The sequence below is a fragment of the Nycticebus coucang genome, chromosome 2 (genome assembly GCF_027406575.1).
Source record: "Nycticebus coucang isolate mNycCou1 chromosome 2, mNycCou1.pri, whole genome shotgun sequence".
Taxonomy (NCBI): Eukaryota; Metazoa; Chordata; class Mammalia; order Primates; family Lorisidae; genus Nycticebus; species Nycticebus coucang.
The window spans coordinates 180942833-181186625 of NC_069781.1; the positions used below are offsets into that span (position 1 = coordinate 180942833).

General features: G+C 50.9%; 5 protein-coding genes across 14 annotated transcripts; 2 read left to right on the forward strand and 3 right to left on the reverse strand.

The window, feature by feature from the left end:
• The first annotated feature begins 10108 nt into the window (after positions 1 to 10108).
• On the forward strand, positions 10109 to 74844 carry CRISPLD2 (cysteine rich secretory protein LCCL domain containing 2). Of its 2 annotated transcripts, none has more exons than XM_053553644.1 (15): positions 10109 to 10217; positions 26491 to 26800; positions 31254 to 31372; positions 35054 to 35186; positions 35720 to 35835; positions 38811 to 38911; positions 42439 to 42582; positions 43724 to 43784; positions 47959 to 48025; positions 48505 to 48635; positions 50476 to 50519; positions 52188 to 52260; positions 55047 to 55122; positions 60849 to 60982; positions 72305 to 74844. In XM_053553644.1, the coding sequence occupies exons 2-15, from the start codon at positions 26564 to 26566 to the stop codon at positions 72357 to 72359; spliced, it is 1491 nt and encodes a 496-aa protein (XP_053409619.1). In that variant the 5' UTR covers positions 10109 to 10217; positions 26491 to 26563; the 3' UTR covers positions 72360 to 74844. The 2 variants fall into 2 exon arrangements, with proteins under 2 accessions (XP_053409619.1, XP_053409627.1); XM_053553652.1 differs by having other exon boundaries at positions 42442 to 42582.
• A 52545-nt stretch (positions 74845 to 127389) lies between these two features.
• On the reverse strand, positions 127390 to 153617 carry ZDHHC7 (zinc finger DHHC-type palmitoyltransferase 7). 3 transcript variants are annotated; one of them, XM_053553742.1, is made up of 8 exons: positions 153372 to 153617; positions 142720 to 142805; positions 140133 to 140467; positions 133857 to 133981; positions 132104 to 132200; positions 131215 to 131296; positions 130309 to 130439; positions 127390 to 129416 (listed from the first exon to the last, which is right to left on the reverse strand). In XM_053553742.1, the coding sequence occupies exons 3-8, from the start codon at positions 140448 to 140450 to the stop codon at positions 129240 to 129242; spliced, it is 930 nt and encodes a 309-aa protein (XP_053409717.1). In that variant the 5' UTR covers positions 140451 to 140467; positions 142720 to 142805; positions 153372 to 153617; the 3' UTR covers positions 127390 to 129239. The 3 variants fall into 3 exon arrangements, with proteins under 3 accessions (XP_053409717.1, XP_053409724.1, XP_053409728.1); XM_053553749.1 differs by lacking the exon at positions 153372 to 153617 and adding an exon at positions 147236 to 147861; XM_053553753.1 differs by lacking the exon at positions 153372 to 153617 and adding an exon at positions 145763 to 145930.
• A 57-nt stretch (positions 153618 to 153674) lies between these two features.
• On the forward strand, positions 153675 to 222124 carry KIAA0513 (KIAA0513 ortholog). Of its 7 annotated transcripts, XM_053553718.1 has the most exons (14): positions 165706 to 165828; positions 184199 to 184313; positions 197797 to 198229; positions 201854 to 201953; positions 202616 to 202689; positions 205164 to 205234; positions 206933 to 207140; positions 207786 to 207826; positions 208248 to 208326; positions 210473 to 210550; positions 211701 to 211730; positions 215125 to 215205; positions 215529 to 215623; positions 216678 to 222124. In XM_053553718.1, the coding sequence occupies exons 3-14, from the start codon at positions 197901 to 197903 to the stop codon at positions 216725 to 216727; spliced, it is 1236 nt and encodes a 411-aa protein (XP_053409693.1). In that variant the 5' UTR covers positions 165706 to 165828; positions 184199 to 184313; positions 197797 to 197900; the 3' UTR covers positions 216728 to 222124. The 7 variants fall into 7 exon arrangements, with proteins under 7 accessions (XP_053409662.1, XP_053409685.1, XP_053409706.1 ...); XM_053553687.1 differs by lacking the exons at positions 165706 to 165828; positions 184199 to 184313 and adding an exon at positions 153675 to 154264; XM_053553710.1 differs by lacking the exons at positions 165706 to 165828; positions 184199 to 184313 and adding an exon at positions 153675 to 153896.
• On the reverse strand, positions 157175 to 157895 carry LOC128560196 (39S ribosomal protein L42, mitochondrial-like). Its single transcript, XM_053553766.1, has one exon. It carries the CDS (start codon positions 157707 to 157709, stop codon positions 157275 to 157277), a length of 435 nt encoding a protein of 144 aa, XP_053409741.1. The 5' UTR covers positions 157710 to 157895; the 3' UTR covers positions 157175 to 157274.
• A 1172-nt stretch (positions 222125 to 223296) lies between the features above and the next one.
• CIBAR2 (CBY1 interacting BAR domain containing 2) lies at positions 223297 to 237201 on the reverse strand. The gene is made up of 9 exons (XM_053553847.1): positions 237182 to 237201; positions 235408 to 235642; positions 233506 to 233574; positions 233322 to 233423; positions 232879 to 232880; positions 230945 to 231053; positions 226184 to 226297; positions 224509 to 224610; positions 223297 to 223499 (listed from the first exon to the last, which is right to left on the reverse strand). Exons 1-9 carry the CDS (start codon positions 237199 to 237201, stop codon positions 223389 to 223391), a joined length of 864 nt encoding a protein of 287 aa, XP_053409822.1. The 3' UTR covers positions 223297 to 223388.
• Positions 237202 to 243793: the final 6592 nt, after the last annotated feature.

The window sequence follows — 243793 nt, forward strand, 5'->3', positions numbered from 1 at the left end:
AGACAGCCTTCAGGCGTGGGGAGGGCCTGGTGTGCCCTCTAGGTGTGTCAAGTAGACAGGACATGGGATCTGTTCTGGGGGCAGGAGGAAGAGGGGGGAGATGGGGCAGGTGGGAGGCAGATGGGAGGGGAGGACTCAGGGGGTGAGGTATGAGGGTGATGGGAATATTCTCTATCACAATCCTGGTGGTAGGATACAGGTGTAGACATCTGTCAAAACTTACTGAGCTGCACACTTAAAATGTGCATGCTGTGTTATGCAGAATTCTACCTCCCACGAGGCTGATGATAAAACAAACAAACAAACAAACAAAAAAAAACGCCTCTGAGGCCTCCTGCTGGTGAAACGGGGTGGCCATGTCAGGGATCGTGTTTTTCAGACCTGGGGGGATGTGTTTTCCTCTTTTGTATTTCAGGGCAGTTGACCTTTTACCTTCTCAGTGAGTCCCCACCTGCCCGAGGGACCAGGGGTGCTCTGCCGGAGCTTGTGAGAAGGAGCCTGAGTTTCCCTTCTGGAGTCCTCAGTGAGACAACAGCCCTCAAAGCTGTTGCGGGTTCCCTTGGCTCCCGCCCCTGCATCATGTTGTCAGCCAAGGGTAGGTAAATCCGGTGCTTCATGTGAGGGAATGTAAGGAGGAGGAAAACCCTCCCCCTGCTCTAGAGGGGGTGGGGGTGGGGCGAAAACAAACGCTGGGGGTTGAGAGGGGAGAGGCAGGAAGCAGACTGAGAACAGAAGGGTTCAGAGGCACCCCTGAAATGCAGCATGCCCGGGCTGCTGGAGTAACCTGGGGAGGAGACAGTGGCTGGAGGTGGAGTCCAGGCTTGCTGGGGTGGGTGGGTTACATGGTGACCCCTAAAAAGACACATCTGTGACCTCACCTCCGGAATGTGTGAATGAGCCCTTATTTGGAAAAAGAGTCCTTGCAAATGTGACCTCAGCCTGGCCCGCCCAGGTAGCCCTAAATGCAATGATGAGGATCCTCATAAGAAGAGGAGGCCATGTGAGGACAGAGACTGGAGTGATGCAGCCACAGCAGAGAATGCCTGGGGCCATCAGCAGCAGCAGGAGCTGATGAGCCTCCCTTCACAGCCTCTGGAAGGAGCAAGGAGCTGGCCCAGAGATGCTTTGATGTCAGACCTCTGGCCTCTGGAACTGGGAACAGGCTTTCCCTCCTGCAACCCCTCCCTGGGAAACCATGAGGACTCTAAACTTCCTCCACCCTCGTCCAGGCCTCATCTTGGGAAGGGGAGAGGAGAACAAAGGACATGCCCCTGAGTGGCCTCCAATGGTCAGCAGTGGACTAGCTACCTGAGAGAGATTGTGCCAAAAGGACAGAGATGATTTAAACACAGAGACCAGGAGGTGCTGGTTGTTACAAGAACCACTCCCTACCCCCGACTGCCTGTTACAGAGAGAGACCAAGTCGTGTCTCCACACCCAACCCATGAAGGCACAAAAAAGAACTTCAGGCTGACACTAAGGACACCTTGGGCTTCCCTTCCCTTCCCTTCCCTTCCATTCCCTTTAGTTTTTTTTTTTTTTTAGACAGAGTCTCTGTCTCCCTGGATAGAGTGCAGTGGCCTCAGGCTAGCTTACGGCAACCTCAAACTCCTGGGCTCAAGCAATCCTCTTGCCTCAGCCTCTCATATTCGAGAGGGGAGGGACATGTGGGACTACAAGTGCCTGTCATGAGGCCTGGCTAGTTTTCTATTTTTAGTAAAGATGGGTGTCTTACTCTTGCTCAGGCTGGTCTCAAACTCCTGAGCTCAAGTAATCCACCCACTTCGGCCGCCCAAAGTGCTGGAATTACAGGCGCGAGCCACTGCGCCCGGTTGAGTTTCTGCAGGCATCTCCAGGCTCCCCTGACAGTGGCACTGATACCACAGCCACTCAGGGACAATGCAGGCATAGTGACAGCCACTCAGCCTGCAGAACCTGCCAGCATCTCTTTTGTGGGTCCTCCCAAACCATGTAAAGTCCAAGACTGGCTACTCTCCAATTTTTGCATCTGGAACATGTTAATTGATCACTAGAAAAATAATCAGGGTGAATACAGGGCATTTCTGGGAAAGAGGCTCTCGGGAGACACCTTTCAAGCCAGATGACTCAGGTCTCTTGAGAGCAGTGTGTGCTCGGGGACCTGCGGCTGCCCTGGCCCCATGGGCTGTTCTGCCTGGAAACGGTCACCCCATGAGTGGATTCACTGCAGCCCCCCTAGAGCCCAGGTCTGCAGCTGCCCTGCTGCCCCTCACAGCACAGTGGATCACATGTCAAGCATCTGTATGCGTTTCCTGTGGCTTAAAACCCCATCAGTATGAAGGTTAGCAGTCCGAGATCAGGCCAGCTGGGCTGAAACAAAGGTGTCAGCAGAGCTGGTCTCTTCTGGAGGCTCCGGAGCATGATCTGTTTTCTTGCCCTTTCCAGCTCCTAGTGGCCGCCTCATTCCCGACTCTCCGCTCCTTCCTGTGTCTTCAGAGTCTTCTGTCCCTCTACGGCCTTGGTCCAACCCCTGCTTCCACTGCACATCTCCTTTGACTCTCACCCTCCAGCCTCCCTCTTACAAAGACCCTGTGATGCCACTGGGCTCAGCTGCATGAACCAGGACACCCTCTGTATCATCCGGTATCCTTAACACAACTCACCCCAATGTGTACTGGGGTGAATGGTATCTCCCACTAATTCATGTCCACCTGAACCCTCAGAATGTGACTTACTTGGATCTTTCTAGATTTAAGATGAGGTCATACTCAGTTAGGATGGGCCTTCATCCAAAGAATGATGGGTATCTTTATAATAAGAGGGAAATCTGGGCACAGACATACAGGGGAGATGGAGTCAGAGATGGCAGTGCTCAGAGGCACAGAGCGTGGAGATTGCCGGGCAGCACCAGAAGCTGAGGAAGGCCTGGATGCAGCCTCCCCAGGGGCCATCAGGGAGAGTACAGCCCTGCAGACACCTTGATTGTGGACACCCAGCCTGCAGGACGGTAAGAGAATGCATTTCTGTTGTTTTAAGCTATGTTGTTTACAGTGATTTGTTATCACAGCCCTGGGAATGTAAGGCAATATTCACAGGTGTCAGGAGTTGGGATGTGTGCATATTTGGGGCACCATGATTCAGCCAACACAGAGACCCAGCAGTGAGGAGGAACAGGCCACCCTCCCTGCTGGAGCATGGCCCGTGCCATGCGAGGGACGCAGCTCTGCTGTCAGGCGGCCGTGGCTCTGCAGACAGTGCTTGTCACGTGGCAGGCGCCCAGGCCTGTGGCTCAGTGGATGCATGAACGCAGAGGCGTCTGTGGAGACGTCACATGGCTCCAGACATGTCACGAGCCCTTCCTTCTGGATCTCAGCCACCAACCACCTCTTGGCTGAGTGTGCTTGAGGAGGTTGGGCAGTCCCTCAGGGCTGGGTCCCTCACTAGGGAAAGGCGAAGGGAAGGGTGGATGAAAGAGACACGAGCCTGGGATGTCGTAAGTTCTCATTCAGCAAATGTTGAGCAGGAACCTGTGAGTGACAGGTGGGGTGCTTGGGGCTGGAATCCCAGAAAGTGCTCTTATGTCTAGGGGACAGCCTTTCCGCTTTGGACTTCACCATTACCTTTATGTCTTAGCGCAGATAGCGGGATGGCCCCTCTTTGTGAGAAGAGGTAGGAAACCTAAAGACAGAGCTGGAGATAGCAACCACCCAGCAGGAGGTGTTCCTTTGGGATGCCTGGGGTTGGGCTCATCAGCTGGGCGCTCCCTTCCTGGGTGAGAAAGGAGGTCACTCCTTCTCCCGAGGCTGACAAAAAGCGACCAAGTTCAGGGCAACCCAGACGTTTGGTTCCCAGGTGCAGAGAAAGGGAGCCAGGATGCAGTTTCCGGGGTGATGAGACCTGGCCAGAGCTGCTGGAGGCTGTGCTGTTTGCTTGGGCTTGAGATAAACCAGGGAAATCTATTCCCTCAAGGTTCTGGAGACCAGAAGTCTGCCATCCAGACAGCGCAGGCAGGGTTTCTCCTGGGGCCTCTGCGGCCTGCAGATGGCCATCTTCTGGCTGTGTCCACACGTGGTCCTCCCTCTGAATAGAGTCTGTGTCCTAATCTCCTCTTCTTACAAGGAAGCCAGTCAGACTGGGTCAGGGCACCCTTGAATTGCCTTTTTTTGAGACAGAGTCTCATTTTGTCACCCTCAATAGAGCGCTGTGGTGTCATAGCTCACAGCAATCTCACACTCTTGGGCTCAGGTGATGCTCTTGCCTCAGCCTCTCAAGTAGCTGGGACTATAGGCGCCTGCCACAATGCCCGGCTATTTTTAGAGACGAGGTCTCACTCTTGCTCAGGCTGGTCTTGAACTCCTAAGTTCAAGCAAACTACCCACCTCAGCCTCCCAGAGTGCTGGGATTAAAGGTGTGAGCCACTGTGCCCGGCCCTGAATTGCCTCATTTTATCTCAATTAGCTCGTTAAAGGCTCCACCTCCAAACGCAGTCATGTCCTGAGCTGGAGGGGGTTAGGGCCTCCACCGATGAATTGTTGGAGTACATGGTTCAGCCCATGGCAGAAGTGCTGAATATTCCCCAGAATTCTTCAGTGGGAATTTGGCTGTATTGGAGGTGAAATATGTGGCTTCCAGAATGTTCTCTCCTTAGTAAGGTTCGTCAGATGTTTGTCAGCTTTTTGCTGCATGACAAATCACCCCAAAGTGTAGAGGCCTCAAACAATGGCAATGTATTATCCCCCTGTTCTGGGGGATTTGGCAACTGGTTTCCTTTCTGTGAGTCTCACTGGGATGCCTTCGCACAGGTGAAGAGGAGGAGCTAAAGCAGGGCTGGCAGGTCCCAGGCCGTCAGCTCAGGCACCGCCATGTTGGCTGTGCTGGGCTTCATAAGTCCCAGGCTTGTGACAGACGCGCCATCACGTCCACCATGTTCTGTGGGCCAAAGTAGTCAGATGGCCAACCGAGGTCCAAGGGAAAGACTAGTGGACCAGGGGCAAAGTCACATTGCAAAGGGCGAAGCAGGTTTAGAATCTTCCAGAAACACCACATCTCATGTGTGAAGCCCATGGCTCAGCTTCTTCTGGAGAGGTGGGGAGAAAGCCAGCATTTGCCAAAGGAGCTGGACAGCGGGCTGTTCTGAGGCATTCCCGCTCCTGGTCATCGTCCCAGCTCTCTGACTCCTATGCTTGGATGTCAGAGAAACAAGACAGGGCAGGAACTCAGGCATGGCAGGAACCCAGGTATGTTTCAGACGTGGGTTTGGTTCGCGATTACAAAGCATCATGAGCAAGGAGTCTCTTATACAATTGTGAAATGGAGCCTCCCCCGCTTTTGCAGAGATGTCCTCATACTTCCGCTTTGTGGTCCCCCCTTCCCCCCCTCGAGAATGAAGAGGTGCCAGATGGAGAATTCAAAGGAAAGAAAACTAAGAAAACTAATAACAAAAGCATTCCTTTGTTCTAACATTGGATCTATTTTTATTTTGAAATTAAGGGTGTATCCGGATTAGCCACTGAGAGCAATAAAAACTGTGCCCCTCCTCTACACCTAAATGAGGATAGAAATTGATTTTTCCTTTATGTAAAGGAAGTCTAACATAGGTAGGGGGACCAATGGAGAGACCTATAGTGTGAGGAACTCAAGATCCCTTGTCTATGGCTTCTGTTCCCAAGGTCCCTCATGGTCCGATATGGCTGCTATGCTCCAGCCATCACATCCATGTTCCAGGCAGGAGGGAAGAAGAAGACCAAGAAAGACACACCTCGTGCCTTTAAGAAGACATCCTTGAAGTCATGTATGACTATTACACTCATTTCTCTTCAGCAAAAACTTAGTTCTGTGGACAGGAGAAGCTGCAAGTCAGGCTGTGGAATATCATCTTTTAGCCAAGTGACAATGTAGAAATCAAGAATCTTCCAACCAAGAAAGAAAACAGATAAGATACGCAAGCTCTCTGTGCCCCTGCTGAGGACTATTGTGGTGAAAGGGATCTGGCGCTGAGTTGGAGAGTGGGAAACTGGCATCATGGCATTTGTGTTGACACGAACTGTATCACCCTGAGTGTTGATGACTTGGCAGCCTTATCACTTTTTATGAACTTTTCCTTGGCTAGGAAGGAAGGATTCACAAGTGCTATGGGATAATAATCCAGAATAATGATTTTTTTCTATTTCAAACCTATAAAACCATTTCTAGCCCAAGACCTGTGACTAAAGCTTCCCTGAATGTTCCAGTATTTTCTAACCGAAGATTTCAACAGCACAGCCCCCCTTCTAACCTCCTCGTTGCTTCGGCAGATAGCTCTCCTTAGTAGAAAGCTAATAGGTGGGGTAGAGGAGGGGAGAGGGGAGAGTGGGGAGTGAGACAGCTGCCTTTAACCTATAAGCAATTACTTAACACATTACAGAACTGTTTCAAGGTCAGGTTTCCTGGCTGGCTGGGTTCACCCTCTCTGTATCTCTTGCCAGGCCACTGGTTTGATGCATCTGAACTTTAGTTTTCTTCTCAGTTAAATAGGGGATCCTACAGATCCCAAACCTCATAGCCTGGCATGAGAACAGGATGCAGGATTCCTGTGAGGCTTCACTAGGTGATGAACTGGACTTTCCTAGTTCCCATCTGGGCGTTAATCAGCAGCAGGTGGCGTGCTGAGCACATGGGCTGCCCCAGGACCCTCGAGATGGCACCACCGGGTGTGTGTCTCTGCCACTCCCTGAGCTGCCCCCCAAATGTCCTTTCTTGTCCCAGATGTCCTCACTGGCAGTACCCTCACTGTCCCTGAGAGTGTCCTGCCGGTGTACGCTGCAGAGCCTACCCACACATGCTTCTCTCCAACAAGGCAGACAGGGCAGTCCCACCCACAGCCTCCCAGGATCATGTGGGTACCAGTCAGTATAGAACTGTGGCCGTCTTTCCTGTTGTTTTGGTTCACACATAACATCACAAGTGACGCACCCCGTGCCTCCTTGACTCAAATTGTTACTGGTCTTTGATGCCGAGTTGAGGCCTGGTGACCTTTTGCCTGGGAACATACTTACTGATGTTCAGCTGCTGAAAGGGTGCGCCAGTAAAAATGTGAAACTGGAACTCCCCCCCCCCACCAGCCCCGGCTCTAATCATCCAGTTCAAGAGCCTCCAATAAAAATAACTGGAGAAAAAGAGACTGGTGTGGGGACAAGAGCCATCAGCCCTACAGCAACCACACGGAGGCAGGAGAGAAAGACCTTGATCTTTGCCTTGAATGATCAGACATTCCTGGGCCGCTGGTCCCATCTCACCAATCTGAACAGCCAAGTGACCTTGGACAAGGGCCTTCACCTGCCCAAGCCTCAGTTTCCCCACCTAGGAAACAGGGCCAATAATCGTCCAGATGGTGCCTGTGACACCCTGTGCAGGGTGCCTGGCACATGGAGGTGATCCTGGCTGTCAGCTGCCGTGGTGGATGTGTGGTCAGGCACTGGAGGTGAAAAGCAGGGGAGCAGGTGAGGAGGGGACCACAGTGGGAGAGGAGGAGGGGAGGGTCTGGAGAGCTTTGGAGCTGGGGCAGCAGCTTAGCTGGCTGCTCGGGGAGTTGGGGGGGGGGGGCGCTGCCAGGCTTGCAGAATCTCCACCTACAGTGTCCCTGGAATGTCTGGGCTGGGAAGGGTGTCCCCAGATCCATCCGGGGCCAGCAAGGAGCCTACAGGGTTGCCACAAAAGGCATCTGTAGGGAGCTGGAGGATGGATTAGTTGTGATCTCATTATTAACCACCACCAACTCTTCATCTAAATGCTGGGCTCCAGAAAAGTCTGAGTCTGTGCAGCTTCCCTTCCTCTTCGCTGAAGTGGGTTATTCTGTTCTCTGGCACCCAAGGTCTAAAGGTCACTGGGTCTGGCAGCTGAGTGGGCAAGAGTGTGAGCTCAAATACCAGTTCCTTCATTTGGGAACTGTGTGGCCTTGAGACAGTGACTGACACTCTCTGTTCCCCATTCCCTTCTTGTAAAAATGGGGCTGATAATGGTACCAGCCTCAGAGGGTTGTTGGGGGTGGGGAGGATGTTTGTGGGGCCAGGTACCTAGGAGCATTTGTTAAGACAAATCTCTTCTCCTTCTGGGTTTGTCCTTTGTCAGACCAAGGACTGTTCTGGAACAGTCTTATTCACTGATGAATCCTTTGGTGCTTGAAACAGAGCCCAGCACATAGTAGGTGCTTAGAAGTATTGGATAAATGAAAGTTGCTGTGAAAATGATGCTTTAAAAACTGAGAAGACTCAGTGTCCGTAGCTCAGTGGTTAAGGGCGCCGACCGCATACACCAAGGTGCTGGCAGGTTTGAATCCGTCCCGGCCTGCTAAACAACAATGACAACTGCAACAAAAAATAGCCGGGCATTGTGTGGGCGCCTGTAGTCCAAGCTACTTGGGAGGCTGAGGCAAGAGATTCGCTTAAGCCCAAGAGCTTGAGGTTGCTGTGAGCTGTGACCCCACAGCCCTCTACTGAGGGCAACATAGTAAGACTCTGTCTCAAAAAAAAAAAAAATCTGAGAAGACAATACTTCTATGAAATCAGTATATGATCACCTACACATTCATAAAAATGGTAAAATGTAACTGTAGTCCAGAAAGTAGAAGGGAAGAGGAGAGAGAGGGGAGGGGAGGGAGGAGATGGGAGGAGGGAGGGTACATGATGCAATGGTACATTTCAAAACTATTAAGAAAGGAGTGATAAATGTGTTAATCAGTGCAATGTAAGCATTTCACGTTGTAGATCAAAGCAGTACACTGAACCCCATAAATGCAAAAAAAAAGTTTGTATCAAAAAAATGTAAAATGGCACAACTACTCTAGAAAAGCAAAGGGAATTGTTTAATAAAATTAAATATGTGCTTACATTTGAAAAAAAAAACTGAAAAGGAAAGGAAACGGGTGGGGAGCAGGGAGATAAAGGGAACATCTGTGTTATTCTTTATCTGCATTTAAGCTGCACCAGGACCCTGGGCATGGGTTTCAGTTGAATCCACATTGCACACACGATCGTCTGTCATCCCTGTCCGGCCTCTTCCTATCCTTGTTCCTCCCACATGCTCTGACTGGACTGGGACCCCCACAGTCTGAGCCCCCAGGGGGTCTGCCCCAGCACAGAACCTTGGCTGTTTGGGGGAGTGCAGGAGGAATGAGCTAGTTCCTGCCTCGGAGCAGGGCTGAGCAACCTAGAGAGGCTGCCCCCTGCCCAGCCCAGCCCCGAGCCCGCAGTGGGGGGTGGGGGGGTCTGCACGATGTGACCGATGTGACCGCGGAGCACGCAGCAGTCCCATCTCTGGTCTAGCCTGTTTCTTCACCTGCCAACAAGGGACTGGGATTTACACATTTCAAAGGTGATTTTTTTCTGGCTGTAAGTTGATTTATGTATAAACCTGCACCAGTTAAAGATACTCAGTGCCTGGGTTCAAAATGTGATCAGAGCGAGGTGAACCTGATTAGTGAAATGGAACAATTTCCACCTGCAGGGATTCTGTGGACACGTGCTGGGACGGTGAAGGCAGGAAGCTTGAACCTCTGTATTAGCTCCCGGAGCTACCTACACCCCCAGTGTTCGTGCCTTTGTCTGCAAATTGGGGTGTGTGTGTGATGAATACGCTTTCTATCCTTTTTTTTTAATTCACGTGCAGAGGGTGGGAATAAACTCAGAGAAAGTTCCCTGGGCGCCACAGTTTACAGACCCCAGCCCTCGCCGATTTCACTGGCCTCTATCCTGCCGGGTCACCTCCCAACTCCCCCTTTCCAGGTGAACCACAGACAGCCGGGATTTAGTAAATACGCAAACTAATGGTGGAAAGTGCGTGACACTGTACCGGGCGCATAGTAAAGCGAGCGCTCCACGAAACTATTCCTGCGCGGTCACAGCAAAGAAACCGACGCATCTGGGTCTCAAGCCGGCCCCAGGTGCCAGCTGGCGGACCCCATGCCCTCCGCAGCTCTCGTGCCTCCCGCAGCTCGCGGAGCCCGCGGGGCGGGGCCGGGGGCAGGGCCGGGGCGGGGCCTGGATGCGCGGCCCTATCAGCGCCCCCGGACGCCAAGAGGGCGTGGCCATCGGGCTTCAGGCAGCCTACAAAAGGCTGTGCTCTGCGTCCCAGGACTGACTCGCATCCCTGGGCATCTGCGGTGTCCCCGGTCCTGCGATCAACCTGCCCGCGCTGCCGCTGCCGCTGCCGCTGCTCGACGCGGGAGTCGCCGGCAAGGAGGTTGTGTTTGGAGCCCTGCGGAGGTAAGCGTGACTTAGAGTCCTCTCTCTTTTGCAGACAGAGCTCCGCTGCTCTCCCTCATCGCTAGGAGCTGGTCTCAGGGCTTACTGCGTGCAGGCGCTGCGTGCTCCACTTGCCTCTCGGAACCTCTGTGCGGCATGCCCTTTTACAGGTGAAGACAGTGAGGCTCAGCGAGGACAACTCTTTTGCCCAGCTGCTGACTCCTAGGAAGCCAAGGAGCCGGGATTCACAGCCCGTCTGAGAGCAGAACTGCGCTCCCTGGAGGGTGTGCATTTGTTGCGTTCCCGTGTTCATAGTAGGCGTCGTTAAGGCGCAAGCTGATGGCACGGATGTGGCAGGCATTAGAACGCGTTTTGCCCGTTGGAGCGCTGTGCGTTCTGTTCTGCAGTTTACAGGGCCACGTCCCCCTGTGATTTCATTTGCAACAAACCTGCAAGGAAGCTGCCTTCTTCCTGCATTTGGATGAAGATGCTGAGGGTCAGAGAGGTAAAGTGAGTTGGTTGAGTAGAGCCAGGGCTCTGTCTGCCTCCAAAGCTTCAGATGGATGTGTCCAGGTTTGGGGCCATGCCAAAGTTCTTGAAGTTTCCGGAAACACATTTCCCAGGCATCTGCCTAACTCCTTGGGCTGGAGCCGAGTCCTGGGGATATTAGCTGCCTCAGATGGAGAGAGCCAGGGTCAGCCTCTTGTGTAGTGCAAACCCACATCCCCCTCCACTTCCCAAGGGCTGGTTTAGTGGACAAGCCAGGAGGAGTTTAGCTGATGCCTGGCCACTGCAGTCTGACCTGAATTTGGCATCTTTCTGCCAAAAGGCACGATGTTGCTGTGGCCAAGAGCAGTTTCTGGGAGCTTGTGCAAGTGCCAGCTTACCTTGCAGCCATGAATGGAGTTGTGAGTTTCCCCTTTGAGCCTTTGGACTCCTTGCCCTGGCAGAATGGGGTGAACTGCCTGTCCCATCTAGAGTCTGGGGTAGAGAGACCAGCGTCCTGCAGAATAGACGGAGCAGGCCTCTCTCCCACAGGTTGGGGCTACTTTGTTGTCACTGTTGGCCATCCCAGGGCTTTTTGTGTTGTGTGCTCCCGATTTTCTGCTTCTGCAGAAAATGGCTGTTTCCACACAGGGGAAGGAGCAGGTGTGGAAACCCTTTATTGCCTATAGGGCAGCACGAGGCCCATGCCGTGGACTTTATCTGCGTGATCGTCCCTACAGCACACCAGGGCAGCCTGCCACTTACATTTCATAGCTGAGGAAACTGAGGTTCAACAAGGCAAGATCTCCCAGCTGGGTGGGATGGTCTCACCCTCAGCTGGGTCTGACTCCAGACCCTGCACTTGGAGGGTCCTGCTTCCTTTCAGACACTTCTGCCCACTGCTAGTTCCATCTCCCAACCTGACCTTCACACAGATAGCGTTTTGTCTGAGAAGGGGTCCAGGTAAAACAGCTGGATGAGGTCCCCAGGGAGGAGAAACAAAGAGGGCAATTTTGATTTTTGCAGAATCCCTTAAAAGCTGTAAAAGTACGAGGAAGAGGAATGACATTTATAGTAATACCAGCAGTTGACGTTTATCCAGTGCTTAGTACAGACCCAATGTACCAGGGTTTTCCTGGATGAACTCTCACTGGCTGCTCCGAGCTGGGTCTGTTTTGTGGAAGTACACTGAGGCTCAGGATGATTAAGGCATGTGCCCAGCATGACACAGCCAGGGTGGGGTGGAGCTGCCATCCTGGCTGGGCCCTGCCTCAGATTCTGGGAGAAGGTGCTTGGCCAGTGATGAGCCACATGACTATTGTGATGCAGCTTACCACTAGTTAATGCATCTTGTGCTGTGTGGGTAGGGGGTGAGGTGAGAAGGGAAGGTGCTGACTCTGGACTCTGGCTCAACTCTGCCGACAGATACTGCTCTGTAGCCACTGAGAGCCTTGCCCTAGCACCCAGACCCGTGCTGGCTCCCAGGGTCCCACTGCTGGACAGGAGAAGAGTTGTCCTGATGGGGGAGGCCTAGAGCCAGGGAAAGAGTGTGGGGCCCCTACAGCCCCTGAACTTCATTTCTCAAAGGCCGCAGATGGCATATACAGCCCTTTTTAGGTTGCATTTGAGGCAGGCCCTCCAACACTGACCTCTGTGGTCTTGGGGGACCTGGAACATTTCTTTTCTCTGTCACCAGTGTAATTTGCTACGTATGGGGGAGGTGCCTGTGTGTCTGCCTCTGCCTGGCTCAGGAGGGTTTTCTGTGTGTGTGTGTGTGTGCAAACTCACTGGTTTTTGATCAGTCCCAGATGTGCAAACCCAGCATCACTCAAAGGGGCTGGTGGCTTGTTGGGAAAGAAAAATAAACCCAGGCATAATTTTATTTCACTTTATCTTCAGCTAGTGGAGATGGGATAGTTGCTCAGCCCTTCATGGAAGGGGGACTCTGCACCTTGTACAATGGAGCACGCTCTGCTCTGGGACAGGGAGGGTCAGGCCTCGCATATCTTGGTGGTGGTTGATAGGATAAGCCATGTTCTTTTTTTCTTCCCCCCACCCCATGAAAAAAATTTTATTGTGGTAAAATACACATAAACATAAACCCCTTTAACTGTTTTAAAGTGTGCAATTTACTGAAGTGGCATTTCATGCACTCGCAGTGTTGTGCAACTACCACCACTATCTAGTTCCAGAACATTTTCAGCATCCCATAAGGAAATCCCATCCCATCAGCAATCACTCCCCAGCCTCATCCCCGGCAGCCACTAATCTACTTGCTGTGTCTGGAGTTGCTCATTCTTGACATTTCGTGTAAGTGGCATCATGTAACCTGTGAGTCTTGGAGTCTGGCTTCCTCCACTGAATGTATGGCTTGCTCCAGGTTCATCCCCACACCCTCGCCTGGGTCGGCTTCCCTTTTTTATGGCTGAATACTATTCCTTGGTGTGAGTAGACCATGTTTGCTTATCCATCTTCCATGGGCTTTTCCACTTTTGGCTTTTCTCACTAGTTCTGCTATGAACATCTGTATGTGAGGTCTTGTGTGGGTGTATGTTTTTATTCCTCTTGGGTGTATTCCTAGGAGTAGAATTGCTGGCTCGTGTGGTCATTTTGTGTTTAATCTACTGAGGATACTGTGTTTTGTTTTTTGACTTTCTTCCTGAAGCAGCAGCAACTCAGGTCCTCTCATTCCAGAACGTGTTGAGGTTCTTGGCCATGAAGGCAGGGAAACCCTGGCATCTGGGTGTTTTGTGGGCAAGGTTGACGGTCCACATGGGTCACAGCAGTAGGTGGCAGAAAATCCCATCTGAGATGTTCCCCTGGGGGATCCCTGCTTTGTACCCCAAGCTGTGCAATTGTAGGTACTTTGGGACAAACACTGCTCTTTCGAGGCTGTAAGTACATTGTGGTCCAGCCCAAGGGAGATTTATCTTCTTTGATTGTCTCCACTGCTGCGTCAGCTTCGGCGAAACCACAGAGTCAGAGAGAAGAAAAGTCCTGATGGGAGTTATGCAACTTCCAGACCATCATTTTAAAAAATTAGAGATTATGAAATACCACATTTTCAATCCCAATTTCTGGAATGTGTTTTATTTTGAGTGCAGAAAGGCAATATCCCAAGGAAAAAAAAGAATCACGCTTCTATTTTGCTTGTATTCAAGTGATCTTGCAACTGGCCCTGCCCCCAAATTATTTTGGATATGCAAATAATAACTCAGATCTGCTAGGATGGGAGCTGGCATCTAGCTGGTGTATTCTGAGGCTGACTTGATAAAAGCCTGAAAACTCCTAGAGGAAATGGGCCATGTTTTGCAAGAAGGGATAGATGTGGGTGGAGGTGGGGAGCTGGTGAGGCTATACCAGGCAGGGGCACCCTGTGTGTGCAAAGCTGGAGGTGGGGAAGGGCCTGCAACCCTTGGAGAACGGCGGGAGGTTTGGTGCACCTGGAACCTAAGGGTCAGGCTCCAGGTGCACCAAAGGTCTGCCCTGTAGGTGTGGTGGACCTTTGCCACCAAGAGGAGAGTGACAGTGGTTTTGCACTTGAGAACAGCTCTCTCTGGAATGAGTTGTCTCCCTCAAAGTGTGTGGAGCCCATTTGGCAGTCCCCAAGGAGACTGAACATGTGCACAGACCTGGCAGCGTGTACCCTGCACCCAAGAGCTGCTCTTTCAATTCGCTGCTGGTCTTTCTGCTTGGGGTGAAGTGGTGGTGCCATCCGTCCCTAACACCACACCCTGATCTCCCTTTAAAACCAAGAGTAAACATTCTCTGCAACAAAGTGTCAGCACCCAGGGGAAGAAATAACTTTGTTCTGTTTTCATTGCAATAACAGTGATAGAAAGTTACCTTTTAAGTAAATTTCTTAGAACCCCCAAGGGGAGCCAACTTCTATAAAAATGCAAAGCGTGTGCTTGCTCAGGGGCTCAGGGCGAGGGTAGCAAGGTGCCCTAAACTTGGGAGGGGTGATGGAAAGGGTTGAGGTGGGGAAGGGGCAGATCTGAGAGGCTATTACCACCTAGAGCATTTGGATTGCTCAGAGAAATGCACATTTTCAGGCCCCACTCCAAACCTGAATCAGAAGCTGTGGGGGCTGGGGCCCGATCTATTTTAACGAGATATCTAGCACTTTCTGATGCAGGCCCACTGTGCTGGAGAGTTGGTGAAGACTCAGCCTAGAGCACTGGCCTGAGGATGAGCTGTGAAGGAGCAGGCTAGCTAGTATGGGTGGATGTGAGGGCCAGGTGTGACCAGAGAGAAGTCACATCCCAAGAATGGAGTGAGTGGCCCGTGCTAAAAGACCACCTCCCTCCAGAGCAACGAGGTCCTACCTGTACATTCATTGCATTTATAAGCCTTGTTTTCTGGAAGACAGTGCTCAGCTTGCTGGTATTCTGTGCTAAGGGTACAGAGCATTCCTGATACTCTGGGGCCCGAGCAAGTGTCCCAAGGATTCCCGCAAATTCCCCCAGGGCATCCCTGTGTGCTCAGGACCAGCCTGCTATAAACATCTATTTATAACCTCTAAAAGTCACCCCTGAAAGAATGAGCTGTTTCCTCAAGGGCATTTATTTTTTTTATTTTTTGGCCGGGGCTGGGTTTGAACCCGCCACCTCCGGCATATGGGATCGGCACCCTACTCCTTGAGCCACAGGCGCCGCCCTCCTCAAGGGCATTTAAAACACATCTACTGCCCGTATGTCCATCGTCTCTGCTGTCCCCTCATCCTCAGCCCAAAGCAGCTCCCTACACAGCCAGCCTGGCCTCACCCCGAGGAGGTACCTGTTCCTGAAGATGCTGTTTATCCCAGGCCCTGCAGGGCTCGGGCTGCCCCGGGACTTGAGAGATCTTTTCAGCTGGACTTTGGTGTCACTGGACAAAGTGCTCTCTCAGGCTTGGGCTGTACTGGGCACTGTCTGGGAGAGTTGGCGCACTGGTCCAAGTGGGAGGTCCTGCCAGCCAGCTGGGCTTTCTCTCGGTTCCAACACAGTTTGGTTCTCTTTGAAGCCTCTGAGCCCAGGGCCCAGGCCTGTCTGGGCACTGAACTGCTAAGGGAAAGCTCTAGGATTTTCCCGGCATCCTGGTGTATTCTCCTTCAGCCACTCCTGCTGTCTTAATGCATTCTGCAAACAGAGGTCAGAGTGATGGCAAATTCTTTTTTCTTTTTAACTTTTTATTGATATTTACATGCCAGAGGGGAGGGTAGGAGACCATGTTTTGGGGATGCAATCCCACGAAGGCCTCAACCCCCAGATGCCCCTCAGCCCTCCCACTGCCCCGCACCCCCTTAGAGAAATCCCTTCTAGACTTCCATGGCAGAGACTGGGTTTGCCTGGTTTTGAACTTCATAAGTGGAACCATGAGTGTTTAATCGTTGGAGTCTGGCTGCTTTTGTTTAACATAAAGTCCGTGAGGTTTGGCTGCTGGAGAGTGCTGAAGCACTTTCAAACATAAATCCCCACCTGGCTTAATCGTCCCACCTGACCTTCTTTGTATTTCTAGTAAAATCAAGACTGGGGCCAGGCGTGGTGGCTCACACCTATAATCCCAGCACTCTGGGAAGGCGAGGTGGGCAGATTGCCTGAGCTCCTGAGTTCAGGACCAGCCTGAGCTAGAGGGACACTCCGCCTCTAAAAATAGCCAGGCATCGTGGTGCCAGCTTGTAATCCCAGCTACTTGGGAAGCTGAGGCAAGAGAATTGCTTGAGCCCAGGAGTCTGAGGTTGCTGTGAGCTATGATGTCACAGCACTCTACCAGGGGCAACAAAGTGAGACTGTTTCAAAAGACTGGAACCTTCAAGGTCCCTCCCCACCTGGCACTGGCTACCTCTGAGAGCCCCCTACTCCCTGGCTCCACCGTCTTTGCGCTTGTCCTCAATCACGGCCAGATTGTAATCACCTCCAAGTCTGTCCTGGAGGTTCCTGCTGTTTGGAGTCCCTTTTCCTCAAGATCTCACAGGGACCCAGATGTCTATCCCAACCAGAATGGCCCAGCCTCCTCCCTCTGCCCAGTATTCTCCACCTGTTTCCCAGGGCTGGTGTCTAAGACCTTTCCCATCTACCTGTCTGTGCCATGCTTACTGTCTGTCCTCCCAAGCCCCAGGCAGACTGTCTTGTTCCCTGACTGATCCCGAGGGCTCCAGAAGGGTTTGCCCTGGGATTTCCAGCTGCAGAGCTGTGTGGAGGTCTTGACTCATCCTTGCTGCGGCCGCTTAATGCCAGGGAGTCCTGTGAGTCAGGCAGGGAGGCTAGTCTGTGCTGCCAGGCCTGGTGCCCGGAGCAGAGACGTGGGGGATCCTGAATTCCCCCAGGAGGAGAAGGGCAGAAAACAGTCCCCAGACACCATTGTGCAGGTCTGTCCCTGGGCCTTTTATGACACTAGTCTGGGTGCCTGTCACCCTCCCTCCCGAGCGTGGCTCAGCCTGTGCTGTGGGGGTGGGATTTGAACCCAGAGCAGAGCCACCACACTGCCTTCTGGGAGCCAATAATTTCTTTCCTCTTGGAGATGGAGGTCTCCTGCCATTTATCTTTTCCTGGGAACACTGTTTCCAGGGAAACATCCACACATCTGCAAAATGAAGGAAAGAGCCCCAGGAGTTACGCTCCTGGGCATGTTAGGAACGTATTCCTTATTATCCAGTCACTTTAAAGTGGCTTTTCTTACATATGATCTTGGCTTGCCTTGAACACACTTGAGTTTTCAGCTCTTTTTTTTACAGGTTTTTTGAAGATTAGATGAGTGTGTGTGGAATGATCATTCTTCTCTCTTTGTCCAGCATTTGCACATTTTCAGCATAGTATTAAAAACTCGAATGGGTTTTGTGTATTGCAGTTGTTTGGTTAAGCATCCAGGCACATTGTCCCAGAAATCCTGTAAGACTGTATGTTTTGCTAAGAAAGAGAGAAGATGCCAGTGGGTTAGTGTCACCAGTGAGCCAAGCGGGCTGTGGGAGACCTGGGCAGTGCAGGAGGGAGCCGCTGTGCCTCCCTCGGGTCTGGCCCTGATCCTGTCCAGAGCGCTTAGAGAAAACCGCAGGATGTGATTGTGGGGGGAGAGGGCCCCAGTCCCTGTCCTGACGGGATGTCCTGCTCAGTCCTGGGATCTGCCAGAGATGCACTTTGGCGGGGGGCACACGGGTTCCTCCTCCCAGCCACCACCTCATTCCTGGAATTTCTTGGTGGTTTGTGGGTATGACTCTGATCTGTCCTTGGCCTCTTCCCCAAGTTTTGAGTCTTTCTTTGTTACTTCTGAGGAAGAGCAGAGCCCAGGGGACCATTCCCCTTGCCCCTGGCCTTCTAGGGGGACTGTGCCCACGCTGTTGTGGGCAGGGTGACAGCTGAATGACACGAGACAGGAGGTCAGGGCTACCCGACATTTTGGAGAAGCCCTGTGTGGATGAGACAGGATTGGTAAGTGATCAGAGCATGATGAATAAGCTGACCTGTCCTGAAGGGTTCTGCAGGACCCTGGGCAAGCTGCTGGCCTTGTTTTTTTTGTAGAGATAGTCTCACTTTACCGCCCTCGGTAGCATGCCATGGCGTCACACAGCTCACAGCAACCTCCAGCTCTTGGGCTTAGGTGATTCTCTTGCCTCAGCCTCCCGAGTAGCTGGGACTACAAGTGCCCGCCACAACGTCCGGCTATTTTTGTGTTGTGGTTTGGCCGGGGCCAGGTTTGAACCCGCCACCCTTGGTATATGGGGCCGGCGCCCTACTCACTGAGCCACAGGCGCCACCCTACTTGCCTTTTTTGAGCCTCAGTTTCCTCATCTATAGAATAGAGCTAATCGTCGCAGTGACACCATAGTTTGTAGAGGATAGAAAACATGCAAGGCTGGGAGTAGAGGGTCTGCCACGCCCGCCCCCATGATCATTAGACACTTACCAGTGCACCACTGGTTCCAGCCCCTCAGAAGCCCACAGTCCAGGCAGAGAGGCAAAAGGTGGAGTGGCTCAGTCCGGGGTGGTGAGTCCTAAGGCTGAGGAACACGTGTGGACTGTCAACTCAGCTGACGTGGAGCCGTGGGAGGGGATAGAGCTTCATGACAGAAATGGCATCGGGCTGGGCAGTTGTCACTGGCATGAATTATCAAGTACGTTTGTGTGATGATGGCTTCTGCTCAGGTGGTTGACATCACCCCTCCAGCCCTGGTTCATGATATCACAGAACCTACTTCCTTAGAAAGCTGGAGTCCGGGCTGACACTCAGGCATGTACTGAGCTAAAGTGGGTTACGAATTCAGTGGAGGGGCATCCCCTCCCCCCCGGCGTTGGATATGGAAAAGGAGTTCTAAAAATTAGATTTTATTAAGGCAACAGTGGGGCTTTGGTATAAGAGAGAATCATCTCTTCACTGAATTTCACATTATTAATCACGGCCCTCTAAAATTCTTCCCAGCAACCATTTGCGGGTGGGTAGTTTGTCATTGTTGTTATGATACTCACGCTTCCTGAGGGCTGATGTTCATGACCTTGTGCTTCCGTAGGTGGGGCCTGTGACTCCCTCTACCTTATAAACATGAACCCAAAGAAGAAAAATGCTGCATCCACTGCCCTGCGGCTGGTGCGCGGTGGTGGCAGGAATTGAACCCAGGTCTTCTCCCGAGAGCCTTACTATACTCACCAAAGAAGCCAACATCATACTCAGCCCTCAAGTGGCTCTTCTGGCCCAGTGTGTAGGGGGGGACATACATTCATTCCCTAAATATTTATTGAGCCCCGACTTGTCAGGTGCTGGCAACACAGTGGTGAGCCAGACCAGCAGGTCTGAGGGTGTGATTAAGCACGACGCTTCTACGAAGCAGTGACCTTTGAGCTGAGTCTTAGTGAGGAACAGGAATTAATCTGCCCAGCCTGGGCAGGGAAGGGGGGCTCGGCGGGGTCATGGGATGAGCTGTAGGAACAGCATGTGCAGAGCAGAGAGCTTGGCACCGTCTGGGAAGCGTCGGCTGACAGGCTCAGCCTGAGATTCATCTTTCTGGCAGACTTTCCTAAACAAGGCAGAGGCAACCGGGCAAGATGCCGCAGCTGACTGGAGCCGAGTCCCTTTCTCTCACCCACTTCTGAGCATCCCATATGATAGCAGAGATAATTCACAAGGACACCCCCTTGTTAGATTCGGAACACAAGGATTTACTGATCCCTGAAATGCGCATGGAGCCTGGGCTGGGCCGGCGGGGGCGGTGGGAATATGAATATTATTGCAGCAGAGGTGTTGAAAGTTCTTTGAGCTCTGGAAAGCCTGATCACAAGTCTCAGTTCCACTTTAATCCAGCCCTGCAACTTCACAAATACCAGTTAATGGCTCCTGGGCTCAGTTTCACATTCTGTAAAATGGGTCTGAAAGCAGCTACCTCACTGGCTGAGTCAACATGCGCCTCAAAGCTCTGGGCTTTGAAACTGGACTCCTGTACTTTGAGACAGAGTCTCACTATGTCACCCTCGGTGGAGTGCTGTGGAGTCACAGCTCACAGCAACCTCAAACTCTTGGACTTAAGTGAGTCTTTTGTCTCCGCCTCCCAAGTAACTGGGACTACAGGCACCTGCCACAATGCCTGGCGCTATTTTTCTGTTGTAGTTATCGTTGTTTGGCAGGCCCGGGCTGGGTTCGAACCCACGAGCTCTGTGGTGTATGTGGCTGGTGCCCCAACTGCTGAGCTGCAGGCACCAAGCCCAAGGACTCCCACACTTTGATTGACCAGGAGTAGCTCTTGCCATTGAGCCAGGGACTAGAAGTTTTGTTGGTTCCCCTCCCGGCCCCTATGGTGTCCTGACATCTGATGTGCTCTCACCAGACCTTGGCGCTATTATCTTTCTTGTGGTTCTGTGGGCTCAGTTTTGCAACTCTGGCAAAGGAGAATAGAACCTTCCAGAGAGCATTTCTGCTGTGTTGTACCGCAGTCCACAGCGGATATTTCGTTATTGGCAAGCGGCTGAGGAGGAGGGGGGCTTTTCTAGGGGTGACGCTTGCATTGGGCAATCTGGGGGATTGGGGACCAGAACAGCAAAGCCTCACTCCCCAGGTACTGGAGTGAGCTCTGGGGGACCCAGAGAAGCGTGAGCTCCTCTAGCATGTTAGGAAAACAGCTGGGGCCAGCTGGGAGGTGCTGTATAGAGCACCCATGAGCGCCACGGGTCTGAGCCCAGCTCATCCCACTTGAGTCAAAGGCGTGTGGGTAGACGGAGGGTGGAGGGTGCTGCTGCTTTGGTGACATATCACCGTGATATAAAGATAATGTTTCATCTTCTGTGGGGGTGACACATTGGTGTCTTCTCATTGTTAGAGCCACAGTGTGACCCAGGAGGCCACCAAGTCCAGCAGCCTTCCCAGGAAACAGAGAGGGGTATTAGAGGACGTTAGTATGGGATTTGGCTTTTCTGTTCAAGGGAGTCTCTTCCCCTGCATGGGTGGAGAGGAGGTTGGGGGCTTTCACTCCCAGAGCCCACTCCTGGGAAGACAGGATGGCCTTAGGAAAAAGGCGTGTGTGGACAGAGCTGAGCTGCAGCCCTGGGTCTCCTGCTTGCTGTGGGCAGGGTCTGTGAACTCCAGAGGCCTCGGTCTCCAGGTCTGTAAAATGGGGGGATAGAACCCAAACCTCTGGATAAGCAGGAAGGTGAATGAGAGAGGGGATGCGGTGCTCCCATAGCAATGGGCACACACGGGTCTCCCCCAGAGTGAGTCCCTATGCCTTGAGGTTCCCCGGCAAGAGCACCATCTCAGCAGTGGTGAGTCCTGGGTGCTCTTAGACAGCATGTATATCTCATTTGGAAAAAGTCTGTGTTTTTTAGTTCTTAGTGGAAAAGGGCAGAAGTGTGTTGGCCCCATTTTGTTGATCTATTCAACACTGGAGGCTGAATGGCCAGTGTCACTGAGGGTGCTGGGCACTGTCCCTCTGAGCTGGGCCTTGGCCCCTGGGCTGTCTCTTTGATCTGCAGGGCTGGCTGGCTTCTGGCCAGGACGTGGCCTCACCTCCCAACTGGCTTGCCTTTGCCTCCTTCCATATGGCAGCCAGTGAGGTCTTTGGAAGGAGCGCTGTTCATCCGAGTATTATCTGTTGGGTATGCTCGGCCGTCAGGCCTGCTAGCGCCACAGACTGGCTTAGACACAGGAAGAAGCCTGAGATGAAGGTGCTGGCAGGGCTGGTTTTTCCCGAGGCCTCTCTGTGGCTTGCTGACGACTGTCTTTTCCTACATCCTCAATGGCCGCCCCCACCAGATGTCTCTGTCCCAGTCCCTTCTGTAGGGATGCTGGTCACATTGGGTCAGGACCCACCCACAGCACTTCATTTCACCCTAATCACCTCTTTCAAGGCCTTCTCCAAATACAGTCACATTCTGAGGTCTTGGGGGCTAGTTGGGGCTTCAGCGTGTGGATTTAGGGGAACATGACTCAGTCCATAACCATGTGCCTGTTCTCTCCATGCCAAGCACCCCCCCACCCCCACCCCCCCGGGCTCTGCGAATGCAGACTTGAAGGAGGCTGGCCCTTTTCTGGTCATTTTTCTACTTAAAATCTCCAGTTTCTCCTACAGCAGGAAGCGTCCAGAGCCTTATCCCTCTCCAGCAGGGGTCCCCAGGGTCCTCTGGGCCTGGCCAGTCCAGAGCACTTTCAGACCCACCAGGACAAGCGTGCCCTCCAGCATGATGGGTGAATGGTGTGACCAAGGTCAGGTCTGCACTTCCCAGGCCAGAAACCCTCGTGAAGTGCAGGGAGGCCCTGGGAGAAACCACTGCTCTCCTCTCCTTTCTCTTCCAGGGTGGAGCTTTGCCCACACTCTGTGGTCCCCTAATTCCAAAGCTTCCCCTGAGACTTTGCAGATTTGTGAGCCTTGAAGGAAGGGTCAGCCTAGGAGCCATGTAAGTCCCATCAACATTAAGAATGAAGGCCGCTTGTCGAATCTCTGGAAATGAGGTGGGCGTGGTTTAGGAGAACATGCCACAGGGATGCGCTGGGAGCCAGAGTTTGTTTCATTGTGTTTTTGTGCTTTGGTGTTTTGTTTTATTTTGGTAAGCACAGGGCATCCCTAACCCAAAAACCCAAAACGTGAAGCACACAAAAATCTGAAAGGTGTTTTTTTTTTGCAGTTTTTGGCCAGGGCTGGGTTTGAACCCACCACCTCTGGTATATGGGGCCAGCGCCCTACTCCTTTGAGCCACAGGTGCCACCTAAAATCTGAAACTTTTTGAGCCCTGAAACGAAGCCACATGTTAAAAATTCCACACCTGACCTCATGTGATAGGATGCAGCCAAAACTTTGTTCCATGCACAGACTTTTGAAAAATATTGTATAAAATTGCCTTTGGGCTACATGTATAAAGTATATGTGAAACATAAACAAATTTCACAGTTAGACTTGGGTCCCCTCCCTGAGATAATCTTATTATGTATACCTTACATATACATTGTATATGCAAATATTCCAAAATCTGAAAAAAATCCAAAACACCTCTGGTTCCAAAAATTGGGGACAAGGGTTATTCAACCTGTAATACTTTAAAACAATAAAAGATAAGTCAGGTGTGGTAGCTCACACCTGTAATCCCAGCACTCTGGGAGGCCAAAGTGGGTAGATTGCTTGAGCTCAGGAGTTCAAGACCAGTCTGAGCAAGAGCGAGACTCCGTCTCTACCAAAAATAGAAAAACTAGCTGGACATTGCACTGGGCACCTGTGTTCCCAGCTACTTGGGAGGTTGAGGTAAGAGGATCACTGGAGCCCAGGAGTTTGAGGTTGCTGTGAGCTATGATGCCATGGCACTTTACCCAGGGTGGAAAGGCCCTGTCTCAAAAAAAACAAAAACAAAAAAACACAATAGGAAAGTACAAGGGATAGATGGGTCCACCATGGAGGCTCTGCCCTGATGACACCTCACGGTGGTCACCACCTCTCGGTTCCTGACCACTCAGCCTGTTCTCTACAGATGTCCACTGTTTTGCCATATTTGCTTGAGATTTTAAAAACAGAAATAGGATATTAAAGATAGAAATGAATCCTATCACATGGTCTTCCCCAGTTCTATTCCCTACCCTGGAGTCAACCCCGCCATGAACTTGAATCAGTCCTGGCTTTAGTACACGCGTGTACCCCTCATATGTATATATTCACACACATACAAACGTGTACACATGTATGTGTGCATATACACATGTACGCATAAATTTTACAAGATACGGTTTATATGATTTTGCATTTACATAAGTAGTATCATTAGCATAATATGCTGCAACTTGCTTTCTTAACTCATCACCACATTTGAGATTTATCTGCGCCTGAGCCCATCCCTTGTTACCCGCTGTATAATATTCTACCGTGTGCCACCCCACCGCCCTGCACAGTTTATTCACCAGTCTCCCACTGACAGCTAGCTATCTGAACTGTGCTGACTGGCTATTTGAATCAGAACTGGGTTTTAATCTACGTTGGTCCCAGGAAAGTCACATAAGCAGTTTATGCACCATGCCTCTGAGGGACCCTTGTGTTCAAGTGTGGAGTGAGAAACATCAAGCGTCATCATGATGCCAGGGGACACCAGTGAGTCAATTCCTGAGCTCTCAAATGTTAGCCAAACGTCAGAATCTTCTGGCCTCCCCTTTGAGCCCAGCTGCTGCAGCTGGAAATGTTCATATATGGTGGTATGACTGACCTGAGAGAGAGAGACCAGGGACTCTGAGGAATTCTGTATTCTTGGTTTGATTCCCAGTTGGGAGTGCACAGAGGTCCTCCCCACGCGTCCCTGGGGCTCTGCCTTCTGGGGAGGGCAGCCGTGTCTCATCCACTACAAAGCGGGCCAAGCCGCTGCTCTTTGCGGTGGGGTTATTTTTATCTAAGGCGCAGGCTCGGCCAGGACCCTGGAGAGATGCCAGTGGGTCAGAGAGGGGAGCCGCAGCATTCCCATAGCTCTTTGGCGGGCGCCTGCCTTCTGGTACCAGCCTCTCTGCTTCCTGGGAAGCCTGTCTCGACCTTGATTTGCGTCCACCCTGAGAACGGCTCCTTTGGCCACCATTGTACAAATCGCAGCTGTTGCGACAGGGACAATTCTGGTTGTTGCTATGTGTGTGAAGACCAGGGAAGACTTCTGTTCAAAGAGCTGAGCCCCTCGAGCTGTGGACAGGTCAGGCACGGCCACCACCCTTCCCATCAAGGCAAGGCCCCTTCCTCTGGCCCCGAGACCTCTGCACCATCTCAGTCAGCGCTGTCGTCCTGTTATGTGGGGTCTGCAGGCTCCCTTCTCTAGCTCTGTGACCCAACTGTGAGCTCCTGAAGGCTGGGGATGGTGTCCTCGTCCTCTTCATGTCCTTAGTTTCTGTCTCAGCACCCAGCACAGAATAGCTGCTCAACCCAGGTGACTGGGTGGCTGCCGACCCTCCCTTGGGAGTGGGCATTCAAATCCTTCCTCATCTTCCTTGACCAAACAGCCAGGAAGAGGAGATCTGTGGCTGTGAGACAGTTGATACAGGAGCCAAAGCACCTTGCTGGACAATTCTGGATCCTCAGAATCATCAGTTTGAGTCTCAGCATCTCTGTCCACTAGCAGGGTGGCCTAGGCTCACCTTGTCGCCTGCGAAGCCTTAGCTTTCTTATCCAGAGACGGGGATGATGGACCAACCCCCTGGTTGTCACAGTGCTTAGAAATAACATAAGTGACCAGCTATGTAGGTGCATATGCAGGGTTTTCTGAAGAAACAAAAAACATAGCAGAAATTCAACTGATAACATTCTGACGTTGGCATTTGAAAGTTTGTAAGTTTGTAAGATGAGGATAATAAAAAGTAGAGACTTTTCTTTGTTGCAGACATGCTCAGTGGCACCCAGTGTGACCTGGGGGCCATGTCTCACAGCCCCAACATGCGTCAGGGATAGGGTTCCAGGAACATCTCAGGAAGTACAGCTTCAAGAAGAGACCGTGTCCCCTCAGCCCTGTCCCCTCAGCCCTGTATAGGTTTTATCAATCAAAGGAGATCTGGCCAAATTCTAGGAGATTAACTAATACCAATCTGGAGGTGCTCAATGACAAGTGGCCATCCCGACATGGTCCTTGTGTACCGATAACTTGTATGGGCCACTGACACATCATGGGACGGCTATGACAATAAGATCTTGTACAGTGATGGGTCTGATGGGCCCTTCTGCCACTTTTGATAAACTGAGTCTCACTTCACAGGGATGAGAAGTTCCCTAATAATGCTGGTGTGTGGCAAATCCTTTGTTGATGTGAAATGATGTGATCAATCCTTTTTGGTAGCAGGAGACAGAAGTCAATCGGTGCCACAGATCTACCTGAGTCCTGACCAAGTAAGAAATGCCAGGTCAAAGTTAGAAAATAGGGTGATGGGCTCAGCAACTGTAGTTCAATGGTTAGGGCACTGGCCACATACACCGAGGCTGACAGTTCAAACCCGGCCTGGGGCTGCTAAACAACAATGACATGACAACTGCAACAAAAAAGAAAAAAATAGTCAGGCATTGTGGCAGGTGCCTGTAGTCCCAACTACTTGGGAGGCGGAGGCAAGAGAATTGCTTAAGTCCAAGAGTTTGAGGTTGCTGTAAGCTGTGATGCCACAGCACTCTACTGAGGGTAACATAGTGAGACTTTGTCTCCAAAAAAAAAAAAATACGGTGACTCCCCCCAAGGAAAGCCGGAGCGCAGAGGGAACCATCCCAGGGTATCCTCTTTGGAACCCAGACAGCTCACCTTGCTGCAAACACTTGGTGTAACCCCCAGCTCTGCATTCCTGTCTGTGGGCCTCAGTTTCCACGTCTCACGACGGAGCACCTCTCCCTGCTGCTCCCTCACTAACTGTCCTCTCCCCGCAGAGCCCCGAGCACTTGGCCTCGCCTCAGGAGCCCCAGCTGCCCTGCCACCTGCTGTCACTGCACGTGTGGAGCCATGAGCCCTGTCCTGGGCGGTGCTGTCCCCCTGGGGCTGGTGTTGTTGGTCTGCGGAGCTCAGGGTTACTTGCTGCCCAATGTCACCGGCCTGGAGGAGCTGCTCAGCAGATACCGCGCCGAGCCCCACTCCCGGGTGCGGAGGGCCATCCCCCAGGAGGACAGGGAAGAGATTCTAATGCTGCACAACAAGCTGCGGGGCCAGGTGCACCCCCCAGCCTCCAACATGGAGTACATGGTGAGCCGGGCTCCCCTCCTGTCCCTCGCTCAGTGGGTGGTGGCTGGTATGGGGTCTCTTCTTGCAAGAGAGGGTCCACGTGATGCTCCCGTGCAAGCCTTACCTCCTTTCCAATTCCTGTGTGTCACCCTTCATGGCTCAGCCCGGGGGGCCAGCCCTGCCTCTCTGGAGGCAGAGGGGTAGGGGCCAAGGGCAGGGTTTTGCTGACACCTGTCCCTGCTCAGCCACATGCTAGTGAAGTGACCTGGATGGCTTCATAGCCCATTTGAACCTCAGTTTCCACTTGGCCCTTCCTCAGATGATTCCCCTGAGTGTGAGAGGAGTGGCCACCACAAGGCCGGCAGGAACGCTGTCCTCCCCAGGCTGCAGCACTGGCCATGCCTCCTCCGAGCAGCTGAGTTGAAGGAAAATGGGCTGTCTGTAAGAGCAGACTGCATAGGAAGGGCAGGGGCAGCGGAGCTGGAATGAGCACCCCAAGTCTCCGGCTCCAGCCCCCTCTCCCCACACGTATCTCCAGGGTCCAGCGGAAGTTTCTACTGGGATGTCTGCTGGTCTAAGGCCACATGACCCCGGAGGGTGTCTTAGTGGCTGGGAGTCCTGGCTTATGTGGTAACCATTATTCCTGGGTGGCTTCTGAGCCCCTGAAATGTGGCTATTATGACTGTGGAACTCAGCATTAAACTTGATTTCATTTTAATTAAGGTTAAGTGGCTGCATGTGGCTAGTGGCTGCCAAATTGGACAGTGCAGGTCTAACGGTCCAGAGAGAAAATTTTAACCACATCTTACCCCCAAAGTAATCTCTGACAAGACCAGTCCCTGTTCTCCCAGCCCCGTGACCAGAGCATTGCTATTTTCCTATTTATTTATTTAGAGACAGAGTCTTAGTCAACCTGATGTCGAGTCCCATGGCATCATAACTCAAACTCCTGGGCTCAAGTGATCCTCTTACCTCAGCCTCTTGAGTAGCTGGGACTACAGGCACCTGCCACAACGTCCAGCTAGTTTTAGAGACAGGGTGGCCTCCACCTCCTGAGCCTCCCAGAGTGTTGGGATTATAGGCATGCGCCACCATGCCCAGCCTTTATTTTCCCGTTTTATAGATTAGGACACTGAGGTCACAGCTGGTTAAGTGGCAGGTCCAGGATCTGAACCCAGTCCTGGCTCAGTCTGCGGCCCATGTTCCAGCTGCCACTCCATGTTCAATTTAACTCCCTCCAGGTGCCAGGAACTCTTCCTCCAGCATTTCCTACTCTGTGTCTTCATCCTGCCTCTGCCATACCCCTGGCCCGGGGCAGGGAGGGGGCTCATCGCCTCCCCTGCTGTTTCTGAATCCTGCCATTTGTTTCCCTCCCTAAATCTTCACTTCCTTTCCGCCTTTCCCCTGGGGCTTTGTGTGCAGGATGGAGCCCACTTGCTGCTGGCCTGGCACTTAGGGCTCCTTTTAGAAGAAAGTCTCTGGTCTCTCAGCCTGCTTTGTCAGCCACGTCCCCTGAAGATGTTCTGAGGGTGCAGCTTCTGTGTCCTTTCTTGGGCTGGTCCCTCCCCAGGGCCTTGCCCTCAAGGCCACCCTTCCCTCTGGACACAGCTGTCGGTTCTCATTTTGCTTTGACAGCTGAGGTCCTTGCGGCAGGGACCACCCCTTGTGCTTGTGAGCCCCTTATTGCCGCTCAGCTGGGATGCACGAGACCTCGGACCAGGGGGCTTCCCATCCTGGCAGAGCCCGCTGAGGACAGCTGTCCTTTGGGAATATGTTATGAAACTGCCTCTTTTTTCCCCTCAAGAAAATTGTACAGGCATTTATTCCAAAGGGCTTGTACTAATTTTAGGAGGAAATGCGCACTCTTTCAAAATACTAATGCCTCGAGTAGCTTATGCAGACTTTTTAAGGTTAAAAGTATAGAGAATTGAGGTAGATTTCTGTGGGGCTTTGGGTGCAGACTCTGGCCCCATCCTCTCTCGGATGGTTGTTGGAGGCAGGGCAGGAGTCAGCTCTATTTGCTAGCTGTGTGGCTTTGGGCGGACGACATAGCCTCTCTGTTTATATCTCCTCATCTCAAAGCCTGCCTCTCTCGACCTGGGAAGGAGCTAATGGTGACAGGAGGCAGCTGAGGTCAACCCTCTTGGACTGATGGGTGAGCTTAACAGGTGTGGCTGTGGGGTGTTACCCTTTGTCCTCAAGCTCCAGTGTGTAAGCTTCCTTCCTGGCCAGCTTTTCAGAACCCCAGGGATAGGCTCCACTTGTCCATCCATGTGCTCTGAATGGCTTAAAAAGAAACTTCAGGTCTTCTTAGAGACTGGGTATTTGCCACTTTGGGGAATTTAGCCATTGTCTTTGGATTGCTTTGATAAAGATGAGGCATTCATTGGCACCCCTGCCTGGGCGAGGCTCGGGTCCTGACATGAGTGTGATGGCTCTTGAGCGCCATGAGACCTGCGTCCTGTCTAACCCTGGAAGTGAGCAGTGCTGGCGCCACGCTGCTGTGAGATGAGAAAGCAGGGTTGACAGGGGAACCTTCGTGGGGTGGCACAAACCATACAGGTGTGAATGGTGAAGCTTGGAGCCAAGACAGCCTATCTGTCCCCAAAACCCACACACAGGGGTGCTTACTAAATATTGAATGAGTTAGGAGGCGGCTGCCCACTCTCCACTGCGCCCCTGCCTTCTACACATTTGGGATGTAATTAACTGGTTAATTCTGTGTATCTTTTGAGCACCTCCCCTGGGCATGAAACAGAGCTTGTTGATATAAAGGTAGCCGACACAGATGGTGTCTGTCCTCACGGAACCTACAGGCTAGTGTGGCCAGGAGGTATTTGTACAGCACCTTCTGTGCCAGCCACTGCCCTGGATTCCAGGAGGAGACAATTATGAATTGTCCAGAGTATGATGAAGAAATAGGGGTAGCTGTGAGAAAGAACATTAGAGGTGGGACAAACCTGATTGAAATTGAGGTATCAGGATGGGCCACTCCGTGGAAGAGGATTTAGACCTGCAGGGTAAGAATGATTGAGGGGTTGCTTAAGGAAGGGTGTTCTGGGCAGAGGGAACAGAGGTTTGTAAGCCACCACCTTCTGAATCTCTGTCCTTAAGGGCAGAAAGAAGCTTGGAGCCTCAGAAGAGATCTCAGAAAGCCCCCGGGGTCATGCATGGCCCATTTCTGAGAACGAGGCCATTGGGAGAGGTCAGGGAGGCAGGCAGGAGCAAGTCACATAGGGCTTTGAGGCCAGGTGAGGAGTCTGCATTTGAGGATACGGTTATGACTCTGGAAGGCTGCTACTGTGCGGCGGAGGAGCATGGGGGTCCTAGCATGAGGCAAGGAGGTGTCAGGAGGCAGCTGATTCAGGCAGGGGTGGGCCAAGTGGGAAGCAGGAGACGGAAAGTGAGGAACAAGGAACTCTCAGAAAGCCCCAGGAGACGTCGTCCACAGGTCTTGGTACGACTCAGCTCCGGCAAGGCTGCTTTTTTCCTCTAAAGTCTGAACCCACTATGAAGAAGGCTCCAGGAGTCAGAGCGACCCTGTTCTAGGGGCTGTTTCTTAAGAGGCAGAGTAGAGGCAGAAAGGCCTCGCAAGCCCCAAAGCTCTCAGCCTTCCCCAAGGTCTGCCGCAGCCGGAATATACTCTCTTCCCTTTAAGTTTTTCTTCCTCACCCTCAGTGTCTGAGAGCAGCCTCGCTGGGAGACGCGTCCTGTGGGGAGGTTGCTTCTTGAGAAAGGAAAGGGACCAAGGAACCTGGAGACTGATCAAATGCCCCATCCACACAGCTGGTGGCTTGGCTAGGGGGCTCTGTGCCTCCACTGGTCCTCAGATCAAACCATCCTAGCCTACCTGGAGCCACCTGGAAAATTTATGGTCTCCATCCCCTGGCCTGGGAATGGCATCAGGTTCTTTGCCGAGATATAACTTTACTCATGGAGAGAGCACAGACTCCAGGTTCCTGCAGACCTGGTTTCAAATCCTGGTTCTGAAAACAGCCATCCATGGGATCCTGGGCAAACCAGCAGGGCTTCTCTAAGCCTTGATTTTCTTATCTGTGAAATGGGGATAAAATGTCTACTTCAAAGGTCACTATTAGAATGCAGTGAAAGGGTTCAGATGAAGTCCCAGGCCTGGTACATTCGAGGAAAGGAAGCCGCGTTCCTCAGGCTGGGCTTCCAGGCCTCCTAACGACAGTGTGTACTGAGGACTCTTGGTCCCTTTCCTTCCCCTCAGTGTAAGGTGTATCATTCAGCGTGGCCTCTCCCATTTCACAGAAGGGTCCCAGCCCTGGAGCCAGCACCCCTGGCCATTTGCAGACCTGACATTTCCCACTTTCTATGTTAGGAACCCAGCGTCACAGCAGCTGAAACCAGACTGGGCTCACTGGAGCCAGGCCTAGGAGTTGCTGTGTTCTTGCTTTTCACATCCTGTGCTGATCCTGACCTCCTGCTCCCGTTTCTCCCATTCCTGCAGACCTGGGATGAAGAGCTGGAGAAGTCTGCGGCGGCATGGGCCCAGGAGTGCATCTGGGAGCATGGGCCCACCAGGCTGCTGGTGTCCATCGGGCAGAACCTGGCCGTCCACTGGGGAAGGTACGTTGCAAGTCCCCCCAGCTGCCATGGTCCTCCTGCTTGTGAACTGGCACTGCTGCTGAGCTCCCTCTGTATGCTGGGCATGGTGTTTGTATCCATTATCAAAATTAGCTCTCAAAGACACAGAGAACACTGGCATGTGGGGAAACTGAGGCTCAGGGGCAAAATGTATGGCAACTGGGTGTCTTCCCCAGACACTGATGATGAATTGGGGGTCATGGAACTTGGGTTTTCCATCCCATCTCCTTAGAAGGTTCTTGAGCCCCGGTTGCTGCTGCCAGGCAGGCCCTGGTGGGTGAGCTGGTGGTGGGAATGTTTGCTCTTGTCATGCTGGGTCAGTGCTATTTTCTCTGATGTGGTGTGCCTGGGTTCTGCTCACTGTTTAAGGCCAATCCAGGTTCCACCTTGCTGGGAGGTGCTCCTCACCATCCCCCATCATTATTCAGCCCTCGAGAGGCTCTCTTGCTGATCCCTGTGGACCCCTGAGGTTTCATGGTTGGGCAGTGCTTTTGTCCCCCTTCCCAGGGGAGGCATTGACAGTTGTCTGTTAAATGACTGGCCTTCCCCAAAGTCAGCCTGGGCCATGGATCTGTGGCTGGACGTCTCCTCCCGAGGTCTGAGAGCTGGTTTCGTTGGGGAAGCAGAGAGAGTATCTATTGACCCCCAGCCAGCATAACCACTGGTGACTGACTGGACCGTAAGGACTCGCCAGTGAGCCTGATATGTCCCAAAGCCCTGAACTCTCATCCTCAGACCCTCCCAGGTATACAGTCGGCTTCTGTGTCTCCCTATTATTGGAGCGTTGTGTTGGGGAGGGTTTGCTTTCACCTTCACACCAAGAGATTTCCTAGCCTGGGGTTCTGTTTGGCCACAAGCAGCCACTGTATCCTTTGGATCTGTATGTTTTCAAGACACACGGGGGCAGGTGTCATGGTGAGATGGGAGGTATGACTCTGTGGACACATGGACACTGGGGTTTTTCCTTTGGTGAATTTTCTGGCTGGTCCGAAGGTAGCGCGTTCTCTCACTTGACTGTTCACAGTCAGTTTCTTTCCCCTCTTCTCACTACTGAACTTGACTAGTCTTAAAAAAAATAAATAAATACAAGACAATGTCTGAAGCGGGGAGAACCTCTAATTCCACCAGCCTGGTTCAGCTCTTTTCATTTTGGACGCTCTGCTGTAGCATTTGGCTAAAGGCCGACATATTTTTACGTGGTTGTAACTGCAGCCCGGCAGCCCCGAGATCTTTTCCTTCTCAGACAGCGTCAGAACGTTTTCTGTTCTGTCGCCATCACCGTCCTGCACAGGCTGCCTGATGGCCCACCAAAGATCACGCCAGCTGCTTCTGCTGCTTGGTTTTTTTTCTGTTTTGTTTTCTGCTTTGGCTCATTTGGCTTATTTCAGTCGGGGAACTGTGAGAAGTAGGATTGATGGGTCAAAGGTCAGAGAGATTTCTTCCTCCTTCCTGAGGAATTTTGCTAACTGGCTTTCTTATTTATTTATTTATTAACATTAAATCATAGCTGTGTACATCAATGCGATCATGGGGCACCATTCACTGGTTTTATAGACCGTTTGACATATTTTCATCACACTGGTGAACATAGCCTTCCTGGCATTTTCTTTGTTATTGTGTTAAGACATTTATATTCTACATTTACTAAGTTTCACATGTACCCTTGTAAGATGCACCGCAGGTGTAATCCCACCACTCACCCTCCCTCTGTCCATCCTCCATGTACACCATGTAATATTATGGAACATATTCTTCTAACTGGCTTTCCAAAAGAGCCTCCTCCCTCTGTGTGCTGTGGACATGGCCAAGGGTTCCTTTCCCCACAATTGCACCAGCCCTGGCCACCCACGTGACCTGGTGTCTGGAGAGAAGCCAAGACTGTTCCCTCCTGCTCCACAGCCCTCCAGGGGGAGGCCCCTGCTCGGGCACGCCGCTGACCACGGCCATTCATTCTGGGTCCAAACAGTAATTGTTACAAGACCTCTAATCGCCTCGCTGACCGCGTCCCTCTTACAAATGGTCATTCCCCCCTGTGAGTCTTCTCTTTATTGAAACCACTATGTCTGCACTTGTGACAGTGTGACTGTGGATTTGCATTCAGTTTATTTTCTTTCCTGGTTAAAAAAGAAAAAACAAAACATAATGGGGCTGGATGTGGTGGTTCATGCCTATAATCCCAGTGCTTTGAGAGGCCAAGGAGGAAGGATCCCTTGAAACCAGGGATTTAAGACCAACCTGGGCAACAGAGTGAGACCCCATCTCTACAAAAATAGAGAAAAATTAGCCAGTGTCTGCAGTTCTACCCACGTGGGAGGCTGAGGCAGGAGGACCACTTGACCCCGGGAGTTTGCGTTTGTAGTCAGCTATGATGACACCACTGTACTCCAGCCCAGGCAACTGAGAGAGACCCTGTCTCAAAGAACGCTACAAAAGCACAATGGTGGCAGTCTGGCAGCTGGGGTCTAGGGCTGAAGCATGGAGGCCGTGGCCACCAAGCTGTGCTCTTATGGAGGACATCCAGGAAGAAATACAGCTGGTGGCCTGGCCGGGAGCTGTCAGTGGTGCTGAGAGTCTCTCCGCATGTGGTGGTGGTGGGGCATTTGCACCTGACTGCACAGCTCTCCATACTTGGAAGCGTCTCTCGAGTGAGTTTTCTGCCTTGTGTCTGGGTGCTTGGGTCCCCCAGCAGCTAAGGAATGAGGCCAGTTAGGATAATACAGAAACACAGAGCTAGAGGCTCTTCTCTGGGAGACAACAGGGACCCCTCTGCCCTGTCCCCCATTTCCCAGCTTTCAGACTCTCACCTGCCGTAGTGGGTATCCTCTCTGGCATCACCGCTTCAATGTTTTTTTTCTTAAGACAGAGTCTCACACTGTCACTTTGGGTAGAGTGGTGTGGCATCGTAGCTCACAGCAACCTCAAACTCTTGGACTCAAGTGCTCCCCTTGCTTTAGCCTCCTGAGTAGCTGGGACCACAGTTGTCTGCCACAACACCTGGCTGGTTTCACTATTTTTAGTAGAGCTGGGGTCTTGCTCTTGCCCAGGCTGGTCTTCAACTCCTGAGTTCAGGCAATCCACCTGCCTCTGCCTCCTAGAATGCTGGGATTATAGGCATGAGCCACCACACCCAGCCACATCTTCAATTTTTTAGTTAATACCTTTCTCTACATCGGCTTTAAATGCACTCCTGTCTAATGTTTTATCTTGAGCAATAATATTTGTGAAATACGGGGTTCACAGGCTGTATATATGTTCTCCAATGCACAGGAAAATAAATGCAGTGGGACCCCTGTAAGCTGACCACCCAGGGTACTGTCACAAACTGGTCAGCACACAGATGTGGTCACCGTAAGGTGCTAGGCGTGTACTGACATGCACAGATGGTGTCAGCTTAAGGTGACAATTAGGTCAGCTTAAGGAGGTGGTCAGTGTAAGGGAGGGGGTCAACTGTGGAGGTTCTACCTGCCTAATTAACATAAAAAGGACTCGTGACAGGCAGGTTACAGCTTCCTGCACACACACGTGGTGTATGGGTCACCTTTCTGCTGTCAAGCACCTTTAGCAGGTGCTGGGTAGATTCGGGGCTGTTCCCTGACACCGCACCCCCTGCAGTCTCCACTGGGGGTGTGTGTGACTGGGACACGCCATGTTTCTTCCCTGCAGGTACCGCTCCCCCGGGTTCCATGTGCAGTCCTGGTACGATGAGGTGAAGGATTACACCTATCCCTATCCCCACGAGTGCAACCCCTGGTGTCCGGAGAGGTGCTCAGGCGCCATGTGCACACACTACACACAGGTATCCCCACCCTGCCCCACAACCCAGTCATTCACCTCCCCCGCACCCCAAGATTGTTGCCAAATCCATAAAACCTTAGTGTTTTTCTTTAATTTGGTGCTCTCAAAGTACAGCTGGTGGAACAAGCTGTTTGTTACCAGTTCATGGCAAGGTCAGAAACTGAGAGTGAGCACCAGAAACGTTGATGGCAGTTCTGCGTTGCTGGGGGGTGTTCGTTGTATGTGTGATTTTTGTTTGAGGGGTGTGTGTGTGTTTAAAGAAAGGCCCCTGGGGTGGCACTTGTGGCTCAAAGGAGTAGGGCGCCGGCCCCATATGCTGGAGGTGGTGGGTTCAAACCCAGCCCTGGCCAAAAACTGCAAAAAAAAAGAAAGGCCCCTATCTTTGGTGGGCCCATGGTTTAGGGGAAAACTCAGCTCCTTTAACTTTTCACCATCTGCGCCTTTAGGGCTGGTACCTTACAGATCGAGGCCGGATTCAGTTGCCCTGGTGTGCCTTCTCCCTTGAGCCATGACACACGAATGTTGTCTTTTCAGATAGTCTGGGCCACCACCAACAAAGTTGGCTGTGCTGTGAACACCTGCCGGAGAATGAACGTCTGGGGAGACGTTTGGGAGAACGCGGTCTACCTCGTCTGCAATTACTCTCCAAAGTAAGGACAAGTCAACACGACCATAGGTTTTTTCATTGTCTCACCTAACAGGGAGGCTAGGGCTGGGTGTGTTGGGTTGCCTAACAGCTCAGCAGTGTCAATGAGAACTCAGCCTCTGTCTTCCCATCTTTTCCTCATGGTCGCAAGAGGGCTGCGGAGCACCGGCATCCCATCTTACCAAGCAAAGGGAAGGAGAATAGTAAAAGAGTCTCTCCTTAGGCTTTTCTCATCCCTGCACACTTCTTTTTATGTCACTGGCTAGAACTAAACTGATTGCAGATTAGGGGGAACAAGATTGCCCCAACTGCGTTTGAAAGTCATCCTCTGGTACCACCAAGCAGAGTCAGAAGCAGGACTTTGGGGAACCAGCAGAGTCTGTCATCATGGTATTATTTTTTTCTTTGAAAATGTGCAAAGGATAACACCCTAGAAAACACACGTTCACACCAAACCTAGTTTTTTGTGTTTCCCCCTTCGAAGGGGGGGCCACATCCGTCTTCCTGTCATTGCCCCCTCCAGCATAGTTCTATCATCATGATACAAAGATATCATCAACCCTTTACTCGTTTGCCTTGATTGTTCATCAGACAAATATGTGCTGATTCCTGGAGAATCGCTCGTCTGATTCAGTGCCTGCGGTTTGCACCCTGGCTGCGGCTGCCTTCACCCTCACCTGTGCCCTGCACACAGTGGGCCCCAGGGCATGTCGGCTCAGTGGCAGAATGAGATGGGAATGACCTCATTTATTTGGTTTGGGTCAGGAGTGGTTGAGAGAAGGTGGGAGGAAGTGGGGACAGCTGAGGTTTGGAGGAAAAGAGAAGCTCCCCAGAAACCGTCCAGCACACATGGTGACATTGTCTCAGGGGCACACGTGGCTAAGAGTGGGCTTGTGTTATTGCTGGGGAGCGACACAGGCCCCCTCCAAGGGGCTGGAATTTCTGACAGAGTGGCAGGTGTGAGGAGTGAGTAACGATGCGATTTGACTATTTATAAAAAAATACACACTGGAATAGCCTATCAGAAATGAAATTCTTCCTTTCTGTAGCCACCTCCACTTCTTAAAAAAGGAATAACCTGCATAGGGTAGAACGTGCCAGTGAAATCAACAGTACAACACGTTTTCACATGTGTTAGTCTGTGGGGGCTGCTGTGATACCGCAGCCCTCTGGTCACGGTCCAGTAGCGTTGGGCTCTGGTGGGGGCCCTGACCCTGGCTTACAGATGGCCACCTGCTCACCATGTCTGCAAGTGGCAGCGAGACATAAGGGCACTAATCCTATGGAATTAGGACCCCACCGTTGGCCTCACTTAACCTTAACTTAGTTTCATCAAGGCTTTGTCTCTGGATACAGTCACACTGGGGGCTAGGGCTTCAAGATAGGAGTTTGGGGTGCACCCAGTCCATAGCAGTGGGCATATACCGGTGTGGCTGACATCTAGATCTAGCCAGAGAATATTTCCAGAGCCCCAGAAGTCTCCCTGGTGTGACCCAAAGCAACAGCATCCTAACAGCCCTCCCCATGGATTAGTTATGTCTGGTTCAGTGCTGCACCTGAGTCGGGCTATGTTCCTGGGGCACACCCTCTGTGCCCCACCTGGGGTTCTACTCAGAGTCACGTGTATGAGGGTCATCCGTGGTGGTGTGTGTTCACTGGCTCTTCCCCATTGAAAAAGGAACAAACTACATGTGGTAAAACAGGTTATGTATCTCTTCTCACTGTGTGAGAGTCCACACTGTCCACGGCTCTTTCTGTAAGAGAGAAACTTGGGCCACTGGGCTGTGCTGGACACTGCCCCAGGCACCAGGGAAGGGGTGGTGGCTGACGGGGGATGGGATGTATGGTGCGAGGCTCATATCTGATTCCGGAGCTCATCCCTTGAGGCCTGGCATGTGAGGGGAGCACAGTGCTGGTGCCCCCAGGAGATAGTCCATCACAGGGCTTGGTGCCCAGCCTGCCTCAGGAATGGCCAGCTCCAAGCATTAGTGCTGACCCAGGAGTGTCAGAATGAAAGGTAGCCTCAGACATAAGGCAGAACTAGGCAGTGGGGGGGGAGGGGAGCTATCTGTATGGGGGTCAGGATAGTTGGAGCAAAACTACTGAGACTCCCAGACACAGGAAAGGCCCTGGACCTCTTTACTGACTGAACAAGTGATGTTTGGGTAGCCAGGAAAGAAGTTTCTAGAATGAATCCCACAGACTGGTCCCCAGTTACTCACGGCTCCAGCTTGTACTGCCAAAGGCCTGGGAGCTCAGGAGGGTCTTGGGAATCCTCCTCAAACCTGCTACCTGGCCCTGGGAGTGCCAGAGGGAGGCGGAGGGCATCGTGACCCTCAAAGGGACCTTTGACCCAGCCTCTAGAGCACAGCGTGCCATGGGCTCTGATCCTGACAGCTTGGGTTCAAACCCCAGCCCCACCACTTGCTTGCTGTGTGACCTTGGACAAGTAGCTTCACCTCTCTGTGTCTCAGTCTCCTCCTCTACAGGGTTCGATTGTAGCTCTTCCCACCCAGGGCGCTGGGGGTGGGGATGAGGAGCACAGAGAAGTGCAGAGGCCAGGGCTGGGTGTGGCAGGAACTTGGTGAACCTGAGCTGTCCCTGGAGCAAGATGACTTTGCCTATTTGAGAGAGGGCTTAAAGGGGGAACCTGGCAGCTTTTCTGCAAAGAGGCATGGGGCTTTTCTGCAAAGAGGTGGTGTTTAGAGTGTGCCAGGAGGTAACAGCGGTAGAGGTGAGGCCATGGGGGTGTCTGAGGCTGACAGAGAGACAGGGTAAAGGCGCCAGGTGGAAGAGCATCTGGGGGATTCTAGAATTCCCTGGACTCTGTGCACAGAGGGGCCCAGGACTTTCCCCTTTGCATGGCGCACACTTCCCTGACCATCAATGACTGTGCAGGGGCCCAGTGGGCCTGGGAAGAGGACATGTCCCAGGACCTGTAGGATGGCTCTCCTGTTGCTATGTTTGTTCTGTTCTCAGGGGGAACTGGATCGGAGAAGCCCCCTACAAAACTGGCCGGCCCTGCTCCCAGTGCCCACCCAGCTACGGAGGCGGCTGCAAGAACAACTTGTGTTACCGAGGTAGGAGACATCCCCAAACCCTGTGCACGGACTGTCCCCTCAGTCTGAGTCATAGAGCATGTCCCTTAGAGGGGCCAAAGGCAGCAGAGACATTAAAGTCACCGCCCCGCCCGCCCAGACCTCGTGAGGCCCCGACAGCCCCCATAGGGGGCCAGAAGCCCTGGGCCAAAAGCCCCACTAGGCACTGGACAGTGTCCAGGGGAGACACGTCCCTCCTCCTCAGCAGTGTTCACAGCTTGATCCAAAACAGACAAAGAGCGAGAGAGTGAAAGCAGACTACTGGCATGGGGCCCCCGGCGACAGGCACAGAGACCCCCACCTTACTGTGCCGGGGTTGTTTTGGGCCATCTAGGATGTTTCCACTGTTTCTGCTGCTATAAATAGTACGTGTTTTTTTATGCCTAAAGCATTTATCACATTTTGGAATATTTCCTTAGGATCCTAGAAGTTATGTCCCTGGAGGGGCCTGTCTGGGCCAAGGGGCAGACCTGGTTTTTGTGGCAGAGATTGGGGTTTTTTTGGCTCTACCTGCAGCCTCCTTGCCACTAAAAGACCTCTCAGGGTTGGGTGGGTGGGAGGGCTCTGGGGTGAAGACCGAGTGGGCTGGAGTTGCAGGTCCCAGACCCTCTTTGTTGACCCGGCCCGCTGTTCACAGTCAAGCCTGCCCACATATGGAGCGGACATCTGGGAGGGGATGAGGGCAGAATGATCTGGACATCAAGGGAGGGGACAGTTCTGTCTAAAAAATCAGCCCTGATAAACCAGCTTGTGCCTGGTTACTGGGGATGTGCCCCACGTGTGGTGGCTGGTGTCACCCCTTCCCTTCTGGACCTCACAGACAGTGCACCTGCTCCATGCCCACAGTCCCCAGACTCCTCGTGAACCTTGACTACCAGCTAACTCCAGTGCCACCAGAGGCAGGTGGCCGGGTGTTCTGCATCAGAGAGTCATTTTCAGAGAAGACACATAAAGAGACCTTAGACCTACCCAGCAAGGCCCTGGGTACTTATTTCTTTATTTTTGGTGGAAAGTACCCAACTCCACTGGGCAAGCATCCCAATTTTCTTAGCTAACCACGCAGAAAGTCTGCTCTAAAGCAGCTTATCTGCATAAGCTCCTTAAGTGTGCATTGAGGGAGCCTGGTGAGGTCTTGACCTCTAATGGAGACAGAGCAGGAATAAGGTTATTAAAAAAGAGGTTTTCTTCCCTCCCAGACCCTCCCTGTGTGGTGATAAATGGTGTGGGCTTTAGTAAAAGGCAGTTTGACTCCCAGCTCTGTAAGCTTGGGCAGGTCACTTAGCCTCTGTGAGCCTCAGTTTCCTCATCTATGAAATGGGGCCAGAGGTACACATGAGAAAATGCCAGGGAGGGCCCAGCCAGCGCTCGGCCCGTGTTCAGCAAACACGAGCTTTGAGCTTTGTCACCAATTTTAGAACCAGGGGAGAACCTGCAAAGTGATATAGATGAAGCTCTGGGCCCGAGACCCCTGGCCCAGAGCTGGCCAGTGTGTACCATAACCTCGTAGTGAACTCTGCACGGAATTTCCCCAGGGTCACATAGGGTGGTATAATTAGGATGTGCTCACATCCAGCCGGACTCTGGGTGAGCGCACTACTTCCCATGTGTGTGTCTGAGGGCAAGGACTGTCTGCCCGTTTTCTTAAATAGTGAGCCCTCAAATGCTTCAGACTGCTTTACCAGAGGACGTTCGGCTAAATAAAGCTGCGATTATGAGGTTTAAACATTCTAAAGGCTAATGGAAGAAAGCCTGGCTGACTCTGGAGCCAGCTCCAGCTCTCAGGAAAGGGCAAACCTGAATGGCCTCATTGACAGGGAGAGTGGACGGGTGTCCGGCAGCCTCTGCAAACCCAGCATCTTCCCAAAGTTTCCACCTATAGCTTTTGCTACCAGTGGTGTTTACAGTTTCCCCATTGCACATCTTTAGTCTTCAGTGCGGACACATTCTTTTCTCTAGGTGATAGAAGTTTCAGGGGGTGCTGATTATTCAGCAAATTTTGTTGAGCAACTACGCTGTGCCAGGTGCCAGGTGTGAAGTAGGCTGGCCCCCGTTCCTAGGAGTTTGCAGCTGGTGGACGAGATAGATAGTGGGGCGCGGCAGCCCATGCTGCTAGGAGCAGTCTGGGGTGATCCGTGAGCCTCAGAATGGAATTGGGATTCAGGGTTGCTTGTCACCTTCTGGCTGAGACCCAGCCACTCTCCTCCTGGGACAGGCTTCTCCTGGAGTGGTGGCTGTGGGTAGCAAATTAGTCAGTGAAAAGCTGCAGGTGCACAGCTCTGGAAGCATCGGAGAATCACTCTCCTGCCCATCAAAACTCTTAGTCTGCCCTTTAGCCAAGGGAGCTCATTGCTTTTAAGAAGTGAAAATAAGGTTTAGGGCTTGATAAATACTTGGTGAAGCTTGGATTTTAATCTAAACCACAAAGAGGCCTGTAAGGGGGCTCTTCCTTCTTGAGATCATTCTTACCTGGACACATCCGTGTCTGTTTCCTTTAACCCCCTTGGGAGGCAGGGTTCCCAGACCTGGTCTGATGACGTCTGTAAGGCACGGCAGAGAGGGGACCCCCGGCAGAGATGCCCATGGTTCACCTTGGAGGAGGCCATGCAAGGCCACGCAAATCTCAGTTAGTTTCTTTGCTGTGGCTGGACTTTGCAGCTGGGTGTCCTGGGGGTCTGGATGCAGGTTCTGATGGGCAGTTGGCCACTGTCTTTCGAGATGAAAACTGGAAGATAAGTGAACTGATGCTTAGTAAGTACAATTTGTTCAGTTAATTAAAATGTTTCCAGGCATGAATGCACAGTCATCCTTGAGAAAATGATAGACACTGTCCCTGCAGGAAATTTGGGGCCTAGTGAACTACATTTTTGTTTTTAACCAGGAGTTGGGTCTTTGGGTATTTCAGCATGATGATTCCAACATTATTAGCAAAACTCCAGGGTAGGGAAAGGAATTGAGCTGGTCAGATGGTCCTGACTTGCAGCAGGAGAGAAAGGAGCAGAATGTGCTGTTGGGGAGGGGTGGTGGCTCCTAAGAGCATGGCCACTGGTCTTTGTGCACTTGACTGGGCGTGCGATGAGGAAGGCCCTGTCCCCAGTGAAAACTTGGGGTCAGGGGGCCCACAGGGGAGACAGTTCCAGGTTTGGGTCAGTGGTCAGGGCAGCTTCTCAAAGCTCCTTCCTTGGACAGTTAGTTGCATGGAGGATGCGGGACAAGAAACCATTATGATAACCCAGGTGTGGGCGCCAGGGCCTTCTAACCTCTGGTCAGGCCAGCTGCTCTTGGGGCCAAAGCAAACAACACTAAGCAGAGAACCCATCCAGCTCATCTTAGCCAGTAGGATTCTACCTGGCTGGGTCTGTTCTGAAATATAACTTTCTCTTTGCAGCTGAAATGATTCTTTGTAAAACCAAACCTCAAACAAGTTCAGTTTTCAAATTGCTTTTTCCCCCTCAAGTGCATTTTTGTTGAATCTCGTGTGATTTTTTTTTTTTACCCCCGCTGCTGTTAAGAAGAGACCTATCACCATAAACCTGAAACGGATGAGATGAACGAGGTGGAAACGGCTCCCATTCCTGAAGAAAAACAAGTCTGGGTCCAACCGAGGGTGGTCAGGCCCACCAAGCCCAAGAAAACCTCGGCGGTCAGCTACATGAGTGAGTCGGCCGTCCTCTGCCCCATCCTGCCCTGTCCTCTGCCTGGGCTTGCCCTCTGAGCCACCTCTGGGGTTGAGAGGCCTCCAGGTTGACAAACAGTGAGGAACAGGGTGGGGCAAAGCTTGCAAAAGCACAGCCTTGAGACGTTTTTTAAAAATGATATTTTTATGTCATTTCAAAAGCAAGCATTATAGGAGTTGTGTTTGGGTGGCATTTTTCCTGCCCAGGTGGGTATTTTAAGGTTAGACCTTCCCTCATCCTTTCAAAGGGGACCTGGGTTGAAATTGGCTTCCTCTGAGGAGCACTGGCCTCTCTAGGGCAGGACGAAGAGCCCAGCGTGGAGGCCGGCTCCTCCCGGGCCTTCATGTGTCTTTCTCCCCGATAGTTCATTCATTCCATAGCTTCCTTTGACCAGGAGATATGCTGGTGCCTTCGTCGGTCCAGAAGTCTAAATGGTGCCGTCATTTCTTTTCTTTTTTTTTTTTTTTTTTATAGTTTGGCCGGGGCCGGGTTTGAACCCGCCACCCTCGGCATATGGGACTGGCGCCTTACTGACTGAGCCACAGGCGCCGCCCCGTCATTTCTTTTAATAACATGTAATATCACTTCTTCTCAAAACTTTAACACACCTGCAAGACTCTGATATCTCCTTATAAAATAAACAAAACAGGAAAGTTTAGCCAATGGGGAGACAGCGTGGGTGAGCACAGCTGGGCCCCCTGCCCCGTGGGCTCGGGAACGGTGTCCACTTAACTCCCTTAACTCCTGCCCTCCAGAACCTTATGGGGCCAGGGGCACGTGGTGGTGAAGCTCAAGTTCACCTTTTCATTTAATGCTCACAAAAAGCCTCGGAGGAGGGAACTGAACCGTGCTCAGTGTTCATGTGTGGAAATTCAACCTGGTGTAGGCGGGTCTGGGATTTGAGGGGGGATGTAACTTGTCCAAGGTCACACCGCTACTACAGAGAGGTGGGTCTGGGGTTCGAGGCTCCTTCCTAGAGCCAGCAGTAATGAGGCATTGCCCTTGCTCTTGTTAATGCACGGATCCCAGAACCTCTGGACTGTCCCTCAGAGTGGGGAGGGGTCTTCTAGCCCTGCACAAACCTTCCTTGCTGTGACGTGTTTCTGTGCTTCTCTCCCAGCCCAAGTCATCAGATGTGACACCAAGATGAAGGACAAGTGCAAAGGCTCCACCTGCAACCGGTGAGGCCCGGGCGGGGCCCTGTCCTGCCGCCCTGCACAGCCTGCAGGTGCCAGGTCCCACCATGGCCTGTAGGCTGATTGCCACCAAACAAAGCTGGGTAGAAACTCACAGGAAAATGGCATTAGTGCTTTTTGCACAAAAGTGCAAGGTTGAGGGACAGCAAAGCCCTCACTCAGTTTGCTCCATGTCATAAAATAGAGTTCCCGCTGACTGCTGCCCCTTCTGACGATCTTGGCACACCAAGCTATCCACTTCCGCCAACCCAGACCAGGGTTTCCCATGCTCAGCACTGCTGATGTTCTGGGGCAGAAAGATCTTTCTGGTGGGGGGCAATGGTACTATGTGTTGTGGGATGTGCGGCAGTGTCCCTGGCTTTGACCTGTAAGAAGCCAGCAGCATTCTCCCAGTCATGACAACTGAAAATATCTCTTGATATTGATAACTGTCCCTTCTCCTGGTGGTTGAGAACCACTAACGTAGAGAGTTGATGAGCTCTGGGACCTCTCCCCCCAGATGTGTATTCCCATTAAGTATGTTGTCCCCTCGTGGGGACAGGGGCCACACCCCTCAGACCACTACCAAGTGTTTTCTTAGTAAGCTCCAGCAGAAAACCTCACCATGAGCGGCTTCTGTAGCTCAGTGGGTAGGGCGCCGGCCCCATATACTGAGGGTGGTGGGTTCAAACCCAGCCCCGGCCAAACTGCAACAAAAAATAGCCAGGCGTTGTGGTGGGCACCTATAGTCCCAGCTACTTGGGAGACTGAGGCAAGAGAATCTGCTAAGCCCAAGAGCTGGAGGTTGCTGTGAGCTGTGACGCCACAGCACTCTACTAGGGGTGACAAAGTGAGACTCTGTCTCTAAAAAAAAAAAAAAGAAAAGAAAAAGAAAACCTCACCATCTTAACCCAGTGGTTCTCCACCCTGACAGTAAACCGCTGTCCAAAACATACAATAGATTACAGCATTTGCTGATTTCCCTGGTGTAAATGCTACTGATTATGCATTAGAATCAATCTGGGGGATCTTTTTTGTAAGTACTCATTCCAGGCTGGGTGCTGTGGCCCACACCTGTAAGCCTAGCACTCTGGGATGCTGAGGCAAGAGAATCACTTGCACAGGAGTTCAAGACCAGCCTGAGTAAGAGCGAGACCCCATCTCTACTAAAAAATAGAAAAACCAGCCAGGTGTTGTGGTGGTACCTATAGTCCCAGCTACTCAGGAGGCTGAGGTGGGAGGATCGCTTAAACCCAGGAGTTTGAGGTTGCTGTGAGCTATGACACCACAGTACTCTAGTTTGGGCAACAGAGTGAGACTGTCTCAAAATTTAAAAAGCATGCTCATTGCAGAGGCCCCTGAGCAGAGAGTTAGCCAGCCTGAGGTGAGAGAGAGCATCACACGTGGTTGGGTGTTTTACTAAGCACTTTAAAGCCCCTTCCTGAGGTTCTGACATGCTGCCAGTGCACCAGCCCACTCCAGGTATGTGATCTCAAACCCTAGAACCTAGCAGAATCTCCTGGGGGAATCTGTTGAATACCAAGATTCAGGGCCTCACCTGGGTCCCAGGAGGTTGCATGAGCTTGAGAATTTCCTAGTCTTACTTTGAGAAACTCTAGATCAGAGGCCTGGAAGAATGGAGCTGGGCAGAGCTGGGAGCAAGGGGAAGAGGATTTGGGCTCAATAAAAAGAAGGGGCCGGGTGTGGTGGCTCACACCTGTAAACCTAGTGCTTTGGGAGGCTGCTCCCTGATGGCCCAGCACATGCCCTGGAAGGTAGCTTAGTGAATCTGTCAAGCTGACGGAGTCTTTTAATATTATCTGTTTGGAGGTTGAAGAGTGTCTGCCAAAAAGACTGAGCTTGGTTTTGGCCATGCTGCTGCCGGGGTGCTCTTTCTGACTGTAAACAGCCAACAGGTGCAGCCTCCTCGCCGTGATCCTTAGGTTCACAGTGGGGGAATCACATCACCAGGAGAGGGGACCTGATTCATCTTCCTACAAAATCTGGCATCAGTTTAGCTAAAGCTGAATCGAGTTAGTTAAAGCACATGTTGAAAAGAGAAGGTAGAAGAGCCTGCTGTATGCCACAGGGGTTTGGAATTTGGTTTGCCAGGAGGGTTGTGCACAGAGGGCTGCGAGGTGGACCTTGAGCAGCCCAGGAGGAGGCTGTCCAACAGGCTCCGATATGGTCCCATGGTTGCTGGCAGGTGGCCGGCAAATATGGCAAAGTAAAACCAATGAATTCATTGGTGAGATGGGTCAAACGGAGTGATGGAGTAACCTTAACTCACATTGTCTGTCCTTGTGCTCAGGGTTAGGTGACGTTGGTGCATCTCTGTGCTAGACAAATTGGGAAGAGCAGGTGGCTCCTAGAAGCAGTGTCCACTCCACCAACTCCTGGGTCCTGCAGTGATGACCTGCATTTCTGTCCTCTAAGCTCATCATGAGAATCTCACACCTGAGTACTCAATGGGAAAAAAAAAATAATAATAAGGATTAGAGAACATTCCCTGTCAGACAGCATTGAAACGGCTCCAGAGTTAGGAGTGGATGGGGCACTCCGCAAACAGGGAGAAGGTGAGGATCTGTCCTCACAAAGACCGTCAGAGGCTTCGGTCCAGACGTGTAGCTCAGCCCTGAGCTGCGTGCGTGAGCTCCTCTCCCCTCACTTGTGCTGGTAGAAGCTGCCCCACGCCCCAGCACGCCAGTTTTCTGTACCTGGTGCTTTTACAAAAGTGATATTCACTAGACTTATTTTCTGACTTTAATGAGTATCTTGTTCATTGTAAATTATTCAGGAAAACAACATAACAAAGTATGAGGGGAAAAAATGTGTCCCAGAATATCACCAATACCAGCAGTAACTTGGTGTGTTTCCTGCCAGGCTGTTTTCTGCGTGTGGACGAGGCTCATGCTGTTGTGCATTTTCACTCAATATTTTCCAAAGTCAGTAAGCCCTTGTCACACACGTCACGCTCAGTGGCTGTGTAACCCCCTGCATGGGGCGTGTTGGGCCATTGCTCTGACACCTGTTGTCTAATTCTCCGTTTCCTGCAATTACACAAAATTGGAATGTGCGCCTAGATCTGACTTTCTTGCTTGGGACATAAACTTACAAGGGAAATTGGGGAGCTAATGGTTTGCATTTTTAAAATTTTTTTAGGGGTCAAAGTGATATATGCTTTCCTGAGTTGGAGTACCCGGCAATGAGTTTTACCCTTTTAAAAACTCTGACAATGTGATGCCTAGAAAATTGCATCTCCTTTTAATTTGAACTTCTTTAGATGGGGTTTGAGTGTCTTTTTTTTTCTTTTTTTTTTTTTGAGACAGAGTCTCATTATGTAGCCCTTGGTAGAGTACCATGGTGTCACAGCTCACAGCAACCTCAAACTCTTGGGCTTCAGTGATTCTTTTGCTTCAGCCTCCCAGTAGCTGGGACTACAGGTGCCTCCCACAACACCCAGCTATTTTTTTGTTGTAGTTGTCATTGTTGCTTAGCAGGCCCAGACCAGGTTTGAACCCACCAGCCCCAGTGTATGTGGCCTAGCCGCTGAGTTACAGGTGCCAAGCCGGGTTTGAGAGTCTTTTGGGTGCATTTGGAGCAAACTGTCTTCTGTGAATTGATACCCATTCATATGCCTTTAACACTACTTTTAGGCACATAAAAATAGCATTTTAGACTACATGAGGCTCTCTGCACCTGTGGCTTCAACCACCACTGTTCAGAGATATTAAAAAAAATACAATTGCATTACAGCAATTTAAAAAACACAAATTTAAAAGCAGTAAACTTTAACAACTATTTATATACCATTTACATTGTATTAGGCATTGTAGGTAATGCAAGATGATTTAAAGTACAAGGGAGAGTGTGCATCAGTTATATGTAAATACTGTATTATATTTTATACAAGGAACTTGAGCAGCCACAAATTTTGGTCTGCTGGAGTCCTGGAACCAATTCCCTGAGGACATCAAGAGACAATTACATTGTGCTGTGTGAATATGAACTTGAGTCTGAGCCAGGGTAAATTGTGACTTGTCTGAAAGCAACGGAATCTACGTTCACGAAGCTTTTCTATGTTCAATAATAGAGCTGTCAGAGAGAAAAACGATCAGAATCTCTGTGTGATCTTATCAACATCTTTATCTCTGGATATCACTTTATTTCTCCCCATCAGGTATCAGTGCCCAGCAGGCTGTCTGAACAACAAGGCAAAGATTTTTGGGACTCTGTTTTACGAAAGTGTAAGTGTGGCTGGTTACTTCTTTAAATGGCTTGTGTAGAATCCTGCCGTGTTGCTTTTAAAGGAAGTTGGTGGTTTTCCAGGAAAAGATTTTCTTTCCTCTCCCGAGTCAGACCTGGTGTTTCCAGAACTGATCCGGCTGTACGTTCATGGGCTCACAGACTTGTGAAGTCACTTTTAGGAACTGGACTGATCCTCACGGACGCCAGTCTCCCTCTTAGTTTGGGGGTGTTAATATGCTCAACTGAATGGGGAGAAAGGGCTATTTGTCGCTGTTCTTACTTTGTAAAGCAACTTGCAAGAATTTTTTTAGATAAGCAACCCTAGGAACAAAGACGTGGTTATAGAGAGAGGTTAGCCTCAGAAGTTGGGGAATCCTGGCCTATCTTTATGGCTCATAGCAGATTGAGCACAGCCACGTGGGTATTTCTGACAAAGATGAACGCAGAATGGCTATGTGGTCGCCCTCCCCTCCCGCAGGCCTCCAGCATATGCCGGGCTGCCATCCACTACGGGATCCTCGATGACCAAGGGGGCCTGGTGGACATCACCAGAAACGGGAAGGCCCCCTTCTTTGTGAAATCTAACAGAAACGGCATTGAGTCTTCCAGGTAACTATTCTGTGATCAGGGTTCCTTGAAATATTTTCCCCTGGTGATGAAAGTGGCGTTGAAACTTGGAGAAGCATTGAACAGTATGGGGGAGCAGGAAAAAATAAAGGCAACTTGAATCCTGCAACTCAGAATTCACCCCACCGACAATTTAGCCTAGTCATTCCGGTGGAGTTTTTCTGGGTTTGAGTGTAACTTGGCTGAATTTTGTATCCAACTTTTTCTATCTTCCAAGTCACCAGGAGGGCTTCAGGCTGGTGGTGTCTGGTTGCGTAGGCTAATTCTTGTCTAGAACTTTTTCTGCTCCCTGAAGAATGACGTCTTTTAGTTTTTTAATGTACCTGCTTTTCCCCCAAGATAATGTTCGTCACAGGGAGTGGATGGATGGAGGGACGAGTCTTCCTCCTCATCTGACTTTCTGTAGCGCAGTGGGGGAGGGCACTTCAGGGATGTTCCCACCTGTTCTGTATATGGAGCCAGAGCCATAAGGTGACCCCAGAGCCGGTGGAACCTGGCGTGGGGCTCCTGGGTCAAATAGACCCAGTTTCACTTCTTCCCCATGGTGTGGCTCCAGTTGCCCCTCCTCCTGGGGTGGCAGGGTCTTCATTCACAATGGGCGTCCTAGCAGGAGCTGCTCTGCACAGGGCGACGAGCCAGTTAGAAAAGAGCTGTCATCTGAGCCCTCAGAACACTCAGGAGCCCCCTTCCCAGCCAGGACCCTGTGCCTGGCACAGCAGGGGACATGGAGGACCCTGCTCGCCCTCACTCCAGCCCCAGTCATGGTACACCTCTGGTGCTTTGAACACTGCCCATGGGACGTACACTTACAAGGGCGATTCAGGGACTTGCCAGTGTCAAACGCCCATCCCAGCGTCTGTGACAAAGGATTGAACAGTCGCTCTCGCGATTGTTACAAGGTGACACGTCCTGTCCAAACTGAGGCCACTTGGGAATTTTAAAAAATAAGAAGAGTCACTTCCCTTTGAGAAGTCTTGGTTGTCAGGTGACGTTGCAACATTCCTCTTCCGCCTAAGTGAGGGACTTGGGCCGAGTGGTTAGGTGAACAGAGTGAAGAGCAAGGAAGTTTAAAAGGAGCAAAGGAAACACTCGTGCAAATGCTGGTGGGGTCCCTTCAACACCGGCCTGAGGAGGCTCCATGCAGGCAGCCCTGCCCCGGAGCTCGGCCTCAGGTTCTGATCCCCTGGTACCTGCGACGCTTGTCCTGGAGGCATCTCGGATCCCTCCAGGGGCCACCTTTGCATCCAGAGCAGGGGTTCCCCATGTTTTAGAATTCAGGAGTCTGCGGACATGGTTGCCAAGCAATTTACAGTTTTATTCTCTAGTCAAAATGTCGTATTTCCTCCCATGACGAATTTTGGCCACAAACCAGACTGGCATTAGCAGGGCAGGGGGCTTTCTTGCTGGAAGAGTCCAAGTGCTGCAGATATCTTGAAACGTAGCCCCTGGAGCCACCCTCCCGCCTCTGGATTCAGCTGGTTAATGTGTGAATAAGGAAGCACAGCTTGAACTGTGACATAGATGTGCTCTCATGCCTTGAGAACATTAATAACAACTGATTTCCTCTGTCAATTTCAAATTGATCTTAGGTGTTTTTGAAACTCCTTAGAAGGGGTCTATAGGCTTCACCAGGCTACCAGAGGAGTCTTAGATACAAAAAAGGTTAAGAAGGCTTGATGCAGTCGAGAATATTCTGAGACCTTTCGGGCTGATGGGAGGCAGGCAGGAAAGTGTAAAGCTGAGGCTGTAAATAAGTACTAGAGTTAAGTGTGCATTTTTAGAGGCAATTCTGTTTGCACTTACCAAATGTTTTCTTTCACAGCAAATATAAGCCTTCCGGCTCATTCACGGTATCAACAGTAAAAGGTAAGCTGGCTGGCCTCATATGTGACCTAATACCACTATCTTGGATTTAGTTAATGTTTTAATGTTAATCATATCTAGTAACATTGTTCTTAGCATTGCAAAGTCTTTTTCAAGAGGTTTCTGAGGAGGTTGTTATCTTTAACCAGTTTCTAAGCATATCTGGACTTGAAACTGGCCTCACATTGCTGAGCCTGAAACACAGGCCTGAGGTTGCCAGATGAATGTCACAGAAATACTGATCTTGGGGGCTAGAGATTTCCCTGAAAGTGCCACTTTGTATGGATTGGCTGCCTGGAGCCCAATAGATTAGTAATGTCTGCCACAGACAAAAGAGGGAGACTGGGGGAAGGGCCTGGCATACATTTGCCCTCTCTGGCCCAGATTTTTACAATGCTTTGGGTATGTTCATTTGGCAGGGCAGGAGGCCTGGGTGGGAGGGCAGGGTTACAGTAGCCTGACTGAGCCTTCAGTTAGAATGACACTGGACAGGCCAGGATGCAGGAAAACCATTTCAGCATCCACTCCTTTCCTTTGGGAAAGTGACTCTTGTCATTTGTCTTGGACGCAAGAATATCTGATTAGACATCTTCATAAAAATGTATAATAGCACTTTTTTCTTTCTTTTTTTTTAGAGACAGAGTCTCACTTTATCACCCTCGGTAGAGTGTTGTGGCGTCATAGCTCACAGCAACCTCCAACTCCTGGGCTTATGCCATTCTCTTGCCTCAGCCTCCCGAGTAGCTGGGACTACAGGCACCTGCCACAACGCCCGGCTATTTTGTTGTTGTTGTTGTTGTTGCAGTTGAGCCAGGGCCGGGTTGAAACCCACTACCCTCGGTATATGGGGCCAGTGCCCTACCCGCTGAGCCACAGGCGCCACCTAGCACTTTTTTCTTATTACGAAAAGAATACCTGTTTATTCCAAATAATTTAAAAATAAAAGAAGAACAATTTTTTATTTTGTATCTATTTAAAACTTTTTTCCCCTTTTTTTTTTTTTGAGACAGTCTCACTCTGTCACCCTGGGTAGAGTGCGATGGCATCACAGCTCACAGCAACCTCAAACTTTTGGGCTCAAGCAATCCTCTTGCCTCAGCTTCCTGAGTAGCTGAGATTACAGGTGCCCACCACAATACCCAGCTAGAATTTCCATTTTTAGTAAAGACAGTGTCTCGCTTTTGTTCAGGCTGGTCATAAACTCCTGAGCTCAAGCAATCTATCCACCTCAGTCTCCCAGGGTTGTGGGATTATAGATGTGAGCCACTACGCCTAGCCCAAAGGAACAATTTTTTAAAACTGACTTGACCTAAATTCTACTTGTCAAAGATAACCATTGGGAACATTTTGGTGGATTTTCCTGTTTATTTTCTCTATGTATTTAAAGTACGTATATTGATCGTATATATATTGATAACCTTTAAAATTTGAAATGGAAATACATACAATTTGGAAGCCTAAATTTTTCCCTAAATAATGATTTGTCAGAAATATATTTCTGCGACTTTAAACGTTCTTGTAAACCTGATTTTGGTGATCTCTCCATGACCCCAGTGATATACTGACTCGCCCCCTTTGTTGGATGGTTGCATGGCCCATTTCACAGGCCTGTAGCCTGAGGTCCAGGCTCACCAGGGACCTCACCCCCTCCCTCTGTGTTCCCATTCACAGTGCAGGAGTTGGACTGCTACACCACTGTTGCTCAGCTCTGCCCGTTTAAAAAGCCAGCAACTCACTGCCCAAGGTAAGGCTTGAGGAGGGGACTGCAGGAAGCAGTTGCCAAGAGGAGGGGCAGGCTCGGGGGAAGCAAGGTCTGTGCTCTCAGGGGCAGGGACATCGCCTTCTCACAGGATGTCACTGGCATCTGGTTTTGGCTATACTGGGGCTGAGTGATGCTGGCGCCACGCTAGGCTGCACGAGGAAATCAATCCTTGTGCTCACAGTCAAGGACCGCTGGACCCTCGGACACTGGGTCTCAGTCTAGGCTATGTGCTGGGAGCTCTGGGTGAAGGCATCAACAATTCCCAGGGTCCTGCCCAGAGGCCTCACCAGATGACTGCAGTGTGTGGCGTGGTCCCAGGACCCTGCTCCAGCAGCTGTTACTGAGAAGGGATGATGGCCCACTTGGCTGTGCTTTTTTCCCCACTGGAGAGTGTACTTGTATCAACTTCAGCACAGCCATGCTGGCCTCTAAGCTCGCCCCACCCTGCCTGGGACAGTCCTGGAGACCTGTCATTCCATCAGATCAGCTCTACCCCAGAAGCTGAGATGTCACATATGCCTGCTAGATTAGCTTGTCATTTCTTGTGCTTGATCTATAAGACTTCCTGTGAATCATGTAAGAAGTAGCTTTTAAAAAGCCATCTTCAGGCTAGGTGGCGGTGGCCCATGCCTGTAATCTTAGCACTCTGGAAGGCTGAGGCAGGTGGATTGCCTGAGCTCACAAGTTCGAGACCAGCCTGAGCCAGAGCGAGATCTCGTCTCTAAGAATAGCCAGGTGTGGTGGCAGGCACCTGTAGTCCCAGCTACTTGGGCAGCTGAGGCAAGAGAATCGCTTCAGCTCAGGAGTTTGAGGTTGCTGTGAGCTATGACACCACAACACTCTACCAAGGGTAACAAAGTGAAACTCTGTCGAGGGATGGGTACTTATTTTAAAATTAAAAATAAATAAATAAATAAAAACCCAGCTTCATTGACGGACACAATAAAATCTTGTCCATTGTTGAGAACACAATTGGAGGTATTTGGGCAAACGCTACATGGGGCCACGACCATCACATCAAGATGTAGGACGTCACACTCGCCCCAGAGAGCACCTTGGCTGTTAGCCCCCCCTCCCTCAAACCCCTGCCACTGCGGAACTCCTTCCTGTCCCCATAATTTTGCCTTTTCAACAAAGCTACGGAGCTGTCGCTGTGGATTTTTGCATCTGGCTTCTTTTGCTGTGTATTGTGCTTTCGAGACGCATCTGTCCTGCTGAGCGCATTGGAAGTTTGCTCTGTCCCATCTCCACTCTGGGTCCCATCCTCTGGGCGTACTAGTCTGTCCAGGGAATAGATTCTGCGGGCATCTGTCCACACCTCTGTGAACTGGTTCTTGAGGGTGACGCCTCATGGCTTAAAGTAAAGGTAACGTTCATCTCTACAGTGCCTGGGAGAGCTTCGCGGAGGTGCAGAGGAGCCTCCTTAGGTGGGGACAGCTCACGTCTCTGGGCCACACTCACTTGTGTGTAGTGATTCCTGCCCTTCCGAAGATAAATCAAGAAACACAGCTACCCTTCACACAGAGCAAGCTTTCTGACTTAGCTCCGCTGTGAAGCTAGAAATATGGTGGGAAGCCCCGTACCCTGAGTGGACAGGCTCTGAAGATAAAGACTCAGGGTGGGTGGTGACTCAGCGGATTCTCCAAGGACAACAGGTGGGGACCTCAGGGCTAAGCAGGAAAAAGCCCTGGGAGAGTCCCTGCCTGGGAAGAAGAGTGGGGGGGGAGTCCCCTCTGGGGCTTTTCTTTGACCCCCCCCCAGTGGGGATAACGGCCTTTTAGTACCCCAAATATTAAAGAGAAGCAGAGAGAAGTAATTTCAGAAAATACAAACAAGAAGAAAAACTTGACACAGTCCAGCATCTAAAACATTCACTTTCTGACCTGCCATTCCAAGAGAAGGAAGGAAGAGTGTTCTTAGATTCCCCAATTCTTTTCTTTCTTTTCTCTTTCCTTTTTTATTTTATTTTACCCCTTGGGCTAGCTGAGAACTTTTTGGTTTTTAAAATCTACACGTACACACCCTTTCTCTCCACCCCCAAGAACTGTTTCAACTTCTGTACCCTCTGGCCAGATCCCAGAGGGCTTCTGGCTGCCATTTTGGTTTCTTGGTCCCTGGGCTCCAGCCCACATGGACTGTTCCAGATAAACACAAAAGACCTATTCTTAAGTAACGCTCATGCTCTTTCCTGGTTTGGATCTCTCAAACCACCTAGGGTCCACCCATTTCCAGCTTGAGGATACCTCCCCATCCCTTGGGCCATCGGTGGGGCTGTGGTGACTGAGACAGGTGATCTAACCCTTCCTGCCTGGGGTTATCAGGGCCCCCTCCTGGGAATATTCTGTGACTCACTGAGGTGAGGGCTCTCCACCCTTTCCTCTCCCACACAGGGGAGTGGCCTAAAAAAGAAGCCTATTGATCAAAATCTCTATAATGTGCCCATGACATGAACTGGCCAACTCCCAAGAGCAGGAATCACAATCTCACAATTCCACACTCATGTCTGTTAGATTTTCAGTTCTTTTTACCTTTTTGTTTGTGCATGTCTCTTTTTAATGTTTTTTTTTTATTATTTCCCAAAGCCTCTGTTTAAGAAAAAAAAAAAAAAGAAAAACAAAATACCTTTTCCATGGCTAGGGTGAGACAGGTGCTGATTTTCTTAAAGAGGGTAGTTTCCTTCCCTCTGAAATTCAAATAAAGAGAGTCAGTGCCAGAAATTGTGTCTTCCTCTCATCACATCTTTTACATATGTGCCTCTTGTTTTCCAGAGTTCACTGTCCAGCCTACTGTAAAGATGAGCCTTCCTACTGGGCTCCTGTGTTCGGAACCAACATCTACGCAGACGTGAGTATGCTGCTGACCACCTCTCAGCCTGTTAAGACCTCAGAAACCAAGTTCTGAGGCCTTGAGATTTTATTCCAGTGCCTCTACACAAATTCAGGCCACTCATTTCCACAACCGTTGCCAGGCTCCCCCACTTACAGAGGCAGGAGTGCTTCTACCTACCTGTCCTAAGAATGCAGACACAGGGCTGCCTCATCTCACAATCGTTTGTCGTGGTTTGAGGGCTTTCATGTTCCCCATACTTTATTCTCCCAGGTATTTAATGCTCTTTGCAGCTCTTGTGATGCTTTCATAGGACCCAGTCCACCCCACTTGATGCATTTCTTTTGGGCCATGCACACATGTGGATAAAAGCAGAAGGAACTACAAACTGCCCCTAATTTACTGCTTGTTAATCGCCACTCTTTTTATACTAGAATCCCTTCTTCCATTTTCCCCTTCTGTCTTTAGCCTGGTTTTTCTTAAGTGAATCCTCCAGAACATAGTCTGTGTCCAGGGTTTACGGATGTGGTGACCCAGAAGACGTGAGTGTGGTCCCAGTTCTGTTGCCAATAGGCTGTGAGATCTTACCCTGCGGTTTCCCTCTCTGTAGAATGGCCAAGAGCTAGAATTACTTAGTTTAGGGAATCTTCTTGATCTAAAATCTTAGGATTAGATCAGCATCCTTCATCTCCTGCTGACATTTTACTCACCCTCTTCTCGTTTTCATTTTATGCCCACCCCCCATCTACCTCCATTTGTTCCAGATTCCTGTAAATGTGAGGTCACTTAATTTTGTAAAGTCAAAGCAGCCTTCATGACTAAGCCTTTTTCCATCTTTTTTCTTTTTAAATAAATTTTTTTTTTTTTTTCTTCTTGAAAACTACTCAGCTAAAATTGAGTTCAGTTGGAATTTTTATGATGGAATAAAACAATAGATATCAATTTTTATACCAAATTCAGCTATCAAAAAGATTTAGATTTTAAAACGATTTTTTAAAAAAGGGATGGGCAAAGCTATTCCAGCTAAATATGAACAAAGTGGGAGTGGCAATATTACTATTTGATAAAGTAGAATTTAAAGTTAAACATATTGAATGGCACAGAGCCATTCATTATGTAATGGCATAAGAGGTACAATTTATGAGGAAGGTATAAAAATCAAATCTGTATGCACCAAACAACATGGCAGTTAAACCTATAAAGCCAAAAAAAAAAAAAAAGACATGGAAGAATTTGATAAATATTTAGTAATAATAGAAAGCTATCCTCTATTAACACACCTATTATGTTTTAGGTTCTTTAAAAATACCACCTCTAAGTATCCTCATCTCCATTTTACATAGGTGAAAGGCAAGGCTCAGAATTACCTGCCCTCATTCACACAGCTAGCTTATGGCACAGGTGTCTGGCTTTGGACTCTATTCTTTCTCTACCCCAGTGGTTCTCAATCTTCTTCATGCCACGACCCTTTAATACAGTTCCTGTGGGTCACGACCCACAGGTTGAGAACCGCTGCTCTACTCTATTCTGCCTTGACGTTACCTGCACTGATAATTGTACTGATATGAACAGATATGTGGTAAGAACCCATATGCAGTTTTGATTTAATGAGTTCACTGGGGTTTTGAGCTTTTGGAATCACAGTGCTCAAGACAGGGTTTAGCATATGATAATGGCTCCATCAATGTCTGTTAAAGGAATAAATAAATGAAGATACTACAGTAGTCAATGATTAAACAGCTCATTTAAAAAAAGGAAAGACAAAAAGAAGGAAGGAAGGAAGAGAATGAGGAGGAAGAGGGAAGGAAGAGAGCTGCCTGCATTTCAGAGGTTATTTTCTGGTCCCAGTTTCTAGGTCACTCTGTGTTCTGGGAAATGATGATGCCTTTTGGAAAATGTCTGTTTAGCTAACAGATTTATTTTGGGAGAGCTGTCTTCGGACCTTTGAAGGGCCTGATCCTGCCCACAGTTCTTGTCTGTTCACCAGGAGTTCATTTTTTGGCAGACCCCTCGCTTTGTGGTAAGCTGCAGGGAAGCACCAGGGTGTGGCTCCAGGAGAACAAAGCCCCAGCCAGGGGAGAGGCTGGGCAGGCCACTCGCCTCTCTCAAACCTCAGAGTTCTCATCTGTTCTCCCTGTCTTGCTTAGTACCTGGATGAGTTCTCAGAATCCCCCCAGGACTGGTGCAAAGAGATTTCTGCAGACTCTTCAGTGGGTCTGGCATGGAGCCTGAGAATTTGCATTTCTAACAAATTCCCAGGTGATATTGGTGCTGGTCTGGGACTGCACGTTGAGGACCACTGGCTTAGCAAGGACAATCCTTAAGAATTTTCAGTAATGGTGGTGGTGACAGTGACAATTATGGCAGTGGTATTTATCTTAATAGCATCGGCTGAGCGCCAGCCTGCATAAAGCCTACATTAATCTTTTTTTGGGGGGGGCGGGGTACAGCCTCCCTCTGTCACCCTGGGTAGAGGGTAGAGTGCCATAGCATCATAGCTCACGGTAACCTCAAACTCTTGGGCTCAATAGATCATCTTGCCTTGGCCTCCTGAGTAACTGGGACTACAGGTGCCAGCCGTAACACCTGGCTAGTTTTTCTATTTTTAGTAGAGATGGAGTCTTGCTCTTGCTCAGGCTGATCTCAAACTCCTGAGGTCACGTGTTCCACCTGGCTTGGCCTCCCAGAGTGCTAGGATTACAGGTGTGAGCCACCTCACCTGGCCTTTGATCTTTTTGTTGTTGTTGTTGCAGTTTGGCTGAGGACAGGTTTGAACCTGCCACCCTCGGTATATGGGGCCGGCACCCTACTCACTGAGCCACAGGCGGTGCCCAATCTTAGGTTATCTTTACACTAGCCCTTTAACTGCTCGTTCCTATTACCCCATATAGGACAGCATCTGATTGCTCTGGATGTCAGTCCTGGCTCCACTGCTTACTAGCTGACCTTAGATGAGGCATTCAGCCTTCCAGATCCTCCATCTGCCAGTCTATTGAGGGGGGAATAGTAATAATTCCTACCTCAGATGGCTATTGGGATTACTATGTCCATGCATGTGAAACACAACAGGGCCTCCCTTGGCAAAAGTCAAAGATGTTACCTGTGATGCTCTGAAATTCATATTGAGAAAAGAGGGGTTCTGGGGTTAAGCTCAGTCACCCCAGGTCACACAACTGACAAATGTCAAATGTGGGTTATTGGTTATTAATAAATATTCAGGTATTCATGTTGCATCAGGCCCTGGGAACAGAAAGAGGACACTTTGTACCTTTTACAGAAGCTGGGTGAGAGGAGAGGCGTGGGAGGAAGGAAGGGAGAGAGAGGAAGAGACACGTTTGCCGAAATCTGTGGTCAGAGATGCGGACGTGGATAATGGGCCGTGACTGGGCCGTGGGCGTGAGCTCGATGTTATCACAGACAACTCCTGTCACTGCTGTCCAGAATTCCTCCAGGGATGGGAACGCAAAGCACGGTCACTGAGGCTGTAACCAAAGCCTCTTGGCTGCCTTTAACTGAGTGGACGTTCTTCCCTGGCCAAGGCTAGCAGAGGCCGAGTCTGTGACACCAAGGGAATTGTCCCTTCTGGTGCGCCCCTGGGAGGCAGCTGTCCAGGGGCCTCCCTTTTGTACGACTGTGGGCAGAGTGGGCAGTGCTCGGAGAGACCCAGCAAATGCCTTTAACTTTTTAAAGGCATTTAAATGCCTGCCCGATCTTACACTAGTAATTGCAACTGTGCTCACTTACAAGTCTCACTCCTGCTGACTGCCGTTCCAGAGGGACTCCAAGGTGATTGTTTCATGTCACAAATCTCCCTGCTTCTCTTTGAGAAGGATGCAAATCTACTGCTTCTTAATCTTTTGCGGGTATAAATCCCCTTGAGAATTGGGAAGCTGTGGATCTTGCCTCCAAGGGGAATATGCAGGGAGGGTGACCAGCTGTCCCAGTTACCCAGGACTAGGGGGTTTCCCTGCTCGGCACCAAAACCTGCCCCTCCAGGCTCAGGGAGGTCTGCCAGCAACCTCAGGGCCTCGCAGACACCACGGAGCCCGCTGTGGGATAAAAAACTCTGGTCTCATCTGTTTATTAAAGACGACAAGGTGTGTTAGTGCAGAGTCTAACACATAAAACAAAACCAGCCTTCAGTTCCTCAGTCAGTCAGGCAGGGAGAGCAGGAAACCCAGCTTTCAAGTAGGCATGAAACATGTGTGTGGCCAACAGGGGGGAAACGCAGGGTGGTGGTTCTTACCGTGCAAAACCAGTGACTTCTCCCAGGAAGGACTTGGATTTTGAAGGCTGGGGTGACAGTCTTGAAGGGCAGATCCCTGAAGCAGAAACGTTGCCATTTTCTGAGCAGCCTGCAGGTTCCGAGAAGTCTCAGTTGCCTGTGTTTTCAGAGTGCCCACCTCCTGTCCCCCACTCACACCTGGCCCCGTCAGAGGGGTTTCTTGTCCGAGTCTGGGGGCCATTCATTTGAGACAAACTGTCCTCTCACTGTGAATCCTGAGACACCAGCTCCCTTTGACCTTAGAAATGCTTCAGAGACCCCCAGATGGGCCAAGGGTACTGGAAACCACAGTGGATAAGGGACTCAAGGCTGTGCCAGGGCAGCAGGGCTGACCTTGCTCAAGGATGTGCTGATTTCCTCCGCAAAACTTTCTCCCTGGGCTTGAACACGACTCCCCTCTCAATCCCTGTCTCTCTTTAAAAATCACAACAGAACTCACTGTCTGAAACATTTCTAAGCGGACAGTTTGGTAGCATTTAGCGTTTTTCACACCGTGGTGAATTAGATCCCCAGAACTTTTTCATCTTGCAAATCTGAAACTCTGGAGCTACCCAGCAACAGCTTCCCTCCTCCTCCCCGCCGCCCTGGCCACCCCCTTGCACTTTCTGTCTCTGTGACATTGACGTCTTTGTATGTAGTATTGGGCAGGGCCGTCTTCTCCTTTCTGTCTCACTCTCTTCGGGACGCGGGCACCTGCTCAGGAGCCAGAGGCTGGGATGATCCTCGGGTGTCAGGCACCATGTAGGGGGTGAGTTAGGGAGATGGCGAAGCCCCAGCCCACCTACTGAAGAGGGACCCACTGCCCTGGTGTCACATTTCCTACCTTGGACACAGCAGTGGTGGCCTCTGTCCTCCACGCTGCACATGCAGGGATGACATAGAGCTTGCTCGCCCGTCCATCTCTATACCCTCCACACACATGGCCACGGAGGGGAGACATGCAGCGCCGGGGCCCATCTTCTGGATGGTGGCTCTGGCTTTTCATCTTTCTCTATCTGCAAGTTTCTGAGGTAGAAGGCGCAGCTGGGGCCACGTGTCAGGAATGCCGCCCTCCTAGGAGTCTACTGTGTAATTCAAAGTCATCAGACCTAAGTGACCTAAGTTCCAAAGTGGCCCCTCTGCCCAGACATTGGATCTTGGGACCTGGTTTGTCCCCTTCCTGTCTGCTCACTTGTCTCCCTTCCTCTGCTCTGGGAAGGTGTCTTTGTGGGCTTCCTGCTGAAAGTCCCCAGTGCCTGGCACACAGTAGGTGCTCAGGAAAGAGTTGTTGAGCAAATGAGTACACGGATGATGCTCTCCAGAGAGACCACTAAGGAACTGAGGTTGCCATGATTATTTCTAAAGGGTCGATGTGGCCAACATACCATCAACCAGATAGCCAAGAGATGGTGAGCCTCAGGCAGCTGGAACCAGGACCCGGAGTCCCCAACACTGACCACAGACCTCCCTGTGCTTTCAGACCTCAAGCATCTGTAAGACGGCTGTGCACGCCGGCGTCCTCAGTGACGAGAGCGGGGGCTACGTGGACGTGATGCCTGTTGATAAGAAGAAGACCTACGTGGGCTCACTAAGGAACGGGGTCCAGTCTGAAAGGTAGGGCAGTGGTGCAGGTGTGGGGCTGGGGAGAGGGCATAAAACTTGGGGGAAACTTGTACCTGTTCTTTCCAGGACACCCAGGCCAAGCCTGGCTTCTTCTCTCTTCTCTTTTGTTTTCCAAAATAAGAAGTTTTTTTGTTTTCTACTACCAATGCCTGCTTGTATAGACAATTTAGAATCTGCAGAAGCATCAGATAAGCCCAAAGAAAAGCAACTGTTCATCGTAACCCTCACCTGGGAGGACTGCTGTTATCTGGTGGGTGGCCTTGGCTCCTTGTCCTGTGTGTGTGTACTTTTCCTCCCACACCACAAATGGGAGCGAGCCATAGCTACATAATAGTTCTATGAAGCTGCATGATAACATAGTTCCATAGAGTTAAATAAGAGTAGGAAGTCTGGAGTGCAGCAGACCTGGGCACCGATTCTGATGATCTTTGTTACCTCGAGTGAGCCACCTGACTTCTTTGAGCCTCAGTCTTCCTCATCTGTGAAATGGGAATCATAGACCCTACCTCACAGCGTTGTTGGGAGGATGATTCATTGACATGGTGCCTCTCTAGGGCCTGGCAGTAATCAGCACCTGGTAAACAGGGTATGCCGGTTACTCTGTATTTTCTCTCAAGAGATCACTGAGGTTGCTTCCAAAATCTGCTACAATGTATCATCAGTGTCATTGGTACTGACTGCTCAGATGGCATCAAGGGGCGGTCCCTGCTTCAGAGAGGGGGCGTGGGTCCCCTTCCACCCTCACGGTGATGGGCGTCCTTTGTGCAGGACGTCTGCGCACACTGACTGCTTCCCAAAACTCCCAGAAGTGACATTTCTGTGTCAAAGCCGGTGCAAACTTCTAAAATATGCCTTTCCAGAATGTTCTTCAGAAACAGCCAGCCCTGGTTCAGGCTGTCGGTGCATCTTTTGGAGCACACCACTTATTCTTACACGCGTCATTCTTTTCCTTGGGAACAAGTCCTGGGCCTCGGAGTCCAGAGACCCAGGTCCCAGTCCTGAGGTTTTGTGCTGAGAGCTTTATGGCTTCAAAGAAGACCCTGGCCCTTTCTGAGACTCAGTTCCTTTATCTGTAAAATGGGAATGATTAGTAAGTTCAGGCTGCCATAACAAAGTCCTACAGACTGGGTGGCTTAAATGACAGAAATTTATTTTCTCTTGGTCCTGGAGGCCAGAAGTCCGGGGTTGGGGTGTCAGTGGGGTTGGTTTCTTTGGAGACTTTTTCCTTGGCATGCAAATGGCCGTCTTCCCCTCATGTCTTCATGTGGTCTTGCTTCTGTACAAAGGACAGGTACACGTCTGTGTCCTAATCTCTTACCGGGACACTAGTCATATTAGATTAGGGCCCATGCTCATTTCTCTTAGCTGCCTCCTTAAAAGCCCTGTCTCCAAATACAGTCACATTCCGAGGTCCTGGGGATTAGGACTTCATCACAGGAATTTTGAGAGGACGTAGTTCAACCCATAAGAGGGGAGCACTGAAGGTTTTCTATCTCATGGGCCTTCTGTAGAAAAGGAATATAAGGCCAGGCACAGTCATTCATGCCTGTAATCCTAATAATTTGGGAGACAAAGGTGGTAGGATCCTTCGAGCTCTTGAGTTCAAGATCAACCTGAGCCAGAGTGAGACCCCATCTCTACCAAAAATACAAAACTTAGCCAGATATGGTGGCAGGCGCCTGTAGTCCCAGCTACTGGGGAGGCTGAGGCAGGAGGATTGCCTGAGCTCAGAAGTTTGAGGTTGTAGTGAGTTATGGTGACACCAGTGTATGCTAGCTTAGGTGACAGAATAAGACGTCTCAAAAAGAAAAAAGAAAATAGAAAAAGAATATAAAAATCAAGAGTGTGATATACCCACAGCCCCTTGCAGCTTAAACTTTCCTGGCTTCCTGGTGCATGGCACCTGCTCCCACCTCCCAGGCTCCCTGGCACTTTGGGGTGACAAGGCCATATAGGTGTGAAGTCGCTACAGCGTTGTCACTGATGCTCAGACCTTGCTGGTCTCGTCCCTGAGCCCTGGTGCCAGAGCGAATAGCCTCTGTGTTTCCCGTCCAGCATTCTCAGCCTTTGTTTGGGCAAAGCTTAATGAAGGGAAATTCCATTGATTTAATGGGAGGGAATGAAGCAGCTGATTAGGAGGAATTTCCTGGCCAGGCTGGAAAGAAATCCCAGGACACCAATTTACTGAACCCTTCGTGCCCCTTTAAGAGTAAACAGCCTTCCTGAGAAGCCTGGTGGGCCAGGCTTTGTTCTCTCTGCCTACTGAGCTGAGCGGGGAGCATCAGGGCAGCTCTGGGGCTGGGAACAAGGGCTGCATTGTGCCTGGAGAGGGCAGGGGATCCAGAAAAGGTCCCCAAGGCAGCTTCCTTCGTGCTATGGCAGGGGGTGGGGGAAGCTGTCATTCTTTTTCTCTTCCTGTGAGGCCCACCCAAGCCGCCACTGTCCCTGTTAGCATCTTCCAGGCACCCTTCCCAGGCACAAAACGCTCCGGCGTCTCTGCACTGTAGAAAGATTTCGGTGATTTTCCACAGTGTTCCCAGAATCAAGGCTCTGCCTCCCCTCCTTCTCCAGCTCTCTCCTCCTGAGTCCTGTGGGCTGGAATCTCTGATGATGCTTTAGCAAGTTAATCGACTTTCCTGTGCCTCAGTTTCCCCACCTATAAACAGGGAAACGGTGGGAGTAGGGCAGTGGGTATCCAATGGGGTTCCCTAACCTGCTGCGGCAGATACTGTGGGAGCGGCTGGACAGTCTGTGTCTGACGCACCCTCAGGGGTCTCAGATGCCCTCCTGAGCGTGGCAGCTGCTTTGTAAGAATGAGGTGAAGGTGCCCCCTCACCGGGCAGGCAGCCTCCCCAGCCTCGGTCCCTCCTCTGCTGAATGGGCTGCTGCGAGACTCACATGAAGGGGTCTGACAAAGCCCTTGCTGATGGCTTACAGTGAGCATGCAGGAACAGGCCGTGGTCCTTGTTGCTTTGACCTGACCCCTCAGATCTGTTTCAGACTCCAGACGCTGTGGTTCTTTTCACACAGGGTCCCAGGGCTGGGTCATAAGAAACAGGCAACAGGATCTCTCTGGGGACCAGGGAGAAGGCATCTCATAGGGAGTTCTCTTTTGTCCTTCATCCTCCAACGCAGGCATCCTACCCTCAGGGAGCACTCACGATGCCCCAGGCACACAGGACACGCGGGGAACACACCTGCCAGGTCTCTGCTCTCATGGGGCTTGCTAGCTAGTGTGGGGACTCACTAGGGTGCTGCTGCTCAGGACAGATGGGCAGGGAGCTGAGCAGTGAGCAGGGCAAGTCTTGCTTTCCAGAGGGGCCTCTTTGGTGGTGTGGCTGCCACAGAGAAGTCTGCAGAGGCCCTTAGGGTGGGGCCAGGCCCTGTCCTCCGGTGTTAAGATGGGTCTTCAGGGCGGCGCCTATGGCTCAAGGAGTAGGGTGCCGGTTCCATATGCCGGAGGTGGCGGGTTCAAACCCAGCCCCGGCCAAAAACCACAAAAAAACCCCAAAAAACAAAAAAGATGGGTCTTCAGTGGCCCTCTCTGGGAAAAGCTCAGGCCTGGAACTGAAGGTGGCTTTTTTGTGAGCGCTGCTGGGACCCTAGAGGGGTCACAGACAGTCCCAAGGGAGACATGGATGCTGGACATACTGTGAGCAGTTCATGGAAAACTCACTTTAAATTTAGGGGATTCTTCATTCAAACACACGAATAAGCAAATTCTCCTGAACAAGATTCTCAGTGCACGGGCCAGAGCTGGGCTGACACCACCACACCCCAGCTTGAGCAACAGAGTGGCTTTGGTTTAGCAATGGAGAGGGTTTCCTGAGGGTTTTGAAAGGAGGCCATGCCTCATCCCTCTGCTCCACACACCAACGTGGCAAAGGAAAGGATTGTGAGGAAGAGTGTTTGATGTTGGAATGGGGGATTGTCTGAATGTTCTCAGGGAAAAACCGGCCATCTGGATGAATATCAGTTCAGAGTTTTTTCATAGAGTAGGACCAGTTTTTTCTTTTCTGAGACAATTTCACTCTGTTGCCCAAGCTAGAGTGCTGTGGTGTCAACCTGGCTCACAGCAACTTCAAACTCCTGGGCACAAGCGATCCTCCGGCCTCAGCCTCCCGAGTAGCTGTGACTACAGGAGCCCACCACCATGCTTGGCTAAGTTTTCTATTTTTTAGTAGAGACAGGGTCTCACTCTTGTTCAGGCTGGTCTTGAACTCCTGAGCTCAAGGGATCCTCCTGCCTCAGCCTCCCAGAGTACTAGGATTACAGGCAAGAGCCACTGCGCCTGGCCTAAAAGCCCATTCTTGAAAAAAAACGAGAAACTTCCAAGATAAGGAAAATAATAATTATAATAAATTAATAGCACACAATACACCATACCCAGAAATAACTACAGACATTCCGATATATTATTTCCTTTCAGGCTCTTTCTCTGTTTACACACAAACACACTTTATAAAAAGGGCTGGGGTCATGCTATTAGCATTGTTTTTTTGTTTTGTTTGTTGCAGCTGTCATTGTGTTTTAGCTGGCCAGGGCCAGGTTTGAACCTGCCACCCTCAGTATATGGGGCCGGCACACAACCACTGAGCCACAGGCACCACCCTATGATGTTAGCATTGTTAAGCAGGTCATGATCTCTCCCCACGTCCCGCTCACACAGCCACACCACCGTTCTGGTGGCTGCACAGTGCCCAGGGCATGGACAGACCATCGGTGATTGATTACCATTGATTGTCATCTGGACTGTTTCCTTTCTCTTTTATTGTAATAACACAAAGAACATCTTTGCAAACGCCCGTGTACTTTTGACAACTTCTTTAGGTAACTTCCTTTTGGTAGACCGGCCAGGGTGCTGTCTTGACGTCCCACACAGAGCCCTCCTGTTTAGAGCCCCTCCCCCAGTGGCTCTCCATTGTGCTAAGAATAAAACTGGCCCCCTTAGCACTTGAGGTCACACCTCTTCTGGCCCTTGCCCTCTACTCTCTCCAGGTGCCCTCTTCTGCCTCCTGCTCACCTGCCCCTTCCTCATCCTCCCCCTCCTCATCCTCCCTTCCCATCTTCTCTTCTTCTTCCTCCCCATCTGCTCCCCCCTTTCCTCCCCCCCTCACTGCACTTCTCCCCCCACCCCCACCCCAGCCTTCTCTCTGCTCCTCCAGGGGACCTGGACCGTGCCCACCCTCTGCACCTATTGCCATTTGCTCCCAGACTCTCCCAGCTCCTGTGTGTTCCTGCAGCTGGGTCCCCCTTGTCACCCCCCCAAAAGCATCTCCCACCCCTCCCTCAATATCATTTCCCTCCAGCACCTTCTGAAACTATTTCTTGAGCCTATTTAGCTGTTTCTCTCCCCACCCCAGACTGCAGGCTCTGTGAAGGCAAGACCCCCCTCAGGCTTGTTAACCTGTGTCCCAAACACTGAGCATAGCAGGTGCCCAATACCACTGGCTGGATGGCAGCAGTTTGTTCAGAAGTGGTCTCAAGCTGTCACCCTGGGGAGAGTGCCGTGGCATCACGGCTCATAGCAACTTCAAACTCTTGGACTTAAGAGATTCTCCTGCCTCAGCCTCCCAAGTAGCGGGGACCACAGGCACCCGCCAGAACACCTGGCTATTTTTTGTTGTTGTTGCAGTTGTCGTTGTTGTTTTAGCAGGCCTGAGCCGGGTTCGAACCTGCCAGCCATGGTGTATGTGGCCGGCGCCCTACCCACTGAGCTACAGGCGCCGCCTGGTTGAGGCAATTTTATTTTTATTTTTTTTTTCTTTTTATTGTTGGGGATTCATTGAGGGTACAATAAGCCAGTTGGTTGAGGCAATTTTAATACCCTTTATCAGAAATGTTTCGCATCCTTTAGGAAAGCTGTTCAACATGCTTTATAAGTATGGTCCAATAGTTTTTATGCAAATTACCCAGAAATTTATGCTCTCTTTTAGATTAGCTTGTATCTGTGCACAAGATACAACCACAAAGGGATGGTAGCCTGAATGGCCCTCCGACCCTCGGATGTTTGGGACACTGTGACTATGAGAGGACACTGCCCCTTCTGTAGAATGTCCAGCCCCACACTAAGTTGGAGGGACACAACCCCTGGGAATGCCCCCAATGTGACTTGCCCACCAAGTGGAACAGTCGGGCCCTTGGGGCGCTGGTGATTTATTTGGGCAGAGAACCCAGGGAAATCTTGTAGCCCCAGAGCCTAAGCAGAGCCCTAGAATCTGAGCTCTCTAGAAACTGGCAGGGCTGCCAGGGCCACCCCACCCTGGGCAGTGTCTGTCTCCTCCTCGTGGTCCTGAGGCTGCCTGCAGCCGATTGTTCTGTTCCTGTCTTGGCTCTTGGCTTCCCTTCACAGCTCTGTCTCTCTGAGCACTCCCATCTGATACACATCTCAAAAGTTCAGCTCCAGGGTAGCCAAAAGCATGAAGCTGCCATGGAAAGAGGCAGAAAAACAACCAGGAATTCTGTGTAGGCTATTCTTGGAGGACAGCTGATCTTACGAGGGAGTTGGGAGGGCAGGGCCCTCTGTCTAGTCCAGCACCTCCCAATCTGGGGTCTCTTTTGTCAGGACCCTAAACAAAACTGTGCTTATAAAGCAGAGCTAGGCTGTTAATCGTACACTCAATCTCATTCATGGTAAGCAACAAGCAAATTAAAACTATAATTGGACTCCATTCTCTACCTTTGATTGTCCAAGAACCAGAAGCTAGGTAGTGTGCCATGCTGGCGAGAGCAGGGTAAATGGGCTGGCTGTCATCGTGGTCAGGGGAGTTACCCACTGGCATGGCACTTATGGAGGGCAGCCTGGCAGCTGTCATAATGACAGATGCACGGAACAGAAAAGATAAGTTGTTCATGACAACTTCATTAGAGTAGCTGAAACTGTAAACAGGCCAAACCTCCATCAATGGATGAAGGAGTCCTCAAGTATCCATGGGACAGAAAATACCAAATCAATTACATGTGTACTCTAAATATGAATGGATCTAATAAAAACTTTTTAGGCTGAAAGAAGCCATATGCCAACAAGTCTGCACCAAAAAGTTCATGTATGTGAAAATAAAAAAAAAAAAGGCAAAGTTTATTTATAGTGCCAAAATGTGCTTTGTCTCAGAAAGCTAAGAGGAACCTTGGAGCAGATGGGATTGATTGCTATTTTGATTGTAGTGGTGGCTACAGAGCTGTATTATGTGTTACGTAGCCAGTTACTTTTGTTAAAACTCATTGAATTGAATACTTTAAATGGATCGCGTTACGGGGCACTGTAGTTTACACCTGTAATCCCAGCTCTCTGGGAGGCAGAGGCAAGTGGATTGACTGAGCTCAGGAGTTTGAGACCGGAGACCTTATCTCTACTAAAAAATAGAAAAATTAGCCTGGTGTTGTGGTGGTGGGCACCTGTAGTCCCAGCCACTTGGGAGGCTGAGGCAAGAGGATCACTTGAACCCAGGAGTTTGAGGTTGCTGTGAGCTATGGTGGCACAGCATTCTACCCAGGGTGACAGAGTGAGACTCTATCTCCCCTCCCCCAAAAAAGGATGAGATAAGAAAACATGACAAATGCACGTACCCTTTGATCCAGCAAGTCCACTCCTAGGAGCTTGTCTTCAGATACCCTCCTGTATGTGCAGAAAGTTACATGGATGTTAACGGCATTGTTTGCAAAAGCTTGGAAAACATTGAACATCCACCCACAGGGACCCAGTTAAATGTATTACGACACTTGAATAGAATAGAATACTATACAGCTGGATAAAAAGAATGAGGAATTCTTTATGTCCAGAAAGAAAACAAATTCTAAAAGATGTCATTAAACTTAAAAAGCCAAGCGCAGAGCAGTGTGTACCCAGCAGCATGTGTGTGACATTTGTGATTGTTTACACGTGGGTAAGGTCTGTCTGTGTGAGAGAACTTGATACAGAAAGTCCAGGTCTGCGGAGAGAGTGTTTTATACCTTTACATTTTAGAACAATATGCAAGGATCACCTCTTCAAAAATGGAAAAGCACGGCTGTGACTATTCTTTCCCATTTTAATTTTGATGTGCAAACACCCCTACCTACGCTTCGTGGACACCTCCTGTGGGGGCTGGAAGGTGCCATGTCACCCTGGTCAAAGAACAGAACTTCAAGTTGAGTTTTAAGGATTGAACTGGCTTTTGTTAACCATTCACGAATCAGGCAACAGCCCATCCCCAGAACAGAAAGGCCCATAGCTGAGAGGGAAAGGCTGCAGAAGGGAGCAGACCTCGAGGGGTGGTCTCAAGTTACTTTCCTTATGGAGTCAAAGCAGAGACGATATCCTCATCCTGCTGGTTCTGGGTGATGCGGCCTTTTCTGCTTGGTTGCTGGGAATCTCCCCTTCTTTGAAAATGCATCTGGTTTCTCAGTTCACTTTGATTTCACGGCACCCAGGATGGGCAACTCCATTTTGGTTTGGTCTGGTCTCTTGGGCCAAATGCAGAAGCCAAACAAGGGCTTTCCATAACTTGAATCTGATGCTCTTTCTCCCCACCTCCCAGGCCCACATTTATGCTTGTCCCTCCCCAACCCTCGGTACCCCCCAACACTGGGCATTTTCACAGTGCATTCTGGAAGGCAGGTGCATTTGTAAGTCAAAAGAGCCCTAGTGACTTGTCCATGGTCGCATGGCCAGCGTTAGCGCAGACCCAAGCCAGCAAGAGACGCTGGAGAGGCAAGATGTCCAGAATGGTGGAGTAGGACACTTGGGAAATCGTCTTCCCAAGAGCAATGTTCCCCAACAGCCAAGTCAGGAGTCTGGAAGCGCAACACACTGCAAAGGCATCTAACCACTTGAGAAGCGTCTGTTCAAAAACACTCAGAAGTGGAGTAAGCACAGCAGGAACGTGTGGTGTGAGCCAGCTCCCGCTCTGCTCACCTGCAGAGCGGCTATGCCAGCCACAGCTCCGCTCTGTGTGGACGCAGTAGCAATCCCAGTGGCCAGCTAGCCTGAGGGTGCAGCTATAATGTGGGGCAATCAACAGACTGAAAGACTAGCCAGTCTTCCTGGATAAGCCCTCCTCCTCTGGCTCCCCCAGCTCCCCTCTCATCCCTGGGGTTTTAACTACAGGAACAAGTATGAGGTCACCTGCAGAGGCTCCCCAACTTTGAAATTTACTATAAATTTACTATATCTAAGGCAGGGAGACTGGTATAAGGAAGAGATACAGATCAAGAGAACATGATTGAAAGTCCAGAAATAGATGCCCACGTTTACGGTGAATCAATTTTTGATTAAGACCATTCAAAGAATAGTTTTCTCAACAAATGGTGCTGGGACAACTGGATGTTTACATGCAAAACTGATGACAGACCTTTCCCTGACACCATATATGAAAATTAACTCAAAATAGATCAAAACCCCACATGTAAGAGCTAAAAATTATAAAACTCTTTGAAGAAAAGTATAATGTTTTCATGGCCTTGAATTAGGTGATGGTTTCTTAGATCTAATGCCCAAACACAATTTATAAATGAAAAAAAAAATAAATCAGGCTTTATCAAATTATAAAACATTTATGCCTTAAAAGACACCATTAAGAAAATGAAATGACAGGCTACAGACTGGGAAAGCATTTTTGTAAATTATGTTTGATCAAGGATTCCCCAGAGAGAGTATGTATATAAACATGTATATAAACTCTTTCAGTATTAAGACAAAGGACCCAGTTAAGAACTAGGAAAATGGTTTAGTGCTTATAGCTCAGTTGTTAGGGCACTGGCCACATACACCAGGGCTGGTGGGTTCGGAACTGGCCCAGATCTGCTAAAACATGACAACTGCAACAAAAACAATAGCTGGACGTTGTGGCAGGTGCCTGTAGTCCCAGCTACTTGGGAGGCTGAGGCAAGAGAATCACTTAAACCCAAGAGTTTGAGGTTGCTGTGAGCTGTGACGCCACAGCACTCTAACCAGGGTGACATAGTGAGACTCTGTCTGAAAAAGAACTGGGAAAATTATTTGAATAGACATTTTACCAGTGAAGATATACAAATGGCTAACAAGCCCATGAAAATATGCCCAGTATTGTGACTCGTTAGGAAATCACAGTGGGGTTCCATTGTATTCCCACTCACATGGCACAAGACAGGCCATGACCAGCGGTGCTGAGCATGTGGGTAAACTCTCATGCACTGCTGGTGAAGTGATAAATGGTGCAGCCATTTTAGAAACCCATTGGGCAATTAAAAAAAAAATAGAACAAGCAATCCTGCTTCTAAGTACATGCCCGAAAGACTGGCAAACATACATTCACACCAAAACCTGTGTGCAAATGCTCATACAAGCACTAGTTACAACATCCAAAAAGTGAGAAGATTCCAGATGTCCATCCACTGAGGAATGGAGAAATAAAATGTGGTCCCTCCAGGCCATGGACTATTACTCAGCCATAAAAAGGAATGAAATTCTGATCCAGACGGCAACATGGGTGAACACTGAAGACGTTATGCTGAGGGAAACCAGACACAAGGCTATGTGTCGTAGGATTCCATTTACACGAAATGTGCAGAACAGGCAGGCCGCAGCAGACACAGGAGTTGCTAGGGGATGGGGAACCAATTGTAAATGGGCAGGAAGGATCTATTTGAGGTGATCAAAATTACCTAAAACTAGATCTTACCACCCCAGAAAATCTCTAAAAAACATTCAATTTTCATTTAAGAAGGGTGAATTTCTTTGGGATGATATGCCTCAATAAAGCAGTTTTTAAAAAAGGTCTTCAGCTAGTCAAAGAATTTAACTTCTGTTGTGAAAGGGTAGTTTTTACCAGCTGTGTGACCTTCAGGATGTCAGGGGATGTCTTGGGCCCCATCTCCCACTCTGGGAAGTAGAGATCAAAGGTAGGAACAGCTTCGGCCTCAGGAGGAAGGGGAGAGGTCTGGAGAGGGGCAGCGGACCTGAGCCCACCCGTTGCTTTTACAGTACTATCTTACTAATCTGTCACCCAGGTGGCTACTCTTTGGGTTGACAGGTGGTAACAAAAAACAGGCAGAAGTCTTGGAGGGTGAGTCCAGCTCAGACACACTGGGACCAGAAAATCCCCCAGTTAAAAGAAAATAACTTAACAACCCTGACCTAGAAGCAGACGGAGGCTCATTTGCAAAGAAAATGGGATTTGCCAGCTGTTTCTTGCCTCCTGAGGGCTCTGTTCCCAGCAGCTGCAGGGGAGTGGCCCTGGGCCAAGCTCTTCCACTGCAGGGGACATAGGGGGCCCCCCAGGCCTCCCTTCCCAGCAAAAGCCCCTGTGGGAAGCCCCCCCAATCTCTCGGTAACATGCACTCTCCCTTCTTTTCCAGCTTGGGGAGTCCTCGGGATGGAAAGGCCTTCCGGATCTTTGCTGTCAGGCAGTGAATTCGCAGCACCAGGGGAGAAAGGGTGTCTTCAAGAGGGCTTCTGGGTTTTGCTTTTTATTTTGTCACTGGGGGGAAGGGATACATGGCAAGTCAGGAAACTTCCTTTGAGTGACATTCGGCATCCATCCCTTTGTGGCCTTTGGGTGAGAGTGATGTCTCATCCCCCCACCATGGACAAACAGCATCTTCAGGACCTTGGCTGGACAGCTGATGTCCAGTCCTTCTGAGGCCTGGGTCTCAGTCTGGGTGCCCACTCTCCTTTAGGGATCTGACCAATCTCTTGAAGGGGACAGTCGCCCAAGATGACTATTGCCATGTGCTCCTTTGTAGGTGGTGGGAGAGGGTTCCAATGCCCTCCCCAGGTGTTAAGGTGCATGGGAAGAGGTATGTTGAAAAGTTCAGGGGGAGTTTCAGGATCAGAGTATAGGGGAGTTATTTAAAAATTTTAAAAAACACAGTCCGTCCCTACCAATGGAGAAAAATGGGGTTAATGTTTGCTGGTCAGACAAATGGGCTGGGCGAGGGTGTAGAAGACTCCAGCTCTGCCCTGACACATGTCCTTGCTGGGTGTCCTGCTGTGGGTCCCATTTTGGTGGCCACGTGCAGGCTGGTCATATATACAGCAGTGCTGGTTTATTTAGAGTTCAGTGGTAACTCCAGAGATTTATCTTGTCTTTGTCATTCCCTTTGTCTGAGTGGCCCGTCTATTTTCTGCAGTGACCTTTGGTCCCATTGAGGACCAATGAATCAGGATCCTTCCTTTACCCCCTACCCATTGTGGCTCCCACCCTCCAGAATGATTTGTGTGTCTTAGTTCACACCCAGGACTTTGCTTTGCAAGTGGTCCTATTTGAAGCCCACTTTTTCTTAACTCCTGATCTCTTAAGGCTCCATCAAGGTGTCAGAGAACAGCCAAAGAAGGGCAGCTTTGCTGCTGCTTTAAAAAAATGACAATTAAATGTGCAAATTCCCCAATTGTCGGCTGACCTATTTTTTAGTAGTGGAAGGAATGGATTCCTTGGTACATTCCTTACCGAGGTTAGCAGCTCAGTTTGTGGTTATGAAACCGTCCTGCAGCTTACTAACAGTGAGAGATGGTAATACACGGGGAGGATTTCTTTTCCTGTTTTTGTGGAACAACTCTTGCCAGACGTTCCTCCAGCTCTGGGGAGTGCAGTGCGTTCTGGCTGCCATCACTTTATAAAAGTCCTTCATAAGCCCAGATGCAGAGAGCCCACAGTGAAATGAAATACCCTTTTGTAAATAGCGTTTCTTTGCCGAAGGTGAAAATACCACCCTCCAGCACCACACTAGCCAATATATCACTTTTGAGAATGCTGGTTTCAAGTTTGAATTCATTCTCCATCAAAATATTTCTTAGGCAAAAGAAGCAGCAGAAAGAAAAAATTATGATTCTGTTGGCTGGAAAAGGAACCCTACCTGGATACCTAAGAGGTGCCTTCTTTCTCGGTTTGCCTCCTTAATTAATGCAGAATCTGAAGCCAAATAGCTTTAAAAAAATAAATAAAAGAAAAAACCCTTTAGGGAGTAAGAAGCAGCTAAACTCTTAGCTTGGCTGAGCTAAAATTAGCAGGAAGATCTCTTTGCTGCGCACTGCTGGTCGGAACTCACTGATACTGACTATTCCACCTCAAGTGTCAGAGGGGGAGGATTCAGCCTATCAGATCGTGTGTCTAGTTGCCACCAAACATCTGGGAAACTTCCCGGTGCTAGGCGTTGTGACGTAGGATTTTGTGACCGTGGATGTCAAGACTGCAAGGTACATCACATCTCCTCAGGGGGTTTAGACTTCCAGTGGACTTGCTTCTGAAGCATCTCACCAAAGAGAAAACCAAAGCTTTCAGCGTGAGTCAATCCCGTCATTTAAAAATAAAGTTCCCAGATTCCCTGATGCCTCCTTGACTGGGCCCTCCCAACAGGATAGAAAGGCCCAGAGCAGGGTCTGCCTGTCTGTTTCGCCCAGTAAACATTCTGAAACTGGAACCATTTTTCTTTAGAAAATGAACATAAGACCACACATTTTAAGGAATACAAACAAGGGATACCAAACACCCCTTGTAATCAGGGACCACCTCTAATGTCACATGCTGAAGGGGCCCGCACGGTGGGCGCCTCACCAGGTTTGAAGAGATGATCCCTCAAGCCTCACTGGACCTCCTGCCCCCCAAATGCAAAGTTTTGGCTTCCTTGGGAGCTTTGCCTCGCGTGTTCCCAAGTGTGTGCTGACTTTTCATGTTGTCTGTAGGCTCACCCAGCCCGCAGTTTATGTGTGTGCTTTTTTCTATGAAAAATGATGTATTTGCTCCTTCCTGTGTACAGACATTTACCGTAAATGTTTTGTGTGCTTTGTGTGAATAGGGGCCACGTTGCTGCAATCATTTCAATAAAACTGGTTTGATTTCTAAAATGTGTCGGTGACGTCTTTTATGGACAATTCTGAACGATGTGTGAAATAAAACACTTAAAACTGTCTCGCAGGCTCTTAGTTATCCTGGGTGTGGCGTTTCTGCTGGGGCATCACGTAGGCATTGAGGTATGACTTCATTGCAACCTGGAGCTCGTAGAGAGCCCCCCACCCTGTCAGCGGGAAGAGGTGTCAGTGTGTACAAATCCCGTGTGTGTGGTGAGCTCGCCAAGATGCATGTTCCCATCAGAAAGTCTGGGGTGGGCCCCAAACTCCGCACATCTCACAAAGTCCTCCACCAACCCCAGGTTGGTGATGGGCTCAAGTTCATTCTGTCCAGGTCTTAGTCGTCTCCATAATCAAACACCACAGTCCAGGTGTGGCTTAAACAAGGAAGTTTATTTCTCTCAGTTCTGGAGGCTGGGAGTTCAAGATCAAGGTCCAGCAACATTAGTTCCCCTGAGGTCTCTCTCCTTATGTTTGCAGGTGGCCATCTTCTTGCCACCCTCGGGACGCCTTTAACTTTCATTCCCTTCTTAATGGCCCTCCATTCAAACAAGGGCTCACTTTGTGTGATCACAGTAAGGAAGCAATCAAAATATGATTGCACATATTGCACGGTTCATCACCATTAGAAGAGAATATTTTTCCAAGGTTCATGATGACTGAAGGTTGGGGGGCGGATAATGAGAACAGACCCAGCACAGAGTATGCTCGGCAGACAAGGTGCGTGAGCCTTGGAGTGCATGAGTCCCAGAATGGGTCAGGGGTGGCCAGCACAGTCAGGAGGGTGCAGGCCTCTGGGGAAAGGAAATTAGCAGTCGAGGTTCAGCTCTGCACAAGTGATTCTCGGAGAGATGGTGTCCAACAGGGGAGGGGGACAGATGTGGGGGTCATCTTGGAAAGGCCTCATTTAGACTCTATCCTTGAACTCATCACAGTAGTGTTGTAAGCTCTGTAAGGAACAGCAGGTAAAACCCCTGGTCACTAGAGAACAGGGACAGCCTTGGGGGTGAGGCTCCCAAGAGGCTACTTGGAAGTCCCTGAACACCTCTACCTCCAGCCATGGGACTTTAGGCAAGGCACTCTGCCTCTCTGAGCCTCAGACTTCTCATGTAGAAAACAGGAATTTATCACGGCCACTTCATGGCAGTGGAAGTGCGAAAGTGCTCAAAGAGGGTGCTCAGATAAGGGAGACTGTTTATACTACTTGGGAAGCTTTGGGTGCTAGAAGTTCAAAGTGCTGTCCATCATGGCCCAGAGCCCCCCGGGCTGGGAAGCTTTGAGCTATAGGTAACAGAAAGGTGACTGCTGCTCTCCTCAGCTCTAACACAGTGTTTTATTCTTTCTTTCTTTTTTTTTTTTGAGACATTGTCTTTGTCACGTGGCATCATAGCTCACAGCAATACCTCAAACTCTTGGGCTCAAAGCCATTCTCTTGCCTCAGCCTCCCTGGTAGTTGGGATGACAAGTGCCCGCCACAGTGCCCAGCTTTTTTTAGACATGTGGTCCCACTCTAGCTCAGGTTGGTCTGGAACTCCTGAGCCAGGCAATCCAACCCGCCTCGGCGTCCCAGAGTGCTGAGTTTACAGGCGTGCGCCACTAGGCCCAGCCTCTAACACAGTGTTGCTGAATGTGGCCCCACGCCAGCAGCCTCAGCTGGGGCCTTGTTAGAAAGTCAGATTCCCAGGCTCTACCCTGGCTGCCCTCCGGATCAGCGCCCCAGGGCCTGGGACCCAGCATCCTGTGTGTGACGAGCCCTCTGGGTGAGTCTGGGGCACACTCCAGTTTGAGAACCATCACTCTGAAGACCTTCAAATATCTCCCCTGAGAAACAGTCAGGAGAAAGGGTCTCCAGGGGCAGCAGCCCAGTGATACCAGAATATCTGGGAAGCACGGCTATAGGCCTCTCATCCTGTGTGCCCCTGTCCCAGGACAGCCACCACCCTGAAGGCTGTCCCCACCAAACTGAGTCTGAGACGGGAAGAAAGGAAGGAAGTGGAAGGGATCTTCTTCCCACAGTGTTCTGTCTTTATCAGGAAAGAAAGTCTTCCCCAGCATCATTTGGTAGGCCTGCTGTTATGTCCCTGTCATCCTCCATGGGCCATGTGCCCATTCCTAGATCTGTCACAAGCAGTGGTCAAAAGAACAGGAATGTTTGGCTGAGAGAGACACCATGGGAGCTGACTCTATAAATGTAAAGGTATGGCTCACAAGAGGCAGCATGATGTACCTGCCAAGAGTTGGGACTCAGACATAAATGTGTCAAATCCCAGCTCTGCCATTTACCAGCTGTGTGACACTTGGCAAATGACTGAACCTCTCTGTGCATCATCTGTCTGCAAAGGGGAATGCTCAGGACAGCCGCCATATGTGACTGCTCTTCTCGTCTTGTAATAAAAACTAATTCTAATAGGTGATGTCACGGGGAGACAGATTTCTACTGCATAGAATAAAGAATTTTCCAATGGGCAGAAGTGCCCGCAGAAGAGGTGCTCTAGGTGGGGAGAGAATGAGTTTCTGGGCCCTAGAGGAATATGAGCAGAGGTGGACTTTAAGGCCCCTTCCCTGATTCTGACTCCTGGCACACACCCTCCTCTGCCCCTGGGGTCCCAGGAAAGGGGTGACCCGGAGCTGTGGAATCCTGGATCCTACAACCGTGGCTACTTTGTTCTATAAAAGAAAAAATCAACCTCTGCAGTGTGTAGGTGGTCCTGAAACTGTTAGGTTTTCCTGGGTTGGGCTGTTTGTACTGTGTAGCCACCTTCCTCCAAGTTTTTCATGCCAAACCAAAACCTGCCGTAGACTGCCACAGGGGCTTAAAAAATCTTTTAGACCCTTAAAAAGAAAATAAATTTGGTGCCGAAGGCACGGGTTTTGAAAACCTCCAACATTCCTTTTACCCTTTCATCTTGACCAAGTCAACTGGCAGCGGCCTTCATCCAAGAATCGGGGAGACAGGCCCTTAAGCCAATTCCCTTGGTCGGCCCCTGGCCTGGCTCTGAGATGGGCAAAGTCTTCCCTGCGGGCCCTGGTTGCCACCATGCTGGACGGGAATGGGCGGCCAGCTGACCTGCTTTCACCTTCTGACACCAGCAGTGGCCGTGCTCTGAAGAATGTTCCCTCTCCATCCACTGTCACCATCCTGGGCCCAGTGCCTCTGTGACCTCACACAGGAAGACAGCAAAGGAATTCACCTGCTCCAGGTGCCTACAGGTGCCAGGTACTAGGTGGGTGTCAACCATCTGCCATTTCCTTGAATAAGTGCACATCTCTGCCAATGACTTGCAGGTTCTGTGATGCCAATTCAATTATGTTTGTCAAAGTCTCACTTAGGAATGTGTCTGGCTGCATGTAACAGAAACCCAACCCTGGGGAAGGTGGCAGTCCAAGGGTGCCGTGCTGGGGAAGCCACCCAGGGCTGGGCCCTCCCCACTTCCTGCTCTGCCATGGCATCTGTCCTGCTATAGACAGGAGTTGCTGATACATCATTATTGTCACCAGCGTTTTCTGCCTTCTCATGATTTTTCTCCTCCAAATCTCACCCCCAGGCCTTAGCTTCAGCTTCCGTTCTTCTGGCTTCTACTGTGGGGACGAGAGGCCCCAGAAGAACAGCAGGAACCAAAGCATCGAGTTTAGCTTTTGAGTTCCTGAACAGATTTTATGTGTGTGTGTGTTTTAATTTTTTACTTTGCAATAACTTCAGACTTGGAGAAAAGCTGTAAGAAAGAGTATGAAGCATGCCCGTATTCCCTTCATCCCGATACCTCCAATATGAACATTTTAGGAGATTTACTTTATCATTTTTTGGTCTCTATTTCTTTTTTTCCCCCTAATTATTTAAGGGGGAGTTGTACACATGAGGCTTCTTTTTATCTCTAGATATTTCAGTGGCTATTTCCTAGGAACAAGGATATTCTCTTAGAATGAGACGTTCTCTTACACAGACCGGGTATAAGTCTCTAACGTTGCTGCGACCTGTTGTCTAATCTACAGACCTCCTTCAGATTCTAACAGTTATCCTTCCTTTGTGGCAAAAGACAACCTCAGGCCCTGAGCCACATCCGGTTTTCATGTCTTTTTACTCTTCTTCAATTTGGAAAAGCTCTTTGGTTTATCTTTGCCTTTTATGATGTTGAGTTTTTTGTTTAAAGATTGCTGGCCAAATGTTTTGCAGAATGTCTCTCAAATTGAGTCTTCCCAATGTTTTCTCAGTGCAAATCTCAGGTTATATATTTTTGGCAGAAATGACGAAGACACGCCGTGTCCTCTCGGGATGTCACATCAGGGCCACATGCATTTGTCCTGTTACTGAGCTGTCAGTTCTGGTCACATGGTGAAGAAACCTGCCAACTCTCTCCATTGTGAAGTTCCTAAATTTTCTTTTGTTTTCTTTTCTTTCTTTCCTTTTTTTTGAGACAGTGTTCCACTCTGTCACCCTGGGTAGAGTGCTGTGGCATCATAGCTCACAGCAACCTCAAAGTCTTAGGCTTGAGTGATCCCCTTGCCTCAGCTTCCCAAGTAGCTGGAACTACAGGTGTCCACCACCATGCCTAGCTAGTTTTTTCTATTTTTAGTAGAGACAGGGTCTTGCTCTTGCTCACGCTGGTCTCAAACTCCTGAGCTCAGGCGATCCATCAGCTTTGGAGTGCTGGGATTATAGGCGTGAGTCACCACGCCTGGCCTGAAGTTCCTAAATTTTAAAATAAATACAGTAGAACCTCTATAGCCAACCACTGCCCTACACCAGCTTAAGTTGACCTAATTTTCATAGATTGGACATGCACCACATGTATATATCAGTACAGTGGGCCTAGGTCCTTATGGTGACCACTTCTGTATGTTGTTACAATCCCTCGGGTGGTAATTTACAGAGGCTCTGCTGTAGTTATCTTATATAGAGATACATTGAGACTATGTAAATAAGTGTTTTCCATAAAACCGTTACCAGCTGGTTTTTGCTTCTGTTGATAATTCTTGCCTGAAAGGAGTATTTTATGGTGGTCACCAGCTGGTGGATTTTCTCATTCTAAAATTGCTTCCATACTTATTAGTTGTCATTGTGCTGTAAGGAAACGGTTTCCCTTCTCCCTCGTTTATTTATTTATTCGCGTACGTGCACACCTGCGTGTACCGATATATGTGTGTGTCCCAGCACTGATATGGTATACACACCGTCATACACACACGCGGCGTGACCTCATTCATTCTTATGTTTGCAATGGTTACAAGCCCGATTTTATCTGGATGTTCAAGTTGTCCCAGGTTCAGGAGAGGGAGCTCCATCCAGCTGGCTCCCGGGTGCTCCTCACGCAGCCCGTCATCTCGAGGACTTCCTGACTTTCTGGCACAACAAGATGTTCCCAGCTTGTCTTGCATTTCCCTTGCCCAGCCCTGGACTGGGCCCTGGATTCCCGGATCCCCACAGTGGAGAAAGGTCTCTACATAGACATATAAAACTCCCTGGCAGAGAAAATAGATTTAGGGGTGAGTTTGGTTCATCACCCTGCCAGACTCAATCGTGGAGCCTAAAACCAGATGCTGGCCACAGTCTGATGCCCCCCAATCCCGCCAGGCCGAGCCCCATCCTCTACAGGAACTTCCAGGATCTGACACTCACTTTCCTGGACTCTGCCCCTGCCTGAGGGTTGTGTGCTGTGCCCTGGTGAAGGAAGTGGGGTCCAGGGGCTTCTCTCAGGACAGCAGTGGGAGCTTCAGGGCAGGGATAAAATATTGTATGAGACTTGCACTAAAAACGTACTGCTTATCTGCAATTCAAATTAAACTGGGCCTCCTGCAGCTTATCTGGCAACCCCAGGTGTGGGTCCAACAGGAAGGTCAGGGCTCCCACCCTAGGAGGCTGCATGGAGCAACTGGCACAGCCCAGGGCTCAGCTGCTGCAGCTGGGTCCCCCAGATCGGCTCTGTGGCATGACCTGGGTATCATTTCTGGCTGTAGAAACGCCCCACCTGGTCCTTTACTTTCCCTGAGATTCTGCAGGACCCACAGTGTCCTTGTATCAAACCTCCTTTCTGCTTAAGTGAGCTCAGGGTGCAGGGAAGGACCACAGAGCCGAGCCTGGGTAGGGAAGGAAGGAGGCTCCAGGCCAGTTCCTGAAAGCCCAAGAGTAGAAGGGACTTGTTATCCCACTTCTGCCCAGAACGTGCAGAATTCCCCAACCTGCAAGCTGTGGCCCTACTGGAAGACAGGGAGCTTGGGGAGAGAAGCCCCCCAAAGAGGCATCCAGGTCCAGGAATGGAGTAAGAGGGTAGATGAAGGCCTGGGGAGAGCCAGGGACGGGGACCCAGCAGTGGCGCACATGGTGTCCTAACCTGATACCAGGTTAGACCAGCATGCTGCACTCCGCCAGACCCAGCTGGCCCGCCCTCCCTCTAGCCGTCCAGCCTCCATTCCAGACACTGTCCTAGGTCCTAGGGATACAACAAAACAAAACAAAAACCAGATACCAGCATGCCTGCTCCTGGGTGGAGCTTGCGTTTTGGTGGAGGAGGCAGGCGGTAGACAAAGGGCCATTTACACACACTGTACATCAGGAGGTGAGAAGAGCTGCAGGAAACAGGAGACCAGAAAATGGCTGGGGGTACCGCTGCAGGGGCTGCTGGTATTTTAAACAGGATGGACAGGGAAGGCCTCGCTGAGAAGGTGGCAGGGAGGGGCAACTGCTCCAGGCAGAGGAAGCAGCAAACCCCACAGTTCCACTGCCCAGAGGCACCCAGCCCCAGAACCCAGGGAGGTCGCAGCAGGAGAGAGCAGCAGAGGGAGAGGTGAGTGCTGAGGGCAGATAGGGGCCCAGCGGCAGCCCTCCTGCTGCAGGAAGGGCTTGGGCTTCAACTCCAGGGAAATGGGGAGCCCTGGAGGGTTCTGAGACAAGGAGGGATCGGCTCTGATTCTGTGCTAAGGGACATCGTCCCTAGATCTCAAGCCCAAGAGAAAGAGGGGGTAGAGTGAATTCTAACTTAACTGATTTAAACTTGAAATAATAGGGAAAACCAGGGTGCATTTCCTGAAAGGCTACATGAAGTTTTATTCTACCACGTTTTTTGGAGATAGGGAAGGGGGTGGGGCTTGAGATCCAGCTCAAGTTTCATTATAGAAAAATTAAGTTGCAGCTTTTCTTATACACCTGAGTATGTGACTTGAATACTTCACAGTGCCTCACGAGCCTTCTCTGAGTTTTTCCTCCCCACAACCCCACAAAGTAGGTGTTGCTGATTCCATTTTGCAGACAAGGAAACTGCGGCTCAGAGAGGCAAGGCTGCTTGCTGGAAGTACCTCGGCCCTGGCTCCCACCCCAGTCCTGGGTGGCTCGAGTGATGAGTCCCAGTCTTCTCCAGGGAAGCCATTTGTTCTTCAAGCTTCTTTCCAGCTTGAGTTGCCTCTAACTTGCCCTTGACTTCATTAGGACTTCTAAAATGAAAATGGAAACTACCGGAAAGCCTGCCTGCCCTTCCATCCGCCTATGCCCCGCCACCTCCCTGTCCATGCTGGCCTGGAAATGGCTCGCTCTGGGCCAAATGGGTCAGTCAAGATGAAAGCATCTGCTTTTGGGTGTGGACATGTGCTAACTCAATTTTGCCATAAAAATAAGACAGCCTGTCACACAGTGTGTGCAGGCACAAGTGTACAAGGCAGCGGGAATGTCCCAGAGATCCCAGGCCAGGGTCCCTTGAGGACTTTCTCCTCTGGCTGGCCCTGTGGTCTGCTCAGACCAGGCCAGAGGTAGCCACAATGGTCAAGAACTACCTTCCCCCGGGCTTCCAAGGCTTTGAAGTGAACCGTCCACTTCTAGAAGATGTTGGCAGAGCCTCATGACATGATCCCAAATGGAACATTGAAACCACGCTTTTTGTCACTTCAGCCACTGGTTACTGGAAGAGGTGCTTGTAAACGGTACGACGGGAACTATACCGTCCTCCCAACGCCCCCGTTCTTTCCGCCTCACTCCGGAAAGGTGGCACACCAGGGGTGGCCTCATCAGTGCTCTTTATTGATTGGAGCCTACCGAGTATTAATTATACCTAGTCTTCACAACCCAAGGGCATAAAAACCACATTGTGTCCATTTTTTGAATGAGGAAACTAAGGCTTGAGTTAGGTCATTTGGCCAAGGTAATGCAGATAAGAGGCAGAGGCGAGATCCTGACCGAGTCTTTCGGCAGACTCGGTCTGCCGTGGATGCTGTGACTATGGCTGGCGCACATGGCCCCTGCTTGCAGAGCCACTCAGGTGCATGGCAAGACCCAGAAAACCCAGGCCCCAGCTCCATGCCTGGCTTGCGGAGCCCTTCAAGTCAAGGGAAGTCAAGGTCACCTGGCTGACAGCCACCCTGGCACCCTGCTTTCCCCACCACCTTACAAAGCGTCTGTGTTTCTGCCTTCTGAGGTTGTCACCCTGCTAGCTCCTTTAGTTTGAGTCCTCAGCCCCACCCTGGACATTTTGCCATGCCCAGCAGCATCAGATATGGGTTAACAGAGCAGTTAGGAGCCCACAGGGTAGCATCTTGGTGCAGTCCCTTTTGGCTGTGTGATCTTGGGTGAGTTGACTAACCTCTCTGTGCCTCCATTTCCTTATCTGTAAAAGCGGGACAATACTAGTACCTGTCTCAGAGGTTCTGATGGTTGAAAACACTGGAAAATGGACTGTGAGTGAGATAATGGTGTCACAGCACATCACAATACGCTAAATTCGCTAAAGTCCACCGCGATAGCCTCCCATCCATGCAAAATGTTAAGTTTCTTAATCTCGATCGTTGAATGTAGCTAAGTAAGAAAAAGTCCTATTCTCGGGAAATGCACACTGAGCTACTCAGGAATCGGAGACTAACATCTGTAATTTATTCTCAAATAGTTCAAAATCCACATCCACATCAAAACATGCCTGGAGTGATAATGATAACTCAATAGGACCTGCCAGTGACAGCTGAAGCTGGGTGACCGGTGTCCTGGAATCTGATTTGAAATTATACCAAGATAACAAGTTACAAAAAACAATGTCTAAAACATGGTGATAGCACAGACTCTGTAGCACTGTTGCTGAAGCCCGGCACCCCTCTCCTGTGGCTGGTGCTACCCGCTGTGGAAACATGCCAGCCCCCTCGGCCCACCCAGGGGGTGGCTGGAGAGCCTCTCGTGCAGGTGGGCAGTCAGCCCAAAAGGCCACGGCTGCCCTAGACCCCTCCCCCTTTCCCCAGCTCCAGTAGTGACAAAAGTATGCCAGTGACCCTGGTGGCCCAACAATCAAGACAGACCCGCCCCTGCCCACAGGAAACTGTCAGAGGCAGAGCAAGAGATTACAAGTGTGAGGGGGTCCAAAGGGGTCCAACGAGGCACTAGGGGAGCCCACGGGTTCTAGGGAGGGTGGGCATCAGGTGGAAATGGTATTTATGTCCAGGCCTGAAGAAGGAGCCTATTCTCCTGCTTATCTAGAAGAAGAGGAAAAAGGGTGAAATGATTTTCAGCAAACTTGTGATTTAGGTATTATTCACCCATTTTATAGGTGGGAAAACTGAGGCTCTGAGTTATGTGATTACCTTGCCCACAGTCTCATGGCCACCATGTGGGGGTGCTGGACTTATTGATGGGACATTGCCACACACACCCCCTTTAAGAAAGAGGGACGATATCTGTGGGGGACTGGAACCCACTAGGCCCAGGGTCCCTGCCCTTAACCTGCTCTATCCAGCTTCTCTGCCTTCCATTGTCCAGTGCTGCTTGTGTGTGTCGGGGACATGCAGGTAAGGATTCAGGACATATACCAGGCCCAGTTTTGCTTGTTATTAGCCTGTGGTCTTCAGTTTCAGCTCGTCTTGTCTCTAAAATGCAGACACTGAGATACCAGCAGGGCCTGTATTGGGATGTGGGTCAGAGTGATGGCCATTTCCGGCCCGAAACACATCATTCTCTCCGTCCGTGGCCCAGATGCTAACTCCTTTTCTTCCAGACTGTGTGGGTTTGTTTTTCTTCATGTTGCTTTGCCAAGTCAAGAGTAACCAGCTCCACGACCTGCCACTTAGTAAGAGAAGAATTATTATTTTAACCAAAAGGACTCTGAATACAGCAGGTTTTAAATGCTGATGGCTTCTAGCTTGGAGTGACCTCAGACTCCCCATGTTTTACCCCACAGTGGCCTCTGCCTGTCTGATTCCTGCCTTGCCCCTGGGGACTCTGTGACCTCACCCCAAAGTATAGTCAGGGAAAGAGAGTCTGTCGGCACCAGTTTCTTGGGGCTGGGTGCGTGGCCTCAGGCTACCTCACCAGCTGCCTCTAAAGTGGCCCTGGGCTGCTCACTCATAGCTCAGCCTGGTCATGGGACAACCGCATCTAGTCTCCAGCTAGCAAGGAGAACACGGGTATCACTGCAGGCTGGGAGGCGGGCAGCAGAGGACATCTGGGGCTGGGGACTGCCTTTGGCAACCGTGACTACCCTCCCGCTCCACGAAGCAAGGAATGAAGATAACCTAAGGGGACTTTCAGGGGACTGCTGTTTCCAGTCTCTGTTTTTTACCGAGTTACATTTACCCAGTGTCCCTTTAGGAACCAGATCTATTACCAGTGAGGTGGCTCACGCCTGTAATCCCAGCACTCTGGGAGGTCGAGGAGGATGGATTGCTTGAGCTCACTGAGACCTGCCTGGGCCAGAGTGAGACCCCTTCTCTAAAAATAGCCCAGCGTTGGGGTGGGCACCTATAATCCCAGCTAGTTGGGAGGCTGAGGCAAGAGGATTGCTTGAGGCCAAGAGTTTGAGGTTGCTGTGAGCTGTGATGTCACAGCACTCTACCCAGGGTGAAAGAGTGAGGCTCTGTCTCAAAAAACAAATAAGAGCCGGATCTATTTCTCTGATAGCAGAATCAGTGACTGTGCCATCCTCAGCATTTAAGAGGCAGAAGCCAAAATTTTGTGAGCATGATGCTAAGTGCTCGCATACCCTAAATTCCAACAAAAGGCAAGGATTAAGAAAACAGTGATGAGTCCATGATGCTAATTATGATGCTTCCCCAATGGACAGCTTTCTCATTCATCCTGTTAGCAAGTGCGGTTTTCAAGAGCATACTGTGGGCAGAGCATGGGAGGCAGCGTGGCTCCCAGAGGTGCCCATGACCCCTACTTTCTGGGTACACGCAGGCAGGAAAGGGCAGGTCAGACATCTGGACAGCAATCATGGCAGTCTATAGCATGTGGCCCCCAAAGTGGGGTATTTTGTGTGACATCAAAGGGAGGCTTCCCGGAGGAGGAATCTGCTCTTTATCCCAGGACCAGTGGCTACTGCCTTCGATGTGGTGATCAGGGGCGCCTGGTCAGATTTGCATCTTGAAGTCTCCCTTGGGTGACGACGTGAAAAATGGCTTGGAAGGTCTAGCATGGAAGCAAGAAGATACAGGCGGCCATTGCCCAGCCCTGTGAGACATGCTGGCGGCTTAGGCTGGTGTGGTGGCCACTGGGATAGAGAGAAACTGAGAAGCCAACGGATAGAAAAACGCAGAGGCAGCAGCTCTGGCTTAGGGGCTACCCGGGCTCTGGGGAGAGGGAGAGGCAGGGTTGAGGGCCTCCTGGTTCTCTGGCTTAAAGAAACTGGACCGGGCATCGTTGGCAATCAACCCAGGTAACTTTAGGATGGGCGGGGGTAGAAAGAAAAAACAAAATGTAACCTACAATTATGATGGCATCTGTTTCCAAATATGCAGGAAAAAGACTAGAAGGAAATTGACTGTAGATGAAGAGGTTCTCTCTGGCCAGGGGCTGATCTTCCTACTTCTTGCCACTTCCCAAATCTTCGCTAATGGTCACGTATGTTATACATGTCATATTTATGGAAAAACGCACTGAGAAAATATCAGCATATTTAAGCAACTCTAGAAATATCCAGGCCTCTTACAGAGAAAGCTTTTCCATTTTTCCCATAGTAACGCTGCTGGTCCGAGCTGGGAGAGGGGCTTGCAGACCCTTGGTTTAACTGCAGCTCTTTCCTGATAATTTGCTACCCAGGCTCAGCCCTTGCCGTGAAGAGCCTCTCTGAAGGAGATTTTTATCTTGGTTGCTCCATTTATTAAGCCTGGATTTGTGCATCCTGTTCTGCCTTCTAGAAGTGCATCGTAAATTTCTTTTTAAGTTCAATGCTCTGTTTTCTCCCTTTCTTCCCACAGACACATACCAAGCAAACCACAGCTTGAGGCAGGTGACATTTCCTGTAGCTCTTGGGCCTTTGAAAAAAAATATGAGGAATTCCCTTCCCTGGCTTAAAAGACGGGGAGGGGTGTTCTGTTTTGTGTCATGTCTGGACTTGAGTAAGGAAGAACCACTTCAGATAAACTTGCACTGTAAATCCCATCATCTCTTTGCTTGGGAAGAATGAAAGGCTGAGATCCTTTAAGATGTGAGCCTGAGAGGCTGCAAATTGTGCGGTGGCACTCTTGATGTTGGGAGCCACTGGGGAGGAATGCAGTTGCATTCCAGGGGAGATAAGCCAAGCTGCTCCCCAAACGGAGGAGGGAGCAGCAAAAGCATTGTTTCTGTACTTGGCCATGGCCATGGCTTTCCCAAAGCACTGCTGAGCCCTCTGACAATTCTGAGAGAGGGTGGGTGGGAAGTGGGTGTGGGCCTCCTTCCACGGGCTCTTAGCTCTATTAAGTGCAGGCTTTGCAGTTGGATTCGTGCTCCAAGAATGCCCTCCACAGGCGTTCACGGTGAGGGAAGGACTGGACCCCAGCCGTCCAGCCATGGTCCTGAGGATGCTGTGGTGCAAGAGCCCAGAGCGGAGTCTGCAGGCAGGAGAGCTGGCTGTCCTCGTGTGGAGGACTGAGCACTTCTGCCTTGACAAAATAAACAGTAACAGGAGAGGTAGTGGTAGTGGTAATAGTCATAGTAATAATAGCAATAGTAATAGTATTAATAATTGTAGTAGTGGTGGTGACAGTAACAATGATAATGCCGCTATTAGTGGGAATAGCCCTGCAATAACACTCACAGTAGGGGCGGCGCCTGTGGCTCAAAGGAGTAGGGCGCCGGCCCCAAATGCCGGAGGTGGTGGGTTCAAAACCAGCCCCAGCCAAAAACTGCAAAAAAAAAAAAAACAGTCCCAGTAATCACAGCATCAGTGGGAGTAGCAGTGGTGGGACTGGTGATAATCGCAGTAACAGTAGTGACAGCGGTAGCAATACTAATGGGGACAACAAGGCTACCACGGGCGGTGATGACAACTACCATTTATCATTCACTGTGTCCCAGACACCCCAGAGACAAACACGATTCGTCTCCATACACCTGGAGGAAGGTGGTGCTGTTACTACCCTCAGTTTACAAACAAAGAAACTGAGACACAGGACTCTCGTGTGACTTGCCAAAAGCCCCCCAGCTGGGTCTCACCCCAGGCATCCTGGGTGCCCTTCATTCAAACCAGGGGTCCCACCCAGCTTCCTGCACAAGTCACTGGGCCCCACCCCCAGGAACTCGACCCACTCAGTGAAGGTGGGCATGGTGGGGCCAGTTTTATTTTGGACTGTAAGTGGCCAGGTGGGTCCAGGGTTGACTGTCATTGTCCCTCTCTGGCAAGTCTCACGCCCAGGCCTGTATCTGAATCCCTTGAAGGGCTCACCCCAGAGTTTCTGCTTCAGCAGAGCTGGGCTGGGGTCTGGGTCTAACATGTTCCCAGGTGACGCTGACCCTTTTGTGAGCCACTGCTCTGGACTGAGCCTTCCTCCCTAAGAAACCCTGCTTGCGCTGGGATGCTGTGCACTTAAGTCATTCAGCACTCACCACACGGTGCGCCCAGTGCCGTAGGGGACAGGGCAAAACAGACAACCCGAGAGGCCCTCAGTCCCCCCTTCTGATCACCTGTCCTCGGCAGCACAGGGCATTAGAGTTGAGCTGGGCCTTGAGGAATAGATAACATGCTTGTCGGCAGGACAGACCCGCCCACCCCTAGTGGGACTCGAAGTTTGTTCCTGGCCCCTGAGCTAATCCTTCATCCAAATTTCCCCTCTCAGCCCATTACATAAGTGTTCCTTGAGGCCCGGAAACTTCCAGATGGCCCTGCGGCCCACCCCACCAGCTGCTCCCAGGATGTCAGCCCTGGCCACTTCAGCCCTGGAATTCCCAGGGCAGCCATGCAGAGCAGCTGGGGAAACTTCAGGAAAGCCGGCACACAACTGCGAACCCGGGCCCTAAAACGGCCTCTGTGAACTCCTGGCTTCTTTCTGAGAGCAGCTGGGCCCTCAGGGCAGTGGGGGCCCCAGGGCCAGCATGGGTGGAGCTGGGTCCCGGTGACCCCAAACATCTGGGCCCATGGCAGCCAGCTGTCTATCAGCCCGGTGGAGTATGGGGAGGCCCATGACCTTCCCCCTCAGCCAGAACAGCCTGCCCCTTTCCCCTCCCTCTCTGCCTGGACACATCCCTAGACCCTTCTGGATGCCGAATCCTTCTCCCCCCATTTCTCCCACCATCTTCACCACGTCCAGGAACCACCAGGTCCCCAGAGTTCCAGGCCCATCAGAATCACCTGGGAACTTGTTTAAAATGCCCACTCAGGGGTCCCACCCAGAGAGTCTAATCCCATAGGTCCGAGACTGGGCCCAGGGATCTTTATTTTTGACAAAGTTCCAGGCAATTTTGATGCAGGAGTCTCTCAGACCCTGCTTTGGGAAACACTGACACCCCTGGTATACAGTCACTGATCAGACATATGATCTTTACACAAGGGAGAACGTCATATATCTGTAGATGTGCTTATCTATACCCATCCGCTATGTACCTGCGGATGGACAGAGGCGAGACTGATCGTGTGATATATATTATATTGGCTTCTGGGGGTTGCCATAACAAATTATTACAAACCAAGGGGCTAAAAACAACAGAAAGTTATTCTCACCATTCTGGAAGCCAGAGGTCTGAAATCAGGGCGTGGGCAGGGCCGTGCTCCCTCTGGAGGCTCCAGGGGAGGGTCCTTCCTGCCTCTAGTGGCTTCTGGGGGCTCCAGGCATTCCTTGGCTTGTGGCTGCATCCCTGGGGTCTCTGCTTCCGTCTTCACATGACCATCTCCTCTGTTTCTTATAAGAACACCTGTCACTGAATTTGGGGCCGACCCAAATCCAGGATGATCCTTAACATAATCACATCTTCAAAGACTTCTTTTTTTTTTTTTAGGAGATTATTTATTTATTTAATTCTGATTAATATGAGAGCACTAACGATTAGATTATAATGTTCGCAATTTGTTAGGTAAAGTCCCTGTTGTAGTTGTGTCCCACATTGTGACCCTCACCTTGTGCCCATTAGGTGGGAGCACAGCAATATCCTTCCTCCTTCCCTTTCCTTCCTCCCCCTCCCCCCAACTTGAATTGAAGTGAGTTTTTCTCTTATGTGGACATATATTAGCTCATCTACTGGCTTCATATTACTATTGAGTACATGGGATACTTGCTTTTCCATTCTTGTGATACTTTACTGTGCTGTAACTCCACCCAGATAAATGCAAAAGATGCACGCTCTCCATCTTTTTCATGGCTGAATAGTATTCCACGGTATATGTACACCACAGCTTATCAATCCATTCCTGGTCTTATGGGCTTTTAGGTTGTTTCCACATCTTGCAATTATAAATTGAGCTGCGATAAACAATCTAGGGCAAATGTCCTAATGACCTTATGATAAAATGATTTTTTTTCTTCTGGGTAGATGCCTAGTAATGGGATTGTGGGAGTCAATGGAAGGTCTATTTTGAGTTCTTTGAGGACTCTCCATATTTCTTTCCAAAGAGGCTGAATTAGTTGGCAGTCCCAACACTGTAAAAATGTTCCCTTCTCTCCACATAAAATCTCTTTTTCTAAATGAGGTTTCATTCATGGTTTCCTCAGGTTAGTATGTAGACCAATCTTTTTGTAGGCCGCCATTCAATGCAGTACATATTATATGATATAGATGGCCACTAATAAAGAATATATATATTCTGGCTCGGTGCCTGTGGCTCAAGTGGCTAAGGCGCCAGCCACATACACCTGAGCTGGCGGATTTGAATCCAGCCTGGGCTGCCAAACAACAATGACAGCTGCAACCAAGAAAAAGAGCCAGGCGTTGTGGCGGGTGCCTGTAGTCCCAGCTACTTGGGAGGCAGAGGCAGGAGAATCACTTGAGCCCAGGAGTGGGAGGTTGCCATGAGCTGTGAGCTGTGATGCCACGGCACTCTACCCAGGGTGCCAGCTTGAGGCTCTGTCTCAAAATAAATAAATAAATAAGAATATATATATTCTTCTTGAAAATTGGCCTCTAAGCAAGAAGGGCAGGAAAGGCTCTTGAGTTCAAGTCCACCCCATAGACAGAGCCTCAGGCTGGGTCTGGGCAGCCTCTCTCTTCTAGATGGGCAGGATTCACACACACATAGCCAAGGAAAGCAGTTAATTCAGTGGTGGGGCATCTTTTTTTTTTTTTTACTTTTTTATTTTTGTTTGTTTGTTTGGGATTCACTGAGGATACAAAGAATTAGGTTACACTGATTGCCTTTGTTAGATAAAGTCCCTCTTATAATTGTGTCCTGCTCCAAGAGGTGTGCCACACACTGTGACCCCCATCCCCTCCCCCAGTCCTTCAATCCCCTACCGCCCCTTTGTATTAGCTCATCTACCACCTTCATATTAGAATTGAGTACATAAACTCTTGCTTCTCCAGTCCTGTGATGCTTTACTAAGAAGAATGTGTTCCACGGCAATCCAGGTTAATGCAAAAGATGTAAAATCTCCATCTTTCAGGTGTACATATACCACGGCTTGTTAATCCATTCCTGGGTTGGTGGGCATCTAAGCTGTTTCCATAATTTGGTGATTGTGATTGAGCTGTGATAAACAGTCTAGTGCAAATGTCTTTATGATAAAAAGATTTGTTTTCTTCTGGGTAGATGCCTAGTAGTGGGATTGTAGGATCAAATGGGAGGTCTAATTTGAGTTCTTTGAGGATTCTCCATACTTCCTGCCGAAAAGGTTGTATTAGTTTGCAGTCAGTGGTGGGATTTTTTCTTACAGATCACAAACTTTCTGTTGGTGTCTGCCCGCGAGCATCACGCGGGCCCCTCCCCTTCCTGACTCCTCTCCTTCCCAGATCCTTCCCTGGTTCCCGCTGATGGGTAAGCCTGAGTCTCTTCCTCCTAATTAGACTCTCCCAGGACACTCATCTCATCTCTCAGCCTAAGCGTGTTTGGCGTGTGCAGGAGCCACAACCGATTGTTAGCTCTTGCCTCTCTGAGTTCCAGGCTGTGGAGCCAACAGGCCACTGGCATCTCCAGGCCTTGAGTGAGCATATGGGAAGGTCAAAACTCTCTCAGCCTGTCTGAGTTCCCATTGCCTAGTCCATCAGATTAGGATGATAATAACTGTGACCTTGCAGAGCTGCTGTAAACACGCAGGAAGACACAGCAATGATGCCCGGCACATGGTACGTGCTTGAGGTCTGAGGTTGGTGTCCTACAAGGCACAACACAAACTGCACAGCCCTCTCCCCAAGGCAGGGGCAGCCAGGATCAGGAAGCAGGCCCTAGGCCAGGTCCTCCCAGGGTTGGGGATCAGAGTAGGCAGTTGCTCTCCATAGCTCTTGGGGGAACCCTCCTCTTTCCTCTCTGGTACATGAAGCTTAAGGACAAGGGCAGCACCTTACAGTCTTTCAGTGATGAACCTCAAGATCTAAGTGCAACTCTCCCCCAGGACAGGAGAATCAAAGACTCAAGACTTATTCTTACTAAAGTGAAAATGACTGATAGAAGATCAGTTCCCAAGAGAGAACAGGGAGGAGGACCTTGGCATTGGGGTCCAAGAGCAGGTGCCCCAGCTTTGGTCAAGCTTTCAAGGGGCTCACACCCCTCTCAGAGGGGGCAGTGCAGAACTGCCTCCTGCTAAGAGGCAGCAGAGCACCAGGGACCAACTTGTGCACATCAGTGGTGGGGTCAGAGTGAGCACTTGCCCTCTTTCTCTGGGCAGCCCCTTCTTCCTTCCAGTTCAATATGTGGATTTGAACACTGATGGCTCAGGCTGGACAGGACCATTGGCTTATGTGCACAAATGAACGTCCGCATTGCCTTCAGGAAGACAAGTGTGGTGTCACGGCAGCCTGCTCCAAGGAGCTGGTCTGGAGTAAGAGGTCTCACTCTACAGGCTGGGGGATGAATGAGGGCGTTACAGTAATAGTCTAGCCCTCTGTGGGTCCAGAGGGGGTTATTAGATAGTACCCTTGGTGTTGCCAGCTCTCAAAAGTGAGCACTTCTGTGGCTAGAAAGGAGGCCCAGGTCCACAGAGTTTTCTGGACAGTAGAATAGAGGCCATTCGTTGGGAGAGATTAAACAAAAGAGATCTCAGGGCCTGGATTTGAACCCCCGACTCATACTTCCAAACTGGGCCACCCTACTCGGGCAATCAGCCGCTCTGATCCCAGCCTTCTTGCCCTGTCCGAGAGGGACAGGAATAGTACTGACCAGTGAGCTTGTCAAGGGGGTAAAATGAGATAATTCATGGGACACCCTGGCTTTTAGTAACTTTCCACAAGTATTAGTGAATTATCTTACTAAACAGGTCATGTAAATTGTAAAAATCTGCATTCTTGGACGGCACCTGTGGCTCCACATACCGAGGATGGTGGGTTCGAACCCGGCCCCGGCCAAACTGCAAAAAAAAAAAAAAATAGCTGGGCGTTATAATGGGCACCTGTAGTCCCAGCTACTCGGGAGGCTGAGGCAAGAGAATCTCCTAAGCCCAAGAGCTGGAGGTTGCTGTGAGCTGTGGTGCCACTGCACTCTACCGAGGGTGACAAAGTGAGACTCTGTCTCTAAAAAAAAAAGAATCTGCGTTCTCCCAATCTGGCTGTTCCATAGAGTCTGACCATGGAATAACCACATAACCCAGCAACTCGCCTCGTGTTAGTCAGTATACACCCGAGAGAGATGGAACGATGTTTACACAAAATCTTGTGCAAAGGTGCTCAGAGCAGCTCCCTTCTCAAGAGCCAAAGAGTGGAAACAAGCCAAATGTCCACTCTTGTTAATGGGAAAAAACAAGGGTGACGCATGAACATGTTCACCTTTCCCAAGCCGACCTCTAAGCAAAAATGTTTAGAAATGACATGTGAGTTCAGTTCTACCTCCAAGTTAAGGGGCCCCGTCCCAGGCCAGGCCTCAAAGTACAAAAAGCAGAGCAGCCCACCAAACCATGGGGTTTCCTGAAGGCTGCAGGCTTTCCACTTGGATCTGGATCTGTCTGCAAACTCTATTTTGTCCTTAAGGCAGGTTCAGCTGCCCGAGTTCTCTGGGGGCCTGGAAAAGCTGCAGCATCTCCAGGCCCAGAGTGCTGGCTGGCCTGGGAAACCCCAACATCCTTGAACGCGGCCGCCAGGGAGGCCTGCCCGGGTCTTATCTCAAGAAAATGTGTTCCCACCCTGCCCCAGATGTCTGTCCAGAGGGAGAGGGCCCAGGCAGAGTCCCAAAAGGGGAGGTGGCCCCCAATCAGTGACCAGAGGGAAAATCTCCCTCCCTGGCCCTGATGGAGGAGGATCAGGGACCGAGGGACTAACAGATGGGCCCTTGGCAGAAGGATTCCACCGCCTCTCTCCCCCCTCACTAAGGCCCTCCCACAGGGTCCCTTACCATCACGTTGACCTTTACGCTCGGGAGATGGCCATGGGGCCCAACACCCACCCCCTGGCTGCCTGTGCAGACTTGGCCCGCCATTCCTCCCAGCTCCTTTTTGGGCCTTTGCACAGACTGAAGGGCCAGCCCCACAGGTTCCACTGTGTGCCCAGACAAGGCACTCCCCCTGGAGGCTCCCTGGGCCATTTGTACCGCCCGGCACTCCAGGGCTTGTAGGCTCTTCTTGACATGACCTTGCCCTCTGAACAGACTGGGACATTCTGGTCATCTGTTTACTTCTGGGTGCCTTGGAGAGACACACCTCAAAATAATAAAACCCATATATGACAAACCAACCCAGAGCCAACACTATACCGAATGGGGAAATGTCAAAAGCATTTCCCCTAAAAACTGGAACAAAACAATGGTGCCTGTTGTCACGACTTCCATTCAGCATAGTGCCAGAAGAAAGAAATCCAAATCGGGGGAGAGGAAGTCAAATGATCCCTTTTTGCTGATGATATGATCTTGTTTCTTGAAAGTCCTAAATACTCTAAAAGACTCCTGGAATTGATAAATAAACCCAGCAGAGTCTCAGGTTACAAAATCAATGTACACAAACCAGTAGCATTTCTATGCTGCTGTAAGACCTGAGAAGAGGCAAGCTGAGAGTCGAATCAAAGACTCAAGACCATTCTCAAGAGCTGCAAAGAAAATAAAATACCTGGGAATATACTTAACTTAGGAGATCCACAAAACTCTGAGGACAGACATCCCAGATGAGGGCGGCACCTGTGGCTCACAGAAGTAGGGCGCCAGCCCCATATGCCGGAGGTGGCAAGTTCAAAGCCAGCCCCGGCCAAAAACTGCAAAAAAAAAAAAAAAGAAAGAAATCCCAGGGTGACAAAAACAAATGGAAAGACAACCAGTCCTTGTGCACTGGTAAAACCAACAGCATTAAAATGTCTGTACTGCCCAAAGTGATTTACAGATTCAATGCAATCCCCATCAAAATACCAATGCCATATGTCACAGATCAGGAAAAAATAACTCTCTTTATTTGGAACCAAAAAAGAGCCTGAATAGCCAATGCAAAAAAAAACCAAGAGGCTGGGTGCGGTGGTTCCTGCCTATAATCCCAGCGCTCTGCGAGACCAAGGCAGGTGGATTGCTTGAGCTCAGGAGTTTGAGACCAGCTCAAGCAAGAGCGAGACCCCATCTCCACTAAAAATAGAAAAACCAGCTGGATGTTGTGATGGTTACTGTAGTCCCAGCTGCTCAGGAGGATAGCTTGAGCCCAGAAGTTTGAGGTTGCTGTGAGCTATGATAGCACAGCACTCTACCCAGGGTGACAAGTGAGACTCTTTCTCAAAAAAAAAAGAACAAATCTGGAGGCATCATAGTACCTGACTTCAAATTATACTACAAGACAATAGTAACCCATACAACATGGTGCAGGCGCAACGGCCGTACACACATAGAGCAATGGAACAGAATAGAGAATCCAGAAATGAAACCATGTACCTGCAACCATCTGATCTTCAACAAGACAGACAGCAATACACACATGGGAAAGGAGCCTTATTTGATAAAGGATGCTGGGAAAGCTGGACAACCGCATATAGAAAAATGAAACAGGACCCCATCTCTTACCATATAAAAGAATTAATTCACGATGGATGAAAGATTCAAATACAAAGCATGAAACCACAAAAAATTCTACAATAAAATGTAGGAAAAACTTTGCATCTCAACGAGCCCTCAAGTGGTTGATGGGCACCTGGCCGATTGAGACACTCTGGTTTCAGCTGTCAGAGCTTTGTGTCTCTCCCTGTGCACCCCAAGCTGGTGGGACACTGACCCCTCAGGGTGGTCCTTCAGGGCCCCACGAGGGACACACAGAGGAGGCAGGGCTGGACTCCCCACCCTGGCTTGATAGAGGCAGCACCATGTTTCCAGTTGTCCTTGGTGGGGTTCTGCATAGATTAATTTGCTGAAGTGGAGAGGTCTAAAGGCCTGGTCCTGGGCCATATGTCCCCAGTAACGGCGACTTTGGGGATTACTGGAGGCTGCATGGGAGGCGGAGGCCCTGCGTGAACCCCAGCTTGTTCTTCCATACCCATATCTGAAACTCCCCAGTTCCCTTCAGAGAAAGCAAACTCCATGGGCAGAAAGGCCTAAAGTCTTGTCTCCAGGCTCTTGTGAGACTGTCACCTCTCACAACACTTAGAAAGTGTTGTTTTTAGTTCATTTCATTCATTGACTTAGAGGCCAAGTGTTTGCTGTTTGCTGTCAGGAACAGCCCGCGGGTGATAACAGCAAACTGCCCTTGTGGGGACGGGGAGTGTTTTACAATAAACCTAGTAAACATGGGTGGTCAGCACGACCCCTGCTCGGGAGAAAACAAAATGGGCTGGAATGGGGGCTTCTTAGGTGAGGGTGAATTTGGTCACTGGTTTCCAGGAAGCCCCATGGGTACAATGACACTGAACTTCAGGCAGGAGATGAGAGGGAGCCTTGTGGGTGTCCAGGCAAATGGAACAGGAGTGTGGAGGCCCTGAGATGAGAGCATGATGGTGTTAGCCAATCCTAGAGGCCGGCTGGACTGTCCCAGATGGCGTAAGGGGAGACAGTGGGAAGGACCCTGGGAGGGGCAGCTGGTCTGGGGTAGCAGGTGCAGCCGGATGCCCTGGCCACGCGCTGCTGAACTTGCCACGTGGTTCAGCCAGCTGCCTCCTTCCTGCAGGGCCCTGTCCAAGAACTTTCTCTATCTGTAGGAGATAGATCTGTGTGCAGACGCACTGTCCAGGAGGGCTGGACAGTGGGGTGTCTGACACATCCCCGTGTGTGTTGAGAGTCCCACGTCTCAACCTCTCAGCCCCGGAGAAACTGAGATGGTGGGTCACCTAGGAGGAGCCGACATCCCCAGAGCCGCGCTCCAGCAAGAGGATGGGTCGGAAGTGAAGACGGGAAGATTCCTGGCATCTGGAGGTGTTCTGCCCTGAGTCCTGGCCTTGAGTCAGAGCACAGTACAACTGGGAAACAGGAGGCAAGGGGTCCCCAAACACTCAGGGTCACCCTGTAGCTCTGGCATCACCCCTCTCCCTAGGACCCCTTCACCCACCCCTGCCCAATGGGAGGTGGCCAGGTCACGGCCATGGACGAGCAGGTCATTTCCTTAGGTGCCCTGCTGGGAACCTCTGGGCAGGAACTACCTGGCCCAAGACCAGCCAGCACCCTAGTGTGTGGTGTGGCTTCCCGCCTGCCCTGTGCCAGCTAGGTGTGGAGCCAGGGGCTGCCGGTGCCCTGCTGGCCTGGGCTGGCCTTGCCTGTGCCCACGCCTGGCTCTGCCCATGCTGTCCTCAAGTTGCTTTTTGGCTCCCAGCTCTGGCTTCTCTCTCCCTGTGGCCAGGGGGAGACAGATGAGTTGATTAACTCACCAGGGCTGCACCCTTCCCTGGCCTCTGGCCAGATCTGGGCTAGTGTGGCCTTCTCCAGCCAGCCAGGGCACCTGATGGCCCCGTGTCAAGCCCAGGGAGTGCCACTTGCATCGAATCCTACAGAAATGATGGCAGGTAAGAGGTGTCTGCTAGTGACACTGTCCTTTTGAAGGGCCCTCCCCAGATTCATGGCAAAATTCAAGCCTCCTTCCAAACTGCCCAACCCCTGGCAGGCACGGCTGGCAGCCTCAGGAAAACCCTTCCTTACTCAGTTCTCACACTGATGAGCTTTCCAGAAACCCTGTTCCCAGCCGTTGAATTTCATCCTGCCTCAATGTTGGCTCACAAAAATTCTTTTTTATCTTCATAGAATTGACCTAAACAATTTTTTTGTTGTTGTTGTTGTGTCCGTAAAAGAATGATTCAACCATGAGTTTTGCAAACTACTGTTTTCTAAAGGAGGATCCCATCTTCTTTCAGATGAAAACATTTTTTTTTTTAAGAATCAAAAGATAACTTTGCCTTTAGTGGCTAGTGAGTTCTTGGACAAATGTCCTTGTCCTTTCTTGAGCCTCAGTTATCTGCAAGAAGTTGTTTTCAGGTCCCAGGTGTTACTGGTTTCCTCTGGAGCCTTTGCACAGTGAACCAATTTATTTAACGTAGTGAAGAAAAATCCTTCACTTCAAAATGTTTCCTTTTATACAAGTAATAGCTGCTGCCATTTTAAAGCGTTTGTCATATGACGTGTCCACTCTCACTTAATGCACATAACAACCCAATGAAGGGATTTGACCACGGTCCTCATTTTATGGAGGAAGAAACAGGGCTCAGAGAGGTTAAGTTATCTGCCCAAGGGCACACAGCGAGACTCAAACCTTCATCTGTCAAAGGACCAGAGGTGCCCTGGGTGACTCATCTGGGAATATCTCAGATTCCTTTTGGAATCAGCATTTATATTACCCTTCTGTCTTCTTGTGGGTTTTGTTTTTCCAAATCAAAACCAGTTGTTGTTGTTTTGACTTAGTTGGGCCCTGGTAGGACCTCCCCGGAGCAGGAGACGGTGCCTTTCCAGAATAAATGGAAACAGTTTACACAACAGTCAAATGCTTTAGCAGGAAATAAATCATATAGAATAACGCTTGGAAAGCTGAAATGAATCTGTGTGGGCAGCTGGGTTTAACCCCAAAGTTGGTTCCAGACCTTTTGAAACATTTCCCCTCTCTTTTTACATGTTTGTTTGTTTCAATATTTTTTTTCTTGTGCAAATTTTCCAGATCTGGCTTTCTGAGAGGCTGTTCACGAGTCACACAATTCTGCTTACCTACATGAAGGGCCCCAGTGATTCACGATTATCTTTATTCAGGCAATGTCTTCCAGGTGGGGGTGGGAAGTGCTGTCCACCCCTCCCATAGAGTGTCCGCAGGCCATTTTGTCCTGACCTGAATCAGTGGGTCTCAGAAATCAGAATTCTGATGCATAGCCCCATTTTAGAACCCCTGCTCTCTCTTACACCACAGGACACACCTGTAATCCCACCATTCTGGGAAGCTGAGGTGGGAGGATCTCTTTGAGCTCAGGAGTTCAAGACCAGCCTGAGCAAGAGTAAGACCCCGTTTCTACTAAAAATAGAAAAACTAGATGGAGGTTGTGATGGGTGCCTGTCATCCCAGTCATTTGAGAGGCTGAGGCAGGATGATCACTTGATCCCAGGAGTTTGAGGTTGCTGTGAGCTAGGCTGAGGCGACTACTGGATGGCCGGGATGACAGAGTGGGACAACAGAATCACATACCACATTTCCTAGGATGCAGTTGGGAGCCCGAGGCCTCCAGGTCAGTGATACGCTGAGGAAGAGGTTCTTCAGGAGGATGTAGGACTCCGGTCACCCGTGGTTCTTCAGGAGGATGTAGGACTCCAGTCAGCCCAGCCCAGCCCAATGGGCCATGACACTACCCCAGAGATGAGACCCCCGGAGGTGGGGAGTCATGAAGAATGTTCAGCTTCAACAAGTGACGTTGCTTGTTTCTACTTCCCTTTCTCCCAGAACATCAAAAATATATTGAGGGATGTTCGGGATTTTGTTATCCGTGGGTTTCCAAAAGCATTTGCACTGGAAGAAAATCTCTACCCTGGAAAGCCAGGCTGGAGACAAACCCTCTGCATACGGGGGATGCTGAAAGGATGTTCACTCAGTGAGAGATGTGAGTCCCGGGAACACCTGCAGTGTGGTACCCACCTCTGGTGACTGCAGGAGTCAACCGTGACGTGTGTCTTGTTATCGGCAGACATGAGTATTACAATTTTAATAGTTTTTTTTCTTAAAATATGTATGCTTTTTTTGGCCCTCTCTGTATATATCAGAGGCTTCCAGGTACCCATCCATTTCCAACAAACCTTTTACTGAACATCTGTCACATACAAGGTGGGGATAAGCAGGAGCCCAACACACATGCCTTTCCCACCCAGGGCGGTTGGGGGTGAAGGGGCAGAACACACCGGGAAATAATTCAGCAGTGAAACCAGATTTCATTCAGTAACTATCGCCGTAGAGGAAAGGAGACCTCAGTGCAGAACGAGCTTGATTCCAAAGGCAGTGAAGGGAAGTGGGGGTGCAGGGCCAAGGGTGTGGAGGGACAGTTACCAGAGGAAACAGCGGGTGGGGGGTTCTGGCTGGGATAGCAGGGTGAGCAGCCCCTGGGATCTGTGGTCAGTGGCCCGGCAGATATTCACACCGGGGGGGTCTCTGTGAACCAAATTCCTGTAGGGTCCCTGCTAACACTGGGCAGCACAGAGCTGCTGTGCTGGGGGGGGTTCAAGGACAGTGTCTCCATCACAGTTGTTTAACTGGGGCTCTGCCCAGTTTAGGAGGCCAGGGATGTGCTGGTGAGTTAGGAAGGATGAAGGCCCCTCCTTGAGGGGAGAAGGCTGGGGAGGGGCCCCCAGACCAAGGCACAGCACAGAGAAGGCCCCACGGTGGGAAGGGGTGAACCAGAGGTCTCATGAAGTGGCCCCAGGTGAAGCCTCAGGTGCCACATGGAAGGTTCCAGAACACCCTGCCTGTAGATAGTCACTATCCTCTCCTGGTGCAGCTCACATCCGACAGGGCCCAAGTGAGAGGTGCCTCTCACATGTCTCTCGGCCATCAGAAGTGACATTTCCACCCAAACTCCAGCCGCAGCCTTCCGAGACTCACAATTTGCCAGGGGGGCCTTGGGGGGCTTCCTCTCTCCTCTGCCACTTCACCTCCCCTGCCCCCTCCTCCCTTCTCCCCTTCCCTCCTCCTCCTCCCTCCTCCCCCCTCCTCCTCTTCCTCCCCCTCCCTGTGGGCTGAGGGCAGCCTTCCCACAGCCCAGGCGCCATCAGTGGAGATTGGGAAACAGGGTAACTTTTTCCAGATGTCTGTAGCAAATCCAGGCCCTCTTCTCAAAGGGACTATTTGTTTGGCTTTCTGAAGTTTACAAACAGCAGGAAAAGGGGCCCTCCTGACAGGCAGCTGGGACCCCACCTGGGATTGTGTACATGAGGGGCCCCCATCTAATGTAAAGCCCCCACCTGGTCTGGACGCTGGCCTTGGGACACCCCCCCTCCCCCACCCCGTAGGGCCAGCTCCCCTCTGGCCTCTGGTGGGGTTCAGCCAGTGCCAGACACTGGCAAGAGACTGGGGGAGGTAAGTGGGCATTTAAATCCCAATCCCCCCACCCCACAGGACTCTGCCCGGTGGCCCCTCTGTCCTCAGCCTCAGCACTGTACACCCACTGTGACGCCAGGATGCCCGGCCTCTGCCCGGCCCTGTGCACGGTCGTTTTATAAAATCCCCTAAATCTTCCTCATTTCCGAGTACCTTTGGGGCCTGCTCTGCACAGCCACCTTCCCTGATAAGTGACTTTTGCCTGAGTCATTGGCATGGCACTGGGAGCTCCAGCTCCAGCTATGGTCCCCAGCCCCGTGGCCATTTTTAGGAAGGAACTTTCTAAACTGTGCTTCTGAAAGGTGCCTGTATTGTGAGGGGCAAAGCATGAAGTAAAACTAAGGATGTGAGTCCAAAAGTCGGGCAGACTGACTCACCCTCGCCCCCTTGAATGGCCTTTTCTGAGCCTGTGCCCCCTCCTACAATCAGACACGCCTCGCTCCCCCAGGTCCTGGCTGGAAGGGGGATTAGATGGGGCCCGGAGGGCACCCGGGCACATCCCAAACTGCAGGCAGTCACCGACTCACAGTGCCACTGAGCGACCCGACCCAGGATGTCACACGCACCATCAGGTGCTGTCGGGCAGGTACTGCTATTACCCCCTTCTACAGAAGGGAAACTGAGGCCCACAAGGGTCAGGTGGCTTGACCCCAAGCTGACTACGAGTAAGCGGGCACAGCCAGCACTGATGCCAGGTCCCTCTGACCTTGGGCCCAAGTTCATAAGCTCTGTGACTGCCGTCCACCTGCCTGCCCATCACTGGCAGGAGCGGAATGTGGCTTGTCTTCTGCAGGAACTCAGGTGCACGGGGAGTATTTCTCTTGTGAGTAACATCCTGAGGGCTGGGATTAAAATGTCAACCCCTGGACCCCAGTGGCCTCTCTATTGGGCACCTTTAATAACATTTGTGCCTCGGGCAGGTGGTGAGGAATCACCCCCGTCCAATGCCCAAGTGGCCAGATTCCAGCCCCAAAGAGGGAGGGACAGGGACAAATCCCAGCAGACTTGAGGGAGGCTGCCCTTCCATCTCCCCTGAGCACGGATCCCGGGCTGGTCTTATCTTTTTGACACAAGCACTTACCCCACAACCCAGCTGGGCTGGAGTGGCCTCCTTCCCCACCTGCCCCCCAGCAGACATGTCCCCACTCTGTCCCTCTGCCCCCTCTGAACTAAGACACAGGCCACTCCTCAGAGCTCACCCCCAGGCACATGACAAGGCTGTTTGATGCTGCCAGGCACAGTGGCTGGTTTTTCCAGATTGGCTCCGTCTGACTCATTCAGTGGGAGACACGGGAGCAGACCCCAGGAGGCCCACAGGCACCACATAACCAACACAAAATGCTCATCTCTCCTTCCAGAAGCTTCTGGAGGCCTTTGTGCCCCTTGGTGAGCCCCACCATCCAGGCTTCCCCCAGCTACTGGGGCATCTCTGTCCCCTCCGGCTGACCCCCACCATTCCTCACTTATCCCCCCCACCATCCTTCCTCCTCTGATTTACCCCCTGGGATTCCCTGATTCATTCTTGCCCACCATGATATTTTGGTTTTAAAAAATCATTAAGTTGAAATCAAATAACATAAAATGAACCATTATAAAGTGACCAACCAGTGGCATTTTGCATGTTTACAATATTGCACAGCCACCACCTCTATCTGGTTCCAGAACATTCCATAACCCCAAATAAAACTCTGAAGCAGCTTCTCCCTATTTCCACCTCCCCCGCTCCTGGTGCCCCCAACCTGCTTTCTGTGTCCGTGAATGTGCCAGTTCTGGAGACTTCATGGACATGGGCTCACACAGACGTGGGCTCACACAGATGGGCTCACATGGACATGGGCTCACACAGATGTGGGCTCACACAGACGGGCTCACACAGACATGGGCTCACACAGACGGCTCACACGGACACGGGCTCACATGGACATGGGCTCACACAGATGTGGGCTCACACAGACAGGCTCACACAGACGGGCTCACACGGACACGGGCTCACACAGACAGCTCACATGGACACGGGCTCACATGGACATGGGCTCACACAGATATGGGCTCACACAGACGGCTCACACGGACACGGGCTCACACAGACGGCTCACACGGACACGGGCTCACATGGACATGGGCTCACACAGATATGGGCTCACACAGACGGCTCACACGGACACAAGCTCACATGGACACGGGCTCACACAGATGTGGGCTCACACAGACGGGCTCACATGGACATGGGCTCACACAGATGTGGGCTCACACAGATGTGGGCTCACAGGACATGGGCTCACACAGTTGTGGGCTCACACAGATGGCTCACACGGACACGGGCTCACATGGACATGGGCTCACACAGACAGCTCACATGGACACGGGCTCACACAGATGTGGGCTCACACAGACGGCTCACATGGACACGGGCTCACACGGACACGGGCTCACACAGACGTGGCCTTTGGTGTCTGGCTCCTCTCACGGAGCCTCAAGCCTCCCAGACCTGTCCATGCTGTTGCACAAGTCAGTGCTTCCCTCCCCTTCGTGGCCTGTATTACTCCGTGGTATGGATGCATTATATTCATTCATTGGTGGACATGTGGGCTATTGCCATCTTTTTTTTAATTTTCTTTTTTGGTAGAGGCGAGCTCGCTCCATGTTGCCCAGCCTGGTCTTGAACTCCTGGCCTCAAGCAATGCTCCAGCCTCCCAAAGTGTTGGGATTACAGTTGTGAGACGCTGGGCCTGGCCTCCACCTTCGCAGATGTGAACCTGCACCAGTTTTCAATTTTCCTGGGTCTATACCTAGGAGCGGAATTACAGAGACAAACAGGAATTCTAGGTTTAACCTTTAGAAAAGCCAACTGTGGCAGTTTAAAAATATGTCCTCATATTCTTTTGCCTCCTCTCTTTAAAAGGTGGAGCCCAGGCTCGTATCCCACAGCACAGTGGTTACAGCACCAGCCACATACACTGAGACTGGCGGGTTCAAAACCGGCCCAGACGTGCTAAACAACAATGACACCTGCAACAAAAATAGCCGGGCGTTGTGGTGGGCGCCTGTAGTCCCAGCTACTCGGGAGGCTGAGGCAAGAGAATCACTTATGCCCAAGAGTTAGAGGTTGCTGTGAGCTGTGATGTCACTGTGAGCTGTGATGTCACAGCACTCTACTGAGGGTGACATAGACTCTGCCTCAAAAAAAAAAAAAAATGTGGAGCCTAATTCCCCTCTGCTCTGTGGGCCCAGAGGTAACTGACTGGTTTCTAAGGGACAGAATGAGGGGGAAGTGAGCTGGGTCCTCAAGGCCTAGCCCTACAGGGACAGCCTCTGCTAATCTCCTTTAAGCAGACACAATTTCAAGCTTCCAGAAAGAATTCTCAGGTTTGCCCAATCATATTCTGTGTGTCAAAGATGCCTGGAATGCTGCTTTCTCCTTGTTTTTGCCAATCCCTATTTATTGTTCAAACAAATCACCTCCTCCAGAAGTCATTCCTGATTCTTGCCTACAATCTTGACTTCAGGTCCCCCTCCCCACCTTCACAGCCCTGTGGATCCACCTTGGATCACACACTTGTCTACAGTGGAGTATTTGGAAAGTGGGGGGCCTTGTCACACTATCTGAGGGACAGAGGTGAATGGAGTGGTCAGGGCCAGGGAAGCTAAATAGGCTGTAATGTTCTAGGGGGTCCTGGACAAAAAAGGCTGGTGCCATCCTGAATGCCAACAATACCTGTTGTTGAGAAACACCTCCATGCTCCCATGACTGGGTGAGCAGGGCCAAGCCAAGGTTTGCACATCAGATGCCTTCAGGGGCCAGAGAGGTCCTGAAGGGAATAGCTCAGCTGGAGGGAGAACAGGGAGCAGTGGGGACGGTGGAGAGGTGGGGGCATGCACTCCCATGGGAAGATCGGGGACAGTGGAGAGGTGGGGCGTACCCTCCCATAGGAAGGGCGGTGAGCTCAAGGTGATAATAACCTTGACGCTGGTCCACAGCAAGAGGCTGGGGATCCTTGGAGAAGAGGTTGATTCCAGGGCTAGGGCAGAAAAAAGAGGGGAGCTGAGAACATCTTATTGCCCCAGAAAGAAAGACCATTCTCAAAGATCACTGGAAGCCAGGCTATGCAAATCTGGAACAATAAGAACATGGAAATAAAGGTCATAAAGAACTATAGCACGCTGGATAAAATAAGAGAACTGGAGTCCACACTGACCGAAATGAATGAAAAAAATAAACAAGTAAGAGAGGGAGAAGAGAAAGCTGCCTTCAAAAGGGAGCTTCTCATTACCGACTATCATCCTCCCACTACAAGTAAATTAGCAACAACCGCGTCAGGTCGCCAGTGTGTGCCATCCACCAGGAGTGATGGGACATGTGCAGAACCCTCAAAGTGTGTCCCCACAGATTGTTTATCATTTACCAAGGGGAAGATAGTAACTTTTTGGTGGAGAAACCTTCATCAAGTGATCACAACTGACCTCGTCACACGTGGAACAAGCCAACGTCTCGGCCCGAGGAGGGCACGATCTCACTTCTGTGCTGATAATAAAATATGCATGTGCCTGATTCCGGAGGGACATTAATAACTGGTCCATGTACTTTGAAAATGTCAGTGTTGTGGAAAGACAAAGGAAGGCCTGGGAGGCAAAGAAGTGTCCAGGATTGAAGGAGGTAAAGACTCGTGACAAGTGGACGCAGCCTGGGGTCCCAGGTCCCACATGAGATTAGGAAAAGAAAATACAGCAGCAAGGGACCTTATGGGGACAGTTGGTGACATTTGATAAGATTGTGAACCAGAAACTTGAATGGACGAGATAACAAAACGGTAGCAATGTTTCCTGAATTTGGTCATTATTCTGCAGGTATAAGAGAGACAGTCCTTGTTCTCGGGAATTGCTCACTGAGGAATTTAAGGGGAAAGAGTCTGCTGGGTGCGGATTACTCTCCAAATGGCTCAGAGGACGGATCCACGAACACACACGCACAGCAATATCTAAAAATCTCAACAATCGGCAAGTCTGCATGTGCAGAGCTCCGCGTGCTGTCTTTGCAACTTTTCTGTGAGTTTGAAATTACATCAAAAAGAAAAAATTCAGTGTTGGCCAAACCGAACAAGTCTTTTATTCAAGGTGATTCCGTGGGCTGCCAGCTTTCAACATCCCTTCTACGCTGTGCTCGGTGTGAGAGCAGATGCCACCTCCCTTCCTCCCACCCAAATCCCTGCACCCAGAACAGCATCAGGCTGAAGTGGACACTCACAGCTAGTCCCTGGAGAAAAAGGAGAGAAATTGGAATCAAGTGGGCTGCAGAGAAGCCCACGGGACAGCCCAGAAAGGGAACAAGGTGGATGTGCACCCCGCTCCTCCAGCCCAGGGCGCGCTGCCTCTACCTTCACACCTGCTGGCCCTCTGCTGGGGCCCTGCTACCTGGCCAGGGGGCTTCCTTCCGGGCTGCAAGCCCTTCATCCCACAATATGCCCCTTCCGTGGACATTTTTTCCTCACAGCACTTTTGTAAAAACTCAATTTCACTTATTTGTCTATTTCCCCCACTGGAATGTAAGCGTCATAAAGGCAGGATTAAAAAAAAACTTTTTTTCTTCTCTGCTGAATCCCCTGTGCCTAGCGGAGCACCTGGGACCTAGTAGGCATTTATAAATATTTGGACAAAGGAAAAATAGGAAGAGGATGGAAGGAAGGAAGGAAGGAAGGAAGGGAGGGAGGGAGGGAAGAAACAGGGAGGGAACCACAAATCTCTCCCCTTCCTAGGCTGGTGCCACACCCCGAAGCTCCTTCTCCCTATCAGGCTGCCTGGTCCCCACCTCCCAACCCTCTCCCAGCTGTCTCCAGTTTGCTGGGCTGAGTGCAGCCTGAGGCTGTTGGCCAGGGACTGACTTGGCCCCTCTCCAAGGACTGTGTCTTCTTCCCAAAGCTGTCCTACTTGAAAAGACATTGTCCAGTCCAAGAAAGCCCTGCGCAGGCTTCCTGCCTGCTGCTTACTCAGCTGCGGCCAGGCCTGCCCAGGCTGGCTTTTCATCCTATGAGTTTGTTCCGAGGAGGGCCTGGTCCCTGCTCTGGCCCGTTTGTAGCCACCTCGGCCCTCCTGCTGTCACCTCTTCTCACCAAGAAGCAAGCGGGAAGCCAGGTGCAGGGCAGGTGGCATATGCACACTTGGTCTTGACCGAATTTTGATTCCACCCCAGCCCACCTCGGCCAGAGAGGAGTGTGGGCAGTTTCGCACTGTGTCCAGGGTGGGCCCTGAAGCCAATCAGGCCCCCTGCTGCATTCTGCAGGGGCCTCTGGTGCCAGGCCGGTTTGGGAGGACTCTGATGACATGTGAGCTGTCTTGTCCACATGAAGCCCCACAGAGCAGCAGGCCAGGTCCCCGGATTGGCAGCCCTTCCCGGGGGAAACTGAGGCTCCCAGACAGATGAGCACATCCCTCTCACCTTCCCACCATATTCAGGACTAAGTCGCTAGGACAGCTTCCCGCCCAGCACACCTACAGGAGCCCCAAGTGTGTTGCAGACGAAGCTGGTGCCCCACGGGCCCCTCTGTGCTCCCCTTCCCTATGGCTAGTGCCTGCCACATTCCTTCCAGGGGCTGCCCTTGGGCCAGGGAGGGTGAGACCACAAACACTGTGGAGGTCCCCCTGAGTGACTCTGGGGACTGAAGGCTTTGGGGGGTGGCACAGAGGTCTGGCTCACCTGGGCTGTCCGAGGGTCAGGGTGGGGCAGGGCCAGCTGTGGTGGTGCCCTTGTTCAGCCTGACCCTGCCTGACCCCTCCTGTTTTCCTGCCCCAGCCCACTCACCTGTGATGTGGGGACCCTGCCTGAGACAGGTGCCCGCTTTTCCCAGCACCTGGCATGGCGAGCGCATTTCCTCAGCAGATCCCGACCGTGTATGTGTGTCCGTGTGATGCTGCCTGGGCTGTGTGTGCTCAGCGTGTACCTCCGTGTGCTGTCTCCATGTGCCTTGATATTTCCACAGGTGAGTAGCAGGTGCTAAGGGGCAGGCCTGGGCTCTGAGCCGGAGCCTGCCTTCCCTCCCTGCGAGGCTGCCAGTATGAGGTGAGCCAGGACCTGAGTGGACTATGTCCCCCGGCCGTCCCCGTCCCGCTGCCCACCCCAGGACAAGCCTTGACCCTGCAAGCAGTGGGTGTCAAAGAGAGAGGTGAAGCTCCCTGGGAACAGGGAGAACACAGGTGTCAGGCTCCCACCTGCGGCCTCCACCTCCGTGCTCTGAGCTGAGTACACAGATGGTGGAAGGTGTGAGATACCAAGAGCATGTGGGGCTGACAAGGACGCCTGCCGGCATCGCCACTCTGGGGGACAGCCTGAGGGAGGCCTGGCGGCGGTGGGTGGGACACTGGCACCAGGGGCAGTGGGGCCAATAGTGCTGTGCTCTTCCCCAATGCCACGGCCTGGGGCACTGTGAGAGCCTCGGGGAGACTCCGACCGTGACCAAGGGGACGCTGCGGGTGTGTGGATGGCGCTCCTGGCAGGCAACACTCTCCCTCAGGTGCAGGCTGCTCTGTCACAAGGTCCTGTCACCCTGCGCTCCAGAGAAAGGAGGCAGGCCTTCAGGGCATTTCCTGTCCCTTGTCACTAACCGGAAGGGCTTTCAGACTGACCCCCACGGAGATTCCTGCGGGGGAGCCCCAGGGACCACATCACTAGGAAAACACAAGCGGAACAGGTTCCTCTTCAGAGTCCGACGCTTCCTAATCACTCCTGGACCTGGAAAGCAGCTCATCTTTCTCTGTGCCACCAGGCTTGAGGGTGGTAGTGCCAGCCCCCCTGGGAGGCCACATAAGGCCTCGACCTTTGGCTCCTAAACCCACTGTGCTATGACTTTTCATCAGATCTGAGCCGCACCCTGAATTCAGAGATGTTAAAATGGAGAGAAATGTTTCTCAGACTCAGTAAGAAACGGAAAGTGGCCTGAACTACCTCCGACACCCACATTTGAACAGTCCTCCCCCTTCAGTCCCCTTCGCGTAACTTGATCTCCTCCCTGGCTTTCCCGCCCTGTCTGCCCCACCCTGCCCCCTCCAGGCAGCCACTGTCCTTGTCCCGCCTTGTGCCCTCACACAAGCCATTCCTTCCACCCTCATGCCATTCCCCAGCCCCTCCCAGGACATGTCTCTCCTGCCATCCTGGTCTCTGTCATCACCTCAGAGCCACTGAGCTGCACACTTTGGGGCTGCCATGCCCATCACCCTTTACCCACTTCTGCCTGGGCCTTGTCACAAGCCAAAGGAATGACACTCTAATAGTGAATTTCTGGCCAAGTAGGAAGTACCTTTTGTGTGTTCAAAGTGGGGGGATATACTCTTCTCTGGGCTCTTAATTATTATTTAATGTATTACCTTTATTGATTGATTTGTTAAATTATTAAATGGATGAAATCAATCATACTGATTGAGTTAATGTATTAAACAAATTATTTTTATATAAATCTGTTACTTATTTATTCATTACTATTAAATAATGATTTCTACCGCCAGGCACAGTGAGACCACAAATGCCCAAACTCACTTACTGCCCTACCAGGCTCTCCAGTGCCTGGCCCTGCGCCCTGTCTGGGCTCATCCCCGGGACTTGCGGCTGTGGCCACACCAGCCATCTCCCAGCAGCCTCGGGGCCTTTGCCGCCTGGCCACCTTGGAGCACTCACAGGTCCTGGCCCCAGGGCCCAGGTTTCTTTTGCTTTTCTTGCCTCTGGGCAGAAGGTGGCGTGTCAGTCAGGAGTGGCTGCATGGTGCTGCTGTGACAAATAAGCCCCAAATCCCGGTATCTGAAGACAGTGAAGATTCGTTCCTTGCTTGTTCTCCATGTCCATCCCAGAGAGCTGGGGAGTTCTGTTCATCACAGACACTCAGGGTCCTCAGTTTAGGGAGCCACCGTGCCAGAGGGTCAGTTTAGTGCTCTAGCCTGGCAGTGACACACGTCTCCTCTGCTCATGCTGTTTAGTGTTGATATGCAGGAGAATGAGTGCTACCTCCTCACCACAAGGGGCAGAGAGTATAATCCTACCAGATCCTCACCCTCCAAAGAAAAGCCAGAAATATTTGGTGACTGCAACTAATATCTACTGCTGGTGGCCTGCTATCAGCATCCAAAGTGGTATGGCTTTCCTGGGCATCTCCTATGCTCCGGACATTGTGCTAAGCCTAGGGAATCAGCAGTGGAGGCAGACAGTGGATAAGCCATGGCAGATTTCAGGATTTAATTTCATCTATGGCAAGTGCCACAGAGAGAAGGCAGGCTCCAGATGTCACATGGGTGATGTTCTTCGGAGGTGTTTATGGTAAGAGCCTTTGGGACTGATATTTAAGGTAAGGCATGAAGGATGGCTAATCAGGAGTCCTTCAGGTGAAGGGGAGTGGAAGAGCTTTATTCAGAGTATGCAGAGGATCAGCAAAAACCCTGGGGCCACAGGAGATGTCATCTGTTCCAGCAACTGTGAACAGAGCAGATACAAAAGACTCCAAACTCAGCTCTGAGCATCAGAATGTTTCTGAGGACTGAGGGTGGGTTTTTCTTTTTTGATGAAAAAAGTGGTCTCGAATGCCAGGCTTTCCCAGAATTCCCAGAGTTGGTCTCATGAAGAGCTAGCTGTGGACAATCGACCTCGAGGGCTTAGAGATGGGGTGTGGGCAGGGTGCAGCCCAGCAGGGACAGGACACGTGGTGGGGGAGGAACCGGGGACTGGGACACAGCAGAGAGAGGACAGTGCTGCTGCAGCGTCCCAGAGGAGGGTTGGAGATGAGGAAAAAAACAACAGAAAACCCGTAGGCAGCACAGCGTCGGGTCTCATGCCCTGTCTAAGAAGCCCTGCGAGGTTTTGGATTTCAGGCAGGTTTGTGGGGGAGAAAAGGGCCTGGTCCCATGGAAATTTCCTAGTAGGGTTTATTTTGAAGTAAAGGTTTGGCAGATGTGACCCAGTCTCCCTGGCGAGACAGGGCCTCTTTGAAAAGAGTCAAAAACAGCAGAAAGATGGGAAATGGTCCTCGAATGAACTGGTTTTAGTGGAATCCTCTTCTTCCAAAAAGAACTGCCGAAGACCAGCCCAGGCATCCCTGGCTTTATGGAATCCAACTCGGCTCCCCTGGGGCCAGACGAGTTAGGCGATGGCCAGGTGTCCTCACCCTAATTAACCGGAACCTGTGTCTGCTGCCTAATCTGGCCAGAGAGCTTCTGCAGGTGGGACAGAGGTTAAGGAGCTGAGAGAGCGTGGGTTACCAGGTGGGCCTAATCCAATCACACTAGTCTTTAAATTCAGAGAACACTAGCCAGCTGCGTGGGAGGGACTCATGGCTTTGGAAGCAGGTTCGAAGGCGTAGCGTGCCAACTTTGAAGGTGGACAGTGCAGATGCTTCCCTAGAACTTCCAGAAGGAACCATCCCTGCTGACACCCGATTTTAGCCCCAGTGAGACCCATGTTGGGCTCTGACCCCCAGAACTGCACACAATAAACATGGTTGTTCAAGCTGATGGACTTTTGTCACCCAGGAAGCCCTCTGTCACCTGAGCACCTGTGATGTACCTACTCCTGGGATGTCACTCCCGTCAGACTGGGTCTGTGATGCCCATTTTACAGATGATGAAACTGAGGCCCTGAGAGATGAACCAACACCCCACAAGGGCCTGAGCGGATGGGAACACCCTGGGCTGACTCCAGGTCACCCGAGCCTCTGGTTGCTCACAGGTGAGCAGGGTGTGTCACCGTCTCTTGGGGAGGGTTGGATGACAGTGTGTGCGGGAAGTATCTGGAGCACAGCAGGTGTCATCCCTGTTGGCTCCCCGACCCTTCCCCCAAGTCAGCAGTCTCAGCTTCAGTCTGGCTGCTGAATGGGTGACATTTCCTTCCTGACTGCCACTATCAAAGCATTATGAAGCCAAGACTGTGTTCGTATGGGCCAAAAAGACACCACTGGTGTCCTCTTGGTGGGTGGAGGGCTTGGAGGCTATCATTGGCAGAACCGGGTGTCAGGGCCCCAGCTCCCACATCAGCCCTGAATGATCACCACATGCCCACAGGTCAGTCGCTGAGTGCCTCTAGAAAGTGTGTCATCTGGGTTGGCAGGGCTCTCAAGACCCCTGCAGCACCAGCTGCATGGGACTCAACTCTGGTCCCTGTCCAGAGGACCGAGGGTGATGGACAGGGTTGGGCTGGTGGGTTGCTGCACACCTGCAGCCTGGGAGGTGACCCTGGGGCCCTCATTCCTCTCTTGGCTGGGCCCATTTCCTGCACTGGGGTTGGGACTCTGGGCTTATAACCCAGCCCTGGCTTGGCCTTAATGCTCTTGCCTTCCGGCCTGGCTTTGCCACTGGACAGCTGGCTGACCTCAGGCCAGCTGCTCCTTGAAAGGGAAACATGCTGAGCCTCAGTTACCAGGGAAGGCAGATGGCTCAGGGGTCCCCAGCAGTCCCCAGTGGTTCCTTAGGCCAGAGGGAATAGTCCTAGGCTTGGTCTTTCTCACACTGTGCTGGCAGCATGGTGGGGGGGACACAAAATGCCGGCCCACTCTATCAGGTTGAATTCTGTCTCCTAAAAAAGATATGCTCAAGTGCTAACCCCTGGAACCTGTGAGTGCGACCTTAATTTTGAAAATGCGCCATTTGCAGATGTAACTCATTAAGATGAGATCATACTGGATTAGGGCGGGCCTTAATCCAATGACTGGTGTGCTGACAAGAAAAAAGAAATTTAGACCCAGATGTGGAGGAGAGGCCACATGAGGATGGAGGCAGAGAGTGACGTGTATCAAGCTGAGGGACACCAGGGAAGAGGCAGGAAGGATCTCTCCCTGGAGAGCTCAGAGCCAGTGTGGCCCTGCCAATACCTCGATTTTGCACTTTTACCCTCCAGAGCTGGGAGAGGGTACATTTCCACTATCATGAGCCCCCAGCTTGTAGCACTTTGTCACGGTGGCCCCAGGGCACTCACATCTGTCTGCAGCTGCCTATTGCCAAAGTCAAGACCTTGAGGAAACAGAGGAAGATCAGAGGTGTCCTCACACCCAAACTCAAGGTCTGGCCTTGATTCACAGATGGTGGCCTTCCTTCATCATCGAGGACTCAGCTGCCCTGTTTCTGAAAGGATGGTGTTATTCTCAAAAGATTCTTTTGAGTTTTTATGAAATCCAAAAGCCTGAGGATGTGGGCTTTGGAGTTAAGAGAGCTGGGTCCTCACATGTATTCTGCTTGGAAGTCTCTGTGTGTGACTTTGGGCTGGGATGAAGCCCTCGGCATCCTCCAGTCACCCTGAGATTCAGAGTGAGGCCCTTGGCCCGCTGTCAAGTCCTAAGTGAACTGGCTCCTCCTCCCCCCCTCTGAGCACAAGCAGGATACCCCAAACTGAGTTTGGTTTCTTAGGGCAAGGATGCAGCAAAATAAGTAAACAGAAGTCGAAGTTCTTAAACTTGCCCTCCAGAAGCTTAAGGCCCCCACTGGGGCCTTGGCAGCTGAGGAAGCTTTCTCTGCCTTCCCCTGTGGGCCCAGGTCAGGTGGGACCCCCACAGTTGTCAGTGACAGAAACCCAAACCAGAGGACGCTGCAGCCCCAAGGCCACTCTGGGGCCCTTAGAGCTATAAGCGGGGACCTCAGTGCTCTGAAATCTTGTATCCCTCTCTGTCTTGTCTGCTCTGGGAACCTCATTTTCTCCTTGAGTGGACAGGTTTTTCTCCCAGGAGTGGGAAACATGATGTGAGTGGCCTCAGCTTAGGTCTTCTCAGCTTGTTAAAAAAAAAAAAAAAAAGAGCAAGAGAGAGCATCTCTCTACCTATTTCAGAATATAAAAACCCCAAGGAAGGACTTTGATTGGCTAGATTTGGTCACATGGCTACTCTTTGGCCCTATCAGTGGCCAGTGAGTTGGTTGGCCAGGCCTGGGTCACATGTTCACTTGGGGTGGGGCTTTGTGAGTGGCAGCTCTGCTTGTGTCCCATGACTGAAATCAAGGTGGGCAGCTTCAGAAGGCAGGAAAGGAAGCCAGGCAGGCCCAGGCTCCTCATCTCTGCCCTCTGACCACGACCCGAGGGCCCCTAAACTGGACATATGGGTTTCTCACAGCCTGTTAGCTCCAGGACACATTTCCAAGTGAATTTTTACTTGTAAGACAGACCCAAGCTGTTCTGGCTAAGCATGAAAAGATGGGAGGAGGACGGGGGCTTATTGTCCCTTCCCTCCCACAGGCTAAGTGGTCCTGAGCTCCCCCAGCACCACCTGTAGAAGTGACATCCCATGTTATAGATGAGAAAACTGAGGCTTCAGCAGCTATACAGCTTGCCCAGGGTCCCCAGCAAGGGAAGGAGAGAGCCCAGCTGCTGGTCACACCTTATGCCACCCAGTTTCCCCAGTTTCATGGAAGCAGGTTGGGCTCCTTCTTGTCCAGGCGTTGGACTGAATCCTTTGAATTCCCGGAAAAAGGGAGAGGTTCACAAGAAATTTTAGAGCTCAAATTAGGATGGTTCACTCTGGCTCTGTAACCTGCTATGTGGCTAGCTTGGGAAGGGACGCTGTGGCCCAGTGGGCTGGCGTGTGACTTCAGCCTGGGCCACATAGCTCTTTTTCATGGGCATAAACTGTCCTCAGACCTGGTGAAACAGAAACGGGCTCCAGGTCTGAGGTTGTGCCCACAGGACTCACTGAGCCCACCGGGTCAGCCCAGCCCAGGACATGAAGCCACTGAAAGCCACAGAAGTGTCCCCACCCAGACGACACCCCGGCTCTGCGCAAACCACACTTCTGCACTGTTGTCTGCTGGCACCATCCACTGTGGTGCCCCCTCCCAGGAAGGGGTCAGACCAGGCACATCCACCCTGTTCCTCCCTAGAGCACCCCAGGCATGCGCCCACTGCCAGGAAGGCCCTGTGGGGGGTCATATGTGGGGACGGTGTCTGCAGAGCTTCCAGGGGCTGGGGGCCACAGTCAACCATGACCACGAGGCCTGTAGCCTCCTCAGAGCCCTTGAACCTCATATTCCAAAAGAAGACACTTAGGCCCCAAGGGAGGAATGACCCGCTGAGTGTCCCTCGTATGTTAACAGTGAGGCAGGACCCATCCTATAGGGCATGTGGGGGCTGCAGTTTGGGGTGTTGGGTCCCTGGGACAGGAGTCTGGGGCATCTCAGAGGGGAGGGCTTGAGGCCAGGTACAAAGGCCTTGTGGGCCATCCTGGGAAGCAGAACTTTCTGTGGGAGGAACCCAGCTGGGCTGCACTGGAGGGGCGATTCCTCCACTGTAGTCCTCAGTTTCCTTATCTGTCAAATGGGTTTCATGGGCACATTTGACACCCGATGATAAACACCTTTGCTGGGGGTGGGCAAAGTAACCCTGGCACATACGGGATGAATTCAGCACCCGGCCGAGGAGAGCAGCCCAAATGCACTGATCCCATCTCTGCAGTCATGGTCCTGGAGCACCATATGCAGGACTGGACCATGCCACATCGGGACCACCAAGGAGGCCATGTGGCTACTGAAAGGGCTGGAAGCCACCTCTGACACACACTAACCCCAGGCCTGAGCATGTCTCCAATCTGCCCGAGGCCTCCGTTTTTCCACCTGTAAATAAGTGAGGCTGGACCCAGCAGTTTCTCTTTCATGTTGTTGGGAGCATCCTCTCCTCAGAGGCAGTGCCCAGTGGCCGCAGGGGGCTGAGTGGCTGCCCCCTAAAATGTGTCCACATTCTAATCCCCAGAACCAGTGATATGGCAAAGTTGCCATCGACTTAAACATTTTAGGAAGAAGAGATGGTCCTGGGTCTCCAGGTGGGCTCTAAGTACAGTCACCTGTCTCCTTGTGAGAGAGGAGAAAAGGGAATGATGTGAAGACAGAGGCTGAGTGTGGGCTGAGGCAGCCACAAGCCAGGAATGCCGAGGGCCGCCAGCAGCCACCAGACAGACGCTGGAAGACCAGGGAGCGGTCTCCACCCGGCGCCCCCAGAGGGAGCCCAGCCCACTGACACCTCTCTTTAGACTCCGGCCTCTGGAATGTGACAGGGGGCACTTCTGTTTCCAGCCACCCAGTTTGCAGTCATTTGTCACAGCAGCTGCAGGAGACCAACACAGCGGCCAAGGAGGTGCGGAAACCGCATCCTCTGCTCATGTCTGTCTTGTGGACACTTGGGACACCCAGCATCCAGTAAAGGCTCTGAGCAGTCCTGCAGGGAGGATGTCCCATGTCTCCAAGCTTAATCATGCAAACATCTGTTCCCACACGCCCGTGAACCTCCTGTGGGAGATGCACTTTGGGAAATGTTGGACAAGAAAACCCCTGAGGTCTTTTCCAGGTAGAAAATTCCGTGGCTTTAGGCATTGGAAGGCAAGTCACAATATAAATAGAGACATGTATGTATAATTAGATGCTATTTGAAAAAATAGCCAAAATGCTGTCCCATGCCAGGGGAAGCCAGAGCAGCCCAGGGAAGAACTGGTCGTTTAATCAGACATGAACTCCACTGGCCACATGGGAGCCTGGATCTGGGGTCAGTGGACCTTCCCCGTGCTGTGTCAAGAGAGGTTATTTCCTGAGGTCGCCTGTGCTCCTAAAGTGGAGCTGCTGAGTCAAAGGCTTTGCGTTTTCAAGACCTTTCACTCCTAGAGCCAAACTGTGCCCTGGATGTAATGCAGATTTAAACTTCTGCCAACACAGATGCAGGGGCGGGGGTGCTCATCTCCCATCCAGGCCAGGGCTGGGCATCATCACATTGTACATCTTTAAATTGTCCTGTGTTTTTACCACAAAGATGAACGAGAGCTTTTGAGTTATCTGCATTCCTGTTCCGTGCTCAGAGCCGCCCCACCCCGGTGAACAGAGGGCTGTGCCAGGATCAGGCAGCAGGGCCCTTGGGTAAGGACAAACTTTGCAGAGGAAACAGCAAAACCTCACTCAGATTTGGCCTGAAATATTCAGCTCTGCAAAAGAGATGATTCAGGGTTATAGGATCCTCCCCAGGGGCAGAGCTGGGTAAGGAAAAGAGGTCAGGATTTAGGGTCAGTTTGTCCTGGCTCAGCCCCTTTCTAGCTCTGAACCTGGAAACACACATGACCTCTTCATGCCTCAGTTTCTCCATCTTGGATGTGAGCAATGATAGCCCCAACCTCTCTGTTGTCATGGGGATTATTCCCTCAGGTCTACAGATGTAACCCTGATAAGAGCCATAGTTCAGGCAACCCAGTCTAGAGAGTACCAAGAAGCCGGTGGAGAAGAATCTGGGTTTTAACTTGTTCTTCCCTAAAATGTTGAAAGGAACACTTGTAACCCACAATTAGGTTTCTGGAAATCCTGCTTTCTCTCCTCCCTGTTTGCCCTACATCCCACGCTGGTCCCAGAACCCCTGATCCGCGCCCCCCAGAACGTTCGCCTGTCTCCAGCCTTCCTTTCCGCCTCCTGGCCCTTCCTGCCCAGCTCCAGCCTCTGCCAGTCTCAGGAGAAGGTTTTGCTCGTTTTCTCCTGCCCTCATCTCAGTCCGGACTCCCCACCGTGAAGGGAAGCCGCCTCACCTGCCTTCTCCTGCCTCGATGGGTCCTGTTTCCCTCTGCCCTGCCCCCAATTCTGCCTAGAAGTGGAGCCAGCCCGGGAGAAGCAGAGTCTCACTGGAAAGCAGAGGAGGAGGAGGACATCAGTAAGGACAAATATTCTTTACCTGGCAGGGACCCGTCACACCCTGTGTTCACATGTGTGCCTCTGTCTACGCAGCTGGCTGGACCCCTCGGCTTCCTGTCACCTCCTTTTCTTTTAGTTGAAGATTTGTATCTTCCCTAGAGCTTTCCCTTGGGTGAGCACGGCCTTGTGCCCCTCCCAGTGTGCCAGGAGGTGAGCAAGGGTGAAGGACGACGTCAACTTTGTGGCCAGGTCAGCATGGCAGCCCCAGCCCTGGGCGCAGCGGGCAGGGTGGGGAGGGTCTTCTGCAGCAGCTGCACCGTCTCCAGCCTCCATCCTTCCGTTGCTGAGGACCTTGGTTGATCTCCAACCCCAGCACTTACGTGGCATGTGCTGGATTAACGCTGCCCTGGAGGGTCACCTTGTCCCCCCCACCCCGTCTTCAGCTTCCATGCTGGGTCCCTGAAATCCCAGGACCCTCCTTCCCTGGCCTGTTCCTCATCCCTCTCATGTTCACTGTCGTGTGTCACCCTCCAGGTCTCCAGCTGGGACCAACACTGGGGTGGGGTCAGCCGCCTGCTCCCCCATATGGGGCTGTGTGGTCCCAGCGGAGATGTGGACCCTTGCAGAGCTCCTCCTGCCTGTTGTCCTCGTAGGCCACAGTAGACGTGGTGCTGGTGACATGGGTCATCTGCTCATTCCCTCACCATGTGCCAGCAGGTGGCAATGCCAGAAGGTTTGGAAGCCAGTCTGGTAGCAGAGAGGTTCACAGCCGGTCACACAGGGGGCTTAGGTGCTCTGATGAGGGTGAAGGGGCTGCAGGACTAAGGGTGGGACGTAACCCTGCCTGGGGTGACCATGGACCCTAGAGGAAATGATGTCTGAGCTGGGCCTTAAACGATGAGTGAGACACAGGCCTTTGTTTCACCAGCCATTCAGGTAACAAGCATTTACTCTAAGTCTGCAGAGCACAAATCACTTGTCAGTGTTGGGAAAACAAAGGCCTGGCCCGGTGCAGTAGCTCACACTTGTGGTTCCCGCTACTTGGGAGGTTGAGGCTGGAGGGTTGCTTGAACTCAGGAGGTAGAACCTAGCATCTAGCTGACGTAACAAGATTCTGTCTCCAAATTTAAAAAAAAAAAATCCTGAAAGGTGCTGGCCTTTGTACTAGGAGAACAGATGACATTTCTGACTTCCCTTTCTAGGCCAGCACTGGTGCAGGGTTTGGCCAGCCTGGGTGTGGGAGTAAGTGGGACTGGCCCACCCTGACGGTCACAGATTCAAGGAGGTTTGGGCCTCATCCCTTTAGGTGTGGCCTGGCCACACAGCAGGGCAACAGGTGGAAGGGCCATACTCTCTAATGTGTTGATATGAAAAACAGCAGAGCAGCATTAGGGTGCTGTTACGTGACAACACATACATGTTTAAGCATATCTGTGTATGGGTGTGCTTGGAGACGGTCCAGCCTTGGGGATATTTGGCATCTTGAGCCCTATGTACAACCCACTCAAAACATACGCTGGTTAATTTCAAATTAAAAAGTTTAGAAAAAGGTACTAGTTTCACAGGGTTCGGGTTCTCAACCAAGCCTGGCTTTACCCCTCACTGCCCCCACTTGGTGGAGCTTCTTTGAGGAGTTACAACAGGGCTGGGTGGGGATCTGGGCATGAGCTAAGGGTCTTATCCCTGGTTGCTGCTGTTTCTGCTGTGACTGTCCCCTCCCCTGGCTTCACCCAACTTCAAGTTTCTTCCCACTGCTGGAGTTCAGATACAACGTTGACATTAACATCAAAGAGATCAGGCCGGACACAGGGGCTCATGCCTGTAACCCAGCACTCTGAGGGGCCAAGGCAGGTGGATTGCTTGAGCTCATGAGTTTGAGACCACTCTGAGCTAGAGCAAGACCCCATCTCTAAAAATAGCCAGGTGTTGTGGCAGGTGCCTATAGTCCCAGCTATTCAGGAGGCTGAGGCAGGAGGATGGTTTGAGCCTAAGAGCTTGAGGTTGCTGTGAGCTATGATGCTACAGCACTCTACCCAGGGTGACAGAGTGAAACTGTCTCAAAAAAAAAAAAAAAATCATACAGCTGACAAAACAGACACTCTGTGGCAACTATAGACAGGACGTAAGGCCGTGTGAACTTGAGGATCAGGTCAGGTGCCCAGGCCGTCCATTTGCTTCACACGTCACTGTGTATTTGGGGCCTGTGCTATGATTAGCAGCCTTCCTTATCATAAGCATTCTTTCCTATTGACTCCAAATTTTTAGGCGAAGCTTCACTCTCAGCCAATTACCAATTAAAGTGTCTCTAAATCTTCCTGTAAGTCCAGCTTCAAGATGTCCCACCTGCCCAGGCTGAACCAACATGTACTTTACGTATTGATTTATGGCTTAACCTGAAATTCCTATCTCCTTGAAATGTATCAGACCAACTGTAACCCGACCACCTCGGGGCCGCTTACTCAAACCTTGGGTTTATGTATTCCCTAGCCACAGTCACTTGTATTGGCTCAGAATAAAACCCCTTAAGTTATTTTATGGATTTTGTTTTTTTCCCATTAATACCTTGAAGCCTAGGCTTAGCGTCTGTAGCCACCTCTGAGGCCCTGAGGCCCTGCTGACTTCTCAGGAACTCCGGCTTAGTGGGGCAGGATGGTGGGGGGCTTCCCTCAGCCTCCAGGGAAGCCTCCACTCAGCCCCTCCCTGGGGCCCCCACGAAGCCCCAGTTCCTCTCTATGGCACCTGTATCTGCCACAGTATTGTAGGCAGCTGGGGAGGCCTGAGTCTTCCCCCACCCTCCACTTCCCTCCCTCCTTCAGGATCTGCTTCCCCTGGAAATGAGCCCAGAGGGGACTGAAATTCAGACATGGCAGGACCTATTCCTGTTCCTAGGAAAGCTTCAAATAACTAGGCAGTACCAGTCAGGAAAGACAGGGAAAGACGGAGGGACCGTTGATGGTGGAGGAGTCCGAGGAGATGGGACAACAGTGCGACCCAGGCTGTGTCCCAGGCAGGAGGGTCCCAGGGCTGACACCAAGATCTGGTGAAGGCTGTGCATGAGTCGGCCTGCTGTCTCTGCCTGGTTCCGGGAATTACCCAGGGGTCAGACGGGGTGTGGGCATTTGGGGGAACCTGCGTAAGGTATGTCTAGGGGATCTCTGCATTATGGTGGCCACTATGCATGAGTCTGAAATTACTTCAAAGTGGAAAATCTAAACATACATTTTTCTAATGAAACACAGCATGCGGCTGAGAAGGCAAGCACAGGCTGCTGTCCATCGGAGACCCTGCACCCAGGGAGGATGTTTGCTGCCAATCTGAGTGGTCAAGGTGACAGGGAGCCCACGGGGCCAGCAGAGGAGGGGACGGGGTCTGTCCCCTTACATGAGGGGTCCAGAATAGACCGATTTGTGGAGAGCAGGTCTGTGGTGGGGGAACGGGGGCTGCTAGTGAGGCAGGCTTATTTCCGGGGTGTTGAATGCATTTTGGAACTAGAGGAATTTGTGGATATGCTGTACTAAGGGCCACAGAATTGTTCACTTTAAAATTTTGTGTTGCATGGATTTTTATCTCAATATTTTTCAAAAAATGACTCAGATGCTATCCCGCCAGTCCCTCCCTGGCACCAGCCAATTTGGCCAGAGGAATTGTGCCCAGGGAAGTGGTGAATCTGAATTTCTGGTGAAATCTCCTGATTTGCAGATCTTAGCGACTGACTAGTGGTATTTCACCAATGCCATCAGGGGCAGATCTGGGGTCACGGCCACCAGCCCAAAATGACCTGGGCGGAGTGTCCAGGTTTGGTCCAAGCACCTGGAAGAGGACTGCCCCTCACCTTCTCAGGCTTTACTGGGAAAAAGGAGGACAGATGGAAAAGTACCTCCACGTGGAGAAAAAAGCCCCAGACAAACATGAAGATGGTAGTGGTTTTAAAGACAAGAGCTGCAGCCTCTTAAAATCCTGCAGGCCTCTCTGCCTTGGATAAAATGCTTTCTGGGGAGATTGTAAATGTTTGCACTGGTGGACTTTGTTATAAATGGTCTTGGTTTTGTTTAGTTGGTTAAGTTTATTTGGTTTAAAAGAAAAAAAAAAAAACCACAGACGACTGAAAGGCTGTCTTAACTGTGAACACCATGTTATCCAGAAAAAAAAAAAAAGGAGTAAACACCATCAGCCAGGAATTCACCCTCCCACTTGCCGCTCACCTCACCGCGTCTGCCTTGCAGTCTCACCTGGGCTGCAACCCTCCCCCTCCCCCAGGCCAGCCCATAGTAATCACTGCCCTTCCAGTGCCCACAATGCACTGAGCACCCCTGGGCCCTTCATGACTCAGTTTTTGATGCTCCCAGTAGCTGTTACTGTGCCATTTCACAGATGAGAAAACTGAGAAGGGAAATGCCTGGGCCGAGTCTCACAGCCAGTGAGCCTGGGGCTGGGATTCTGGATGCCAGGTGGATGGCTCCCCTCCACTCAGGGAGACTCTCCCATGTACCAGGGCAGAGCATGTTGTTAAAACAGACTGCCTGGCCCAGCTGATTCAGGAAGCCTGGGGAGAGGCTGAGATTTTCCATTTCTAACTAGTTTCTGGTGGCAGTGATGCCCCTGGTACAGGGAGGGGGACACACTTAAAACACCACTATCCTGGGGAAACTGAACCAGCTTGTTCATGCCACGGTGTGGGTGACTAAGGAAGGCTTCCTAGGTGGGTGTGGCATGCAAGGCGGGCTAGGGGCTCAGGGCAGGAAGGGAAGGGGGCTGTGGAGGGAGGGAGGCACTCGACTTCACTCATCACCCCAGAACAGGGAGGGGAGGTGGTGCAGAAAGAGCCCTGCCCACTCTTCTGGAGCCGGCCACCTTAGCCAGGCGTGTGTGTAGCTGTGCAGGGTGGCTCTGCCTGGCTGTGTCAAGCAAAAGCTCCAGCAAGTATGCTTTGTTCCCCCACAGGCCTGGCCAGAGGGCCAGCCCCTCCTGCAAGCCTTTCTAGGTGAGGTGTCCTGGTTGGACAAAGCAGGGGGCTTCACAGCTCTGACAGCATTGAGGAGTGAGGCAGGACCAAAGCCAGCCTTCCAGGCCACCCAGACTGGCTGCTGCAGATGGCCAGGCCGTACCCAGGCAGAGACCAGAGATGGACTATATGCAGACCCTTCCCAGCCACTTGCACACACACCCCCAAAAAACCCCTCATATCCCACCCCAGATGGAAATGTCTTTGAAGTCACTTATCTTGAAGCCTGTCTCCTCTGCTCCAGGGCTTTGGGGTAAAGGGCCAGCCCGTCCTTTGAGAAATCTGGTTTAGATGAGTCTCTGTCCCAGTAAGCCCAGTGACCCTTAGCACCTCCAACCCTCAGCAGCTTCTCTGAACCCAGCATTGTGTGGTTATAGCCAGCTGTAACTCCACGTTGACACCAAAGAGACTAAAACTCGCTGCCCAAGGACCTTTGCATGTGCCCTGGTGCAGCCTCCTCCCCTCCCTCAGGGGCCCTTCCCTGACCCCTCCTCTGGGATGTCCACCTTGGCATGTCGTCTCACTGCTGCTCTCAGCTCTCACAGGATAAACCCCTGATTTCTCAAGTCAGTGCCTGCTGAGCACAGAGGCATTGCCAGCGTGCTGTGGGTGTGGCTCTGCCAGGTCGACCAGCTGGGGATGAAGGACTGGGTGGTGGCCAGAGCAGCTTGGGGGCATCTGCTGTCTCGTGGCGCCCTCTGGTGGCCACAGTGCAGACACACACTCAGGAGCCAACCTTTCTCCTGCAGGGCCGCAGCAAGCCAGGACGATGTGAACACCTGAGTCTGTGCCTATGGAAGATCACGTGAGTCGGAGGGAAGCCCCTCCACTGCACAGCTTGCATTGTTATCAATGAATGGCTAATAATGATAACATTATTAATAATATCATTGTTCGCTATCTATGGGTTCTTGAACAACCTCTCTGGGCCTCCGTTTCCCCATCTACAAAATGGGGATAATAGAGTTAGATCTGAGCACAGGGCAGAGACACAGGAGGTTTTCCCTTAATAAGGGCTCTCATGAGTGTCTGAGTACAACCCAATAGACTATAATTTGCAGCGCTGTTTTTAACTCCTGGGTGTTGTCAGGGAACCTTGGCCTCCACCTGCCCACCTGTGAAATGGCCGTGTAGGCCACACTGCCTCCCAAGGTCGTGTGGAGCACCAAGGAAGACCTGAAACAGGTATGGACGTGGAAGTGGGTTGAAAAGGTCTCCTGCGAGCAGGTCAGACACTTAGGTACCCCTCCTCACCCCGAAGGGGCAGTTTATTCTTGGAAGATTCTAGAATCAAAGAATTGGGCACAGAGCAGGGAATAGGGATAGTCAGCGTGGCCTCTGGGCCCTTCTCCATCTGTCCAAAGCAAGCCAGCTGCCTGCCAGGAAAGGGTGCCCACCACAGGCACCTGCAGGGTCCTGGTGGGAAAACTGGATCCCACAGGCTGTCTGTGATCAGTGCATCAGGGAAAGCTTCTAACAGGAAAGGGCCAGGGCACACAGAGGAGAGAATGAGCTTGGGGCAGAGGCTGGGAGAAAACAGAACTAATCCAGGATCCAAAGGGAAACGCAAAACAAAACCCCAAGATGCTCAGAGGATAGGAACAGTGAATGTTGCACCAATAGAAGAAAACCAGAATGCTACTTCCTCAAAACGACAAAGGACCAGCAAAAAGCTCTTGACAATTAAAACTATCATAGCTTGGGAAAAAACACCTAGGGGAAGAACTAGAAGACCGTAAGTAGGAAGGATGAAACAGAGAGTGCCTGGTAAGGAGGAGGCCCAGTGGCTGGTCTGGGCAGCCCAACGTGCAAATTGTTAGTTCAAAAAGGAAGATGGAAGAACCAGATTCTCAAAGACCTAACACAGGATGTTTGCAAGAAGCAGATTTAAAGGGCCTGCCAAGCACTAGCACAGTGCCGGGGAGGAGGCCACCTAAATGTCAACTTGGAGAAACTGAGGACTAAAGAGAGGCCAATGAGGGCTGCTTGAGATTAATAAAAAAGAAGAAAAGGCAAAAAGAAGAAATGGGACCCAGAGGAAGGCAGATTCTCTCGGTGGCTGCTCTGGGAGGCAGGAGACCGTGCCTTTGATGTGCTGAGTGACGATACTTAATCTGGAATCCGGAATCCGTGGTCTTGCTAAGCCATCCACTGAAGGTAAGGGGCAAAATGAGCCCCCTGAGGCTTGTAAACCTAAACAATAATGTGCCCTGTGTACCAGGGAATGTGTTGCACCCCTGGAAGGATGCAGAGGTTGTGGACTGAGCCCAGTGTCCCTGGAGAAGCCAGGCCTGCTCAGCAGCGGAGAGGGCGGGGTGGGGGTGCAGAGCTGCCTGTGCGGAGGCTGGTGGGGAGGAGGCACTCAGTGGGGGCCATGACGGACACAGGCAAGGCCATTCCCCCTCGCCTGGGAAAAGTGAAAAAAACTACACAAAAGCTTATAGGACTTGGTTTAGCAGCAACATATTCAACTGTAATAATCTGAACTACGTAAGCACAAAAGGTACGGCAGCCAGACAACAGGTGTGGAGAGGCAGTGTATCCAGGCTTGCTCCCCCAGGGAGGTCTGGGAAACAAGACTTCTCTGCGCTGTAGACACACTGTGCCTAGAACCTGCTTCCAAAGAGAGGCAGTGTGTCCAGGCTTGCTCCCCCAGGGAGCTCCGGGAAACAAGACTTCTCTGCGCTGTAGACACGCTGTGCCTAGAACCTGCTTCCAAAGAGAGGCAGTGTGTCCAGGCTTGCTCCCCCAGGGAGGTCCGGGAAACAAGACTTCTCTGCGCTGTAGACACGCTGTGCCTAGAACCTGCTTCCAAAGAGAGGCAGTGTGTCCAGGCTTGCTCCCCCAGGGAGCTCCGGGAAACAAGACTTCTCTGCGCTGTAGACACGCTGTGCCTAGAACCTGTTTCCAAAGAGAGGCAGTGTGTCCAGGCTTGCTCCCCCAGGGAGCTCCGGGAAACAAGACTTCTCTGCGCTGTAGACACGCTGTGCCTAGAACCTGCTTCCAAAGAGAGGCAGTGTGTCCAGGCTTGCTCCCCCAGGGAGCTCCGGGAAACAAGACTTCTCTGCGCTGTAGACACACTGTGCCTAGAACCTGCTTCCAAAACTTCCTTGACCTCTAGGGAAGCTGCCTGTGCTGGTCCACCAAGCCCCTACGGCTCAGGCAGGCTCAGCTCTTGACTCCCCAGGCCAGATCTCATTATCCCCATTTCCCTTTGCATCTTCAGGCTGTCTTTGCTTCAGTTAGCAATTAGATAAGGAGCAACATGGCTTCCAGTCAGACGCTCCACGGACAGTGTAGGGAGCACCTGCCTGGCAGATCTCACAGCATCCGGCTTTGGACATGCTGTTTGCAGGCGAGCCCACAGGCTGTGCTCTACTCTGCAGCCTAACCGGATCCACATTTACCAGAAGATAGGATTTGGCCACTTCCCACTGGACAGTTATTTTCATTACACATTTTAATGGAAATATAGTAATAATGATGACGATGAACCCAGGCCAGGAGTGGTGGCTCACACCTATAACTCCAGCACTCTGGGAGGCTTAGGTGGGTTGATCGCCTCAGCTCACGAGTTAGAGCAAGAAAGAATGAGATCTTATCTCTCCTAAAAATACAAAAACTAGCCAGGCTTCATGGTGGGCACCTGTAGTCCCAGCTATTAGAGAGGCTGAGGCAGGAGGATTGCTTGAGCCCAAGAGTTTGAGGTTGCAGTGAGCTATGATGATACCACTGTACTGTAGCCAGGGCGACAGAGCCAGACTGTTTTAAAAAAACAAAAAGATAATGAGAGAATGAGCTAATATAACATCCCAATAATTGGAATATAAGTAACATTGCAGCAAAGTTCTGCACAGACACACAGGCTGAGACCTTTGCGTCTCATGTCCAGATGCCCCTGAGGACCCCGTGGTGCCGCACGTGGGCCGGCATGCTCTGACTTGCCCATCCGGCCCAAATCTTGCCAAGAAGGTCCCTCACAGCAAAAATATTAGAGAGATTTAGTGATTGTATTAAAATCAAGTTAGAGGCACCTAACCTTCTGGACTACAGAGATTTTAAAAAATTATTTTTATTTCAACATGCACTAAAAGTGATTACAGGACTGTTTAGGATAAAGCTAAGTGAAAGGCCCTTCGTCATAGGCATGGAAGCATCTGGAGGTTTTGGAAGCTGCAGAGGAGAGTGGAACAGCCAGGGTAGGGCCCACAAACCACAGAAAGAACCACCCTTGACAACACACTGACAGCTTAAGAACTGCAGCTCAGGAGACGGTTTGAGAACTGTCAATTGGTTACTTTATTTCATATAAAAGTTACATTGAAAGAAGAGGTTGAAAGGTCAAGTACACTTGATTTGCACACACTCACCACGTCTCACAGGAGTCAACCACTTCAATTTGTTTATTGATAAACAGGATATACATATTAAAAGCCTCACAATGAAGCCCAATACACGTGTCCAACCCAGACAACGGATGTGCAAATGAATATGCAAAACAATCTCTGGGACTGTCTCCTGGGTCACCCACAGTGTGCTTTGTCCATCTGGCTGTGACCCAGTCTGTCCTCTATAGTGACTTACTTAGTCCACATCAGAGAGTCCTGCAGGCTTGTTCATGCGGCTGGCACTGGGTCCCAGGAGGCCCCTTTGCAGGTGATCAGCAGGGGTGGAGGCCCTGGTTACGATAGGTACGGAGTGACCAAGAACAAACACAGAACAGTTCACAGAGGAACAGAAAGGTGAACAGTCCCTGGAGGGAAACACCAACTTCTCTAAGCATGGGGACAGACTCTGAGGAAGCCCCTCAGACTCTGTCACACATCGCTTCTTGATGTGACTGGCAAAAAAATGTACAAACCAGGCAAGTTTAAGGCAAGTCCCCAGGAGGGGAGCTGTTTGCTTTCTGGCATAATTGTAAGCTCCGCACCAAGGATCCTATTTTACCCCGTGTGCCATGGGTAAAGACACAGATGCTGACCAAACATCTGACCGGCTGCTGCCCTCTGGACCGTTCTGGCATCCGCAGTGCCTGTAACAAGGCACGTACAGTCACCCGTGCTGGGAGCTGGCTGCCTCACAGTCCCCTTACCTTCCCAGAAGGGCCGAAGGGCCAACCCCTGCCTCCCCTGCCTTCCCCGTGTTTCCAGGCTGACGTGCTGCACGCCGAGCTGCACAAAACCATGAGATTCTGCTCTCACCAAGGTACCATTCACACACTGCTAATGTGGCTAGAACAACAATAAAAAAATCAGTTCCAAGGCCCTCATGCACCCAAGATTTCTAAAATAAAATTAAAACAGGAGGGCAACAAAGGACCGCATGGGAGTGATTGTTCTTTGGATCAAGACACTCCAATATACAATACATTCATAGTAACCCACGGGGAGGACCCGTGGCACCTCTCCCCTCTTCCCTGAAACATCAGTTTCTAAAAAATAGCTTGTCTGCTGTACATAGCCGGTAAATGTTACATTGTCTAAACAATTCTAAACAATACTGCCAGTTTTGACACACATGCACACAGCCCACATACTCACAGACACGCACAGACACGCACACTTGCAGGAAGTGTCAGAGGACGCCTCTTCCGGGCAGTGGGCAGTGCCCCAAGGCCACCTCACTGTTCAGTGCACGGATCCTTTGCAACTTCAGTGCAGAGTGTCAGAGCAAACGAGACCAAAACGTCTTTCTATGCAAACCCCCCTGCTGGGACCGAGGGAGTGCACTAATGAACCCGGGTGGAGAGGAGCTCCCTGGAGTGACCGCCGGAAAATCCCTGTTCACTGGATTGACTGTTTTTTTTCCTTCATGATTGAAAAAAGCAGCTTACAGCACAGAATTTTTAACACCTATGTAATATCCCAAACAGCTTCTTAGAAAATGCAAAGTATTCTCAACAAAAGTCCCAACTGTGCAGAAAGGTAATGACCTTTGGCGTCTTCAGTGGCCACATACCCTGCGTTGGCCATACAGGTGGAACCGAGGAGAGCCTCATCCAGTTTGGAAAACCTCCCGTCTGTGACTATAAATATATAAAACTCTGCTTGCTGCAAGCAGCTGGCTCGTGCGGGTCTGCTTGCCCTGCTGCTTGACATCTGTTAGCAGGTGCCAGCCCGGGGGCCTCACACGGAGAACTCGGGGCCTCCTTTCCTGGGTCTCAGAGGCAGTCGCCTAAATCGGAAGCCGACGAAGGGGTTCATCCAGAGGAGTGAAGGGGGCCCCCCAAAGACAGACTTCATCCCTTCCCATCGCAGCCTCCGCTCCCACGTGGGTTTCTCACTCTTCAGCCTCTCAATCTCCTAGAAGCAGAAGGGAAAGCAAGTAGTGCCAGCTCTGGGGACCTGGACAGACACAGGCAGGACCTGTGGTTAGACCCGGACACCACCCAGTCTGGGAGCCTGCAGTGTTCAAGTGCAATGTGGGCTCAAGGTGGCCAGAGTGGGCGCTCCTCCTCGCTCGCCCTGACCAGACCGCACGGCCTCCGTGAGCACAGCCAGGCTGCCAACCTGGGCAGCCCAACCTGCACAGCCGGGAGAGGCCTCCAAGCCAAGGCACCAACCTTTTATTCACCTATTACTGGATACAAATATTTACCAAGCGCTTGCTTTAGACCCGCAGTGCACGGGCAGAAAGGCAATCGACTCCCTGAACTTCAATAAGCTGGGAATTTGTCCGGCTCTTCTGACTCTCAGATCACACTGATACCTGAAATATGCGCTTGCATATAAAAGGGATAATGAATACAGGGACCTGTACATCTTATCCAGACTGCCTGTTTCTCTCCCTGTTAATACACATGCACCTGCTGTTGACATCAGGATTTCTCATTTACTCAAGTTTTGGCCCAGTAACAAGCACACACCACCCGGGGCACAGCTGTAACAAGCACACACCGCCCAGCGCACAGCCGTAACCAGCACATATCACCCAGCGCACAGCCGTAACAAGCACACACCGCCCAGCGCACAGCCATAACAAGCACACACCGCCCAGCGCACAGCCATAACAAGCACACACCGCCCAGCGCACAGCCGTAACAAGCACACACCGCCCAGCGCACAGCCATAACAAGCACACACCGCCCAGCGCACAGCCATAACAAGCACACACCACCCAGCGCACAGCCATAACAAGCACACACCGCCCAGCGCACAGCCGTAACCAGCACATATCACCCAGCGCACAGCCTACCGTCTCGTCGTTGCATATTGAATGGATCTGGGTGCCAAACATCACCGCAGTGAAAGTGAAAAACAGAAGACCCTCAAGGCACAGGAAGATCAACAGGATTACGGTTATAGGAGGTGAAAAATCACTGCATTCTGTGGATGAGAAAAAGCTGGTATAAGTAGACATCAGCACACAACAAACATCACAAACTCAGGCTGGCAGGGCAGACAGCTCCAGGAAGACTCCTTCAGTGCCAGCCCTCGGCCAGCTCCCACGGAGGGATGGACACGTTCACTCTGCTCTCCAAAAGACAGAGGCAGGCGGCCCTTCCAAGCAGAGTTCATACCACCATCTCCTGGCCAGCAGTTTCAAAAGATTCTGTATTACCTACGGTGTCTAGTGAAAATGTACTTGTGTATTAAGTTGCTTATTAAAATCCAACTAAAGCTAGATAAGAGTCCTGTATCTACACTTGTGAGCTATACTCACAGGACTCCCCATCAGCTCCCGAGGTGAGGTGAGGCGGAACCTAATTGCATGTCCATGGCTAGGTAATTCAATGCCTGATTTTACCACGCTTGCTTGAATCCACTCACGTTAAGTAATGCAAAGGACTGCTTTGGAAAGTGTGAGCTAGCTAACCAGAAAGCAAATACAAAGTTTGGTGGAAACAATACTTATTTCCCTGCAGTCTCAAAAATCTGTCATAGAAACTAAACTAACAAAATGGTGGTGCTAAAACTTCACCATATTCTTTTCTTTAAAAACTCAATTCCTGAATTAACTGCAAGGATTTCTTTCAGTTAATCCTTGGAAAATTAAAATCTTCTTTAAAGCTTTATCGGAAAATTAATTCTTCTTTAAAGCTTTCCTCATTTCCCCCCATAGTGTGCACTTGTAGGAAGGACAGACAAAGTCGCAGCTTACCCGTCCACTGCCCTCGGACACAGGAGATAAACTGAAATCCACAGAGAATCAGAGCGTGGACGGAAGACAGAGCTATGTACATCTAGAATGAGGGGGAACTGGTTAGTGACCTTTCTAGGAGCAAAGGCTGGTGAAGCATTATGTTTACACTTCCATTTTATTTGTTAGAAAAAAAAAAGAAGGAATAAATTGCAGTAGTTGACATTTGCCTACCCAAGACCATATCAGACCAAGTCAAATAATTTTACAGAAATATGTACAATAAAGCCAGATCAGTGGCTCACACCTGTAATCCCAGCACCCTGGGAGGCTGAGTGGGAAGATCCCGTGAGCTCAGGAGTTTGAGGTCAGCCTGATCAAGAGCGAGACCCCAATCTCTACTAAAAAATAACAAAACTAGCCGGGCATGGTGGCAGGCACCTGTAGCCCCAGCTACTCAGGAGACGGAGGCAGGAGGATCACTTGAGTCCAGGAGTTTGAGGGTGCTGTAAGTTAGGCTGAGGCCAGGGCACTCTAGCCCAGGTGACACAGCAAGACTCTGTCTCAAAGAAAAAAAAAATATATGTGTGTGTGTGTGTACACACACACATTAAAGAGAAGCTCTAACAGACTTTAGGAAAATCCTACTAACAGTGGCGATTTAAGGCGTCTGAGAGAGCAGCAAACCGCAATGAACCCCTGAAATAACACAAGCAGTACTTGTTCATCTCCGGGGTCGAGGCTGCTTCCTACCCGTGGCAGCACAGTGTTCTTAACAGAATGCGGGTCCCAGAGAGAAAGATGAAGAGAAACTGGTCTGACATTAGAATAAATTTCCCTGCTCCAGATCAGATTCAAGTTAAGGAATTTTTAATTCAATATAATTCATTACAAATACATTTTTACTTACAGTGAAGAGCACAAAAAATCTCTGATTCTTTTCTCCTACACAATTGTTCACCCACGGGCAATGATGGTCCATTTTCCGAATACATCTTTTGCAAATACTGAAAAGGAGAGCGTGATTTTCAGTATTTCATGCTGAGGAGACCAGAGTAACCCACCAAACATAACCCAAGGTGGAGGAAAATTAGAATAAATATTCTAATGCCATGTGTCAAGCAACATCTAATACGTACTCACTATACTTCTTCAAAGTCTATCATTTTAATTAATTAGATGTCTCCTGTTTCCTAAGTAAAATGCTCAAAGGGCTAACAGGCTGAGAGGCAAAAGTTATGCTGAGCCACATTTCCCAAGTCTCCAGACTCTCCCAGGGGGCCTGGGGCCACGCATGCCTGTCAATAATGCTCCTGATGCTGCACATTTAAAAGTTGCAAGTCTACTTCAATTAAAAAAAAAATTTGACCTTTTGCCTTCAAGGAAAGGAAAATTCTTGGTATCTTCAAACGATTCATCTCAAATCATCCACCTCTACACCCATGCATAAAGTCGTCCTGTTTTTACAGTTGTATATTATTTTTGCCCCGAACATCCCATATATCCAGTTTTAAATAACTAATTTTTTTTTAGAAATAGCGTGTGCCATTTAGTTACATTGAAGGAACATCTATGGCGGCAGATTTCTTAACTCCAGCTAGACTTCCAACAACAGCATCACCTCTGTTCCCTGACTCGGGTTCTCTGCCTGACTTCTACTGCACCCAGTTCCAAACGTTCCCATTTCATCTTTTTAAGCAGATTGATTGAAGGACAATTTACACACCACAAAATCTCACCAATTTTAACTGTACAGCTTGATAGTTTTTATTATATTTACAGAGTTGAGAGCCTTGTGCCCATATGCAGTCAGTCCTCATTCCCAGCCCCAGCCCAGGATAGCCACCCATCTGCTCTCCCACACTGCTTTATCCTTTATTCACTTTCTGGCTAGATTGTGGATATGAACTTTCCAAAACTTTCAGAACAGTCATAAAGTAGCCAGAAGCCCTCACACGTCCTTCCTCTGCTAAAGGCCATCTCCAGCTCATCCCCATTCATCCGTCCTGGCAAATCATGACCCTGGGGTGAAAGGCCCTATCAGTCTGACAGTACAGAGACATGTGACAGTCATTTCAAGCAATGGCGGAAGACCCCAGACTGTCATAACACCTGAGATCAGTGCCCAGCCCTCTAGGACAGACGCACTGCGTCAAAGTCAGGAGTGGGCAGAGATGGGTGAAGCAGACCAAATGCGACCAAGAGCAGCAGGGGGTAAGGAGAAAGCCAGAGTTCTACACGAGCCCACAGTCCAAGGACATGTTAGACCATAGTTTTCTGAAATGCAATAATTGGTATCTGAGAGCGTGTCCAAAAGAACCTTGCGTCCACCCTGCAACACAGCACACCTGATGGGAACAAAAGCTAACACGTGACAGCCCCTCTATTCATCTGGCTGAAAGAAGCCAGGAGCAAGAGTGAGGGGAAGATTCTAGGCCTTTCTACCAGACTCCACACAGGACGTGCCCCGGAGGTGCCAGCCTGGAATTTCCTCTGGTTATCACCCCATGAGTTCCCTCGGGGAGAAAGGATTGTGAAGTCTATACTGTTTCCCAGCTCCTGGCAAGACGGAGGCCTCAGCTCTCCACCCAGGAGGGAGAATGGCGCCTGGGGCCCTGAGACTCTGTGCGGAGGCTGCCTCTGCTCGGGCGGAGCCGCGGTACCTGCAGTGGTGGGCGCGCTCGGGCTTGATACAGCAGCACTTGGGGCACTTGTAGATCACCTCCCCCGGCTTCAGCTGCAAACTCTCCATGTATTCTTTTGTAGCATTTCCTTTGGGTACTGCCCCCTACAGTATAATAGCAATGCATTTTAGTGGGAGAGAAGGAAAAGTTAAAAAAAAAATCAACAAATGTAGGAATTAATCTTAGATTTTATAGATCATCTAATAATTTATAATGCTGTGGCTGCCACTTGAAGTCTATTAAATATGAAAAATTAACTATTAGTTGGGTAGGACCAGAAGTTTTGTTTTCCACCAAAAATATATGTATTAAATAAACAAAATATCTTATCCTTTTTATAAAGTGCTGAATCACCTGAGTGTTTCTTAAATTACTGCCGGAGGCAAGGTCTGTTCGCACACAAGGGTGCAGTCTCTGGCAGGGCAGGGCGTTTCTGTCAACACCATTTCCCTATCACCCTTCTAAGGGGGAGGGTTTAACTGTTAAATCCTACCAGGGTTTTCCTATCAGGGGCAGGAAGGGAACAATGAACAAAGCAATCTTAAGAAGGACTTTATCTGCGTTGAAGTTCTGCAACACACTCGTCTCTGCGTCAACCTTCTCAACGCCCTCACTAGCCTGGCAACTGCAGCCCAGACCACCTGACTCAACTGTGTCTGGCATGAGGCAGTCCCTTGGGAGCAGTGTCAGAAGGCATAACCAGGCATTTGCCTGCTCCCCAAATGCTGGAGGAGCCAAATATGGTCGATGGGGTAGCACTGGCAAGACACCTTAGGATGTCGTGAACTGCCAGCAAGGGGCAGAGCACCAAAGGCCAAGAGTTAGTTACCTTGCTTGGTGCCAGGTCCACTTGAGACCAGACACAGGGCACGAGGCCTGCACTGGCTGCAACTGGGAAGGCTTTGCTCTCTGAACAACGGAGATGCACAATGGAAGCCAGGCTTGTGGGAGACTGTTCTGGAAGCTGTGGCAGGGTGGGCAGAGTAAGACAGGCAGACCTGCCTGGGAGATGCTAACAGGTAAGGAAGGGAACATGGTCTTCTACCCTGTTACTCCATGGGGCGGCCCACACTTTGTGCAGAAGTGCCTGAGTCTGTGCAAGCAGACCCTTGATGACATTGGAGTCCAAGGGTGCAGTGGCTCCACAGAGACCAAAGGAAGGCCTGGAAGACCGTGGAGGTGGACGCAGGAACCCCTGGCCACCCTTGAAGCCACAGACTAAACCTCTGCATCACCACATTTCAGGAAGCTTGGGGTGAGTGCACTCCAGAGCCAGAGCCCACTGGATTCACAGCCCCAGGAGGCAGAGCTGGCCACAGGCAGTGAAGTCCCTGAGAATATGAGGAAGTGGGGGCAGGAGAGGACTGAAGGGCAGATGTAAGTGTCCCCACCTGGATCCTATCACAGTCAAACATGGATAAGATCCTAGTTTTTCCGAACACTCAAACTGCTTCCTTAAAGAAGTTCAAAATATTAAGCATTTAAATTTTGGCTTTGAAAATTTAAATCAGAACAAGGCAAGCATTTTACTTAACTTATATACCATAATTTGGAGGATTTTTTTTATTTTTTTTTTATTTTTTTGCAGTTTTTGGCCGGGGCTGGGTTTGAACCCGCCACCTCTAGTATATGGGACTGGCGCCCTACTCCTTGAGCCACAGGCACCGGCCCAGAATTTGGAGTTCTTAACCAACTTTCCTCCATGAATCCAGGAATCTTGATGATGGTTATGATTTTATAAAATCTCATAATGTTGCACATAAACTTCAGGTGTTAAGTGTCACAAATCTCTTCAGTAAGAGGAAATGGGCCAGATTTTAAAATTCCAAATACCTAATTTTTATGAGAGACACTTTTCCACAGTAAGCAAATGTGACATAAGGCAAAATATGCTTCTGGGAGGCAGATACTCCAGTTCTATCCATTTTTTCGGACCACTTATGATCTGTTATGAAGGGGTAAAGTGAGCCTTAAAGACTCGTGCTCCTGTGTGGGATTCAGGAGCTGCCAGGGGGCCAGAGGCAGCCCTGCCCTTGGGTTCCTCACGTTCCTCCATCCTCAGTTTTATGCACAAGGACTCTCAGTGGTCTCTGTAACTCGCAGCCAGAGTCCTAATATGTGGCATGGCTGAAACAGTCACATCCAAATGGACAAAGAACTCGAACAGACCTTCCTCCAGAGAACGGACAATGCTGCTCAGCGTCATCAGGTGTCTGAGAAATGCAAATCAGAGCCACGGTGAGGGACCATGGCACAAAGGATGGGCAGTAGCAAGTGTGGACAAAAATGAGGACGCTGCTGGGGGGATGTAAAATGGCGTGGCCACTCTGGAGAAGGGTTTGGCAGTTCCACAAAAAGCTCACACAGAGTGGCCGTGTGCGGCAACCCCACTCCTGGGCATATACCCAGGAGAAAAGAGACCTCCATCTATGTAAAAAACTTATGTTTTTTACCTTCTACTATGTAAAAACCAATGTTCAAAGCAGCCTTACTCCTAAGGGCTGAAAAGTAGAAACAGCTCAAATGCCTAACAAGTGATGATGGCTATAAACACAGGGTGGTCACCCATACCCCAAATATCATTCAGCGATGGAAAGGAACCAAGTGCTGAGATGTGTACAGTATGAACCTCAGAGACAGGTGCTGAGGGCGAGAAGCCAGACACAGACGGCCACATGCTGTGCGCCTCCTCCACTTGGGGGAAATGCCCAGAATAAGCAAACACCGGAGAAAAAAGCAGACCAGTAGGTGTGGGCACTGAGGTGTGATGGCCAAGGCAGTGAAATTTCTCTCTGAGATGATAAAAACATCCTGAAATCGACTGTTGTGATGGCTGCACAACTCCATGAAGCTGCTGGAAACCACTGAACTACGCACTATAAAAGGGCAGACTCTGGGGCACGAATTAAAACTTCAGTAAAAACACCTCTGACAGCCATGATGTCAGGCTTCCCCTCCGCCTGGCACACCTTTCACCCACTGCCCACATTCACCATCCCCTGGAAGGACACAACAACAGAAGCGAGCCAAGTCCCGGGGCAGCGCCCTGCACACGCCTTCCAACCACTGCCTTGCCTCCTCCAGCTCTCAGGGTCTCTGTGAGTTCTGAGGGCTCCTCCCCTCCAGGAGGAAAAGGGGTAGGGGCAGCAGCTGGTCTGCTCAGTGGCCAGAGAACCCCAATGCAGAGGAAGGGACAAGTGGTCTCATTAGTTGCAACAAACTGACAAGAGAAGCCTCAGTTTGCAGACCCTCCCCTCATGTCCCCACCCTGCACTCACAAGCAAAAAAGCTTTGTACAGGGCCCGGTGTGGTGGCTCATGCCTGTAATCCCAGCACTCTGAAAGTCCAAGGCAAGCGGACCCCTTGAGCTCAGGAGTTCAAGACCAACCTGGGCAAAAGTGAGACCCCCATCTCTAATAAAAATAGAAAAACTAGACAGGCATTGTGGTGGTCACCTGTAGTCAAAGCTACTCAGAGGCTGAGGCAGGAGTATCACTTGAGCGGAGGAGTCTAAGGATGCTATGAGTGAGGCTGACAGCATGACACTCTGGGCAACAGAGTAAGACCCTGGCTCAAAAAACCAAATAACCCAGCTTTGCACAGACATGGTCTCACCATACAAGTGTCCATGAAGGATGGATCTGGCCCACTTTTCACTGTCCCGGCAGGTGGTCAACAGTGACTAGGCTTTTCCTACAATGAAATATTCTAGTAAAAATTTCTGTTGTGGACTCTGTCCCTGTAACTGTCACTCTACATCATCCTAGTGCCCACTGTGAGGTGTTCCTCTTACAGGCAAGGAAGGAGAGAATATGGAGATGGTGGGGATCAGGAGCAGGGCTTGGCAGGAGAGGGAGCCTTTTGCTGCATAAAAGAAAATGAGATGACCCTTTAGAAACCCCTGAAAACCTATTAGGGAAGACACTTGGTTATGGTCAAAGACTCCACAATTCCATCAGACTACAAAACCACTGGCAGACTTTGCTTCCAAGTGTGTCCCCAAGGTACTGCTCCCCACCTGCCCACTGGGTTGAGTCTATAATACTGTCCTATTCCCAGGGACAGACTGCCCAAGAGCTCAAACAAGAGACAAAGTAAATAACATCCGTCAAAATCCCTTATAATAAAATTCAGGTAAATCCACATATAAACCAGCTTCCATGAGGCTGATCAGTATCAGTTCATTCTCAAGAGAGTCCTAATCTTACATATAAAGCTATGATTGTGCGGGCGGCGCCTGTGGCTCAAGGAGTAGGGCGCCAGTCCCATATGCCAGAGGTGGCAGGTTCAAACCTAGCCCTGGCTAAAAACCCAAGAAAAAAAAAAAAAGCTATGATTGTGCCACTGCACTCCAGCCAGAGACGGAACAAGGCTCCATCTAAAAATAAATAAATAAAAAGTTGCACAATAAGACATTAATTTCTCACTTCCTCCTTTAGAGAAGCTTACAAATAGACATGAGCCCATTAGATTCCACATTTATAAACCAAGAATCCCTTAAAAACAAATCATTGTTTTAAAGCAGTAAAAAGGCCTTTTTTTTTTTTTTTTAAAGACAGAGTCTCACTCTGTCAACCTGCGTAGAATGTTGTGGAGTCATCACAGCTCACAGCAACCTCAAACTCTTGGGCTCAAGTTATTCTCTTGCCTCAGCCTCCTGAGTAGCTGGGGCTACAGGAACCCACCACAACACCCAGCTATTTTTGTTTTTTTTTTTGTAGAGACAGAGTCTCAATTTATGGCCCTCGGTAGAATGCCGTGGCCTCACACAGCTCACAGCAACCTCCAACTCCTGGGCTCAAGCGATTCTCTTGCCTCAGCCTCCCGAGTAGCTGGGACTACAGGCGCCCGCCACAACACCCGGCTATTTTTTGGTTGCAGATTGGCCGGGGCCGGGTTTGAACCCGTCACCCTCGGTATATGGGGCCGGCGCCTTACCGACTGAGCCACAGGCGCCGCCCAACACCCAGCTATTTTTAGAGACAGGATCTCACTCTTGCTCAGGCTGGTCTCTAGGATTATAGGAGTAAGCCATCGTGCCTGGCCTGAAAAGGCCTTATAGGGACCACTGTTACCTGGCTGCACACACCTGCAGCCCCTGGGCAACCCTTCTGAGCTCTGGGGGAGCCTGGGACCTCCATCTGGAGGTGACTGATGGCTGAGCTCTAAGGACCTGTGTGGTGGCCCCTGATGCCCTCCCCTAAGCAAGGTGATATCTCAGAACCCAGAGAAGCAGCCGTCCACCAGTGTGTAAGCTGGATCAGGCAGCCCACAACACACTGGGAACTAAGAGCAGTTCACTGGGCAGCTCAGACCCATCCTGGTTCTTGGCCTGAGGGACTCTGCTCCAGAGGAGCCCAACATACCTTTCTTGTTCCTACACACCAGTAGCTTCCTCCCCGTGCACAGCACCTAAATGCTACGTTGCCTAGCTTCTGCCAAAGTGACAGGACACGCCTGATGATGGCAGCACTATGGAACCCTTCCTCTGCTTTGCAAACAGGTTGAGCCTTTACCTTTTCCCAGCTAGCTGAATGCAACGTTTGTTCCAGACTTTAGTAGAGACTAACAATGAGAGAACTACAGGGGCAGAAACATCTTGCCTTGGTCCAGAGAAGTTACAGTTAGTAGCTTATGGTCAAAAGACAACTGAAAAGACTTAGCAAAGTAGAGAAACCTAGAAACCAGGCCTCTCAGCTCTCACTCCATCCTTTAGAGAAACAATATTTAAACTAGAAGTGATGTTAGAAATTATCAAGCACAAACTCTTTATTGAAAAAAGCAGCCCAGGCCAAGCACAGTGGCTCACACCTGTAATACTAGCACTCGGGAGGCTGAGGCAGGTGGATTACCTGAGCTCACGGGTTCAAGACCAGCCTGAGCCAGAGTGAGACCTCATCTCTAAAAAGTAGCCAGTGCTGTGGCAGGCACGTGTGGTCCCAGCTACTCATGAGGCTGAGGCAAGAGAATCACTTAGAGCCCAAGAGTTTGAGGTTGCTGTGAGCTGTGGTGCCACGGCACTCTACCAAGGGCAACAAAGTGAGACTCTGTCTCAAAAGAAAAAAAAAAGCCCAGAGGGATATTAATAATATTTTCTATCAATACACCACGAGATCACTGGTTTTTAAGAAATGCTTATTCTCCAGTTAAGACGTGAAAAATGCTACAAGCCTGAACCCAAGAATTCCTAAAAGCTGAGGTTATATGAACAACAGGCCCCTGGCCACACAGCTGGCACGACACGCCAATACTCACGGGGTCGGTGAGCATGGTCCTCAGGTGGGACGACAGGGCGAGCACAGCCAGGCAGTTGAAGATGACGCCGTTGACCACGGAGTACCAGAAGTCTTTGGAAGGCCGCAGCATGACAAACGTCACCACAAAGTCTGCATAGACGACCAGAAGCCACGTCATGACGGCACAGATCATGCCACAGCCGTCACGTATGAACCAGACCCTGTCTGCCATATCAGCCTCAGAGGAAGAGGAGGACGACGAAGAGTCATAATTGTCGTTTTCAGTCAGGAGAGGATGATGCTCGACGTCCCGGAGCCTGTGTCCTGATGGCTGCATGATGTCCCTGACACACCCTGGGGGGTGAACACAGAGCTGGTGAGGCTGGAGGGGAGCCCAGGCACTCACACAAAGCTCACACGTGCGCACACGCTGCGGCACGAGATGCCGGGAACAAGACGAGTTAGGCAGTTACAATGTTAGTACATAAACACAGCAGAAAAGAACATAAAACTTCACTAGTTAAGATCTGAATTTTTACATCTTTCGTCTAATGACTGTCTTACTCTCTGCTGCACAGTAAATCCCACAGTACAGGTTATACCTCTTGATATAAACTGTCACCTGTGGCTCACCACAGCCACACACAAGGATAACACAAAGCACAGCTAGATGCAGAGTCCCCGCACCCAGGCTCCCTCGAGGTGGACAGACCCTGTTGCGCCCGTCTTCGCTCTGGTCGGCAGCCCACCAGATAATGCTCCTGGGCAGATGCTCAGCACAGACAGTAACGGAGAGTGCGGACAGAGACTAGTGAGGTGATGAGGGTTCTCCACGCACCTACCCCGGCTCCCAGCCTCGCCCTCATTTCTCTGTGGCCGTGTTTTGTGGCAGGTGCCCACTTTCCCCTCTATGCTTCTTGACTCGACACTGTGTGTCTAGAATGCCTCCTTCACCTTCATTTTAATCTTTCTAAAGTCTCCTTTATTAATCCATTTTTTTATAAGCTACTCTTTTGATACCTTTCTCCTATTCCCTATGCCATCTGACTTCCAAGAACATTCAGGGTCCAAAGAAACTGCTTCTTTAAATTTGCCACCTTCTCTCTTTAGTGTCTGATGTAGGGGTTGCAAGGCTCATGACAGATAAAAAGCAGGGGAAAGGAAGAGCCACAGCTGACTCTGTCTGCGCTTTCTCACAGGGGAGAAAACACTGACAGGTGGGAGCTCTGCTGGCCCTGTAAGCAGCCCGGGGCCAAGGCTGCCGCTTCTCCACTGTGGGAAGGAGAGAGAGGAGCACACGGGGTGCAGGTGCTACCGCTCCTCAGCAACAGTGTGCACACTGGGGCCTAACACTCAACTGGAACCTGGCAAGTGTGAAAACATCGAGAAAATGGACTTGCTGAGGAGTGTTCAGGCTCCAGTTTTTTTGTTGTTGGGGTTTTTGTGTTTGTTTTGTTTTTGCAGAATTTCTCTCTCAATATAAAAATACCAACAGGTACAAGAGAAAAATGAAATTGTTTTCCAAAGTCAGTAAAATAGCCCTACTCTTGAGTCAGACAAAAATGGCTTCAAAAAATGTTTAAGTAAAAAAAAGGAAACAGTTTAAGAAAGTAGAAGAAATAAAAGAGCAAAACAATCTGGACAGCCCTGACCCACTGCTCTTTCAGGAACATTAGTTCATGATCTCTTCCCCAGGCGTGCGCTCAGCACCCTGCAATCCCCCCTGTGGAATCCGTCACCCAGGATGGGGATGGATTACATACAATGCTCGCGTGCTTTAGTGACAAATCTGTAAGAGCCACCAGAAGTCAACAGGAAAGTAATCTGAGATCCAAAAATCACTTTATTTTCAAGAAAGCTGTCAATAACACAGCAAGGTTGGCCTGGGCAGACTCAGCTCTCCGCAGCCAAGTTAAGGGGCATCTGCCGAGTCCCGGTCTTCACACTTCGTTGATGCAACAGGAAGGGAGGGGAGGAAAGGAAGAAACCATTCCTTCACCTGAAGGTCATCTAAAAACACCAGGAACTGGACAGCAAACGGCAGCGTGAGATGTGACACTGGTCAGTGAAGACGCGCTCTGTGCTCAGCGCCTCATCACTGTCATCTCAGACTCTCAAAGCCGGTTTCTGAGGGTCCCAACAGCACCAGCGCTGACTGCTGGCTGCTGCCACCACCGCTCTTTTCCTTTAATGGCCGACATGACCGTATTTCATCACGTTCCTGAACCCGAGCTCCGTATCTCCACATTAAATAAAGGGCTGCTTGCCCAGAACACTAAAAGCAACACCGCGTGATTTAAGGGAACAAGAACACACAAAGAAATCTTTCCGTTTTCTTTACACCCAAGTATCCCTTCGTCTTGTAATGCTGTAAACTGTAATTCAATTCATGGGATGCTCCCCCTGAAGACAGTGTCCCTTTAAGGACAGGCCAGTCGTGAACCAGGACGACAGGTGAAAACAAAGACCGACTTGCTGCAGGCGCCCTTGGGGCTGCTGCATCTGTGTCTTACCACGTGCGTTGTATTTTCAAAAACATACAAGTTAAAATCAGCTATGAGAACAGAAACAGTGCTTCAACACCTAAGTAAGGATTATACACTTACCTCACGAATTATTTCTAAACATCACTTGAACATTTTGTGCCTTTTCTTTAAGATCTTAAGGTGCATACTGTCCTATGTGATAGGATCTGAAAGATAAGAAAATCTGATTAGAAATTTATGATAGAAAAGTGCAGAACATATCTTAGGGTATGATTTTTAGGGCATATATAAGCAACATAACACAACACTTTACACATAAAGTTCTATGATTCAGAACTATCCTTAACTGTGAAATCATCGCTCGGCTAAATTTTGATTCCTAGGTATATTGATAATCCTAGAAATTAAGCCATTTATTTTAAATGTTTCCATTTTGCCCTTTTGTTCTTTCAGCCTCAGTGTTAAATACAAATCTATCAGCCAAAATCCCTCCAGAAAGGTCCCCAGAGATAATCCCGACCAGATCTGACTAGCCCATACTTCTCCCACAAGCCAACAGGCTTACTAGGCAGTAAAAAAATTACAGAAAAGGCAGGCGAGAAAACCAGAGAGGAGGAGGTGCTGGGTGGACCTGCAGCCTTGGTGGGACGGAGGGAGGGCACCCACCCACTGTGAGCAGACACCCAGTGCGCTTTTCCACATGGCTCCCCCATGGCTGAGAATGCTAGCACATGGCGGGAGTAGAGAAATCCTCTCTTGAAGACTAATCTGGCCTGAGAGAAAAGATAAAAATGGCCCCAACAAAAAGGCCAATTCACTGCAAGACTTCTCCAAGATAAGGGCTACCAGGGGATACCCTGCCAGTGGACAGAGAAGTTCTAAATGCTTGTCACAGCTCCATTATAAAAATGAAGAAAGCCCAAATATGTCTCATGAACAACAAGGCTCAAGAAAGAAACGAGGGAAGGAATTCAGAAGAGGCAGATGCCTCAGAGAGACTTCAACAAGTGCACAACTCTACTAACTAGTCTGAAAAATAAGAGAAAAGATGTTATCTGTGAAAGAAAAGGAGGAACTGTCTGAGAACTTCCTGGTTATTGAAAAATAGAAACATGACAGAATTTAAAAAATTTAAAAATAGGATTGGACAAGCACTTGTAGAAATCTCCCAGAAAGGAGAACAAAAAGACAAAGAGAACGCCCTGAGGAGAGAATATAGAACAAAATGAGGGATCAAGCCAGGGCGTCCACCTTCCAAATGCAGAGGTCTAGCAAGGGGGCCTCCGGAGGAAAGAGCAGGTGCAGTGGGCGTGGTGGCGGGCTCCTCCACACCCTCCAGAGTTCCTCTGCTTAAGCAAACCCTCCTTGCCGTCTGCTGTGTGAAACAGAGCCCGACTACACCCGCAGCTGGAATTGGGGAGGGCAGAGGGGAAGAGGCTCGGGCGAGGGGAGAGGTGGGCAGAGTGTCTCCTGATAACCTAGAGGCGCTCAGTCTCCAGCCTCCAGTGTGCCCTGCGGCCGGCCGCTCTGAAATCTCTTAGGGCATATGGGACAATCTTCTGTCCCACCCAGGCCTTTAGCAAATACTGACACACCAGGGGTTACCTATTTCCGGCTCTGAATCCCTTCTGGACTTCTTAATAACAAATGTGGCCAGGAATCCCAAACTGTTTACAGTAAATGGAGGGGAATAAATATTTCTTTATAAATAATAAATAATAACTTTATTCAAGTATCTATGCAATTGCCAACAACTTTAAATGCTTAATAATATTTTGAAGTATTTTCCAAAGAGTTTATGTTAGCAATGTTATAGAATCAAAAACTGGTTTGCAAAATACAGGACTGCCTATTGCAGGCATTAATCTACACTAGAATTTCTAGAATGAGACCAAATCCCCATTGCTTTAAAAAAATTTTTAAAACCAATACAATAACCACTTTGAAAAGTGGCCTGGCACTTTCTCAAATGTAAACACCTGCCCTGTGACTCAACAATTCCACTTCTAGATATTTAACCAAGAAAAAAATATGAACACAAAACTTGTACAAAAACTATTCACAACAGCTTTATTCGTAATATCCCCAAACTAGAAACAACCCAAATAGCAACAGGAGATCAATAAATAAACTGTGTGTTCATACACTGGGGTACTTCTGAGCACACGAAGGAGAAAATACTACCGATACGATCACCAACATGGACCTATCTCAAAAATACTGAGCTAAAGGAAAGCAGGAGGCACAGAAGACCGTGTACAAGGGGCTCCACCCAAACAAACCAGGCAAACTAACTTATTTTGAAAGAAATTGGAGCAGGGGGTTGAGCACAGGAAAAACGAAGAAGGCTGAAAGTTACATGCTGAGTTGATGGAAGGGAAGGAGGTCACGCAGATACACGCACTTGTCAAAACAAAATTCAGTGAGGTATCTTTAAAAACCTAAGAACTGTATAAAACCTTTGAGACCTGCGCAGAAGCAAGACCCTGTGTCTAAAAACTAGCCAGGCTTTGTGGTGAGCGCCTGTAAGTCCCAGCGACTGGGGAGGTTGACTTGAGCCCAAGTGTCTGAGGTGCTATGAACTATGATGCCACGGCCGTCTCCCAAGGGTAACAAAGTGAAACTGCCTCAAAAAAAAAAAAAAAAAAAAAAAAAATGCCTAAGAGAAAAAAATACCCAGCAAAGGTATTTTTCACCCAGGGCAGGGTGAAGGTGAAAAGGGTGTGGCAGGAGCTGTCTACGCAGCTGCTGTCTTCCTATACAGACTGCATTCATGAGTCAAGACCCTGACTTACATTTACTTTTATCTGTAACTTCAAGCAAGTTTCTTAAGCTTTCCTCCTTTTTCCCTTGACTATAAACTGGAGATATATTCTCATAAACACACTAAGAACAAGTAAATAAAAGGGATAGTATTCTTTGGTGATTAGTTACTACAAAAAAAGAATCAAGATGTAATTATTTTTATTACTGAAATACTAAGAATGTGTCCCTAGAATGTGATATGCACATTTATATCAAAATACTGTTTAAAGTTGTCATTGCTTTACTATTCGTATACCCACTAAGGACCTATGAAAAACAGAAATAAGTGAATCTCCGTTTCAAGCACAGAAGTAGTTAGTACACAGAGCAAAAGCAAACCCCAGTGAGAGACATCTACCTAACTCAGAGCTGGGGTGAGGGTGTCCACGCACACACTCTCAGCGAGGCCGCAGGAGTCAGGAGCCAGCAAAGTCGGAGACAAGCCTTATAAATAATGTGCTAAGCACCGTCCCCAGATCAGGAGTAGAGTTGATAAGGGAGAGGGATGACAGCAGCTCATTCTGTTGGGAGGATCCAGAGAAGTGTCAGTGGAGATGACAGCACGGAAGGGCCCTGGGGACCAGCTCGGTACAGGCAGTAAGAGAACAACCACGCGGGTGCCAGGCAGGGCGAAGCTTGGGATCCCTTCCAGGGCAGTGTAACTATCCTGTTCTATGATACTGAGATGGGACACATGACATTTGGGAACATGCCCAAACTCTTACAACACAGTGACTTTTAATGTATGCAAATTTAAAAGATCATTTAGGAGGTCAGGGATCTCAGGATGAAATCCAGACTGTGACAAAAGACTAACTGTATGACAAACACATGAAAAACGTTCTGTAGGAGGCAGGGAAAGGTGTCAACGTGAGAGACTCAGGCTGTTGACGGGGATCTAGAAGAATACAGGCGACAGCAGTCACTAGTACAGTATCTTAGTTGTCCCCACAGACTGTGATAAACAATTGTGAAACCATCATACTCATACTCTGGGACTGAGTAGTTAGGTGACGGGCAGCAGAGGGTAAGAGCCAGGCTTCTCACGGCTGCAGTGGAAGGTTCCAGATAAGCAAGGGAGGCGGCTAGAACGACCACGTGGGAGTCGATTAGAGGTGGACACCTGAGCATGAACTCACGTTTAGTACAGACGCGGTCACGTGTAGACGTATGTATGGATGCCAGTGTGTACACGGGCGGGCAGAGAGGGCCTGGGAGCCACACCCCAAAGGCCACCAGCTTATCTACACCCAGGTCTGGGTTGTAATTTGTGGTACCATTCTCCACTAAAATAAAAGGAAGCAGGACTGAGGCAGGAAGTACACAAGATGAGCCTAGAGCATCTTGTATTGCCAGAAAGTAAGACGTATTCAAAACACACACACATACACACACGTATGTGATGGGGTGTGTCAAAGGGACACAGGAACTAACCTGAAGAGCTCTCAGTGGCCAGAAGTAGGACAATTTAAGCAAAAAAATAAAACACGGCATTATAACCCAGAATAAAAAATAAACATCCATGAGTCCATACTGATTAAATAAATAACTAAATAGGGAGAATACGGTAGAACTGACCCCTCCTCGAGTTGACCCAATTCTCATAGACTGGACATGCACCACACGTGTGTGTCAGTACAGTAGGCCTGTTCCTTATGCTGACCAGTTTGTTACAATCCTTTGGGGAGTCAACTTACAGAGGTTCTGCTGCACACAAATCTCCTGCTGGGTGGGCGTCTCCACACCCCTCAGTGTGGCTGTGCACAGTGATGTCCTTCCCAAGACAAAGTATGGAAAAGGGGGGTACCGTGTACAAACCTGACAAACGTACCCTTAGCCAGGAGACCAAGGTCACTGACAGTGGAGTACTGTTGACAGCACATGGCCTGGATATGAGATGAGTTAGGCTGGGGAAAACTGCAGCACCGAAGTTCTCACTCCACCTGGCAAACAAACGCAGCCTCAGAGAGCCCACCACAGTCCGCTGCTGTCATTATGCTCCTCGTTGCTCCCGCCATCAAATTGCAATCATAAAATATTTAGTATGCCGTACAAAACCAAGATTTTCTTCTCAAATTACTAAATCTAAAGAACAGAATATCAACTTTCAAGGAAAAAAAATCAGAATATTAACCCAACTGAAGTCAAGTCTCAATAATACGCCAGCCCATCATCCACGCTGTGAATAAGTAACCTTACTTAACCTTTCCAGAAAGGCCTTTTATAATAAAATATTTAATCACGGGCCAGGCAGGGAAGGTTGCGCCTGTAATCCTAGCACTCTGGGAGGCTGAGGCAAGATGATCCCTTGAGCTCAAGAGTTTGAGACCATCCTGAGCCTGACCCCGTCTCTACTAAAATAGACAAATTAGCTGTTTGTGATGGGCAAACACAGAGCTAGCTTTTTTTCTAAACTCCTACTCCCAGCTACTCAGGAGGCTGAGGCAGGAGGATCACTTGAGCCCAGGAAAGTTTGAGGTGGCTGTGAGCTATGATGACGCCACTGCACTCTAGCCCAGGCAACAGAGTGAGTGAGACTGTCTTAAAAATATATATATATATTTTTAATCACTCTAAAGTGATTAAAAAGTGATCTGCACTCGGACATTGCAGATCAAAAAGATGGCAAACTGAAAGAACACACAAACCAGACAAGGAAACGGACCCAGCACGGCAAAGACCCCTCTCGTGGGCAGGCGTGGTGGGCAGCAGGGGGCATAATGGTGTATCTCTTCACACACCTCGGCCTCCTCCAGAGAGAGCTGAGCCCTGGGAGGACCCAGGCCTAGTCTTTTCCCCTTCATCTGCGTAAGGGTATCTCAGGCCCAGGAAGTTTAAAAAAAAAACAAAAAAACCCTATATCTGGAAAACTCCCAACTGCTAATATACCAGTGAGCACCTATATACCCAACTGGCTCCTCAGCAACTCCACTGTGGATGGGTCAGGGCGGAACCTCCCTCCAAACTGTTCTGACCCCATCTCCCCCATCTCCACAAGCAATGCCACACCATCTAGGTACTGAGGTCAAAAACCAAGCACTCACCCTCCACTTACCTTATTCCCCCACCTCCAACCCATCAGCAGTCCTGTGGCTGTACCTCCAAAATCCATCCCAAACCCACTTCTTCACACAGGTCACTGTACCCCCCCCCAGTCAAAGTCGTGAGCACCCACCTGGGGCGCACTCAGATCACCTACTAGCCAGACCTTTCTACCCTGATGCCTCTACTTAAGAATCCAGTCCTCCCATTCAGCACCCAGTGTGGCCTTTCACAGACAGGAATCAGAACAAGGCACTCCCCCGCCCGTTTAGTTAGTTAGAATAAAATCCAACAGCACCACACAGCTGTGGTCCCTGAAACCCACCCCACCCGAGCCTGCTGACCACACTTCCTACCCTCCTGTCTAGCTGTCTTGTTCTTTTGTCATCACCTTGAGGAATGTTCCAGTAACATCTCAGCACCCCCCAGCACACTACTAAGTCCACAAACGTTTGTTGAGTGAGATAAGTAGGGGAGGAAGGGTCAGGGCTAGGGTGGGGAAAGCTGCAGCACTGAAGTTCTCGCTCCACCCAGCAAACAAACGCAGCCCAGGGAGACACAAAAAAGAGGACATGAAGCCCAGAGGCACAAGAGAGGAAGTGAGATGACAGGAAGGAGGAGAGGATGGGGCAGAGGCAGGGGAGCCTGGGAGACCAGCAGAGCAATGCAAAAGGGAGAAGGGGATGAAACAGAGAAACCCCAGGGTACAGGGAAGTCTCCACCTCAGGTTCAGAAGACCCCTGCAGGGTGCCTCACCCACAGCACGGAGGCAATGTGGGGGGGGGGGGGCTCCAGGAAATGCTGCACAGGTACCAAAGGTCTCACTGTGTCCCCACACTAGAGCCACAACCTGACCTAACTGGGAGTCAAATGGAGCAAAAAAAATTTTTTTTTAAATCCAGCATGGTAACTAAATCCTCACAAACTGTAAATCTGGAAATAAGAACCCTGAAAAAAAAAAAAAAATCCGGTACCTGGAGTTCCAAACCTCTTTAAATGTCCTGCCCAGGGAATGACTGAGCCTGAGTCAGAGTGGAATCCCGACCTCCACCATGCTTTCCTACGTAGGGCTTCTCTGTTTGGCATGAAGTGCACTTTTGTAACAGTTTCACCAGAATTCAGAATACTATGAAAATTTGATATGCTAGTAATATATTTAGCTATGGTTACAAGTTAGGGACAACGTTAAGATATTTGAGAGTGAAAGGAAAGGCTATTTACTGAACATCTACTATGCGCCTAGCTTTTAGGGTGATGGTGCACACATGATTCATTTAATCCCACCACCACCCTCAAAGCTAGGCACTATTACTAGGTCATTTTCAAAATTTAGTCTTCCAAAGAAGTTAAGCAACTCGCTCAAACCCTCCCACATTAAAGGCAGAGTCAGCACTGTTTTGACTTCAAAGCCCGCCTTCTCCCACTAAAATACATAGCCTCCCCAGCACTCAGTTGTGGAGAGGACATTCTGTAATGAATAAATTGAATATAGGAAATAAGGAAGCTGAAGGTTCAAAACATTTTGATGAGCTATAAAAGCCTGTCTCGAGAGAGACTAGAAGCTTCTCTAGCTGACTGCCCCTCTTCACTGGATGCTGCCACAGGACTGCACCACTCCCCAGTGAACCAAACCTTTGGCTTAACACAGAGCTAGCCTTTTTTTCTAAATCAGCAACATTCTTCATTCACCTTTAAACCTCTCCAGGGGTCCTCAAACTATGCCCGCAGGCCACATGAGGCGGTGTGATTGTATTTGCTCCCGTTTTGGTTTTTTACTTCAAAATAAGATATGTGCAGTGTGCATAGGAATTTGTTTATAGTTTTTTTTTTAAACTATAGTACAGTCCTCCAACGGTCTGAGGGACAGTGAACTGGCCCCCTGTTTAAAAAGTTTGAGGAACCCTGCTAGACAGAACCTTCTTCACTTCACACTTACAGTTCTAACTCTCTCCCCCTTTCCCACAACCCAAGTTGAGGCAGCCCTCATGTCCAGCCTTTATCTCTGCAGAACTTCAACCTCGAGGGTTACCAGGTTCCAGTGACACTCTCCATGTCTCCCTCCAGGAGTTATCGGAAATCACAACACTGGTCATGAGATCACAGCACAGGTCACAAGATCAACCTGCTCCCAAACCTGCTAGGGTTCCCTGTAGGAGTCAAGGCTCTGAATCTGGCTCTTCCGACCTTTCCAAGCAATCTGACCACTCTCTTCACACAGTGCTCATTTTGATTCCCTAACCACCTCACTACTTGCATCTCTGTGCCTCTGCTGTTTCCTCCAATTAGAATTCTTTGTCCCGGGCGGCGCCTGTGGCTCAGCAGGTAGGGCGCCGGCCCCATATGCTGAGGGTGGCGGGTTCAAACCCAGCCCCAGCCAAAACTGCAACAAAAAAATAGCCGGGCGTTGTGGCGGGCGCCTGTAGTCCCGGCTACTTGGGAGGCTGAGTCAAGAGAATTGCCTAAGCCCAAGGATTTGGAGGTTGCTGTGAGCTGTGTGACGTCACGGCACTCTACCGAGGGCGATAACGTGAGACTCTATCTCTACAAAAAAAAAAAAAAGAATTCTTTGTCCCTCTCTCTTTCTGATTCCCTCTCTTTCTGCCTAGCCAAACCATTCATCAGTTTTTAAGTACTACTATCTATAAGGCACTGCAGAATACAATGTTTTCAAAACTAAAAGGTACTGTACCAAAATAAGGAATTGCCTGGGCCTCATAAGGAGTCTGGATTTTATTAGGGAATTAATAGGATTCTACTGAAATATTTTTCAAGAATGGAATGGAACTTAGTAGCAAGCAGGGCTAAAATTAGCAAAAGAAAATGTTTGTACACAGAGGCAAAGGAGCCAGCAAAAGAAAAATCGAAGAAGCAAGAAACAGTAAATGATTAAGTCACAGCCCCTTAACTGAAAAACCAAAGCAAACAGGAGAGTTACCATCAGGAAAGAGGGACTTTCTTTCTCAGAGGCAAGAGGAAGAATATTCAGAAATATTTTAGTTAGAAGGAAACTGAGGTTGAGAGAGCTCTCCCGATGGCCTGTGTCTCCTCTATAATTTAGAAGGGATGTTCATTCATCAATGGCAAAGCAAAGAAGTACACAGTATCTCCAAGTAGGAAGAGGACTCGGAAAGGAAGAAGTCTTTATAGTGAAGAACTTAACCTTACCCAGAAAAAATGTCTGGCCTTTGCCCTCTGCTAACAATGATTTAGGGTGTGGTCTGGCCACATTAGAAAGACCAATGATGTGATTTTAGGGTGGAGGCTATGGGTCACATATTCTCAGTCTATCTGTGGAAACTGAGACCAACTATGTGGGCAATCATGTCTAAGTAATGGAGCCCCAATAAAAACTGAACACCAAGACTCAGATGAGCTTCCCTGGCTGGCAGTACTCATACGTACATACATTGCCACACATTAATGCCAGGAAAGAAAGGTTTTCTGACTCCACAGGGAGAGGACAACAGAAGCTTCCCCATTTGGTACTTCTCTTGACCCCACCCTATGAACTTCTTCCCTTGACTAGTTTTAATTTGCAGCCTTTCTCTGTGGTGGGTACCTGTAGTCCAGCAACTTAGGAGGCTGAGGCAAGAGGATCGTGTGAATCCACAAGTTTAAGGTTGCTTCGAGTTATAACACCACAACACTCTATCCAGGCAACAGAGTGAGGCTGTCTCAAAAAACAGACAAACAAAAAAATTGTTCTTGCCCAGGCTACAGTACTACGGCATCAGCTTAGCTCACAGCAATCTCAAACTCCTGGGCTCAAGCAATCCTCCTGCCTCAGCCTCCCAAGTAGCTGAGGGACTACAGGCACCTGCCACAACACCCCTCTATTTTTTTCTATTTTTAGTAGAGATGGGGGTCTTGCTTTTGTTCAGGCTGATCTCCAACTCCTGAGCTCAAGGGAACCATCTACAGTGGTCTCCTAGAGTGCTAGGTTACAGGTGTGAGCCATGGCACCCAGCCGACAAGGTGACTTTAAAAAAGGTGACTTAAAGAAAAAGCTGTGAGGTATCACCAAATAGATGAGATTCTGCATGTGTGAGGTGAAGAGTTTAAGAAGAAATAATTACCCAAATCTATGGACCTATTTGAGACAGTAACAATAGCACACGTAACAAATACATGTGCTACACAAAGCAGATTGCAAGCCAATTACTGTAGCATGTATTTGGACAGTACTGTGCACAGGCTATACACTAAAAGAAGCTATAAGGCAGGCAGCCGCCTCAACAGTTCCTCTTACACTGCAAATTTAACTGCCACAATAAATTGGTTATTTATAAGCTAATAAAGTGAATCTATCTGACAGCAAAAATCGACTTAGTTCTAGAAGCAATGACACCTCAAGAGAGAAGAGTGTTACTGCCCTAAAGGCTGACCTGATTGTCCCAGATACCCTTTCAGGTAACTACCGCCCAAGGATGATTGACGTCGGGCAGGTGGAAATACAACCAGGAAGACCGGCACATAATAAAAAAGTTTAAATATGTAAAGGGGAAGGAAAAACAGGAGCATTCGGGAAGGCACAACGCGACATTCAAGAAAGCTCATTTGTAACACATGCCTATAAAAACTCTCTCTACAGTTTACAGAAGGGTTTATAGCCACTCTTTAACAATAACCCCATCATTAGCCACAGAGGGGAAAACTGTCTGCAGAAGCTAAGCGCCACGACCAAGGTCAGGCAAAAGGCCTGAGCTGCAATTTGGGAGAGATCAACCGATGAGCGACAAGGAGACACCTGGAAGGGAAGTCAGGTGCGGGCACAGAGGTGCCCCCGAGGCACTCCAGAAGGTCGCAGGCACGCGGCGGGGCGGAGGACAGGGAGCAGTGGGGCTGAGGAAGAGCACGCCTGGGGCTGGGAGTGGCCGAGAGACCCGGGCGTGAGCAGCCGGCCCGGCCCAGCCCGCGGCACTCACCCGAGGCCCGGGCGGGGTCGCCCGGCGCTGCGGCTCCTCCTGGTCTGCGGCGGCGGCGGCGGCGAGTGCAGCGGCCGAGGCAGGGACGCATCATGCGGCCGCGCTCATGGCCGGGCTGGAGCGGGCCCCGCGGCTCGGCTTGGTCCCCTCGGTCCCACCCAGCCGGGAGCACAGACGCGGCCGCGGAGCAAACGCCGGAGCCCAGAGCTCTGGCCGGAGAGCGGGGCGGTGCGACCCCCGGAAGTGAACCTGGCGGGGTCAGCGGCGTCGCGCGTGCGCACCACTAGCCGCGCGGCTCCCGGCCTGGGAGAGGGAGGCTTGAGGCGGTTTGCAGAGACGTGGAGGGCAGAGTTCGTCTGGACCGAGGCACTTACGGACTCGTAGTTCCTTGGGAAAAGGTATCTGGTAATCACAAGACTCCTTGGCCAAAAGAAAGTGATCCGTTCTGCGGAGCTCCGGAAGAGAAAGCATGAGGCCTACGGGCTGCCGCAAGGTCCAAGCCGCGCCGTTAGGCTGTCAAACGAGGTACGGAGTTCCCGGGCCGCGGGGACCCGAGCTTGCGGCGGCCTCTTACAGCCAGCTTTAGGTGTTGCCTGTCGGGTGTGCAAGAATGAGAAGTAAGGAAATGGGAAAATAAGGCAACAGGAGTGGAAATGACTGAGCCAGAAAGCAGTTGGGAAAAGGGAGAAGCTCCCTGGACTGGGCATTGAGGCCTGACTCCTGGGGTCCGCTGAGCCTCCGCTAGGACATGGCTACGAGCCCTTCCAGATGATAAGCCCTAAGTTTTTTGAAAACAGAAACATGTATTTAATTTCTGTGGATTACCTATCATACTGGGACAGTTTCTCCAGGGCTGGGAAGTAGGCGCTCGATTAGCGTTCGTTGCTAAACTGGTAAGTAGTGTGTGTTGTTTGTAAGATTGGTGAACGCAACAATGAGAGCTGAGCGCTGCCTCGGACTGACACTGTCTGCAAACCGCCTTCTCACGTTTTATCAAAGTTCTTGTTCCCAGAAACTCTTAATCCAGCTGGAATTTTGGAAGTAAAGTATGCATTAAATTATCAAAAGTCCGGCTTTAAAAGTTTAAAACTTATGTGACTGTGTCTTGTGCATCTGTACATTCGGAAGGAAGGGTGCTATGCATTCAGTCAACCCACCTAGGGCCTCCTACCTCTGGTATCTGAATCCTTAAGGAGGAAGGCCTTCAGTCAAAGGCCAGTTAATTTTGCATATGCTCGAAGAAAGAATGGTTATCTCTGGATAACACCAAAACTGTAGAGTGGCCACTATGCTTGGGATGCACTTGCTATTAGCAATGCTAAGAGCATATCTTTTTTAAAAAAGGTAAGAGCATGACCCTCATACAAATATAAGATGAACATGTGTCAAAGATTTAATTTAACTAAATTAATGAGGAGGGCATATGTCCGATGCTACAATTTGTTCAGAGATGAATCCAGAAGGTAAACACAGGCAGGCAGTTTGCTTAATAAATGCCAAACTGCCTTCCTCCACAGTGGGGAGGGGAGTTAATTGAACTGCCAGACAAGATTCATTTGTATGTCTAACATTGATTGCCATTGCTACCAATTCTCTACAAACTCTAGAGTTATAGATAGCTTAAAGACAAAAAAAAGACCCCATGGAATCAGAAAACCCGGAGGGTGTGGTAGATAACACCTGCTTGTTCAAACTGGAATACGTTACGCCAAAATATTCCTTACGACATAAAATATTTTGAGATGAAGGCAATTAAGAAGGAGCAAAGGCAGGAAAAACTTTCTTTGCCCTCTCCTTTTTCTGCCTAAAGGCAGGGTGTGGACTCTTCTTTACTAGAGGTACTAGACTCTTCTTTTTTTTTTTTTTTTTTTGAGACAATCTCACTATGTCGCCCTATGTAGGGTGCTGTAGCGTCACAGCTCACAGCAACCTCCAACTCTTGGCCTTAAGTGATTCTCTTGCCTCAGCCTCCCAAGTAGCTGGGACTACAGGTGCCCGCCACAACGCCTGGCTATTTTTTGGTTGGAGTTGTCACTGTTGTTTTAGCAGGTCTAGGCTAGGCTTGAACCCTCCAGCCTCAGTGTATATGGCCGGCACCCTACTCACTGAGCTACAGGTGGCTAGTGGAGACACTAGACTCTTAATAGCCCAGAGGAATCTGTAAACAACCTGACTCTATTGTTTATTCCCTTTCCTGCTTTCCTTTGTCCTGTCTTTCTCTCCATATTTATTGCTCTTTGTGGAAGATTCTATGTAAACCTGAATTCTAAGGTGCCCCTTTGAGCTACTGTTCCCTGAGTCTCTCTGTTCCTATATGAGATAAACATGTAAATAAACTTGTGTTTGTTTTTCTCTTGTTTATCTGTCTTTGTCACAGGAGTCCCAACTAAGAACTTACAGGTCTACAGGAGGGAAATTTTTTTTTTCTTCCCCTACATACTCAATAATCTTTTCGACCCATTTCAAAGTTTGCAAGTGGCACTACCCCCATTGTCAAAAAATGAAAAGTGGAGCAACCCTTAATTGTCTTCATTCTGATCATGTGTAAACCTAACATATTTAAAAAGTCAGAATCTAGTTTAAAGTGTTTATTCAAGTACAAAGTTTGAGGACAGTCACTCAGGAAGCACAGGTTCCAAGTTTGGGAATATCCATCCAAAGTTTAGGGAAGCTGGCTCACACCTGTAATGCTAGCACTCTGGGAGGCCGAGGCAAGAGAATTGCTCCAGTTTAGCAGACCAGCCTGAGCAAGAGCGAGACCCCCATCTCTACTAAAAATAGAAAAACTAGCTGGGTGTTGTGGTGGGAACCTGTAGTCCCAGGTATTTGGGAGGCTGAAGCAGGAGGATCGCTTGAGCCAGGAATATGAGGTTGCTGTGAGCTATGAAGCCAGGGCACTCTAGCCTGGGCCAACAGAATGAGACTCTGTCTCAAAAAAAAAAAAAAAAAAAGTGGGTTTGGTGTTCGTAGCACAGTGTGTAGGGAAACTTAACAGAATTTCGACATCTGTTACATAGATGTTGAAGGCTTAATGCATAGTTACAATGATCTAATTAGTTGAGGTGGTCTTTTTCTTTCGGGAAAAGTGTATTTAACATTTCTCACTGATGTAACAGTCATGGGGGCTTTTACATCGTCAGGACAATAAAGGAGGCAGTTAATCTATAATAAAGATCTGTAACTGGGAGGGGAAAATTCTGGTCTCTGCTGGTCATTTACAGAACAAAAACACTGGGTTAATCTATATAGTCTAAGAAGCAGAAATGGCTAGTGATTCCGTCTCTGGGGCTTAACTTCCCCCTTAGCATAATAAATTTAGAAGGTCCTAGGCGGCGCCTGTGGCTCCGTGAGTAGGGCGCCGGCCCCATATGCCGAGGGTGGTGGGTTCAAACCCAGCCCCGGCCAAACTGCAACAAAAAAATAGCCGGGCGTTGTGGTGGGTGCCTGTAGTCCCAGCTGCTCAGGAGGCTGAGGCAAGAGAATCGCTTGGGCCCAGGAGTTGGAGGTTTCTGTGAGCCGTGTGAGGCCACGGCACTGTACCGAGGGCCATAAAGTGAGACTCTGTCTCTACAAAGATAAATAAATAAATAAAATAAATTTAGAAGGTCCCGAAATTATGATTTCTTTAACACTTGTTTATATTGTCTGTGTTTTTATAGTATAGCTTATTTACTGTAACTTTAAAAATACACCCTAGCTAAAGGAAACTGCACAATAAAATCATTCTTTAAAATATTTCACAGGGATAGTAGCAGTTGACAAAAACAATTCGACTCTTTTTTTTGCTATATGAAAGGCATTTTATTATTACTATTTTACTATATGACATATTCATAAATATACCACATTGCATTTTCTCAAATGCCGTCTGAGGCACACTTCTCTCTGATTCCCCGGAAAACCTCAGTATCCTCTGTCCTTTGGAGGATTCGGTTTCTTACAACGAGTGTGATACTGTCCACGAGGATACCAACGGTGCTTAGTAGTAAAGAACATTTTGGTAAGTTGTTCTATCACGGGTCCTTGTTCAAGGCGTTCACTTTTTTCTGCTAATCTGGTTTTCAGCACTTGATCATGTGTTTCTCCGTTATTACACACAGGGTCTGGTAGAGGAATAGGTTTTGTGTGTTCATATGGAATGTCCACAGAAGGGTGGTAGCATACTGTTGACCTGCCATCAGATGTCAAAGCAAGCTCCACTTTGCAATTATAGTCATCTGGTAGAGAAGAATATGTAGATTTATGACAAACACAATATAAAGCTCCATTCTGGATTGGAAATAAACGTTTCAAGATACTTCTCTTTGATATCACCCATTTTACTGCTGCTCCAGCCATGGTGTATCAAGATACTTATGAAACAAAGATGTTTTGAAAAACACTGCTTTTAAAATCTGCTTCTAGGAAAAGTCAGTTTTCATCCCTTGACAGTGCCTCCCCGTGAGCCCGCCATCTTGTTTTCCAACAATTCGACTCTTACCAAACATCTCCATCTCTTTCTCAACACTATTGATACGTGGACTTCTGTAAGTCATTTCCCTTCTCTAAGCCTCATCTTTTAAAAAGAAATCTCTAAAATATGAGATTAGACTTGATATTAAAGTTTCTTCCTATTTTAAGACTGTGGTTCAACACAGTTTTTTACCTCTCCCTGATTTCACTGAGGGCCTAGGAGCAGAAACCTGACCTTTCGTATTTGTGCAATGATATAGAACATTCTGTATCAAGGGTTAATTTTGTTTCCCCCTCAGACAAAAACCAAACTTTCAGGAGCTAGTTTCCAGCTATGCACTTAGATGCTCAGCCTCCTTCAAAGTGAATGCAAATTTAAAGTTGAAGGAGATACCATTTTTTACCCAGTAGACTGGCTAAAATCAAAAGTTCTGTAATACAGGCACCCCATGTTCGCAAAGTGAAACAAATTAGCACAGTCATAGATATTTTGCAAACCCAGTTAGCAGTACAAATCACAAACATTCAAGTGCACATACCCTTTCACTCAGCACTTCCTGTCTTAGGAATTTATCCTACCTACTCACCCACGTGTACAAAAATGTTTGTGTCTGTATTTACATTGGAAAGTTTGCAGAAACAAGAGGCTGGTATCACATTCTGTGCCCATTTATACGTGAAATAAAATAATGTACGCTCTACTCACAAATGAAACACTCCTTTACAACTGTAAAAAGAATGAGACAGATTTTTGTGAGTTGATATGAATGGTCTTCAAGGAATATTAAGTCTATTATAAAACTATGTGTGTTTGTGTAAAAGAAAATAGATGAGGGGTATACATATATACATGTCCATAGAATATCCCTGGAAAAATATATAAGAAATGGGTCTGTAACTTGTTAAATTTTTTACCTATGAGCATGTATTCATCTTTAAGTGCATAAAAAGGTAGACAATAAGAAGGTAAAAATAAAAAGGTAGAAATAAGTAAGACAACCCAACAGAACAATTGGCAAAACACTTGACACACTTTACAAAAGACAATATCGAAAACATAAGGAACAATGCTCGTTTTCCTTAGTTATCAGGGACATGCAAACTTCAACCAGAAAGAAAATACTATTCGCACACCCGCCAGAAGGGCTGCAATGAAAAATGCCCTGTGTTGGCAAGCACACAGGACAAGTCCACCGTCCAGACACTGCCAGTGGGAGTGGATTGCTAAACGCCTTGGACAACTGACAGGTGTGTACACGCACCTGTGCATACCAAGAGACCTGTACTGCGGTGTTCACACAGCACTATCTGGAATAGCACTACCCTTGCAACCACCAAATGTCCATGAACAACAGAGTGAATAAGTAAATTGTGGTACATTCACATACAAGGAAATACCACACAGCAGTGAGGATGAAAGTGCAGGCAGTCTCCAGGTTACAAACGAGATAGGCTCCGCAGGTTGGTTAAGTTGCATTTACCGATTACCTGTAATAGCCTGTGTTCGTAAGCGTGAGACACACATCGGCGGGATGTTCATAACTCAGGAACTTACTATGATAGCCTCTGTTCATGAGAGGGAGTTGTCTGTGACTCGGGGCCTGCCTGTAGGTGCATGTAGAGCATGCAGTATGGATCAACCTCACAAACACGGTGTTGAGTAAAAGGAGCAGGACATCCGTTAATAAACGCAAACCAAACCGACCGGTGTAGAAAGGCAGGGCCTGTCAGGGAGGGGAGTGCAGTGGAGGTGGTGGCCGCATTCTGTCTCTTGATCTGGGTGCTGGCAGTCTGGAAGTGTGTTTGGTAAAAACTCATTCGGTTATGTGCACTTATCATTTGTATCCTCAACTTTAGGTGAGTGCTGGGAGAGAGCGCCAGTGAGGCAGTGGAAAATCAGAGACTTGTTCTGAAAGCATGTTTGTGTTGTTTCTTAGTTTTTCCGCTGAGTTTGTGTTGAATTCAACAGCCAGAGTAAGAAACCCAAAAAGACTGAAACTGCTCAACCTCCGGGGTTGGACAAGGCCTGTGAAGTCTAAACGCAAAGTGGTACGATGTCCTCCTGAAGTCCTTCTCACCAGGCCATCCTGGGGAGGGCACATGGCTAGTGGCCCTGTGCGGAAGGCTGAGGCCCCTGGACAGCCCGCATGGCTAGTGGCCCTGTGCGGAAGGCTAAGGCCCCTGGACAGCCCGCATGGCTAGTGGCCCTGTGCGGAAGGCTGAGGCCCCTGGACAGCCCGCATGGCTAGTGGCCCTGTGCGGAAGGCTGAGGCCCCTGGACAGCCCGCATGGCTAGTGGCCCTGTGCGGAAGGCTGAGGCCCCTGGACAGCCCGCATGGCTAGTGGCCCTGTGCGGAAGGCTGAGGCCCCGGGACAGCCCTGCTCACACTTGTGCCCTTTAGGACTTGACTCAGAAGGTCTTTTCTCCTTGGGATCCTATGTAAAATTCCTCCCTCCTATCCTTGCAGTATTTCACTTCCCCTCCCTGCCTTGCTCTGTGTCACGGCTCAGTTAACATCCTATATCTTTCCCTTACTTATCCCATTCCTCATCAGAAAACAAGCCTCAGAAAAGACAGGGAGGTCTGTTGGTCTTGTTCGCTATTTTCTCCCCGCTGCCTATTAAAAAGTAGTCCCCCAATAATAAATCTGCATGGAATGAATCTGTGAACTCACTGTGATTGGTCCCTTTTATAGACAGGCCCAGAGAGGTTGAGCTATGTCCTCAGATCACGCAGCTGAGAGACGGGGAGCCAGGACTCAGACCCACATCTGTTTTGCTCCCCTAGCTGCTGTCCTACTGCTTCAGAGACTCCCTTTGTCATCACATCCCTGCAGAATTGGTGTTAACCCTTTGTTCATCTGTGGAAACTGGGACTCCAACTGCAGTGGAGAAGCAGAGCCAGCCCACAGACTGTCCTTCAGCTGTGCCACGCCCCTCCTGAAGGGCAGTCTGTAGGCTCAGCCTCCCTAGTAGCTTATATGCTTTCTTGGTCCAGATCCCAGCCATGGACCAAGTCAGCCTCCCTGGGGGCCTGCCTGTGGCTGGTTCCCCTGAAGTCAGTACCATGACCCCATCCACTAAATTGCCTAAAAGCATGCCCCTGCCTGTTTGTACTCAGAATGCAATAACCCCAGCCCCCTTCCTGTCCTCCTTTGCCCCCCAAGGTCCTTGTCTCAGACTCATATTCATTCATTAGACAAGTATTTAATGAGGATCGACTCTGTGTCTGGCACCATGCTAAGTGCTACAAACACATGAGTAGCAAAACCAGGCAAAGCCTCCATCCTTCCTGAAGCTTAGAGCCCAATGCACCCTTATAAACTGGTGTGTTTCTATGAAGGAAAAGGACATGTGCTGAGATGGCATACCCAGGAACTTGACCTGGTCTGGGCCTCCCTTACAGGGCTGCCTTTGGGATTCAAAATGTGAAGGATGTGGGTATTCATTAAGAAAGAGAGAATGGGGGGATGCCAGAAGAGGGGTAGAGAGGAGCATGGATTATTTGAAATCCTGTGAGGGCCCAGTGTGTAGAGATCAGGGCAGGTGGCATGAGACTATGCCGGAGAGCTGGGAAGGGGCCAGGTTGGGCAGGGCCCTGGAGACTGGGTGAAGGAGGCCAGCCTCATCTGTGAGGCAGACGGAAGCCACGGAAGGGCTGGATCATAGTTGTGGTTTTTAAAGGTCCTGCTTGCTGCTTTGTAGAGAACAGTTGGGAGAAATGCAATGATAGATCCAGGGAGTGTCAGCTAATACACACGGAGCAATAGGATTAGGACACTCAACATTTTGCAACCATTGTAGCATTATCATTAACAGATGCTAAACGACTGGGTGAAAGTTCTTTGGAACACAAGCTATTTAAATAGTTTCAGAGTATCAGAATTACTCAGATTACTGACTCACAAAGAGAAAACAGGGCACCCTTACAAGGGAGAATGGTCATCCCCGTCAAGTGTAACATCACCAGTCATGAGACAAACTGATAATTGTGCCTCCTAACGTGACTCGCGGAGAAGGGCACAAGTTCAGTCAGGGAGCAGTGCTGCCAACGTGGGACTCCAGTAACAAAGGAGCAATCAAAAAACTCTAAATGGGGAGACAGCCTGCAAACAGTAGGCCTGTACTCCTGGCACGTTTCAGCGCCTTCTCTTTTTGGAAACAGTCTCACTCTGTGGACCTGGCTCACAGCACCTCAAACTCTCAAGTGATCCTCCTGCCTCAGCCTCCCGAGTAGCTGGGACCACGGACACCTGCCACAAGGCCTGGCTAATTTTCGTATTTTGAGTAGAGACAAGGTCTCACTCTTGCTCAGGCTGGTCTTGAATTCCTGAGCTCAGGCGATCCACCTGCCTCAACCTGTCTCAGTGTCAAAAAGAACACAGAAAAGCTGAAGAAGTATTCCAGAGTATGAGAGAAGGGAGGAGGCCTCTCGACCCTGGAAAAGGCAAGGAAACAATTCTCTACGAGAGCCACCAGAAGGAACACAGCCCTGCTGGCACCTCAGTTTTGGAACTTGACCTCCACAATTGTAAGATAATAAATTTTGGGGGGTTGTTTTTGAGAGAAGACCTCACTCTGTCACCTGGGCTAGAGTGATATCAGCATAGCTCACTACAACTTCACTCTGTCACAGACCTCACTCTGTCACCTGGGCTACAGTGATAGCAGCATAGCTCACTACAACTTCAAGTGATCCTCCTGGCTCAGCCTCCCTAGTAGCTAAGACTACAGGTACCTGCCACCACCTCAGCTTATTTTTTAATTTTTGGTAGAGGTGCATTCTCATTATGTTGCCCAGGCTGGTCAAAATATTTTTGAAGTTTTATTAACCCATCCAATAAATTTACTGCTTCTCCCATCTTCTCATGCCATTTATACAATATTATGAGATGTGTCGGTGAATGCTTTTTCTTTTTTTTAGAGACAAAGTCTCACTTTATCACCCTCGGTAGAGTGCTGTGGCATCACAGCTCACAGCAACCTCCAACTCTTGGGTTTAGGCGATTCTCTTGCCTCAGCCTCCCAAGTAGCTGGGACTACAGGTGCCTGCCTCAACGCCCAGCTATTTTTTGGTTGCAGTTCAGCCAGGACCAGGTCTGAACCTGCCACCCTTAGTATATGGAGCCAGCACCCTACTCACTGAGCCACAGGCCACCCTGAATGCTTTTTCTTATATGCTTTCCTAGCTGCTTTTTTTCTGCTTGCCCAGGGTCTAGCCCCCTCTTCTGGCAAGAGCACCTCTTTCCCAGGGAGAACCACCCAAATAGTGTAGGTGTGGCTGACCCTCCCTCCTGGCCTCAGGAGTTTCTTCCAAGAGATGAGCACATGAAAAGCATTAATCCATTCAGAACAAATCCTAGACTTTTGGTAGAAGTATTAAAAGAGAATCTTTTTTTCCGAGGGAGCTGCTAGGCTGAGAAAATATAAGCCTGGAGCTGTTGGGGCCCACTCTCTGAATGAAGAGAGTGAATGAAGCCAACTCAGAGGGACATAGAGACCAAGTTCCAGGGATATCATTTGCTTCCCTGGATCCTGCTGGGCCAACTCCAGAACTTTTTAATTATGTAAATCAACATGTTTCCTTGTTTTTGTTTTTGTTCTTTTAAACAGCTTGAATTGAGTTTCTGTCACTTATCACTGAAAAGAATCCTGGTGAATATGCTTTCTGGGTCCACACATGCTATTTCCATGATTTAGTAGTCTGTACATCCCGCAGCAGAAAACAAGCTTGGCCTAGCATGGTTCCCTCTTCCCAGGGGTCACAAAGATTTTTCACAGGTTATCTGTCCTGAATATTTGCCAGGCCCAATGTCAACTCACTTTCACAAAAACATTGGCCACTTCATCTGCCTCTCTCCAACCTTCTGAGAAGATCAACAGACCTTTTATGAGGTGGGGAAAGGGTCTGCATGAATCCTTGGCAGAAATGATATTTCTTCTAAATGGAATCCAACTCCAAACAAGCTCACATTTTTTTTCAACTTTTCTGAACAATTGTTGTTGCCAAGGTTGGGTCAGGACCTTGTAAGTTGGTGCTTTGTCCAGGGCTCGCTCACTGAACCAGAGGAACATTTCCTGCAGCTGCAGCATCCCTCCTGCTTCCGCCCATAGATTTGGCAAGACAGCACTTACATTCTGCTGGACTCAGGACAGAATCTTACAGAGACCAACATGCTGTAAGGCAGCAGTTCTCAACCTGTGGGTCGCAACCCCTTTGGGGGTCGAACAACCCTTTCACAGGGGTTGCCTAAGGCCATCCTGCATATCAGATATTTACATTACGATTCATAACAGTAGCAAAATTACAGTTATGAAGTAGCAACGAAAATAATTTTATGGTTGGAGGTCACCACAACATGAGGAACTGTATTAAAGGGTTGCGGCATTAGGAAGGTTGAGAACCACCATAAGGGAATGTCCACTACTGGACCTGCCTCCCTTTCTGAGTTCACAACAAGCTTGAAACACCCTACGTTCCAGCTTCTCATACATCATGGCCATACCCAGCTGGTCAATCAAATCTAGAATGCACCCGAAACAGCTATGGGGCTGGATGGCCCATAATCCTCGTGGAACTACAGCTCCCAGCTTCTTTCTTTATGTGTTCCTTCAAACTTTTCCAAGTCAGTCAACGGTGCAGTGGGTCATCTTTTCAGGGACCAGCAGCTCTGCTTGGGGCAAGGGACAGAATCTTGATTTACTCGTATCAGTTTTCCTCTTAAGGGGCAGTTCCTCCTGTGTAAATCTCATGACTTCAGAAAACCCACTGTTTTCTAAAATCCACATTCAGCCCTCTTTCAGATGTTGTTACATTTCTTTAAAGACAGGGCTTTGGTATTTCATGTAAGCAGGCACCAGAAGGAGCACCACAGCCGCAGAGTGGCCGCGCCAGCATCTTTAGCAGATTTGGGATGCCAGGGCCAACACCCCGGAATTGGCTTCTCTACTTTGCTAGGTACTGGAACAAGTCTGAGCTAACCCCCGAATCGCTGGGCAAGGCTGTCAGTTAATGTTTCTATACCTACTCGGGAACTACAAGATCTTCCGCAGGAGGCAGCACTTGTACTTTTTACTTTTTTAAACGAAGACATGTAGAAGAAATGAATGGCCTGAACACTGTGTTTATTGTATTTGCTGAAAAGACGCAGACAGGCCTGGAACCTTCAGAGCAGCTGAAGTGCACCTACCAGTCTAAGTCGCTCCCTTTCAAAAAAAATAGAGGGCTGGCTTGGCGCCCATAGCACAGGGGTTACAGCCACAGGCACAGAGGGTGGTGGGTTCGAACCCGGCCCAGGCCAGCTAAACAACAATGACAACTGCAACAAAGAAATAGCCAGGTGTTGTGTTGGGCGCCTGTAGTCCCAGCTACTTGGAGATTCGCTTAAAGCCCAAGAGTTTGAGGTTGCTGTGAGCTGGGACCCTACAGCACTCTACCGAGGGCGACATAGTGAGACTCTGTCTAAAAAAAAAAAAAAATAGAGGTCAGATCGCCCTCCTAGGTATCCTAGCCAGATTTACTTTATAGGCATGCTTGTTAATGTCTTAAAGGTGGAGCAACACAGGACCAGAACCAGACCATATTTCCTGGCTCCATGCCGGGACTCCACACCGGCCTTGCCCCCCAGATCACCAAATTACCCACCCACCCGCGTGCAGAAAGGCCTGCAGCACCAGACTCTTCCCAGGGCGGGAGAACACCCTGGGCTGGGTTGGGCGAGCGCGCGGGCTCCGGGACCTCGGCGCGCTCTCCCACGGGCGGGGGCAGCCTCTCGGGAGCAGACTCCGCCCAGTCACGTGACCCAGCCCCGCCCTCTCCGTGAGAGGAGGGCGGTGCCCGTCCCGCGCCTGCGCCGATGGAATCGGGGGGGGGCGGGGGCGGGCACCTCCAGCTGACTGACAGCTCGCGCCGCGGCGCCTCGGAAGGACCCGGCTGCTTGCGGGCGGCGCAGAAGCCGCAGCCGCCGAGCCTGACTGCGCCCGCTAGCTGCCCGGCCCGCCTGCGGTGAGAGGGGCCGCGCGGCGGCCTCGGGCTCGCCTGCCGAGCTCGCCAGGGGAGGGTTTGCCCGGGAGGGACGGCGGGGACCCAGGACGCGGCTCTCCGGGGTCTGCGAGGGGTGACAGGTGGGAGTGCCGCGGGGCTGCGGGGCGGGCCCGTGGGTGGCAGGAGGCGGGTCCGCGGGGGCGCGGGCCCCGGGGCGGGTAGGTAAGGACACGGGGAAGGGCGGCTGGACGCCGGGCCGGAGGGAAGCCTGGGGTCGGTGCCCGCGGGAGGTGTCCCCGGTGGCAGATGTCGGCAGATGCTGTCCCCAAGTGGCTTTGGGATGGCGCTGGTTACTCCGTCTTGGGGGGTGGAAAAAAATAACAAAAAAACCTGGACTCGGGAAGGCGTGCGGGGAGGGGGTGCAGGGAGCCGGATAGGAAAGACACTTGTCAGGTCCTGCGTGTGGGGCCGGCAGTGGTGTGGACGAGGGAAGCGGCTTCTCGGCTGAGTGGCCGCCCCTGTGGGTTTCGCCTGAGCTGTCAACGCGCTTCGCTCTGCTCCTGGTGGGCCGGTGAGGTTTGCAGAGGGGACAGAAATGTTCATGCAGTTTCAGAAGCTCAGTGCAGGGCAGCTGGTTTACAGGGGACTGGAGCAGTTTCCAGGAGGTTTGAAGGACAGAATTAGTCTTCCTGGAGTTAAGCGTATGGCCCCCGTTCCACTGGGCTTGTGCTGCCCAAGATTGCAGGTAGATTGGATTGGGAAAGATGAGAAGGGGAAGAGGGGAAAGGTTTTGCAGTGGACACCAGCCAGCTCCTCGTTCTCTCTGGGTAAGTGCTGGGCGTGAGTGCCAACCTGCGGAATGAGCAGGACCTGGCCTCTGAGCTGGCACCGGTGAGGCGCCCTGACGTGGAGGTTGGGGCTGGGGTGAGTCAGTGTTAGAGGCAGGCTGACAGCTGTCAGCGCGGAGGCTGCCTGAGCCAGGCTGCGACCCGATGATAGTGTCACATTCATTTAATTAGAGGCACCCACTCCCAATAGCTAGAAGCAGGGCCGCCCAGATGCTTAACACTGACAAGCAAAGGAAAAAGAAAAAAGCTTGGGTGGCCCTGTGTTGTCTTTCCCATATTTCTGCTGGGAAGCACACGTCCCCACATTGTTCAGAGTGGCTCCCTTTGACTGTCTCTTGTTTTTATTTCCACTTTGTTAAGAAATAGGATTGCTTACCACACAACAAAAAGGGTGTTGAGATGGGCTCACAGTGACAAAGTTGACTCAGGAGATTTTCCTTTTCCATTAAGCCATGAAGATGGCTCGGGACTCACACCTGGGCACTCTTAGTGATCAGGTTATCTTGAAGCCTCCCCGTGTCACGTTCCACTGTTTCTTGGAATGTTTGCCTTTTGTATGGGATGCATCATGTCAGTCAGCGTGATGACCAGTTTGTATTATTTGGGAATGTAACAACTAAAAGCAATGAGGAGCAAGTCAGTGACACAAATAAGTGACAAACCTTAAATAGTTTGCTACAGAATTCCGGAAAGTAAAGCGTATCCACAGATACTAGATGGGGTTCTCTTTTTATGACAATAACTTTTTCTTTCAAAGGTAAATTGATAAATGGCTCTGAGGGTGGCTTCTTTTAGTACAGTCCCTAGGAAAGGTTTCAATGAGGTGATGGCTGCTGCATGCTTCTATCCCCATCCCCTTCTCCCCAAAATGGAAAATAATCAGGTTAAAAGAAACACCAAAAGCAGCCTGAGGAGATTAACAACAACAACAACAAAAAGTTGTGAAAGTCAACCAGCAGCTGGAAAGATTATGCAAAGGCAGGAGTCAAATCCTCTTGTAATAACACAAAGTGCTTTCACATATAGACGCTTGATTGATTTTCAGGATAAACTTGCAAATTATAGGTGGTGTTACCGTTCCCATGTCACAGATGAGGAAACCAAGGCTGAGTGACTTGTGGGGGGAGGAAGCCAGGTGTTAACCCCAGCAGTCTCACAGTAGATGTGGCAGCCCATAACGCCCTGCAGAATGGGATGTGGGAGGATCCCAGAGGATCATCCCTCACACGAGGGCCCCAGGGCTTTCCTGAGGCCTAGAAGAACATCCTTTTCTCCCATCACGTGGGGCTCCCAGCTCGCCGAGTCAGCCCAGCTTGGCAGCACAGCTGCGCCTTCATGGCTTCCCCCACTCCAAGCCTGTGGTAGTCTTCGTGGGCTCAGATTTGTTTATAAGTCTTTGAGAAATCTAGTAGGAAGTATGATTGCCAAGAGTGTCTTTTGCTCAAGCATTCTGTGTTTCCAAATAGTCTAGGTGTCTTCAGATGTGTGATGCAAGAGGGCAAGGCAATTTAGAGGAAACTAGCTATAATAGCTCTGCTTGTCCTCCTCCAGGAGGAGCAACGCAGTGGCCATGAAACCCAAGGAGCTGACCCAGTAGTTTTGTTTCTAATCAGTCTTTTCTATGTGGCACCGTGTGGGTTATGGTGACACTTTTGTTTTTTAAACAGGGCATAGGTGGTTCTCATTAGGGAAGAACAGGTTTTAATCTCACTGCCCAGATCTGGGTGTCACGGAAAGAACAGGACTTCAGGGGGAGGCTGCTGGAGGGATGTTTCAGTAGGTCACTGGTATAAAACAGAATTGAAAACCAAAGCAGTCCCAAGACACATCAGAAATGTGCATGAACACCCCATACTTAGAACATTGTGTTCTTTTCTGGACATCACATATAATGAAGGGCACAGAAAAAAAAAATCAAGCATACTCATTGGAAACCGTTATAGCGGTGAATGAATTAGATCTGGTTAAGCTGGAGGAATCTCGGGAGTCACGATGACAGAAAGTTCAAGGCTATCATTCATTAAACTCATTCTGTAGAGGCCTTAGAACCAAAGGACAGCAGTTACAAAGACTTTAGTTTTAAGAACTTGATCACGCCTAGAGTGATCATTTAAAAACTGTAAGTCGAATCATGTCTCTCCTTGGCAGCTTCCCAGTACCATTGAGGTGAAGTTCAAACTCCTTACCCCAGTCTACGAGGGTGGCTGTGCAGGTACTGGCCTTGCTTGTTTCCCCAGCTTCATCAACTACCACTGTCTAACTCACAGAGGTCCTGCCTGCTTTCTGAGCCTGAACATGCGGAGATCACTGCCTCAGGGCCTTTGCACTGGCTGTTCCTCTTGCTACATTTCCCCAGGGCCACCTCCCTGTCATTCAGGCCACTGCTCCAATATCACATCCTTCCCTTCCTGTGACCTTCCCTGATAAAGTAATGTTCCTTTTTCCTCTCACTCTGTCATATGCAGCCTTTTGTTTTCTTCATAGCACTATCAGAAATGACCTTATTTACTTCAGAATGCTTTTATTGCCTGTTTCCCATTTGCCGCTGTATCCAGAGGGCAGAGAACAGTGCCTGCCGTATACTAGGTGCTCAGTAAATACAATATTTGCCAAATGAATAGTTTTTATGGCAATCAGACCTTTTCAAAGATGGGAGAAATTGCTGCTTTGGTAGATATTAACTTGGTTTTCTTTTGCTACAGACAAACAGGCTGGCAGGCTGACCATTGGGCAAGAGAATTCAAGGACTAGATGTTTAGTAAAACCAGATAAGATTCCAAATTCATTTCCAAGAGCTGCTGTAACAAAGAATTAATACCACAAACTAGGGGGCTTACAACAACAGAAATCTATTCTCTCACAGTTCTGAAGACCAGAAGTCTCAAATTAAGATGTCAAGAGGGACTCAGAGGGAGACTCAGTGCCTCTTTTCCCCACTTTTTGTGGTTATCAGCAATTCTTGGTGTCCTCTGCTCCATCCTTGGTGTCCATCCCTGCTCCATCCTTAGTGTCCATCCCTGGTCCATCCTTGGTGTCCATCCCTGCTCCATCCTTGGTGTCCATCCCTGCTCCATCCTTGGCGTCCCCTGCTCCATCCTTAATGTCCATCCCAGCTCCATCCTTGGTGTCCATCCCTGCTCCATCCTTGGTGTCCATCCCTGCTCCATCCTTGGCGTCCCCTGCTCCATCCTTAATGTCCATCCCAGCTCCATCCTTGGTGTCCATCCCTGCTCCATCCTTGGTGTCCATCCCTGCTCCATCCTTGGCGTCCCCTGCTCCATCCTTAATGTCCATCCCAGCTCCATCCTTGGTGTCCATCCCTGCTCCATCCTTGATGTCCATCCCTGCTCCATCCATGGTGTCCATCCCTGCTCCATCCTTGGCGTCCCCTGCTCCATCCTTAATGTCCATCCCAGCTCCATCCTTGGTGTCCATCCCTGCTCCATCCTTGGTGTCCATCCCTGCTCCATCCTTGATGTCCATCCCTGCTCCATCCTTGGTGTCCATCCCTGCTCCATCCTTGATGTCCATCCCTGCTCCATCCATGGTGTCCATCCCTGCTCCATCCTTGATGTCCATCCCTGCTCCATCCTTGATGTCCATCCCAGCTCCATCCATGGTGTCCATCCCTGCTCCATCCTTAATGTCCATCCCAGCTCCATCCATGGTGTCCATCCCAGCTCCATCCTTAATGTCCATCCCAGCTCCATCCTTGGTGTCCATCCCTGCTCCATCCATGGTGTCCATCCCAGCTCCATCCTTGGTGTCCATCCCTGCTCCATCCTTGGTGTCCATCCCAGCTCCATCCTTGGTGTCCATCCCTGCTCCATCCATGGTGTCCATCCCTGCTCCATCCTTGATGTCCATCCCTGCTCCATCCATGGTGTCCATCCCTGCTCCATACATGGTGTCCATCCCTGCTCCATCCTTGGTGTCCATCTCTGCTCCATCCTTGATGTCCATCCCTGCTCCATCCTTAATGTCCATCCCTGCTCCATCCATGGTGTCCATCCCTGCTCCATCCTTGATGTCCATCCCTGCTCCATCCATGGTGTCCATCCCTGCTCCATCCTTGGTGTCCATCCCAGCTCCATCCATGGTGTCCATCCCTGCTCCATCCATGGTGTCCATCCCTGCTCCATCCTTAATGTCCATCCCAGCTCCATCCATGGTGTCCATCCCTGCTCCATCCTTAATGTCCATCCCAGCTCCATCCTTGGTGTCCATCCCTGCTCCATCCTTAATGTCCATCCCTGCTCCATCCATGGTGTCCATCCCAGCTCCATCCTTGGTGTCCATCCCAGCTCCATCCATGGTGTCCATACCTGCTCCATCCTTGGTGTCCATCCCTGCTCCATCCTTGGTGTCCATCCCTGCTCCATCCTTGGTGTCCATCCCTGCTCCATCCTTAATGTCCATCCCTGCTCCATCCATGGTGTCCATCCCTGCTCCATCCTTGATGTCCATCCCTGCTCCATCCATGGTGTCCATCCCTGCTCCATCCATGGTGTACATCCCTGCTCCATCCATGGTGTCCATCCCTGCTCCATCCTTGATGTCCATCCCTGCTCCATCCTTGGTGTCCATCCCTGCTCCATCCTTGGTGTCCATCCCTGCTCCATCCATGGTGTCCATCCCTGCTCCATCCATGGTGTCCATCCCTGCTCCATCCATGGTGTCCATCCCTGCTCCATCCATGGTGTCCATCCCTGCTCCATCCTTAATGTCCATCCCAGCTCCATCCATGGTGTCCATCCCTGCTCCATCCTTAATGTCCATCCCAGCTCCATCCATGGTGTCCATCCCAGCTCCATCCTTAATGTCCATCCCAGCTCCATCCTTGGTGTCCATCCCTGCTCCATCCTTAATGTCCATCCCTGCTCCATCCTTGGTGTCCATCCCTGCTCCATCCTTAATGTCCATCCCTGCTCCATCCATGGTATCCATCCCTGCTCCATCCATGGTGTCCATCCCTGCTCCATCCTTGGTGTCCATCCCTGCTCCATCCTTGGTGTCCATACCTGCTCCATCCTTGGTGTCCATCCCTGCTCCATCCTTGGTGTCCATCCCTGCTCCATCCTTGGTGTCCATCCCTGCTCCATCCTTGATGTCCATCCCTGCTCCATCCATGGTGTCCATCCCTGCTCCATCCTTGATGTCCATCCCTGCTCCATCCATGGTGTCCATCCCTGCTCCATCCATGGTGTACATCCCTGCTCCATCCATGGTGTCCATCCCTGCTCCATCCTTGATGTCCATCCCTGCTCCATCCTTGGTGTCCATCCCTGCTCCATCCTTGGTGTCCATCCCTGCTCCATCCATGGTGTCCATCCCTGCTCCATCCATGGTGTCCATCCCTGCTCCATCCATGGTGTCCATCCCTGCTCCATCCATGGTGTCCATCCCTTCTCCATCCTTAATGTCCATCCCAGCTCCATCCATGGTGTCCATCCCTGCTCCATCCTTAATGTCCATCCCAGCTCCATCCATGGTGTCCATCCCTGCTCCATCCTTAATGTCCATCCCAGCTCCATCCTTGGTGTCCATCCCTGCTCCATTCTTAATGTCCATCCCTGCTCCATCCTTGGTGTCCATCCCTGCTCCATCCTTAATGTCCATCCCTGCTCCATCCATGGTGTCCATCCCTGCTCCATCCATGGTGTCCATCCCTGCTCCATCCTTGGTGTCCATCCCTGCTCCATCCTTGGTGTCCATCCCTGCTCCATCCTTGGTGTCCATCCCTGCTCCATCCTTAATGTCCATCCCAGCTCCATCCTTGGTGTCCATCCCTGCTCCATCCTTAATGTCCATCCCTGCTCCATCCATGGTGTCCATCCCTGCTCCATCCTTGGTGTCCATCCCTGCTCCATCCTTAATGTCCATCCCTGCTCCATCCATGGTGTCCATCCCTGCTCCATCCTTGGTGTCCATCCCTGCTCCATCCTTGGTGTCCATCCCTGCTCCATCCTTAATGTCCATCCCTGCTCCATCCATGGTGTCCATCCCTGCTCCATCCTTGATGTCCATCCCTGCTCCATCCTTGGTGTCCATCCCTGCTCCATCCATGGTGTACATCCCTGCTCCATCCATGGTGTCCATCCCTGCTCCATCCTTGATGTCCATCCCTGCTCCATCCTTGATGTCCATCCCTGCTCCATCCTTGGTGTCCATCCCTGCTCCATCCATGGTGTACATCCCTGCTCCATCCATGGTGTCCATCCCTGCTCCATCCTTGATGTCCATCCCTGCTCCATCCTTGATGTCCATCCCTGCTCCATCCTTGGTGTCCATCCCTGCTCCATCCTTGGTGTCCATCTCTGCTCCATCCTTGATGTCCATCCCTGCTCCATCCATGGTGTCCATCCCTGCTCCATCCTTGGTGTCCATCCCTGCTCCATCCGTGGTGTCCATCCCTGCTCCATCCTTAGTGTCCATCCCTGCTCCATCCTTGGTGTCCGTCACTGCTCCATCCTTGATGTCCATCCCTGCTCCATCCATGGTGTCCATCCCTGCTCCATCCTTGGCGTCCCCTGCTCCATCCTTAATGTCCATCCCAGCTCCATCCTTGGTGTCCATCCCTGCTCCATCCTTGGTGTCCATCCCTGCTCCATCCTTGATGTCCATCCCTGCTCCATCCTTGGTGTCCATCTCTGCTCCATCCTTGATGTCCATCCCTGCTCCATCCATGGTGTCCATCCCTGCTCCATCCTTGATGTCCATCCCTGCTCCATCCTTGATGTCCATCCCAGCTCCATCCATGGTGTCCATCCCTGCTCCATCCTTAATGTCCATCCCAGCTCCATCCATGGTGTCCATCCCAGCTCCATCCTTGGTGTCCATCCCTGCTCCATCCATGGTGTCCATCCCAGCTCCATCCTTGGTGTCCATCCCTGCTCCATCCTTGGTGTCCATCCCTGCTCCATCCTTGGTGTCCATCCCTGCTCCATCCTTAATGTCCATCCCAGCTCCATCCTTGATGTCCATCCCAGCTCCATCCTTGGTGTCCATCCCTGTTCCATCCATGGTGTCCATCCCAGCTCCATCCTTAATGTCCATCCTGCTCCATACTTGGTGTCCATCCCTGCTCCATCCTTGATGTCCATCCCTGTTCCATCCTTGGTGTCAATCCCAGCTCTATCCTTGGTGTCCATCTCTGTTCCATCCTTGGTGTCCCATGCTCCATCCTTGGTGTCCATCCCTGCTCCATCCTTGGCATCCATCCCTGTTCTATCCTTGGTGTCCATCCCTGCTCCATCCTTGGTGTCCCATGCTCCATCCTTGGCATCCATCCCTGTTCTATCCTTGGTGTCCATCCCTGCTCCATCCTTGGCATCTATCTATGCTCCATCTTTGGCGTCCCCTGATTCCTCTTTGTGTCCTCTGCTCCAGCCTTGGTCTCCCCTGCTTGTGTGGTCACAGGGCCTTCTCCCATCATCTGTCTTCCATGCCTGGGTCTCTAACTCCTCTTCTTGTAAGGACACCATCATATCTGATTTAGAGTCCTACTCCATTATCACCTTGTCTTAACTAATTATATCTGTATAGACCCTATTTACAAGTAAGTTCACTCACAGGTTCCAGGGCTTAGGACTTCATCATATCTTTTCTGCGGGGCAGAGGGGACACAATTTAACCCATAACAACTTTAAACTTCAAGATCCACTGACAGAGGGAAAAATTGGCAGGAGCTGCAGTTATTTTGAGGGACAGTGACAGAGATTTAGATGTTTTTATTGAAACTTTCCACAGTCCTCACAATTTGTAAGGGACGTAGTGATTTATGTGCTTGGCAGGCAAGGGGAGTGAGGGTCCGAGCAGCCCAAGAGTGATTTGCTGAAGGCCGTACCAGTGGTCATGGCAGAGGTGGCTCTCGGATTTCAAGGCCCACGGTCTCTCCACCCCTCCCTGTGCCTGCTAGCAGGGACGCACCAACTGCTTGAGGTTAGGATGCAGGATTTCTCTAAAGGCCTCTGCAGGGGCCTTGGAGAGATGATTCCCTTCCTTGGCATTTCGCTTACCTGTTCTCATAGTGGAGGAATAGCTCATTGGCGTCCAGCAGGGAAATAGATGGTGCAACTGAACAGGATGACCTCGTGCTGCTGGCGCTGGGCATTGCTCTTTTGTGCCATTCTGAAGAGTTTTTTGCTGAGGTGTTGAGAGTTCTGGGTTTCAGAGTCTCAGATTCTGACCAAGAACGAATCATCTGGGAGTTTACAGGTCCCTGGAGGTGGAGGTGGGTCAAACAGGGTGGGCCACCAGCTGACTAACCTAGTGGCATGTACCTGTACCTTCAGGGACCCTGTTGTCCTAGCTCTGTCTCACCCAGATACCCAGTAGGCCTGCCTCTTATTTTATGTTACTTATTTTTACTTTTCAACTGGGTTATACAGGCAGATGGTACCAAGTTCAGATGATGCAGAAAGATGTCGAGTGAGGTGTGGTTTCTGTCCCCCCAGCCCTCGTCCCCTGCAGCACGACTGCCAGTTCCTTGTGTCTCCTTCCAGAGCAGTCATGTCCCCAATTGTCATCACCCCTCGCGCCCCACTCCCTAGGCTGTGCTCACTGCCCCAACTTTCCGTCCTTCCTTCCTCCTGCCGGTTTAGGGCCTTCTGCTGTGCCCTGACAGGCTGATCTGTTCCCCTGTGTCAAGACCTGATGACAATATTGTAATCTAGGGAAGGAAGGTGCTTGGGAGAGATGAGTCTGTAATGGTAAAATGTGAGGCTGTTGCCTCCAATGTGGAAAAAGTGTGGGGAAACTGCTTGTACTTGTTGGAAGCTTGTCACGTGCCTTAAACTTCACTCCATAGGGTTGGCCCTGACCCGGGGCCAGTACAGAGGACTCCCAGAAAGAAGAGTGGGGTGGATTCTTTTAGGTCCCTGAGGTATAACAGCATTCTTGTCATGGCTTCTGTTTCCTGGGTTTACCCTGCCACGCCCAGCCATGTGCCAAGTGCTTTATGCGATTGTCACTGCAGCCCTTGCAAAAGCACCAAAAGGTGGCTGCTGTTACCATCTCTGTTTTATAGGTGGGAGCACCGAGGCCTGACGGTGGTGGTTTGCTTCCACTGTGGAGCAGGAGGAGGCAAGCGTCATCGCTCAGGTCCAGGCAGCCTGTCCTTGGGCCCGGTCCGTGGCCTTTCCACTTGCCGCCTCCCCCTCAGGGCACACCTTGGAGGGCGCTGGTCCCATGTCCCCTGCCCTGCCCCACCCACCTGCCTCTGCATCTTCCCAGAGTCCAGCCCTCTACTCTCCTGCTTCCCCTCAGCCCTGTAATTCCCGCCCAGCTCTCAAAGCACCAACACCTCCCCCAACATGCCAAGGTGTCTCCCAGAACCCCTAGCCCTCCATCCCAGCACGAGCGCCTTTCTCTTGCCGTCCCCCACTGCTCTGTCCTCTCTGGGCAGGTCAGAAGCTGTCCTGCAAGGCCTCAGTCATGTTTTGCTCACTCTGCCGCCCCCAGGGCACCTGCTCAGAGCAGGTGATGGAGAGGCACCCCCGCGTCACAGGTGGCGGGGGCTCTGGACCCCCAGGCCTGGTCGTGCTGCTGGCTGCACAGAGACCCTCGCCTCCCTGGGCTCCAGCCTCCTCTCCCTCAGTCCGTTTAGAGTGTTTGAACAGCCTGCTTTCTCTTCCCCCTTCCCCTTACTTTCCTTCTCTCGTTTAAGAGCTTATTGAGCTGTGTTTTACATACTATAAAATTCACCCCCTTCCAGTGTACAATTCAGTGACTTTTTAGTAACTTCACTGGGTGGTGCAGCCATTACCATAGTCTAAATTTAGACTGTTTCCATCACCCCATGAAAGAAACCCCATCACCATCAGCAGTCGCTCTGTCCCCCCATCTGCTGACAACCACTGTCCACAGACGTTTCACATAAACAGAATCGTCCAACACGCGGCCTTTGTAACTGTACTCAATTGTAGGCTGTCCCTCATGTAGCAGCTAGCTGTGCTTTGCTCCTTTTTACTTCCATGTTTATTTTTATTTATTTTTATTTTGAGACAGAGTCTCACTTTGTTGCCCTCAGTAGAGTGCTGTGGCATCACAGCTTACAGCAACCTCCAACTCTTGGGCTTAGGCGATTCTCTTGCCTCAGCCTCCCAAGTAATTGAGACTATAGGCGCCTGCCACAAGGCCCAGCTATTTTTTTGTTGCAGTTGTCATTGCTGTTTAGCAGGCCGGGCCGGTTCAAATCCGCTAGCCTGAGTGTATGAGGCCGGTGCCCTAACTACTGAGCCACAGGCGCTGCCAGCTCCTTTTTATGGTAGATGTTTTTAGTTATCTTTCTGTCCTGGGAGAGGGCGACAGTGCCTCTGGGCTGCTCTGCCTCTCGGGTCCATCTGCCCGTCTCAGACATGCCTTGGATTGTGGGGTAGAGGAGCGAGTGACAGTACTATGGTGTATCCTTGTGTCGTAGGCCATAGTTTTCCATTGCTGTCTTCTTCCTGTCCCAAGACCCAGTCGAGGGGACCACATGGCATGCAGTTGTTGCACCTGCCAACACGGTTTGGCATCCGTGTGGTGTGCACGTGTTGGAGCTCCGAGAGGAAACGGTGCAGGGGGCAACCTGCGTGTGCTGCTCAGCACTGCACGAGGAAGAGCCGCGTGTGCAGAAAACCTGCTTCTGTTCTCAGAGGCTCTCCGGCCCCATTCCAGAAATGTTTTCCTGCCTCCTAACAGTCAGAAATGACCAGCCCAGACCCATGTTGCTGTCAGAGTAACTCCCAACAAAGACTGGGATGGTAAATTAAGGAAACAAAGGAGAGAAGAGGGGTTATTTTTTCTCTTAATTGCTGAATCCACTCAGGGAAGCACGCGCCTGGTACAGACCATCTTCACTGACACCCTTTTCTACACCAGGTGTGTTCAAGACGTTTTCCCAGCCTTTGTATCACAGCCAGGCATGACTCAGAGCAGATGACTCACTGTGGCAAAAATGGCTGAGGAGCTAGGGAAAGAGCAGGAATCTGAAAACAGTGGAAAATGTCGGGGTAAATATGCCAAATGGCTGCTGTGATGCCAATATCCTTGAGTTAGGGGATGTGGGAGAGCTAGGGCTTAAAAACAGGGCCCAGGAACGAGGAACAAAACCTCATGAGAGGGGAGAACCACGTTCTGAGTTAGCGGAAAATATCAAGAATGGAGTAAAATAATTAAATGAAGTCGAGACATTGTCAAACCTAGGACCCCTTCCTTCCAAGTGCTTTTAAGTTTATTCTGTGGTGGTTCCAAGGAAGTAGAAAACCAGTTAATGTAATAAAACTAGTCTGATACCCTCTCTGCTCTGTCGGACTTCATCACAGAACACGATCACGCGTATAAGCCCGAGGCCCAATTTGGGTAGTAAAAAAGACTTTGCTCTACGGAGGAATGGTTTTCTACATAATCAGACATCTAATGGAAGTGGCATTAACAGACTCATCTACGCTATGGGGAGAGCAGCGTGGCTGGTTTCATCTCCTGCCCTTCCTGAGGATCCCAGCTGGAGTGGCCCACAGCAGAGGGGGCCCACAGGGCTGCCACCACCCACCTGGAGGGCCCACTTCTGGCCCTGCCGGTGTACTACTCCCCGTACAGTGACCAGATAGAGGCACCTTTCCAGAATCGAGCTCAGGTCATGGTGTTCCCTGTATTCAGACCCTCAACTGTTGTCTGTCCCATTGCTGTTGTCTTGGGCAATCCCAAGTCCTTAACTCAGCCTCCAAGTCCCTGCCTCCGTGGACCAGTCCCTGAAGCCCTTCCAGCCTCATCCCTTTCTGCTCCCTTTGTGTGCCCCACAGAGCCATGTCACCTGGCTGTTCATCGAGTGGCCCAGGCCCCTGCCCGTGGCAGAGCCCTGATGTTACTGTATCCCTGGCCTGGGACCCTGGGCCTCCAGATCTTCGTCAGTTCTCCTGACCCCTCACTGTCCAACAGAAATGCAGAGTGAGCCACATTCAACAAGTGAGGGAAAACAGCAGATTTAATTTTGTTAATAGATTTTAATATTTAATGCAATATATCCAACATGTTAGCATTTCTACTCGTAATCAATGTAAAAATTACACGTTCGACATTCTTGTTTTTTATGCCAAGTCTGAGATCTGGTTTGGTCAGTATGTCTCAACTTAAATAAGTACGTTCCGTGGGCTCGCCAGCTCCACATGGCCGGTGGCTACCCAGCGGCCGGCACGGCTCTAACCCCTCATGTGCTTGTATTTTATTCTTAGCACCATGATGGCCAATAGTGATTTCTCTGTTTACTTCTTTGCTCTCTCCCCGAGGGCTGGGCTTTTGTTTTGTCTTGTTCACCTGGAACGGTACCTGGGACACTGTAAATGCTCAGTAACATTTGCTGAATAACTGAACGGACACACAGCCACACACGCTGCACACACCTCTGCCTGCTGTTCTGCTGGGAGCCTGTTCTAACGGGGCGGTTAATGTAACAAAAGTGCTGCTTTACGTAGGGATTTGCACATCATCAACATTCTATTATAATTACTCTGTTGGTTTTATTTTTCGATGACGGTGCAACCAAAGAGAGGGGTTTCCAGCAGGACGCAGTTCAAAGAACCGGGAGTCTTTAGAGATGTTGCTGCCTGCCATTAACATAGGTCGGGAATTTTCAGCTAGGTGCAACACCTGGAGAAATTTTTGGTTGACGCAGCCTGGAGATGCTTCTGGCATCTAGTAGGCAGAGACCAGGTATGCCCCTGAGCGTCCTGTAGCACTCAGGATGGTCCCCACATGGAGCATGACCCAGCTCAAATGCTGGTATTGCCACTGTCCTGAAACCCTGATGGTCACCGCACCTGCATGTTGTCTCAAAATTACCTCTGGTGACATCAGCAAGGTTATTGGTCTCTGGAAACTTGACAGATCCCATACAGCCTTGGTCTTTTCATCCCCTTCTTTCTGTTCAGCTTAAACCTTCCCCAACCTGGCGACTCTTTTCCTAAAAGGACAGACCCACATGGGAGCTGCCTCCAGCTAAAGCATTTGAGATGAAAGCAAATTGGCTCCACTTTTAAAACTTGAATTAGAATTCTGCAGAGGAGATAGCTAGAAAAGCCTGTAGCTTGAGAACTGTGGATCAATATACTTAAAGCAGCCCTTGAAAGCTATTTAGATACCGTTGAAGCCAAACAGCCACAGAGACCTCTTTCTTTTCACTTGGCCTGCAAGTAGACATCTCCACTACCATTGCTCCCAGGCTTCTAAAAACACATCTTCATGTTCTAAGTCGGGAGTGATGCACACAATTATATGTATTTTAATTCTTGTTATATGTTTTCTTTCTCCCCTTCTCTCCCTTTCCCTTGCTCTGATACCCTGGCTAATACAATGGTATCCTCATAGGTCACTGCAACCTCCAACTCCTGAGCTCAAACCTCCCAAGTGGCTGGGACCATAGGCACACATCATAGGCTAAATTTTTCTATTTTTAGTAGGTCTCACTCTGGCTTGGGCTGATCTTGAACTCCTGAGCTCAAACACTCCTCCTGCCTCAGCCTCCCAAAGTGCTAGGATTACAGGTGTGAGCCACACAACCTGTCCTTCTTGTTATATATTAAAGTTCTCCAAAATAAGAATTCAGCTCCCATTTTATTAGGGGCAGAAAAGTGATTGATTACATATGTTTCAATTTTAAGGTCTGGTGGAATACTTCCAAATATAAACTGAGGTTGTGCTCGATCCTTCCTGACTCCCTAGCTGGGTCTGAATAAGTCTGAATTAGCTGTATGGGGACATCAGACCACCTCACGCCTGCTGCTTTGTGCCAGCTGTTCTCTCTGTCCAGAATATCTTTCCTGTTCTGCCCGGCAGGCTCAGGCTTTCAAAGAATGCAGACTTTTAAAATCTCCCCCAGCAGAGCCAAGCACTCTGCGTCTGCTCCCCTGAGCATTTGCACCCTGGAATTAACAGTACTTGTCACGCTGCTGTGGCGGTTGGTGTGTGTCTCTCTCCACACTGCATTCGGGAAAGGAAGGGCCATATCCTATCCATCTTTGTGTCCCCAGGACCTGTCAGTTCCGGGAATGTGATAGGGGCTTAATAACCGGTTGTCAGCCGAATGACCTGAACTCTACAAAGTAGCACTTTCATCTGGCGGATGCTGTGTCCATCACAGAAGAAAGTGGCAGAGAGGCAGCAGCTGTCATCCTCAGCCTTGCGGTGGTCTTGGTACTGCTCAGAGAGGTGACAAGCCAGCCTCGGGGTAGGAGCAGCCTTGCAGCCCCTTTTCTCCTGTTCTGGGTTTTACCCTGTTGGTGACACATGGGGTGGCAAGTGGGGGGTTCCAGTCACAACTCTGAGCAGACATGTTATCACCCTGTCACTTCACTCCCCTGGTCTTGACATCCCCCTCTAGAAACTGTTCCCGTGAGTCTGAACCTCTTCTCTGCGTCCTGCTCCCTGTCCCTTTTCCTACCTGTCTGCCAACCCCCACCTATTTTCCAGACGCTGCAAGTCTCATCTCGGCCTAATATCTTGGGATTCTGTCACAGGTATTAGTATTAGGATTCTGTCATAGTAGTGAGTAAAACAAAGTCTAGTCCCAGAGCACAGCTGTGTTGTTACCATTCCTTTGCAAAGATCCTTCATTTTCTTCTTATTATTTTAAAATCATTCAATTTCTTCCATTAGGTACTGGATAACGTCTGTGAAAGCCCTGCGTTTGTGGGGGAAAAGCGCTAAGCCCTCCTTATTTCCCAATCTCTGCTAAAGTAGGACTCTGAAGTCTTCAGATGGTTTGGATAAAGTATCAGATTGCTAAATCACATGTCACCTGTGTCACATCCAGATGGGAAGACCTTATAGACCAGTATTTTTCTGTAGTGGTGTAGGGAGTATTAGACCACACACATCTACTGCAGCTATTTTGAGGGTCTTTATCCTCCCCAGACTAGCAAACAAGGTGGGGGGGCGGCCTTGTCCTTACTCCCAATACGGCAAGCCTGTGGACTCAAGCTCTGCTTAGTTTTATCCAGATACTTCCATTTTAGCTCTGTGGCCTTAGGCAACTATTTAATGTTTCTAAGCTTTCAAGTTTCTTCATTTATAAAATGGGGATGACATTATAATAGACTTAGCTCATGTGTTACAGAGAAATAAATTAGATTGTTAGTATAGAGCATTAGCTTAGCGCCTGCTATGTAATGAGCAGACAATAGATGTGACTTGTAATTATTACCTAATTATTTAAAAGTATTAAATAATAGTGACATTTAGCATTATGGAAAAGAGCGTTCCGAACCCTCGGGGCCACTCCCGGGAGCAGCAAAGAGTGGGCGGTTGGCTCTGACCTTTTACAGAGCGTTTGATACCCTGCCTCACGGCATCTCCCCAGAACTCAGCTTCTCCCTTTAAGTCAGCCTTCCCTGTGCCTAACCTCTGTTAGGCGCCAGCTCCCTCTATGGGAAAAGACCTCTTTAAGTGGAATGGTCCCTCTGAGCCCTCGGCGTGGTACTGTGAGGCTCACCCTAGGCACAATGTGCAGGGTGACCCACCGCCCAGCAGCGTTCTCTACAAATGAGGATTGTTCTGTCTTCTGGGTGGAATTGACATTTGTATCGTATGTACCATTCCTTCTTATTACTGGTGGTTTTCTTAGCTCTGAAGTATACCATTATTAATTTATAGCCATTTCAGCTTTCTCTTGATTAGTGCTGTCGTGATCTTTTCTTAATCCTTTTATTGTTATTCGACCTATCTGATAGTTAGAGTTTCTTATAATCAGCATAGATTGTGTTTATGTCTTTCTATCCATTCTCTGGCATTTAATTGGTGTGTTTTAATCCCAGCACTTTGAGAGACCGAAGCAGGAGGGTTGTGTGAGGCCAGGAGTTTGAGACCAGCCTGAGGAACATAGCAAGATCCCCATCTCTGTGAAAAATAGAAAAATTAGCTGGTTGTGGTGGCAAGTGCCCGTAGTCCCAGCTGGTCGGGAGGCTGAGTCCTCAGGATTGCCTGAGCCCAGGAGTTTGAGGCTGCTGTGAGCTGGTGCTAACACCATGACACTCCAGGCTGAGCGGCAGCGTGAGACTCCGTCTCAAAAAAAAAAAAAAAAGAAATCACTGTGTTTATGCTATTTACATTTACTGTAATTATTTATATGTTTGGCTTTAGAGCCACCATTATATTATTTATTTTATGTTTGTTCCCTCCATTTTTCTTTCCTGTTTTCCCTTTCTTGTGTTCTTCAGGATTATTTGAATATGTGTGGCATTCCATTTTAATTTATCCATTGAGTTTATTTTATGTGTAGGAGTTTTGTAGTGTTTGCTCTAGAATCACAGTGCACATACTTAACCACAGTCTTCTCACAGACAGTATTTTACCACTTTTTTGTGGAACGTAGAAACCTCACTCCAAAGCTCTTTACCCTCTTCCATTTATGTTGTAGCTTTTCTTTGTTTGGTTTTTTTTTTTTTTTTGTAGAGACAGAGTCTCACTTTATGGCCCTCGGTAGAGTGCCGTGGCCTCACCCAGCTCACAGCAACCTCCAACTCCTGGGCTTACGCGATTCTCTTGCCTCAGCCTCCCCACTAGCTGGGACTACAGGCGCCCGCAAAACACACGGCTATTTTTTGGTTGCAATTTGGTCGGGGCCGGGTTTGAACCCGCCACCCTCGGTATATGGGGCCGGCGCCTTACCCACTGAGCCACAGGCGCCGCCCTATGTTGTAGCTTTTCTATTTATTACTTCCTTATTCCCTGAAAACCTCATCGGCCCATATTGTAATTTTTGTTTTCACTGTGAAATGCATTTTAAAAGAACTCAAGAAGATTAAAAAGTCTATAATGTTTACCTTGCCTTTCACGCGTCACTCCTAACGCTCCCTCTTTTCTTCTGAAGTCGTGTCTCTTCTGTCTGAAGAAGTTTATAAATTCTTTTAGGTCCAGGAGGATTAAATTCTCTTGAGAATGTCTTCATTTCACCTTCATTCTTGGAAGATTTTTTTTTTTTTTTTAGCACTTTAAAAATGTCATTTCCCTCCCTTCTAGCTTTTGTGGGTTTGGTGAGAAACCTCCTGTCACATGAATTCTTATTTTAAGTCACGCATTGTTTTTCTCTGGTTGCTTTCAAGATTTTTTTCTTGGTCTTTAGTTTTTCAGCAGTCTTGTTATGGCGTATCAGGGAGTGTATCCTTCTGGGTTTATCCTGTTTTGGGTTCATTGACCTTCTTGAATCTAAAGGTTTATGTTCTTTACCAAATTTGGTGAGTTTCAGCCATTAGCTCTTCCAATACATAGACGTCCACGGCCCTCCTTCCCCTCTCCTTCCCGAACTCCAACGACACAGACGTTAGGTCCTTGGGCATTGACCTACAGGACCCCATGGCTCTGTTTCTTTTAAATCTTTTTCCTTTCTCTGTTCTTACCAACTTGTCTTGGTTCACTGAGTCTATCCTTTGTCATCTTCATTCTGCTATAAAGGCCATCAATTGAGTTTTTAAAATTTACAGTTACTATATTTTTAGTTCTAAAATTTCCATTTGATTCTCCTTTCTATCTTCTGCTTCTTTTCTGACATTTACCTTTCTGTTTATGTCCAGAATATTCCTCCTTACTTCATGGAGCATTTTTTTCATCATAGCTGCTTTGAAGTCTTTGTCAACTAATTCCAAGAGCTGTGACATCTCAATTGATCTACTGATTATCTGTTCCCATGTGAGTTGAGGACTTTTCTGGTTCTTTGTATGCTGAGTGATTTTTAGATTGAATCCCTGAACATTTTCTTTTTTTGAGGCATAGTCTTACTCCGTCACCCTCAGTAGAGTGCTGTGGCATTGCAGCTCACAGCAACCTCAAACCCTTGGGCTCAAGCAATCCTCCTGCTTCAGCCTCCCAAGTAGCTATGACTACAGGCTCCCACCACAACATCAGCTATTTTTAGAGATGGGGGTCTTGCTCTGGCTCAGGATGGACTCGTATTCCTGAGCTCAAGCAATCCACCTACCTCGGCCTTCCAGAGTGCTGGGATCACAGGTAGGAGCCACAGGGCCTTGATCCTGAACATTTTGAGTACTGCGTTGTGAGACTCTGGGTCTTGTTCTACTCCTGTGGAGAACACTGACACTTTGGTTTTACCAGACACTTTTCCAGGTTGGGTTCAGGTTCTCCATCCCACCAGGCCTCTGCAACTCCATGTTGGCTATGCCTTTCCAGCTGTCCCCTGGCTGTTCAGATCTGTCCGTCTGGCAGCCTGTGGCCGGGCTGGGACATGGGCACTGACCTTCAGTGCTCACCAGTGGTACGAGGGCTGTATCAGCTCACACACAGCTCGGGGCTGAGCCCAGGCGCTCATAACACCTTTATGGGGCTGTTTTCTGAGCCCCTCCCTCTCTGCAATCTCTACAGTACTTCCGGTCCTCTGGGCCTCTGGCTGTGGTCCTTGGGCCAGAAGGCAGGGGCTTCATTTAGCAGCCTCTGCTGTGCTTTTCCCATGACTGAGATTGCTTCTGTGGCCAAGCAGGAAAAGAACAGAGAGAACAAGCTGCAGGTGTGTCACCCTCTTTGAAAGGTTCATCTTTACACGTGTGTCCTGCAGAGTGAGAGGCGAGGTGCCTGGCCCCTATCAACCTCCAGGCCGAGGTGGGTGGTTCCGCTGTGACCAAACAAGCTTTATTCCTTTCTACCGGGAATGTTAGAAAAGGTACAGTTGGAGGAGTGGAGAGAGGTTTTTCGGAGAGTACAGAATCTTTAACCTTCAATATTCAGTGTCTGTGTCCAGGTGGTTACTGATGAGTAGCCCTGTGCCATGGAATCTGACCTGGCGGGTGATGAAGAAGTTAACCTCTCAAAGTAACTTTCCTCAAAGCTTCCTGAGTAGCTGGGACCCGCGGCATGCACTGCCGTGCCCAGCTCAGAGCTGGCTTTGGGTAACAGCAACACACCCTGGAGAGCTGCATGGGCAGCTTTGATCAGCTCCAGACTGCAGAGTGCCTTGACCACCAGCCAGAGATGTCAGGTGTCACGGGTAGGCAGGAGTAGACATGAGTGGCTTTTAAGCAGAAAGCTCAGTGTGCCATGGCAGGCAATCCCTGGGTCAAGGAGGATCTGTTGTCTCTTCTCGCACAGAGACACACGTGTCCTCTGCACACAGCTATGTGCTCGGGCCCTTGGCTGGGTCAGTGGGAGCCAAGCACCAGGCCCACAGAGAACGGAGGAGGTTCAGGTCTATCCCTCCCTGGGTCTCTGGAGAAGGCCAAGTCCTAAATCTTTTAGGGAGCCTGTCCCAATCCAGTAATTAAGTGCTGCTCTCTCGGTACCAAGGGTTGGGGCAATATTCATTTATTTTGCCAAATGACCTAAAAGGATGGAAGACCAAGTCCAAACTGCATTCAGCTGCTTGAACCGTGGGTTGCATTCTGTTGTTGAAGAAGCACGGCTGCTCACCTAGGTCGGACGTGCCTCAGAGTGGCCACTAATGTGTCACTCTAGTGGACTCCGCCCAGTCAGTTAACACTGAAAACTGTCGGGAAACAGCTGCCAGCACATTCCATCTCCTGGCTTCAAATGCCAGGACTCAGCAGTTGACTCAGGAGTTACCTGTGATAAATTGAACTTGGAAAAGGGCAAAACGCATATCCTGGCTCAGTGCCCTTAGCACAGCAGTTACAGTGCCTGCCACATACACCGAGGCTGGTGGGTTCAAACCCGGCCAGGCCAGCTAAAGCGACAATGACAACTTCAACAACAAAAATAGCCGGCATTGTGGCCGGCGCCTGTAGTCCCAGCTACTTGGGAGGCTGAGGCAAGAGAATCGCTTAAGCCCAAGCGTTGGAGGTTGCTGTGAGCTGTGTGATGCCATGGCACTCTACCAAGGGTGACATAGTGAGAGTCTGTCTCAAAAAAAAAAAAAGGCAAAACACACATCCAGGTGCTTGTGTGATGTGACTTTTGTGTTGTGACTTAGGGCAGCTCTTGAAAAATGTTAAGAAATTCTAGAGGGGCGGCACCGGTGGCTCAGTGGATAAGGCGTCAGCCCCATATAACGAGGGTGGCGGGTTCAAACCCAGCCCCTGGCCAAACTGTACAAAAAACAGCCGGGTGTTGTGGTGGGCGCCTGTAGTCCCAGCTACTCAGGAGGCTGAGGCAAAAGAATCACCTAAGCCCAGGAGTTAGAGGTTGCTGTGAGCTGTGACTTCAGCACTCTACTGAGGGTGAAAAAGTGAGACTCTGTCTCAAAAAAAAAATTAATAAATAATAAAATAAAATTTGAAAAAAAAAGAAATTCCAGAGACCTTGCCTCTGGAGGAGCTGTTGACTGATAGCCATGATGTGCCTGTTTCTCCTGCCCTGATCCCTGCTGGGGTGATGGAACTCCTACATCCTTCTGATTTTCAGCAGTGTGGTGGAGTGGGATGTGTTCTGGAGCCTCCTATGCTGCTGCTAGGTCAAGGGTGGAACACTTGACTGTGCTCTGCATGGCGGAGCCTGTGTCTCTTCCACGGCTGTGCCCGCTGTGTCTCTTCCACAGCTGTCAGCACAGAGCCTGGCCCATCCCAGTAGTTTAGAAATAGACCCAGGGAAGCCACAGTTCTGTGAGGTCATCTTTAAGGAGCACATACCCCATCTTACTCTCCCACGAGTTGGGGAACCAGCAGATGGTCCCTTATCTCTTTTTCCTGTGAACTGTGAACTAATTTAGATGTTTCCTTTTTCCTGGAGGTCATAAAATAGGTCACTATCTTTGGATATAACCCTATGACAGTTGCAGTGGAAAAGAAACGGCATCAAGCTTCATAGAGGGACGCTGCAGAAGGGAAATGGCACGGAACCCTGAGGCAGTGTCTGTCCACCTTTGTCATCTCCCGGTGCACTTGAACCTATAATTAAACTTCCACAGCACACTTACATGATGTTGATAAAAAAAAAAAAAAAAAGAATATACTTACTGTTCTTTGTCTTTTGAAAATAATTTAGTGATCTTTAAAAATGTTCATGGCTGGGTGGTGCCTGTGGCTCAAGGAGTAGGGCGCCGGTCCCATATGCCAGAGGTGGTGGGTTCAAACCCAGCCCTGGCCAAAAAAAAAAACAAAAAACAAAAAAAAATGTTCATGGCACTACCCTAGAGGTCCAAATCCCTCCCCCGCTAGTGACCTGCTGATCCCTTTCGCTTGGGCGTCCTTAACAAGAAGACTCACAGGACCATTCTGGGTGGCTGTGGCAGCCTCGCTGGAGCTGCACGGCCGGCTCAGCTCTCCCTCGGAGCTGTGCAAACAATCTTCTGCCTTGTCACATCATGACCCTCTGAAGTCGAAAGACCACTGTCTTTTCTCCTGGGTTGCCCCCACCCTTGACTTCCTCACTGCTGCTCACACTGCATGATGATGAGACTCCCTGAAGATGCTGGCGGGGGGATTGGTTTGGTTTCTTTTTGGATTCTTTCCAGATTCTCAATAGCTCTCGCCATTTTCCTTTTGTCTTTTTTTTTTTTAAGTCTTACAAGCATTTATTAAATGAAAGTGCCCTTGCAAGTTTGCTATTTTTTCTAAAACGATGAATTCTAACAGGCCGCTTTGGCCTTAGGGTTGTGGATGACAGTGAGTGTCTGTGCCTGGACGTGGTCACCAACAGTAGTGCTATGCAAAGGAAAGCTGATAGTTCCTCTGAGGTGTGGGGTTGAACAGAATGTTCTAGGAGCAGTCTGACCAGCGGAACCAGAGTCCAGTGAAATCGTCCCCGTGGTTTTGGCTCTGAAGGTCACTCTAGAGTTTGTTGTTTTTGTTAGCGTCACGTTGACTCACAGCCAGAGGACCATCAACTCATGAGCTGTCCTTCAGTAATGTACTTGTGTAACTTTGGATAAAAATGTCAGGTTGCATCGCTGATAATCTGTAAGCAGACACCTTGTCCCTGTTGATTCTGGGTGTGGTGGCTCAGCCATCCTAATTCGTCAGATGTTAAGACCTCATCAGCTGTGACATTCACCATTATTTTATGCACTACTAAGAAAGATTAAACACTGCCACTTAACTATCACGCATGTTTTTTTTTTTTCGTAGAGACAGAGTCTCCCTGTACCGCCCTCGGTAGAGTGCTGTGGCGTCACACGGCTCACAGCAACCTCCAACTCTTGGGCTTAAGCGATTCTCTTGCCTCAGCCTCCCGAGTAGCTGGGACTACAGGCACCCGCCACAACGCCCGGCTATTTTTTTGTTGCAGTTTGGCCGGGGCTGGGTTTGAACCCGCCACCCTCGGCATATGGGGCCGGCGCCCTACTCACTGAGCCACAGGCGCCGCCCCACGCATGTTTTTTTTTATCACTTAGAATTTTTGTTTTATCCTTGCTGAAGGAATATCCTTTAGAATTGATTTGACAGTATGATAGGTTATTATTGCATGTCACTCTTCTCCTTAATAAAGAAGATAATAAAAGCAAAATAAATTGGTTGAAATACTTCTGGAGTTTCTTCACATTCAGAGGTCTGTGTTTCTGAAGTTATCTTAGCATGGCCAACAACTTTGGGTTTCTGCATCCCGTTCTTTCCAAAATGCCCCAGAGGGCATGGAGGGGGGGAAGTAGGGGACAGGGACTGGTGACATCCTGTGTCCTGGGCCAGCTGGTGGTTACATGTGCAAATTCATTTCACTTGAAGATTCATTGAGCCGTATGATTATGATTTTGTATATTATCAAATACTTCTGTGTATTTATTGTGCTAATTGCTTCAAAGAAGAAAAGGAGGGTCCACTCTTGTCTCCGGACAGTGACAGCTGTGTCATGATGGGGCCCCCTCTGATTCGAGAGACCTTAAATGCAAAAAAATAAACATTTTAAAAAGTACATTTTTATACAGTAAAATGTACTTTTTAATACGGTATTTACAAATGCATTTAATTACACAATGTTCAGGCCGTGTTTTTTGGTCTTGTCCGCAAAGACCTAACTGTGAGTTTAGGGACCAGTACCGGCTTCCAGCCTCAGCCCTCACCACTTCCTTTTCTTAGAACCCACAAAGCCGTGGTCTCGGTAACCTCTTTCACTCACCTGGCTTGGCTATCTCAATGTGCTCCACGGAACTCACTGAAAATGAACTCACTGCATTTGCTCCTTCTCACCTGCCCCCCACCGTTATCTTGGTTTTCTCAGAGATAGTCAACTTGGCCTTCTAGCGACCAATATGGAAAAAAATCAAGTTTTCACAGCAAGCAGGTTCGGTCATAATGCAGTGGTGTTTCCTTGTCAAACACTTCAGTTCCCTAAAAGAAGTCAGATAACGATGCCCCTTGACAGGTGCACTTCCAGTTGGATAACAGAGCCAGGTATTCAAATTCCCCTCATAGCTAAAAACAGGCAAAGAAACTTGTTTTCCTAACAAATGTTACTTCATATTGTTAAAAACCTTCCTTCTCAAATGCTCCCATTCACTAAATCAGGTGGACTTGGATCTCTGACAGGTGTGCTGTCCTGGGTTTTAGAGCCAGACGTTCAACTTGGCCTCATACCTTCTAATAGTTAAAGAATTGTGTTTCCACAGCAAGTGGGTTAGCTCTGAATGGAAGGGTATTTCCTTATCAAATACTTCAACTCACTAAAAGGAAACAGATAACAGGGCATCTTTTGACAAGTATGCCTCATGTGTGTCTTAGATCCAGAGAGTCACCTTGGCCTTGTAGCTATGGATAGGAAAAAAAAATCACATTTTTCCAGCAAGCGGGTTAGGTCATAATGTAATGACTTTTGCTTGTCAAACGCTGCTGTTCACTTAAAGAAAGCAGGTAATGATTCACCATCTGACAGCTCTGCCTCCATTTGTATAATAGAGCCAGATATTCAGTTCCCTTAATAGCTACAAACAGGAAGAGAGAAACGATTTCCTAACTAGCGCGTTCGTCCACATTGTTAAATAGGTTCCTTTCTCAGTGCTGCCAGGGGTGACTCAGAGAGTTCTTTGGTCAAGGCCATGAGTTGTTGTCTTTGGTGTGACAGTCAAGGGCTAGGAGCCAGCCTGGGTTCTTTGGCCACTCAGATCTCAGAGCTGGCACTTTCTCACCCCCCACCATCTGCTCTGTCCCCTCTCTGGCTATCCTGGCCTACTCAGCAGGCAGCCCAGCCCCCTCCCTGCTCTCTACGTGGTCCTATGCTTTATGTGGGCCTGTGCATCATGATCCCAAATTGGTTTCCAGCCCAGACTCTCTTAGGAACTACAGCCAGCAATTTCTCCTGTCCATATGGCAGGTGCAACCCAGCAGGTGCTTTGGGCTCTGGGCAGCTGGGGGCCATGCTGCACAGATGGCATCAGGGTGGGCCATGGGGGTCCAGGGCCCTGATTGTGGATCCTGCACTGCCACAGGCACCCCTGCCCCACTAAGCCTCCCACCCTTTGCTGGGACCAGCCAGCACTACGCTGGGAAAGCCCAGCAGAAGTCTTTCCAAAGCCATGGAAGCAATTCAGGACAAGACGTAACAAAGTTACCCCAGGGCCACCCTCCAGTGGCAGCGTAGTACACGGTACGATCTGCACAGGAGACCCCGTCCTTCGCAGCCCACCCTGGGGGCTGTCATGGCTTTCCCAGTGCTGATGCCTCTCCAGGGAGGCCTCCCTTCCCATCTCTACCCACCAGAAATTGGCCCTCCGTTCCTAAGTCTTCCCTGGGAATCCCTTGCCACAGTACATGCTCTTGCCCTTTCCTGCAGCCCTGTGCCTGTGTGGAGCTGGCCCCTCTGCCTGACGCCCAGTTGTTTAGGCCCTGGGCTTATTCCTTCTCCTAGTATACAATTTTTGAAGATTGAGTTCATGAATTATTCTTGTTTGTATCACACTCTGCATAATGCACCTATATGGAAAGATGAGGTGGTCCAGTTGTCAGAAGGGCTTTCTCTGCCTCTGGATTCCGGGTAAGCCCGCTGTGCTCCGCAGGCAGGCTGTCTCTGCTCTCCGCAGCCTCACTGCAGGGCTTGTAGTCAGGTTTACGCGTTTTTTTTTGATCAAAAGATTCATAAATGATCCTGTAGGTTTTTTCTCCTTTCAGTTACAAAGTAAATCAGCACCAGGGCATTTCTTCCTTAAACTGCTTTTCTCTCTTGGCTGAGTGCACAGGTGGTGGGAGGAAGAAGGCAGTGTGGCTGGGACTTGGCAGGCAGGTGCAGAGGCTAACTGGCAGGGCGCTGTGGGCAGCCATGGAGGAGGGAGCACTGTGAGGGCAGCCTGTGCCGTACAGCTAATCGTTGAGCCCTGGACTGTGAGTTTTCAACAACAACAAATATTTCCTGAGCATCTCTCCTGGGCCGGGCCCTGTTCTCGCCCTGGGAGCCCCACAGTGAGGAAAACAGATGAGGCTCTTGCCTCCCGGGGAAACTTGGTGTTGGCAGGGTATTGTCCTGAGATTGTCCACCCTGGGCCAGGAAGCGGTGCTATCAGCCACGGTAGCCTGACACTCGGAAACCAGAACATTCTGCATGTGCTCCGGGTCAGAACCTCTCCCTTGTACACACAGCCTCATTTGAGCCAGCCCGGCCTAATGTGTCTGCACACGGCTTGGGGGAGTGGGCTGCCCCCACTGCCCTCCTCACCTGTGACCCCAACAGCTTTGTCTTCATGGGGGCAGTGTTCCCCCAAGAGTAGCTCCTGCACGTGGCTGTGAAGCTGCTCCTGTCTGCGCCTGAGGGAAGACAGCCAGGATCTTCTGCGTTCACAGCAGAAGGACAATTCTCCCTCCCTGGTAACAACAGCACGTGGGTCCTATTTTGGTCATTAAATCAAAATGTTGGCACTTCAGGCCCCGTCGGAGAATTCAAGCACAAACACGGATGATCTGTGACCCAGCACTTGTCAAAAGTCCTCTTGAGACATCTGGTTGGGGGAGAGGCTCCCCACGGGCGTCTTAACTGTCACGTCTCATGTATCAGGGAGATCTTGTCTTCACTGAGTAGCAAGCTAGACAAACCTAGTGTCGAACTGATTGAATGTGTGCCTTCAAATTTTCAAAGAGTCATTTAAAGAAATGCCTGTTTCAGCATCCCTGTATCTTTCATAGAACCTTGTTAGAGACCTTACAATAATCAGCATCTTTTCTTATGAGGACCTTCTAGACAAATGCATTTCTAAATTCAATATCTGGAATATCTGGAAAAATTACTCTGCAGGTGAATATGTCAAAATCAAAAGAGTTTTGTGACCAAGGATCCTTTCCTTTTTGCTTTGGCTGCCAGGAAACTCAACTGAGTTCATTGCCCAACTACAGTAATCGGTTTATTTGATTCTACAACCCTGAATGTTGCTCTAGGTCCATATTAAATAGATGCAAATCTATGTCTGAACAGCTACCTGAACACACCAACATTTGAAAGGACATCAGTGTTCTCTCCTGTTAGTTGACATCTTTTCACATGTTGGAACAACTACTGCTCCATAGCACCAAACAGCCAAAAATCCCTTCTGGATTCCAAGCCAAGGTCACTCGTCACTCAGCCCACAGTGACAGGCGGATGTTTATTGAGAGCATTTGTGCCGGACTAATCGGCTTCTGGTTTGGGCAGATGAAAGTCCTGTGCCTCCTGGTGTGAGAAGGAGGTTCTGAGCCCTAGGAGACCTGTTGCTATGTACCTCGCTGCTGACTGCGTCTGGCTGGGTGCTGTGTGGCGGGCTCTGGGACTTCCTCAGGCACAGGGACTCACAGTCCAGGCTGAGCCAGCCCAATGTGGTTCATGTTTCAAGTTAGGAAGGATGGACCAGCTGCCAGTGGGAGCCACTGCCCTTCTGAGGCCGGTGACCATGGGCTGGGGGAATGTAGGAGTGATCCCTGGCCCCCACCACCTGTACCCCGAGATGCTAAGGCTTTGCCATCCATCCTTGAACTTCCCAAAGCCATCATCACCTTCGGGCCCGTGTGCCTTCTGTCAGCCACAGGGCCTGTGTGCCTGCTGTTCCCTGTGCCTGGAAGGCCCTGGAGTCTTCTCAAGGCTGGTTCTCCCTCCCCTCTCTCAGCCCAGAGGTCTGCCTCCCTGACCTCCCAGTCCACAGAAGCCACCTCCCAGAACTCTCAGGGACATCTTGATGTTGCCTCTGTAGCATTTAGTGCAGCAGAAGCTCTTGCTTGGTTTTTAATGTTAATTGTATCTTCCCCTTTCTCCTGCCACCTGCTGGACCGCACATACTCCTTAATGGCTTCCCGGTGCCTGGACTTCTAGCCCCTTGCACAGTCACTGACTCACAGCAAGTGCTCAGTGATTGTGGAATGAATGGAAGGTTGTAAAATCTCAGAAGAGCATTGAAGTTACAGGTTGACGTAGAATTTTAGCCTGGTTTTGTTGATAGAAACTTCCGCCTAGGGCCTAAGACATGAATTACCAAGTATAGTCGCAGGGAGGTTTGTAGGGCTCAAAGTCCCTGCCCTGGCGTGGTTATTACTCGCTCTCTGCAGTAACAGGTCCCTCCGAGATTAAAACCCTGTTTCTCAGAGTCTGGGCACCTGCAGTGGGTCTCGGTGTCTCCTTGTATGTAGAACAAAGCAAATGCATTGGAGTGCGATCTATAGTTTTATTTTGTTTTGTTTTTGCCTCCATAGTGTTTTTGAAATACATTTAAATTAGTTGCCAGTGTTGAAAAATTGGAAGATTTCACATAATGGATTTCAGCAGTCCTTAGAAACTCTAGAACAGTGGTTCTCAACCTTCCTAATGCCACGACCCTTTAATACAGTTTCTCGTGTTGTGGTGACCCCCAACCATAAAAGTATTTTCATTGCTACTTCATAACTGTAATTTTGCTACCATTATGGATCGTAATGTAAATATCTGATACGTAGGATGTATTTAGGCGACCCCTGTGAAAGGGGTCACGGCCCACAGTTTGAGAACGGTGCTGTAGAAGATCTGATGCTGCCGGGCTTGTCTTCCCAAGTGGCAGCATCTGGCTGGCTCTGAGCAGGGACGGTGTGGTTGTCCCTGCAGGGCCAGGGCAGCTATGTGAGGTTTGTGATTCTGCAGTGTGAGAGTGGCCATCACTTGTCCTCCCGGGGGTACGTGATTACCTTTCCTTCCTGTAGGAAGAGGGTGGGGCTTGCGTCCCGGGCCCTGACCCCACACGGTCACTTCACCGTGTCATCCTGACTCCGTGTGTGACCTGAGAGATGAGATCCCTGAGCTGAGGGAGTGGGAGGGGAGGGTGGATGCTGCCCTGCAGTGTACTGAGGCCCCAGAGTACTGCCCTGGGGCCTGTACTCTGCAACCAGCAGTGCCCAGGACTGGCCGCCTGCTGCCCACTGTGCTCCCTCTCACTCTGTGCCTCTGCTGTGATTTTACCACCTCCTTCCTGAGCCCACGGAGAAGGTGCTCAGCACTCAGCCTCCTGGGGAAGGATGAGTTATGCTCCCAGGCGCTGGAAGGCTCTGGGGAGCATCTGGCGAGCCCCCGAAAGCGCTTGGGGCTATGTCAGAAATAGCCATGATCGTGATCGTCCAGCTTGATCTCCTGTGCTGTGGCAGATAGAGGGGCCTCTGGCCACTGGGAGGGTTTCAAGGTCCAGCATCTTGTTTCCATTTTCTCTCTGAATTGTTCTTGTTTGCCGACTGCATTGTTACAGTAATGAAAATGGAAGGGGAGTTACCTGACGCCAGCTCTGTGGTACAGCTTCCTGTCCTTTCCACATGTATACAAAATTGTAGTTATGGTGACATTAAATTTCCTCCACGGCCGTGTTCCCTGTGCCCACAACAAGGCACGGCGAGTGGTAGGCACTCTGTCAGTAAGTGCTGCCTGCGGAATATTTTGTTTACTTTATTAGCAGGTGAACATTTTCCTAATTGCATCATACCCTGAGTTCGTTATATCAAATTGTTAAAAGTTATTTGCTACTTTATTATATTTAGATGTTTTTCTCTGCCTGCCTTATCAGGGTTATAAATATTGTTGCAGTGAGCATTTTTCTCCACATAACTGGTTTTTTTTGGGGGGGGGTTGAATTGTTTCCTTAGGATAAATTCCAAGCTTTTGAATTTCTGAATCAGAGGAGAGAAGAGTAAGAAATTGCTTTTTAAAGCATCGCTTATCCCTGTTGCTAGCAGCATTTAAGATTATTAGTTTTACCAGAACTTTACCAGTATTCGGAGTATTCTTTTTAAATTTTTGCTAGTTAGTACTACCTTATTCTTTTAATTTGCATTTCCGTGTGTGCTGTTTTAACATGGGTTAAAGAACGGTCTGGTTGTTATTTCTTTGTGTGTGTGCCTTACCTGTTTGAGTGGTTTGTGTATCTGTGGAATATAGGTTTGTTTGTTTTTTTTAATTTTTTTTTTTTTTTTTTTTGCCGGGGCTGGGTTTGAACCCACCACCTCCAGCATATGGGGCTGGCACCCTACCCCTTTGAGCCACAGGCACCACCCGGAATATAGGTTTTTTAGAGTTGTGTGACTTCATAATACAGATATGACTAACCCAATTTTCTCATTCTACTGCCAACATTTCCCTAGTGTGTGGGTTTCCATTCTTAATGCCAGGCATGTTGGTGCAGGTACCATACTGGGTCCTCAGGGAGTCTGAGGATGTGGCCGCGGAGGGAACTTGGGCTCCCCATGGCCAGGGGACCCGGTTGGCCAAAGTAGGCCCAGACCAGCCGCTCCCTGCTCTAACGGCCTCCCTCTGGGCACATCAGAGCCCCTGTAGCTGTCCTGGCCTAGAAAGTTCTTTAGAGCTGAGGGTGCCGCTTCTCTCCTCTGCACCGAGGCTGGCTTTGTGGGGCTCCCCTGGACATGTGCCTTCGCCACTCCAGTGACCCTGAGCTGGCCGTTTCATCTTCCTGACTCAGGGCGTATAAAAATACCCCTGGCTGGGAAATCTGAAGAAAATCTATAGTGGATTCGTGAACATTAAGCTCTTAAGAGGCAGCAAATGCTATTCTGCTACCAGATTGTCCTCAGAAGGGACCATCAGTTCGGCAGTGTTGACAGCCACCTCTGGGTGGTGTTGTCTCAGAGATGCAGGTCCGACGGGGAAGGGCTGAGGTTGGAGATGGCTCTTCTCCGAGGACTGACCCTTGTGGGTTTTTACGTCTTGCCCATCTTCTGTCCCTCATACGGGGAGGAAGGTTCCCAGTGCCCCGTGCACAAGCAGCCAGAAAACCTGTTTAGAAATGACAATTCTAACCTTCCCCTCCCTGCTCTGTGCTGTGAGACCCACATTGCCCACGTGCCCCATCCTGCAGGCGTGTTCCTGACCTGGTCTGATCACTTGAGTAGAAGGTGTGTGGCAGATGCTTAGTCAGGAGTCTGCACGGGGACTAGGGTTACTGCAGAGGTGGCCAGGGCGTAGGCCCCTGGGGTGTGTGTGGGCAAACAGACACTGATATTTTTATATATCAGTAAAATAAGCAGAATTATAAATAAATGAGTCAAACAAAATGCTGGGTGGGGGGCAGTGCCTACAGAAGAATCAGTCATTAATTGTGTACAGGGGTAGAGTGAAGCTTCTCAGAAGATGTGGTACAGGGTAAGGGGCAAATAGAGTTTCATGGGGTGCGGGGGGAGGAAGGACCACGCAGCCTGCAGAGTGAGGACACAGAAACAAGAAGGGGAATGTCACTTCCATGGTGGCTGCAGCACAGGGGAGGGGCCGGCAGGAGGGGCGAGTCTGGAGGCAGAACGTGGTGCTCAGAAGCCATGGCAGAGTCTGAGACAATGCTGCAATGGGATCTGGCTGTGACACCCAGGACAGGCCTGCGTCATGAGTGGAAGGATGGGTGATGAGGAAGGAGCCGGGAGCTGAGGTGTCTGTTGCTCAGCAGGGCGGTTCTTCCGCAGCCACTGATTCCAAGCACGGTGGGTGGGCAGGCAGATCATCCCTGGTGATCCTCTGTTCCCAGCCCGGGATGGCCTTTTTAGGTCTTGGCAAGGGCATCCATCTGGTGGGCTGGATCAAGGAGGAGACCAGCAGGTGCAGCACCCCAGAGAAATCCTGATGGTTGGTGTTTGTTCACTTATCTAACAAGTATCTAGTGAGTGCTGAGTGCATTCCAGGTGTTCAACAGTAGAAGAAGGGTGGCCTAGATGGAGAGCTTCCCAAAGTCTGGAGCTGCAGATGTTATCCCTTTGCAGGGAAGGCGCAACCTAATTTGCTCATTGAAGTCGGGACTGTGCTGGCTGAGTTCCCCGTGTGTGAGGAGTGGGGCTGTCCTGGTGATGATACCCCCGTCTCTGTGTTTCCATCCCAGATGCCTTAGGGCTGCGTGAGCTACTCCAGAGGCTCGTTCCTGTGACGCCCTGGGAGCCAGTCCCCTGGGCTCCCCTCCAGCACCCGCCCACAGCCCATCCGACCATGGAGGCCCCGGAGGTCCCTGTGGGCTCACTGATTGACTTTGGGCCTGAGCCCCCTGCCTCCCCTGCCCTGGAGACACCACCCCCTGCGCTGCAGGATGGGGATAGTTCCCTGGGAGACGGTGGGTCGGAGAGCGAGACCACGGAGTCGGCAGACAGCGAGAATGACATGGACGAGTCACCCTCACACCCATCCTGGGACCATGACCGCCGCTCCTCCTCCAACGATTCCTTCTCTTCGGGCCAGAGCACCGAGTCAGCCCAGGACGAGAAGACCCTGGCGCTCCGGGAGTTCATGCGTGGCTATGTGGAGAAGATCTTCTCTGGAGGGTAAGGGTGAGTGGGGTGAGCTCCAGGTCCGAGGGGACCCCCTTCCCGTGCTCACTCAGCCTCTCACCAGGGTACGCCTAGGCCAGGGCTTCCCTTTGCTCTGTGGTGGCTCTGCCCCTGCTCTAGCGTGAGGCTGGGAAATTTTTAAAGAACACCTGAACCTGGGCTCCCCACCAGCCCGAGCACAACGTCTAAACATGTGCATGGTTCCCAGGGGCTCTGAAGGGCAGCTGTGCCGGAAACGACCAGGAAAGAGCTCACCAAAGTGCTGGGCTCAGGCCGGCTGGCACCAGGTGCGGCTGCAGAGGGAGCAGTCCTTGTCCTTCACCTGTGCACTCCAGCCAGCGCTGGGACACAGAGTGGGAGTGGCTCACGCCCATATGCTCCACCTCTGTTTTCTTACTGAAACTTTCTCCTCTGCTAGGCCCTTTGGGGAGGAGGCAGCAGGATGAGACCTGACTGTCACTGTACTTTGCACTCCGTACTCTGTGTGGGCTGTACATGCTTGTTACAAAACATAGAGAAAACCAGTTCTAGAGTGCAGATCCCCTGGCAGTGCCCGTAGCTTAGTGGGTAGGGCGCCAGCCACATACACTGAAGCTGGCAGTTTCGAATCCGGCCCGGCCCTGCTAAAACAATGACAACTACGACAAAAAAAATAGCTGGGTGTTGTGGCAGGCACCTGTAGTCCCAGCTACTCAGGAGGCTGAGGCAGGAGGATCACTTGAGCCCTGGAGTTTGAGGTTGCTATGAGCTACAATGAGACTCTCCCTGGGTAGAGTCTCACTTTCCCTGGGTAGAGATTGAGGTTGCTGTGAGCTGTGACACCACGGCACTCTACCCAGGGTGACAACTTGAGACTCTGTCTCAAAAAATAAAAAATAAAGCACAGATCCCCTGTAATCCCTGTAGCTCTGTTTCTGATATACGTTGCTCCAGAGTTTCGACCATGTGTTCCCAAGCCAGGTTACAGACGGGGCTGTCTGTGCTGATTTCTTCCCCTCACCGCTCTGATGACCTGCTGACACTTGTCTTATCGTTGTCAACTCCAAGGGACATGTGCTTTGCATCTGTGCCCCCTGAGCATCTCCAGGCAAGCTGCCATCAATGCTCCTTGTCAGACTGAGGGTTGGCGGAGAGGCTGTGATCATCTGCCGAAGTTAGGAGAGGGGCAGCGTAAGGAACGAGCTTCCGGGCACTGGACTCCTGTGACACTCATGAGCAGCTGTGTGCAGGGGACCCTTCCTCTCACCTCCTTATAGCCTTTCTGTCATGGCTCTTGAGGGGATAAATATGGAAGTGACAATGCAGGGCTGTGATGTGGACTGTGAGGTGGGACTCTGTGGACAGGCTGCCCATTAGTATCTCAGCCCTTGGAGGTGGACCCCCCGACACGGGCCAGCTGCATGGCTCACGCAGGGACTGTTAGGCTGTCATCATTCACAGCAGCTCGGGAAGTGCTGCAGGTCCGGCTGCTCAGACTGCTGTCCATGGCCAGTCTCTTGGGAGCTTATTAGAAATGCAGAGTGTACAGTGGCTCACACCTGTAATCAGAGTGTACAGAATGCAGAATGTACAGTGGCTCATGCCTGTAATCCTAGCACTCTGGGAGACCAAGGTGGGCAGATTGCTTGAACTCAGGAGTTCAAGACCAACCTAAGCAAGTGCAAGATCCCATCTCAACAAAAAACAGAAAAACTAACCAGGTGTTGTGGCAGGGCTGAGGCAGGAGGATCACTTGAGCCCAGGAGTTTGAGGTTGCTGTGAGCTATGGTGACACCACTGCACTCTACTCAGGGAGAGTGAGACTCTGTTTCAAAAAAATGAAAGGAATGTGGAGTCTTAGGCCCTGCCCAGCCCCACGGAGTCAGAATCTACATTTCAACAAGGGCTGTAGAGGATTCACACACACATCCAAATCTGAGAAGTATTGGCTTAAGGGCAAGTTTTCCACTTTCATTAAAGCAACATAAATTGTTGCCTGTTGACCCACAAATCAAAGAGTTGTGACTGAGGTCCTCATCTGTCCAGGGTTGATTTTTGCCTTTTCCAGGCCTGCTGCTCACTCGGTGGAGTCCTGCCTCAGTTTTTCATGTTCTTAGAAAAGGGAGGAACCATATGAGAATCTAAATGTTTAACTGTCCAGAATGCATTTATGCTGGATTTGAACACATTTTGGCAGAGCAGTAGGTGTGGCTTCATACGTATTTTGTTTGACCAATGCTGAAATTAGCTCTCCCTGAGCACACCCCATTTAAAGAGAAGTGGGGAGAGCCCTGACATCTGCTGACGGCCAGGAAGGCTGAGCTGAACGTGTCTTAAATCATCCAGCGTTCACTGCACATGGCTGTCAAATCCACAGAGTCATCCAGTGTCAGTATTTGGGGTAAATGAGACCAAGATATTTTCTAAAAACCTTAAATACGGGCTCAGTGCCTGTGGCTTAAGCGGCGAAGGCCCCAGCCACATACACCTGAGCTGGCAGGTTCAAATCCAGCCTGGGCCCGCCAAACAACAATGATGGCTGCAACCAAAAAATAGCCGGGCTCTGAGGCAATTGCCTGTAGTCCCAGCTACTTGAAAGGCAGAGGCAGGAGAATCACTTGAGCCCAGGAGTTGGAGGTTGCTGTGAGCTATGATGCGACAGCACTCTACTCAGGGTGACAGCTTAAGGCTCTGTCTCAAAACAAACAAACAAATAGAAAACCTTAAATACGGCTTGGTGCCCGTAGCTCAGTGAGTAGGGCGCCAGCCACACACACCGAAGCTGGCAGGTTCAGGCCTGGCCCAGGCCTACTAAACAACAATGACAAATGCAGCCAAAAAAAATAGCCAGGAGTTGTGTGGGTGCCTGTAGTTCCAGCTACTTGGGAGGCTGAGGCAAGAGAATCACTTAAGCCCAAGAGTTTGAGATTGCTGTGAGCTGCGAAGTCACAGTGCTCTACCAAGGGCGACATGATGAGACTCTGTCTCAAAAAATAAGTAAAATAAAAACCTTAAATAAATGAAAATTGGTAAGCCAATTGATCTTCCGTCTTCTGCTTGAGTCATTAAGTTTGGAAAGTGTCGGCACCTTCCAAAGAGGCTCAGAAGTGGTTTGCAATCAGGAGAGCATTTTATCTACCCCGGCCACGGTGACCCAGAGGCTGAGGGTCCCCCATCTCCGACCCTCATGCACAAAGCAGGGGATGGGTGGACAGGTGGGCAGCGTAACTCTGCACAGACGCAGAGGAATGAGCACCTGGCTTTTGTGCACTGGCTGAGACAGCAGAGTCGGGACTCCCTGAGTTCTGCATCCAAGTTGGGGGGAAGCGGGATGAGCTGGAGAGCCAAGTTTCGGACCTTCTCTGAGCAAGGAGCAGGAGGGTAAGAGGCAAGAGCATGGGCTTCGGAGGCAGGAAGCCTGGGGAGAACTCTCAAGCTGCTTCTCCTTTGCCAAGGCAGGCCCCTCATCTTTGAAATAAAAATAGCATTTCCTCACGGGATTGCCGGAGCTGTGCTTGGCAGCTGTGACCCTCCATAGTTCTTCTTCTTGGTTCTTCCCTACTGTAACCTTTCTGTTTGTTTCACGAGATTGAAAGGTGTTTTGTTTTGTTTTTCCTACTTTTTTTTTTTTTTTTTTAGGGAGGACTTGGACCAGGAGGAGAAAGCCAAGTTTGGCGAGTACTGCAGCAGTGAAAACGGAAAAGGCCGGGAGTGGTTTGCTCGCTATGTGAGCGCCCAGGTAAGAAGGTGACCAGGAGGAGGAGCTGGAGGTGTGTGGCTCAGCCCTGCTGCGCCCTGTCCTCCCTCTGCGGGGAAGTGACTCAAGAGAAAAAGGTCAAACCTATCCAAGGAGGTTCTGAAAGGGCAGTGTAGAAAGGGGGGAAAAGAGAGAGAACTCACCTGGGTGTCTCCCTGTAAGGGAAAGAGAAGTATATTAACAAAGAATTAAATTTTATAACTAGCCAATGCATTCTTTTTTTTTCCCTGTGGCGTGGCTTAAGTTCTTAATTTTTAAGTATTTTATCACAAATAATTTGTTTTTCATGGAAAAAGTAGAAAGTGCGGATATGCTAAAGGGAAACTATCCATAAATCCCCAATCCAGAAACAGCCAGTGCTGTCGTTTTGGGTTTTGCCCCCTGCACTTTTCCAAGTGGGGTGAGTGTGTGAAGTTTCTGCACCCACGCGTGCCCTGCCAGCAAGGATGGTGTCACCCTGCCTGCACTCTGCTTCCGGGCCTGGCGGGAGGGGAGGCAGGTGGGTCGTGCGGGGCAGACGAGTTGGCTGCCCAGGTGGCCCATCCCAGCTGCACTTAGGAATGTGGAGGGTGGAAAGCCTGCAGCCTTGCCAAGTGCCACCTACCACCTGTCCCTTAACGTGTGTCCGGCCTCTTTCTGGACAGCGCTGCAACTCCAAGTGTGTCTCAGAAGCCACCTTCTACCGCCTGGTGCAGTCTTTTGCAGTGGTGCTGTTCGAGTAAGTCATGCAGGGCTCACAGCCTTTGTCCTAAGGAGCCCTTCTCCCCTTTCCCGCCTGTAATTACCCCGCTGTGAGTAATATCCATGTGAGTCATCAGACGGAGATTGCTCTGATCCGCCCAGCATCCGCTAAAAGGGGAGCTGTGGCCAGCATCCCCCAGGAGCAGAGCCAGCGGCCCTCACCTGGCCTAGAAAGCAGAGGAAGCAGCAGCAGGGTGTGAGAAGGTTCCCCTGCTGTCCTCAGAGACAGGCCGGGGTCACCTGCTGTGCCTCCCCCTCCCGGGGGCAGAGGTGGGGGGACAAGCTCTCTCCATTTCCTGTTGTGAGGCGTTTCAAACCTGACAGCTGCCCAGCCCTCCCTCGAATAAACACTTAATGATGTAGGGGGAACTGTGGCCTGCTTTCTGAGCACTAGTTGGGGACTGCTGGGGCCTGTTATTATGAAAGCTGTCAGCAGGCAGCTGGGGTGGTGGATGGGGTCGTGGCTGCAAGCCTGAGATTTGGGGCCAGCCCCACCTCTGCCTCTGTTCCTGTCAGATGAGGGAGCCGGACCCCCTGGTTCACAGGCCCCCTTCTCAGGTGCATGGCCACCCAGGGTGGAGATCTGCCTCACACCTGTAGGACTTGACTCTTGGCCAGTTTGTGAAACGGAGGGGCACTTTTCTGGCTTGGGGAAGCTGAGCTGTGGCCCTGATGACCTGGAGCCTCCTCTGCAGCTAGACAGGCAGGGGTCTGGGGGGAGGAGCCGTGATCTGGCTGCATCTGTGCCCCGCTTTCCCCCATCACCTCTGGAGGTCTTTGGTTTCTCCTATCACCACCTCCCCATGTCGCCAGGCCCATTTCTGTCCTCTGGGGATGAAAAACTCTTCAAGTTTGTTGCTCCCTGGAATCTTAACTCCCAGCTCTCCCTGTTACTCACCTTCCTCTATTTCCCCTTGAACACGGGCATATACTGGAGGAAAAAAGACCAACCCAGGGGAGGATCCCTTGTTCCTGCTCTTATTCAGAGTCTCCCAAGTCCAGGGTCCATTCCGGTCAGGGGTCTGGGCCTCAGAGCTGACCAGGGGGAAGGAGGAGAAACCGTCCTGAGAGGAGCTGGGCGAGCCCACGCCTTCAGCCGGGAGTTACAACCCTCATGCCACGCTCCCTTGTGTATTTAAAACACCGCAACTTCCAGACATTCAGTTGCAGAGATTTTCCTCACCCCCACTTTTGCAGAGATTGCATTTGTCATACGTGGTGACACACCTAATTTTTTATTTTTTTCTTTGAATTTTTCCTTAAATAAATAAAATTGGGGTGGGGGAGATAAATTCAACTCCCAACACTGCAAAACACACAAAAATATTTCCCATCACTTTGTCTCTGAGCATATGTAATTTTGTAGACTTGCAGAAACAAAGTAAAAAAACCTTTTTATTATTTTCTTAAATCTATTTTTTATTTATGAATTTTATAATTTTTAGTTTTTACTTTTATCTAGTCTTTTATAGTGTTATTAGTAGTTGAGTTCTTTAAATTGAGTTTTTGAGTTTTGGGGGGTTTTTTTGAGACAGAGTATCAGTCCGTCACCCTGGGTAGAGTGCCATAGTGTCAGCTCACAGCAACCTCAAACTCTTAGGCTCAAACAATCCTCCTGCCTCAGCCTCCTGAGTAGTTGGGACTACAGGTATTTGCCACAGTGCCAGGCTGATTTTTTTTTTTTTTTTTAGTAGAGATGGGGTCTCACTCTTGCTTAGGCTGGTTTTGAACTGAAGACAGGCAATCCACCCGCCTCAGCCTTCCAGAGTGCTGGAATTACAGATGTGAGCCACTGCGCCCAGCCTGATGAGTTTTTTTTTATGTCAAAAGATAAAAATGGCCCTTAATCCCACAGTCTACATAATTTCTGTTGACTTTTTAAAAATAATAATTATCCAAGATTAAAAACTAATCAGGAAGAAAAGTGTAAAGGGAGTGGGTTAGAAAGGCAACGTAGCCTGAAATCTAAGGAAGGTCCCTCCTCGAAGACTAAGTTGGAGACCCTGGGATGGTGCAGCAGCCACTGTCTTCATCTGCCCTCAGGGGTATCTAGGTGCTCCTTGGGGGCAGGAGAGCCAGGCCGGAGCAGTCCAGGAGCTGGTGGCTGCTGAGAAGCAGGGCAGAGCGCGTGGCCCAGCCCCTGCCATGGGAAGTCCTGGCCCTGCTCTGAGCTGCATCAAACCTCTTAGTTTTTACCTTTAAAGTGGAAGAGGCTGGCGGAGAGACTGCAAGCTCCTTGCTGCCCAGAACCAGCCCTGTCCTCAGCCACCTGCCTGTGGGTGACTCAGCTGGTTGAACCTGGAGGGGTCATGTTTGTTGTTTGTCCTGTGGTGGTACCGTGGGAGCGAGGACCTAATTTAGGCCTATTCGTAAAGTGGTTTGGAGATGTTTAATGAACACAGTGAGAAGGTCGGGGGGAGGATTCTTCAGCTGGGCCTCCTCTTCTTCCAGGTGCTATCAGATGGATGACTTTGGGCCAGCCAAGAACCTCATGACCATGTGCTTCACTTACTACCATGTCGGTAAGAGGGGGGCTTCACTCACATGCGGGTCAGACGGGGAACTCAAGACTGGCCGACTGATAATGCGGCCTCAGAGGAAGCTTTGTTCAGGGCTGGGGCAAAAGTGACAGGGCTCCCAGAGAACAGAGGAAGCGGGTGGATGCTATGGAGGGAGGGAGGAGAGAGTGGTCCAGACCGTGGGTCAGGAGGCTGTCCACAGCTCGAAGGAAACCACAGACTGCCAGGAAATGAGAAAATGCACACACTAGGCGTGACAGTCACAGTGCAGACAGGAATTGCTGACATCAGTCTAATGTTTTAGCAAAATACAACTTGGAGTTAGCTAAGGGAGGCAGGAGGGGCAGCTCCAATCCTAAGCTGTAGAGAGCTGCAGGGAGGGCCAGAGACATCCTGTGAAGAGAGCAGGTTTTTCTTGATGCCAAGGCTGGGATACCTCTTCCAGCTCATTGCATCAGAATGTTTTGGTACGTTGGAGTTTGAGGGCTCCCCGTGTTGACCTTCTTGGGTTGCAGCCACAGAGTCTTACTTATCTGGGTCACTATCACTGGAAGGTAGACCGGAGCTGGGGCAGGGTGGCACAAGTCTCCTTTCTCAGGACCCATTTGCTTACTGTCCTGTGTCCCAGTCCCTCTGCAACTGCCTTCATTCACCCTCTCCTCCCAATGGCCCATCCTCCCCACACCCTCATTTCAGTCGGAAACAACCGATGGCTGTAACTCAGGGCCAGCCACACCCTTCGCCTCACGCCACGGGTTGCTGCCTCTGGTCAGGTGGGCATCCCTCTTATAGCCTATGGCCTCTCCTTCCCAGAGCCCCACTTGGCACTGCTTGCCCGAGATGCGTCTGTGTAGAGGGCCACTTTAGCTAGTAGAGGACACTGTGCCCTGGCCTGTGGGGACACCTGAGACTGTGGGTGAGAGAGGGCCGAGAGAGGGAGTTCTGGTGCTGCGGACGCTGCTCCTCCAGGCTGCCCTCCTCCTGCCCCGTCCCATGTCCCACACCCACCTGTTCCAGGCCCAGTCTAGGGGGTGTAGAGCCTGTCTAGGATCTTCCCCGTCCTTCTTGCCACTGAGAAAGCTCCTTCCCCCTCCCCATCTGGCTATGCCTCCATTGCTGTGGTCAGGACATGTATCACAGCCCCCAGCTCCCCGCCAGGGGCTGGCCCTCCCACATCCTGGATGACTTCTTTGGACACAGCAGGTGCTCAGGAACACTTCTGGAGAGAGAAGTGGCCGCAGCCTTGTCTGTGGGGTTGAATACCGTGGGCTCTGCTACCTGCAGCTGCCCCAGGATGTCAAGGGAGCTTCTCTCCGTCCCTCTGTGGTCGGCAGCGCGTACACGTTCTCCGTCCCTCTGTGGTCGGCAGCCCATACACGTTCTCCGTCCCTCTGTGGTTGGCAGCGTGTACACGTTCTCCGTCCCTCTGTGGTTGGCAGCGTGTACACGTTCTCCGTCCCTCTGTGGTTGGCAGCGCGTACACGTTCTCCGTCCCTCTGTGGTCGGCAGCCCATACACGTTCTCCGTCCCTCTGTGGTCAGCAGCGTGTACACGTTCTCCGTCCCTCTGTGGTCAGCAGCGTGTACACGTTCTCCGTCCCTCTGTGGTCGGCAGCGCGTACACGTTCTCCGTCCCTCTGTGGTCAGCAGCGTGTACACGTTCTTACTCTCCGCCCATCCTTCTTCCTTCTCCTCTTTCAAGGAAAGCCACAGCTGCCCCCATCGGAAGCCAAAGAGAAGCCTGCAGGGAGTGTGGACTCCTACCTGAGGTCGGCCAACAGCTGGCTGGCAGAGAAGAAGGACATCGCCGAGCGGCTGCTGAAGAACACGTCGGCTCGGACAGAGAATATGAAGGGCTTCTTCGGAGGGCTGGAAACCAAGCTGAAGAGCCCCCTGATCAGGAAAAATGAGTAAGTGCCACTCATGGGGTCTCTGGGCCCCGTGTAGGGAGTGGCGGGGAGGACGCTGGCATAAAAATGGGAGAACCTATTCTCTGGGGCGGGAGCTGGTCCTGGAAAGCACAGCCATGGGCCCAGCTTGGCTCTTGGGTCACCACATGCAGGGCTGGTCCCTCAGGACAGAAGCCCCCTTTCCTCCTCTCTCTAAGTGGGTGGAGCTAGTGTTTACGGAGCTGGGGCAGGCTGCAGGAGAAGACACTGTCCCCGCAAACAGGTCCCTGGCAGAAACGTCAGGAGCCCTGTGGGGTGGGCACATTAGGACCAGGCGTGGGGAAGCCAAGCCCTCCGCAGGAAGGGGGCACGGCAACCAGAGGAACCCTCGGCAGGCATCGCTGCTGATAGCCTGGTCCCAGCCAGTGCCTGGGCTTTGTTCCTGCTCTGGTCTGGACAGTTTTAGGTTCGGAGAAAATGACATTGAGGACCCTCAGCACCACCCTTCCTCAGTTGCGAAACTCTGGAATTGACAAATAGAGCGTCCATTTCAGAAAAGTGTTTTCAGGGAAAACCACATGAAGTGTACACAGCCCCTAGGGATGTAAAAACAGCGCCTTTGGTTTGAAAAGGTCACATTTGTCCTTCCTGTGGTCTCCCCCACAGGGACGATGAGAACAAGCCTAAGGAGAAGCAGCAGAGGACAGGTGAGTCCACACCCGCTTCTGTCCCTGTGGGGCTCCCTGGGGCTCAGCACCAGGCCCCAGAGAGGCTCAGACTAGCCCTCCACAAACCCCAACCGAACAAAGCAGGTCTGGGACCATCTGGGGGCTTTGCTTCCCTCTTTGTGACATGGGAGAGTGGCCTTAAGGTGGTGCCGGAGTTGCTCTCTGCCTCTGTGGTCCCCCCTTACTGAGTTTCTGTGGAAGAGCCACTTTCCCAAAGAGGGCGTGGGAGCTCGATTCCTTGATCCCGGGGAAATTAAGTGAAGTGTTGCTGGGGGCCATCCCATGGAACCGTCCGGGAAGCCACCCATCACCAGGTGGTGTTTTGCTGACACGGCGTGGTGGGGTGCGGGTGGGGGGATGCAAGGTCAGAGCTGCCCTCAGCCCTCTCCTCCTCCTGCAGTGACTGTGTGCAGCCCAGAGAGCAAGAAAAAAGGGGACAAGATCTACCTGTACACACACCTGAAGCAGCAGCCCATCTGGTAAGGCTGGGCCCCGACGTCACCTCCCTACCCACAGGGCGGCAGCCCCTGCCCAAGGCTTTTCCAGCTGCTCTGTCTCTGTCTAATGACAGTAACCCACACCCAGCCCAGGACCAGAATAGAAAAGACGAAGGCCAGCAAGCATTGGCAGGGGCGTGGAAGAGTCGGAGACCCTCGCTCGCTGCTGGCAGGGCTGTGAAGTGAGAGGGCTGTGCAGTGAGGCAGCCGTGAAGTGAGGCGCCCCTGTGGCTCACTTACAAGGCTGTGCAGCTCATCACAAGGTTAAATAGAGTTACCCTGCGACCCGGCAGACCCACCCTCAGTCAGTGCCCACAAAAGCTGAGACTGTGCCTCAACGGAACCTGAGCCAGTATCCCCAGCACCCTCGTACAACAGCCCTGAAGTGGAAACAGCCTGTGTGGCCACCCAGTGCCGAGTGGATAAGCAGAGGGTGGGCTGTCCCTGCCTCGGCAGGAGCCCTGACACCTGCACCGGGAGAAGCCTTGAAAGCAGGGCGTGCGCAGAAGGGGCCAGGCACAGAAGGCCTCACGCTGTCTGATTCCGTTTACATGAAATGTCCAGAACAGGCAAATTCCTAGAGACAAAGTGTATTCGTGAGTGCCTGGGGTAGGGGTGCAGGCACTGGGGGTGACCAGTACTGGGGGTGGGGATGGAAGCCTTCTGGAAGTAGGCGGTAGGGGTGGCCACACACTCTGTTAACACACTAAAAATTCCTGAACTTTATACTTTGGAGGGTGAATTTCATAGTATGTATGTGAATTACATCCTAGTTAAAGTATTACAGATATATTAAAAAAATGAAGGTCATGGTTGTAATGTGACGCCAGTGGTCAGGAGAGAGCTTGTCCATCATCCGGCTCTGCAGATGGTGGCCAGTGTAGCCTTAATGCCCCTGAATTCTCTGATCGCCATGTTGTACCAACTCCTGGTGCCCAGGTATTAGGCATGTCCTCCCCCAGGATCACGCTGTATTTGCAGTGGCCCTAACCCTTAACAAAGCAGGGGTCTCAGGGGCCACATGAGGCGGTGTGATTGTATTTGTTCCCCTTTTTGTTTTTTTACTTCAAAATAAGATACATGCAGTGTGCATAGGAATTTGTTCATAGTTTTTTTTTGTTTGTTTTTTAACTATAGTCCAGTCTGAGGGACAGTGAATTGGCCCCCTGTTTAAAAAGTTTGAGGATGCCTGTGTGAGGTGAAGACCATGGCCAGGAAATGCTACAGGGACCCAAAGGGCACAGAGCTGGGATGAGCTGTCAGGAAGACCCAGGAGGAGGCTGGACCCGAGCTGGCCCAGGCTCACACAGAAGCAGAGAAGGGGCAGAAGTGACCAGCTGTGTTCCACTTGTCCAGTGAATTGGCTCCACCCCTCTGGTCCTTGACCTTTTGTAGTCTTATCCTCTGGAACATGGCTTGGTAAATGTCTCTGTAAAGGACCAGATAATGAATATTTTAGAGTTTGTGGCCATACGGTCTCTGTTGCAGTCACACCGTGGTGCTGCTGCAGTGCAAAGCATCATCACTGATAGCACAGTGAATGAGCATGCCTGCGTGCCGATAAAGCTTTATTTACCGACACAGGCAGAGGGCCAGCTTCAGCCCACACACAAGTTGGCTCCCCACCCCTGCCCCAATCCTTTTCAAGAGGAAGTTTTCCTACTCGTGTGTCCCTGGGCACATGTTAGTTCTCTCTGCACATGGCGTGTCCCTGCTGGGTTCCCATCTGTGTTACTAGACCCAGTTCTAGAAAAGCATGTCTCCGCAGGCCTCTGCTTCCTCCTGGGAGTCTCAGTGGACAAACAAAGAAGCAGAAAATGACCCCCTTCCGTGTCCTAGAGGAGGGAGCTTCAGGTTTCACTGCATCCTGCCTGCACCCCTCTCCTGTTAGCACTCCCGTCTGTGCCGTCTGTACTGAGAGAGACGCAGGCGCTGGGAGCCCTGGCAAACATCTTTGTTTAGATAAAGTCTTGTGCTCACTTTTTTTTCTCAGCTCTACCTCTCTCAGACTTTGTTGAAGCTCATGCAGATGTGACAGACTCTACTCCCCCCCCCACCCCCAGAGAACCTGAGCCCGGTGTCCTCCCCCCAACCCCAGGGAGAGCCTCACCCGGGCTCTGTCTTACAGGCACACACTGAGGTTCTGGAATGCAGCCTTTTTCGACGCTGTCCACTGTGAGAGGAGAAAGCGATCTCCCACTACCAGGTAGGAGCAAGTGTGGCTCCGGACCAGGGAGTGGCTTTAGTGTCCCGTATCTGAAGAGGAGAGCAGAAGAGCAGCTGAGTCAACACGTCTGTGTTTCCGTCACCCCTCGTGGTCCTATGCCCCGCAAGCTGCCTGGGGGGTCCTGGGGCGCACAGCTTCATGGGTGGGGTGCTCAGCCTGCATGGGTGCTTTCTGTCTGGGCTCTGGCATGACTTGGCCTGACCCTCCTCAAAGTGCAGGCTCCCACAGAATGGGGCCGTGAGGACCCTCTCCCCCAGACTCACCCTGCTATTCGCCGCACAAAATCAGAATTCCAGGGACACGGCCCTGCAACAGGGTCCAGGGACGTAGGGCTGGCTCTTCCCCGACAGCTGACCTCTCTGGGAGGGTGGTAGCTGCTCCCAGCTTCCTCTTGGGGCTGCAGCTTCAAGGAGGGTAACCTTCCCACTGCAGAAGCCCCCTTTGGGAACCTTCTTGAAAGGCACACAGAAGCAGTGAGGGGCTCTCACTAACGCTGGGGAGCCAATGCTGGGTTCTCACTGGCCATACTTAGCAGGCAGAGGTGCTGCCTGCTGTGTGGAGCACCTGGGCAGAAAGGGCACAGCGGCCCCTCCCAGGGGAGCCCCCCATCACATGACTTTGAAACCTTCTTAATAAAGCGAAGCCCTCCCTATCTAATGCTGGGGATAACCCTGACCTTCCTCCCTGTCAGGAGAGCAAGCAGATGACCGCAGCTTGGGTACAGCTCCACGTTTCACTGGAATCCTTCCGGGGGCAGCTACAACCCTAAGTGGGTGGGGACTGCCTTGAGTCCCATAGCACCTGCCGTGGGCACGTTGTCCCAGGCGGCAGAGGGGGCCCAGGGAGCCCGTAAGACAGAGACACTGCCCGACGACTCGAAAGGGAATTTGTGCCCTGCCAGGAGACCAGAACAAAGGAAATGCTTAGATGCTTCTAGGCAAATGGGCTTTGCCTCTAGTTTAGTTCTGAAGCTTCTAGGAAGTCAGTTGGTTTCCAGGATCCTGTCTCACTCTGTCCCTCTCGCTTCTGCCTGGAATAACCCTCCTTCTGTTTGTTCTCTTTTTTCATCCACATATCTTGCATGACTTTGACATGTTCCTTTGTTTACCTGTTTCTGCTGCCGCTCCAGAGGGGATGCTGGAGAGGAGGAGGAGAAGAGGTGTGTGTGTCCACGTGACTTTGTTCCACTTCACAGGGCCACAGCAGGGCGAGCCGGACCTCGGAGGCAGTGCAGCTCGGGCAGCCAGCGGGGAGGGCGTCCCGGGGCGGCAAGGCCCACACCAGGGCAGGCTGGCCACTCGGCCTGGGGCTGAGCGGGTGGGAGCCCGCCAAGGCCAGAGCACCTTGGAATAGAAAATAAATATGCCACCCAGAGACCCTCTGAAGGGCGCAGTGTGAGTTCAGGGAGGAGAGAGCGGGGACGTCCGGAAAGCTGGCTCCGGTGCTACTCAGAGTGGGTCAGGCCCTCCGCTGGCCGCTCCTGTTCCTTCTAAGTCACCCCCAAGACCTCACCTTTGGCCTCACTTGCTTCATATGTGAGAAGTTTATCCCGGCTGCCTCGGAAGCCGTGGGTGGGGTGCAGAGAGACTGCTCTGAGGTGTGGGCAGTCAGGAAGGGCAGCTGCCACCAAGGGCCGGGAGCTTCTTGGCTCCCTCTGTGAGCTGACTGGGTAGCTTGTCCTGCACCCAGCTGAGAGGACAGCCAGCCTCCTGGGCCTCCCGGGACTTCTCCCTGGAGCACGTTCTGTCTGAGGGTGTGTGTGCCCTGAAGAAAAGCCTAGGATGGGGCTGCTTGCTACAAGCCCACAGTGGGTGACTCTTAGTTCCAGCTCTGTGTTTGTTAGAATCCTCCTTAGAGTTAGAGACCTGCCTATTCAAAACAGGGTTCCTAATACAAGGTGTTTTCATTGGTGGGTTCGTGAAGCCGTTTTCCTTAGTGAGGTGCTTGCACTGTTGATCGTATTGAGAATTCTGGTTTCTGACACCGTAGCCTTCTTCTGGCTTTCAAAGGAGCATCTGGGCATAACAGGAACCTCCTTTAGTAAGCAGAGCCCCGGGTCCCTGCAGTCTCTGGATGACAGTTGCTAGACCAGCCTCCAGGAGCAGGGAGGCTTCTCCTCCCTGCATCTGGGGCCACAGACGGGAGCATCTTGGCTCTCTCCACACACTGGATGGGGTGGCCTGTCCTGCGCCCAGCTGAGAGGACAGCTGGCCTCCTGGGGCTTCTCCCTGGAGCATGTGCTGTCTGATTATGAGTAGCTCTGTGCTGGCTGCACTTTTTTTTTTTTTTGAGACAGAGCCTCAAGCTGTCACCCTGGGTAGAGTGCTGTGGCATCATAGCTCCAACTCCTGGGCTCAAGTGAGTCTCGTGCCTCAACCTCCCAAGTAGCTGGGACTACAGGTGCCCGCCACAACACCCAGCCATTTTTTGGTTGTAGCTGTCATTGTTGTTTAGAAGGCCCGGGCTGGATTTGAACCTGCCAGCTCTGGTGTATGTGGCTGGCGCCTTAGCCACTGGAGCTACAGGCACTGAGCCATGGCTGTACTTCTTTTGTTTTTTGCAGTTTTTGGCCGGGGCCAGGTTTGAACCCGCCACCTCCGGTATATGGGGCTGGTGCCCTACTCCTTTGAGCTATAGGCGCCGAGCCATGGCTACACTTCTTGACCTACCCCTGAGCCTTACCCGGAAGAGGGGTAGGGGCTGGGGGTGGGTTGGTTCCAGGACCCCAGGCAACCTCAAGCCTCCGATATGACTTTCCTTTTTTGATAATCTCTGTTGACAGCAAGATGCCATCATCATCCTCTCTGTTCACAGAGGCAGAGATTTCTCCATTTCAGAAGGTTCCCCTTTCCACAAGCAGTTAGTCACATCCAGAGGCCCACTGTGGCAATTTAGACAGTTCACTAGGTGGCCCTGGACCTTGAACAGTCCTGGAGATGGAACTCAGTGATCTGATATAGGTGTCCCCTGGTCTGATGACTACGCATGACCTTCTGCTGCTTTCTTCGGAGGTCAGGCTAAACATCCTGATTTTGGTCCTAGCCACAGCAAGAAGCATCACCTCCTTCAGGCCAGGAGCAGTAAGGGTCAGGACTGCCAGGTGGCACGGTGCCAAGGGAGCCTCTCCCGTGCGGTCTGGGGTTGTGCAGTGTCCCACCTGCACAGATGGACACAGCAGGCCTGGTGGTGGTGTGGGGTTTCTGTGTCTGGACGATGCTAAGGGGGAAAGAAGGTAGGAAGGAAAATGGGGGTGGGATTTAGCAACATGCTTGGAAATTTATTCTGGGTATCCTCATGGCCACCCTGCCATTGGCATAAGGAGACTGGCAGTGACTGTCACACCCCTCGGTCCTGCCGCTGCGTCCTGTGGCCCCTGCTGAGCTGCGGCATCTGAGGGGACCCCCTGGCTGGGAGGGTGGAGAGGAGCTAAGAGTTTATGTTCTTTCGTTTCGTTTCTCTTCCTTGGCTTCTCCATTACCCTGACCTCTCACCCCTTCATACTCTGTGTTCCCTCCCTTTTCTTTGATCTTTCTCTCAATCTTGCCTGAGCCAGACTCATCCAGCTAGAGTTTTCTTTTAGGGGGAGATGAACTAAAATGAATTTCTTTCCCACATCTGTGTGGCTCCTACAAACAGCGTGCTTCTCAGACAGACAAGGTGTCCGGGGAGCCGTGCAGGGGTCAGGGTGGCCCACATCCTCATGCTCTGTCCGTGGGCAGGGAGCAGAGGAGCCACTGCAGGGACAGGTGGGGACATTCATGTTTCTCCTCCGGGACATGCTGAGAATTACTAGCACTCCCCTCTGAGCTTGTGGCAGGTGAATACTAGAAAAACACCCTCCCCAGCCAGCCCTGTGCAGAGAACATCCGGATCCATGGCCGCCCCAGGGTCTCACCCAGGCCACCGCAGACCTCCAGGCTGCCTCCTGGTGGGTTTTCAGTGCTGTGCTTTGGAGTGTCAGTGCCATCTTTTTGAAGGTCCACAAAGTCACAGGGTCACAGTTAAAGGACAATGTAGGGAGGGAATGATGAGGAGCCATAAGAAAGCCAAGGTAGAGAAAACTGCAAAGCAGGGCGGAGTCCTCTGTGGACAGGGGTCCGTGTGGCCAGCAGGGACCCCATGGCTCCTCCAGGATGCCCCGCCGGCTCCTCAGGAGTGGCTCATGGGAGACGCAGGTGGGACCCTGAAGAGCTTCCTCTGGGCGCCGGGCAGGCCCCTTCCCTGTCTGGAGGATTCTCCCTACAGAGATGGGCCCAGGAGCCCATTCTCCATCCGTAGCCAGGACATGGAGTTGGCCTTCCCTGCTGCCTAAAGTATATGTGGGCACCTACCGTGAACATACCCTCTCCAGAGCAGGAGGGAACATTTCTGTTTTGGGGTCTTTATCGTAGGAAGAATGAAATGAACGCGCGTGAGTTTGGGGCCTCTCAGGCTCAGCATCAGGGTGCGTGCTCCAGGGAGGGGTGCTCCCTTCTGTGTCAGGGGGTGGCACCTGCAGGTCAGGGTGGGGTGAGCTGTCTGAGCCCCACTCCCACCCCCTCCTGTGCTTGTAGGGAGAAGTGGTGCCACATGACCCAGGAGGAGCGTGATGACAGCCTGCGGTTCAACGAGAACATCACCTTTGGGCAGCTGGGGTGAGAGCTGGGGCCAGGCCAGAGAGGGAGGGAGGTCACACGCCAGAGCCAGACACAGTGCCAGCACAGCACAGCCCTCCCCAACTGCTCTAAGGCGTGGGCTGCATTGCACTCGGCCTTGATTCCGGTTCCTACTTAATCCACCTCCTAACACGACCTCTGGTGGCGGCAGCGTCACAGTGCGTGTGTTGGTGGCTGGTAGTAACGGCGCATTTTAATTTGTGCTGAGAGTTCTAGGCAGGCCCCGGCAGGGCGTCCAAGAGGATAGGGCCTGGTTCCCCAGCAAGGCCGGCTTGTGACGCCCGCCCGGTGTCTCTCCCCAGCACGTTCACACACAACATGCTGGCCTTCGGCCTCAGCAAGAAGCTGTGCAACGACTTCCTGAAGAAGCAGGCAGTGATCGGCAACCTGGATGAAGGTGAGGCTGCTGGAGCCGGCTCTGGTGGGGATGCAGCCCCCACCTGCCTGGCCTGTCCACATCTGCCTCCCTCATCTCTCCTCTCTCCTCTCCTGGCCCTCAGAAATGCGTTTCTACCGGGCAGGCCAAGTAGGGTAGGGAGCCTAGCCCAGGGTAGACAAACGGGACAAAGACACAGGCGAGACTTGGTGCCAGACTCAGAACCCATTCAGAGCCAAACCCCAGCCCCAAGTTGCCCCTTCTAGACAGCCACCACGTGGCTTCCCTCTATTCCTTGGACCACACTGCCCCAGCAGGTACAGGGGTGAGGGGGGCACAAAGGAGTGTGTGGAGGGAGTTTTGAGGTTTTTACACTCTGGCTTCTGTGACAGCAGGGAGTCTGCTGCCGAGCCGGCCGTAAGGCGCCTTCCCATCGCCACCAGACAGTTTTCCTGCCTGAGAGGCCTGGTACTTAGTGTGTATCGGATTGACCAGCATTCTTTAAAAATTCCATCTGCCAGCTACTCGGGAGGCTGAGGCAAGAGAATCGCTTAAGCCCAGGTGTTGGAGGTTGCTGTGAGCTGTGTGAGGCCACGGCACTCTACCCAGGGCCATAAAGTGAGACTCTGTCTCTACAAAAAAAAAAAAAAAAATTCCATCTGCCAAATTTAAGGGGTCCACAGAAGAGGGTGTTAGTGGTACCCTGGACAATCTCAAAATGCCGCCACCAGCCCCACCTCACTAGCAAAGCGCAAGGACTTACTGTCATCTCCTCCCATCTCCAGAACGTAGGCCAGTCCATCTGACCACACGGTGCCCGTCACACCATCTTCGTGAGCACACATCTTCCTGCCCCACGGGCCACTCCGCAGTGCCACCGTGCCCACATGTGGCATGTTGGCCATGATTCTCCATGCTCACTGAGCACCTTTGAGGCACAGCCCTGCAGAGTGTGGCAGCACACCCCACGCCCCCTGCCCTGCCAAGCCTGGTCCTCGCTACCCAGTGAAAAGAGCAGGACATGCCTGTTCCAGTGCCCCTTTCTTCCAAGATGTGACACTGTGTTCTCTTCCAGAGCAATACAAGCTGCTTAGTGAGCACATCGAGCAAATGGCCACTGAGTAGGCCATGGAGGCCACCCCTCCAGGAGGACCGAGGGCCGGCGACTGGCCGTCACCCACTCGATGACCCTGCATGACGCCAGCAGCACCCAGAGCTGCTCCTCGCTGCCCTAGAACTAGCAGTTAGAAGAACTCAGCTGCCTGTGCTCCCCTCTGCCTGTGTCTGCTCCCCCTGCCACATGCCAGAGCATCCCTCGGATCTCACAGCTCACCATGAGGTGACCAGCTGGACCCCCCGAGCACCAGGCTTGTGAGATGGGACAAAGAGGGAGGAGGCCCAGGCTGGAGCGGGTGCGGTGGACATGGGCACAGGTGGGCGGCTGTGTGGTAGGCAGGGCTGCAGCCAGCATAGGCCGGGGCAAGGTGGAGCAGGCGGTGGCCATGCTAGTCACCTGAGCCTCGCCCCCATGCCCAGGATGGACAGAGCTCCTGCCCAGCACCCAGTGTCAGCCTGGGCTGGTACCTACTCTTCCCCCACCTCCCTCCGTGGAATGGGACCCGCCTGGAGGAGAGAGCCCCTTCTGGGGTAAGGACAAAGGCCACATGGAAGGCGCTTTTGCTGCTGCCAGACCCGGCCCCCTCAGGGACGAGTGAGAGTTCCATGGATGGCACAGGATCTGTGTGCTTCCCTTATGGTCACAGTAGCACTGAGGTCTTCTATGGCCACTTATCCAAAACACTCCTGCTTGGCCAGCGGTTTCTGTCTGAAGCAGAGAAGCTTCCTCAGCCCATGGGGAGCGACTTCATGCCGTCTTTCCACATGAGAAAGGGGAAGTCCAGTAGCTGAAGGCAGACAGTGCTACTGTGCATGTCAGACACATGAGCACAGGCTGTTCAGTGCGACAGCGGCTGGGGAGAGGCAGCTCCAGCGCGGATACTGGGGCTGGTGGCTGAATGGACCCTGTGTCTCAAGCTCCGGGTATCCGGCCTTCCACTCCTGCAGCCCAGCCTTCCTACTTCTGTCCCTCACTCCACACCAGCACCTAGGTGCTGTGGCTTCCTTGTGGGTTTGTCCAGCACAGCAGCCCAGGGCCGAGGCCAAGGCCGCACCCTCTGCATGCTGGGCCCACAGCTGGCAGCTGCCCAGTTGGGCTGGGTGCCCCACCTCCTGCCCGTCACCACCCTGGTTGTGACTGGAGACAGGTGCATGGGGCTCTCCCACCAGCCCCCCACCCCTCCTATACCCGCCTCTCCCCGACCATGAGCACAGCAGGAACATGCCTGATGGTCACTCCCCAGCCACTGCTCAGGAGGTTTCCCTCCCAGGCATGCCTCCCTGGAATGTTCCAGAAAAGAACACCAAAGGTTAATGCACAGAATGTGTACTGGGGCATTGTCTGCCACGTGGAGTCATGTGAGCCCATTCTGGCGTCACACTGCTGGCTCAAAGGACTGGGGGAGTGGGGCTCAGAGTCCTTGGCACAACATGGTGTGTGTGTGTGTGTGAGAGAGAGACTTCCACCTGCCTGGTAATGCCTCACACAGAGTGGATCAACCATGTTGCTGCTCATTCTCCATGTTTGGGGTGACTGTGCAGGCTGAGGTGCCCTCCCTCGTTAGCCCCCAGCACCTGTGCATGTCTGCACTAAATCCCTTTAGAGAAACAGCATCACATCTGTGGGTGTGTGGACCCCTCCTTGCTCCGGTGCCAACCCTGATAACGCGCCTTCCCCATTCAGCCTCTGGAAGCTTGGCGCCCTGCCCCCCCCGCACCCACAAAGCCCTGGCTGACCTGGGCACTCCTGTTAGCCGTTGCGTCCTCAGCTTCCTTAGTTGTGTATTATTAGTATGAGGTGAAATGCAATGAGACTTTGCTCCGAGGTGCCCATGAGACGTACCCTGTCCACAAGGGACTTCTGAACAGATGTTCTGACTCGGCCTGAGCCTCTCCCGGGGGGCTGGGGAGCTTGTGCGTGGCCTTTGGAAGGAAATACAACTTTGGCTTTTTTTGGCTTTTTTCCAGGCACTTTAACTTCAAAAATGATTTTTGAGACTTCCCCCCCACACACATAGACCTTTTGAAATATAAGGCGGAAGAAGGGGCAGTTCTGCTGTTGGCCCGCCTGGTTCTTACAGATCTGGCTCCTCAGGGGTGGAGGGAGTCTGAGCCCGGGAGGCATTGCCTTCTGCGCTGGGCCCCACACAGGACACCACCAGAGAGGTGCAGGCCTTCCCTGCCACAAGCGGGGCTGCAGGTGGCCCCAGAGGCTGTCCCCCTGTCCTTCTGTCCTCCCTGCTGACAGCTGGTCTTGGAGGAGGGCTTCTCCTTCTAGAGCCTCTGGCAGTGTCCCAGAGAAACACTGACAGCTTCCTTTTCCCTGGGACATCTCTCCCTCCAGGGCCTGGCCAGAGCACACAGACCCAGCCCACAGTGCTCAGAGGTCCCCCTATGGGGCCATGTCACCCACAGGTGTACACAGGGATGTTTTGGCTCAGGAAAGCTCTGACAACCAATCTGTAAACTCAGGAGATGTCAGACGATACCCAGGAAGACGTTTTTCTGGCCAAAGCCGGGAACACTGGCATTTCAGATTTGCTGCTGTCTGACCTTGGGGGCCACAAGAATCACAGGAACCAAAATGCCGTTCTCTCAAGTAGAAAGCACCTGGCCAGAGCCCAGGGCACTGTTGAGACGCAGCCTTTGTTATTCTGGCGACACTGTTTAAGAGGGGTCGTATTAGTACTCAGATGGCATTTGCTCTGGTGCGTGCATTGAAACAAAGGCAAGAGAACCAACCTCCAATATTATAATTTGTCTGTGAGTCGAACAGAGTAGACTCTGTGATTGTCCTATTGCCAAAAGCAAAAGAGTGGGCAGAGGAGTCCCAAAATCACACAAAGAGGGCTAGAGCAAGGGTCCACCTTCAGAGCCCTGTGGCCAGATTAAAACCCAGACGTTCAGGTCCCCCAGGGGACAGTTTGGAGGCCCGAGAGGCACCGTCTCCTCCGTCTTTCCTTTCTGGGAGTTGAAACCAAATGGGTCTCTGTCGCCGCTTTCTCCAGGCCGTCAGACTGTGAGTTCGTCTATGTGGACAGAGGCTGTGGTGTCATCGTCAGCGTGGGCTGCTGTGTGGGTTACCTACTCCCCCAGGAGCACCTGGGTCCCTGGTGTGAGGAGCAGAGCTTGCCCCATTGGGGTATCAGTCTAACCCGAGTTACCTTAATTGGAAGCTGGGGCCCTCAGTGACCAGCTGGCTTCTTTAGTAGGGAGGATCCGGGTGGGCCTGTGTGCTTGGATAGCTTTGTTACTCGTTACCTAAAACTTCAGTCAGAGGGGCAGCCAAAGCCCCATAGTTTGCCAAGAACAATGGGGGGCTTGAGAAAGAGGACTTTAAAAATGAGAGGGTCTCTGGGCGGCGCCTGTGGCTCAGTGAGTAGGGCGCTGGCCCCATATGCCGAGGGTGGCGGGTTCAAACCCAGCCCCGGCCAAACTGCAATAAAAAATAGCCGGGCGTTGTGGCGGGCGCCTATAGTCCCAGCTACTCGGGAGGCTGAGGCAGGAGAATCGCGTAAGCCCAAGAGTTAGAGGTTGCTGTGAGCCGTGTGACACCACGGCACTCTACCCGAGGGCGGTACAGTGAGACTCTGTCTCTACAAAAAAAAAAAAAAAAATGAGAGGGTCTCTTGTCGCAGAAGAAAAGGATACTGGGGGGTGGCAAGGCCCAGCCCGGACCTCAGGGAGAGGGGAGGGGGAGCCCCTCTGGACCCTGCCAGGTGGGTGGTCCAAGGTTGGGCTGTCCTCAGAGGAAGCTGCAGGGCGCCATCTCCGCAGACCCCTAGACTCCAAGGCTGGTCCTTCTACTTCCTGTCCCGCCCCAACAAGCCGCAGGGGTCTGCTGAACCATTTCTCCCAGGGCTCAGCCATCCTGCTTTTCCTGTAAATCACTCATTCATGTTTATGATTCTTAGAGAAAAGTCTCATTTCAAAAGCTTTCAGCCAAGTTCCACGTTAATGTGGGTCGTACTGGCTAGGAACCCCCCAACTGGCACTCACATGGGTTGAGGCTTCATGCTGCGCAGAGCTCCCTCGAGCCACACAGGCCATGCCCGTAAATCCTGCTGGCCATTCCAGGAAGAGCAATGTGCAGGTCATCAGATGCCAGTGGACAGATCCTTTCCAGAGGGGTTGCGTGCAGCGCTAAGCCACCCTCTGTGGCAGGCTCTTCCTCGGCCTGCCTTCTGTGCCTCAGTGCCCCTTCAGTCTCTGGGCCCGGGTGTTATGTACTCCCCAGGGGTGAGCGGGGGACCATCTCAGACTCCCAGGAATAGCACCTCCATGGTGGGCCAGCCTGGGTCGTTCCTGAGTGACCCAGAGCCCCACGTCCCAGTGCTGGCCTTAGGTTGAGTTCATGCCAGCATTTCCCAGTGGCCAGTCTGAGCTCTGCAGAATGAGATGGGCAGAGAGCTCAGGACTGAGCCCTGGCCCTGGCAATGTCCAGGGAGTTGCGTGGCCATGGCACTGGAGTGGGGCAATGCTCCCATGGTGGGGGCTGTTCCTGGTTACTGCTGGGCAGGGGGAAACTCACTGAGTCAGGTGGCAGGGAGAATAAGGGTGGTCTGGGTCCCTTTCACACACACACACCTCTTCCACAGGACGTGCATTTTGCGGAGAATCCAGATGCCTGCTTCACCCACAGCCTCCAGGCTCTGATGAAGCAAAGTCAGTCCCCCAGCTGCTGTAGCTTGGGGCTCAGGGAGCTGCACTTTAAGGGTGCTGCCTATTAACTGGAAAAGGGGTGCAGTCAGTGGATTGGGGTGGTGTTTGTTCCCTCTTTGGTCCTGGAACACACCGGCCAGAGAGGAAGGCAGTCCTGGCCTCGGGGGAAGGCGCTAAGGGGGACTACAGGTGGATTTCCCTGCAGGAGATGGCACAGCCTGGGCTGTGGGGCAGGAGCCCAGTAAGGGCGCGAGTAGGCCTGGGCCTGGTGCTTAGAGTCGCTGGGCAGCACCTTGAGAAAGGTAAGTCAAGCATTTGAACACTAGGAAATGCTGGAAATTCAAAAGCCACGCGTATTGTCCCTTAAAATATGCAAATGTGTCAGAGCCCCCCTGTGCACTGTGGCTTCTGTTGGGACTTTCGATGCTGGCCTGTGTGCTAAGCTGTCTGCTTTCTTTCTCAAGTTTGTCTGGGACCCAAACCTGCCATTGTCACACCCAAACATTGCATTTTCCGTAGCTCCCCAAGCATAGAGGTCAGCGGTGCTGACAATTTATGTGTCACAGTTATGCAATTTTGTGTCCCACTAGGTGACAGTCTACAAACTGTATTTTAAGGTTGAGAACGTTTCAAGGTTGAAGATCTCAAAGCATTGCTAAAATCAAAGCTGTATCTTGTGAAGAAAAAAAAAATATATATATATTGCACCTTGGATTGTCAGAGGTGGAACTGAAATAAATTATCTTTTAAAAAAAAGTCTGTGTAATTTTTAACATATCTGTGAGGACTTTTTACAGAATTTGCAATCTTCTTGGTTACATCAGGGGCTTTTCGGAAGAAAACATTGTTTTCTGAGGTCAAATAGATGTTTTCCCATTTAGGCTGAGCCTGTGGGAAATGGAGAACAGGAGAATCCCCCAGCAGGGAAGGCGGACTGGGGGGCTGTTTAGCTGCGTCTGATTCAGCGCCTGAGGGGTGTCTCCACTGTATCCTGATCTTTCCCCCTCCCTGGACCCTGAACTGGCAGCTCTCGGGGCCAGAGCTGCTGTGCGTCTCAAGCTGAGGGGCTTGGGGGCGACCAGTGGACCCTGGCCACAGCTCCTGTCTAAAACAAGCAGGACACTGTCTTTTGTCCTTCCCAACTCTGGAAGCACAGAATCCACTTCTAGGACCCAGACGTGCTCAGGAAGCCCTGGAGTAGGCCCGGGCAGCCAGCTGCCCCAACCACAGACCCCTGCACCTGCCTTCACCTCTGTCCCTGACCTCTGTGGTCTCCTGTGACATGTCCTGCTCCCAGTGTCACCCCTGCACATCATGTTTGTGTGTTATGGGCTGAACTCGGTCCCCCAGAGTCACATGTACAAGTCTTTCCTCCCAGTAACTCAAAACGTGACCTTATTTCGAAATAGGTCCTTATAGGTGTGGTCAGTCAAAATGAGGCCATGCTGGAGTGTGGAAGCCTCTGATGACAGGCACCCTTATAAAAAGGGCCAGTTGGGACACAGGCTCGAATGCATATAGGGAGAAGCCATGTGAAGATGAAGGCAGAGCCTGGGTGAGGTGCCTACATGCTGAGGAACACCAGCCACCAGCAGAAGCCAGGACACGGGTGGGGACGGGACCTCCTGCAGAGCCCAAAGGAGCCAGCCCTGCTGGGGCACCTGGATCTCACACTTCCCGCCTCCAGGACACAAGAGAATAAATCTCAGTTGTTTGCACTGCCTGGTCTTGTGAGCACAGCCCCAGAAAACGAATCCACTGTGCTGTCACAGAGTCACACCTGGAGTGTCCAGACGTGACGCAGAACAGGAGCCGACTGAGAGTCACAGGCATTTATTGATCACCAGCTGTGCCCCAGGCACTAGGCCAGGCACACTGAACCCCAGCGCAGCCTTCGAGGGGAGTGACACTTGCCCTGCTGTGCAGATGAGGAAACAGAGGCCCAGGGGATGTATCTGAGGGCACACAGCATGCCCCTCCTCCACTTTTCCAGCTGTCATGGGGAGTTCTATGTATGGAGCCCCTGACCCCTGATGTCCTCCACGGGGACCTCTTCCACAGAGCTGTCCCCACTTGCTTCCTCATCTGTTCTCTGGTCCCGTGTGGCGCTCGGAGCACTCTAAAGGGTGATGATAACAGTTAAAACCACAGCGATGGCATCAGCACCAGTGAGGACAGACACAGCCTTGAGTGTTTTCTGTGTAACCAGCAGAGTTTAAATGCGTCACATGGGGGCGGCGCCTGTGGCTCAGTCGGTAAGGCGCCGGCCCCATATACCGAGGGTGGCGGGTTCAAACCCGGCCCCGGCTGAACTGCAACCAAAAATTAGCCGGGCGTTGTGGTAGGCTCCTGTCGTCCCAGCTGCTCGGGAGGCTGAGGCAAGAGAATCGCTTAAGCCCAGGAGTTGGAGGTTGCTGTGAACTGTCACATGGATCTGTTTGTCTGATGCCCCGCCACCTGCTTGCAGGTGAGAGGTCTAAGGTCAGGGGGTTTGGGAGGGGAGGAGGTGTGGGTTTGGACTAAGACAGTCTGCCTGGGGCTACAATGCCTTCCACCTTCAAAGGCTTGTCCCTGTTCTCTCCCACGCACAGCAAGCTGGCTACCACCTTACCCACCATGCACTGGGGCTAAACCTGGTGGCATGAGGCTGTCCAGTTTATCTGCCCTGCGCAGCTGGACACCTGAAAGTCCCCTGCAGACACACCAGCATGTGTGACGGCAAGCCTTGCTGGGCCACAAGATAACACACAGCATGTAGATCTTATTAACTTCCCCAACCCCTAAGAAATCCTAAATTCTGAACCCATGGGCTCACGGTTGGACACAGGCGAGGACCTGTCTTAAGTGGGACACCTCGGGATGCCTCTAGGGGGCACTCCGGACATGTGGCAGCCACATGGGGAGGATGGTGTGGCTGGGGGCTTGGTCGGTTCCACTTCAAATCAAGTCCTGGTCAGAGTCAGGGACAGCCCTCAATTCTCCCACCCCTGCCACCTCCTCAGCCTCTCCTTTCAAATCCAAGTTCTTTCTCAGCGTCCTCTCCTCTGATCTCTGGATCACTACCACCCGGCCTATCCCTAGTCCCTTCACTTTGTCACAGATTCAACCCCATGGCCCCAAGTGCTCACCTGGCTGGCCAAAGGCCACGGGACAGGTGGCAGGGGGTTGCCATCCGTGAGCGGCTGAGCAGTATGACGCCCGTAAATTCCTTTCATCGTGGCTCTAAACTCCTGCCGAGGAGAGACCAGGGTGGGTTGGATCTAGTTAGAAAACATGTGATTGGGGTAGTGGCGGGAAAGAAGGCCTGTGATGGCCAACACAGTGGGGCCCCGAGCTATTCCACGCACTCTGCGGCAGGCCCCATAAGTTGGTGTTATCATCACTTGTTATAGACAGGAAAACTGAGGCCGGGACAGGCTACGTGACATGTCTGTGGTCACACTGGATTAGAGCTGGACTAGAGACCACCCTCGCCCACTTTGAGAATTTTATAGATTGTGTGAATGCAAGTGAGCCCACCTGGTCTTTACACAACTTCATGTGGTGGTTTTAAATCTTATCCTTAAATTCATTGCTGCTTCTCCCTTTGGGAGATGGAATGAAAGTCCTCTCCCCTCAAATATAGGCTACCTTAGTGATTCACTTTAGACAAATGCAGGACGTCCCAGAGATTGCCATAAGTATAAAAAATTAACAAAGTTGTATTTTTTATATTTATCTATCAACATGTAGAGAAATGTTTTGGAAATATTTTGAGGATATTGTGTAAGGAAAAAAAAGGTACATTTAGCTACAATTTCTCATTTCCCCCATGTATGTAAGGTGACCAAGGCTCCACACTCACTAGGACCCTGTGCTTGGTTCAATGTCCAGCTGTTGCCTCTTCAAAATCTTCTTAATGGTTGAGCAAAGCGCCCCCACATTTTCATTCTGCTCTGGGCCCTGCAAATCATGTGGTCTGCTCTGTACCCAGACCACGTCCATCACCCACTAGTTATGAGTGAGGAAACCTTTGAAACGACTGAGCCCCAGTCTCCCACCAGCTGCATCTGCATGAGGACCCCACATAAGAATTGCCTGATGGAGCCCTGTCAACCCCAAAACCACAAAAGATCATTGAGATAAGTGGCGGTTGTTTTTACAAGACTAGGTGTGGGGAAGGGTGGTATAGATAACTCCAACAGCTTATTCTAGATTTTCCTCAGATCAGATGGGAAAATAGTAAGCACTTTGTTCTACATCAAAACTATCCCGACTCGGCACCTGTGGCTCAAGCAGCTAAGGCACCAGCCACATACACCTAGCTGGCGGGTTCGAATCCAGCCCGGGCCCACCAAACAACAGCCACGGCTGCAACCAAAAAATAGCCTGGCATTGTGGCGGGTGCCTGTAGTCCCAGCTACTTGGGAGGCAGAGGCAGGAGAATCACTTAAGCCCAGGAGTTGGAGGTTGCTGTGAGCCGTGATGCCACGGCGCTCTACCCAGGGTGACAGCTTGAGGCTCTGTCTCAAAAAAAAAAAAAAAAAAAAAAACTATCCCATCTGCCAGAAGACACTGGTGTAGATGTTCATCCCTTCTTTCCAAATATCCCAAGGAGGAACATATTGATATTCCAGACAGCATAAAGAAAAATTCTCCACCCCTTGGTTTGGCACCCGTGGGCCAATATTCAAAACAGTTCATCAGAACATGTCTTCAAAGTTAGAATAAAAGTTGCAACATGTTACCAACAAAATCTGCATCTATCAGGACAGACCCAAAATCATTCCTTCCCAAACAGAAAATGAGACATTTGTGACCCACCTGCAGGTCCCTCTCTGGGTGATAATTCTCCAGGGTCTGGAAGGCGCTGGAATAAACCTCCACTGCTTTGGCATGGAAGACCATCTCGATGGTTACAAAATCAGAAAAAATTTTCTGTGAGGAGAAAAGCCCAAATCACTCAAGCAACATCGTGAGAAGCAGGGCCCCAGGGTGACCGTGCCCATAGCCTAATGGGGGTAGAGCGGGGTTAGTCGTGCGTGTGGGGACAGGTCCTAGGTGGGGCATTTCAGTGTTATTTTTAATTTATTTTTGTTGGAATAGATAAGGTATTTGCATGGTTCAAAAATCAGAACTGTGAGGTGGCGCCTGTGGCTCAGTGAGTAGGGTGCTGGCCCCATATACCAAGGGTGGTGGGTTCAAACCCGTCCCCGGCCAAACTGCAACAAAAAAAATAGCCGGGCGTTGTGGCGGGCGCCTGTGGTCCCAGCTACTCGGGAGGCTGAGGCAGGAGAATCGCCTAAACCCAGGAGTTGGAGGTTGCTGTGAGCTGTGATGCCATGGCACTCTACCGAGGGTGATAAAGTGAGACTGTCTCTAAAAAAAAACCAGAACTGTGGCAAAGTGCTGGTTGAGGAGACTTGCTCACCATCCTATTCACTTCTTTCCCGTCCCCTCCACCTCCTTGACATGATAACTTCTTATATATTTCCCCACTGTTTCTGTAAACACATTCTTCAGCTGGGTGCCTGTGATTCAGTGGTTAGAGCACCGGCCTTGTGCACCTAGGGGTGGTGGGTTAGAACCTGGCCCAGGCCTGCTAAACCAAAAAAAAAAAAAAAATTTTTTTTTCTTCTTTTCTCTCTTTCTCTGTCCTGAGCTTTGCTTTTTTTTTTTTTTTTTTTCAGTTTATCAGTCCTGGAGATCTTTCCATAGATCTTTTTCATCAGCGTAGTGTTTTGTTTTGTTTAGAGACAGAGTCTCACTCTGTCACCCAGGCTAGAGTGCTGTGCTGTCAGCCCAGCTCACAGCAACCTCAAACTCCTGGGCTCAAGGGATGCTCCTGCCTTAGCCTCCCAAGTAGCTGTGACTATAGGTGCCTGCCATCACGCCTGGCTAGTTTTTCTATTTTTAGTAGAGATAGGGTTTCACTCTCGCTCAGGTTGGTCTTGAACTCCTGAGTTCAAGGGATCCCCCTGCCTCAACCTCCCAGAGTGCTGGGGTCATAGGCTGAGCCACCGCACCCGTCCACCCTGGTGTTTCTTTGCATGGACCGACTATAATGTGACATTCCCTGGCACTTGGACACATGGGTCATTTTCAGTCTTTGCTGTAACAGACAACATAGTCACCAAGATTGTTTTGTTCCTGGCCTGTGGGGGGATTCCAGGAGTGGGACTCAGGGTCCAAGGCCAGATGCATCTGCCTGGTCTCAGCTGCCCATGTGCTCTGCATGGGGTGTGTGAGGGTTGGCTTTCTCTTCAGTGCTGCCTCCTGGACTGCCCACACAGCCTTGGCCTTACTCACTCTGAGGACGTGTATTTTCAGGTTGAGGGCTCAAGACCTCCAGCCCGTGTCACTCACGGGCCGTGGGCGGGTTTTCCAGGGAGGAGGAATAAGGCAGCTGGTGGACCCTGCTCAGCCCAGAGCCCCACAACCTGCCTGGGGCTGGGTCATCCTAATGAGATGCATGATGGGCTTTTCCAGATTAGGAGGTTCAGTTTGGGTGAGCAGGCTGTTACTGAGGGGAGCCAGGGGACGTCCTAGGGGAGGCTCCTCCCTTGCTCGCCCCCAGTGGGACACAGGCTGAGTGCTGGGGGAAGGGCCTGCAGTTAGGAAGTACTAGCTGCTCTACCCAGGGACGTGCCCCAGTGAAGAAGGGAGACCGCCGGGTCAACATGGGAGAGAGAAGGGAGGGAACCTGAGGCTATGATGGAAACACCTCTGCCACCCCCCTTCTCCCCCCGGGGGCATCCTTGAGCAGTAACAGCTGCCCAATCTAGGCTGGGTTGCAAGGCCTCCTGCCACTTGCTAGCATGTGGCCCTGCGGAAATTTCTGAGTCTCAGTTTATTCTGCTGTGCAGTGGGGACAAGAGCAGCCCCATTCACAAGGCTCTTGGAGAGTCAGGCAGAGCAGAGGTTTTCAGACTGTGCTCCTTGAATCAGCCTCAGCCAGGAGCTCTGGCAACCCCGGCCCCCTCGGAGCAGGGCCCACAGGGTGGGCCCGTCCACCTGTGTTTAACGAGCCCTCCCGGGGAGTCCTGACATGCTCAGGTGTGACAGCCCCACATAACTCGCCTTTTCTTACAGGAGCCAGAGAACTACTTGTAAATGTGATCATTTTTTTAGAAATATGACCTGAAACCAGCATGGTGGTGCTATGGTCAGAATGCGTGTGTCTCCCCAGAATTTTTCTGTTGAAATTTAATCCCTGGTGCCATGATGCTGGGATGCAAGGCACGTGGGGGTGATTAGTTCACGAGGGCCCACCCTCATAAAGGGGCTCAGCACCATCATAAAACAGCTTCAGGGGCCTCGTTTGCCCCTTCTGCCACAGGAGGACATATAGGAGCCCCGTCCTTGAGGAGAAGCCACCACTCCCAACATCAAGTCTGCTGGCGCCTCGATCCTGGACCTACTCGCCTCTGAAACAGTAAGAACTTTCTGTTGTTTATACATTACCCAGTTTAAGGTATTTCGTTACGGCAGCCTGAATGGACTAAGAAAGGTGGTAATCGTTTCAAGATCTTATTTTTCTCTTTTAAAATTCTGAGGGACTAGGCTTGGTAGCTGTAATCCCAGCACTTTGGGAAGCTGGGGTGGGAGAATCAAGGGTCACTTGAGGCCAGGAATTGGAGACCCCCATCCCCCTTTACAAAAAATTAGCCAAGTGTGGTGGTGCCCACCTAGAGTCCCAGGGTTCCAGAGGCTGAGCCAGGAGGATCCCTGGACCCCAAGAATTGGAGGTTGCAGTGAGCTATGACCATACTACTACACTCCAGTCCAGGTGACAGAATTTGAGCTCAGGAGTTTAAGACCAGCCTGAGCAAGAGTAAGAGGCTGTCTCTACTAAAAATAGAAAAACTAGCTGGGCACTGTGCCGGGTGTCTGTAGTCCCAGCTACTTGGGAAGCTGAGTCAAATGGATCTCTTGAGTCCAAGATGACACCATGGCACTCTAGCCTGGGTGACAGAGTAAGACTCCGTCTCAAAAAAAAAAAAAAAAAAAGAATTAAAGGGATTTTGAGAGGTGGTTTGGATACATGTGCTTACAAATTTAATCCCAGAAGTTGGACGTAAGCCCACTTTAAACAACATGCTCCTGTTGGCCCCTGGTGGAGAATTGTGTGGGCCTTGCTCCCCGGCACCTCCTCCCTCCAAGCCCCAGACACATCGGGTGCCTAACTACGTCTGCTGAATGTCTCCAGTCCTGCTCTCCGGGTATACCTCTGGAGCACTGATTACGCTGTGCCATTCACTCGGACGTCACACACTTGTTCATGTAATCACCTATTCATTCCACAAGGATAGACTGAGTACCCACTAAGTGCCAGGCCCTGAATCTGGTGGCCAGGACCCAGCAGGGGACACAACAGGCCAGGGGGTTGCCCTATGGTGCCAACACGCAGTGTGCAGTCACATGATCTATCTCTCCCCCCAACAGTGTTGACACCATGAGCCCAGGGACTTTGCTGGGCACAGTGACTGGCACATAGCAGGTTTGTAGTCAACACTTGTTAAATGAACGCGTGAATTAAATACCGTCTCCTGATGGTGTGTTAACAAGAGGCCTGAGCAGTCCGGGGTCCAGGTGATTTCTCTCGAGGAATGAGGTGAACCTGAGTCTGAAGCAGGGGTCCTCAAACTACAGCCCACGGGCCACATGAGGCAGTGTAATTGTATTTGTTCCTGTTTTGTTTTTTTACTTCAAAATAAGATATGTGCAGTGTGCATAGGAATTTGTTCATAGTTTTTTTTTTTAAACTATACTCTGGCCCTCCAACAGTCTGAGGGACAGTGAACTGGCCCCCTGTTTAAAAAGTTTGAGGACCTCTGGAAGGGTAGTGTTTGGTGCAGAGTGAGGGCACAGCCTGTGCAAGAGCCCTAAGATAGGAAAGGGGTCAGCACACTGAAGCTGGAGAATCACCTGCAGGCTGAGGCTGCAGGAGCCTTGGGAAGGACCTTGGCCTTCATCCTTAGAACAAGGGGCAATGACAAATTGGACGTCCCTTTTCAGAGATTCCTTGACCTGCTACTTGGAAAATAGAGAGATGGAGAATGGGGGAAGGGATCTCTGTGAACAGCTTGTGCTGAAAGACCCCAATTTCCTAAGACCCTCTTGCAGGAGCCAGGGCTCTGGGCCCAGGATCCCGCTGCCCCAGGGTGAGCATCTGGGTGTAAGGAGGAAGGTGCCCACACTGCTGTGCCTCCCCGTTGCTTGTTCAGAGAAGTGTGTCTGGGGCTTGGAGAAAAGTAGGAGTTAGCACAGTTCTGGGGGCAGCTGTGTGAAAAGCAACATTGGAGGGCTGGAGTGTGTTGCGGGGACACAAACTCCTGGCTGGGAGCTGTGCCCAGGGCTGCCAAATGGCTTCCTGGCTCCTGGGCAGCCCAGCTGTGCCAGGACAGCTGCCCCAAGCAGCCGGCCTCCTGCCCTCCCTGCTCCGTGGCCAGGATTAACTGTCCCTGGAGCCTGTGTGTGCACAAGTTCACACAGGTGTGCTCACACCCTCCTGGCTCTCTCACACGCATACAGGCACACGTGTGCGCTGGTAACATGGACACGCAAAGCACATAGAGGCAGCACCTGGAGGTCCTGCAGCTTCTGCCTCTGGAAGGCGTCCACCGTCTCCTCCAGCTGGCGGGTAGTACGGCTGGCATCCGCTGAGGCTCTCTGCACGCTGGTCTCTGCCTGGCTCCAGGGACAGCAGAGGTGCAGTGTCACGCATGACTCGAGCCCTTAGTCACCATCCTGTCTCCACACCCTCCTCTTAGGCCAGCTCCCTGCCTCATGGGACATTGTCTCCTGCCTATGTGGTCATCCAAGTAAGGGCTGAATAGGACCATGGCTGAAGGGGGAGTTGCTAGAGGTGGACAGCCCTAATTGCAGCTGTGTGACCTTGAGCAAATTACTTTAACTCTCTGAGCCTCAGTCTCCTTGTCTAATGGGGGACATTGATAAGACTTGCTTGGCAGAGTCATTGAGATTTAAACAGTGGGCACCTGCTGGTCAATTGTCACAACAGGTGCTGAGCAATCCCGATGTTTAGCCCACATGTGCACACACTCAGGTAACCCCACTCATCCCTCTGGTCAACATCTGTAGGGGGTTTGCCAAGCCCACACCTCCAGGAACTTGGACTTCAGAATCAGGCACCATGAAGCTGAGTTCTGGGGTTGCCACTTAACTGCCTTTGTGACCTTCAGCAAGTCACCTTTCCTGGTCTCAGCCTCCTCTTTAAAAGGGGGCCTTGCCCAGTGCATTGGCTCATGCCTGTAATCCTTACACCTGGGAGGCCGAGGTGGGTAGATTGCCCTGAGTTCACAGGTTCAAGACCAGCCTGAGCAAGAGGGGACCCTGTCTCTAAAAGTAGTTAGGTGTTGTGGCAGGCACCTGTAGTCCCATCTACTCTGGAAGCTGAGGCAAGAGGATCACTTGAGCCCAAGAGTTGGAAGTTGCTGTGAGCTGTGACATCACAGCACTCTACTGAGGATGACAAAGTGAGACTATCTCAAAAAAGGGGGGGACTTAAACTCCTGCCCAGCGGTGAGATGAGGGAGTAGGGGGCTAGCATCCAAGAAGCCCCCCAGCAAAGAAGGGAAAGCTGTTGTCTTTCAAACCAATGGCTGACAAGGATGGGATGAAATTCCAAGGTGCTCACAAAAGGCTGTCACCCCGTGCTGGCCTGGATCCAGACTCCTCAGCCTGGGCACCCTTTCTTGTCACTTGCAGGATGGTGACAGCACCCCTCCTCACTAACTGCCATGGGGCGGGCAGGATGGTGGCCCCAATCCTCAGAACCTGTCAACACATCACCTTACAAGGCAAAGGGGAATTACAGTTGCTAATCAGCTGCTCCCCAGAGGGGGATTTTCCTGGGTTGTCTGGAAGGGAGGCAGGCAGAAGAAGAAAGAAGGGACTAAAAAGAAAGGTGTAAGTTTCTGGCTGGAAGACAAAGGGAGGGACCATGAGGCAAGGGTTGTGGGCGGCCTCGGGAAGCTGGGAAAGGCCAGGGAACGGGTTCTTCCTAGACCTTCTAGAGCAGTATTTTTCAACCTTTTTTTATCCCAGCACACTGGAACCTATCATTATACTTCTGTGGCCCACTTAAATTATATTGATCAAAGAAAGAGTAAAAAAAGAATATACTTTGCTTTGAACTTATTTTGAAAATAATTGATTGTCTTTAAACATTTTTTTTGCTGCACATCTAAGATCCTCTCATAGCACACCAGTGTGCCCCTGCACACCAGTTGAAAATCACTATTCTAGAGGCCATCATCCCTGCCTCACCTTGGCTCAGCCCTCCTGGGCTATGAGAAACATGTCATGCTGTTTGAGTCTGAGACCATTTGCCACCAGCCGCGGAAACCTAACATGGCAGCAGCAGCACTCCCCAGTTAGGACAGCCCGAAATGCCCCCACTGTCAAAACTGCTGACCCAGCTCCACCAGGGGCTCTTTGGATGAGGTCACTCCTCACAGCAGAGTGGACTGACTCCTCTGCCAGCCCTGACCTACCTCTCAGCTCCCCCACCCCTGAGTCTCTCTGAGCCTCTGTTTCCTCATCTAGACAATGGAGCTAATGCCGGAAGTTACATTAAACAGGTAACCCTGACAAGGAAACGGAGGCATGCAGAGTGATTGTTGGATGGTGTGGATGACAGGACAGAGCCCCAGTGTCCTGACCCTTCAGTTGTCCTCAGTGAGCAGGGCCCTGCACACACCTGCTTCTGCCTGGGTGCAGCTTACCTAGCCACATCATGAGGTCACACGCTACCTGCCTGCCCCACACAGACATGTGACACTCACCTGGGTCTGTAAAAGGTGCTGTTAAGGAACCAAGTTGAGCCCAAGCAGTCCCACTGGGGTGGTCACCCCTTCATGGCCCCTACCCAGTGACTGTCTGGGACGAGTGGCCACTCTGGCCCAGCAGCCCCAGCCCCACTTCTGGGGAAGGATACGATCATTTGTCGATCCGAGGGTGACTTCTGCCTCACTTTCTCCAGCTTTTCCAGTTGTTTGATCTCATTATTTTGGACACGTTTGAGTTTCTTGATCTCAGTCTAAAGAAAAGAGGAAGGCTGTTTCCTGGGGTCCCTGCCAGGCGGGACCCAGACACCACCCAGAGCAGGTGTCCCAGCTCACCCGGGTCTGCTTTATCTGTGCCCCGTAGAGCTTCAGGGGATTGATGACCTTGGTCTCCAGCCTTTCCACCTGGGGGAGCATGAGGGATGCCAGAAAATCAGAGTGAAGGGGGTGGGGTGCTGCTCACACAGGTGCCGCTTGCCCCCACCCCATCCCCCATGCTGCGTGTTGGGACATGGGGAGCATGAGGTGCCCTCCTGCCGGCCTGGGCTCGGGCAGCTCGTCCATCTCAGGGCCTCGTCTCCTCCCTGTAAGGTGGGGTCTGGACCATGCCCACTGGGGCTTTGTGACCACTTGATGGGATGTGTGCAACCCTTGGAAGACAGTGCTGGGGCAGGGCTCAGGGCTGTTCCCAGGGAAGGGAGGCGCGGGCACAGCGGGTGCTGAGCCTCCCTATGTGAAAGCCCTCTGCCCCGTCTCCTAACTGCATGCAGGGAGGCAGCGGCAACCCCGCTTTGCAGATGAGAGGACTGAGCTTCGCCTTGGGGGCAGGACTTCTGCTGAGTGAGAGTCCCAGCGGGGCAGAGACAGGGTCTCCATCCAGAGCTTTCCTGCTCCAGGGCCCGACACTGTTCTCAGTTCTCCAAATAGCCTTGGGATCCCGCCAGCCCCTGGTAGGATGGGTGGAACCCAAAATGGCCAGGGCTCCAGAGCTGGGGAGAAGGAGGGAGCACAGGGTGCAGACAAGGCCCCCATGCTGGCCGCTGGTGTTGAGGAGCTCAAAACCCCAGGATAAGGGGTAGGGGGCAAGAGGGGTCTCCCTCCAGGAGCCAGTGCCTCAGCTACTTCAGCAGAGTTAGTGGTGGTGACAGGTTGGCTACGAGCCAGGCAGCAGTGGATGCCACACGAGAGCAGACACACATCAAGCCCTAATGGCAACCCCCTCTCCCCTGCAAAAGTATGACTCTGGAGCTCTAGGGTGTGGCCCAGGAATCTGCATTTATAAAGAGTTCCTGGGTGAGGCCGATGCTGCTGCCCCTGCCTGTTGGGGAAACCAGTGGTTTAAAAGCAAATTACTGGTCAGTCCTCCTAATATCCTCGTGAGTTACATAAAGCTATTAGGCCCATTTTACAGATCGGGAACTGAGGCCTAGCGGGCACATCCCTCTGCAGGTTTGACCTCACGGAGTCTGTCCTACAGGCCTTCAGGAGAGGCATCAAAGCTTACTGGCTTGGGGTTCCGACTCTGGGGAGGGTAGAGTAGAGTGAAGCCCACCTCAGAGTCCTCAAAGTCCCTCCCTCCCACCAAGGGCAGGGAGCAGCACAGATCAGAAAGGCAAGATGCACAGGCAGTGGGGTGTTAGGGGAACATGAGCCTGGTCATCCCACACCCAAGCCCAGTACCAAGATCCTTTGGCCGCCAGCTTGCCAGGTGGGCGGAGGAGCTGGAATCCCAACCAGAATGCCCATGACCCCCGTGAGGGTAAATCCAATTCTAAGAACTCTGTCTTCCTAAGGGCTAAGAGGAAGAGGACTTCCTCTTCCTTCCCTTAAAGCAGCAGTTCTCAACCTGTGGGTCGAGACCCCTTTATAACAATGAAAATACATTGCGACATTAGGAAGGTTGAGAACCACTGCCTTAAGGCAAAACAACTTGCACTTGTAAATCCTTGCCCTGCCCCTCTGAGATGTAAGTGAACCTTTTAAAAAATGGAACAAGCCTCTTGCCAGCCTTCCGACTGGGGATGTCTTTGTCATTCCCAGGGGGCTGGGAGCACCTTGCCCTCCCACCCCATCTCCACGGGTGCCTGGCTCCCAGCTCTGACCTCTGCTGCTGTGGGGCTGAGAAGTTTTATTTTCCCCCCACTCCAGTGCCTTTGAGACATACCCATCAGCTGTGGCCACAGCATGGCGGTTCCAGCAGTGGAACCAGGCGGTGGAGCCCTGGCGGCCCCCACTCACCTCAGCCTGCCGGTAATCCTGCACTTTAGCTAGGTCCTCGGCAAAGTCCCTCACGGTGGCCCGCAGCTCAGGGTTCTCCGTGTTGGCAAAGTCGATGAGCTGCTTGACCAGCTGGTCCGCCTTGTCTCGCAGCCGGGCAGTCTTACGCGTGTAGGAGGCCAGCAGTGAGCAGAACTGCCCGAAGTACTTCTCCGCGTTGGCCACTGTGTTCTCCATCACCCTCAGTTGGCTGTCCCTGGGGGTGGAGGCTCTGTTATGCCAGGAGCAGATGACAGGTTGTCGTGTGCACAGCAGCCACCACCCACCGACCCCCAGGATGGTGCTCAAGGTGGTAGATCAGGGGCTATTGAGGCAGAGAGGGGGCCCAAGTGGCTGTCAGAGGCAGGTGGGCCGGAATGTGGACCTGGCCTTCCTCCTTCCTGGGACGTTTTACAGGGGCGTTTCTCCCCCTGACGAGATGGTTTTCAGTTCACAGACTCTATGCTGCCTTTCCCTGCAAGCTGTCAAAATTCCTCTCCTGCCTCTGCACCCTGAGGCTTTTGCTTAATTAACAAACTTTTTTTAAGAAAACAAGGCCAGCTGTGGCTCACACCTGGAATCCCAGCACTCTGGGAGGCCAAGTTGGGGTGGGGGTGGTGGTGGCCTGAGCTCAGGAATTTGAGACCAGCCTGATCAGGAACATCAGGAACCATCTCTACTAAAAATAGAAAAACTTGCCAGGCATTGTGGCAGGTGCCAGTAGTCCCAGCTACTCCGGAGGCTGAGGCAGGAGGATTGCCTAAGCCCAGGAGTTTGAGGGTGCTGTGAGCTGTGATGACACCAGGGCACAGAGTGATACTCTGTTGAGAGAGAGAGCAAGAAAAAGACCAGTTTTAGGTTTGAAGAGCTAAGTGGAAAGCACAGCGTCAACCCTTCTCCCCGGTGCCCTGTTAAGACCATCTCGTGCTGTAGTGATCCATCTGGTACCCCTGAAGAGCTGATGTCGACAACTTCCTAGTCACTGGAGCTCGTGGTTGACAAAACAATTCACTCTTGGTGTGGCACAGTCTGTGCACACTGTCACGTGTCCACGCTGCAGTGTCACTGGGGCAGTTTCCCTGCCCTGAGAAGCCTCTGTGCTGCCCCGTTCCTCCTCCCCACCCACCCGTAGCTTCAGTCTGCAGCTCTCACAGTCCCTGATCCCCTCATGTCACGCTGGGCTCCTCCCTCCCACCCTCCACATCTTGGCAGATGCTCACTGCCTCTTCACCTGCCCCTGGGCCAGCACCTGCACATCTGGTTATGTGATGGGCCCAGCCTCAGCACCACCCTGCTCCCTGTCCATCTCCGGGCTGTCATCATCCCTGCCTCTTTCCCTTTGCCTGAAGTCTCTTGTGCAGCCTTCAAATCACACCCCTGAAGCTGAAAACTCCAAGCCTTTGGGCTGGTGACACACCTTAACTCAAGTATTTTCCCAACCTGCAGAGCATGTGCAGACCCCTTCCCCTGTGAGTAAGGGACTGTTGTTATCACTGCTTTAAAATTAGGCACACTGAGGCCCAGAGAGGTGAAGCATCTTGCTAAAGGTCACACAGCTGGCTACAGTCTTTATTCCTCCAGGTGGGGTCCCTGGTGTGGGTGTGGGCTGGGGGGAGAGCTCACCCCTGAGGTGAGCGTAGGCTGGGACGGGGAGCTCACCTTGCCACCCCCCAGCAGTCCCCGCTGCCCTCACCTTTCTCCGTGCATTAGGCCCCAAACACTGCTTCTGCCTTCCTCCCAGCACAGGGCTACTCACCTGGAGAGGACGATGTTCATTGTGACCGGAGCTGTCAGCTGTCCTAATCTTAGGGAATAAGGACAGGGCCCCACAGGTCCCACAGGCCCAGGAGAAGCCAGGCAGCCCTGGGCACAGCTGTGTAGTCTGGGCTCAGGGAACGCTGCTACCTGGTTGCCAGGTGACAGTTGCTGCCCGTAGCAGTCTCTGGGAGGAGCTGTTGTTGGTCACCCAGGCAACCACTCCCTAGGCTGTCCTCCCAGGAGGGACTTCCCCCCAGACACTCAGAGATGCGGTATCCCAAAGAGGCCCCCACTCTCCCATTGAAGACGGAGGTTCTTGGGGCAGTGGTTGGGGGTTCCCTGAGAGGCAGCAAGGGGGAGATTTAGGGCAGCTTGCCTGGGACTCCCTCCCACCATGACAAGGCTCCCACTCAAGTGGGCAGGGTCCTGGGACAGCTGGTGACTCAAAGGCCATGGAAAGGCATGGAGTAGATCTGGGCGGTCCTGAGGCCCTGCCCGTGGTTTGAGGGGACAGGGAAAGGAATCAAAGGAGCATCTTTAATGTTTGTATCATAATCGTATTGTCCTTTCCCTTATTATAAAAACAGTATCTGTTCATTGTTAGTAAAGTAAGAAAAATGACACAAAGAAACTATAAAAGCATATATAAAATCGTAGTAACTCATTTTACATTTTACTAATTGTAAGATTCGTGTATTTCAATGTGTGTACATTTTAAAGAAGAGAAACGTGACAACAGTCATATGGGATGTGGGCGGAAGGAGGGCAGAGGTGCCTGCACGACAGGCAGACTGTTGGGTGCTGTTGCTACGGGTGACTCATTGTCCTGTTCTGTTTACTTTGTATATGTTTGGAATTTTTGAGAGGTTTTTATAGCTTGAGCATATATTAAAGCAAGAATCAAGATCAGCCAAACACAAGTTCAAATCTCAGACCAAGCTCTGCTGTATGACCTTGGGCAGATCACCTGACCTCTCTGGGCTTTAGCCTTCTTCCCTGCAAAACGGGATGGTAACAATACCTAATTAGGATTAATAAGCCCCTGTAGTGGGTTGAAGGACAGAGGCAGGAGCCAGGCACACACTGAAATTCCTTGTGCACAGGCAGATGGTAGCGGTGGCTTCCCTTTGTGGCTGATTTCTGGTGCTTCCTACACCATGCTGGTTGCCTGTCTCCCACTCCCACACTTTTCTGGTGATTTCAGCTCCCAATTGTCCCTTTGCACACACCTTGTTCTTGTGGACCCTGAGCAGTGCACACCAACACAGCTTCTTCTCTGCTGTACCCTCATACCCTGAGCAGTGCACACCAACACAGCTTCTTCTCTGCTGTACCCTCATACCCTGAGCAGTGCACACCAACACAGCTTCTGCTCTGCTGTACCCTCATACCCTGAGCAGTGCACACCAACACAGCTTCTGCTCTGCTGTACCCTCATACCCTGAGCAGTGCACACCAACACAGCTTCTGCTTTGCTGTACCCTCATTCTTTGGGGCATGCCACTGCCCCAGCCTTCCTTGCGGTTGCTCTAAGCAGACCCCCAGGGCTCCGCCCATCAGCGGGCTTTTCCCTTGATGCTGGCTGTAGGGTGGCAGCACCTTGGTACCCTCTCTGTGCTGTGGGGTCAGATCCCTCCGAGTTCTCTGCTCCCTTCACTCTTAGGGGCTGTGCTGGGTGGAATAGTGTCCCCTCCCCCCCATGCATGTCCCCTCCAGGACCTCAGAATGTGACCTTATTTGGAAATAGGGTCATTGCAGCTGTAATTAGCTGAGTCAGATGAGTCAGGTGGGCCCCTAATCCAAGGAGCGGTGTCCCTATAAGAAAAGGAAACAGCGCCCAGGGGAGATGGAGCATGAACCTGCCAGCCAACAACACCAAGGTTTAGGGCAGCCCTAGGCACTGGCAGAGGCAGGAGGGAGCCTCCCCTGAAGCCTCCAGAGGGAGCACGGCCCTGCTGACACCATGACTTCAGACTCGGACTGTGAAAGAATGGTCTGTGGTTTGGAGCTGCTCAGTGGGGTAATCTATTCCCAGCAGCCTCAGGAAACAGGGTCCAAAGAGAGCAAATCACCGCAGCTATGCTCGGCCTCTGACTTCACACCTGCCTTCTGCCCCTGTGACCCATCTGCACCCCCAGGCCTGCTTCTCCTGGGCACTCTGAGGGCATCCTGGGTTGTCCATCCTTAGGGTATAAGTTAACTTCCCCGCCAGAAGGTCCATTCCCGGAGAGAAAGGACTCTATGCACACAGCCCATTGGCCACAGCTTAGTCACATGACCACATCTAGTTGCAAAGGAGTCTGGGAAGTGTAATCCAGGCTGTGTGCGCTCAGCTACACTTAGAAGTTGCCATCACAGAGCAAGCTAGGCACAGCAGGGCTCTACTCTGGCTGAGCCCTCTTCCTTAAGGCCTCAGTTGGCGTTCACAGCCACTGAAGCTCCAACCCCAGAGGGCTGCCCCGGGCAGGCTCCCTCATCCCTTTCCAACAGGGGCCCACTGTCAGGGACTGGGGAACTTGGCAAACACCCCTCATTCCTGAGAACTCTCAACTCGTAAGCTGACCAGGCCCCAGGAACAGGCCTGGTGTACCATCTTTCTCCAGGCCAGCAGTGACCTCAGGCTTCCTGGGACGTGTAATCATGTTTATGGCATGCCTCACTGCCTGTCTGCAGTCTTGACCAAGCAATTAGGAAAGGCTCTCAGATTTCTTCAAATGAGCAGGAAAAAAGACAAATAAAAATGTTTCCCTTTGGAAAACCCAGTGATTTCAAAACCCAGTGATATGGGAAGCCAGGAAGTAGCTGGAATAGTTGCCATTTCGGTCCATTAAAGAGGTAACTCTGGATGCCCCAGAGAGAGGTAGACAGGACCTGATTTGGGAACCCTCAGGAGCTGTGGGATCAAGTTCCACCTTAGCCACTGGTATGCTGTGTGACTTCAGGCAGGTCCCTTTGCCTCTCTGAACCCCATTTTCTTATCTATATAATGCAACAAGAGGTGACGCATTGTATCCCATCCGAGAACACCCAGCCCCTGACTCTGGGCAGCTTTCTGGCAGCAGGGAAGGCCTCAGCTCCCAGCTGGGAGCTCTCCCTGAAACCCTCAGTGCCTGGGACCATGCAGGGGCTGTTTCCTCTCTTTTTCTCCTGGGTTCCTGGCATCAAAGCACTTCTTTGGAGCAGGAAAGCCTATTCCCCTCCTAAGCTAAGAGAAGGTGATTTGGAAACAATTAGCAGCTCCCCAGGAGAGGAGATAAAGGCGAGGATATTGGGGAAAGTAAACCTTAAGATGCATTCTTTACCAAGCTTTTTTCCCCTGATTATGATAAATCCAGAAACATAGTCAGAAAATACAGCAGGAAAAGTCTGGTGATCCCACATCTGGGGAGGCCTGTAACACTGGATGTGTTTATTATTATTATTATTATTATTAAATCATAGCTGTGGACATTAATGCAATCTTGGGGTACCATACATTGGTTTTCTAGCCCATTTGACACATTTTCATCACACTGGTTACCATAGCCTTCCTGGCATTTTCTTAGTTATTGTGTTAAGACATTTACATTCCGCATTTACTAAGTTTCACATGGACACTGGATACGTTTCTTTACAATCTTTTCGGTAAATAGTGCATATGAGTTCATGATTTCAACATGCTATAGGCATTCACACGTTTCCTCTGAACGCTGCATCAGTCAAGTTTTTGTTACAACTTACACTTCTTTATTAAGATTTCAAATATAGAGACACAGATATTTGAAAGAGCAATGCAGTGTGTATGTCCCCTGTCTGGATTTACAGAGTGTAGCTATTTGCCACAGTGGCCGCACAATATTTTGTCAGAAGATGTGTGTTTGGACCCATCCATTAACGAGTATTAAGTGCCGAGTCTTGCCCAGCAGACTCACAGGCTCTGGGGCCTCAGCAGAGATAAAGCAGCCATATGTTTGCCAAGAAGGATGTTCTCTCTATGGCCACCAGGAGGTGTAAGGAGTCAGCAGCCAGTGCGTAAAGTGACATTTCTAACAGTGCAAAGGCCACGTGTGGTTCAACCAATCTGCCCTAGAGCTCAGGGGTGCCTTTAAGGTAACAGAAAGGAGGACTTTTTGGCCAACAATTTGGGGTCCATTTCCTCCATGGAATGAAATTGCAGGGTACCCCCGAGCCAGCAGGAAGCCAGTGCCAACCATCCATGGGCAGGAACCACCTCACAGGGTGCCCAGCCCAGGAGGCCCTGAACACCATCCAGACCGCAAAGCCAGCCAAGTTGGCGTCTCCATGGTTCAAAGTGACTTGGGAAGAACATAGGAAATGCAAAATGTATTCACAGAGTGTGGCTTATTCCATTTTTTTTTTTTTTTTTAGCGAGATAGAAATTCACTGTCTTGCTCCTGATGGAGTTCCGTGTGGCCATAGTTCACAACAACCTCGAACTCTTGGGCTCAAGAGATCCTCTTGCCTCAGCCTCCCGAGTAGCTGGGACTACAGGTGCCTGCCACATGCCCAGCTATTTTTTAGAGACAAGGTCTCACTCTAGCTCAGGCTAAGTCTCAAACTCTTGAGCTCAAGCGATCCACCTGCCTCGGCCTCCTAGAGTGCTGAGATTACAGGCATGAGCCACCACACCCAACCTTATTCCATTTTTTTTAAGAATTCAGACTTGTCATCTTTTACTTTGGGTGGTCCTATATCTCTTGTTGGGTGCTAGGAGTATTTTTTAAAAGTCTCCTTACTTGACAAAACATTAGCAACCTATATTGGTCCCCAAAACTGGGAAGAAAGAAGAATTGCTAACCCGTGGCGGCTAAGAGCTGGGAACCGCCATCTGGTCCATCTCACACCCTTTCAGCGGTGGGAATGGTGGAGAGTCTGCAGGGCGACCCCTGCCGTTTCTGCTCTGAAGCTCAGGCTTCCCACCTGTCCAGACACCCGCTTGTGACCTAAAGCTCCTATAGCCTCCAGGGACCAGGTGCTCCCTGTGGCCAGTGGGAGGGGGCAGATGGGAAGGCTGTGATCCCCTGGGAGACAGGCGTGCCACTGGGGTCAGGGAGGAAGAAGGGAAAATGACCTTTGGGGCTGCTGGGCTGTGGCACCATATGACATATGACATGAGAACCTTTATCTCTGTTGGTCAAATGAGGAAACTGAGGCATGGAGTGGTTTGTGTTTTGTGCCTGAGGAGATCAGAGACGGGCATCAGACATGCTCCCTGGTCCCCCCCACGCCAGACAGAGCTTGAATTTGCCAACCAAGAAAAGTAAAAGCAAAAATTTCGAGAAACCAGCACAGGCTTGACAACTTTTTATTTGGTCAAGTAAGGAACATTATTTTTTAAAACTCATAAAACTGAGAGCTTATACCAAAGCATCTTAGTCAAAGAAAGACTGCAGGAACCCCTCACTCTCAAAAAAAAAAAAAAAAAGAAAGGTCTGACCTAGCAAAGAGAGGCAGCGGCCCCGGTGCTGACGCCGTCTGAACACGTGGGGTCCTTGTTTGGTTCTCCTCTGTTTGAGCTCCTAGTAAGTTGGGCCCAGAACCTAAGCTGCTGGATTCAAATCCCAGCTCCAGCACCTCCCAGTTGTGGACGGGAGATCCATTCTGATGTGCTGTGGGCCTCAGTTTCCTCATCTATAAAATGGGCAAGAGCAGTCAGAGGCCCTCCTTCCTCATGCAAAGATTCAATAGCACCATGCTCAGACAGGGCCTGGGGTGTGGTGAGTGTGAGTGACGCAGCCATTCGGTTGGTCCCCTCCTGCCCCACTCCTGACCTGGAGAGGAGAGACTGGTTGGGCCTGCGATTGGAGCTTTCTGGCACCCAGGGGGGGATGGCAGTTTGAGGAAGGTGGGAAGGTGCCCAAGATAAACTCTGCTGACTTCAGGGTTCCACTGAGGCCAGTGGCCACGGGCCAAGCCACCTTTGTCAGAGGGAACAAAGGGTGACCTCCCTACAGCTGCTCTGATTCCACAAGGACGACTCACAGGGCTCATCCTCAGGCTTTGCAAAACTTCCCTCATTAAGCAGAAAGTGCTGTTCTGTGCTGTTTCCTCTCAGGGCAGCATCCCACATCGGCGCCAATGAATGGACATTCCCTGCGATTGGCAGAGATGACCACCTTGGAGGCCAAGTCACAGGGACTCCTAGGCCCCAGCCGGGCCAGGATACCAATCAGGAAGAAAGCTCTGCAGCCCTGGGGTCCAGCAAAGTCACCATCCCCAGACAAAGTCCCTCCCAGGGTGGCCACTTTGAGGACAACATCCAGCCCCAGTGGAGCCTGAAGTGATGACAAGTCATCAGATGAGAACTTGGAAATTTCCACAGAATGACAATTTGGGCACAGTTCCTTAGACTCTTGAATGATGAATCTGGGGAGTATGAGGCCGTGTGCAGTCAGGACTCAAGTTAACGTGCTCATGCTTTGGGGGATTCGTAAGCTGTTCATTTTTACTGAGCAACTGCTCTAGGTGGGCCCTGGGCCACAGCAGTGGACAGGACAGGCATGTGCCCTGCCTTCATGGAGTCGCAGATGAAAGAAATGCCTAACTAGGCAAGCACATGCCAGTTCCGTGTGCAGTAAGGACTATGGCAGGCAGAAAGAAGCCGCTTCAG

What these genes read in the sequence shown, in the direction of transcription:
- LOC128560196 (XM_053553766.1), bottom strand. Translation starts at nt 157,709, where the DNA reads ATGGCTGGAGCAGCAGTAAAATGGGTGATATCAAAGAGAAGTATCTTG.
- KIAA0513 (XM_053553687.1), top strand. Translation starts at nt 197,901, where the DNA reads ATGGAGGCCCCGGAGGTCCCTGTGGGCTCACTGATTGACTTTGGGCCT. An exon ending in CTCGCTATGTGAGCGCCCAG is followed by an intron (nt 201,954 to 202,615) that starts GTAAGAAGGTGA and finishes CTTTCTGGACAG; the next exon opens with CGCTGCAACTCCAAGTGTGT. An exon ending in CTGAAGCAGCAGCCCATCTG is followed by an intron (nt 208,327 to 210,472) that starts GTAAGGCTGGGC and finishes TCTGTCTTACAG; the next exon opens with GCACACACTGAGGTTCTGGA.
- CIBAR2 (XM_053553847.1), bottom strand. Translation starts at nt 237,201, where the DNA reads ATGAACATCGTCCTCTCCAG. An exon ending in AGGATTACCGGCAGGCTGAG is followed by an intron (nt 233,575 to 235,407) that starts GTGAGTGGGGGC and finishes ATGCTCCCCCAG; the next exon opens with GTGGAAAGGCTGGAGACCAA. An exon ending in CGTGGCCTTTGGCCAGCCAG is followed by an intron (nt 223,500 to 224,508) that starts GTGAGCACTTGG and finishes ATCACCCTTTAG; the next exon opens with AGTGCTCCGAGCGCCACACG.
- CRISPLD2 (XM_053553644.1), top strand. Translation starts at nt 26,564, where the DNA reads ATGAGCCCTGTCCTGGGCGGTGCTGTCCCCCTGGGGCTGGTGTTGTTG. An exon ending in CCTCCAACATGGAGTACATG is followed by an intron (nt 26,801 to 31,253) that starts GTGAGCCGGGCT and finishes CCATTCCTGCAG; the next exon opens with ACCTGGGATGAAGAGCTGGA. An exon ending in AAAGGCTCCACCTGCAACCG is followed by an intron (nt 43,785 to 47,958) that starts GTGAGGCCCGGG and finishes TCTCCCCATCAG; the next exon opens with GTATCAGTGCCCAGCAGGCT.
- ZDHHC7 (XM_053553742.1), bottom strand. Translation starts at nt 140,450, where the DNA reads ATGCAGCCATCAGGACACAGGCTCCGGGACGTCGAGCATCATCCTCTC. An exon ending in GGACCATGCTCACCGACCCC is followed by an intron (nt 133,982 to 140,132) that starts GTGAGTATTGGC and finishes ATTATACTGTAG; the next exon opens with GGGGCAGTACCCAAAGGAAA. An exon ending in CAATATGCAACGACGAGACG is followed by an intron (nt 129,417 to 130,308) that starts GTAGGCTGTGCG and finishes TTCTGCTTCTAG; the next exon opens with GAGATTGAGAGGCTGAAGAG.